General features: G+C 41.0%; 4 protein-coding genes, 1 long non-coding RNA gene and 1 pseudogene across 11 annotated transcripts; 5 read left to right on the top strand and 1 right to left on the bottom strand.

The window, feature by feature from the left end:
* The first annotated feature begins 10,693 nt into the window (after positions 1 to 10,693).
* STOX1 (storkhead box 1) lies at positions 10,694 to 64,580 on the top strand. Of its 3 annotated transcripts, none has more exons than XM_046650719.1 (5): positions 10,768 to 11,062; positions 11,258 to 11,357; positions 54,468 to 54,620; positions 56,346 to 58,704; positions 62,294 to 64,580. In XM_046650719.1, the coding sequence occupies exons 1-5, from the start codon at positions 10,883 to 10,885 to the stop codon at positions 62,439 to 62,441; spliced, it is 2,940 nt and encodes a 979-aa protein (XP_046506675.1). In that variant the 5' UTR covers positions 10,768 to 10,882; the 3' UTR covers positions 62,442 to 64,580. The 3 variants fall into 3 exon arrangements, with proteins under 3 accessions (XP_046506668.1, XP_046506675.1, XP_046506663.1); XM_046650707.1 differs by having other exon boundaries at positions 11,258 to 11,390; XM_046650712.1 differs by lacking the exon at positions 11,258 to 11,357 and having other exon boundaries at positions 10,694 to 11,062.
* Positions 64,581 to 68,963: 4,383 nt separating this feature from the next.
* On the top strand, positions 68,964 to 100,191 carry DDX50 (DExD-box helicase 50). 5 transcript variants are annotated; one of them, XM_046650342.1, is made up of 16 exons: positions 69,014 to 69,151; positions 70,580 to 70,885; positions 72,568 to 72,864; positions 75,188 to 75,263; positions 75,632 to 75,810; positions 77,993 to 78,110; positions 78,228 to 78,413; positions 78,924 to 79,069; positions 83,291 to 83,440; positions 91,013 to 91,174; positions 92,561 to 92,680; positions 93,444 to 93,517; positions 93,744 to 93,903; positions 96,079 to 96,213; positions 97,270 to 97,314; positions 99,691 to 100,191. In XM_046650342.1, the coding sequence occupies exons 3-16, from the start codon at positions 72,676 to 72,678 to the stop codon at positions 99,967 to 99,969; spliced, it is 2,019 nt and encodes a 672-aa protein (XP_046506298.1). In that variant the 5' UTR covers positions 69,014 to 69,151; positions 70,580 to 70,885; positions 72,568 to 72,675; the 3' UTR covers positions 99,970 to 100,191. The 5 variants fall into 5 exon arrangements, with proteins under 5 accessions (XP_046506285.1, XP_046506298.1, XP_046506292.1 ...); XM_046650336.1 differs by lacking the exon at positions 70,580 to 70,885 and adding an exon at positions 72,090 to 72,202 and having other exon boundaries at positions 69,019 to 69,151; XM_046650352.1 differs by lacking the exon at positions 70,580 to 70,885 and adding an exon at positions 72,148 to 72,202 and having other exon boundaries at positions 69,031 to 69,151.
* A 712-nt stretch (positions 100,192 to 100,903) lies between these two features.
* LOC124233201 (uncharacterized) lies at positions 100,904 to 106,864 on the bottom strand. Its single transcript, XR_006886999.1, has 2 exons — positions 106,446 to 106,864; positions 100,904 to 101,249 (listed from the first exon to the last, which is right to left on the bottom strand). It is a non-coding gene; the product is annotated as an uncharacterized LOC124233201 (long non-coding RNA).
* Positions 106,865 to 106,940: 76 nt separating this feature from the next.
* On the top strand, positions 106,941 to 127,984 carry DDX21 (DExD-box helicase 21). Its single transcript, XM_046650317.1, has 15 exons — positions 106,941 to 107,097; positions 109,077 to 109,526; positions 110,821 to 110,896; positions 111,615 to 111,793; positions 113,486 to 113,603; positions 114,830 to 115,015; positions 116,639 to 116,784; positions 117,492 to 117,641; positions 118,027 to 118,188; positions 119,414 to 119,533; positions 120,700 to 120,773; positions 122,795 to 122,954; positions 123,840 to 123,974; positions 126,005 to 126,049; positions 126,600 to 127,984. Exons 1-15 carry the CDS (start codon positions 107,011 to 107,013, stop codon positions 126,867 to 126,869), a joined length of 2,358 nt encoding a protein of 785 aa, XP_046506273.1. The 5' UTR covers positions 106,941 to 107,010; the 3' UTR covers positions 126,870 to 127,984.
* Positions 127,985 to 140,199: 12,215 nt separating this feature from the next.
* On the top strand, positions 140,200 to 142,643 carry LOC124235218 (unconventional myosin-XVIIIa-like; annotated as a pseudogene).
* A 1,939-nt stretch (positions 142,644 to 144,582) lies between these two features.
* On the top strand, positions 144,583 to 183,237 carry KIFBP (kinesin family binding protein). The gene is made up of 7 exons (XM_046655174.1): positions 144,583 to 145,052; positions 156,123 to 156,221; positions 169,905 to 169,984; positions 170,317 to 170,500; positions 173,124 to 173,208; positions 178,202 to 178,317; positions 181,784 to 183,237. The coding sequence occupies exons 1-7, from the start codon at positions 144,627 to 144,629 to the stop codon at positions 182,657 to 182,659; spliced, it is 1,866 nt and encodes a 621-aa protein (XP_046511130.1). The 5' UTR covers positions 144,583 to 144,626; the 3' UTR covers positions 182,660 to 183,237.
* The last annotated feature ends 21,422 nt before the right edge of the window (positions 183,238 to 204,659 follow it).

Genomic DNA, 204,659 nt, shown 5'->3' with positions numbered 1-204,659 from the left:
ATTAAAATATTCCAATATACACATTGAAAAATTTATTGACAATACATTTTTAGACAATCTAGTATAAAATAAGGTTGCTTATAAATGCATCTTTCCTGCCAGGCAAAAGAATACTTTCACTTGTAAGGAATGTGTTTTGAAAACTCACTGGCCCTTGCAGGTGGGTCTCTGATTTCTTAAAAAATTCAGAACTCTGAAGTGGAGGGCCTGCCTAGTCCCCTTGAACCGAATTCCAAGGAAACTGATTACTACACATGGCTCTAATAAAGTTTTGCCATAAACATCTGTGGGAAACCTGAGGGTAATCTTGTAGAGCGATATTAAATTTGCAGGGCCTGTTAGCTGTTTACCCCTGAAGTGTTAGGTCCCCTTCTGGTAAATGAGGTGAGTTCTTTGACACTTTTTTCCTAAGGAGGCTGGAGAGCTCTAGGGATTGGTAAAAGGGCTGCCTTTCACTTTTTAAGCTCTGGTTTGAATCTAATCTGGGTTAACCTTGTGACCCTGAATTGTTCGTGTGAAATGAGGTGGTGATCTCAGTCCTGACTTAAGGAAACGCCTTTCACTTAGAAATTGGCACTAATTGGTCTCTCTGTTGACAGGCTTAGCTGAGAGGCTCATGATTGAATGGGCAGTGAGAACAGAAACTGAATCACCCCAGTCAGCTCAGCGTGTTGGCTGGAGGACACGTAGGGCAGCTACCAGTTCTCCTCTCTTCCAGCAGCATCCAACATGTAAAGCAACTGGGTTGGACCAGGAGGCCTACCATTTGTGCACTAAGAATACTTTACAAATATCTGGTCCTGTTTAGTAAAGCAGTCTTGACACTTGACTCTAGACCCAGGGTCTACAAACTTTTTCTGTAAAGGACCAGAGAGGAAATATTTTAGGCTTTGCAGACCATACAGTTTCTGTTGCAACCATTCAACTCTGCTGACAAAAGCAGCCATAAAGAATACATACATTGGGGCCAGCCTGGTGGCTGAGTGGTTGGGTTTGCGCGCTCCACTTCGGCGGCCCAGGGTTTCACAGGTTCAGATCCTGGGCGCAGACATGGCACCGCTCATCAAGCCATGCTGAAGCGGCATCCCACATGCCACAACTAGAAGGACCCACAACTAAAAATACACAACTATGTACCAGGGGGCTTTGGGGAGTAAAAGGAAAAATAAAATCTTAAAAAAAAAAAAAAGAATGCATACATGAATGAGTGTACCGATATTCCAGGAAAACTTTATGGACACTGGAATTTGAATTTCATATAATTTTCACATGTCAAGAAGTAGTATTCTTCTTTTGATTTTTTTTCAACCATTTAAAATGTAAAGATTATTCTTAGCTTGCAGGCTATACAAAAACAGGCCATAGGCCAGATTTGGCTCCCCAACGTGTAGTTTGCCAACCTGTGTTCTAGACCAAGAGTTGGAATCTCCCTCACTTCCACTCCTGGCTCCACCACTCACTAGCTATGGGACCCTGGGCACTTCTGTGGGCCTCAGTTTCTTTATCAAGTGTGTTTGGACAGAATGGGGAGGAACAGGAACAGAAGAAACAAAGTTCCTTTTAGCTATAACAGATTTCCTGATTCTATTATAGGAGCATAAGTCAATTGAAGCAAAGTTATATATGTGGAATGGACATTGGTTTACTCAAAGGAAACAAATAAATCTTAATATTCTCAATGTTAGTCTTTGTCCTAATATGAGGAGCAATGTCAATTCTGATAGCAAGAGCAAAATTTGTAGCCTCCTGTCTCTATTTGAAGGTTCATACTACTTCTTTCTGTTTTTCCCGTGCTGTTCTTTTTTTTCCCTGATTTTTTTCTTTTCTTTTTTTTTTTTTTTGGTGGATAGAGTATGATGCCAGAGTTTATTGGAAAACAGACACTTTTCTTTTTTTTCCTGTGAGGAAGACTGGCCCTGAGCTAACATCTGTGCCAATCTTCCTCCATTTTATGTGGGATGCTGCCACAGCATGGCTTGACGAACAGTTCTAGGTCTGTGCCAAGGATCTGAACCTGCAAACCCGGATCGCTGAAGTGGAGCACACAAACTTAACCACTGTGCCACTGGGCCAGCCCCCACCATTCTTCTTCTTCAAAGATGCTATTTAAAAATATTAATGTTTTGAGTCTTATTGGCAAGCATACTTTATCAGCACCCTGCTACACAGGTGTACCTTATTGTAAGAGGTGATGACTGATGGTTAGTAATCATTTCACTGAAGAGCAGAAAAGAAAATCCCCAAACAACTTACCTAACACACTGATTTTTTTTAAAAAGGTGGACATATTTTAAGAGCATATGCTTTCTTCATGAGGCACATTTTGTATATCCCTTTCCTTTTATTCTTTATATCAAATGTCCAGTCAATGTGGAAATTTCTTACGAATTGTTTTACATTTGATTTGTTCAAATTAGGATCCAAATAAGGTCCACACTGTCTATTGCATTGGTTGACATATCTCTCAGTCTTTTTAAATTTATGTTCTCTCCTCTCCCCGCTTTGTTGTTCTTGTCATGAATTTGTTATGAAGGCTCTGATGTTTTGAAAAACATGATTGCAAGATATTTGAACGAATGGAAATGCTTCTTTTATCTTTGTGTCCTCCTCTTTATCCAAAGCAGTACCTGGAATTTAGCAGGCTCAGTAAGTATTTGTTCTTGTTGTATTATAGGTATTTCTATAAAGCCTCACGTTTCATTTGGATCCTCTGTGGAGTGTTGAATGAACTACAGCTGTATAGTCCTAAACCAGGGTTGGTTGGTACTGACTTGAACATCTAGGCCTCCCATAACACTTTTGTTCTTTACCATCTTGTTCAGGGAACAATTTTCTTGCTTTTGAGCAGTATTGTGGGGGCATTCTAGAGGATATTTAGATGAATAAGAGGTAATCCTGGATTCCTGCTGTTGAGAAGCTTAAACAACTGGTAATAGGTAGATTGTGAGAAGGGAGAAAGCAACAGTTTGTTTCCCAGGCCATGGTTATTCCCATGTGTGGGGAGCTGCCATGACATCTTTTCTCCCTTCCCCCCATACGAAAGCAGAGAGAATTGTAGCTTAAAGGCTCAAGGGGCCTCACTGGAAACAGAATTCCTTTGAGATTTGGGCACCTGGCGTGGGACCAACTCATTTTTGATGGGATTTGCATGTAAATAATGGGATATGAGGCCCAGCTTTACACTCTCTGCTGTGATAAAACTGAGGGGAAGTGGTTTCTCTTTTAAAATCCTGATACTGGGTTTGGCATCTTGCCTTAGGCCTTCATACTTTATTCTTTTTCTTTTTTTTTTTTTTGGTGTCAGGAAAGAGTTAATCTGATTTTCCATGTTTCAAATAATAAGAATTTTGCTGACTTGGCTCTGGCTCCAGGGCACCTAGTTGCATGCCTGTTTGAGAGGCTGGTTCTCCAGCTTTCTTTCCGGAAGTAATTTTTCCAGCTCTGAGACCTGCCCTCTAACCTAGTTCAATGGGGGCTGGAGTGATGGAGTCTCCTCATTTTGATTAGAAAGCTTATTGGCTTTGATGCCCCCAGTGCAGAAGAGCCAGCTGCCTTAACTTCCTTTAAATCAAAAATTATTGGGGCCTTTTTTTATTACAGAATTTTTGGAAAGTAGAGAAAAGCTCAAAGAAAGAAAGAAAAATTGCTTATAACCTCACCATCAGGAAATAATTTCTGTTAACATAATGATAATCATTCCAGTTCTCCCCTCCCCAAATGAAAATGGGATTATGGGGTATTTTAAATGCTTAATGGGTGACGAGTATTAGTTCCTTTAATGAAGTGGGGAGGGGCAGAGTGAGGGGAAGTTTTGTACGGCTCCTGACAAAGACTCTCCTTGACCAGACTTTAGTCAGGCTCCTCTGAGCCCTGTTTTTGGACTAGGCCTTAACCTTAGGCCCCATCCTGTCTTCTGCCTACCCAGCCTTAGCGAAAATCTTGCTGAGTCAGTTTAGTGCAAGCCCCCCCGCCCCGCACATTGATATCTGATCAAGTTCTTCATTCCCACATCTTTCTAAAAATAATTAATTTCTCTCCAAAGTCCCAGTACATTGTTGTATATCCTAGTTGCAAGTCATTCTAGTGCTTCTATGTGGGATGCTACCACAGTATGGCTTGATGAGTGGTGCATAGGTCCTCACCCAGGATCCAAACTGGCGAATCCTGAGCCTCCAAAGTAGAACATGCGAACCTAACCACTGGGCCACGGGGCCAGCCTCCAATCCATCTTTGATGTATAAATCCTTGACCTGACTTTAGCAAGAATCCTGTTAGGTCAGTTTAGTAAGAATCCCCTTACTCTTGATGTCTCCTAATAGAAATTTTCTAACCACCGACTCCCTTACTCTGCTCGTTGGCAAAAATCCCTAGCTTCTTTGCTTTCTTCGCTTTAGCTGGCTTTGCTGTCTAGCCTTTGCAATAGTTTTTGAATAAAGTCTTCCTTACCATTTTAACAAGTGTCAGAATAATTTTTTCTTTAACACTTCCCACATCAGAATCATGGGGTTTCTTTTAGCCTTTAGTGTTCCAAGCGAAAGGACCTTTTTTCTCCAGTATTTCTTTCTTTGTTGGTCTCTTGCCATTGGGAAAATAAAGAAGTGAATTGTTTAAAGAGAAATCAGACTCAGCTTTGGGAATATCTGGCTCTCAGGCTCTGATTTTGCATCCCTTCGTACCTCAGTGGACTCAGTAACTGTTTAAACTACGTTAGGGTTCCTGTCTTTGGGTGTGAAAGTGGCGGTGTAGAATCATGAAGCTGGAAGGGACCCTAAGAAATCCTTCAGGTCGGCTACGTATTTTTACTCCAATTTTACAGATAATGCCACTGTGGTCCAGAGTCTTGTCTAATTTCAGCAGCTAGAATAAAGGCGGAAATGGTTTTTTTAATTTAAAGACATGAATATTAAATCTCCTCCCCCGCCCCACCTCCTTTTCTCTGCCCTTTGAGTCAACACAGTTGCTTAGCAAAGCCTCACATTTCCCTTTGAGAAATAGAAACAAAAGTCTCCAGGGCTTTTTCCTTTTCTTTTTTCTCTGTTAAGGGAAGAAAGGTGCTATAGAAGCAGAGATGGTCATAATAAAGAAAACACAGATAGGAAATGCCTTCTAAATCAGCCTTAAGTATCAAGACTTGATTTTCTGAGTAAAGGGGAAGAACTTCAGCCTGATAAATTTTGGTGTGGAAAAAATTTTGAGGCAGTTAATCCAAACATCATCCTTAATATAACATGTGTGCTGTAAGCAGACTCCAGAGACCAGTGAAATCCAGATGCCCGAGTGTGTGAGGCCTGGGTCGGCCTGTCCTTGAGGCTTTGCCCCTCTGCCCTGCCATTGACTTGGATAACCAGGTCTTCCTGTGATCCACCCTCAAACCATAAATGCTTTTGTGTATGGTAACATCAGGCTAGTGAGGAAGCAGCAAAAGCAGAGTTATCCTAGATCAAGTACTAGTTAAACTGAATTTAATTCAGGTGGAATGAACCTATGGCCCAGGCATGGGGCTACATCCTGGGTCACAGAGTTGAATCAGGCAGGAGCTTGGCCCTTAAGGAATCTCACGTTGCCCAGTGAGAAACATAACTTAGTATTATAGCCCTTAACACACCTGTTACAAAAGGGTTAACAATGTGCTCTGAGAACAGATTAAATCTTCCTGCATGTGTCATAGGTTTTATGAGCTAGGCTTTGGAGAATACCACCTGGTGGAAAGAGGAAAGACCTTCTAGGCAGACTAAATAGTGCGAGCAAGACATGGGAGCATCTGTTTGGGAAGGTGTGTAATTTTGGGTAGCCAGAACACAAGGTCCTTGGTGAGGATTGGAGGAAGATGGTAAGAATGGAAATGGAGATGAAGCCAGAAAGACAGGCTGTGGTCGGAGTGTAAAGAGCACTGACTGCTCCACTTAGGACAGACACCTGGCAGATGTGAGCATCAAATGACCAAGTTTATCATCTATAGCAATTATCATGCAGCAGGCATGCATTTGTTCCCCTTCAGGTTCAGTTTTCTAAACCAAATAAAATCTAACTCTAAGCTCCATTTGCCAGAGTTGGCCAAAAATGGAATCTTGGCTATGTTTTGGGAAATCTCCTTGGAGTTGTCAAAACAACTTGGGGGTTTACATGGTACCCAGAAAATGGGGAAAGGGGGCCTGGTGTTTTTCTTGGGGTCTTTATTATAGCTACCTTAGCACCTGCTGCCACACAGTCCTGATGTCAATGGCTGCTCCTCCACCTCCGCTGACTACCAAGCTCTGAAGCTCTAAGTTGGCTCAGAGAGGCCTCTGCAATGGTCCTAACTGTGTTGCCTCAGAGACCCTCTCACTGTTGCTCTCAAGGCTGATGCCTTGGAGTCTAGTCTCCAAAAGCATGAGCAAAAATCCCTCCACATGGGTTACTCGAGAAAAGTACCTCCCAGTAGTGCCACTCCCTCAACTCAATCAAAGGCACTAGCTTCCTTTCCTTTCTCTCTAGGACAAGCCATCTTAATCTCCCTCAATGGTCCTGAAGCCCAAAAGCTCTTTACAAATCCTGTGACCTGTCCCATGAAGGACCACTGTACTTTTGAAGTCAACAGCAAATTGGATGAGCTAAATAAATCTTCATAAAAATGTGATAATGGGAGAGGCAATGTATGTGCCCTTAACAGTGACTTTGGAGGCATGGTCTTTCCTAAAGTGGGATTATCTGGGCAGGAATTTCAGGCCTGACAAGGTGGGCAAGGGAGGGATCATCTGTAAATAGGAGACAAGGAAAGTGAAGTAAGTCATTAGCCATTCTTTACTCTGGAAGGAATAAATTGAATGGTTGTTATCCTATTTCTCAAAATGATCAGAGCTAATCTCTTATTGTCCTGATAGATGTTTTTAAGAGTATTTTTGGAAAAAGTATTTGCACATGGTAGTCACAGTGAAAAAAGAAGCCTCCCTTTCACCCCTGTGCCTCTCTCTAGTAACCACTGTTATCCCCAGCTTCTGACATACCTTCCAGAGATTTCCCAGCCACACATGAATATACATGCCCTTTTTTTTGCTTTTTTAATACAAGTAGTGGGGATAGCATACTAGACCTATTATTCTATTTGCCTTTTTTTTTTTTGGTGAGGAAGATTAGCCTTGAACTAACATCTGTTGCCAATCTTCCCCCCTTTTATTTCCCCTTCTTTTCCCCAAGGCCCCCCAGTACATAGTTGTATATTCTAGTTGTGAGTGCCTCTGGTTGTGCTATGTGGGATGCCACCTCAGCATGGCCTGGTGAGTAATGCCATGTCCGTACCTGGGATCTACACCGGCGAAACCCTGGGCTGCCAAAGTGGAGTGCAAGAACCCAACCACTTGGCCATGGGACCGGCTCCCAGTCTTCCTCTTTTTTGCTTGAAGAAGATTGTCACTGAGCTAACATCTGTGCCAGTCATCCTCTATTTTGTATGTGGGACACTGCTACAGCATGGCTTGATGAGCAGTGTGTAGGTCTGAACACAGGAGCTGAACCCTGAACTCCAGGCTGTTGAAGTGGAGTGTGAGACCCTAACCACTACACCATTGGGCAGCCCCTACTTTTCTTTTTTACTTAAAAATATATCTTGGTTATTGTCTTGTATCAGTACATAAAGTTCTGTCTCAATCTTTTTAACAACTGCATACCATGCTGTTTGAATTTGTATATAATGTTAGAATTACTTTGTTCTTTCTCAAGCACAGGGTCCACTGAAAATTTTAAAAAAACTCTCGAGATTTTTTTTTTGAGGAAGATTAGCCCTGAGCTAACATCTGCTGCCAATCCTCCTCTTTTTGCTGGGGAAGACCAGCCCTGAGCTAACATCCATGCCCGTCTTCCTCTACTTTCTATGTGGGACACCTGCCACAGCATGGCTTGACAAGTGGCGCATAGGACCACACCTGGGATCCAAACCAGCAGACCCTGGGCTGCCAAAGTGGAATGTGCGCACTTAACTGCTGCGCCACCAGGCTGACCCTCTTGAGACTTTCTAGTGTAGTGTTTAGTTTGAGCACTCTGTGCCTCTTTAAGGGGAGAATGATACCAAATCTGTCTTCTAAACTGTTTCTGTGTCTGGTCTGCAGAGACCACAAAGATGGAACACACTTGAGAAGTTCCTGTTTCACTAGTTTTGCCGTGTAGTACAGGACCATTCAGGTTCGAGGCCTACAATATTCCGCTGAACTTTTAAGACGTTCCATTTTGTAGGAGTCTGGGAATATTGGGGAGTAGTTGACCCTTTTGGAAAACAAACGGATAAGTATTTGGCTGTACTTGAAAATTTTCTCCTTACATTCTTTCCTCCTTTTGTTAATTGGACTAGTTTAAGTAAAATGATGAGGGGAATTTTGTACATCTGAACTAAAGTTTCCAAGTTTAAAAGAGTTCTAGCTCCTAATTTCAGGTCATGAAACCTCATAGCCAGGTCTACCTTGCAGCTACAGGCCCTGCTATTAAGGGCCTGATTGCCTCTGCATTTCCAGTTCAGATTCTTGGGAGAGAATCAAGCTCAGACAACTTTTCACACCAGGCCACAGCCCTAAGGAGTCTGGGCATGGTCTCCTGGGCTCCCCCTCTGGCCAGGTGTGAGGGCAAGGAGACGCCGAGATCTTGAGATCTCTGCTTCACTATCTATTAGCTTTGTCCTCATGGGCAAGCTGCCCAAACTCCCTAAGCTTTTGTTTTTCTTGTGTAAGATGAGACTCAACAATATTACCTGTTTCAAAGGATTAATTTTTGAGGGGCCAGTCCCGTGGTCGAGTGGTTAAGTTCGCGCTCTGCTTCGGCAGCCCAGGGTTTCGCCGGTTCAGATCCTGGGTGCAGACATGGCACCGCTGGCTCATCAGGCCACACTGAGGCGACATCCCACATGCCACAACTAGAAGGACCCACAACTAAAACGTACAACTATGTACTGGGGGGCTATGGGGAGAAAAAGGAAAAATAAAATCTTTAAAAAAAGGATTAATTTTGAGGATAAAATTAGATCACTCATGTAAACCTCTTAGTACAGTTCTAGGCACAGTCTGAGCTGAGAGTAAATGGGAATTATCATCATCCTTGTTATTCTGGAAAAGACTGTACTAGATGCTAGAGATAAGGAGATAAAAGTCATAGTTCTCTAGGATGGGAACGTGGGAAGTTTACCTTCATCCTGCAAGGAGAGGGCCATGATAGCGAGAACTCAGAGGAGGAAGCCCTGCCCTCCCATGGAGATTACACAGACATCACAGTTCAGTTCATTTGGGCTCTCTGCTGTATTTACCCATCCATCCATCTCAGAGTCAGAATTCAGGTGTAAGACGGTTGTCTCAGGTGTGCATGCTTATTTGAACTGAAAATTGTGTCAGACTTTTTTGTCATAGGGAACCCTGACTTAGTTGTCTGACTCCATTTCTTACCATCTGGGTGATTGGGAAACACTTCTGAATCCAACCTAGCTGCAGTTTTCTCATCTGTAAAAAACACCAAAAACCAAACAGAGATGATAATAGTAGTTAACACAAAGTTGTGAAATTAATGCCCCCAGCATATAATGTTCAATAAATGTTAGCTATCATTATTTAATAACATCATCTATCACTTATTGTGATAATGATTTACTAGAGGCAGGGTTCAGATTATCTCACATTATTATGGTTGTTATTGATGACTGATGAGCCGAGGGAGTGGGAATTTTGGAATGACCCCCAGGTTTTGCCCAGCACCGCTGCTCCCTCTTATAGTGCCGATTTCTGGTAGAAATAATGCCCTACCTCTCCTTTTCCCCGCTCTGTCCTCGAGGAGCTCTCAGTGCCACAATCAAGGTTCCAGATTCTTTGTCCCTCAGCAGCGGAATTGTCCCTCACTGCTCCGAGGCCCTGGCAACAGTCTGCTGGGACAAATCACAAGCTCCTCTCCCTTCACTCCTGGGGCAAGATGGTGCCTCAGTCTTTTCGGAACCTCGAAATCCAACCCAGGGCTGAAGCCCACGGATTTCATTTCTGGGCCTCGCCAAGCGGGGTGGCGCCTTCTTCTTTTACCGCTTAAGTGAATGGGATATCCCAGGGGCGGGACCAGATCCTAGAATCTCACAAAGTGACGGATGAAAAGGTCCTTAGAATTGAGTCCTAACTCATTTTACAGATCGGTAAACTAAGACTAAGAGGGGAAGTAGCTTGCGTAAGCAGATTAGGAGCAGACCGTGACTCAAACCTGGGTCTCCTGACTCCCGGCCCGAGCGAGGTCCACGACACCCCAGACTGTCCCCCGCGGCCTCTCTCACTGAGGGCGACCCCAAAGACAGGGCGACGGCAGCGATCCTGGTCCTCCGGGCGCTGGGGACCCCTGGTTGTGCCGCTTGCGCCGCGGTTGGAGGGGGCTGCGGGGCTCCCTGAGGACTTGGAAAAGCCCCAGTGCGGGCCCACCGGGAGAAGGGGAGCCCCGGGCTGCCGGGGGCCTGGGGAGTGAAGGGAGTCGCGGGGGCGGAACAGAGCCCTGGCTGGTGGGTGGAGAATGACCTGGCAGCTCAGCCCTTGGAAACCCCGTTGGGCGCCACACGGGGACAGCAGCGGCCGCCCCCGGGCTGCAGTCCCGCCCCAGCCCCGGCCCCGCCGAGCCCCGTCGGCCCCGCCCCCTGCAGCCCCGTTCCCCCGGCAGCCGGCGCGGCGCGCAGTGAGCTGATCGCTCCCGCCGGGCGTGCGGCGCCCCAGCCGCCGCCGCCGCCGCCGCCCCCGACGATGCGCTAGGCTGCGGGCCTCGGCCGCCCGCTGCAGCATGGCCCGGCCCGTGCAGCTGGCGCCAGGCTCGCTAGCGCTGGTGCTGTGCAGGCTGGAGGCGCAGGAGGCCGCGGGGGGCGCGGAGGAGCCGGGGGGGCGAGCGGTGTTCCGCGCCTTCCGCCGCGCCAATGCGCGCTGCTTCTGGAACTCGCGGCTGGCGCGCGCCGCCTCGCGGCTGGCCTTTCAGGGCTGGCTGCGGCGGGGGGTGCTGCTGGTGCACGCGCCCCCTGCCAGCCTACAGGTGCTGCGCGACGCTTGGGGCCGCCGTGCGTTGCGCCCGCCCCGCGGCTTCCGCATCAGGGCCGTCGGTGAGTGCGGGTCCCGGCGGGGAGGAGTGCCCGCGCGAGCTGCGGGGACCGAGCACTGGCCACAGGGGTCTCTGCTGTCCCGGGCTCAACTCAGGGGGCGGGAGCGGGTGAGGGGATGGGGGGCCAGGGGCGGATGAGAGGCCAGGCCGAGTGGCTGGAGGAGGACTGGCCTCCCAAGACATTCCCTTCCTCTAGGACACTGAAGCTTTGGCCCCCAAGATGTGCCTGTCCGCTGCTCTGGGCCGACTCCAGAATGTCTCCATTCTTCAACTCTTTCAGCCAGTGGAGCGCACAGGTTCTTGGCCGAAGGAACTTTCTACGTGGAAAAGTGATGCTCTGGGGAGAGAGGGTTTGGGCCTGGGGAGCCAGAGCTGCGGTCAGGAGACAGTGGCCTCTGCCTCAGCTCCATGGGGATGCTTAGCAAGGGGCTATGAGTCTGCTGATTCTCAACTGGCTGCTGTTTTGTTTTGGTATTTAACTGCAGACTTGGAGCGGCCAACAGTCTGTGATTTTCATGTCCTGCTGTACTGGGTAGTTGTGGTCTTGGATCAGGATCTAGTGGAAAGTTTGGGGTCTTTAACTCCTTGGGAAAAAGAAATGACAAAAGGCGCTCTGGACACTTCCATCCCCATTAGCCAAGTAGAATTCTGCCTTTCCAGTTTTTTTAGAGAGCCCGTTTGTTAGAAGACAGCAGCTTTTTGCCTGCAGATAGCTTCTCATTTGAGAAACTAAACGACTGCACCAGTGAGTGGTCTCTGACACCCGCCACTAAACTCTCTGGCCAGCGTACTAGCTCCCTGTAACAGCCTGGTTCTGTCTGTCTGTATTTACATGGAGTTGTGAGGCCGTTTGATGGTGTGCTGTTGACAAGTCACCAGTTGTTCCAGCCTTGAGTTTTGACTCCTATCAAGGAACCCCTCTCTGTCTCAGTCCATAAATCACCCTCCTCTTCCATCTGAGGAGGAGGAGCAGCAAGTAAAAAAACATTTAGTCCCCAGGGGGAAGGAAGGCCAGCAAGAGGCACTTAATGTTGTGTATATCTACTGAGAGATGATGTCTCCACAGCCAGGGAGCCCAGGCCAGGAAGTTAAACCTGGCTTCTCACCTCCATGCATTCCCATTCTGTCTGCATCCCCCCTCACCCCGCTGCCCTTTTTCTTCCCTCAAGAGCAAAAAGAGCTCATCGCAAAGCCACATACACGTGTGTCGTCTCCTTTTAGTTGCAAGAGTGAGGCAAGAAAATAGGTTTCTGGGTCTGAAAGCAGTGAGCGCGATGGCTAAGCCAGAGTTCTTACAGGGGAAGGGGTCTTTCCGACAGGCTGGATGAAAAACTCCTGTCAGTTCTGTGTCCTCGGGTTTTCTGGTTTGAATTAGCGGTTGCATTGTCTGATTCCCCCACTCCCTTTGAAAGGGGGAGCGTAGAGTATACTGCAGAAAGGGAGTGGGTGGAGTGGGGGTCTAGACCTGAGAGTGAAATAAGAGAGGGCTTGTGCTAAGCCAGAGGCAGCCATGATGCCCCCACGGGGTGGGGGGTTGGGGTGCAGTGAGCAGAATGCTGGTTCCTGGGTTGGCACTGTTGCTGCCAGCTGAGAGATGCGGTGGACAAAGTGAACATGTCACCAGGTGCTCCAATTCTCCACCCAGTAGGTAATGCTGCTTCATCACACAGCTCAGGATGCAATGGACACTGTATTCTGTGGAGTGTGTGCTTCAGTGGCCTTTACTCTGGGAGATCACCTTTGACTTGGATCTCTTGGCAGGAATGATTTTGAGGTTTTTTTAACAGAGTCCTGATAAGAATTTGGACATTCAGGTGGAATTTGTACAAAACCACCTCTTGGGACATTTTGAGGAGCAAAATGGGGAAAGATCTTATTTGATGCAGGTCATTCGATGCACGTGGGGAGGGGCATTTGTTTTGAATAGAGTTGCTAATTACTAGTCTAACTTGGGGTCCCTGAGTCAGATCAAAGGAGAGAAGGCGTCAGGGCGGCTCTTGGGCCATCTCAGAGCCCCAAGAAGGTAGTGAAGGCGGGCGGAACTGCCTTTCCCCAAAGGAATTGGAAGTTTCAGTCCACTTGCTTTCCTGAAGCTGGTAGCATTGGCTTCCAGAAGCTAAAATAGGCTTCCAGGAAGGCAAGGCAGGAGCAGCTGTGCGTATTGCAGGGTCTTGCTCCATTCTTGCTGTTACTTTGTGGGAAAGAGCAAAATGCTAGGAAAAGACAGAAGGGATCAATTTGGTTTCTTTGCTGTGGATTTTTTTTTTTTAAAGGCTCGTTTGCTCCTACATAAAAGCGATTGGACATAGGGGATGTTGCTGGTCAGCTCAGACAAAATACAGGGAGGGAGGGAGGACCACCAGCTTTATAAACCCACTGTGCCCACGTGAGTCTGGGCATCTGGGCCTCCTGAGGCTTCATAAGATAAGAGGAGGGCGCGCCCTGGCCAAGCAGGCAGGAGTGACTCGAGCCCCGGGTGCAGACCTGAATTTAAGGCCTGCAGAGTTGATGTTTTCTCTGTGTTTTGCGCCTTTTCTTTCCCTCTTCACTTTCTCTACCTTAGCTTCCCTCTTGTGAGAAAGAGAGTTCCCAGGCTGAGAGCATTTCGTTGAAAAGAGGGACACAGGATCTTTAGCATGATAACCAGGAGCTGACTCTTATTTTGCGCTCCAGTCCGCAAGTGTTTTCTTTTTTTGGCAAATGACATGAACACATGAAAGGGGTGAGCTCTGGAACCTGAAGGGAGCCGTCAGTCTGTTTCCCAGGCTGAGCAGCTGCAGGTGGTAGGGGTGAGGGGCACCTCTATTCGTTTGGGTGAGTGAGTTGTTGCTCTGGGACCACACCTACTGGGGAGGTGAAAGGTTAATGATAGCTTCCTGGGGTAAGGGAGGGAAGGCCACTTGGCCAAACAAGTTTGTTCCCTTCTGAAATTTATAGCTGAGCTGTCCCTACTCTTTTATCCCTAGCGTGGCCTTCTGTCTTTTCTCATTGAATAAAAAGGCCTGTGGCTCTTCTTTTTTGAGGAAGATTGGCCCTGAGCTAACATCGTGCCAATCTCCTCTGTTTTGTATGTGGGATGCCACCACAGCATGGCCTGACGAGAAATGTGTAAGTCCGTTCCTGGGATCCGAACCTGCAAACCCCAGGCTGCTGAAGCAGAGCACGTGAACTTAACCACCATGCCACTGGGCCGGCCTGCCTGTGGCTCTTTTTAAATACTTGCTTCATGAATTCATTCACATGCCAGATTCTTCTCTAGGTGTTTCTGTGTTTTAGTGCATCTTTCATTTAGAGTTGCATGTGCTCAAAGAGAAAATGGGAGTCAGCCTGTTTCCTCCATACTCAGTTGAAAAGGGGATGGCTGAGGGGGAGGCTGTGTTCTGGAAGTCGGCTGGTTCACACACAGTCCTCTCCATCCCACAATGGCGTGTATGGGCACCGCAGGTTCTGCCTCTGGTTTAGTTGGCTGGGCAAGAGTTCCCTGCTGTGTGCTTTGGTGGGTGTTGAAGATCAGGCAGTTCAGGCTGGTGAGGGGGAGGTGATGAGAGGATCTTCCCGTTTCTCCTCCTGTCCCCCCTTCCTGCTCCCTGCGACATCTCTGAGCACAGAGAGATATCAAGGCAAAACTGCAAGTGCTCCAGAAGAGTAGAGGTCAGTCACTAATTTATGCTAGGTGTGAATGACTGATTTCAAAGTCTGTTCTGAGATCTGGTTTGGAAGAAGAGGAACAGCTCAAGGGTACCTGGTGCCTGATGATACAAGAGTTGGGCCAACATCTGATATGTTCTGACTTATCCTGTGATTTAGGGGATGGTGTGGGAGTGTGTACAGGTGACAAGGAGAGGGAGTGGTCCAACTCCTATTCTGCCTTGTTTCTGAAGTCCTACCTTGAATTGGGCAGGAGGACATCTTGTAGGGTTTAGTAGCTAATGGAATTTTTAAGGTGAAATTTACATTGTGAATTTGTGAAATGCATAAATCATAAGTGTAGCATCTGATGCCTTTTTCAAATACATACATGAGTGTGACCCAAATTCCTAACGGGATTTAGATCATTACCGTTACCCCAGAAAGCTCCCTCTTGCCCCTTCCCAGTCGGCTGTGCCCCCACCCTAAAAAGTAACCACTATTCTGATTTTTTAAATTAATTTTACCTGTTCAGGAACCTCACGTAGGGGCCATTCCCGTGGCCAAGTGGTTAAGTTCACGCACTTCACTGTGGTGGCCCAGGGTTTCACTGGTTCGGATCCTGGGCATGGACCTAGTGTCGCTCATCAGGCCACGCTGAGGCGGCATCCCACATGCCACAACTAGGAGGACCCACAACTAAAAGAAAAATATACAACCATGTACCAGGGGGCTTTGGGGAGAAGAAGGAAAAATAAAAAATAAAATCTTTAAAAAAACCCTCACGTAAATGGACTCATATAGTTTGTACTCTTTTGTGCGAGGATTCTTTCACTCAGCTTGGTGTTCCTGAGATTCATTTCTATTGTGCTAGTAGTTTGTTCCTTTTTACTGCTGAGCAGAATTCCATTGTGTGAATATAACACAGTTTATCCGTTTTCCCTTAGATGGACACCTGGGATGTTTCCAGTTTATAGCTAGTATGAATAAACCTCCTGTGAATATTTGTGTACAAGTTTTTTTGTGCTTTTATTTCTCTTGGGTCCTTACCTAGGGGATGAATTGCTGACTCATTGAGTAGGTTGTGTTTAGTTTTATGGAACATTTTTCCAAAGTGGTTGTACCATTTTACATTCCTGCCAACAGAGTGAGATGGTTCTGGTTGCTCCACATCTTTGTCAGCATCTGATGTTGTCAGGCTTTCTAATTTTAGCTATTCGGATGGTATCTAGTGGTATCTTGTAGTTTTAATTTGCACTTGCCTGGTGACTAATGATATTGGTCATTATATTGGCACACTTTTTCATGTGCTTATCAACTTCCTTTGTGAAGTGTCCAAATATTTTGCTCTTTTTTTTATTGGATTGTTTGTCTTTTTATTATTATTTATTATTTTATTATTTAATTTTAGGAGTTCTTTATTATTCCAGAATACCAGTCCTTTGTCAGATATATGCTTTGTGAATATGGTCTAGCTTGTGGCTTGCCTATTTGGTTTTTCAGTGGTCTCTTTTGGAGAGAAGTTTTAAATTTTAAGTCTAATTTATCCACTTTTCTCCTTCAGAGATTGTACTTTTTGCATCCTCTATAAAGAAATTTTGCCTAACTCAAAGATTTTCTCCTGTGTTTTCTTCTAGAAGTTTTATAGTTTTACTTTTAGGTCTATGATCCAGTTTGAATTAATTAATTTTGGCAATTAGTATGAGGTGTAAATTGAGGTTTATTTTTTTTGCATATGGGTGTCCAATTGTTCAAGAATAATTTGTTGAAAAGAGTAGCCTTTCTCATTGAACTGCCTTTGCAACTCTGTTGAAAATCAATTGACTGTGTATTTGAGAGTCTGTTTCTTTTCTTTTCTTGCTGAGGAAGATTCACCCTGAGCTAACACCCACTATGAATCTTCCTCTTTTTGTATGTGAGCTGCCTCCACAGCATGGCCACAGAGAGACCAGTGGTGCAGGTCTGCACCTGGGAATAGAACCTGGGCCACTGAAGTGAGGTGTGCCGAACTTAACCACTAGGCCACCGGGTCCAGCCTGGAGAGTCTATTTCCATTGATTTTGAGTCTGTCCTTTTGTCAATACTGTACCATCTTATTGTACTTTATAGTAAGACTTGAAATCAGATATTGTGAGTCTTCCAACTTTGTTCCTCCTTAAAATTGTTTTGGCTGCTTTAGGTTTTCTGTTTCTCCACATAAATTTTGGAATCAGCTTGTCTATTTCTAAAAAGAATCCAGCTGGGATTGATTGGGATTGTGTGGAAACAACAGATCAGATGAGATGAGAATCAGTCAGATGAGAAACTAACGGTTTTGGTTTGCCAAATTCGATTTGCCTGAGACTGCCCTCGTTTTAGAAATGATAGTCTTGCATCTTGGGAACCTCCTCAGTGCCAGGCAAACTGGAACGATTGGTCACCCTAGTGTGGGGAGAAATGACATCTTAACGATCTATGAACATGGTATGTGTCTCTGTTTATTTCAGCATTCTTACTTTCTCATTGCAGTGGTTTGTACTTTTTAGTATACAGGTCTTGAACATCTTTTGGCAAATTTATGTTCCTAAGAACTTTATGTTTTTGGGTGCTATTATAAATGGAATTATTATTATTTTATTTTTTTGAGGAAGATTGGCCCTGAGCTAACATCTTCCACCAATCCTCCTCTTTTTGCTGAGGAAGACTGGCCCTGAGCTAACATCCTTTCCCATCCTCCTCTACTCTATATATAGGATGCCTGCCACAGCATGGCTTGACAATCAGTGTGTAGGTCTGCACCCGGGATCTGAACTGGCAAACCCTGGGCTGCCAAAGTAGACTGTGTGAACTTATCCACTATGCCACTGGGCCAGCCCCATAAATGGAATTATTTTAAAATAAATTTTTTATTTTGAATAATTTTAGATTTGCAGAAAAATTGCAAAGATAGTACAGAGTTCTGTACTATCATCACCCAGTTTCCTATAATGTTTTTAACCTTACCTTTTTTAAAAATTGAGATATAATTCATATAACTTAAAATTAACCATTTTAAAGTGTACAGTTCACTGGGTTTTAGTATATTCACAATGTTGTGCAACCACTACCATTATCTAGTTCCAGAATATCTTCATCACCCCATAAAGAAACCCTGTACCCACTAGCAGTCTATCCTTATTCCACACTCCCCAGCCCCTGCCAACCACTAACCTATCTTCTTTCTCTATGAATTTGCCTATTCTAGACATTTCAAATAAATGGAATCCCACAATATGTGGTCTTTTCTGTCTGGTATTTTTCACTTAGCATAATGTTTTAAAGGTTCATCCATGTTGTATCATGTATTAGTACGTCTTTTTTTGTTTTTTTTTTTGAGGAAGATTAGCCCTGAGCTAACATCTGCCACCAATCCTCCTCTTTTTGCTGAGGAAGACTGGCCCTGAGCTAACATCCATGCCCATCTTCCTCTGCTTTATATGTGGGATGCCTACCACAGCATGGCTTGCCAAGCAGTGCCATGTCTGCACCCAGGATCCGAACTGGTGAACCCCGGGCTGCCGAAGCAGAACATGTGCCCTTAACAGCTGCACCACCGGCCCCAGTACTTCATTTTTATGGTTGAATGATATTCCATTGTATGGATATACCACACTTGGCTTATCCATTTGTCAGTGGATGGTTATGTGGGTTGTTTCCACTTTTTGGCCACTATAAATAATGCTGCTATGAACATTTCTGTGCAAGTCTGGGTGGGGGCATATATTTTTATTCTTTCGTAGAGTCTGTTTGGAAATCTCATCAGAGAAACAAATTATTCAAAAAATAACCAATTTGTTCATTACCAGTGTCTTTTCTTTTTTTAATCTTTCAGCGTAGTTATACCAGATTCTTTAAAGTCCTTGTGATTCTAACATCTCAGCCATCTTGCGTCAGTCTCACGGGTTGCCTTTTGTTTTGAAGGGGTCGCATTTTCCTGTTTCTGTGTTGTTTAGTACTGTGGATTCTCTCTCTGTCGTCATGAGTGATGTGTTGTGGAGACTCTGGGGTGTGATGTTACTCTGTAGAGTGCTGATTTTTTTGTTTGTTTATTTTATCAGGCAGTTAATAAAAGCTCTGAACTCGCTCTCTCCTGCAGTAAACGGCAGCTAAAATTTCTTCAGTAGGCTCCTTGTGCCCTGTGCATGCATAGTTCACAGTTCAGCCATAGAATCAGGCTGGGTTTATATGCAGAATTTGGGGTTGTGCCTCTGCTTCAGCCCTTGCCAGCATCACTTCCCTGCTATTGTAGCTGTTCTAAACTGTGTCCTTAGATTCTTTAAGCCAATAAGACTGTGGGTTTCTACCAAAGTTTTAGCCTCCTGGCCTGGCTCCTGCTGGTGCCTGCCCTTAGGTGAAGAGCTGTAAAAAATGGGAAACTTACCCAGCGCCATTTCTTTCCGAGAGATCCTCCCCTTCACTTTCTACCTGGTTTTGGTTGCTTTTCAGTATCTTTAGGTAAAGGTTTTTATATTTTTTCCAAAGTTTATAGCTATTTACAAGAAGGTTGGTATAACAGGATCTCATTGACCTTTATTAGAAGCAAAACCCCTTTAATGAATGTTTTTAATTCCTATCTTTTCCTCTTTTAAAATGTCATTCTTTTGGTGAGAAATGACTAGCCCATAGAGAAATTAATGGTCATGACAAGATCACTTAGATAGTCACCAAAACCAAATGCCTGTGTTCCATCCCTTAATTCTCCCAGATGGATCTTGGGTATCTCCCCAGTCTTTTCTAGCTTGATCATCCCTTTTCTTCTGTTGAGTGGTAAGCTGGAATAATTCTGCCCATTTTGTAGACAGGAAATGGAACCAAGGCTGTCCTATGATGCCTCTGTGATGCAGTTGGTATTGCTTGGGTTTCTTGCCTTCCTCTCTATTCGCCGCCAGTCCTCCCAGGGTTCCTGGGAAGCCTCTGGTATTTTTCATCAGCCAGTGCGCCGGTACTCATACTCCCTGTGAGGCTATCAGATTCCCACCAGGCCTTTGGTCCACTCCAAGGGCTGGAAAATGGCAGAAACAGCTGCTCTGACCATGCCCCTGCTCTCACCTCCCTCCTTTCTACGCAGGATATTTCCAGCCATGTTTCTCTGGCTTTGTTCTGCCAGATGTTGCCCTTTACCTTATTCTGTGCAGGGGCGGCCGAAGGGTTCCTTCTGAAAGAGCCAAGGGGTTCACACCAGGGTGTCTTGTAGGCGTATTGTCATCAAGCTGGATGATCTGTATGTATCATCTGGGTGCTTAATAAGGGTCCCTGGCTCCATGTTTTGATTTGGCAGCTGGTGGATCAGAGAAGACACCTCTAGTTGCTGCCATATAACATTGATGTCCAGGGGGATGAACAGAGCCATTAACTTGAAAATCAGCTTGGATTTATCTGCCCTTTCCCTCATGCCCCAGGCCAGTAGGTCACCAAGTTCCAAGAGGCTTAACTCCTCAGTGTCTCTCAAACCCATCCCTTTCTTTCCATCTCCACTGCTAGGAATTTTTCCACCCAAGATCTCGCCATTTCCTACCTGATTATGGCTCCAGCTTCCTCCCTTTTTGTGGTGCCACCTCCTGTCTGGTCCTGTACGTTCTGGTTCATTCTCTACCCTACAGGTAGGCAGACTCACAGCATCTAAAATGCAGCTCTAATTCTGCTCTTCATCTGCTCAGATCCCTTCTGCTGCTCCCCTTGGCTTTTCAGGAAAAGTCTGGAGCCTTAGTGTGCACTGCAAGGCTCTCTAATCCACTTCCAGCCTGAGCTCTTCATCCTCCCTAGCTGCTGAAAGGTGCCTGCCTTCCTATGTCTGTCAGGGTTCAATCAGCAAAACAAACCAGTATAAGATATAAAGAGATTTATTGTAAGGAATTGGCTTTGTGTGATTATGGGGGCTGGCAAGACAAGTCTGAAATCTGTAGGTCTGGCCATCATGAAGGGCGGGCTGGAACTCTGAGGCACAAGCCAAGGCTGCTATGCAGAGGTGGGATTTCTTCTTTCGGGAAGCCTCAGTTCCAGTCTTACGGCCTTTCAATTGATTGAAACCTAGATTATGTAGGATAATCTCCCTTGCTTAAAGTCAACTGATTATAGACTTTAATTATGTCTATAAAATAGCTTCACAGCAATGCCTGGGTTGGTGTTTGAGTAACAGGGGCTGTAGCTTAGCCAGGCTGACCTAAAAGACTGACCATCACACTTCCCTTCGCCCAGGCCTGGGTGCTGTCCTCTGAACCAGCTGGGCTCTTGCACAGGCTGTCTTTGCATGCTGTTCCCTCTGCTGGGTGCCTGAGATGGGTGCTGTTTGGTTTCTCCCATGCTTGCCACTAGTAGAGTCTCCCACCACTGGGTGTACTTACATGTCTGTTGCTCTTCCAGGAATAGCAAATTATTGAGTCATCCTTGAGTTTTAGATGCTTCAGTCTTCCCTCTGCTGCTGGCTGAGAGGTGAATGTCCCAGAAAGTTTGGTGGTCCACTCCAGGCTATTTGTTTGTTGATTTTTAAACGTGGTGATGACTATGTTTCTCTCATTGCACCATGCGTTGAGCCTTTTAAATATCCTTGTGAATCTCACGTGCGTCACTACTAAAGAACACCAGTGCAAAATTATTTTTAATTTCAGACCGCAAAACTGAGAATTGAAGCGTCACTGAAAGCTGTAGTTTAAAGTTTTCAGAAACACTCTAGTTAGGGGAGAAAACTCAGGTTCAAATTCCTGCCTTGCCGCGTACTAGCTATGTGACCTTGAGATAGTTACTTAACCCTCAGCTCTGTTATCTTCATGGGTACAAATGAGGATACAATAGCTACTTTGCAGGTTGTTTTGAAGATAAGGTTCCTGAGAGCACTCGGCCTGTGCCTTGTCCAGAGTCAAAGTCAGGAAAACAAGAAACAGTTGGCAACCCCCAGCGTGGAAGGAGAAGAAAACGTGTCTCTGGGTTCTCTTTCTCCAGATAGCCTGTCTCCACTGGGGCCTGTGCTAATCATTGCTTGTCCGGCGCATGTTTCTGTTCAAGATCTCGGTCTGTCCTTTTGCCCTGTCCTTCCTGTTATCTCCCAGACTCCTTGGTGCTGGTCAGGTCTTCAGCCCTTTGTTATCCTGGGCCTTAGATCACATCCCAAAGGGTGCCTGGTGCTGTAGAAAGAGCCCTGAACTGGGATTCCGATGCCCGAGTTTGGCACTAACCCTGCTGCTAAGTTGTTGGGAGCCTTCAGGTGAGCCATCTCACTTCTCTGGACCTCTGGGTCTTCAGTGTGAACAGCTTACCGCTCACTTTCGTTCTCCTGACTGCTGAGGTTTCCCAACTCCTGGCTTGGCACTATTCTGAAGCTTGATCAGCCTTTCTTAAAACTTAACCTGTGTCAGGAGGCCCAGGGAAGAACAGGTGGAGGCTCAAATGGAAGTTGCTTAAGATATTCTCTGCCAACAGGGAAGCTGCACCTTCCCCTTAGTCCCGCCCAGACGTCTTGTTCTCTAATGCCCTCCTCCCATTGTGAGGCATCTGAAGTATCGCTGCTGTCAGAGCACCCACACCATGCTGGGTCCCCCTTGCTCGCAAAATCATTTGTTAGGTGTGCATTTAGCATTTATTGTGTACCTGGCCCTGTGCTGGCCGATACAGAGAAGCAAAAGACTCGTGCCCTGACCTCAAGGAGCTCATAGCATAGAGGTCAGATGGATGAATAAGTGAGTCACAGGGAGCATTAGAAGGAGAGCTGACCCAGAGTCCTGTGCGTGCACAAGTTTCCAAGGAAGGCTTCCTGGAGGAAGTGATGCCTAAACTAAGATAGGAAGAACAAATAGATGTTAGCTTGATGAGAAGCACATTCTAAGCAGAGGGAGAGGGCATGTGTTCCAGGGCATGGCCCGCATGGGGAACTACAGGCAGCTGAGCACAGCCAGAGCGTGGAGTGGGAGGTGGGCAGTGGCGTGAAGGGCCTGGAGAGGGACTGGCCTGTGACAAGCCTTGACTGCTATCCTGAGGGGTGTGGATTTGAGCCTGAGCCCACTGAAGAGTATTAAGCAGTAGTGTGCATATATGTGTATGTAATTACGTTTGTAATGCTGTTTAATATGATACATGGTAGATATTTCCCAGCCTAATGTGTGCATTCTCTTCCGTCGAGATTGTTGCCTGCAGTGGCGGCACCTTTGAGGGGTTACAGAACCCCTGTGGACCTACTGCAGTTTATGTTGTTCGTGCTTGCTAAGTGTGGTCTGTCATCTGAGCAAGGCTGTGGAAATAGCCCACGGGCCATGCAGGACACCCAGGATCTGATTCCTCTGTCACCAGTCAACTGAGTGACCAGCCTCTCCTCCGGTCCTCTTGGGGCCTCGGTTGCCTCATCTTTTGGCAAGCATTCTACCTGCCTCTGCTTCACAGAGTTGGCATCAGGCTCAAATGAGATGCTATCTGTGAAAACACTTTGAAAAGTAGGAAGTATAAGCACCAAGATGTCTTTTCCATTTATTATGTCTTCATCTTTCATCAATGTTTTATAGTGTTCAGCATACAAGGCTTTCCCTTCCTTAGTTAAATTTATTCCTAAAGATTTTTATACTTTTTGATGCTGTCATAAATGGCATTATTTTCTTAATTTCCTTTTTGTGTAGTTCCTTGTTAGTGTATAGAAATGCAACTGATTTTTGTGTGTTGATTTTGTCTCCTGCAACTTTACTGTGTTTGTTCATTAGTTCTAACAGTTTTTTGTGGAATCTTTAGAGTTTTCTACATATATGATCAGATCATCTGCAAATGGATAATTTTATTTCTTCCTTTCTGATTTGAATGCCTTTTATTTTTTTTTCTTACCTAATTTCTCTAGCTAGGACTTCCAGGGCTATGTCGAATAAAGTGGTAAGAATAGGCATCCTTGTCTTGTTCCTGATCTTATAGGCAAAGCTTTCAGTTTTTCCCCATTGACTATGACGTTGGCTGTGGGCTTTTCATACATGGACTTTATTATGTGAACTTAATTATGGTTAATTTAAGGGAACTTTATCCTGTGTTCATGGATTGGAAGACTTATTTTTTAAATGTCCATCCTGCTCAAAATGATCTACAGATTCAATGCAGTCCCTATCAAAGTCTCAATGGTATTTTTTACAGAAACAGAAAAAACAATTTTAAAATTCATATGGGATCACAAAGGACCCTGAATAGCTAAAACAGTCTTGAGCAAGAAAAACATAGCTGGAGGCATCACACTTCCTGATTTTAATATGTTACAAAGCTACAGTAATTCAAACAGTATGGTACTGGCATAAAGACAGACATATGCACCGATGGAACAGAATAGAAAGCCCAGAAATGAACCCACACGTATATAGTCAACTGATTTTTGACAAGCGTGCCAAGAATACATAATGGAGAAAGGATAGTCTCTTTAACAAATCATGTTGGGAAAACTGGATATCCACATGCAAAAGAATGAAGTTGGACCCTTTCCTTATAGCATACACAGAAATCAACTCAAAATGGATCGAAGACTTAAACATAAGACCTGAAACTATAAACCTCCTAAAAAAAACATAGAGGAAAAGCTTCATGATATAGGTCTTGGCAATGAATTCTCGAATATGACACCAAAAAACGCATGCAGCAAAAGTAAAAATGGACAAGTGGGACTGAAGTACAAACACTAAATATGAACAGTGGTTATGTTGTCTCTGGTGTTGATTATGGCAGGGTGTTTGTGTGCGGGGTGTGTGCACGCGCACTGGTGAATGTTGTTATATTTTTAAAGTATTACTTTTTTTAGTACTTGTTTTTTTAATTTGATTTTAATTTAATGGTTGCTTAGGTAACATACTCACATGGTATAAAAGGGTATACAGTAAAAAGTCTCTCTTTCCCCTGCTCCCAGCCACTCATTTCCCTTCTCTGGAAACAGCTGCAGTGACCAGTTCCCTAATCCTTCCAGAGAGAGTTGACACATCTGCAGGCAATATGTATGGATAGATCCTCCCCCATTTTTATGTAAATGTTAGCATATTTCATGTATCTTTTTTTCTTGGAAACAAAAGTTTTCTTAAAAGGCTGTTAAAAAAGGGAAAAGTATAAATGCAAGGAAGTTAACATTGATCTAAGTGTGTGCAGAAACACGAGCTCTGTAGCATATAAATAAATATTATATGAAAGAGAGTTTCCCGGCTAAGTGAGTTTGGAAACCACATCTAAACAGGTTTCGATAGTGCAGAGACTTCTGGGAGACCTTAATATGCTGATTGTCTACATCCAGGAGGCAGAAATCTAAGTTCTCTGAGCTTATTCTAGCATGGAAACCCCTTTCTAGAGGAGATGTTTGAGGCGTTCTTGGGGAACTCTGGGTTCCTGTGGAGCATCTTCCTGTGGAAAGAGCTGATCAGCTCATCGAGTGGGCACAGCGGCCTGCCCTACAGAGGACCACTGTCTCAGAGCAGTAGTGATGGTGGGATGGAGAGAGACTAAATAAAAACTGCCAAAGAGCCCCTCTCCCGGGGAGGTGGGAGTATTGGAGGATGGGGCATGGGGAGCGTCGGACAGAGTCTGGCTGTTTTTAGAGTATTAATCGTGTGGCCTGGGCAGGGTCTTCCCAGCACTCTGCTCCTGCTGTCTCCCATTAGAAATGGCAGTTGCCGTGCTTGCCCTGCTCCGGAGTTGTGGTGGGACTTGGGTGTGGAAATGTTCTCTTCAGAACGTGTCATCCCCCCTCACACACACACCATGGAGGTTTCAAGAAGGGGTAGAGTGACTTCCCCTGAGTTCACAGGTTTCCTAGATTAGAGGCCTTTCGAAGGCCCCCTGGAGGTTCAGCTAAACTATGCTAGTAGGAAAGTCAGACTTACGCTTTAACCACGCACAGAGCTCTTTGGTCAGCTCACGTTTTACAGATGAGGAAACAGAAACTGCTTGCGCAAGATCATTTACAGTATTAAGCTCATTACATGATAATTGACTTTAAAAAAAATTTATCTGTTGGGGAAAAAAATGTGTGAAATGATCCTCTTCTTGTTGATGCAAGGCACCTCTCTACGGCTCTGCCTCATTTCTTTCGCAGTTAATTAACGATCAGGAAGTCCCTTGTGAAATTCTTTTTAAATCAAAACAGCTCTTGTCCCTTCAGGTCTAAAACCATCAGTTGTAACTTTATTCATTTGATGGAAGGGTCACAACAGATTTTTCCATAGCTGATTAGTCTTACATAATTGCAATTACCCATGCTTTTAAAATGAAATATTTGGCTTCTTTTTTGGAGGTTTAGTGAGGTATAATTTATATATGGAAAAATTTATCCTTTTTAGGTACACAGGTCTGAGTGTTGACAAATGTAAACAGTGATGCACCACAACCACAATTGAGATATAGAATATTTCCATCACCCCAAAAAATTCCCTAGTGACCCTTTGTAATCAATCCCATCCTCCTACCCCTGACCCCTGGCAACCGCTGATTTGATTTCTGTCCCTATCCTTTTGCCTTTTCTGGAATGTCGTCATGAATCATACAGTATGTAGCCTTTTGTGTCTGGCCTCTTTCACTTTGCATAGTGCTTTTGAGATTCATCATTGTGTGTATCAGTCATCCATTCTTTTCTGATGCTGAGTATCCCATCACGTAGGTGTTCCACAGTATGTTCATCCATTCACCCAGTTGGTGGACATTTGGGTTGCTTACAGATTTTAGTGATTATGAACAAAGCTGCAATAAACATTCACTGACAGGTCTTGGTGTGGACATATGTTTTCATTTCTCTTGGGTAAATACTTAGGCATGGGGTTAGAGGGCCATTTTCCAAAGTGTCTGTACCATTTTGCATTCCCACCAGCAAGATATCAGTGTTTCAGTTCAGCATTTGATATTTTATTTTTATTTTTGGCTATTCTAATAAGTGGATAGTAGTAGTTCACTGTAGCTTTAATTTGTATTTCCCTAGTGCCTAATGAGTTGAACATCTTTTCATGTGCTTTTTTGCCACTTGTATCTTCTTTGATAAACTCTCTGTTAAAATCTTTTGCCCAGGGGCCGGGCCCCTGGCATAGTGGTTAAGTCCTGGCGTAGTGGTTAAGTTTGCACACTCCACTTTGGTGGCCTGAGGTTCGTGGGTTTGGGTCCTGGGCGTGGACCTACACACCACGCATCAAGCCATGCTGTGGCAGCGTCCCACATTCAAAATAGAGGAAGATTGGCACAGATGTTAGCTCAGGGCCAATCTTTCTCACACACACACACACACACACACACACAAATCTTTTGCCCATTTTTAAACATTGGTTTTTTCCTCTTGAATTGTAGGAGTTCTTCATATATTTTGGATGCAAGTCCTTTATCAGACGTGTTTTGCAAATGTTTTCTCCCAGTCTGTGACTTGTCTTTGTATTGTTGTTATTATTTTTACCAGCATCTTGTGAAGAACGGAAGTTTTTGGTTTTGGAAGTCCAACTTGTCAACTTTTTCTTTATTGTTTGTGTGTTTGCTGTGTCCTATCTAAGAAATCTTCATCTAACCAATGTCTCATAGATTTTTATCCTTATGTTTTCTTTTAGAAATTTTATACTTATAGGTTTATATTTAGATCTATGATGCATTTCATGTAAATTGTTGGTTTTTTTTCTTTTTCTCCCAAAAGCCCCAGCACATAGTTGTGTATCCTAGTTGTAGGTCATTCTAGTTCTTCTATGTGGGATGCCGCCACAGCATGGCTTGATGAGCAGTGTGTAGGTCTGTGCCCGGGATCCAAACTGGTGAACCCCAGGTTGCTGAAGCAGAGCATGCAAACTTAACAACCTGGCCACCGGGCTGGCCCGTAAATTTCTGTATATGGTGTAAGTGGGTTAAAGTTCATTTTTTCTGTGTATGTGTCCAATTTTTCAAGAACCTTTGTTAAAAAGACTGTCCTTTCTCTGTTGAGTAAGCTAGACCCTTTGTTGAATATCAATTGACCACGTATGTGTTGGTCTATTTCTGGACTCTCTTCTGTTCCTTTGATCTATATACGTGTCCTTTCACCAATACTACACTGTCTTGATTACTGTAGCTATGTAGTAGTTCTTGAAATCAGGTATTGTGAGACCTCCGACTCCGTTTCTTTTTGTTTGGGCTATTATACGTGCCTTGCCTTTCCATACCAGCTTTAGAATCAGCTAGTCAATTTCTACAAGAAAAAATCCTGCTAGGATTGTGTTAAATCTTAGATCAGTTTGAGGAGAACTCGCATCTTAACAGTATTAAGTCTCCTGATGTGTGGACACCGTATCTCTTTCTATTAAATCTTCTTTGTTTCCGACTGTGTGTTACAAATGTAAATTTTGACCTTTGACTTTGGAGCCTTTGAAAGCCTTCTGTGAAACCAAATGCCTTCCTAGGAGGAGTGAGCAATGCAGGTACACAAGGAAGCAGAGAAAATGGAAACCACTGAAGACCCATTTAAATTCTCCAGCGGCTCAGGGACACTGAGGATCAAAAAGGAGCAAATCCCTTGGGGAAAATTAGAAAATCCATATCCACTGAGGGGAAAAATATTTTGAAAGGCAACAAGAGATGACCCTGGTTTAAGTGTTAAGAGCATCAGCAGATACGTGTTTATCGTGGTGGGGAGCTTGTTTTGTCTGGTCGGGGTGGGTTTGGGGATTAGAGGATAGAAGTTTTCCCAAGTCTTCTCTTCTCCTGCCTGCACCCTGCCTGGAATTATCAAGGCCTTTCCGTTAGTGGTTGATCAAGAACCATGCTCAGCCAGCTCTGCCTGGGTGCCAGGGAGGGCACAGTGAGTGAGGGGTGCTGGGTCTCCTCGTCCCGCAAGTATGGCTGAGCGGCATTTCCTGTACTGGAAAACATATCTGTTGCTTTTCTTCTCATATCTCCTTCAGGGCAGAGGCAAGGAGCCTGACCCTAGTCCCTGCTAACTGGCCGTAACTGAAAGGTGCTAATCCAGCCAGACCTCCTCAGCCAGGTCAAGCCCCACCTGGCTTCACTGCTGCCTGCCACCTGAGACCGGGTGGCCTGCAAGGCCTCCTTTCACCCGTCCTTTGCTTGGGCTCTTCAGGGGCCTCTGATGCCACTGGTCAGGGCTGATGTTTAAGAAGTGGAAAGAGGGATTTCAGAACTTAGCACTCAGTAAATATCAGTGGTCAAGAGCGCCAGCTCTGGAGCTCGACTGCTGGCCTTCAAATCCTGTCAAGGCTGTTAACTGAGACAGTGGGAGTTTACTTAACTCTCCATGTCTCTGCTTGCCCTTCTGTAAAACGTAGATAATAGTACTACCCTGGGTTGTTGGAGGAGTAAATGAAATGATAAGGTACTTAGCAGAGTGCCCAGCAACAGTGAGCTCTCAATAAAAGTTAGCAATTTATTACTATTGTGGACCTTGCAGGATGCCAGGCATGCTACCTGCATCTGCCATCTCAGACTGTCCTGGAGGCCTCGTTCTGTCACTCTGGAGAGAGTACTTTGGCCATCTTGATTCCACATGCTGAAAAATCACTACAGTGTTAAAACAGACACAGAAACAACTTTCTTCTTCTTCATTGGGACTACACTAGTGTGACCCAGGCTTGGCTGTTTCAGATTCAACTAGGCATTATTGGCCTATGAGTCCGTGACACCTGGATTCTAGTCCTGACTCCTCCTGCCATGGGCCAGTCCCTGACCGTATCTGGACGTCAGCCTCAGTCTGTGGAGTGGGCTTGTTCCATACAGTGATGGACTTCTCTCATCCCATTGAATCACTGAATGATTCTCATAGGCTGGTAATTCCTGACCTCTTCCTATTGTTTAACTTATAAATCACTATTTCCTAAAAATATGGAATAATTCATATTATTTTTAGAGTGAAAGAATTATATTTTGAAAAATTGAAAATTGTGTGATTTCCACCCATTCCCCATCTAACAAAGGCACTTTCAGCCTCTGGGAGCTGAGGTAGGAGTCCTCAGCCAGAGGAAGCCCATATCTGGGTCAGACTGGAGACCCGGGCCCTGTTGGCATGCCCCCGCCTTGGCCTCTGGTGTGGGAGGCCTCTGCCATCTGTCTCGGCTGAGGGCCCTGTGCACAGAAGTGGAGAGCCAGCCAGGGTGGAACCCAGCAGGACAAGGTGTGCGTGTTTGTCCCTCAGATTCCTTTTGTGATTGTTCTTTCATCTCTGTTCCATATTTTGATTCCTATTGGAATACAGGTTGAAAAATTACCTGCAAGGTGCAGTGCTGTTTTGTTTTTTTCCCCCCACAAGGAGCAGTTTGGATGTTTGCTTTTGTCATTGTTTTTTGTTGTTGTGTCACAGCCTTTGCCAGAATCCGTTTCTCTTACATTTTCCGTCATCTGGCTCTCCACAACCCTGAGAAAGAATAATGGGATGGAGTGCCCTTTAAATGGTAACTGTGAGGCACATGAAATGGCCTGTCTCTGGAGAGCAAGAGCATTCAGTGATTGTGCTTTTCAGAAAGCCCAAGGCCATGTTTTTTGTTTTTAAACTGAGTTTAATTGTCTAGCCCTGCAGCTGCCCATAGTTATATTTGCTGGTTGAAAGCCCTGGTAATAAAAAGAACTTTTTTTTTTAATGTTCTGCTATAACTGAGTCGAAACACTGTAGAGGTTGGTGGTTACTTGATGTGCCTTTAGAAGGAAAGTTGGTGACAGTCTTCCCAGAAGGAAGCCTGGCTCTCAAACCCAGGGCACTTCACAAGGACAGCGCCTCTGTTTCGCTTCTTACCCTTTCATCACACGCAGTGGGTTGGGGCGTTCTCTCTCAGAGTGTGGCTGTATAGCGTTGGTGGTGGCACACAAATTGATTTAGATGTACATTAAAATTTTCTTTAATGAACTAAGGTATACTTTCTATTATAGCAAATGGTACTGATTTTCCACTTAAAGTAAGCACATAAAGTTTCATCAGTAATGATATTAGTACAGTTGATTTGAAGGTAAGCATTATGTATGTGGGTAAGTCCCAAATCTCAAAGGTGACCCAAATGATTGATGTTTAGGAAACAATGGACTAGGGTTTCTAAGACACTAACTTTTCAACTTCCCTAAACTAAAAGGAAATTCCTGGTGGGTTTTATGTTACAAAAGTTTCCTTGGAGTTGAATACCATGTTACACACTCATTTTAAAGTTGACACTTTGTCCGTAGCTGAGAGTCCATGACATCTTATTTATACTTAGACTTTTGTCTGGTTTTGCCAGGCCTCTTGGAGGAGGGGCCTGTGGGGAGGGCTGCGGTTACAGGACATTACTGAATTGGACACCCAGCTTTGATTACGCGGGGTGGAGGCGTGGAGAATGAGGGGAAAGCAGAAAGGGTGAGAGGAGTTTCCTCCTCCTGACACCTACTCATTCTCCATGCATATGCCAACTGCGTGTCCTACAGTTCACTTCTGACACTAACGACTTGGAGTTAGTGTCAGACTCCAGGTTTAAGGGTTCGCTCCCACAAGACTGTCCCCACTTCAGGTGCCAGTTGAAAGTATTGGATTTTCAGGTTACTGACACTTTTGTCCAACTTGGCTGCAGGGTCAGGAGTTCCCACAGTCACCCTCCTCATGTTCAATAATTTACTAGACCGACTCACACAAGTCAGCAAAGTGCTTTACTTGCTGCTGTCAGTTTGTTATAAAGGACACAACTCAGGAACAGCCAGATGGAATTGATGCACAGTGCAAGGCATAGGGGAAAGGGCTTCAGAGCTTCCATGCCCTCTTCAGCACCTTGATATATTCACCAACCCGGAAGCTCTCCCAGCTCTGTTGTTGAGGAGTTTTTATGGAGTTTTCGGTACGTAGACATGATTTATTAATGGTGATCAATGCAATCTCCAGCCCCTTACCCATCCCTAGAGATTGGGGAGTGGGGTTCCAAGCTTCCAATCAGGGCTTGGTCTTTCTGGCAACCGGCTCCCATGGTGAGGCTATCTAGGGGCCTGCCAGTCACTCTTATCACTCAGGAAATTCCAAGGCTTTTAGGAACTCTATGCCAGGAACTGGGGACAAAGACCAAATATCTTTCCATGATATGATAAGGGGAAATAGATCTCCACACAAAGTCAACACAACTCCATCCTTGCAAAAAGACTGAGAGGAAGAGGGAGCCTCAATTTTCTAGAAAGTTTGAATGCTCCTTGAGTAAACTTAATCATATGGATCTTAACTCACTTTCTCATATAATTGTCCTCCAACTGTGGCAGTAAAAATTCACTGAATTTTAAAATCTTTTAATTAGAGCATTGTAGAGGTTTTTTTTGTTTTTTTGTTTTTTAGTAAGATTAGCCTTGAGCTAACGTCTGCTGCCAATCCTCCTCTTTTTGCTGAGGAAGACTGGTCGTTAGCCAGCATTTGTGCCCATCTTCCTCTATTTTATATGTGGGATGCCTGCCACAGCATGGCTTGACAAGCGGTGTGTAGGTCTGCGCCTGGGATCTGAACCAGTGAATCCAGGACTGCTAAAGTGGAACATGTGAACTTAACCTCTGTGCCACTGGGCCAGCCCCGCATTGTCGAGTTTTTAATATTCATCTTTATTAGATTGCACACATGAGGTATCCTGGATCACAGACAAAGTATTTATTCTTTTATCCCCTGAAACATGTTATCATGCTGCCTTCTGGCCTCTAATGTTTCTGGTGAGAAGTCAGCTGTTAATCTCTTTGGGGCTCCCTTGTATGTGGTGAGTTGTTTTTCTCTCATTGCTTTCATGATTTTCTTTTTGTCTGCGGCTTTCAGCGTTTCCATTTTGGTGTGTCTGTGTGTAGCATTATCCTGCTTGAAGTTCTTTGAGCTTCTTGAATGTATAGATTAATGTTTTTCCAGCAAATTCAGGAAGATTCTACTATTATTTCTTCAAATATTTTTTATGCTCCTTTCTCTTTCTCCTATCCTCCAGTATTTCTTGTTACACGTAGATTGGTGCATTTGAAGGAGTCTTATATTTCTGTGAGGCTCTGTTCGTTTTTCTTCATTCTGTTTTTGTTCTTTGGGTTGCTTCTGTAATCTCTATTGATCTATCTTCAGGGTAACTGAATGGTAGCCTCAGGTCTTCTCAGCTTGCTCTCCCAAGGTGGAACCCGTGCCCTGTGAGTGAGCTAGGGTGAGGGGGGTTGGGGTTCCAGTATTCTTCGCCTGCTGCTGCTGGAGTAGAGCCAGGACTACGTGGGTCAGGACTGAGTGGGGAAAGGGAACCCCTAATCTCTCGGCCACACTCACCAGGAATTTAAATTTAGCCTCTTCAGCTCAGAGTTGGAGGGGATGGAAAATGCTGGCAGCCTGCCCCTCCCAGTGAGATGTGGTGAACCCTGATTGGGAGCTGAAGGAGAGGGAACCCTGACTTCTTGGCCGTACTCGCCTGGAGTGGAGTTTTCATCAAATTGAGCTGGAATCGTGGGAAGGGGAGGGAGGCGGAGGTTGGTGGCTCAATTGCCACAGACTCTCATTGTTCCTACCAAGATTTACTAGATTTTCTTGAATAAATGTTCCCCATTTGGTGTATGCCCTGGGAAGAATTTCCAGAGACTTTGAATGTTTTTTTTTTAATAGTTTCCACCAGCTTTGTTTTGCTAGGAAGTGGTTCACAGAGTTTCTCACACTTACATCTTGAAGTGGAACCGTATTAGTTATTACTTACATAAAAACTACATCAGTCCTGGGGCGACGCCATGAGAAGCAGTTGGAAAAACCTCCCAGACAAGTGGCTGGACTATTCCAGAGGCATGGGACTGAGAAAAATCGATTTTCTCTGCTTGTACACAGGAGAAAGGCAATTGCCTCCCCTTCCTCTCCCAAAAGGAGAAGAACCTCTGCTACTTGGAGACAGGATGGAAGGCATTCTGGGTTCTCTGACCTTTTGCAATGTAGACACATCTCTCTGGGGCTCAGATAACCTCTGTTTTTTTTTTTTTTTTTTTTTTTTGAGGAAGTTTAGCCCTGCGCTAGCTACTGCCAATCCTCCTCTTTTTGCTGAGGAAGACTGGCCCTGAGCTAACATCCATGCCCATCTTCCTCTACTTTGTATGTGGGATGCTTGCCACAGCATGGCTTTTGCCAAGTGGTGCCATGAGTGCACCCAGGATCTGAACCGGCGAACCCCAGGCTGCTGAGAAGCGGAACGTGTGAACTTAACCACTGTGCCACTGGGCCTGCCCCAACCTCTGAATTTTGACCTAGAGATGTATCCAAGGTCTTGGGCCTCATTTTCCCTAAAATATAAACACATACCCCCAGAGCTGGGTGAATTTGTCTGGAATTTTCTATCTGTACAGTTGCAAATTAGTTTTCCAAGACTTGCTCTTAGCCTAGGATCCCAAGTTTTCAGTAAATTTATTCAGAAAACCCCAATTGTACAGAAACACAAAACTCTTTTCTCTCTATCCCATGATTCTACCTCTTGTGTTTCTCCATAGTTGGCTACTGGTAAGGTTTTCCATAATATGCCACTTTGTGGGTCATTTTGTTTTAACCTGACCAGTAGGAGCTAGGACCAAGTCCATTGGGCTCATCTTAAACAGCACTCACCCAGCTATTGCCAGCAGGACTCCAAGGGCGGGATGAGCTCAGTCCTGTTGTGTTGATCTTGGCCTCAGCCTCCAGGGCGCCTTCTGGTTTTACTCAGTTGAACAAATCTCATTTACCATAAAGGTCTACCTTAGAATGCCTGGTGGCTTCCTCAGGTTTCTGTATTAACCTTGCCCACCTGGCCTGAGGCATATATGCAGGTACAGCTGGTTATATTAATACTTTGCTCGAACTTTGCCATGGCCTGTAAGAAAGAAATCTGTGGCAAATTCTGTCATCCGTGTAACTGGCCCCAGTGAGCTGGAGCTGATGTGAATACCTGTGAGGCAGGGCCGGGCCATGAGTCACATCAGCTCAAGTGAGGGACAAATGTCACACCGTGGTGCTCAGGACACCAGTTCGTGTGTTCCAGAGGTGTGCGTGGACAATGCAGGAGCTGGGGCTATCTCCTGCTGTGTGTGGTCAGCTGTCAGGCAGCAGGAGCGTGCTTCGCAGTCCGTTTGAATTTGGAGTGCCCACAGCAACAAGGAAGGCAGTTAGGAAAAAGGGCACAGGGCGGCAGGTCCGGGGTGCAGCGCGTGTTCCCCTTCTGGGAGGAGGGCTCCAGGAGCAGATTCTGAAAAACATAGATCGTTAGCCCTCTGTCTTCTGCCCTCCATCTCCCGAGTCTGAAGTTTTCCCTTCCCTGGAGCCTTGCTTTTTGCTTCCATTGTTACAGGGTCAGTAACTTCACAGGTTTTTTCCATCAACCACTCCTCTCACCCAGACCTTTCTTCCAGAAGGGTTGGGTGCAAGAGAGACAAAAATCCTCTTTACAGCACATTTTCACACAATTCGAACAGACTTAATTATTGAATCTAAATTTCCTAAGACCCTTTTCAGGCAAGCTGATCTGGGATTTTGGTTAGGGGGAGAGAGAGAAAGATATGCCTTGTCCAGGAGAATGGTCAGGGCAGAATTCTGAATTTAAGTTTTTTCTGAAATAACCCTATACTGCCCCTGCCCTGATTGCCCTGACCATGACCCGGTGAAAAGCCTCCAAAGAGGGTCAGCCCTCCCTGGTGACAGCTGCGTTGCACAGTCAAGCTGCCTCACTGAGGTGTGTGTAGCAGGCGAAGGGTGAGTCAGATGTCCTCTGCCACAAGCAGAAAAGGCACGGATTGCCTGACTGCAGAAGTCAGAAAGGCTGAACACGGAAGCCAATAGCAGTGACATCTCCCCGAGAGACGGCCCGAAGTCCCATCTGACTTAGTCTGCTGAGTGAATGGAGGGGCCACACTGGTGATTTGACCTCCTCAGCCTTTCGGCTTTCCTAGGAGTCCCTCCATGAGAGAGTCAGGCTCCAGCAGCACGGCCTCCTCAGAACAGCCCTCTCTGCAGGCATCAGCGTGCGGTCCAGACAGGCCCACCGGCATTCATGACCCATTTCCACATCTCACGGTGCCACAAAGCGGTGTCTTTCAACAGTCTCAGAGTCAGAATTCTGCTCAGGGAGCAGGGCAACCATGCCAGTGTTCAGCTTAGCAGAGCTGAAGACCATGACAGGCACCAGTGAGCCAGGCCAGGCAATTAAGGGAGACCTTGTGAAGCTAGGATTTCCTCTGACTCCCCCAAAAAAGGCAGCAGCTTTTCCTGGCGTGGGACAGCAGAAGGGGATAGCTGCCCCTTTCTCATACCAAGCTGAGACACTGCCTAGCTAGCAGGGCCTTTCTTGCAAGGATTTTTTAAGAGCTCCTTTCACCTGTCAGTCATAGAGTCCAGCATTGACCTGTTCCACAAATGGGTGCCTCTGATTTCCACAAGAGCTCATTAGCAAGCTTAAAGACTGCTTTTCAAAAAGGCACATGTCTAGTAACCACGTCAAAACCTCCTAAAGTGTTCCTTAATCTGGAAACCGCCTCCCTGCCTTTTCATGCTGTCTTGGCGTCCTACCTGTCCTAAGGCAAACGTCACAGCAAAAATCCAGCACGGGGACTTGTTCTGTCTCCCACATCTAGAGTCCAGTAACATTTCAGGCCTCTAATTTGATGGTAAGAAGCCAACAGTTTTCTCCTTTATTGCCAGAACCTCAGGGTTAGGAGTCATCTGTGCCAGCCATAGTGGCAGAAAGCAAGGGAGTCCCGCTAACAGTTGTCTTTGCAGCTTTCCCTGATCGGGAGGAGATGAGACGGTCCCTCTTGAGCACTTATGACAAGCGTGTAACATCCAGATCAATTTCTGCCATACATTCAGATGCAGAAGCACGGAAAACAATACAAAGCTGTTTTTAAACTCCTCTTCTCAGTGCAACAAACTGCTAGCAGTTGAAGTCAGCATTTACAGGGATAAAAATCACAGCTGCGGGGAGAAGCTGTTTCCTCCCTGGTGGGGAATGCAGAAATGAGGCAAAATGCGGGCTGGTGGGAGGCATTTTAGAACAACTCTCTCCTTCCCCCTCCTGTTTGGCCTATGTGAGAAAGCCCCAGGACTCGCTCACGGAGGTGTCGCTGCACACTCCTCAGCGTCTCCATCAACCCTGTGCTCTGTGTTCTCTCTCCACATGGGTACATGGGTGCTACTATCCAACAGAGCCATCCACATTCAAATCTCCCATACACCCCCCTCTTTCTGCCTGTGTAAAGGGACTAGTGTAGTGCCTTCCGAAACAGGAAGATCAGCGGGCGTAGAAAGGGAGCTGAGGATCAGAGGGGAGAACAGAGGTGCCCCCAGGATGGTAATGCAGACACCTTCCCTGCACTGTTGAGCACTTTAGCTCTGCACTCCTCGTAGACTTGCTCTGGCTGTGGGGCTAATTAGGGCTAATTAACTCTCCTCTCACCTGTAGGAGAGAGAACCAGAAGCGTCCCTTGTCCCACCTAAAGCCCACCTTTAAGAATTTCTGGGCCCACCCAGGGGAGAGAGCAAAAGCCAGAACTGCCATTTGGGCTGCATTTTCCAAGCCTGTCTCCTAATACCTGGCTAACAGACTTCCCAGTCCTTTCAACAGGTCTGCTGCTGGTTCCCATGGATGCTCTTGAAATCCTGCCCACCAGCCTCAGGGCTCTCATCTGTCTTTCCCAGTAAACCGTGTGACAAACAGGATCCCGTTATCCTTGCTGCTGTAACTGTTGGACTTTTAATATTTATCTCTATTAATTTTATTCTGAATGCACATGAGATGTACTAGATCAGAGAGATTAGTTTTTACTTACACAATAATAAAAATATGTAAATAATTATAACTGCATCAGCACCCCTTGTCCTGGTCCTTACCCCTGGGGTGATGTGATGGAAGCCAGATGGAAAAATCTTCAGCATGGACAGTCAGACCCTCCATAGGTGAGGGATGGAGAAAAATGAATTTTCTTTGCTTATATACAGGAGAAAGGGGCAACTGCTTCCTTCCCCTTTCACCGAAGGAGGGGGAAAAACCTTTGTTGCTTAGAGACAGGATGAAAAGAATCCTGGGTTCTCCCTCTAACATTTTGGAATATAAATACATCTCTGCAGGAGCCAGAGCAGCCCTAGTATCTCCAGCTCTGACCTAGAGCTGTCTTCAAAGACTTGGGCCTAATTTTCCCTTGAAATGCAAACACACCTTCAGAGTTAGGTCAGTCTCTTTAGAGTTCTCTCACTATATGGTTGTAAATTAACTTGGCTAAGGATCCCAAGTTTTCAGCAACATTCATCCAGAAAGCCCCAACTCTTCAAAGCTTCTGCTCTCTTGCTAATGATTTACTCTTTTGGGCCACGTTGAGAGCAGGACGGATGCATGACTCCCAGGACCCAGTGGTCTGTGCCGCTCTAGGCAATTCCACAGGAACTGGCTTTGCTCTCTAAGCTGAGTTTAGGCACCATGCGCTGGGCTGCCAGGCTAAAGGGGGAGGTGGCAGTGGAAAGCTGAGGAGGTGGCTTGGACAAGTGGGTTGGTGAAGTGAGTAGGAGTTGAGACAACCTTTGGCATGTTGGCGGTGGGAGTGGTTTCTGTGTGATCCTTGGGAGAGGGTGTAATTCAGGAGTAAATGGAGAATGTCAGTCTGAGACTCCTAAAAAGAAGAGGGGACTAGAGTAGCAATAAGCTAGGAAGCAAGTGTGTTTAAAATATATGTTGGGGGGCCAGCCTGGTGACCTGGTGGTTAGGTTTGTGCACTCTGCTTCGGCGGCTGAGGGTTCGCAGGTTTGGATCCTGGGTGTGGACCTACACACTGCTCATCAAGCCATGCTGAGGCAGCATTCCACGTACAAAACAGAGGAAGATTGACAATGTTTAGCTTAGGGACAATCTTCCTCAAGCAAAAAGAGGAAGCTTAGGGCCGGCTCTGTGGCCGAGTGGTTAAGTTCGCGCCCTCTGCTGCGGCGGCCCAGGGTTTGGATCCTGGGCGTGGACATGGCACCGCTCATCAGGCCACGTTTAGGCGGCTTCCCACATCCCACAACTAGAAGGATGTGCGACTAAGATATACAACTATGTACAGGGGAGGATTTGGGGAGATAAAGCAGAAAAAAAAAAAAAAGAGGAAGCTTAGCAACAGATGTTAGTTCAGGGCCAATCTTCCTCACTGAAAAAAAAAAAAGATACATTCGAGCCCCTTTCTTGGGCTGAAACCCAAGAGAATGAGGAGGAGACAATGTGCATTTGTTTTGAGTGGAGTTTGGGAGCCAGGTCTGTGTGGAGGGCAAGGGGAGAGGTCAGACGACCTCTGCAGATGGACCCTGGTAGTTTCTACCTGGACACACTCGCAATATGATGTGCATAAACCTGCATTCCTTCTACCAGAATGTAATCTGAGAAAACGTTCTGGCTGCCTCGGGTCAAAGGTGCAGTAATGGACGGCTTCGAGTGCAGCAGGTGGTTGGCTCCTGGAAGCAGTGATCAGACGACCCTCACATGTAAAGATCAGAGCCACTGATATTGAGCAAGACCTACAGCCTCTTTTCAGATTTCTCAGGGTGGTGAACTTTACATTTCATTTCTAAGGCAATGACCGTGTGAAAATATGCACAAGTCCTTCTGAGGCGCAGTCGCATCTGCCCAGATGTAATATGAAGCCTTCTGTGCTGAAGAAAAGGGAATTCACAATCTTAAAATTGCAGAGTTTGTCTTTAAAGTTTCTGTCAGCCTAGAAGTGCTTCTCAGTAAATCTACATTTATGTGAATTGTATCCCTGGAGTGGCTTTTATCTTTTAAAAGTTAATATTTCAGGAAGCCAGAAGAGTCTGTAATCAACTTGAAAGCAGCCGGAGCACGGCAGACAGTCTGGGAGGAGAGAAAGAGACCATTGATGCAGAAACTCAGTGATGCTTTCCAGACTGGGGAAGATTGGTTCAGAGGTGGGAGCGAGGGCGGCTGACTGGGCAGAGCAGCCCTTCTGAGAGGGCACGGGGAGCACCTGTGGGCGTGCACCAGCCTCCCTGGGTTCCGGGGCACGTCCTGTTCGTTATTTTGGGTCACCCAACCCCCCCCCCCTTCAGTAGGAGAGGAGTTGGCAAGGCTGCAGTTTTTGTGATGCTTTTTGGTAAAGTGTATGTGTGTGTCTGTATAGTCTAGAGTAAAAGGCAGCATGATGTGTGTTTATCTCATGATGCAAAGTAGAGTCCTCTCCCAGTTTCCGTCCTCACTGGAGCAGGCGGCCTCTGCTGGGCTAATCCACCACCATGCAGACCCAGCTGGAGAGACCTGGGGCCCAGGTGGATCCAGGCTCTTTCAGGACCGAAGGCAACTTTCTTCAACAAAAGGCAGGGATTATCCACCCCTGAAATAGGAGTGGGGTTATTCATTATTTGCCTCTTTAAATCCTGAGTTAATCTTACGTTGATGTTAACGGTGATACTGACTTATTGGCTCCATTTCACAGGCCTTCCTTTCAGGACAGATTGAAAGGCATCCCATTCTCAGGGCTGTAACTGTAGATCCCCATTTTGAGAGCGGGCTGTACAGCTGTGACTGTTCTTATCTTCCCCTATGTGATTTCTACATGCAATAAGAAATCCTCCTCATTCATGGGAGAGTGCCTATTGTAATTTTTTTAGTACAGATTTCCCCAAGCAGTTAAACATTAGCAATACTAGCTAAAGCTTCTGCATCTTGTTCTTTTCCCAGCGTATCCCAGGCTGGAGATGACATGGGTAAAGCAGCAGGAACCCTGACACCTTTTCTGTAAATACCATCAGTGTGGCATTCTAGCTTCACAGCAGTTAAGGGGCTGAAATAAAAGCATCCAGCTGGTGTAAGATCCGGAAGATTTAATCAGGCCCTCAGCAAGACAAACATTTTACTCCCAGCAGAAAATATGAAGAGGAAATAAATGTCAAGTGCCCTTGACTAAGTATTTTGGTTAGAGATGTGTTTTGTGGCAGATTATAGAAAACCTTCCAAAAATGGCATGAAGAAATGAAGGGTAGATTTGTCTCATGACAAGAAGTTTGGAGGTTGGCAGCCTGGGGCCAGGCACAGTGGCTCAGCAAGGCTGTTGGACACCTGGGTTCGTTTGTTCTTTCTGCTTTGCCTTCCTTGGTGGTCTTTTGACATCATGCTTGTCACCTCATGGTCACAAGATGGCTGCATCCTCTTCATAAGATGAAGGAAGGCCTTTTTCCTTGTGAGGTCTCTTCTCCTGGCACTGGCAGCTGACTCCCTTTATTTTCTTGACCACAATGATGTCACATGTCCACTAGTTTTCAGTGAGTCTGGGAAATTGAGTATTATGCTTTCTTGCCTCCACACTAGAGGAAAGCAAGGAAAAAGGTGATTGGGAATGTGTGTTAAATGTGCCAACCTACAGTAGTTGTCACAAGGAGTCATGATAAAATATTACTGAATAGAATAGACCGCTGAGGTATGCCTCTCAGCAATGATGCAGGGCTAGCAGTAGGTTTTACCAACATAAATTGTTTTCTCCCAGATGGAGAGAAGATCATGGGCAGGACTAGTGTCGGGATTTGGGAAAAGAAAAGTCAGGATTGGCTGCGGAATCTGTCCATGTGCAGAATCAGTGCCCTACAAGTACTAATACTGACATGAACAAGGGATGGTCAAGTTTAATATCCCTAATTTGGGAAGAAAAGTTAGAGTGCTGATATCAATAGAAGAACTGAGGTGTGTCAAATCCTATTCCAGGTACTTCTGGATGTTTTCCCGCAATAACCTTTGAGCTCGACACTGTTATTTGTCTTGAATGGTTGAGGTCACTAATGAATACTCAAAGAGGCCACACAGTCCAGTCAGTGGACATGGAGGATTTGAGCCTGACCAACTCCAGGGCTCCTTTTATCATCCCACGTTGCCTTAGATACTCCAAGGCCCCACAGGGACAAGCCTGGCTTTTCTTCCTCATGATAGTCCTGCCCAGGCATCCACAAACTTCTGCAATTGGCATTCAGGAGAGGGGCCCAGGAATGCTAAGTCCCAGGCCTACCAATTACAGCTCTCACTTTGAGTTATGATTGCCTCCAACCACCACTCTTCCACTAGAATAGGAGCCCCTCGAGGGCAAGGACTGTGTCCTGTTCACCGTTGTATCCCCAGTAAGTGGCATATAGTAGGTACTCAATAAATATTTGCTGGATAAGGAATGCTTGAAGGACTGTGCTATTATAATATCAATGTACCGTGAGTGCCCAAGGCTAAACTGTGGTAGCCACTCGTTAAGTGTTTCTTAAGTGTTCTGTGTAGGAAGGAGAATATATCTTCAGCTGATGGGATCAGAGAACAGTTCATGGCATTTGAGCCAGTCTTCGTGACAGGACTTCATGACAGGAAACACTGAGGTGTGGGAATAAGTGCTTTCGGTGGAGGAAACGGACAAGGTCACAGCAATGAGAAAGTAGACTATTCAAGGAGAGGCCAGGTGTTTTTTTTTAAAGATTGGCACCTGAGCTAACAACTGTTGCCAATCTTTTTTTTTTTCTGCTTTTTCTCCCCAAATCCTCCAAGTACATAGCTGTATATTTTAGGTGTGGGTCCTTCTAGTTGTGGCATGTGGGACGCCGCCTCAACGTGGCCTAATGAGCAGTGCCGTGTCCGCGCCCAGGATCCGAACCGGTGAAACCGTGAGCTGCCGAAGCGGAGCGCGCAAACTTAACCACTCGGCCACGGGGCCGTCCCAAGAAGAGGCCGGTTTGAATGGAGAGATGTCACAGCTGAAGGGTAATAATGGGTATTGGCAAAAAGAGATTGTTGCCAAATACGATTGAGGAACGTTGGCTTCAGTAAACTAGGTCGTCTGTCGCAGCTCTCAGAGCCTTTCACAAGGCCGCTGTGGCTCCAAGCAGCATTTCTCAAACCTTTGGCCTTGGGACCCTTTTCTTGCAGAGCATTTCGTGGAACGAATTTTCCACAGAACATGTTTTAGGAAATGCTGATCTAGCCCAGCCCTACACTTACAGACAAGGAAACTGAGACCCAGAGAAAAGCGGTGGCTTCCTCACTCGGAGCCACATAGCAGGATCTGGGTTAGTCCCAGGTTTGCCTGGAGGGCAGAGAAAGACTGTTCTCCTGCACAGCCACGGAGACGCAGGGCCGACCGGTTTACCACCTGTGCCTCTCCTCCGCTGTTCCTGCCCCTTTCATTCCTGCTGTGGTAGTCAGAATGCCCCCGAAGATGTCCACCTCCGGATCCCTGGAACCTAGGAATGTGTTCCCTTCCACGGCAGAAGGGACTGTGCAGATGTCATTAGGTTATAGGTTTGAGCCAGATTATCCTGGATTATCTGGGTAGGCCCATCTCATCACGTGAACTCTTCAAAACAGAGAGCTTTCTCTGGCTGGAAGCAGACACACAGCAACAGGAGAGCAAGTCAGAGAGAATTGAAGTGTGAAGAAGACTTGGTGCTGTGTTTGAGGATGGAGGGGGCAGCGTGACAGGAAATGCAGGTGGCTTTAAGTTGCTGAGGACAGGCTCCCATCTGACAACCATCAAGAGAATGGGGACCTCAGTCCTCAGTCCTACGAACACAAGGAACTGAATTCTGCCAAAAACCTGAATGAGCATGGAAGCAGATTTCTCCGCAGAGCCTCCGGTCACAGCCAGACTGCGAGACCCGGCAGAGTAACCCACCGGACTTCTGACCTGTAGACTGTGGGATAAGAAATCTGTGTTATTTTAAGCCATTAAGCTTATGGTAATTTATTTTGACAGCCTTAGCAAACTAACACACCTGGATAAAGTCGTTAACGTATCCAAAGTGGAAGTTTTGGGGCTGGAGGGCTTTGGGGCTGAGTGTGAATGAATTTTAGTGTTTTTAAAAAATCAGCTGATTTGAGTCATTCGCATCCTTCCCTCCCAGCCAGGTGTCCCTGCCTCTCTACCCGAAGTGAGGGTGGTGGTCGTGGGGGAAGGATGCCAGAGGCTGGAGGGGCTCCCTGAAGCAGAGCCATCTCTGTGTCTTTTCCACATATCCACGTGTCTGACAACCAAATCGTGGGGTCCCGTCATAAATGGCCCAAGGCCTCTCCCCCTCAACTGATAGTCGACATTAGTGGACGTATTGCTTGAAAAGAAAAGGCTGCTGATTTACTAATCCTGACAGGTTGAAGTGTGGTTATTAAAGAAGGTAGCTAAGGGTTCCTGCTGTTTAACAGCCCAGCCTTCTGAGGGAAGCCTTTAGCTTTTCAACAGAGGGCATTCCCAGAAGGGAAGCCGTCTGTCCAGGAGTCCAAAATAAACACACTGTGCTTGAGAAGGGATTTCAGCCTCCGTGGCAGATAACCGACGACCCTTAGATCTACAGCCGGTTTCTGAGTCTTGGTACTCTTTTGTTTCTAAATGCGGAGGAAAGTGTTTGCATTCTTTTATTTTATTAAAATAAAAGGGAGGCATGGAGAGGGGCTTGGTTTTGCTGGCCTGAAACCTTTCTTCTTTTTGTTCCCATTTTGTTTGCTTTTCTGAACCTATTTAAAATTATAGCACAATAGATCTAATTATTTAAAGCCATGGAAATTTTTGCACAGCCTCTTATCTCTGATAAGATGCACTTTGTTACAAGATGCTTTCATCTTTTAAAAAGTTCCAGATTAATTTTAATGTTAAAGAAACTTGGAAATTCTGTATTGGGTGAAAGTGTGGTTTAAAATCAGGGAAGCTTCTTGGGTTACTTAGAACAAAACATCCTTTTTGATTAAACATGAGTGTATCTGCAGGCTGTTTCATTCAGGCTCTATTGTCATCTCTAATGCACGCAGATGATACCTTTCCCACAGTGATTCAATACAGGTGCCCAGAAAGACGGTCTCGGATTTCATGTGTCCGGGTAATTAGCTGAGTTTGAGCGGCTCAGTTAAACCGTTTGAAGGTCAATAATGCATGAATTTCTGGCAGACTGCCCAGCACAGAGTCCGTAAACACACTTGTATAGGGACTAAACATTTTTATAGTGGAGAAAATTTTGTTTTGAATGTGAAATAAGTAATGTAAGGATTAGTTTTGCCTAGAATTTTATTGCAAATTCACATTTTAGTATGACACAACAAAGTTCTCATGTGGATGCTTTCCAGATTTCCAAAGAAATCTTTCCTCTGTTTTGCATATTTGGTAGCACAGTCTCTTATGGTCCTTAAAATCAAATGCGACGCCCTGAATTCAAATGTCAGAATTTAGATTCCATGAGGGGGTCCTCTTGGAATTTGTTTAGATGCCTTAAAAATATAAATGAAAATACTGCATGATAGTGATTTTGTTTCTGCCTTTCTCACCTGGACACCTGAGGTCACGTGCTTTCTTGCATCTGGCTGTTTCCTCTAAAATGGTTGTGATACCAAACCTCACCTTAAACTAATTGATAATCACCTTCAAGACGTGGAGTGAATACATCATTTGAACTCAGGGGTTGCTGCCCTTGCCTCAGATCTTCACTAGGTTCCGGGACTGATCACTGTCACACCTCTGTTGGCCTGTGCTCCCCACACCCACCAGCCCTGGGGAAGATAACCTTGCTGGACAGGCCACTGTGCTGACACCAGCGCTCCCATTTATGACAGTGCAAAGTTTAGGCTTGCTTTAATTTTCCTAAAGCTTCCAGCTGATGCTCTGTAACTGGCAGATTTAGGAGTTCAGTGGCCCTGGTCGAAGATTTCTCCGCAGTCTCAGGGAGGGTTTGCTTGGTCTACCCCAGCTACCTTCTCTAGGCCTGGTGAAAGGCAATCTTGCTGTATCCATATTTGTCATGAAGGTCCCTTTTACTATTTTGCAATGGGGCATGAGTATTCACGACTCATGAATTGGCCAGGAAATGTCTCTTTCAGCCGCTTTTCTTCGCTGATAGAAAACAGCCAGGATAGGGTATTATTCTAGAGGCCTTCCACTTGAGGCATATGGAGGAGGCCTTTGTGCCCTGACATAAGGAAACCACACCTTTTCCTCAGAATTTTGATGAGGTCTTTGATTGCACCGGGTTATTGTTGAGCTATTGTCACCAACTCCAGGAGCAAAGCCACACTTTTCCAGGGTTCTGCTCCTATTGGCCAGGGGCCTTCTAGGCCACTGTCATTAGGCACCAGGGGGCCGGCATTGATTGCCTGGGTTATGTGAATTTATGTCCCTCACACAGGAGGCTGATTGTAGTCACATTTTAGGATCCCAAGCTATAAGGGGCCTGCCCTGGACTTTACTGAATGTCATCAGCTTTTTTTTTTCCTTCTGCTTTTTCTCCCTAAATCCCCCCAGTCCATAGTTGTATATTTTAGTTGTGGGTCCTTCTAGTTGTGGCGTGTGGGACACCGCCTCAGCATGGCTTGATGAGTAGTGCTATGTCCATGTCCAGGATCTGAACTGGCGAAACCCTGGGTTGCCAAAGCAGAGCACGCGAACTTAACCACTTGGCTGGGGAGCCGGCCCCTGTCATCAGCTTTTTTTTTTTTTTTTTTTTTTGAGGAAGATTAGCCCTGAGCTAACTACTGCCAGTCCTCCTCTTTTTGCTGAGAAAGACTGGCCCTGAGCTAACATCCATGCCCATCCTCCTCTACTTTATATGTGGGACGCCTACCACAGTATGGTTTTTTGCCAAGTGGTACCATGTCCGCATGTGGGATCTGAACCGGTGAACCCTGTGCTGCCGAGAAGCAGAACATGCGAACATAACCGCTGTGCCACCAGGCTGGCCCTCATCAGCTTCTGATAGTTAAGAGCTTTACGTTTTCATTTGCTGATTGGGTGTCTACATGCTACATACATTTGCCTTCCACTATTTTTTCCTCCCAAAAAGGTGGACTTTCAAAGAAAAATTGTTTTAAAACTCATCGCAATTTGCCTCATCATAGCTTGGAAATTAAAAAAAAATTATATACCAAAATATTTTTAACTTTGGAAACACAGCAAGGTATCAATAAATTAACAAAAATGTCCTTTGCGAAAAGGTGGCGTTAAATGTAGCAGCCCCAAATCTATATGGTTCTCCTTTGTTGGTATTTTTTGTGAAACCGGTCTTTCAGCCTAAACACTTTTCTCATTTCCCCAGCACCAAGAGTACAAGACTCTAAACAGAGAGCACATTGTTGTGAGCTGTTTACTCTGCCCCACAGCCTCTCCTAGCCTTCTCATCTCCGCTCCAGCTCAAGGGTCAGACAGAGGTCCACAGCAGGCTTGGACTTAAGGGTGCTCTTCCGTTACTCCATAGTGGTTGAGGATAAAGCCAAAAAGCTAGCCTTCTTTTATTGGGAAGTCTGGTTACATCTGTAAGTGGGATCTTTAACAGAGAAAGTTAATTTTTGTATTTTAACTATTCCAAAAACCCAAGAAATGCAGAAGTAACTGAAACAATCTGTGGCTGTAGCTTAAAAATGATTCCCCCCTCTGTCACAAATGTTCCCGTCAGGGTTTACTCTGCTTTTCTGCACAAAAATCTCCTGATGATTTACGCACCTGAAGACGTGTCTTAGCAACGGCTGTGAAGGAGACACATTGAGAACCTTTCTCTAGGCTTTGTCTAGAGGAAGCTCCAAAGCAGAGGTTAAATGCAATTTAACATGTTCTCTAAAATGCAGCTGACATATAGTTGTATTACTTTTAAGGAGAAAAAAGGGCAATTTGTCTTTCTAGCTGATAGATTTGTTTACTCTTTTAAAATCACATCTCACACCATGGTAGGAATTAATGAATAAAATTTCTAAGAATGTCTTTGGATCTGGAAGCAGTGTTAGGATTCTTTTTAAAAAGTTATTTGGAATTTTAAAAAAATGTGGGAAAAAAGTTGTTTCTCATACATTTCTGCTTGTTAACTAAAAGTAGTGCTTTCTGAAAATGTTTTTAACTTTTATTTTGAAATAATTATAGATATTGTTAACCTAAAAATAAAGAGCTAAATGAGAGGCAGAGAAGCATTTATTTTGGGATGAAAGAATTGCAGTTTAGGGAGCACAGATTCAGGTAGAAACCCAAATAGTGTCCTGATTACAGGAGAGGGGCTCAGGGTTTTTATGGGGGAAAGAGAGGAAGATGAAGTTGTATTAAAGAAAAGTCCACTGGTGCTAGATGAGTTAAGGCTAGATTTGTCCTTTGTTGATTGGCTAGTGATTCAGTCATCAGCTAAAGTCCAATTTCATCAGTCCTCACAAACAGGAGATTCTTGTCCTTATTGACTTCTTGGAATGTTGGTGGTTTGGTCCAGTTTGGAAGAAAACAAGATGTGCAAGACAATTCCTCTGAAATGGCTGCTCCAGCTCTGTTTTAATATGGCTCCACTCATGTCATCTTTCACATTTTTCCCTTTTGATCAATATCTTTCCAAAAGCATTGCTGATCAAATACTGGGAAGCATTGCTGATCAACTGTTGGAAAACATTGCTCGTCAGCCATCAAAGCATCATTGGTCCCTCATCTCCAGGAAGGTTCATTCCTGGTAGTCATGTCCCACCCAGGAGGGAACGTGGTTTCCTTAGGAGCTTTTAGACCATGGTTGAGCAACAAGAGCGCAGAGCAGAATAAAGCTCTCCTTTCAAGTCTTTTTAAGGATAAACATCTTCTGTCGTTCTGTGAAGTTTCATAAGCCTTACTAATCATTTCAAAGTCCTGAGTGTCCATTATTCGAGTGGTGTTTTTATAACATTGAGCTATACAGAGGAGACAAAGTTTTACAATGAGAATTACTATAATAACAAATGAAATGCTAAGTCCGAATTGAAGAATGGACCTGAATCAAGCAGCTAAAGAGATGAGGGCAGCCAGCTAAAAAGATCAAAGAAAGACTGGTTGTCAGTGGGCTCTTCATTTAACCATTTGGCTTGTGCCTGAATTCTGTTCTTACTCTAGCTTGCCAAAGGTGTTTACCCAAGCAAAACAAGAAGTATTTACAACAGTTACAAATGTTCTCTCTTAAGTCTCTGGAGGTTTGATTAGTTAGGTGAGAAGTTCTAGACACATAGCACAAGGAATTGGGGAGGAATGGTAGACAGATTGGTAATTAAATGCACTAAAGGATTCTCTAGATTCATGTACAGAATGAGGCTACTGATGACAAATTCAATAGTCAGAAAGATTTTCCCCTTTTTTAATAGATTGGGAGATGCCAATAAGAGTATTATCTTTCTAAGAAAGAGAGGGAGAAAATAAGGTGAGAAGCAACAGTGATTACAAAGTATAGACCTGGTCCAGCCATCTTGGGAAAGCTGTCTGCCTCTAATGTCGGCTGCTTTTCTTCCTCGTCAATTAGATTTGGAGGTCTCCAGCATTTATACAGGAGCAGATCTCAGGTGGAGCCTTCATTAGCTGTGAGATGTGTCTCCAAGGTTCAATGCCTTCTAGTTCTGCAGGAGTGCCAGTGGTCAGGAGCACTTGGTAAAGTCCTTTCCTATGGGGCTCTAGGGCTGTCTTCCTCTGATGATGCTTCCAGAATACCCAGTCACTAGGCTCTAGACTGTGCCCAACAGGATCCTTCAAATTGGGATCCAGGAAAGCTTCTTTAACCTGTTGATGATAGGCTTGAGCATAAGACATTAGAGAGCTGGTTATACTAGCATAAGACAACAAGGAATCAGTAGAAGTTTGCATACCAATAGACATTGATCTGCAGGTGACTTATGAGTGAATTTATGTTTTCCAAAAGGGGGTACCGTGAACAGTCAATGGGAGTCCAGTCTACAGGTAGATAATGAAATCTCAAAGGCAGTTAGTGGAACTGGTGTCTAATATCTACAGAGGTGCAAACATAATTCTTCTCTCTACAGTTACCCTCATTTTTTTTAACCAAAGATAATCACAGTAAAACTAATTTGTTTGTATTAAAACTTGGCCTGATTATTTATATAAATGAAAATAAGAATATTCACTCAGTTTCTGAATTCTGCAGGGATCAGGTAGGGAGAAAAAGTAAATGTTCCTTCTTTGTTCACAAAGGTATATCTTACCAAATTGTTGATAGCCTAAGAGAAAATATTACTTTAAGTTTGGAAAAACAAAACATTAGCATCCTCCTCAGTTCATGTAGTCCAACGTAATTAATATTTATTCTTGATCTTTTGTTAGCAGTTTTATGAAGCCATCAGTCTCTCTGTTAGAGTTCTGTAATTTCTTACCTAGTTCAGTTTTATGATCTGAAAGTTTATCAGAAACCTGTGTTCTGGAGTAAGTGTCACAGTCCTTTCCATGAATCTCCCTGAAGATGAAACATTTTTGCAAAGGGATCATTAAACCGTAACTATCCATAAATGACAAAAGACTTAACATTATAATGCAATTGACAAACTTGGTTATTTTTATGACATACACATTTTGTTTTTAAGATTTTATTTTTTTCCGCCTTTTTCTCCCCAAAGCCCCCCAGTACACAGTTGTATACTCTTAGTTGTGGGTCCTTCTAGCTGTGGCATGTGGGATGCCGCCTCAGCATGGCCTGATGAGCGGTGCCACGTCTGCGCCCAGGATCCGAACCGGCGAGACCCTGGGCCTTCGCGGCAGAGCGTGTGAACTTAACCACTCGGCCATGGGGCCGGCCCCTATGACATACACATTTTAAGATAGTAACTAGACTTACAAGTGATAATATTATACCAGGACATAGGAGAATTTTTAAAATTTCGTATAATTTCTAGAACATTGATATTAATAATATTCACCCACACAATATAACCCAGGAAGGTTTATCATCACTTATTTGACAAAGCTTCCCATGTAATTTAACATATCAGATAAGCCTAATTTGTTTAATATCCTTCTTTTTTTTGAAAAGTTTTTTGGTGAGGAACATTGGCCCTGAGCTAAACACGCCCAGGATCCAAACTGGTGAACCCCAGGCCACCGGAGTGGAGCACATGAACTTAACCGTTTGGCTGTGGGGCTGGCTCCTAATATCTTTCTTTTTATAAGGAGAGAGAACAAATCTTTTGAGATGTTTCAGGGATCCTCTGAAAAATCCCAAAGTTAGCAAGAAGTCAAAAAGACTTTATTTAGAATCTGATTTTGGGAAGTTCATAAAAAATATCAAAATGTTTTAAAACACTTGGTCAAATAGGATCATAGTTCACTGTGAAACAATGTCTAGTTATCCTTTTAACCATGGTGAGAATTAAAGACTTTCAGGCAAATTCAGGAAGTTACATGGTTGTAAGAAAAAACTTAGCTCTTGTAATTAAAGATCTGATCAAAACAATACAGGAAATTATTTTGATAAAACATAATATCCCTCCATTTAGGTAGGCCACTCAAAGGTAAAGAAAAAACTTTCATAATCTCTTTATCAAGAGCAGACTAAAAGCCCAAGAAAACCTTACAATTTTAATAGAAAACCAAATTCTAATTTTGCTCCAGCTTACTTTTGATGTTAAAACTAGTTTACTTAATTAAATTTGTTCCAGTCTTAGCCACAAAACTCTTTTCTCAGGGTTCCTCTTCCACAAACCTCCCATAACTTTCTTTTTTACATTCAGAATTTGTCCTTTCTTCTTTTCCACAACTTTTTACTTTAGAACAAATTTACTTTTTTAACAAAAATATTTCCATTTCTTTTGCCCCTCCTTTTTTTGTTTTACTGAAAACACATTTTCTCATAGCATAACTTTTTTTAACATAGTACAAGACATATTTACTAATAGATCTAAACATCTTTTAGTTTTTCTGTAATAAGAAGCCAATAGGGGCCAGCCCCATGGCCAAGTGGTTAAGTTCATGCACTCCACTTCAGCGACCTAGGGTTTCCCCAGTTCAGATCCTGGGTGCAGACATGGCACTGCTCATTAGGCCATGCTGAGGCGGCATCCCACATGGCACAACCAGAGGCACGCACAACTAGAGTATACAACTATGTACTGGGGGGCTTTGGGGAGAAGAAAAAGAAAAAGAAAAAAAAAGGAGATTGGCAATACAAGTTAGCTCAGGTGCCAGTCTTTAAAAAAAAAAGCCAATAATGCTTAATATTTTATCTCATCTGGAAATGATCTAGGAATTTAGTGAATTTCCCATCATTTAATTTAACTTAGCAAAACTCTAAATTTCAAGTTGCCAAAACGTTTTGAAGTTATTTTTAAGTATACATACCACAAACCATAATTATTGCAATTAAAAATTTTTATTGCATTAACATCTATATAATTCATTTGTTCTTGACAATCATACTTAGATTATTTATGAAATTCTCATGAGACATTAAAGCAGTTAGCCATCGTCTTATTTTTTTCTTGCTGGCAAATTCTGTAACAGATAACATGAGCTTGTTTGACTAATAACCCAGGTAGAATAAAAGTTGCATGTTTTCATTATATCCAATATTGATAACTCTGAAGATGTGACTATTTTAATAAAACTGACAAACTTAAATTAGCTTTAATATTGAATATTTTCCTGGATCACGTGATCCTGAAATTCATTTGCATTAGTTTCTTTTTTTTTTTTTTGTCTTGAGGAAGATTGTTGCTGAGCTAACATCTGTGGCAGTCTTCCTCTATTTGTGTATGTGGGATACCACCATGGCCTGGCTTGATGAGCGCTGCATAGGTCTGCACCTGGGACCCGAACTCGTGAACCCCGGGCCGCAGAAGCAGAGCATGTGAACTTAACCATTATGCCACTGGGCCAGCCCCTGGATTAATTTCTGTTATATATATTTTTTTTAAAAATTTTTTTTAAAGATTTTATTTTTTTCCTTTTTCTCCCCAAAGCCCCCCAGTACATAGTTGTATATTCTTCGTTGTGGGTCCTTCTCGTTGTGGCATGTGGGATGCTGCCTCAGCGTGGTTTGATGAGCAGTGCCATGTCCGTGCCCAGGATTCGAACCAACGAAACACTGGGCCGCCTGCAGCAGAGTGCAGGAACTTAACCACTCGGCCACGGGGCTGGGCCCCTCAGTTATATTTTTGAGAGTATACTCAATTTATATAGTGCTTATTTGTTTTTAAGCCAATTAAGTAGAGCTCTCTACAAATTAAATTTGATAATACCATCCAGAGGTAGAAAAATATCACACATTTATAACATATGTATATATAGACACACGTACATAGAGACACCATAGCTATTGTTTTAAAATTGCTGTAAATCAGGTACAGTAATCCAAAGCTCACTAGTTATAAAAGTATAGTTGGATCCAAATTTTGTTTCTGGCAGATGGAATAAATTAAGATTACCTGTTTAGGTGGCTAAAACTTTTTTTTTTCCAACTAATATTTGTGGAGGAGACTTTAAAGATGCTCAATTTTGGGCAAGGGCGCATCTATAGCCGTTTGCCTCTCTGTCCCCCTTCAGTCTTGTGAATTGGGGTTGGTCTAAGTAAGAGTTTCTAGAGAGGCTACAGGCCTTTTGAGATAAATGTAGGAGGTGTTGGAATTGGTGAGAGGGAATGGGTAGAATCTGAATTGCTCTAGAGCTGCATTTCCAGTTTTGCAAATATTTGTAAGATAAGGACAGTTGCTCTCAATTCCTCAGAAATTGGGTTGTAGCTTAAATGACATCATAGGTTGATCTGCCTGTCCAACTACATCATCGCCAATTTGCTTCTCTCCCTCTTGAGTATACAGTTTATTTTGGCCTAGGCAAGAAGGCCTATAAAAAATTCCTATCAGGTTCTGAATATCAGATTTTAATTTGGCCAATTTTTGACCATAGAGCTACAAAAAAATAAATCCTTCTAAATATCTTACCAGTTTTCAGCTGGGGTCAAACAGTAAATATTTCTGGCAATATTAAACAACTCTAAAATTTTTAATTTTAGTTTCCCCTTGGCTGTTTAAGCATTTTATCAGAAAAAAATCTCAAGAGTTTCATTAACTCTGGAAGGGGCCCATATGGAGACTTCCTCTGAAGGTAGATATGGGGGTGTCTGTAAAGTTGTTAACTTGATGGACTTTCCCCCCAGGAAGATTAGCCCTGAGCTAACATCTGCCAATCCTCCTCTTTTTGCTGAGGAAGACTGGCCCTGAGCTAACATCCATGCCCGTCTTCCTCTACTTTATATGTGGGATGCCTACCACAGCATAGCTTTTACCAAGCGATGCCGTGTCTGCACCTGGGATCCAAACCTGTGCACCCCGGGTCCCCGAGAAGTGGAACATGCAAACTTAACCACTGCACCACTGGGCTGCCCACTGGACTTTTAATTACAGTTATGTAGTCTTTTCTTTCAGGTACCTCTTATATTTTTAATTTTTCATGATGAAAATACTGGATTAGGAGTCAAAAGACTTATTTCTGTTACTTCATTTGCATTTAGACCTTGGGACAATTACTTGAGCTTTCTATGGCTTTTTTTTTTAAAGATGGCACCTGAGCTAATAACTGTTGCCAATCTTTTTTTTCCTGCTTTTTCTTCCCAAATCTCCCCAGTAGATAGTTGTATATTTTAGTTGTGGATCCTTCTAGTTGTGGTGTGTGAGATGCCACCTCAGCATGGCCTGACGAGTGGTGCTGTGTCCGCGCCCAGGATTTGAACTGGTGAAATCCTGTGCTGCCAAAGCGCAGCGCGCGAACTTAACCACTCGGTCACGGGGCCAGCCCCTCTATGGCTTTATATATTTTAAATAAAGAAATAATTCCATCCTTGCCTGTCTCTTATAGCTAATGTGAAAAAAATGCTTTGAAAGATGTTAATTGCCATACAAGCATTGTCTGACCTGAACTCTGAGAGCACTTTGTGCCTTTCATATGGAGACTTACTATCTCTTGCTTGTAAAGTAGTGACAAATACTACAAACTTCTTAAAAGTAGGGACCACAAGGTAAACCTTTTTCTTCCATAGTTTCTATCACTGTGCATGTCATGTTAACAGATTCTGAATAAAGACTGAGGAGAGAATAGCAATTCCACCTGCTATTCAGTCTTTATAACTATCCTCGATTCACTAATTCCAAATATTTTATACTACATCAAATTTATCACCTTTCCTGTTTTTTTTTTAATCTCCACTTTAGGTGATGTCTTTCCAGTGCAAATGAATCCAGTCGCTCAGTCTCAGTTTGTACCTCTGGCTGAAGTTCTTTGCTGTGTTATATCTGATATGAACGCCGCTCAGATTGTAGTAACGCAAGAATCACTGGTGGAGCATTTGATGAAACATTACCCAGGTAGAGTATTTGCTCTATTCATTGCATGTGTTTGGTTTCTGTTTACAAATTATCTTAAACATATAATCAACTGGGTGATATCCAATTTTTTTTCTATTATAGAACTATATCTTAGAGCCATGCCAGGCAAAGGCCTACATCAACAAACTTGATAAGGGTATTTCTTTTACTTTCCAAATGACCTTTTTTTTTTTTTTTTTAAAGATTTTTATTATTTCCTTTTTTTTTCTCCCCAAAGCCCCCCGGTACATAGTTGTGTATTCTTCGTTGTGGGTCCTTCTAGTTGTGGTATGTGGGACGCTGCCTCACCGTGGTCTGATGAGCAGTGCCATGTCCGCGCCCAGGATTCGAACCAACGAAACACTGGGCCGCCTGCAGCGGAGCACGCGAACTTAAGCGCTCGGCCACGGGGCCAGCCCCAAATGACCTTTTTAAAAATAATACTTATGGCAATAAATAAATCAGACTCTGTAGAAGGGGGTGCAAAGCCAAAAAGGAAATGTTCGTCTTCTCCCCCCGCCTCCTATTCTTCATTGCCACTTCCCCGAGATGACACCTTCTGTTTTTTATAGCTTCTTATGTATACTTTCATAAATTGTATTTGAGTATATGTATCCTTTTTTATAACATAAGTTTGATCATTCTATACATTCTCTCCACCTTTCCCTTTTTAACTTAAAAACATATTGGAGGGGCCGGCCTGGTGGCGCAGTGGTTAAGTGCGCACATTCCACTTCGGCATGCACATTCCACTTTGGTGGCCTGAGGTTCACCTGTTCAGATCCCAAGTGTGGACATGGCACTACTTGGCAATCCATGCTGTGGCAGGTGTCCCACATATAAAGTAGAGGAAGATGGGCACAAATGTTTGCTCAGGGCCAGTCTTCCTCAGCAAAAAAAAAAAAGAGAGAGAGAGAGAGGATTGGCAGCAGATAAGCTCAGGGCTAATCTTCCTCAAAAAAAACCCACAACATATTGGAGATCTTTCCACATTAGCATATGTTGATCTCATTCTGCATGAATGTAGAACAGTATTTTTTATTTTTCCCATCATAACACAAATATATTTATTGTAGAAAAATCCAGGAAATATACAAAAGTAACCACTTACAGTACCACCACCCAAAGGAAACCTATGTTAACATATTGATGTATTTTTTTCCAGTGTTATATAAAACATTTTTAACATTATTTTCACAATACCAATATAATTTTGAATCCTGCTATTTGGAAAAGCGAATTTCTTTTAAAATTGTTTGTTACTGTCTCAGTTTGAAAAACCACTGTAATCCACACGTTGGGTAGTTTGCCCTCACCCAAGCAGATTGGTTTCATTTTCTCTATAGATTCCTATTAAGACTTAAGCTGTGAGACTGTGGTTTTCAAAAACTCCCATGGTTTGCTGTCAAGAATGCTTTCCTTAGTCAAAATTTAAATTTATAATGGGGTTGTATAACTTTGTGTTTGTATTTGAGTGAACTCAGATTTTTTTCCTGTACTGAAACATTAACCTAGCCATGTGTTTTGTGTGGACAAATTATATTCCTATTATTCAATTAAATTATGATTATTAATGCTTCTTTGGCATTGTAATTATAAATATTGTGTTACAGTTAGCTCTGTGTTCATCAAACAAATGTGTGGTCATTTCTGAGTTACTGATTTCACTCATTAACATGTTTCTTATTCAAAATCTGTCAGTTTTAAAATTTTTATTTGTTTTAGGCATTGCAGTTCCATCTCAAGATATTCTCCATACCACTCTGGGGATTCTGATTAAAGAAAGGAAGATTTATCACACTGGAGAAGGATACTTCATAGTTACTCCTCATACTTACTTCATCACAAATACAACCCCCCAGGAAAATAAGAGAGTCCTGTCAGATAAAAGTCACCCGACGCCAACTTGTATTACATATCTGGTGAGCATGGAGAGCTGTGCAGAGTTAGCCAAAGAAAATGTTGCTTCCGTGTCCCATTGTCAGTCTTGCCGGTGTTTCCCTGAAGTGTGCACTCTAGAAGTACAGGAACCACCAGCTGCTGCAGAAGTGACTAGAAAAGGCCAGAAAGGTCTTGGGGAATCCAAATCTTTGGTACAGAGTCGAGTGGTTTCACTGTCTGAGGAGAATCACGTCTGTCAGAGAACCAAACCTTTACCATACACAAAAGACAGAGAAAAAGGCAAGAAGTTTGGCTTTAGCCTCTTCTGGCGCAGTATATCCAGAAAGGAGAAGTCCAGAACAGAGCACAGCAGTTTCTCTGCCCAGTTCCCACCAGAAGAATGGCCTGTCCGAGATGAAGATAATTTGGACAATATCCCTCGAGACATCGAACATGAGATAATCAAACGAATTAATCCTGTTCTGACTGTTGACAACTTAATCAGACATACCGTCCTAATGCAAAAATATGAAGAAAAGAAAAAATATAATAGTCAGGGCACTTCCACTGATATACTGACAGTCAAACATAAATATCCTTCAAAAGAGGGAGTTAAGAAGAGGCAGGGCCGGTCTGCAAAGCCTCAAAGGCGGGGCCATTCTCATAGGGATAGACACAAAGGCAGGAGTCAGGGAAGTGAGCCTCAGCCAGGAAGCGTTAGGCTGGAGAAAGGCCCCACGCTCCTCCCTACACAGTCCACCCCCAGAATTAAGAGCCCAAATGAAGCAGGAGTTCAGAAACCACTTGGTGAGAATCCTTCAGTGCTAGGTTCCCATTTGATTTACAAAAAGCGAATCAGTAATCCTTTCCAGGGTTTGTCTCACCGAGGGAGCTCAGTTACCAAAGGGCACACCATTCGGAAGACCAGTGATCTGAAACCCAGTCAGGTTGGACTGAAGGGGAAGCCTTTCCAAAGGTCAGGGTCTTTAGATTCCTCGAGAATCTTGGAAAGTGAAGCCAAACAGCTGTGTGCTGAACAATGTAGTGATAAACTGAGGGCAGAATCCATTTATGTGAATAATTCTACTGTCAAATCTATCAGTGATGACTTTCAGGATCGCCTCTTAAATTACTCTCAGTGTGGTGTTTTGCAAAATGATAGTAAATGCTGTTCCTTTAGGGAAAGCATGTTGAGATATGATGTGTATGGTGGAGAAAATGAGGTAAACCCTAAAGTTTTAAGAAAAAATTATTCTCACTTTAACACATTAGAGGAGATAAAAGAAACAGAACATGTCCTGCCGTCACAAGGTTCCTCCTCTTTAGACCAAGCATCCTCTGCTTGTAGATTAATTGATAAAACAATGCATCAGTTCCAAAATCTTGGTCTTTTGGATTACCGAGTTGGTGTGAACCATTTGAGACAACCTGAGAGACAAGACACAGACTCAGAAGAAACACTAATGAGAAAGGCATTTGTCCTGAAAGCAGAGACTGTGAGCCTAGAAAATGAATGGCCCTCTGATGATGACCAGGCCTTGTATCAGAATGAAGTGGAAGATGATGATGGTGCCTGCAGTTCATTATATCTAGATGAGGATGACTTTTCTGAAAATGATGACTTATGTCAAATACTGCCTGGCCACATTCAGTATTCCTTTCCAGGGAGAAGCAAGTGGAATCATTTAGGAAAACAAAAGGTGACTGACCGATCTCTGACTGAGTACAACAGCAAAATACATAGGTTTGAGCCTCAGGTACTTAAGGGAAATGAATGTTACAAACCCACTGGATTGCTCACTGACCCAGGTGAGAGCCAAAAAGCTGATCTCTCTGCTGAAAGCTGTGGCCTCAATTCAGGGACCCGGTCCAGTTTTAACTATGGTGAGGAACCTAGTGTTGCTAAATGTGGACAGGCCTCAGCATCTGCTAATGGAAGTATATTTGATTACTATAGCACAAGGAAGGCCAGTTCTGAAGCTGAAACCCTGCAAGATTCTGTTGGTGACAAAGGAAAGAAACCAACTAGTTGGAGTCAGAGTGCTCAGAATCAGGAAGTGAGCAAACAGTTCACACAGAAGTTAGAACTTTTCAACACTTCACGTATGCCAGTGTTGGCTCAGGATACCCAGCATGAACATAGTCACTTGGAAGGAACAGAAAATCATAGCATGGCAGGAGATAGTGGAATAGATTCTCCACGGTAAGTGCATACAAAACTGTTTGATTAGCCACTACCCCACAGGAATTATTGAAATTAAGGGTATAGTGAGTTACCTAGAGGGAGGCCCCTGAATAAACTTTTTATGAGACAATTCTGCCAGCCTTTACTGAATAAATTGTATAAAGTTACAGTGAAATCTCTTATATAATAGGGTAGAGTTTATTTTTAATGTGAACCAAAGTTTGCACCACTTACTACTAAGCCTTAATAGGAAAGAACTGCTGTAAACCAAGCACTTCCTGAACTGAGCGTTGGAGGAGTTCCCGTAGATTCCTGATTCTGCACAGGTTGAGAAGAGATATGGCTACTTTCCACTAATATTTTCCATACCAATTTGTTTAAATAACATTGTTCAGATTATAAAAGTAATATGATCATAATGGAACATTTGAGAAGTACTAAAAAGTATTTTTAAAAACACCTATAATTACCCTACCATCTAGATATTTTTTAAAAATCCTTTTTTTGGTATATTTACAACACTTCAGTCTGAACATATTGATCTATATATTTTGTCTATTGGGCTTAGGCTGTAGTTACAATTAACAGTATATCATGAACATTCCTCTCATGTTATTAAATAGTTTTCTAAACGGTCATCTTGAAGTTTGGCATATATCTTTATTAGTTTTTTTATTATATAAAATTATTGTGTACTTCCTTTTGAAAAAGTAAAGTAATACCTAAAAGTAAAAAGTAAAACTGGAAGTCTTTATTCCCTAACCTTTTCTTTTTTTTTTTAAGATTTTTCCTTTTTCGCCCCAAAGCCCCCCAGTGCGTAGTTGTGTATTTTCTCTTTTTTTTTTTTAGTTGTGGGTCCTCCTAGTTATGGCATGTGGGATGCTGCCTCAGCATGGCCTGATGAGCAGTGCCATGTCCGCACCCAGGATTCGAACTGGCAAAACCCTGGGCCACTGAAGTGGAGTGCGTGAACTTAACCACTCAGCCATGGGGCCGGTTCCTCCCTAACCTTTTCCATTCCCATTCCATAGAGGTGACCTAAACATTGTTAACAGTTATGGTTTGGTATATAACCTTTCAGAATTTTTCTGTGCATTTATAAATATAATAGTCATTTTTTTTGTGTGTAAGGAAGATTGGCCCTGAGCTAATATCTGTGCCAATCTTCCTCCGTTTTGCATGTGGGACACCACTATAGCATGGCCTGACGAGTGGTGTATGGGTCCATGTCCAGGATCCGAACCTGCGAACCCTGGGCTGCTGAAGCAGAGTGTGTGAACTTAATCACTATGCTACCGGGCGGCCCTGAATGTAATTATTTTTTAACAACTCATGCAGAGCTGTGGCTTTCCTTTTTCGCCTAACTTATGGATATCCTGCAATCAATACATATAGATCCTTCTTTTTCTGTTGTTGTTGGGGAACATTTGCCCTGAGCTAACATCTGTTGCCCATCTTCCTTGTTTTTTTGTTTTTAAAGATTGACACCTGAGCTGACATCTGTTGCTAATCTTTTTTTCCTTTTATTCTCCCCAAAGCCCCCCAGCACGTAGTTGTATCTTCTAGTTGTAGGTCCCCTGGTTGTGCTATGTGGGACGTCTCATGAGTAGTGCCATGTCCTTGCCCAGGATCTGAACCAGTAAAAGCCCATGATGCAGAAGCGGAGCATACAAATTGAACCACTCGGTCATGGGCTGGCCCCTCAATCTTCCTCTTTTTGCTTGAGGAAGATTTGCCCTGTAGCTCATTCTTTTTAATGGCTGCCTAGTATTCTAGTCTGTATATAATAACGTATATAACCAGTATTTTCCTTCCTTTGACATTTAGATTTCCCAATTTTTTGCTATAATAAATCAATCTCCAGTGATTTTTTTTTTCCATATAAATGTTTTCAGACATTTCTGCTTGTTTATAACTTAAGCTAAATTTCTGGAAGTCTGCATTTTTAAAACATATCTTTACTTCTTTATTGGGGAACAGATCTTTTCTGCTTAAAACAATAGTTTAATTCATATTAAGTCTTTGAAGTATCAAAACATGTTGTCTCCAAAGTAAACAATGGTGGTGTAACCCAACAAGCCATGGATTCCCTTTCTTTCTGTCTGGCAAGATCAAAAACAAAAACATGGGCTGGCCCTGTGGCCCAGTGGTTGAGTTCTCGTGCTCCACTTCAGCAGGGTTCCGCTGGTTCAGATCCCGGGCACGGACATGGCACCGCTTGTTAGGCCGTGCTGAGGTGGCATCCCGCATGCCACAACTACAAGGACCCACAACTAAAATATACAACTATGTACTGGGGGGGACTTGGGGAGAAAAAAAGCGGGAAAAAAAAAGATTGACAACAGTTGTTAGCTCAGGTGCCAATCTTTAAAAAAAAAAAAAAACCCAAATCAGATGAGGGAAATTACTCCTTGACATGCAATTGAGAATTTAAATTTGCAAAATCTTGAGAAATTTAATTTCTCAACAATTGCTTATAATTTGGTTTTCTTGAAAGACTTATAACTATAATCCTTAAAGACAAGTAGAGGAAAAGGGAGGGAAGATAGCAGTTGAATATCAGTTATGTGCCATAATTGTTGTAAAGATTAGGGGGACAGAGATGAACAAGATGTTGTTGCTACCTCTAGGAGGCTTACAATTGAATGTAGTTGAGGAGACCAATAAACAATAAACAGACAGATTAAACTCAAGAACAAAGCATAGACGCTTCATAACTGCGAAAGAGATGTGGAGTTGAGTGATGGGCTGTGTGTGGGAAGACTTATTGGAGGACACATTTTTGAGACATAGCTTAATGTAATGGACAAGTGATGGAGAGGAGGTAAGGTGAGAAAAGAGGAATGTCAAAAGCAAAATGCTGGGGCCGGCCCGTGGTGCAGCCGTTAAGTGTGCATGTTCCGCTTTGGCGGCCCCAGGTTCACCAGTTTGGATCCTGGGTGTGGATGTGGCACTGCTTGTTGGGCCATGCTGTGGTAGGCGTCCCACGTGTAAAGTGGAGGAAGATGGGCATGGATGTTAGCTCAGGGCCAGTCTGCCTCAGCAGAGAGAGGCAGATTTGCAGTGGATGTTGGCTCAGGGCTAATGTTCCTCAAAAAAAAAAAGAAAAGAAAAAGAAAAGTGCCCAAACAGTTTCATGACCTGGCTGAAGCAAGGCAGATGTTAAATAAGGGCCTAACATAGCTTACAGCTCCTACGAAAGGAACATAGTGAACAATATGAAAAATATAGTTGTCTTTTCCCTTCCGTATGACTTCTCGAAAAAGGAATAAATTACACAAGATACTGGTCTCTTCAGTTGTATAGAAGAGTTTTTCAGAGAACTTATTGTTTCTGACTAGATTGTACTTGATAGTGCATCTGAGAACAGATGTTCAGAAAATATGAACTTCTTGGAAAGCAGCTGTCAAATAATTGAGGTGCTATTGAGAAGCTTTTAAAATGTAAAGAGCACTTTAGATTTTTAAAGGTTAAGATATTTGATCAGTCCACCTTAGTGTTAGTAAATGTTATATTGCTTCAAAGTAACAAATGAAGGTATAATGCCTTGATTAGAAATCCAGGCCCCTTCTGAAGAAAATAATTTTATTATTTTTAATATCTTTAGGACACAGAGTCTGGCATCTAATAATTCACTCATTTTGGATGAACTAAAAAGAAGACAGAATTTTCTGCAGAACTTTGAAGGCACAAAGAGCAGTCAAACACTCACATCCAATCCCTTACTACAACTAACTCCAGTCATAAATGTTTAATTCTTATTTTCCTTTTAGAAGCTTTTGTTTTGTAAAAATGTACAGCTTTAATTAGGATGTTTTAGTCAATTGAGTATATAAGAATTCTCTAAAGCGAAGCATATATGCTATTAATCTCATTTCATATTTTGTTCTAGTTACTGGCTTTTTTCCTTTTTTGAGATTTTAAAGCTTTTTTTTTTTAACCTTATCTTACTAGGAATTTATTGGGAGTATGTAGATTGTATGCAATTAAAAAAATGGAATCCTTGGTCCTTCTCCAATTAAATGTAACTAACTCGAATTTTCAGACATTCATTAGTTTCTCAAATTCGTAGGATGTTAATTTACTACCCATTAGTGAATTTCTCTACCCACACTAATGCTGAGTTCTTATGTTAGGTGGATCTCACACAAAAATCCAGAAAATAGTTTTTTAGGGTTACATAGATACTTTGTTTGCAACTAAAGTCTTTTATCATTATCAGAAAGAATTTATGTAGATGTGTTAGGTACTTTGCAACAAGAATTCCTTCCATCCAATCATGGCTGCCAAGGATCTTCTCTGCGACCAGCTTGAACATGAACAAATGGCTCCACATTGTGACTGACTAACAATGTCCAAAATACCTGTGGCAGTAGGCATCTGGCTCTACTGTTTCTCTGGTTCCTCCTCACATTTGAGGCTCTCTCTATAGCATGGCAGTGAGAAGTCAGGATGTTCTCAGATGGTGGAGATCGAAGGGAAGCAGAATGGCTTGTGAGTGAAAGGGAGGTTCTGAATTAGAGATTTAGAGAAAAGATGGAAGATGGCCGATAGACAGTTCATCTACGTTTGATCCGTTTCCACTCATGATAAGGTCTACATAGCTTTGCCAGAGTTTTTTCTAGCAGGGCTTTTCAGACCAAATAGTGGAATAGGCAGTTGTCTTGGTTTGGGGAACGTGGAAAAGTCAAAACTGGTTTTGGCAAGTTGGGTTGATGCTAATGCTGACTATGGTTGAAGGGATGTTTCTTCTAAGAGGTTTCTAAGGATTCTCAAGGCCTTAAATCTCAAGGATGATTGAATAATTGGAGAGTGCCTCTTTCCAACTCTCACCAAACTGATAACAGTGAAGGCCAGAATGAAGCTCAGCACAGTGGAGAGCTGCCTCCAGGCCCTAAGGGTGTGCATAGGTGGGGAGGTCACATTCACTGCTCTGTTTTGCAGTGGTTGTACCACTCTCTCTTGTTAGTTTTCAGTAGCCCTGATAACCTACCATGGCATTCCAAGAAGATTAGTTGTGATCATAAGGACATTCAAAATCCTAGGTAAAGTACCAAGAAGGGTAATCTTCAGAGAAAAGTCTTGTAGGGGAGGCATTGTTTTAGGGGGTCTTACAGCTAGGAATCAGCATCAGTGAATGGAAGTTAGGACAAAGATATGAAGAACTTCGCATTAGACAAAACCATCTGTAGATGAAATAGACATGTTTGTAAAGAAATGAATTTCCCATTATTTAGGGCATTCAAGCAGAGGCTTGCTGATCCCTTGACGGGTATGTTGCAGAGGTTATTTCCAGTAATTAACAGAGGGGCTGAACTAGTTGATTTTGAAGATTCCTTCCGACTGTAAGGTTTTGTGCTTATAAGATTCAGTGAGAGTTATATGTTAAATATATCTCAATAAAAAAAAATTCAGTGAGGATCCTGTGAAATACTGAACTCATGCAAGATTCCTGAGTATTGCTTCCAGTTCTCCATTTCTGCACCTATCCTTGCCAATCCTTGGAAAAAGAAGCACCAGCAACTCTGTTCTATCTTTGATTTTGGACCTGGACAAGTTTCTTAGTAGAGTGAGGAATCCAAAGGTTTTTGTGGTTCTAGCCACATCTAGGGACCAAATGAAATCCATCTAATTTTGCCACTGGATGCATTATGACACTCTCTAAATGTATTAAGCCTATTATGAAACCAATAAACTTCCCTTCTACAAAACACAGCATATGACCACAGATATTAAAGATGGGTATATGTGTTATTAAATTGTTGTTTGGAGATTATTCTCTAAGTGATTTGCATTTTTTCCCAAAATTAATTTTTGTGTGTGGAAACTTTAGTTCTTGATTTCTCCATTGTAGTCTGTTCTTTAATGAGAAAACTGTTCTGTGGAGGCAGCATGATGACCTGAGCTTAGGAGTCAGACAGGTTTGAATCCCAATTCCAAGTCTTGGTAGCTGTGTAATGGAGAAAGTTACTAAACTACTCTGATTCAGTTTTCTTATCTGTAAAAGGGAGATAGCAATGACATCTACCTTACAGGATTGTTGTAAGATTTGAGGATAATCTATCAAAAGTGCCCAATGCAAAAGGCACTAATATTGCTATAAATGTATGTGTGTATATTTTTATATATTTGTATATTCACAAAACTTGCCTGATAGGTAATACAATATAGGCCTACTATACAGGTCCCCTCTTTTTGCCAGGTTGTCTGGAATTCCTTCATTTAGAGATTCAGTCCTTTATGTTAAGATTATGGACAGTATTGGCAATCAAGATCCAAATATGCCTAGGGGAGGTATTATGCCTTTGGCTAACAAATTTGCAGTTACTACCTTATGCTATAAATAGGAATAAAATATGTAAAGCATGGGCTTATTGTAGCCATTCATGCTATGTGAGATCTGATTCATCCTCTTTCATATGTGATCTTAGACTCCTCAGAATGCTCAGAGAATAGCTGGGTTCTGCAAACTATTTTCCCTATTTCAAAAATCCTCATAGAAATTGTTCATTTCCTTTGCCTAACTCTCTGCTAACTAAAATGTCAAGTTTCTTTTGCAGTGGCTGAAATTACACCAGCTCAATAATGAAAAACTATCACATGCTGTATGACATTGTTAAGCTGCATCTGTGTCTTATTCACAGAATGACCATGAATCAATTATTACTAAATGCAATTTAGCACAAAAAAGGTTTCAAAATGTCAGATCCATGAGAAACAAACAATGGAAAAACCCATGGTAGTGAAAAGATTGGGAGCAATTGTGTTTTGAGAATCCATCCTACAAGCTTCCTGAGAAGGCTTGTGGGGATGGGGAAGACAGCCTAGTGCCTAAAGGGAGTGGGGAAGAGAGACGTAAGAGTCACGAAACAAGAATAGGTGTATCAAAAACAAACTCATGATTATCCTGTGGGCCTCTACAGATTTTTCTCCCATTTAGGCCTTTAGAAGCATGTTCCCTTTTTAGCAGTAGCAGATACCATTTCTTGGGTAATGGTGCCCTCTTCTGGGATAACTGATATGAACTACTCCCTTCCATCACTTGATTCAAAACATCTACAAAGCAATTGACTAAAGAAACAGACCTCCCTCCAAAGGTTAGACATTTAAAAAGCTTTTCCAAATAATTTGAATTAGGAGCTAGATACATACATAAGTATACATGTGCTAAATGTGTTCAAAGCTGTCTCTTAGCTCTAACGCTGTCAAAACCTGGAGCTAAAGGTAGAAATGTAAGCACCTTTGTACATTATCTCTGTAGTACTGTTATATCAGTTGATCCTCCCAATTTCCCTGCACTTTCAGCAGGGAAGGCATTTTTGTTCCCACTTTAATAACAAAAACCAGGTTTTAGAATTGGGTTGACCAAGGTCATGTGTCTAGCAATGGCAGAAACATCCCTCCTGTTCCCTCTTTCATTTTCTCCTTACTTCTTAGTATTCTCAACACTCATTCTCTGCCTCTAATGTCTCTTGAGCAATTTATAGCAGCCCCTTAAACTATTGCCATGTCATAACAGTTTAAAATAATGGTTCATTGGGCCAGTCTGGTGGTGCAGGGGTTAAGTGCACACGTTCCACATAGGCGGCCCAGGGTTCGGCGGTTCGGATCCTGGGTGTGGACATGGCACCGCTTGGCAAGCCATGCTGTGGTAGGGTAGGTGTCCCACATATAAAGGGGAGGAAGATGGGCAGGGATGTTAGCTCAGGGCCAGCCTTCCTCAGCAAAAAGAGGAGGATTGGCGGCAGATGTTAGCTCAGGGCTAATCTTCCTCAAAAAATAAAATAGGGCTGGCCTGGTGGTGCAGCGGTTAAGTGCGCACGTTCCGCTTCAGCGGCCCGGGGTTCGCTGGTTCAGATCCTGGGTGTGGACATGGCACCGCTTGGCAAGCCATGCTGTGGTAGGCGTCCCACATATAAAGTAGAGGAAGCTGGGCATGGCTGTTAGCTCAGGGCCAGTCGTCCTCACTGGAAAGAGGAGGATTGGCAGCAGTTAGCTCAGGGCTAATCTTCCTCTAAAATAAAATAAAATAATGGTTCAATTCCTCTTGTAATATGAGATTGACATAAAGAGGCAAAATGATGGGTCTTTTTGCCTACTTTCTAACTATGGAGTAAAAATTAAAATCTAGCACTGTAGAATTGAGAATGACGAGAGAGAGGCAAGTTTATAGTCATCTTGTTTTTATGTCTTAAGGTCATAAAGTTTAATGAACTGAAGCCAAAGGCAAGGGAAATCTTTATAGAACCTTGGAACAGAGCCTCATCTAGGCACCCAAACTCTTAAATTTTGAGAAAGAAATTGTATCAGTGCCTCTGGTAAGATGTGTGGGAAATCAAGATGTTCTAATAAGATGATATTTTGAGTTACTTGTACATTTTAATTATTCATGCTACCCCTTCATGTTTCCCCCAATAAATTTCATCAATAAATCTCTTGAGATTTATAGAGGGAAAAATATGAAAAAAATTCTCCATTCCCTCATCCCCATTCCCAAGTTTTCTAGTTCATACCCATTGAGAACACACATGTAGTAGTACCCACATTTTTTTCAGCTAAGCTCCAGCTTGATCAAGTTACTTATGATTAGCTTTAATTTACACACAGTTGCTCTTTCCACCTGACATAGCAGCCAGAGATTTGAGTCAATGAATTTGGGGCTTAGAAAAGCAAGGTTTGTAGAATGTCTCTGTCACAAGAGGTCATTCTGTAAAACACTATATATTCATTAGCCTCTTGCAACGGGAGAATCGAACAGTCTAATCCTTTCCTTTTTCAGACCTGCTGTATGACCTCCAATATAAAAATGCCAAAAATAGAAGCTTGAGGAGCTAAAACTTTACTTAATCTATGTTTGATCTTCAACCACAACATATTAATATCTTTTCCTATTATTATCCCAATTTTGTGTGTGTGATATTCCTAGCCACATCCACTCCCGTGTTCTATGCACATCATACTGTTGTAGTGCTACGAAGACTTTACAATGGCAGACTTGGGGTGGGTGTGAGGGCGTGGGGCAAAAAGATTTAGAAAAGCACTGATCTAGAGACGCATAGCTATTCTTATAATCGAGAGAGAGAGATGCATTTTCCCACCTTCGCTAGCTGAACACTCCTTTTGTTCACAGTATTGGATCCATATGGTAGCGTTTAGATAAACATATAGCCCTTGACTTCAGGCCAAGCCATCCTTATGCAGAAGGCCTGCTGCAATCACATATTGGACATTTGTGGTTTCAGCCATTCAGGACCAATCCTCAAACTCCACGCCATGTAGCAAGTAGTAATTTTGCCAAGACAGAAGTTTGATGCTCTGGTTACAAGGCTGGTGTGCTAGACATTGTCAAGTGGTGGTGAAGTGCCCCTGCACCTACATCTCAGTTTGGTTTCTTGCTGTCCACTCAAGAATAGCTGGGTTGAAGAGATCTTGACGAGATAAAGAACGGCTTCTGAAAAGAAAGCCAACCAGCTGGCAGCAGTCATGTAAGAGAGTATATGCTAAGAAATTAACCCTTTGTATTATCAAAAGCTTTCCACTTTTGTATAAGGTGGTAATGTAGGGGCAGTTAATCACCATCAGTAAAGTAAAATCCTTTTCTAGGGGTTTAGTTTCCTCTAATGTCCAATGGGGAGTGTGGGAAGGACCCAAAATGAACCAAGGACCAAATTCATGATTAAAACGTAAGACTTGAGGGTTTGTCCACTCCCGGCCTTTACCTCAAGCCCACCTGGCCCACTCCAGACCCCACGAACCCCCTTCCCACAACTCAAGCCTCCGGCCTCGCACGAAGCCGTTAGACGTTAACGCTTCACCTCGCAGTGGGCGGGGCCGAGGCCTGCAGCTTCCGGCGGCGGAAGGCGAGGGGGCACGTGGCGCTCCCAGCCGGCATGGCCCGGCACGGGCCTGTCCAGGCGCCCGCCCGCCGCGCGCAGGCCCCAGTGCGCCGCCGTTGAGGGGCTCTTCGAACGGAGCAGCGACTGCTGACGGCCCCGAGCGCCTCCGCGGTGCGGAGGAGAAATGTTTGGGGTGGGGGAGGGGGACAAAAAAGAGAAAAAAAGCCCGAATCATTTTATGCTAATCAACTCGCGCGTCCTTTATGGTGATTGGCCAGGGTTTTACTCTAGGAGCCAATCACTTCAGAACAAGGGTGGACCCGTCGAGGCTGCTCACACTCATTGGCTGGGAGATTGCGTCGCAAGGGAAGAATTTAAACTGAGAGGATCCAGGATTATTTTCCCCCGCCGTGCGGTGCGTGTCCCGGAAGTGACGCACGGCCCTGGCCGGGCGGCCGCCCTGCCCCCGCTTCCTTTCACGCTGTCGCTGCCTGTAGGTGGTTGTGGCCACCGAGCCTAGAGGGAGGCGGCGGCGGCGAATGATGCCTGGGAAACTCCTCTGGGGGGACATTATGGAGCTGGAGGCACCCTTGGAGGAGACCGAGAGCCAGAGGAAGGAGAGGCAAAAGGTGCGCTGAGGATGGGCCGCGCCTCCTTTTGGGGCTGCGCCGGCTTGGGCGGGGAGGGGAGCTGTCCCTGGAGGCCTGTCACAAGCGGGCCGGAGCATCCGAGGGCCTCCCCGCGCGCCGCCCTCGTCCCTCTGAGGTCGCTCCTGGACCATTCCCACCTTCACACCCTGAACCTGGAGAAGGGCGGCCCTGGGCTCTGGCCCGGCCTTCCGTGGCCCCTCAGCCCTTCCCGTCGGCGCCTACGAGGTGGGCAGACTCAAGCTCCCATCGCGGAATCTTTCTTTCCTCTTCTTCCTTAAGCTGTGAGGCCTGTCATTTGATTCTCGCTGGCTATCTTAGAAGATGATTAAGAAAAATGATTCTCTTGAATATGTATTACTTCTCCGTCACCCCGTCCTGTGTGCAAGAATCTTGGGGAAAGCGATCTCGGCTTTTCAAACCTCGATAATTAGTCTTTAGAGCTTAAGGAAAAGTGTCACAGCCAACGGTGCCAGGATTTGGTTGTGATGGAGATCATGTGGGTTGTATTATTAATAGCCTTTACTGTTAGTATTTTCATTCAGTCCACAAGTAGTATTTATTGAGCTTTAGCTGTGCCAGATTCTTTGCTGGGTACCAAGGAGCCTGTAGAAGAGTTGTAGAAACTTCCCACCCCACCCCTCAAAAGAAAGAGAGACTTAGAGAAAACAGAGCTTTGGAGGGTAAGGAAGCAGTATTTGAAAGCTGGCATTTGATAAAAGCATGAAAATATTCTGTATAGCCCCAGAGAGCGGAATCTGCTCTTACACCATATCACCAAGATAAACTTGCCATTCCAGCAAGCTATTAAATTTTTTATCGTAGTAAAATATACATAACATAAAATTTACCACTTTAGCCATTTTAAGGTGTACAGTTTTGTAGCATTATCTACATTAACATTGTTCTTCAGCCATCACCACCATTCATCTCCAGAACTTTTTCATCCTCCCAAACAGAAACTCTGTGCCCATTAAACACCAACTCCTCATTGCCCCCTCTCCTCAGCCCTGGCAACCACCATTCTACTCTCTGTCTCTATGAATTTGACTATTCTAGATAACTCATGTAAGTGGAATCACCAAACAGTTATTTTAGTTTTGTCTCCTCCTGAAATACTTGCCTCTCCTTTTGCATCCAAATTCTATCCATCTGTCAAGGTTTTTATGTCTGTCCTAACCTCTCCAGTGTACACATACAGTAATCTTACTCCCCTTTGAAGTCTTGTTTCAGTGCTGTGTTTATCATTCGATTGGCATTTATTATGTGCTTCCTTATAAAGTTAGCTCATTTTTCCTATGTATGTCTTACCCAAGTATTTCCCAAAGATTTTTGAGGAGTAATGACCATATCTTTGTCTATCCTTACATTTCACTATATTCTTATAAATTGGTGGCTTTCACGTTGTAGATTCTTCACAAGTGCTTGATTTTCCTTTATCTGTGAAAGATAACTAAAGATTTGGAAACAGATTGGAGTACCAGCTAATAGAGCATTCAGATAGTGATGTGGCACTAAGATGAAGATGACTTTGGTTCTGGATATGTTGAGATATGGAGCTGGGCCCTAGGTACTCAGAACTGGAGTACAGGTGAGGAAGGATGCCTGGAAGTGTATTCTGAAGCCATGAAAATTGTATAAAGTGTGCATAGAGAACAGAGACTTAAGGAATGTCCACAGCAGGAGGAGGGAGAAGAACCACTGAAGAAGATAGAGGTAAGAGGATAAGGAGGGAATATAGAGTGTTGTGGAAGCCAAGGAAGGGGAGAGTGTCAAGCATCGTGGATCTGATGTGGAACAAATTTTATCACCTTGGGATATTGCTGGGCTTGGACCTAGAGGTCTCACTTTACCTTGCTTCATCTCCCTGAAGTGCAGGGCCCAGGAGCAGTTCAAGCCCCAAGGCTGGCTCTATAAATAACCTTGTTTTTCTGTAGAACCTATTGGTTTGGGGAGATGTAGGCTAGTTCAGTTAACTAAAGATCAAGTGTTGTAGCATATACCTATAATTTACGTTAATGAAAGCTCTAATGCTTTACAAATGTCACAAATGCTTTATTTACAAAGCATTTTCACAACTCCTATTTTACGGATAAGAAAATTATATATGAAAGTACTCTGTAAAAATTGTGTAAATTATAGTAAAAATTTTGGTGGTGTAGTTTTTATCATCACTAGTCACTAATATCTAATTTATTTTGAACATTTAACTAAGTGATTTTGAAGTGCTAAATTTCCCAATCATTTCTTGCTGTCTCCAGATATTAAAACACTGGTCATCAGTTTGGTGTTTTAAAATTAAAGTTGCAGAATAGTCTTTTTTTTTTTTAAGTTCTATTAACTAAATTTTAAAAACCTTAAAAACTTTTCCAGGATTACTAATATACTTATCCTTCCATGGGAATATAACAGTTGGAGTTTTATATGAATTATATGGTTTTGTTTGGTTTGGTTTTTCTTTAACCTGTTAATTATCAAAGTTCAGAGAGGAAGCTGATGTGAAGAGATCTTGGGCTTTCAAGTCAGACAGGGCTTGATTTCTAGCATTTCTACTTGCAAGAAATCCCATGTGTGGGTCTTTGGCAAGTTACTTACCTCTAAGAACTTCTATTTCTTCCTTTGTAAAATGGCAAAGGTAATACAGGTTCGCTATCCCTTATCCAAAATCCTTGGGGCTAGATCTGTTTTGGCATTCAGAATTCTGGGGCTCTTTATAGAAAGGTAACACCCCAGTAGGGTTTGGGGCCCCCAGCTTATAATCAAACACCTTAATATTAAATATGAATATTTGTACTAAGTGAAATAAATAAAAATTATAAATAGACTCACATTAGTTCAAGTCAAATTTTGCCACCAAATGAGTTCAGGTCAGGTAAGGTTTTGTCTCCAAATAAATTACAAAAAAACTTTCGGTTTTCAGAGCTTTATGGATATCGGAATTTCGGATAAGGGATTGTGGACCTGTGCTTCCCTTATAGGGTTGTTATGAAGATTTAAACAAGATAAGCCGAAAACACATAACACAATGCTGGGGTAGGTACTCAATAAATATTAATTTTTTTCTCTTGGAGATATTGGAAGTTTTTGGTTGTTTTTTAATTTATAAATCTCAGTTCCTCATTCTTTTTCTGAAAAGGAGCTATTTTAATTTCCCTTAAATCTTATGATGGGATTAAAACTAGAGGCCAAGTTTTGAGAATGTGAGAGTTGGGATGAGAAAGCAAGCAATAGATGAGGCTCAGGCTTGGCGTTAGCAACCAGTCTGGATTTTACCAGGTAACTTTTCAAGATAATGGTAGACTGAGCTTTGCTGGTTGAGGAGTCGTGCTCTAACTTCTCTAGAGTCTTAAAAGGAGACCTTGTGACCTTTTTGTCCTTGCTTCCTTGTTTTTCCACAGAGTGATAGAAGGAAATCAAGGCACCATTATGACTCAGATGAGAAATCAGAAACGAGAGAAAATGGTGTTGCAGATGACCTGGATGCTCCAAAGCCCAAAAAAGTTAAAATGAAAGAGAAGCTAAATGGAGACACTGAGGAAGGATGTAATAGACTTTCAGATGAGTTTTCTAAAACTCAGAAGTCGAGAAGAAAAGATTTGTCAAATGGAGATATTGATGAATATGAAAAAAAATCAAAGCGAGTGCCATCCTTAGATAGTTCTACTCAGAAATCAAGTGATAATAAACTAGAAGAGGTATGGATTCTTTTTGTTTTGCATTTGACATTATCCTTAAAATGCTGGTTAATTTGATTTTTTAGACTAGTTAGAATTGATTCTATATTTCCTGCTTAGTGTCCAGTACTGTCAGTTGGACCAGGGAGTCTGTAAGCTGAAGCCCGAGTCTTTTTTCCTTTGTCCCTTGTTTCTTTCATTGTATTGCCTTTTTCTTGGGGCGGAGGTGGGGAATGGTCAAATTTAAACCTTTCCTGTACTTTTGGTTTCCTAAACAATTTTTCCAAATTGCTTATTGATGGTCACCTACTTGCATTTCTTATGGTTATTTCATTCCCTACCAGTACTCATGAATTGACTTCTGACTTCCCTGAAACAAGGTACAAAAAGCCTTTTGACTTTGTGTATTGTGCCTCCTGCTTTTTCTGCTTCTTTAACAATAGCAACTTTAAATAATCTTTAGATCTTGTTGTAATTCAATCTTAAAGCTGTTTGCATTTTTAAAACAGAAATTGAACATATGAAAATGATCGGAAGAAATCTCTTGTGTTGGGTGTTAATTTTTTGGGAAGTGTAGAAAACATACTTAGTATAGGATCTGCATTCCTGGACCCATTGCTTTTGCCAGTATCTGTTAGAGTAGATATTTACTTGCACAGAATTTGGTCACTTTGTTCTTGCGCTTTCTTCCAGCAGAGCTCATAGGTTTATCTAGGTATTATAAATTGTCAGTAAATTACTCAGGCTTTCAGAAAGAAACAGCTTTGATATTCTTAATAATTCTTGGTAATTAATAATTCTTCATATTTTTAAAATCTGATAGTTGCTGATAATTTAAATACATTTGAGCTTAATTTAATGTGTAATCTTTGGGGAAAGATGTTGAATCCTTGCCTTACAATGTGGTGTTTTTTAATTTGTGAATTTGCTATTTGTTGGGAAGTACATATGTTAGAGAGTTGATCTAAAGGCCCTATAAATCTGTATTGCTAGTAGCTGAATGTGTGGGTTGCTTCTTACTCTGTTGGGATTTTGCCTGGTACAGTGCTCTGTACTGTAATAGGCTTAACTATTTATTATTTTACTTAGATCATGTGAGGGGTCAGGAATTCCACTTTTGGGAATTTATCCTCCTAAGGACATAATCATGAGGTGTGCAGAGATGAATAAGTACTCTTATCACAGTGACATTGTTGATAACAGCAAAAAATTTATGCATCCTAAATGTCTGATAGTAGGCAATTAGTTTAATAAAATATGCTATATCCATGCAGTAGAATGCATCTATCTTAAAGGGCATAGAAGAACGTTAGAAAGGTATTTAGTGTGTCTTATTAAACGAAAAAAGCATTATTACAAAACAGTGTATATAGTATGACCTTATTTTTATTTAAAAAAATTTGTGTGTGCATAGAGTGAGGATTGGAGGAATATGTGTTTCAAATGTGGCTTTAGTTGACTGGATTATAGATAACTTTTTAATTTTTTTCTGTTAATATGTGGTTTCTAAAATTTCTATAATGAAAATTTATTACTTTTGTAATAAAATTTTTTTCTTTTAACCTTAAAAAGATAACAGCATTGAGGTTTGTTTAAATGGCATACAGTCTGAATTTGATACATGTCTTTTATCTGGTTCCTGGTTTGAAAATTGCTATTTGTGTGTTGTTTTTAACTTCTTTCTTTAAACACACCACTAATAAAGTTTACAAGTAGATACACTGTCTTTGTTCTGTATATACATTGACTAGTACGCGACGTTTTCAGTAGATATTAGGTGATGGTGTCATGCTAACCTGTATATATGTTAAAGAAATTTTCAAGCTTACAGGATCTTTTCTTTGTATTAGTGACCTAAAAAATGCTTTTTAGAGCCATAGAACAACTTTTTAACTTTTAATTTTGGAAATAATTTACTTTCCTCATTGTGTAATTTCTTTTAGGGCTGGTTTATAGGCTTGTGTTAATCTTCGTAATTAATATTGTGTATGTCTGTGAATATGATTTAGATTATTAAATAGCTCCTTTGTAATAATGAAATGGAAATATATTTTGATTTATGTAGTAGCTGTATTTCTAAAGTGAGTTATGTGTGAATTAATCATTTTTAAATATATCATGGGAAAATGTAGTAAGCTTACTATTTAAAGGGATACTTCTGAAATTAAAAGAATTTCCCAGTAATTTCTCTTGTAAGTTAATATATACAATTTTGCAAGTTGACTGACTAAAGTTGATGTGTTAGCTCATTTAGTAAAAGCAAAAACAGTAAATGAGTAAAAGATTCTAAATAGCTAGTCGAATATGAACTATATTAGTTAGAACTTTGATTTCATTTTGACAGACCCTAACACGAGAACAGAAAGAAGGAGCCTTCTCCAATTTCCCTATTTCTGAAGAGACTATAAAGCTTCTGAAAGGTACTATGAATTTTAATGGATATGCAATTGAAAATCTACAGCTAGATTTTATAAAAACTCTTGTGCCTTTTCTGACCAAAAGTAGAATATAGAAAACATAGAGAAGTAGCTTTTCTTTAATTGCAGTTATTTCTACATCATCCTTTTTGGTATTCTGATCTATTTTAACTTTAAAGAATTATGTGTATTTGAAAAAAGTTCAGATCAATTTTTTTTTAACAATTCACCTTTGGGGTAGGAATAACTGTAACTGTTACTAGGTGGTGCACCTTTAGGCAGATGTTGAGGAACCAGGATTGTCATTTTCAAATAAATATCTTTTTTCCTATTGCAAGTCCTAAATATTTCAATAAAATCTCATTTTACAGGTCGAGGGGTAACATATCTCTTTCCTATTCAAGTTAAGACCTTTGGTCCTGTATATGAAGGAAAAGATTTAATTGCTCAAGCACGGACAGGAACAGGAAAGACATTCTCTTTTGCCATTCCCTTGATTGAAAGACTCCAAAGAAATCAAGAGACAATTAAAAAAAGCCGCTCACCAAAGGTAACCATTATAGGGAGTAAAAGATTTAAACATTACTTTAATGGAAAGAGAAAGAAAGAGTATACTGGTCTTAAGTTCAAGTACTCCCAAGATAGAAAAGTTGGCCCTGTGGCATAAAGTAAAAATTTGGGTCCCAGGGGCTGGCCCAGTGGCATCGTGGATGGATTAACGTGCTCCACTTTGGAAGCCTGGGGTTCGTGGATTTGGATCCTGGGTGCGGACCTACACACCGTTCATCGAGCCACGCTATGGTGCTGTCCCATGTACCAAGTAGAGGAAGACAGGCAAGGATGTTAGCTTAGGGACCATCTTCCTCAAGCAAAAAGAGGAAGATTGGCAGCAGGTGTTAGCTCAGATCCAGTCTTCCGCACACACACAAAAATTGGGTCTTAAAGCAAAAATTTGTTGATTTTTAACATAAATCTCAAGTAGGGGCTGGCCTGATGGCACAGTGGTCAAGTTCGTGCATTCCTCTTTGGTGGCCCAGGGCTCACAGGTTAAGTACCCTGGTGTGGACCTGGCATGGCTCATCAAGCCATGCTGTGGCCACATCCCATGTAAAATAGAGGAAGACTAGCACAGATGTTAGCTCAGCAACAATCTCCTCACAAAAAAGAAAAAAGAGAAAAGAAATGTCAAGTAAAGCTAAAGTGAAGTAGTTATTGCTTATGAATGTAATGTGTATGGATCCTAGATGTCTTTGATGACTGTGTATTATGAAGCCAGCAAATCTAATTTAGGAATATTTATAATTAGTATATTTAGTGACCTTTTCCTTCTCTTTTTTCAACTCTGACCTTTGCTTTTAAACAGTCAATTTGCTAGATAGGTATTCATTTATTTGTTCATTTAGTAAATAATATGATTTATTTCACTGGTTGATTTTTTAAGAATATAGAAATGATATTGCTAGTCTCTATGTTATTGTGGTACTGGAGATCTGTCTTAATTTATCAGTAGTAAAGAACAGAGAGGACCTAATGAAATTTCAGCCTAAAATTTGACCTTTTTGAAACTTGTGTTCACTTTAAGGTTCATAAAAGTGAAGAAGAAAAAGTAAGCATCAAAATTTGAACAGATATGTGACTAAAAGTAATTTGTTCTTTGAGACTCCTAACTGATATTACAGTATAAAAGTAAATTTACATACAGTCATGTGTTACTTAATGAGGGGGACACTGGGGACACATTCTGAGAAATGTGTTGTTTGGCAATTTTGTGGTTGTACAAACATCATAGGGTGTACTTACACAAACCTAGATGGTATAGCCTACTACACACCTATGCTGAATGCTACTAATCTTATGGGACCACTGTCGTGTGTGCTGTATGTGGTCATATATGTTGGTTGTCATTGACCAAAATGTTATGCAGTGCTTGACTGCATATGAATATATTTAAATCATAATGGTCTTGGATTAGGTTAGACAACAGGACAGATATTTTTTATAGAGTTCTCTTTCTTAGGTAAATTAGGAAAGACCTCAAGTAATAGAAATAGGACACAGTCCCAACTCTGCCTTAAAAAAACTTTTAAGTTAGAAGGACATTGCTGGAGATTGCAGCTCCACCACTTCTAGCTGTTTGATCTTGAGCGAGACTTTTAACTTCTCTAAGATTCATGGTCCTCATCTATAAAACTGGAATAATAATGCCACCTCATAGGGTTTTTGTAAGCGTCAATTTAGATAATTCACATAAAGCACTAGTGCCTGGCACATGGTGAGCATTGATTCATTCATTTAACAAATATTTTTTGAGCATCTGTTCTGTGCCAGGCACTGTTTGAAGTGCAAGGAATATAGCTCAGTCTGACATAAATCCCTGCCTTCACGGAGCTCACATTTTAGGGGATGAGACAGAAAATAAACAAATAAGTAAAATCTAATTATTTTATATGGTCTAAATACTAAGGAGGAACAGTTAAGCAGGGGTGGGAGGGTATGAAAAGAGGGTTAGGAACCTCATTGAGAAAGTGAGTTTTGGAAAGAGACCTGAAGAAAGTAAGGGAAGATATAATAAATACAAGCCATTGTTCTTGTTATTTGTGCTGTCTGTCTTTAAATACTATGACATTAATGTTGAGATTCCTAGCTTTAAATACACCTTAAAAAAAGGTCTTCTCAGTTTGAATAGACATCTGTAGAAAAGTGTCTTTTTTTTTTTTAAACCTCTTGCTCAGGTACTTGTTTTGGCTCCTACAAGGGAACTGGCAAACCAAGTAGCCAAAGACTTCAAAGATATAACTAGGAAACTCAGTGTGGCCTGTTTTTATGGTGGAACATCATATCAAAGCCAAAGTGAGTAAATATGTGTGATAGTAATGCAAAGATTTATTTGCTACTTAAATCTAAAGAAATAATGCAAAAATATATATTTGATTTTTACATGTTACTGATATTTCTCTCTTCTCACAGTTAATCATATTCGAAATGGTATTGACATCTTGGTTGGGACTCCTGGTCGTATCAAAGATCATCTGCAAAGCGGCCGATTAGATCTTTCTAAACTGCGCCATGTTGTGCTGGATGAAGTGGATCAAATGTTAGATTTAGGCTTTGCTGAACAAGTTGAAGATATTATCCATGAATCCTACAAAACTGGTATATCCTAATTCAAAATAAGCACGTTAGCAATTCTCTTATCTAAAAGCTTATGAGTTTTTTATTTCATAATTTTTATTACATTATCCCCAGTTATTGCATGTATTATTATATTACATTGTCCCCAGTGGTCTAACAAAATTAAAGTTATTTGATATCTGTTCTCTTCCTGAACAAGAAGTACAGTAGTATACTTTCTTAGCTTTCTATGCTTTCTTCCATGTATTATTTTTTTATAGTTAGTAGTTAGATTTACTAACATATTTTACGATTTCTTTGCTCATTGTTCCTTCTTAAATTCTCACCTTCCTTCTGGATTCAGTTTTCTTGATATTTTCCCCTAGTTTTGAAAGTTGAAAATTTTAGTAATTGCAATGAAGTTTGTATGTTCAAAATTCACTCCAAGTTTTAAATTTTTCATTATTTCTTTGAAGCTTGGGGGGGATTTTTGAGAGCTGACTACATCCTGGGATATGAAGAAAGCATTTGAATTCTTTTTGTTTGTTTAAGATTCTGAAGACAATCCTCAGACTTTACTTTTTTCTGCAACTTGCCCACAGTGGGTATACAAAGTTGCAAAAAAATACATGAAATCCAGATATGAACAGGTTGACCTTGTTGGAAAAATGACTCAAAAGGCTGCAACTACTGTGGAAGTAAGTAGCTTTCCAGCATGATAGATTTTAGCTTTTAGTTGGTATTTTGAATTTTGTTGAAGCTAAACTTATGTTTTAGGTACCAGTTCAGACCACATCTCTCTTTTTTACCCTTTATCAGTAAGATACCTTTGTATTTCTGTAGTCTGAGACTAAGGAGCAGAATAGAATACAGGGGGGAAAGTATGTGAACAGGCAAGTCCTCACAGGAGACACAGAATCAGTCTGATTTCAGAGACGGACTTAGAGTATGGAGAATGTGACAAAGGAGGCAATTCACACCAATTCGAAAAGAATAGTGCTGGAATAATTGTTAAAGCTTAGGCCAAAAAGGATCCTCATCTCATACCCTATACCAAAAATATTCCCAAAAGATTTTTAAAAATTAAGTCATAAAATAATTCAAAGCAGATATAGAAGAACAGTTATTTGATTTCAGGAAAGGGAAGGCTTTTCTAAACAGAAATTCAGAAGAGGATGCCATAAAGGAAAAGGTTGATAATTTGACTCCATTCAAATTTAAATCAATAGTATGTTTTTTAAAAAAAGAGGTAAAGGTGAATGTTTGTATTAGTTACAAAGTCAGGTGTGTACCGTATATGTACTTTTCCATTTAATACAGTTAATAGATGTACATACATGTGCATCTAGATAAAAATAAGTTAAATGAACAATAGTATAATTTATAAATACAATGTAATGGTTAAAAAGAATGAATTTGAGTGATAAAAAACAAATTACAAAATCTGTACAGAATTATATTATTTTTCTTAAAAGTACACAAAATGGTAAATGAATTCTTAAGGTATTTATGTAAATGTACAAAGATAGGTTGGAAGGATAAACATCAAACTAATATAATAATTAGTCTGGGAAAAGTCTGGGAAAGAGGACTTGTATAGTACATGATGGTCAAAGGAAGCTTTGTATCTTTTGTAATGGCTGAAGGTTTTACAATAAGAACATAAAACGCATCAGTGGAAAAAATTTATGAAAGACATTTTCAAACATGTACAAGAATTGAATAGTATAAGGGGTCTGATGTACCTATCACCAGGCTTTAACAATGATCTTTTCTATACCCCCATACATATCCCTGCATTCAAAGCAATCCAGTCATCATTTCATCTTCATGTAATTGTATATATTTTTTAAAGGATATGGGCTCTTTAAAAACAAACAAAAAACCTCAAAGTTACTATCACAGTAGAAAAAAACTTTAGTAGTAGTAAAGAACAAAGTAGTTCTTTAATATCATTAAATATCTATTGTCCACATTACCCAGTTGTCTTTTTTTTTTTAATAGTTTGTTTGAATCTGGATCCAAATAAGATCCTTACATTGCCACTGATTATTTATGTGTCGTAAATCTTTTATAATCTATAGGTTCCTCTGTTCCTTTTTTTCATCTCAGTTTTTTCTGGAAAAGAACCATCCTTTGTCTTAGAAGTTTCCCACTGTCTCAGTTTTGCTGATTTGCAACCCTGTGGTGTTACTTAACAGGTTCCTCTGCCTTCATTTTCCTGTGAGTTAATGGTTAGATTGTGAGGCTTGATCAGATTCAAGTTTGTTTTTCTCCTTTCAGAGTAGGAGAAGCAGCAAGACTTTGTTGTAGGTAGTACAGATGATTCTTAGTTTTCTTCTTTGTGCTTTTCTCTGTTTTCCAGTTGTTCTATAATTAATATGTGTTACATTTTTAAAGTAATTTTATTGAGATATATATTAAAATGCACAGATATAAAATGTACATTATAACCACCAGCTAGATTCTACCATTAATATTTTACTATATTTGTTTTATCACATATCTACCCATCCCTATATCCATCTTTTTTGTTTATTGAGTTCATAATAGTTTACATCACTGTGAAATTTCAGTTGTACATTATTTCGTGTCTATCACATAAATGCTCCCCTTATGTCTGTCTTATGTTTTGATTCATTTCAAATTGCAGAAATCAGTATACTTTACCGAAGTATTTTAGCATGCACATCTTTAACTAGAGCTCAATATTTACACATTTTTTATTGAGGTAAAATTCATATAACAAATTTGCCATTTTAAAGTGTACAATTCAGTGTCATTTAGTATGTTCACCATGTTGTGCAACCATTGCTTCTGTCTGCTTCCGAAACACCTCATCACCCCAAAGGGAAACCCTGTAACCGTTAAGTTACTCCGCATTCCCTCCTTCCCCCAGCCCCTGGCGACCACCAATCTGCTTTCTGTCTCTATGAATTTACCTGTTCTGGATATTTCATATAAATTGTGTTCATACAACATGTGACTTCTCTGTCAGGCGTCTTTCATTTAGCATAATGTTTTTGAGGTTCATCCATATAATATTAACGGTTTTCAAGGTAAGATTTACATACAGTGAAATGCAAAATCTTAATTGTACATTTACTTAGTTTTAACAGATTCGTAAATGTGTGTAACCCAAATCCCTATGAAAATATAGAATATTACCATCATCCCAAAAAGTTCTCTCATACCCCTGCCCAGTCAGTCTTCATCCAGAGGCACCCATTGTTCTGATTTTTTCCACCATAGATTAGTTTTGCCTGTTCTAGAACTTCATGTAAATGAAATCATACTGTGTGTACTTTTTTTCTATAAGGCTTCATTCATCCAGCATATGTTTTGAGATTCATCCATATTGTTGCATGTATCAGTACTTGGTATCTTTTAATTACTGAATAGTTTTCTATTGTGTACACATATTACACTTTATTTATCCTTTCACCTATTGATGGCCATTTGTATATTATTTTTTTAATGATTTTATTGAGGTCATATTGGCTTATAGCATTGTGTAAATTTCAGGTGTACGTTACTATATTTCAATTTCTGTGTAAACTGTATTGTGTTCACCATCAATAGTCTAGTTTTTATCTATCACCGTAGATATGTACTCCTTTACCCCTTTCATCCTCCCCTCACTCCCTTCCCCTCTGGTAACTGCCAATCTGTTCTCCTTATCTATGTGTTTATCTTCCACATATGAGTGAAATCATATGGTAGTTGTCTTTCTCTGTCCGACTTATTTCACTTAGCGTAATACCCTCAGGGTCCATCCATGTTGCTGCAAATGGGATGGCTTTGTCTTTTTTATGGCTGAGTAGTATTCCATTGTACATATATACCACATCATCTTTATCTATTCATCTGTTGATGGGCACTTGGGTTGCTTTGACATTTTAGCTGTTGTGAAGAATGCTGCAATGAACGTAGGGATACCTGTATCTTTTTGAATTATTGATTTCATGTTCTTTGGATAAATACCCAGTAGAACTATTAATAGCTGGATCATATGGTATTTCTATTTGTAGTTTTTTGAGAAATCTCCACACTGCTTTCCATAGTGGCTGCACCAGTTTGCATTCCCACCAGCAATATGTGAGAGTTCCCTTTTCTCCACATCCTCTCCAACGCTTGTTATTTCGTGTCTTGTTAATTATAGCCATTCTGATGGGTGTGATATCTCATTGTAGTTTTGATTTGCATTTCCCTAATAATTAGTGATGTTGAACATCTTTTCATGTGCCTGTTGGCCATCTGTATATCTTCTTTGGAAAAACGTCTGTTCATTTCCTCTGCCTATTTTTTGATTGAGTTGTTCATTTTTTTGTTGTTGAGTTGTATGAGTTCTTTATATATTTTGGAAATTAGCCCCTTGTTGGAAATGTGATTTGCAAATAATCTCTCCCAGTTGATGGATTGTCTTTTCATTTTGATGATCGTTTTCTTTGCTTTGCAGAAGCCTTTTAGCCTGATGTAGTCCCATTTATTTTTTCTTGTTTCCCTTACTTGAGTAGACATGGTATTTCAAAAGATACTAAGACCAATGTCAGAGTGTTTTCTTTGAGGAGTTTTATGGTTTCAAGTCTCACATTCAAATCTAATCCATTTTGAGTTAATTTTTGTGTATGGTGGAAGATAATGGTCTACTTTCATTCTTTTGCACGTGGCTTCAATAAATCCACCATTTATTGAAGAGACTTTCCTTTCTCCATTGTATGTTCTTGGCTCCTTTCTTGAAGATTAGCTGTCTGTAGATGTGTGGTCATTTGTATATTGTTTTTAAATGAGGTTGGAGAGAATCGTTGTCTTATTGTTTCCCAGGAAGGCCAATTCTGGAACAGGTAGAAAAAAATGTACAAGAGAAATCTTTTTCAGTAACTTTAATGAAACATACTTGACATTTTCTTTCCTCAAAGCATTTGGCCATCCAATGCCATTGGTCCCAGAGGCCAGCAGTTATTGGAGATGTCCTTCAAGTCTACAGTGGGTCTGAAGGGAGGGCTATTATTTTCTGTGAGACCAAAAAGAATGTAACTGAAATGGCTATGAACCCGCACATAAAACAGGTAAGTCTCTTTCATGATTTCTCTAATTGAGATTATAGGGGTGAATCACTGAACAAAATAATCATTGTCCTCTGTGAACCAGGTTCGATAGTCATTTTTAGATTTAGTCTAGCTCAGAAAGAAGTTATAGCCAGCCTCTCATAATCTGTTAAATCAGGATGGAATTATATCTGTTTTCATCAGAAATTTTTTCAAGACTTTGCAAATGTGATCTTCAAAGTATAACAGTTGAAACAAAATGAGTTTCTATGGGAAAGAGTGGGTAATATTTTAGAGTTATAGAGAATTTCAGAGTTTAGAGAATGTTTAGAGTTGTGTTATAAGATATTTTAGAGTTGTGTTATAAAATGAATCCAAATATTTATTGAATGAATGGATCAGAATACTAAATCCATGTCTCTTTTTTCTTTTAACTTTTTATAGTAAAGATTTCAAACATATACAAAAGTTGACATCTAGTAGACCCCTATGTATTCATTCTCCAATGCAATAATTAATCTGTTTCATCAGAATGCCCACACACTTCCTGCTCCTGAATTATTTTGAAGCACACCCTAGATAACATTAATATGTTCATAAATATTTGGCTTATCCTTGGATAAGGATTAAAAATAATCCTTAAGAGGGCCTGCCCAGTGGCTTAGCAATTGGGTTCGCGCACTCCACTTCAGAGGCCTAGGATTCGCCGGTTCAGGTCCTGGACACGGACCTGGCCCACTGCTGGTTGGGCCATGCTGTGGTTGGCGTCCCACATATAAAGTAGAGGAGGATGGGCACGGATCTTAGCTCAGGGCCAAGCTTCCTCAGCAAAAAGAGGAGGATTGGCAGCAGATGTTAGCTCAGGGCTGATTGTCCTTAAAAAAAACCAAAAAAATCCTTAAGGTTTAGAACAATCCTTGGAAAAGGATTATTTTCAAAAATGCACAATGCTGTTATCACATCTGAAAAATTAACAGTAATTAATACTTCAAATATCATTAGTGTTTAGATTCTCAATTGTGTCATAAATGCTTTGTTTTTTCTTTTATAATTTATTTTCTTGAATCTGGATCCAGATAAGATTCTTATGTTCTGTGATTTCATTAAATCTCTTTAATATGTGGATTCCTCCTTCATCTATTTTCTTCTTGTAGCTTTTTTTATTGTTGTTTAAGAAACCATGTTTCCTGGCCAGCCCAGTGGCATAGTGGTTAAGCTCGCTTGCTCTGCTTCAGTGGCCAGGGTTCGCAGGTTTGGATCCCGGGTATGGACGTACACACCGCTCATCAAGCCATGCTGTGGTGGCATCCCACATACAACATAGAGGAAGATTGGCACAGATGTTAGCTCAGCGACAGTCTTCCTCAAGCAAAAAGAGAAAGGTTGGCAACAGATATTAGCTCAGGGCCAATCTTTCTCACCAAAAAAAAGGAAAAGAAAACCATGTTTCTATAATCTAGAGTATTACTTTCCTGTGATATCATTTAAAATGTTCCTTTGTCTTCTGTATTTCCTGAAAATTCATGTTTGTTTATTTAGGGCAAAATTTTCATGACTGATATACTTCCATTAGGAGGTATATAATGTCTAGTTCCTTCCCTTTTTGTGATGTTAGTCCATTGATAATACTATCAGTCCTTATGTAAGTGTCTCTCCAAATAACACCATCTCTCCTTATTGTCTGTCCAGTCATTTTTGTTGTCTGTGACTTGTTATCTAGTAGATTCCTAAGGAAGGGCTCATGGAAACATATTGCCTGTTGGTAATAGCTTGTTTGTAACTCTATACCTGAAATTCATTTTGGCTGGATATAAAATTCTTGGTTAACATTTTCTTTCCTTTAGTATCTTAAATGTTTTTCCATTGTTTTTGGAATAAAGCATACTATGAAACATCTGATAACCAGTCTGGTATTTTTTTTCCTTATAAGTGATTTGGTCTTTTGCCTGAACGCAGAGGACTTTTTTTCTTTTTTTAAAAAAATCTGGAGTTTTATTAGAATATATTTGGGTGTTATTCTAGGTCACTTTTTCTGGGTACACAGTATGCACTTTCAATTTGTGGTTTCATATATATTCTTTTTAATTTCAGTAAAATTTTCTTGAATTATAGCTTTTTGATATTTGGTTTGTCTCATTACTTTAGTTTTTGTCTTTAGGGACTCTTGTTATACATATGTTGACTTTTTTCTTCTCTCCTTTGTCACGTTATCTCAAATCCATTTCATCTTTTTCTTTGTTTCAATTTTCAGAATTTCCCATTTTCAAGGCATCATCCTTTGTGCTTACCCAATCTTGTATTCTTTCAAGTCTAGTCTTCATTTATAAAAGTCTTTATCTTTTATTTCTACTTCTTTCTTGAGTCATTTCACCTCAGTTTGTAGTTTTTCTCATTCTGATTTTTCTTGTTCTTTCATATATCATTTTAAAGTTTTAGCTCATTCAGGATTACAATACTGTACTTTTCATCTGTTTTGTGGGTGTGCCTTTCAAGAGCTCTTTTATTATTTGTGGAGATATTATTCTGCTTCTTATTCTTTTGCCCCCTAATTACTTTCTGTGGGATTTAACCATGATCTTTTCTGTTGCATATTTTTAATAATGATGAAATACATCTTTCTGAACTTTAGATGGAGGGGCATAGGTTGGAATAATTTTCTTGCTTCACTAATATTTTTGTTAGTGTTTAAGAATACGGTCTGTAAATTAAATCTCAATAAAGCTGTTAAAAAAAAAGGTCTCACTTTCTGAGCTCTGGCTGTCTTTTCCCTCACTTTTATTTGGATCTGCTCTTTCCTTCTGTCGTTCCTGGCATCCTCAGTTTGGGTTCTAGGTCCAACAGTTTGTCATCACTGTGGGGCTTTGTCCTGGCAAGGGAGCATTGGCTTGTGAGTTTTCAAAGTTCATAGAGGTCTCAGGCCGCTCCATGCTCTTTTAGACCTTACTTCTGGCTCCTCACAGTCACCCTTAAATATGCAAAAACTCTTCTGGTTTCAGTTGTTATTGTCAAATCGGCCCATTATGCTTTCCAGGGACTATCTGTTCTTAGGACTAGCAAATCCCCCCCCCCCCCCACCATACATACAGGTCTTGTCCCTACCTGCTCATGTTTTGGAAGTCATGAAAATGCCTTGTCACTTAGTTTTGTCACAAATATTTGTGGATTTTTAGTTTTATTACCCTAGTTGATGTGTTTGTTTTTATGTGAGAACTGGAAATTAGAAAACTGTGCTGTCACCATCTTCCACAGTGTCATTTTAACTGTGTAGCTTTAGCTTTGTATCCAGTATAAGCAAATGGAGGCTAAATAGAGAAAGGGTTTTGGAGGGCGATTGATGTGCCTTTCCTGTTACTGCTTTAGAACAGTCAGCAGCTGTCTTGTGGAAGCTATGGTTTTATGTCATAGGGAGGAATTGGCTTGCTGCAAAGGCTTGGTGAGAGTTCTCTTAGTGGACGAAATCAGTTTCTATGGTTGGGAGTAATGTAGTTTCTCCTCTGCTGGGTGACTGCTACTTAGGTAAAAAGTAGTAGTAGCATCTCATTATGGGTGGTACGGGATTTTATGGACTAACCAAGGAAGTTTAATGGTTAGTTTATTTTTATTTTTAAATTTTGATTTAATTGAACTTTTTCCTTAAGGTCAGGTTATATGAGAAAAATGCCTTCTTAATTCTAAACAGTTAAACACACAAACTTTTGGAAAATGATTTATTCATAAGTTGGAGACCTAGAAACCATCACTGGTATCAGGAATGTATTATGTGCTCCTTAGGACTAATTATCAAGTAAAAAATCTGTGCTGTATCTTTTTTTTTTTGGTGAAGAATATTGGCCCTGAACTAACATCTGTTGCCAATCTTCCTCTTTTTGTGTGAGGAAGATTGTGGCTAAGCTAACACCAGTACCCATCTTCCTCTGTTTTGTTTGTGGGATGCCACCACAGCATGGCTTGATGAGTGGTATGTAGGTCTGTGCCTGGAATTTGAACCTGCAAACCCTGGGCCACCAAAGCAGAGCACACAAACTTAACCACTACGCCACCAGCCGGCCCCGTGCATCAAATTTTTGAAAGATGAATTTGAAAAATTCACTGTGAAAAACTCTCCAATTTATTTAAAGTATTTTTGCTTATAATTAAAATATATATATATGTATATATAAAATAACATTTCCTTTCTTGAAATGTTTCTCTTAACTTGGGTTCCACGATATGACAGGTTTTCTTCCTTGTCCTCTGGCTGACCTTTCCCCGTTTTGTTGAGGTCTTTTGGTATTCTTACTTATTGGCATTTCTCACAGTTCTAATCTCTGTACTTATTTCTTCTCACTCAACATATTCCTCCTGAACATAGTGATTAGTAGCACAGGCTTTGGAGTCAGATCAGGGTTTAGATCCCAGTTGTGTTAAGCCGTGTAACCTTGAGCAACTTACTTAATATTTCATTGCCCATGTTTCCATTTTAAAAAGTGGTATCAGGGGCCAGCCCTGTGGTGCAGCGGTTAAGTGCACATGTTCCACTTCGGTGGCCTGGAGTTCGCTGGTTCGCATTCTGGGCGCGGACATGGCACTGCATGTCAAGCCACGCTGAGGCAGCGTCCCATGTGCCACAACTAGAAGGACCCACAACTAAAAATATACTACCATATACCTTGGGAGCTTTGAGGAGGAAAAGGAAAAAATAAAATCTTTAAAAAAAAATAATGAAAAAATAAAAAGATTTAAGTGAAATCATTTATTTAAAGCATTTAGTACAATGCTTTTCTTATAGCAAGCAGTCAATAAGTGTAGAAATATAGTTTAGCTATGTATATAGATATGTGTATCTAATCACTCCTATGACTCCAGTCATTGTGTATATGCTGATGGTGTCCAAATCTTTTTCCAGGTTAGCTCAGTCTCCAGATTCTAGACCTGTTTTTACCCTACTGGCCACAGACATCCCAATCCATTATGTACCCAAAATTGAGTTCATTCTCTTCTGCATTCCTGTATCCACTCTGTCTCCAACATTCCCTATTGTTGAATGATACATTTACCAATAGCCTAAGCCAGAATTCTACATATCGTCCTTGACTTTTCTTCCTTATCATTGCCATCCAGTTAACTATAAAGTATTTTTGGATTCTGTCTACCCTGGTTTAAAATGGTCCATTTCTTTCCTACTGCCATTGCAGAAGCTCAAAATCTGGGAATCATGTATGATATGTTTCTTTACTCTCATACCTCATTTTTACTCCCAAGTCCTCCCAATTTCATCTCATAATACTTTTTGAATTCGTTATGGCCTAGCCCTTACTTCCCTTTCCTGCCTCATCTGATTACCACACTTTCTTCTCATTTCTGTACTCTCTCCACACATGCCATGTTTCCTCTCACCACAAGGCTCGTAAACTTGTAGTCTGCCTTACCTAGCAACTCCTACTCATCCTTCAAATATCAGTTGAGAGCACCACTTTTCAGGGAATTCTTCCTTGCCCCAAACTGGATCAGATTGTCCTCTATAAATGTCCTTTGCCTCTTAGACCCGTGCATCATCCATTACACTTGTTGGCTGAATTTATTTGTGTGCCTAATTATTGGATAAATCTTCATCTCCCTGGCCAGAGTATAAAGACCATGAGGACAGAGGCAGTCTTATTTTTGTTTGCCATTTTATCCCTAGTACCTGACATGTTGTAGATTACTAAATTTTGTTGAATGAATAGATACTTATTGCTACTGCCTTGGCGAGGCCACTGATAGCTCTTCTGAATTTTATAACAGTCTGCTACTTGGGTCTCCCTAGCTTTTGCCTTGCCCTTTTCTAATATATTCTATACATTGTAGCCAGAGTGTTCCTTCTACAATGCAAATATGTTCATGGTAATCTTCTGCTCACAATCATTCCATTGTTCCATATTGTCCTCAGCATAAAATTCATATTCCTTTCGAGCTTCATCTTTCACCACTTGCCCTTTTCACTCTGTGCTTTAGCAATACTTAAATATTTGTAGTTCTCTAGACACACTATTTATGTGGGCTATTTCTTCTGCCCAGAGCTCCCTAGCCTCCTGCTCCTCCTTTTACCTGACTACTAGTTCCTTATTTTCTGTCGGGTTTCGGCTTCAATGCTGCCTTCACCTCAAACAAGACTGAGTTGGGTTTCCCTCTTAGGTATCCCTATAGCACCCTGCACCTTGTTATCTCACATGTCATACTGTATTGAAAATGCCTGTCAACTTGTCTGTCCCAAGGCCATTTTTTGTTTGTTTTGTGTGTGTGCATGAGGAAAATTGGCCCTGAGCTAACATCTGTTGCCAGTCTTCCTCTTTTTGCTTGAGGAAGATTATCGCTGAGCTAACATCTGCGCCAGTCTTCCTCTATTTTGTATATAGGACGCTGCCACAACATGATTTGATGAGAAGTGTGTAGGTCCGTGCCCGAGATCCAAACCTGTGAACCCTGGGCTGCCAAAGTGGAGCACAGGAACTTAACCACTCAGCCACTGGGCTTGCTCTCCCCTCCCCGGCGCTGTTTCTTTATGATTATTTCAGAACCTGGCAGAGTGCCTGGTGCATAGCAAGTGCTCAGTGAAGTCACTCGTGAATGCATTAGGCTTAAATACTATGGTTTAGATACATTTGGGGTTAAATCATTGTTATGAACTTTTAAATTTTAATAGTGGCTAGGAATACTATGAAATTTAAGTATAATACTAGAAAAATTATTTGCAGCACAAATGGAAGATCAGCCCAGTCTAAATAGGTTTAGCTTCACTAAAAATTACAGAAATGGAAATTAAAACAACATTGGGAAATTGTTTTTGCCTATTAGATTCACAAGGATTGTAGTGATATATAATATACAGGGTAGGTGGGGTAAGATGAAATAAACACTCATAGAATGTTGAAGAGTAAACGGGCTCAACCTCTTTTTATACTTCAGTTTTGCATAGCTATTAAAACGTTAATGGTTCATAATTTTTGAGCCAGAAATTCAACTTCTAGATATGTATCCTACTGAAATATACATATACTGAGGAGTTCAGAGATCTATGTACGAGGTTGTCCATTGTAGCATTGTTTTTAGAGGTGGAAATTTGGATACGAGCCAAATGTTCATCAGTAGGATATTGCTAAAATAAATGGTACTGCATACGTGTGAAGAAATCATATACAGTTTTAAAATATTAAGTAGAGTTATATCTAAAGATGTGGGAAAATGGCTAAGATATAATAAATTTATAGAGCAGGTTACAAAACAGTACCTTGTAGTAGGATGCCATTTTTATAAGTAAATATGTAAAATTATAGTATATGCTAGTATATGTGAGTAGTGTCTGTATGTATATTTAAAAAACAATATCTGGAGGAATATTCACCAGACTGTTAGCAGTGAATTAATAGGAGGCTGATATCAAGGGAAGCTTTTACATTTTGTTTAATATTTTCTGTAATGTTTGATTTTTTTAAACAATAAGCATGCATTATTATAATTATCAGAAAATAAGAAGATTAAAAAACAACCAAAAAAAGATCACAGACTATATGGTGTTAGGGTGCTATCAATTGCAATTATGAGCTGGACACTTACCTTTCTCTTTTTTTCAAATAGAATGCCCAGTGTTTACATGGGGACATTGCACAGTCACAAAGAGAAATTACACTGAAAGGCTTCAGAGAAGGTAGTTTTAAAGTTTTGGTAGCTACCAATGTGGCTGCCCGTGGTTTGGACATTCCTGAGGTTGACCTGGTGATTCAAAGTTCTCCTCCACAGGTAGGAAATGAAGTTTTTTTCCCAGTTTTATTGAAAAATAATTGACATACATCACTCCATAAGTTTAAGGTGTACAGGTAAGATTTGATTTACATATATTGTGAAATGATTACCACAATAGGTTCACCTAACATCTATCTTCTCATATAGACACACTACAAAAAAATGAAGAACAAATTTTCTCCTTGTGATGAGAACTCTTAGGATTTACTCTCTTAACAACTGTCCTATATATCGTACAGCAGTGTTAGCTATAATTATCACGTTGTACATTATATCCCTAGTACTTATTTTATAACTGGAAGTTTGTAGCTTTTGACCACTTTCCTCCAATTCCCCCTCCCGCTACCCTCCGCCTCTAGTAACCATAAGTCTTATCTCTGTTTCTATGAGTTTAGTTTGGTTTTTTTTTTAGATTCCACATGTGAGGTCAAACAGTATTTATCTCTCTCTGTCTGACTTATTTACCTTAGCATAATGTCTTCGGGGTCTATCCATGCTATCACAAATGGTAGGATTTTCTTGTTTTTTATGGCTGAATAATGTCATCATACACTCACACACACACACACACACAACTTCTTTATCCTTTCATCCATTGATGGACATGTAGGGTGTTTGCATGTCTTGGCTATTGTAAATAATGCTGCTATGAAGGTGGGGTGCAGATATGTTTTCGAGTTAGTGTTTTTGTCTCCTTTGGATATATTCCCCCAACTGGTATTGTTGGATCACAGGTAGTTCAAGTTTTAAAGTTTTGAGGATCTTCCATACTGTTTTCCATAGTGGCTGTACCAATTTACAATTCCACCAACAGTGCACAAGGGTTCCCTTTTCTCCACATCCACGCCAGCATTTCTAATCTCTTGTCTTTTCGATGATGGCCATTCTAAAGGTATAAAGGGGTATCTCATTGTGGTTTAATTTGCAAGGACATGAGATATGATTTAGGGAAAATAAGAACAGCTATATAGACTGCCATTTTATTTACAAGATATTGCTCGGGATATGAAAAATATGTTATCTGTTCTTCCTCTTAGCCGTCTATTGTTAGTACGGTGTTAAATTGATCAGAAGGTGATGCCTTTGCAAATGATTAACTACATTATTTGGATTTGAAGCATGGAACCATGCAAGGGAATTATAAAAAGTTGCCATATAAAGAGCCCTGGGATGAGGTGGATAAAAAGGTTTTAAATCATATCCCCGTTATCCAAAAATTCAAGCAAGAAAGTTCTTTGGGATGTTGAAAAGAGTAATAGGATTGAAATGAAAATATTGTTATTGGTAGTAGTAGTTTTGTTATTATTAGCATTATTATTTGGATGCTGGAATGACTGTGTAATTTGCCAGAATTTTAAAAAGTATTACCTTTTTTATATTTAGGATGTTGAGTCCTATATTCATCGCTCTGGACGCACAGGTAGAGCTGGCCGGACAGGAATTTGCATATGTTTTTATCAACCAAGAGAAAGAGGTCAACTAAGATATGTGGAACAAAAAGCAGTAAGTAGAGTTAAATTATTTCAGGCTTATTATCTAAATGGTGCCTTAGAAAAGAGCTCTTTTTCTATTTGTTCTCACAAATAGATCTTTATAACTTTTCTCAGTTTAAGCTGCATTTGGATGTGAAGCATGCGAAGAGCTAAATTTGTGTTAGCTGCAAGACTTTGTTTTAATACAGCTTTTATTGTGAAGACAGAAGAGCTGACTTTCTCATTTTCCCTTGAATTTCTCCCTTGATACTAAGATCAGAAGTGCATTGTGATTTCAGTACCTCTTAGTCTAGCATTGTAAATGGGTGACTATGACAGTGTCTTGGTGTAATAATTCAGATTATATTGAGTAATGGTACAATAGCCAGTTTCTCTAAGAAATTATACATTTTTTGTGGTCTGGATTTTTTGTGGTATTTCACATTTTTTCCTATTTTTGTGATGTGTGTTTTTATACACTGTTTCATATACTTTGCAAAATGGGAGTAATAAGAGAAAAAGTCAATAGATGTAACCAGCATTCTTTTACTTTTTTTTGACTCAGCTTTATTTTGCAAGTGAAATTCCGTGATTGTAATTAAGGGGCGATTCAAAAAATTTTTTTCTCTTTCTAGAATTTGTAATTGATGATTTATCAGAAAAAGCAGATCTTTTGATCTGCTAGGGCTTGGAAATCTTTAAGTCCAAGAAATGGAAATTCGACAAACATTATTAATTTAGAAATTAATTGTAAAGACTTCCATTTTTCTTTAATATAATTCTTTCATTTTCAGGGAATTACTTTTAAACGTGTAGGTGTTCCTTCTACAATGGATTTAGTTAAATCTAAAAGCATGGATGCCATCAGGTATGCTTTCTGACCTTGCTGAATAATTTTTTCTTTTGTATTAGGCTATTCATCTTTAAGCTCTCCTAGTTCAAATAATCAGAAAATTTAATCACCAGTTTTTACCTGCAGACATTTAGTTATATTAAAATATGAAAATGTTGCTCTTTCTTTTCCCATTCATTCTTTTATCTTTAATTTTTTCCTTTTGTCTTGACCAAGAAAATTTACTATTTTTAAACCATAGGTCTCTGGCTTCTGTTTCTTACGCTGCTGTTGACTTTTTCCGACCGTCAGCTCAGAGACTGATAGAGGAGAAAGGGGCAGTGGATGCATTGGCTGCAGCATTAGCCCACATCTCTGGTGCATCAAGTTTTGAACCACGATCTTTGATCACTTCTGATAAGGTAGAAATCTGTGAGAAAATTGTATGTTGAGAAACAGTAAAACTGAACCATAGATATCTGTCTATCCGGAAAGAAATATAGGAAACTTTCAGTTTGCACAGTACTGTTTTAACTGAAACTTGCATACCAGAACCTATTCTTCATTTTGTAAGTTGCCATGGAACCATGCAAATCAAAAAATAGACTCTGCAGTAAACACAGTACTGTGCATAGTATGTAATCCATGTAAGGATTGCCTGTATATGTAGAGGGAGGGTGTGAGGGGGTGTGTGTGTGTCTCTGTGTCTCTGAGTCTGTGTGTCCTGCTAGGTTGGTATGAGATGTCAAAACAAACCACACCAGAGCTATATATTCCCATTGTAAAAGTATATTTTACTCTTTATAATTAGTAAGTAATCTGCAGGGTGATACTTTAGCACTGAGAAAATACCCTATATCTAGTAACCCACCAAATACGTCTTAAGAAAATATTTAAACTATAATTCTTAAGAAAATGTTAGGGTAGAATCTTAGAGCTAAGTAAGTACCTAAGAGGTCATTTAGTCCTTGCTTTTATCTAATAAAAGAATCCCTCTTTGGCAGATAGGTCATCTACCTCTGATTAAATATCTTAGAAAAAGAATGTTAGTGGCTTGAAATTTCTTTTATGGTTTAAACCCAAATCCAAAGTCTTTACTGTGAATGTCCTACAGGGTCTTTCTCTTGCTATGTCTCTTTCTTTTGTGAGGAAGATTGGCCCTGAGCTAACATCTGTTGCCAGTCTTCCTCTTTTTGCTCAAGGAAGATTGGCCCTGAGCTAATTAATATCCATGCCAATCTTCTACTATTTTATATGTGGGATGCCACCACAGCATGACTTGATGAGCAGTATAGGTCCGCACCCGAGAGCCAAACCCCTGAATCCTGGGCTGCCAAAGCAGAGCACATGAACTTAACCACTATGCCACTGGGCTGACCTCATCCCTTGCTACCTCCCTGACCTCATCTCTTATCATGCTCCCCTTGCTTGTTTTAGCTACGCTGACCTATTTGCTGTTACTCAAACATAAACCTCCCCTGCACAAGGCCTTTGCACTTACTTGCACTGTTTCGAGTGTTCTTCCCTTTTAATAACCGCATGGCTTCTGTCTTTACTTCATTTAATTCTCTGCTTGAATATCACCATATCAGAGAGGTCTTTCCTGATTGCTCTAAAATAGCTTACATCTCCCTTTACTCTCTATTCCCTTCCTCTGCTTTATTTTTCTTCATGATGCTTATTATATATGACATTCTATGTGTTTCCTTGTTTTTTTTTTTTTAAAGACTGGCACCCGAGCTAACATCTGTTGCCAGTCTTCTTTTTCTTTTCTTCTTCTCCCCAAAGTCCCCCAGTGCATAGTTGTATATTCTAGTTGTAGGTCCTTCTGGTTCTGCTATGTGGGACGCTGCTTCAGCGTGGCTTGGTGAGCGGTGCTAGGTTTGGACCCAGGATCCGAACCAGCAAGGCCCTGGGCCGCTGAAGCAAAGTGCCCGAACTTAACCACTCAGCCACAGGGCCAGCCCCCTTCCTCATTTGTTTGCTCTCTACTCCTCCCTACTTAACATGGCTCCCTCCCCTACCCCTAGAATGTAACCTCCACGAGAGAAAGGACTATTTACTGCTGAATCTCTAGCACCTAGTACAATCTCTGGCACATACATTGGGATACTCAATAAATATTTGTGAGATGAATACCTCCCTGTATCTTCTTCGTGTTGATCCTTTTGCTGTCCAGTGAAGTTTTACAGAACAAGTAATTTTCACTTGTGTAAAATTCCTTCAGAAGTTTAAAGAGGTTTTTGTCCTCTTGTTTTTCCACTCAAAGCTAACTTTTATTCCTTCAGCATTTCCCTAATTCTAAACTACCTTATCTTTTTTCTGATGCTCTAGTTTTTAAAATTTTCTCATAAAGCATTATGGTTTGAATTAAATGTAGGCTTTAGAGCAATGCATAGAAAAATGGTACTTTCAATGATCTATAAACAGTAGTCTTCCATTAATATAGTTTCAGAGAAGTTATTTTTTAAGCAGTTATGTTACGCACTTGGCTCACAAGAAGTGCACAGTTAAGTCATGAAGGGCTGTAGAGTTAGAACTTCATTCCTACTGCTGCTACTTTTTTGCCAAACAAAATGTGACTTTTATTCCTTAAGGGGTTTGTGACCATGACTCTGGAAAGCCCAGAAGAAATACAGGACGTCAACAGTGCTTGGAAGGAACTTAACAGAAAGCTGAGTAGTAATGCTGTGTCCCAAATTACCAGAATGTGCCTCCTAAAAGGAAATATGGTAGGCTTTTCTAGATAAGTAAACAGCTTTTTACTCAACTACCGTAAATGTTTATAAAGACTAGCATATTTTATTATTTCTTTGCTCTTTTGAAGACTAAAGGGATGAATAATACTGTTTTCTCTGTGTGTTAGTTTGTTTCCAGTTGTAAATGTGGGGAGTTATATAAATAACCATCCTCTAGAAAGCTGTAAGTCATTCTGCTTAGTTTGACTACCTAATACCCAAGTTATCTAAGTTTCTGCCCTTGTACACATATTAAGTGTAGTTGTATGTGTTTATTTTCTAAGACTAAACAGCTTATGATTGCAACAGCTAAACAGCTCTATTTTTTAGAGAATACACAATATTGGTTATTAAGTGTCCTGCTATTGGTTGTTAATGAGGATAATTTGTGAAGTATTTTAATACATTTATGAAATAGCAAAGTTAAAACTGTATTAACTTTTTTTGTTGGAAATAATTCTCTCAAAGTTTAATATTGCTTATCTTCAAAAAATATTTGTAGCAAGTATGAGACAAATAGACACATTCAGAAAAAATGTGGAGGGGAGGGAAAATATAAGAAGATCCTTAGGGCAAACTAGTTGCTGTACTTGATTATTAAATTAACTTTCAACTTATTGGCAACCAAGACTAAAGAGGAAACATCTTGGGTTATATCATTCTCATTATCTGATAAACACTGCAGCTCTTTAGGAGAGAAACTTTCTGGCACTAAATTTTTAAAGGAACATATGAGATGATCATTTTACAAGGGACATGGAACAACACAGCGTCTACAAAACGTTTTTAGAAGACACTTTAGATTCTTAGTAGTAGTAGATTCTTATTAGGTACTGTGTTTAATTACTTTTCAGGTTTAAAAAATACAATAAGCAGCCACTGTGTGTCATGCATTGTTATATATTAGCTGTCTGAATTCTATAAGCAATCATGGGACACACCAAGTTTTTTTTTTTGTAGCTAATATAAGATTGCCAGCAAGTATTCATGTATTAGTAAAAAAATCAACTCATATGCATCTAAATAAAAGTGTTTTCATTTTGCTTTTAGGGTGTTTGCTTTGATGTTCCCACAACGGAGTCAGAAAGGTTACAGGTATTTTTAAAATTTTATCTGTTAATAGTTGAGTATCTTTCTCTAAAAGATAGGGATTTTAAAAAACATAGTCACAATATCATTATGATGCTTAAATCAATTAAAAATTCCTTAATATAAAATATTCAGTCTGTATCATAATTTAAAACATTTTTTTATCATAAGTAATTTTAAACATATAAAGAAATAAAATTGCTTACTGAATCCTCCTGTTCCCATCATCCAGGTTCAGCAGTTATCAACTCATGGCTAATTCTGTTTCATGTCTACCTCCATCCACTTCCCCACTCTCCTGTGTTCTTTTGAAACAAATTCTAGGCATTCTGTCATTTCAACCATAAATATATCCATATACCTAAATATTAAGATCACTTTAAAAAAACATAATTGGGGTCAACCCCATGGCCCTAGTAGTTCAGTTCAGTGTGGTCCACTTCAGGAGCCCAGGTTTGGTTCCCAGGCGCAGAACTATACCACTTGTTGGTGGCCATGGTGTGGCAGTGACCCACACACAAAACAGGAAGATTGGCACAGATGTCAGCTCAGGGAAAATCTTCCTCAGCAAAAAAAAACAAGAAAAGAAAAAAAAAACCATAATTATAATACCATAAACAAGCCCCTCAGAATAATAATTCCTTATTATCATCCAATTTTGTGTTTAAATTTTCCCTCGTCTAAATATTTTTAAATATAAGGCCCATAAGGTTCACACATTGTTTTTTTGTTTTTGTTTTTTTTTTTGGCGTCCCTGGGTGGGCGCGAACACACATTGTAATTTGATGTTTCTTAAGTCTCTTTTAACTTACAGGTTCTCTCTCTTTTTAAAAATTTTCCTGGGGCCGGCCTCGTGGCCAGGTGGTTAAGTTCACACGCTCCAGCGGCCCAGGGTTTTGCTGGTTTGGATCCTGGGCGCGGACATGGCACCACTCATCAGGCCACGTTGAGGCGGCGTCCCACATGCCACAACTAGAAGGACCTGCAACTAAGCTAATACAACTATGTAGCAGGCGGGATTTGGGGAGATAAAGCAGGAAAAAAAAAACAGATTGGCAACAGTTGTTAGCTCAGGTGCCAATCTTTAAAAAAAAAAATTTTTTTCTTGTATTTTATCTGTTGAAGAAATTGTCTGTTGCATCCCTGTGCATATTTATGTACATATTATGAAACAAGAATAGGATTATTCTATTTTTTATCTTTTCTTTTTGAGGAAGATTAGCCCTGAGCTAACATCTGCCGCCAATCCTCCTCTTTTTGCTGAGGAAGACTGGCTCTGAGCTAACATCCTTGCCCACCTTCCTCTACTTTATATGTGGGACGCCTACCACAGCATGGCTTGATAAGTGGTATGTAGGTCTGCACCTGGGATCCAAACTGACAAACCCCAGGCTGCCGAAGAGGAGCGTGTGAACTTAACCACTACGCTACCAGGCCAGCCCCTGTTTGTTATCTTTTTAAAAATTCAGAATATATTGTGAACACATTTCTTTGTCAACTATACAGTTACTTTTAATAACTCTTTGGCATTTGGTCATATGGGTGGCCAACTTTTCTTAATTGATGTCCTATTTTCTGACATTTAAATTATTTCCAATAATTTATAAACAGGTCAGCCCTGAACATTGGTATAGCTAACTCTTTATGCACTGCCATGTTTATCTCTTTAAGAGGAATTTTTTAAGATGACTGCTTGGCCAACAGGTTTGTGCATTTTTTAAGGCTTTGGTCATATATTGCCACAGTGGTGTGTGAGGGTCTTTGTTTCTGCTCACTTTTACCAACAGGGTATTTTAATGTCAGTTTTCCTCGGTAACTCGTGATCACTATGAAGCACACTTACTGTAGCAGGATATGATGTAGTGATGCTCTTACGAGCTGCTGATTTGTGTATCTTGAGTTAACTCTGATACCAAATTGTTTCCTGTAGCTACATTTTAGTCCCCAGCTGGTGTTGACAGGTTGTTAATCTCCATTGTTTGTTCTCACTTCTTGCTTCTGTCTATATACCTACCATACTTGCTTCTTTCTAATATTCCTACTGAAAGCAACCACTACTTATTAATGGTCTAGTTGTATTCTTCTGAGAAACCATGTTCTCTTTTAGAATGTATAATTTATACATTTCTCCGTGAATTTAGAGTTTCAAAATGGGCCTGAGAGTTTCTCCTGAGACTACAACTTAGGAACTTTAATGAATGAGCTTTGAATATGTTTTTGTTTTTGTTTTTTTCTGGTTTTCAGTTTTGTTCCAGATATTTTGAAGTTAATGGATAGATGGCCTTTAGCTAATAATGGATATGAAAAAAGTCTCTTATACTCATGTGCTTGCTTATGGTTTCTATTTTGCATTTCTATTAATCCTATAAATTTCCCCAACAGGCAGAGTGGCATGATTCAGACTGGATACTCTCAGTGCCAGCCAAGTTACCTGAAATTGAAGAGTATTATGATGGAAACATATCTTCTAATTCCAGACAGAGAAGTGGCTGGTCAAGTGGCCGAGTGGGGAGATCGGGCCGGTCAGGTGGTCGATCTGGTGGCCGGTCAGGTAGACAGAGTCGACAGGGGAGTCGGTCGGGAAGTCGACAAGATGGTAGAAGACGAAGTGGGAATAGAAATCGATCAAGAAGTGGGGGCCACAAACGGAGTTTTGACTGAGAATTTGATAGTTAATCTACCAGTGTGAGCTTGCCTATTTCTGCCTAATCATGTACATTATCCACCAAAAATTAGGTCATCATAGTTGAGGTATGTGTCTGCTGTTGGCAAAGAAGTTGGTCGTATTTTTTTAAAAAGTATTTCACAAGAATGGTTGTAAACAAATCTACTTATCCAGTTATACCTTTGAATAAAAAAACCTCCTTTTATTGTCTCTTTTCACTATGTCTTAAGAATTTTCTCAATGTAACCTTTTAAAATTTCTTTAAAACATGGCAGTCAACTTAATCTTACATAAGGTTACTTTCATTTTATAAAATTTGGTGTATTTGTATTCAGATCATTCCTTCCACAGGATATGTGGTAGAAAATAAGAAATCCCTTCCACATTAAAGGGCTGTATAAACTGGTGACATAATTGGTTAGGTGTAGTACTTCAAATTCTAGATAGTTAATTAAAAGGGTGTGCAAGCAGTGCACACTCACTAATTTATTCAACAGATATTGGTTGAATGTCTACTATGTGCCCATCACTATACTAACAACTAGGGATATAGTGGTGAACAAGGCAGCTGCTATCCTCAAGGAACTTAGTCTAAAGACAAGCAATTATGAATGAGACTAATACCTAAAGGCTAAAATGAAGGTAGGTATGGAATGCTAAGGACTTAGTTGGGGTGTGCCTAACCAGTCCTAGGAGTCAGGAGGGCTTTTAGAAGAAGTGATACCCAAAAGAAGTAAAGCAAAGGTATCAGTTGATCTAGCCAAGTATATGTGTATGGTGGGAGGAGGAGTTTAGAAGGGAGAGGGTTTGCAGGCAGAGAGAACGGTATGTGCAGAAACCCAGAGGCAAAGAATAGCAGGTAAGTATGAGGACCTACAATTAGTTCCATATGGTTTGCATGTGATAGGCAGAGGACAGGGGAAAAAAAGGTAAGGATTTAGTATTTAATGGAGACCAGATTTTAAAGGCCTTGTGTGCATTGTTAAAGAGTTTAAATGTTCTCTTGAACACAGTGCGGGAATCATTAAAGGGTTTAAATTAAGGAGTAACATGATGACATTCGTGTTTTAGAAAGGGCTTGGATTATACTGAGGAGACGGGATTGCAGAAAGGCTAGATTGGAGGCTAGGAGACTTCTTAAGATGCTGTCAGGGGCCGTCCTGGTGGCGCAGTGGTTAAGTTCGCACATTCTGCTTCTCCGTGGCCTGGGCTTCGCTGGTTCTGATCCTGGGTGTGGACATGGCACTGCTTGGCACGCCATGCTGTGGTAGGCGTCCTACATAGAAAGTAGAGGAAGATGGGCACGGATGTTAGCTCAGGGCCAGTCTTCTTCAGCAAAAAAGAAGAGGACTGGCATTAGTTAGCTCAGGGCTAATCTTCCTCAAAAAAAAAGAAAAAAAAAGATGCTGTCAGAGTAATCCAAGGTGGAAGTGATGGTGGTCTGCACTAATGATAGGTAACACGTTTTGAGTGATGAGAAGTGAGGCACTTGAGAGGTTGTTGCTTGTTCATGTCACACAGCTGGATAATATGTAGTGGAGTGAGGATTTGAACCAAGATAAGTCTAGCTTCTGAACCAGCACTCTTAACCACTGTGCCAAGTAGTGGCAGTGGACATTGAGAAACATGGATAGATTTCAGAGGCTTTTAGGAAATAGAATTGTTACGATTTAGTACTTTGAATTGGAAGTTAAGAGAGAGGCAGAAGAATGAAACCTAGAGTTTTGTCACTAAGGTAAGGTACAAGGACGAAGAGCAAGAAAAGTTATGTGGGAATGGAGTGGGAATATAATTAGTTCAGGATTAGATATATTTTAATATTGAGTAGCCCATGAGATATGTAAGAGGAGATAAACAGCAGGCAGTTGGATTTATAGGTTTGAAGCAGGAGAGAGATCTGTTCTAAAGATCTGGGAATAATAAAAATGGTACTTGTAGGTAAGGTAGTAGATGAGATTATCTAGGGAAAGTATAGTAAGAAAAGAGGACGGAGAAGGGAACCCAGAGGCACACCAGTGTACTAACTGCATAGCAGAGGAAAGGGGGTCTCATATGAGAAGGGATGATGAGAAGAGGGCAGAAAGCCGAGAATTATGAGGCTTTCAAAGGAACCAGAAGACAAGCCTGAAATGGCCATTGAATTTGTCAAAAAGGGGACATTTGATGTGGGGAGCAGCCATATTAATAGAGTATTAAGAGTAGAAGCCATTTAGCAGTGGGTTCAGCAGGAAATGGGAGTTAAAGAAGTAGGGACAATAGTCATGAACATGTCTTCCAGAAATTTGGCTGTGGATAGGCAAGAATAAGCTGAAGCAGGATGTGAAAGAAAGGACATGAGGTTGCAGTGAGAATTTTGTGTGTGTGGCCTGGGGGACAAGGGAGATGAGGGAAATTTGAGCATGTTGAAATACTAATTGGGAAGGAGCCAGAAAGGAGGAAGGGGGAAAAAGAATATATGATTGAGCAAAATCCCTCTGAAGACCCAGAGGGATGAGATCAAGCACACAGTGGAGAGTTTTAGCCCTAGATGGTAGGAGCACATCTCTAACATTTTGTCAGGAGCAAAGTGATTATTACTGTTAAGGTAAAAAGTTGAGGGAGTGCCTTCTATTTTTTTCTGTGGTATTCTTGCATTGTCATTTACTGAGAGTAAAGAAGGAAGCAGTAGGTTAGGAGACTTGAGGAAAGTGGAGAAATGCTGAGGTATCAGCTATGGAACAAGATGGAGAACTCACCAGGTAAACCGTGGGTCACAGGCAGCTTTGGGGGCCCACTTGAGCTTAGAGACTGATTTTGTAGTGGCAGCAGTTAGAGTGATTGAGTGATTTCCTACAGCAACACTCAGCATTCTGTTGTAGGAATGGAGATGGGAGACAGTTGATTGAGGATTAGGGTTTTGCTCCGTGAGATGAAAGGATGACAAGGTGAAGAGGTTAAGAACTCCACAAAAGTGATTGGAGTGATGGTCCAGGGAGTCTAGAATGCCTAGGGATTGAAGTGGAAATGGGGTTGATAACAGGGAGAATGCAGAAGGGGCAAGGGACTGAAGATCAGTGGGGGCTATCTGAATTGGAGATTACAAAAGTGGAGAGGTTGGGGAGAAGACAGGTGCAGAGTATGGTGGTAGGGCTGTTGGGGTCAAAGGTTATTTCAGTTGAGGTGGTCAAAGAGCCAAGAAACCAGGTGTTATATGGGTGATTTTCATGGGCAAGGAAGTCTCCTAGAATGAAGACAAACCAAGACTGAAGAGAGAAAGGAAGACTAAGCCAGGTGCCAAAATATCAAAGAATGGTGGAGCCTGGGAAATTACCTGAATTGGGAGGGAGATAGGGTGATATTACCACATACCTGCAAAGGGACAAGGGTATTTACATGAAAGTAAACGAATAATAGTTTGGAAATGGCTTTGAGGAAAAGAGGACATTGATACCAGGGTACATGGAATGTGAAGGAATGAGCAATATATGGATGAGATAGCTACGGGGAGAGTATTTTTCAAGAAAAGTCAGATTTCATTTAAGCCAAGGAGGGAGGAAGGACTCAGTGCTGGATTGAGAAAGAGGGAAATTTTGATTATGGGGAATGGGGTTCCAGATAGCTATGACTGGGGGAAAAATCTCAGTTGGCTCTGTGTCTGAGTAATTGTGAGCTCTAGATTTATATCCAGGATGAAATAGGGGCTCCGTTCCTACTAGGGTGCATGAGTACTAGTACTTCAGTCATAATATGTTGTCTAGCTACAATGTCCCAGGCACTATGTTTGGGGTCCAAAGGTGAATATGGAGTGCCCAGTCTCGGCCCTCAGCTCAGAATCTAGTGAAACAGATGGACACAAACTTAGGCCCATGGCAATGATTAAATGCAATGATTTGAAATTTCTACACAAGGGCACCCAGCCTAGCCCAGGAATGGGGGTGGGGGTTCAGAGAAAGTTTTCTGGATATGATTGAACATGAATTAAGTCAGGTAAAAGAAACAGGAAAATGGGAATGGGCATCCAGGCAAAGGCACAGAATAGCTCATAAAACAAGATCTAAATACGGCAAATGATAAGTAGCTCTTGTTGCTGGGATCTTCATGAGGAAAGCAGTGGTGCAAACATGGCAAGAGTCCTATCTTGGAAGGTTTGTAGGCCTTCTGTTGGACAACCATTGAAGAGTTTCAGGGAAGAGAGTGAAACACATAAGCAGGTAGGTAAATTCCAGCAGGTCAGAGATGGATTGAAGGGGTCCACTTGCTCGAGGCTGGCTTCTCTGTTGGCAAGGAAAGTGGGGCAAGTCCTAACAAGGTGAAATAATAACTTCCCATATCTTCCGGAAGGAGGACCCAGGGCAAATTCCTCACCAAATTCTCAGCTTTGGGCTGCATTCAGCCACCTATCTTTCCTCCTCCCTCCGAGCCCCAGCACCTCCACGACTCCAACTGTTGGCTCTTCAGAGCCTGTTTGTACTCTCTGCCCTAGTGTGGTCACTTACCACCTATTTGAACTTGAATCAGTTACCCTGATCTTCAGTTTTTGAATTTATAAACAATATCTTTTATTCCATTCAGCATTAGAAATTTGAATAATGAATTCACATTTTGGTGTGAATGTCCAAGAGCCTCCTCTCTAGTTGTTTTTCTTTTGTATATTTTGGAGGCAGTGCTTAATAAGGTTTTTTTTGGTGAGGAAGATTGTCCCTGAGCTAACATCTGTTGCCAATCTTCCTCTTTTTGCTTGAGGAAGATTGTTACTGTGCTAACATCTGTGCCAATCTTCCTCTATTTTGTATGTGGGGTACCACCACAGTGTGGCCTGAATGAGCAGTGTGTAGGTCCACGCCTGGGATCCAAACTGGCGAACCCAGGTCGTCGAAGTGGAGCATGCAAACCTAACCACTATGCCACTGGGCTGGCCCTGCTTACTAAGTTTTTTTAAACCACATTCCTTTTTTTAAATATTAGTAGTATATGTCCACTGTGAAAAATTTGAAAAAATAGAGAAGCAAATAAAAACCACTCATAATCACATCACTCAGAGATAATTACTGCTAACATTTTGTTGTGTAGACTTTTGAATTCATTGTGTGTATACATACTTTTTGAAATAGAAATTCTGCCAATTTTATGAAAACATATTACATCATCTACATCAGAGAAAACTGGTCTGGCAGAATCAATATTCAAGCACAACTTCACATTTCCTATCAAATGTTATAATTGTTACTGAATTTTATACTGATGACTAAGTTTCATACAGTAATTTGGCCACCTTTGAACCGAAAACGGCCTTTTGCATGCTTCCTCTTGGAATATTGGCCTCGTGCCTATGTGCAGTTATGTTAAAAAGGAACTTATATAATTTATAAGCCTTGACAACAATTTTCCATTTAGTAATGTTCTGGGCTTACTCTCTTGTTGAACATCTGTTGGCAATAAAAATGTCCCTGTACTGTTTACAGCAGTATCATGTTCAACAATATCATGTAGTTTTGTGGTTTATTAACCAGACTTCAGGTTCCTAATACCAGGATGATTTAATTGCTTTCCTACCTGGGCACATACCTAAAATTTATTTCAAGGGGTCCCTTCTTTTCCCCACCCCCCACATTGCCATTTTAACAATCAATCAACTTTTAGTGACAGGCTACTACGTGCCAGGCACTGTCTGAAGTCTTAAGGATAGAATGATAGATAAATCAAGGCTCCAGGAGCAAGGATGTCACAGAGTTAAAGTGTTGTTGTACATTTACATGAATTCTGTTAAACTGAGACTGTGAAACATCAAATAATAGTTTATGTGAAACATGAAATTTTTCCTTTAAATGGTCAGATTAAAAAATGTGCAGTAAAAACTAATCTTATGAAACAGAGAAAGCAAGCTTCTGGCATTTTCCTTTGTCATAAAATGACTACATTTTGAATTGTCTTTCTAAACACCTGTGAGTTTTAAAAGCTCTCGTTTATTGTGCTCTAGGTGACCAGGCACTGCTAAGCCCTTTTCATTCATTATCTTAATTTTATCAACTGATGAAGCTTTTGTTATCCCCATTTCATGCATGAGAAACTCAGGTTCAGATTAAGGTAACGCGACCAAAATCACAAAGCAAATGGTGCAGGTTTTCAAAGCCAGGCCTGATTTCAACCTATTTTTAAAAACGATTCTATGATAAACTGGCTCCCAATTCTTTAGATCACTAGTTCTTCAGAGGAAATTTAGCAACATTGTCATAGACCATTCAATGGACCACTTTCCTTCAACTGCTTGAATTAGTGTATTGTCCAAGTTATGCAAGACTAAGGGCCCCTCTATTTTCTAATAGAGGTCTATTTGGTCTGGGGCCCCCTTCTCCTGGTCTCAAGGAAGGTTTAGGTGCCTCTCTGTGCTTTTAGAACAACTGACACTCCTCTATCTCCCACCAATCTATAAAGCTTCTTGAAGACTAAGGCTTGTGTATGATCTGTTACCGAATCCTAGCCCTGTTTCTCATACCTGACACGGTGAATGCTCAGGGGATGCTGAGTGCACGCGTGAAATGAATGACCAGGCTCAACTGAATTCTAGTTCTCATCCAGGCTTGTCAGTCTGGGCGTCTCCTTTCAGTATCGATGTTTCCACAAGACGATCAAAAATACACACCTCGCGCGTGTGTGCGTCAAAGGATTTTGCAAACTCGAGCAATCTAATATAAAGCACTGAAGAGGGGCCACTCAAAAGCAACTACAAGTCTTCACTTTCAGGCCGGGGCTAGCGAGAATCTGGTCAGTGTTTGAACGAGAATACAAAGCCACCCTGTGTGGTTCCTTCCAGTTCTACCTTTCGGTAAGTGCCTCCTAGGCCCAGCGTCTTAAGCGGTCTATTCGCTAAGCGCAGCGAGCGTGAGCAGCCGGCGCTCCGGGCCTACACGTGGACCTCAGCCTCCTCCGAGGTTTCTGCTTCCGCAGGAAATGCTTTGCGACAGGAAGTGACGAAAGCTGGGTGGGCTGAAGGGGTAGGACTGTCTCTTCCTCTCCACGCGGTGGACGAGACAGTCGGCCGACACACCTTGTGCTGAGTGATGCCGGGGAAACTCCTTAGTGACGCGGATTTGGAGTCAGACGCAGCCATGGAGCAAGTGGAGATACCGCGAAAGCAAAGTGAGAAGGTGCGCTGAGAGGAGCGGGGCCGCGGGGCACGGGAGAGGAGGGGTGCCGGCGCTGGAGCGCGCGGCGCGGACCCGGCTCGTCCGGAGACCCGCGTAGGTCTCGGCCAGGGTCGCCCGGAGTGGTCTCTCCGGGCGCGGTGGGCGCGCTGCCCGCCCCACGGAGCCCGCGCCGCCGCGCCCGGGCATCTCTGGCGGAGACGCCGGGGCGGATCGGAACTGGGCAGAGGCCGGCTGTCCCACGTGGTCCCGGAGTCGGGGCGCCGGGTACCCGGGACGCAGTGTTGGACGTTCACGGATAGGCCCTACGTTGTTGGCTCAGGCTCAGACCTAACTCTGGGCGTGAGCGTGCGCGGAGGGGATGGTAAGTCCAGTCAAGATGCTTTAGACGAGACTGGCAAGACCTTAAACCCATCTGCACACGTGGGCGGCGTCTGCGGTGACATGCTTTTACCCTAGTAAGGAAGTAGAGTTTGTTTTCCGGTAAGCAGCCCTTAGAAGAGGAAATAATTCAGTTCCCCTTAAAGTTTATTTACCAGATTTCCCCTGGAAATATGAAGACGTGTTGTGGTGCTAACCGTACGCCACATTTTTGATAGAGGCCAATAGTGTGCGTAGTCTTAAGTGTCCTTGCTACCTGACTACCTCCTTCCTGCCGCTTCCTTAGACAGTGATTTAACTTGTGACTGAGTCTCTGTTCTGAGTGAGATAAGGTCCGTGGAAACAAAGATTGTCCCTGAACTTATGTTGTACATGAATTAGAATTTTTTTCCCTTGCTGTTTCTGGGTCTTTTTGATGGGGAGCTTTTACAACAACATTTTGGTGTTGTGGGAACACCAAAGAGATCGCAGATTTGTCCCCTCAGTTGGGGAGGAATTGGTCCTGGTTTACCTGCACCGCATCAGTGAGCCTGTTCACTTGTGCGATGCTCCAATTAGGAGAGACATGACCAAACTCCATCACATTCCAAAGAGTCCACCAGAATGGGAAATCCACTCTTGTTTGATGGAACCACGGGATGAAAGAACCGAAGTCTTGCAGGGGAGACCAGATTTTTTTCAGATGCCTGGAGGACCATCATGTGGGAGAGATTACCTTTCATACATGATTTGAGAGCAGAGAGCAGGCCTGAAGTTTCAGGGAGGTGGAGTTCAGCTAATGTAGTAGTAGTAGTAGTCTCCATACTTCTGGGATTGGCTTGGGGCTCCGCCAGAGCTTTGAACAGAGACTGTAACACTTGTCTAATTGTTTTCAGTAATATTAAGTACTTAAGTTTTCAGTAATATGAAAAGTTGGGGAAGGTCAGACATTTTGGGTAGTCTGGTTTGGTTTTGAGGTTTTACCCATTCCATTTCCTTGTAACTTGTGCTTTTCCCTCCCTTCTTTAAATTAGGTACATCTTTTTTACACGGGGGTTGATAGATTGTGGGTTTTTATAGCTTTTTGGTTCGTAAGATGTCTCTAAATCCATTTGCACTTGTGAGATAGGCGAGACAGATATTATGAATCCTTGTTTTACTTGTTCAGGAATTCCGCAGAAAAAAGAAATCTGCTGAACATCCTCCATCTGTGACACATATGGCATGTCACTCTATCAGAATTACATTAAACTGTACTTGCTCACTTTATAGGAGTACTTACTTTAGAGCCTGTCGGAGCATCCCACCAGCAACCCCAAATCCATTATGAAAATTTGATTTCACCACTTGTTCAACCAACATGAATAGTTACCAAGAGGTATTCTCTTCCAAGCTAATGAAATTATTGATATACACTTATCTCCATATAGCCAAAAAATGGTATTAAGAAACATACCGTTTCATTTTTGCCTTATTGCAGGGTGAAAGTACGAATGTTGAAAAATGGCCCCAAATTGTGTTCTACATATAACTGTGATCTTGAAATAATCCAGAATTGATGTGCCATACAAATGTATAGATGCCTTTGTTCACTGTTTGTATTTTCTTGATTAACTTTTTAGAAAGGTAGAAAAGAGAAGCCAAAATCTACTAAGACTCAAGAGGCAGCAGAAGAAAAGGAAGAAACTATTTCCCCCAAAGCTAAAAAAGTTAAAAAGAAAGCAGGGCCTTCTGAGGTTGACATGAATTCTCCTAAATCCAAAAAGGCAAAAAAGAAAGACGAGCCATCTGAGGACGACATTCTCTCTCCTAAAACCAAAAGTGTGAAAAAAACAAAGGAGCCCTTTGAAAAGCAAGTTGTTTCTCCTAAAACCAAAAAAGTAATAAAAGATAAGGATCCTTCTCAAGAAGAAACAGGTGCTCCTAAGCCCAAGAAAATGAAGAAAGAAAAGGAAATGAATGGAGAAATTGGAGAGAAAAGCCCCAAACTGAAGAATGGACTCCCTCATTCGGGACCTGACTCTGACTCCAGTGAAGCTGCCAGTGAAGAAAGTAACAGTGAGTTAGAGCAGGTGAAGTTGCATTTTTATATGTGGAGTGTATCTTTCATTGTTGTTTGAGAAAAATGAATGGCTAATCGCTGCACATATCATTTGGTAATGGGAGGCAATTGGATGTCCACATTTCACGGGGGTCCCTTGAGCTGCAAGGTGAAACTTCATCTTAAAAATTGCATAGTGTCAGAATGCCTCCTTTGCAAATAAGCAGATCTTTCCAAGTTTAGGGAAACTCCTCCCCACACTTGGTCTGCTCATTTGCAAGTCAGAAATCAACAGGAGGGATATAGTAATGCAAATAGCCCCCCTCCCCTGGAGGGGGTTTCACCAAGGCGCATTGTTAAGTGGCATCGGTGAAAAGGTGTTGGCTTGATTGCGTGAGTCTTCTTCTTCAAGCCCCTTAACTAACTTGAGTTGAATTGGATGAGTAAATGTCCACTTGGAAACTAATTCTCTTACCTTTCAGAAAATCAGTCATCAAAGAAAAATCCTGATTCTAATAAAAATAATTTTCTGTTTGCCATAGGCCATGATCAACATTTAAAAAATTTTTACTGATTATAAAAAATACGTGATCTAGAGAATTTAGAAAATATAGGAATTTACCAAAAAGAGAAAAGCTCCCTAGAATTTCAGCATTCCTTAATTCAGTAAATACTAAACATTTTTCAGGTACAGAGGTAACCTGTTGCTGAATTTGATATTTCCTTACAGTACTTTTAATGTATACATGTCTACAACTATTATTTTTTGTCAGATTTGGGTTCTACTATATGCAATCTTGTATCTAACCTTTTCTATTTTTATATAAACATTTTCCCCACTTTTAAATATTAAATACTTTTAACGGTTACATAATCCATCATATAAATGTCAAGAAATTCAATTAATTATCCTTCTATCAAATAATGCCATGGTGACCAGTTTGTCGTAAATGTTTGTTCTTTATTTTCTGTGGAATTATGAGAGATGTTGCTGTGGAAAGGCTAATGACCCATTAAACAGTATCTTGCTGGTTTGGAATGGCTGTGGAATAGTTCTTAGTTGAGACTGAATCTGCCTTCACTAGCCACACATAGTATATGTGCAGTATATATTTGCTACAGATTTTTCTTTTGTTAGAGTTTTATAGATTATTAATGATATATTTCCTTTTCAGATCTCAATTTACCTACCAAAGTTTTTTTGTCTTTTTGGTTGATTTAGAAGAGATATAATAGGTTCTTTTGTTTCTTTCTCAGAAGGCTTCTCTGTATTAACCACTAGGGATAAAGTTATTAATTTCTCTCTGTGGCCCTTTACTTGATAGGAAATACCTGTGGAACAGAAAGAAGGAGCTTTCTCTAATTTTCCCATATCTGAAGAGACTATTAAACTTCTCAAAGGTAATATTCTTGGAAATATTGTATAATGTTAGAACATATTATTGGAAGTGCTGCACTCTTTGAGAGGAACTAGGACATATTCTTATTGGAGGCCAATATATGCGACCTTACACTGAAGTGTGTCTGTATATTCGGTATAGAACTATCCCACTGATGGCCTTTGCTGCTTCTTAAGCGGGTGGTTAAAATTTATTCAATACTATATACATTCAGAAGTAACAACTGATAGTGCTGGTGCAATTAAACAGCGGATGCCTTGTTTGTATTTTCTTTTTTATCTTCTACTTCTTGAGGCATCTCTAGGTTAATGATACTGCCTTGACTCAGAACTCGTCTGAGCAGTGTTCCTGTGAATGAGCTAGGTAGTCACAGATGCTGAACTAAGTGTTTTCTGAATCAGGTGCAGCACAATCTGGACTGCAAAGCACCTGATTTTCAGGCTTATACTGACCTGGGGGCGGGGTTTCATGACAAGTAACCTAATCTCTTAAAATAATAAATATTTACTATAATTCAGTGCTTTAAAGTTTGTTGATATTTTTTAATCCAGCAGATTCTTCATTACCAGAATATATTTGAACCTGACTTTGTAGATGTTGACAAGAGGGTAGAATTCCTTAATTCTGCAGGACCAGGAACATGGATATGCTGCAGTCCTCCAGGAGGGCTGGGATTTTGAGAACTGCAGTGTCAGATAACACGGTTAATTTGTTCACAGCCCGTGGGGTGACTTTCCTGTTTCCTATACAAGCGAAGACATTTCACCATGTCTATAGTGGGAAGGACTTAATTGCACAGGCACGGACAGGAACTGGGAAGACATTCTCCTTTGCCATCCCTTTGATTGAGAAACTTCAGAGAGAACTACAGGACCGGAAGAGAGGCCGTGCCCCTCAGGTAACTGTAACAGAGACCCCAGGGCTCCAAATCCGCCCAGGAAAGAACATTTCTTAGGCAATGATGACATGCTCTCTTGTTTTTTATTGAGTTCTCCTTAAAGCCTTTTTTTGGTATTTGCTGTAGATTTGAAGGTAAACCAGAATAATTCCTTTAAGACTGTTGGCCACAAACCCTGTATATTTAAATATTGTAATCTGGCCCATGGTTGTGATCACCTATATTATTAATGTTCATCATCTTCCTTTCAAACTGTTAGATGTCCCTGGGGCTCACAGGTTTGATAAGTGTCTAACCATTTTTGCCTAAAATGGAGAAAGCACTTTTAGTAGAGATGCATGAATAGAAGGAGGGGCCCTCAGAGAGGTGCAGAGGCCAAGCCCCCTTACACGATGGTGCTCGTTGAGCTCATTTCTGGAGAACCTGGCATTTGACGAACCTTAACCCCACTGAAATGCCTATGTTGTCACCTTGGCTGTGGGTGCTTGCCCCTTAATTTTTGGCCCCACCTCACTAGTTTACTGGCCTTCCTGTGTCCGTGCTCCCTCCTCATTAATTTAAGTCTTTTTTTTTTTTTTTTTGAGGAAGATTAGCCCTGAGCTAACTGCTGTCAATCCTCTTTTTGCTGAGGAAGACGGGCCCTGAGCTAACATCCGTGCCCATCTTCCTCTACTTTATATGTGGGACGCCTACCACAGCATGGCTTGCCAAGCGGTGTCATGTCCGCACCCAGGATCCGAACCGGTGAACCCCGGGCTCCCAAGAAGCAGAACACGTGAATTTAACTGCTGTGTCACTGGGCCGGCCCCTCATTTAACATTTAAATCATGTAAACAAATAGAGCAGTAAACAAATGAATTATTCTAGCACCTAGACTAGTGCCTGGCACATAGTGGATGTTCAGTAAATATCTGTTGGATGAATGTATTAGGTGGTTCTTAAATCATGTTTGTTTCATGCTGTTACTTTACTTGAAGATCTGTAGTGGTTTCGTGCTGTATGTCCTGTTGGATCAAACTCAGACTACTCAAGAGTTCAAAGCCCCTCCCTATGTTGGTCCTGCCTTACTTGTCTGACTGCCATTCGACTTCAACTTCTCTGTAGCGTAGGGGTTCAGACTACAGCTTTTGGAGCTTGACTGCCTGAATTTAAATCCAGGCTCTGCCTCTTAGCCTTTTGGTTTTAGAAATCTGTTGTGTATTATTGTAGGCATTACAATACAATTGTAGGTATTGCAGGTGAATAACCTGTGAGAATTAAGTGAGAATAGTGCATGTTAAGCATTTTAGTAGAGCCTGAGACATTGTAAAAGCTCAAATGTTAGCTGCTGTTATCATCACAGTAGACTCCTTGCACAAGGTGTTCCTTTCCTGGAATGCTGTTCTTTAAGTACTAGCAGCTCCATGCAACCTTCCCCAAGTCCTCCAGCCTGTTCCATGCAACCCTCCTGAAACACCATACATTTGGGCATCTACGTCTCCTCTGATAGGTAAGATCACAAGCTTTTCTTCTGAGTAGATAGGAACCATATTATATTTATGATCCTTCCACACCACAGTACATTGCAAAGCATGTAATAGATGTTCTGAAAATAATTGTTAGGATGAGTTGAACCTTTGGTAAGTTCCAAATTTGTTAAGAAACAAATACTGCACATAACTTTGAATTTAATTGTTAGTTTTTCCTTTTCAGGTACTGGTTCTCGCACCCACAAGGGAGTTAGCAAATCAAGTAAGCAGAGACTTCAGTGACATCACAAAGAAGCTGGCAGTGGCTTGTTTTTATGGTGGAACTCCCTATGGAGGTCAAAGTAAGTAAGTCCAAAAGTTAGGGAAGGAAATGCCATCCATTGTTGGATGCTCTGATTGGCTTTCTTCTGACCTTGACATCTGGCTTTACCAACTAGACTACAGTCTAGTCATTTACGGTCATTTTCTCCTGTCATTATTGTTAAAGATGGTCAGAACATGGTCCTGCATGATGATGTGTCAAATCCTGTATACAGTTCTTAGGATTTTTGTATTATCTATGTTTGTCTAAAGGCTTCAGAAGTATCTTACTGAACCCAGGAAGACAGTCCAGTTGGGCCCTTGGAACTAAAAGTCAGAATTCAGGGTTACTCTTTTTAAGTCAAGGGCCTTGGGTCTCTGCCTCTTTTTGCGTTAGGCAGGCTTTCTTTTCTCTGGGTCCAAGGCCAAGTTTTGCAGCCCCTACTGTAGTATTCCATTTCTTCCCAGTTCAGACCTTGAAGCTTTATTATATAGAGCAGATATGTAATTCAGGAAGGGACTTAAGGCATTAAAAAAGTCTTAGCATTGGCACACAAGGCTTGTAATTATTTCTTTCCAGCTTTGCTGAAACGAAGGTAGGCTTTGGCATCAGAAAGGCCTGGGTTTGAATCTAGACTCTGCTCATAGAATAGGTGTGTGATTTTCAATTCAAGTTGCTTGATTTTTCTGCTCGTGTATAAAATAACATGAGGAGAAGACTCACCCTGCAAAGGTGTTGTCATTGGGTTGAATTGGATAGTGTATGTAAATGGCCTCGTGTGATCCCTAGGCTGCAGTAGCCCCGCAGTGAAAAGCTGCGTCATTACCGTCTCGTCTCGGCTATATTGAACTCCATCTTCCTGAATGTGTCTACACCTTTGTGGAATACTTACCTTTCGCTCCTGTCATTCTGTCTCTATCTGCTTACCTCATAGAAAGTTCCTGTTTCTGTAAGATTCTTATTTTTACTTTGTCTATGAAACCTTGACACTTTCCACCAGCCAGGGGAGTCATTTCTTTCCTGGTGCTACCATCCCCCACTGGTGTATTTTTCTGTTATGTCACGTGATACACTGGACTGTCCTTTCTTCCGAGTTTCCCACACTGGATTAAAGAGTTCTTTGAGTGTTTTTATCTTCAATACTTAGCATATTACCTTGTACTTGTAGTTAATAAATATCTTAGAATAAAAATATCTTTAAGTGGTACCCAAAACTAATAAAAGGACTTAAAAACCCAGCATGTCTTTCCTTGGTGCTCTTTACAGTTGAACGCATGCGGAATGGGATTGATATCCTGGTGGGGACGCCAGGTCGTATCAAAGACCACCTGCAGAATGGCAAGCTAGATCTCACCAAACTTAAGCATGTTGTCCTGGATGAAGTTGACCAGATGTTGGACATGGGGTTTGCTGATCAAGTGGAAGAGATTTTAAGTGTGGCATACAAGAAAGGTAAACTCCAAATTCAAGGAACTTGTCATCGAAGAGTTAAATGAAGCCTAAGGAATTTGGGGGGTGACTTACTTTATTCAGGAAAACTTAAATTAAAAAAAATTCATGATTTACACATAAACTACAATGGAGAAGATTGGGGAAAGTAAAAGAACAAAAATTCCATATTCTACCAGCTTGGTATACTTTGCTTTGGTGTATTTCTTCCTGGCTTTGTGCTGTTGTGTGTATGTGTGTATGTTAATTTTAATCTACTGTACCTATAACAGTTTGGCATAATATTCCATGAAGTGGTTGTGCCATGATTTAATCCATCTACAGATTTTAATTTTTAGGTAATATAAATAATTCTGCTCACATATTTTTATGCAGGCAGCTTCCTTCACACCTCAGTATTTGGAATTAGTTCTGTTCTGAAGAGGTGAAATGACAGTAGTACCCCCCTTATCCATGGCTTTGCTTTCCACGATTTCAGTTACCTGCGGTCAACCGAGGTCTGAAAATATGAAATAGAAAATTCCAGAAATAACCAATTCATAAGTTTTAAATCTTATGAATGCAATGTTTTAAATGCGATGTTCTGAGGAGCATGATGGAATCTTGTGCTGTCCCACTGCGTCCCGCCTGGAAAGTGAATCGTCCCTTTGTCCAGCGTATTCATGCTGTATATGCAACCCTCCTGTTACTTAGTGGCAGCCTCAGTTATCAGATTGACTGTCATGGTATCGCAGAGCTTGTGTTCAAGTAACCCTTACTTTACTTAATAATGGCCCTAAAGCGCCAGAGTAGTGATGCTGGCAGTTTATTACAGTATACTGTTATAATTGTTCTATTTTATTATTAATTATTGTTATTCTCTTACTGTGCCTAATTTATAAGTTCAACTTTATCATAGGAATGCATAGGGGAAAACATAGTATATAGAGGGTTCAGTACTGCCCGTGGTGTCAGGCACCCACTGGGGTTCCCAGAACATACCCCCCAGATAAAGGGGGAACTCCTGTCCTGAGATGAGAGGTATAAATAGTTTATACTCCTCAAAATACTTTGTCAGATTGCTCTCCAAAAGGGTTCTGTCAGTTAACACTGCCATTTGAAATATATGAAAATGAAATGGTATTCTAAGAGCAACTGAAAAAAAAATTGAGATTGAGGAGCTTTTTGATACCTGACTTCAAGAATGAGTAGACTGAACTTCTCAACTCAAAATATTGAAGAAATGCTAGAGGGAGTATAGATGAGTACAGAATCTGTTCTGGTGTTTATTATAGGTTATTTGCTTAAGTGCTATAAACTGGTTGGTTACTGGGCTTGACGAATTGGTGTTTTCCAGTTGATAGGTCTCATTATAATGGACAGATTGCCCTTCATAAAGGCCACCGGGCAGAAAGCAACATAAGTTTAAAGTACTTTGGACATTTCAAGGATCCTTTACATAAATTATTTAGGCAATATTTCTTTGTCCATTGGGAACCTTTGTGTCTTTCGTTTTTGTGTCCTCAATGTTTGGCTTCGCCTCAATTGGTTGCGGTAGAATGTTATGGACCCTGGAACAAATGGGTGAGGTGTGGATACTATGTAGGCTTGTTTGGGTTATTCATACTGACTTTCTTTCCCCCAAAGATTCAGAAGACAATCCCCAAACATTGCTTTTTTCTGCAACTTGCCCTCATTGGGTATATAATGTTGCTAAGAAATACATGAAATCTACATATGAACAGGTGGACCTGATTGGTAAAAAGACTCAGAAAACGGCAATGACTGTGGAGGTAAATGATTCATTCGGTTGCTGGAGTTAGTAATAAATTGTGTATCATTTTTTCCTGTCTGATGGTATTAAGGCTGGCAAATACAAACTTTTTCCAAATAAATACTAAGTTTATGTGTAAAGCTAAGTAAAGATATATTTCTATTGAGTTGTATATGGTATTTGTGTTTTCTAAATTTCATCATCTGGTAGGCTGATTTCAGAATCTTTTGGAACCTAACTAACTGTCTGAATTATGTAAACTGAAAGAAATTACACCTAGAATTTAAACATCAGAGGGCAGCAGAGAAATCTAGTGTTTGTGTTGAAGCCATTTTTATCTTAGGTTGTTTACCTAGATGAACTCATTTCACCCAAGGAATAGGTCTGTACAGTAACTGACTGCTGATTGCATTTTTAAGTGGAAAGGACAAAACATCCAGAGACTCCTCTTGTCAGGTTACTTGGTTTCCTGTAGGAATCTGAGGAATGGCATTTCTTTCTATATTTACCTGGTGAAATCAGAAACTAAAGAAGGCAGATGCTCCCTGGAGGAAGGGGAAAGGCTCTCTGCTTTGATGGTTTACTTCTTCCTCTGGCGGTGGTGGCAACAGTCTGCTCCAGTCGGGCTCAGACAATGCTTCTGGTACCCTTAGTGCTGAGCAGGGGATTTCGATTTCCAGCTGGGCTTCACTAAATAGATCTTTTTTTTCCTCTCTCTCTTTCAAGCATCTGGCTATCAAGTGCCACTGGACTCAAAGGGCAGCAGTTATTGGGGACGTGATCCGAGTGTACAGTGGTTATCAAAGACGCACTATCATCTTCTGTGAAACCAAGAAAGAAGCCCAGGAGTTGTCACAGAGTGTGTCCACAAAGCTGGTTGGTCCTTCCCCTCCCTTTCTTTTAGGGAGAAAGCATCTTTCAGTTAATAGTCAGAGTGTACGTGTTAGGCTCACCTAATCTGTCAGTCTCACAGATGAACAAAGGGTGGCTCAAACCCAAGGTTACACCAACAAAGTAGGTTTGATTGGTCTCATCCGCTGTTCTTTACCTTCTCAGTATAGTGGGTGCAGTTGATGTCATGACCAGGATTGGAAATAATTTGGAGGCTTGTCCATGTAAGGCACGTGTTTTCTCCCCTTTGCGTTATTTTCAGCAGAAGCCTCACCACAATATGAATGCCTTTGACAGGCCTAACTGGTGCTCCCAAAAGTACCTGTCTTCTTGGGTCTGGTTTTCTTAGGCCAGTTTATTTCTTTGACAGGATGCCCAGTCACTGCACGGAGACATTCCACAGAAGCAAAGAGAAATCACCTTGAAAGGTTTTAGAAATGGTGATTTTGGAGTTTTGGTTGCAACCAATGTTGCTGCACGTGGGTTAGACATCCCTGAGGTTGATCTGGTTGTACAAAGTTCTCCACCAAAGGTAAGTCTTTTTACTTAAATTTTATTTTGTTGTTTCTTTTGGGTACTGAAACAAATTGGAAGTTGTGTCATTTACCTTCATGTGATGAGTGAGAGCTCTGTCTGGAGTGCTAGGATGCTAAGGGTGATTTTAAAATGAACCTGTCGTGAGGCCCTCCTCAGACCTGACGGTCGAGTAGAAATGCAGTCAGTGGCCGGAGGTTGGGAAGATATTTTCTGGTGAGAGAGGAGTCCTGGAAGCCTTCTTGGAGGAAGTGCAATTTTGAACTGTACTTTGAAGATGGGTAGGACTTAGATGGGGTGAGATGGGATAGATAAACTCATGAGCTCGAGGACAGAGAACGGAGAAAAGGCCTGAGGTTAACAGCCTCCGTGGTTAAAACTCCTTGGGTTTGTGGGGGGTGGGAACCTCTCAGGGAGGGTCCTGGAGCACAGTTTATGGGGTGTGGATAGTGCTTCATGTAAACAAAAGTTGGTTTGAAGGAGCCTATTCCCATCACTTCAAGGGTGAAGATCCTACAACCTCCCCCCAAACTGGCAAATCCCTCAGGATTAAAGGTTGTTTACAATGATGGAGAAAAATACCTAATTAGTATGAAGCCACCAATTCCTATAAAGGAAATCCCATAGTGTGTGGCATAGATGCGGTGTAAATGACCCGGTAGGCCTGTGCTCTCCAGTCTGATAGCCACAGCCCCGTGGAGCTGTAGAACACTTGAAAGGCAGCTAGTCGGGGTTGGCCTGTGTACTCTAACTATAAAACACACATTGGAATTTTTTTTGGTTTTGAACTTTTTATTATGCACACTGGATTTTGTAGACTTATGATAAAAGAATGTAAAATATCTCATTGATAACTTGTTTTATATGGATAGCATATTGAAATGGTAAAATTTTTGGATATATTGAGTTAATTAAAGCTAATGTAACTTTTTCTTTTTAAACCTTCTTGTGTGGTTACTAGAAAATTGAAGATTGAAATTACGTATATGGATCTATTGACAGCACTATTTAGATGATGCTTTTTGGAGATTTGCCTGCAGAATAGGGACCACTGTTCTAGAGGTTTTTAAATTCTTTAATTTTAGTAGTTCTTTAAATTGAACGGCTAGGGAACCTCCTCCCTCATACGCCCTGGGTATATCACCATCACCCTTGCGTCTGCGTAGACTGCCCAGGTCTCTCTCTCCCTTTGCTGTGAAGTGTCACATGTTTTACTTCCATAGGATGTGGAGTCCTACATTCATCGTTCTGGGCGCACAGGTAGAGCCGGAAGGACGGGAATTTGCATCTGCTTTTATCAGCACAAAGAAGAGCATCACTTAGCACAAGTGGAGCAAAAAGCGGTGAGACAATTTCCTGAGTCTTTATGCAGCCAGTGTTGGTTTCTTTATTCAATTTTTATTAACTTCAAATTATTTATTTCTAGCGTGTGGCCCTAACTGAAAGCTTGTTGTTAGACACGTGTTTTAGATGTTGTCCTGTGATAGAAGGCCCATTTTGAAATAACTTTGCATTTAAAAGCAGTGGTTTTTTTATATTTATAATTACATGGGGCATTCTTACGTTTGAAAGGCAGTTTTCAGACAATGATGACATGACCACACCAGAAACATTTAAGCATAGATTAGGGAGTTACAGGACTTGCCTAAAAACTGAAAGGACATGCATATGTCAAAAGGATGAATTTAAAAATGGGAGAGAAGGGACTAGTTTTCCTTACAGAAAAACTCTGTAAGGAGATTCTTATGTAGGTGCTTCTCCTCCTCCAGGAGGTGGAGCTTAACCTCCCCCCTTCCCCTTTAGTGGACCGCACTTAGTCACTTGCTTGCAAAGAATAGAGTAGGGTCGGGGTAGGGGGCGGTGAGGACTTCACAGTGCGGAAAGTAGGCAACCACCACCTAGCCAGGTGATCATGGTTAACATCAGCCATGAGCACCGGCTCCTGATACAATGTGACGAGACAGGCATTCCCTTCTGGTCTTCTTCCCCAAAACCCATAAGCCCAGTCTAAGCATGTGAAAAACATCAGACAGCCTCAAATTGAGGGACATTCTACAAAATACCTGACCAGCACTCCTTAAACTGTCATGGTCATGAAAAAGAAGGAAAGACAAACTGCCACAGATCAGAAGAGACTAAGAAGATGTGGTAACTAAATGCAATGTGGTGTGCTGGATTGATACTGGAACAAAAAAAGGATGTTAGTACAAAAACTTGTGAAATTCGAATGAACTCTGGAGTTAATAGTAATAAAGCAATGTTGGTTTCTCAGTTGTGACAAGTGCACTATAGTAATAACAATAGGGAATTCGGTGCACGGTATACAGGAACTCCCTGTGCTGTCTTTGCAACTTTTCTGTAATCTAAAGCCATTCCAAAATAAAAGGTTTATCTTTTAAATATGTAAAAAATACATTTGGTAAATATGAAAAAATCAGAGGACTACTAATCTTGATGGAAACAGTTGATGGCTACATTGCACGTTAAAGTATGGTTCATTTTCTTGTAGGGAATTAAATTTAAACGAATAGGTGTTCCTTCTGCAACCGAGATAATAAAAGCTTCCAGCAAAGACGCCATCAGGTATGCTCTCCACCCTCGCTGTGGGCTGCTTCAGTGCTTGTCCTGTTTCCTGCATGCCTTTGTGCAGGAATGAGATTCGGCCTTTTAAAATTTATTTTGTGGGGCCAGCCCCGTGGCCGAGTGAGTGGTTCAGTTCGCACGCTTCGCTGCGGCGGCCCAGGGTTTCACCAGTTCGGATCCTGGGTGCGGACATTGCACCACTCGTCAGGCCACACTGAGGTGGCATCCCACATGCCACAACTAGAAGGACCCACAACTAAAATATACAACTGTGTACTAGGGTGATTTGGGGAGGAAAAAAAAAGCAGGGGAAAAAAAAGATTGGCAACAGTTGTTAGCTCAGGTGCCAATCTTTAAAAAAAATTGTTTTATTCATTATTTTTAACAGTTTATAACCTGCTTGTTATAAAAACATTCAGACTGTACTGAAGTGAAATTTTACCAAGAACAAAGCCTCATTTTTACTTATCCCTGCCCAGTCAATCCTGTTCACCAGAGGAAACCACTGTGACTAGTTGGTTTGTCTTGGGCATTTTAAGGAACTGTATCTTAGATAGGGTGTAGGTGCTTCCCATCTGGAGATTGAGTAGATGGGATCACAGATGATATCCCAAATCTTCATTAATCCAGTCTGCCACCCGGTAGGAATGAGAGTTGATTATTTCTTGAAGTTATAGTAAATATCTAGATGGTGAGGATCATACTGGTGTTGGGGGCAAGAAAATTATTTATTGTGTGGGATTGTCCTACAAATTGAATGATATTTAGCCGTTTAGCATCCCTGACTGTGCAGTATATTCCTGGGGGTGTGTGGGGTTGGCATTATGAGAATCAGAAAGGTCCTGGCTGTTTTCCACATGTCTCCTAGTGGTGAGCTACATCCCCTGCTTAAGAACCTGAGTCTGACCATCATCTTTAAAGTGCTTTCCACAATGACTATTGTAAATACGTGAAGTGCTTATTTAAAAAACAGGTGGGGGTGGGGGTTCATGATCAAAAGATGCTGAATATTAGCTTGGGAAAGTTCTGCAAATGAAAATAATCTAAGTGTCCTGCAGGCAGGGTTTCCTGTGACACTAGTTAAGGAAATTTGGTGTTAGGTGGCCAGGAAGGAGAAAAGACAGATGCTGGTGGTGTATGAGAGACGGCCTCTAGAGGGGGCAGCCTTGCCCAAAGAAGCTGCCTCACATAGCCTTGTTCATCTTTGTCCTGGGTGATCTTTTCAGCTTTGGGATGTGACATTTATTATCACCAGGATAATAGTGACTCCCTAACAAATGTGTAGTCTCATAAAGGTCTTTATCATTTTCAACCTGATTTGGGGGTGTTTTTCTTTTATTTCAGAATGGAAATAGCAGTAGTATTTGATACCCATACTTATTATTAAAAATATTCAACATTTATTAACGTCACTTTTTTTTTTTTAAGAGTTTTTTTTATTTTTCCTTTTTCTCCCAAAGTCCCCCGCTACATAATTGTGTATTTTTAGTTATGGGTCCTTCTAGTTGTGGCATGTGGGACGCCGCCTCAGCATGGCCTGACAAGCAGTGCCATGTCTGCGCCCAGGATCCAAACCGGCAAAACCCTGGGCCGCCTAAGCAGAGTGCGTGAACTTAACCACTCGGCCATGGGGCCGGCCCCTAACATCACTTTTAATGCCAGTATGGTGTGTCATTCTATCTGTTTCGTGGTTTATTTAATCAGTCCATATTGATGGCACGTTTAAAAATTGTTTATACTTTTTCTATAACACTGTGGTGAACATCTTAATATTTGTCTTATTATCTCCTTAGGATAAAACATTTTTTTTGGTTTGATGGTAAGTTAGGATTAGATACACTCAGAGGAATGGATTTATTACTATAGAAATGTGATTGTGTCCATTGCATCTAAATGATCTTTTACACATGGAAGACTTGGTTTGGAAGTGATTTATTTATCTTGAGAAGCTGTTGTCTTGAAAATGAAATCTGTCCACTTCTACTATCCTTTCTCCTAACGAATATACTCTCAAACTGTAGGCTTTTGGATTCTGTGCCTCCCACTGCTATTAGTCACTTCAAGCAGTCGGCTGAGAAGCTGATAGAGGAGAAGGGAGCCGTGGAAGCCCTGGCGGCAGCACTGGCCCATATTTCTGGTGCCACCTCAGTAGACCAGCGCTCCTTGATCAACTCGGATGCGGTAAGGGTCCCTGTTGAATTTCGGACACTAATTTGCAGTTTGAGCTGGATTCAAAAGTGTTCGGTTTAAACTTGCCAGTTGTTTTAACTGCATGAAGGTAGATATATATAAACAAATCTAGAGAGACAGAGTAGATTAGTGGTTGCCACTGTCTTGGTGGAGGCGGGGAATGGCAGTGACTGCTGATGGGCACAGGGATTCTTTTTAGGGTGATGAAATGTTCTGGAATTTTAGATAGTTGTAATGGATGCGAACTTTGTGAATATACTAAAAACTCTGAATTGTACACTTTAAAATGGTGAATTTTGTGGCATGTGAATTATATCTTGATTATTTTAAAATCCTAAAATATATATTTTAGGGTCCTATATATATAGTCATGTGCCACATAATACTCTATGATGTTCAGACAATGATGAAATTGCTTAATGATTCATTTCTTAAAACATATCCCCGTTGTTAAGCGATGCATGACTATTTATATGCATATACACACAAATGTGTGTAGTACACTTAGCCAGCGTACCTAGACACTTGAGCAGGTGTATGCTTTTCTTTTTTTTTTTTAATATTTAATATAATTGTAGGTACTCATGTAGTTCTAAGAGATACTATAGAGAGATCCCTCATATACTTTGACCAGTTTCCCCCAGTGGTAACATTTTGCAAAACTATACTGTCAACAACCAGGATATTGACATTGGTACAATCCACCAGTCTTACTCAGAGTTCCCCAGTTGACTTGTCCTAATTTGTGTGTTGGGCTGGGAGTGGTGTATGATTTTAGGAAGAGCTTTCCCCAAAATATTTTAGAAACATGACATCAGGTTTTTATCAGTTAGGTTTGTTTTTGAGACTTTAATTTTGTGCCCCTTTCTTCGCTAGGGCTTTGTGACCATGATCTTGCGGTGCTCAATTGAAATGCATAACATTAGTTATGCTTGGAAGGAACTTAAAGAGCAGCTGGGAGAGGATATTGATTCCAAAGTGAAGGGAATGGTCTTTCTCAAAGGGAAGCAGGTAAGGAAGGCTGGGGCCTCTGTTGTGAGCTTGCATTGGTTCAGTAGCTTTATGTGGGCAACAAAACACTGCACAGGGGCGTCTCCCTGGTCTGTGGGGATGCTGCATCTTTGCACTGTATAGTCTTCACTGGACATTGTCATCCATGCCCCTCAGTTGCCACATAGTCACTGACAACCACTCTCCTGAATCTCTAACCTGAAGCATCTGCACCCAGCACTGGACTGGAACACCCAGCTGCTTCGCTGACACCCCCACTCACATGGGGTTTATTAAGCCACTTAAAACAAACTTACTCGAAACTGAATTCAAATTTAAAGTCTTGCCTTCCAAACCTGGCGTTCTTTCTTCTGAGTTCTGTTCTCATTTAATGGCATAGATTAGCCTAGCAGTTCTCAAACCTTTTGGTCTCATGACCCCTTTACATTCGTAGCAAATGTTGAGGACAGCAAAAAGCTTTTGTTTATGTGGTTTATATCTATTAATGTTTACTGTATTAGAAATTAAAAGGAGCGCCAGAAAATAAGAATGTCATGTTCCATTAGCTGTCAGAGCAATGGTATCATCCCCTGTAATGCAGTGTCTGTGAGACTCCACTGCACCCTTAGGAGAGAATGAGAGTGAAAGGACAGATAACATTTTAGTATTATTATGAAAATCATTTTGACTTTGTGGAACCCCTAAAAGGCATGGACTATACTTGGAGAACCACTGCCTAGAGGACCAAATCAGGTTTATCTTCAACTCATTGTGTGGCCCACCATGTTGTTTACCTCCTTAAGCAACTCCACATAATCTATGGGATAAAGTCTTTCCAATGGGGGATAAGATCCTTCATGAGCTGACTCCTGTCCCCCTTACCAACTTCATCTCTGTCTCCTAACTGCCACACCTTCCTCTCCAGCAACGCCAAGTACCCCTTGCTTTCTTATCCCAAGTGCACACTCAACTCGCTGTTTATATAGTGTTTCTTCCCTCTACGGTATCCGTTATGACTTGGCTTAGCCTTGAGTCTCCCTGTGGAGCTTTCCCTGGCCGTATGGCAGAGTTGGGGGCATCTTTATCTGTACATCAGAGTTCTTAGGCCATACCTTTATTCAGGTAAATTTTACCTTGTTGTGCTTGCTTATGGCTTAGAGCTTCAGGAACACTATAACCTACTCAAGGGCAAAAACTGCTTTCTAGTTATCTCTATACCCCAATGAGTGCCTGATTTGAGTACTTAGTAAACATGTGAATGAAGATTCCCACAAATGGCAGAATCCATCAGTATCTGATGCTGCCTGTGGTTATAATTGGGTAACTTATTGGGTGGAAAGGGTGTTCCTCATAAAATGTTGCAGTTAAAGACAGCCCGGGGAGAGGCGTGCCTCTGTCACTTGCAGGGGTGGTTAGACTTTGTTTGTGGAGGCCAAGAAGCAGGAGGACTTCCTTAATTGGAGATGGTGCACTGCTTATCCTCAAAGATAGTGTCCAGTAAAGTATTTAATTTTTTAAAAAACTTTTCATAGGAGGCTGAATTAAGAAAAACTGGAAAATTAACAATGGAAAATCATTTATTTTTCTGCTTTTACTTAGGTCATCCTGAATAGTTGACATTCTCTTTGATGGAAGGCAGTGTATTTTACTGGTTTTAGACCATAGGTTTTGGGGCCATGCAGACCAGATAGTTTTACATCCTGCCCTACTTCCCAGCTGTGGGGCCTTCGACAAGTCAGTCAGCCTCTCCAAGGCCCTGTTTCCTCGGCTGTGAGATGCAGCTAATACCTGCTTGAGGGTTAGCACAGTGGTGGCCGAGAATGACCTCTAGTCAGTTCTAAGACGTTTTGAGTCCTTTTGTAAAATATCCTTGGCTTTTTGGTATTGTACTTTTGGGAGGTATAATGTGTTGGCCTCGGCCTAAAGTTCATCTAAAATTGATACCTCTGGGGTTTTTTTTCATAGTGCCTGGTCTTTTGGAGTATCTCTTAGTGTGCATTTTGTAATTCTAGTCCAAGGCGGGTTTAACTTGGGTTTGTTTTGCTTTCCAGGGTGTTTGCTTTGATGTCCCTACTGCGGCCGCAGCAGACGTGCAGGTATTCTTTCTCTTGGGTTTTGAAGTTAACATATCCAAATCGTAAAATGTTCATTATTGAAAATACAGAATATAGAGGGAAACAACAGCTCCCGTCCCTTTACTAAAAGACAAGAATTAAATTTTAGTATTTTTTATTCTGATATTTTCCTTGTTCAGCCTGCCTGTTTTCCCTTTCTACAGTTGTGAGCAATATCCAGCATTTTTCCCCAGTATGTTACACAGGGTTTACGTAGACACTTTTCATTGCTCTATCTTTGTTCAGTACTGCTGTGAGAAGTGTGTTTGGGCATGCTATATTTCTATGTTTACTACCTGGCGGCTGTGGATACCCCGTAATTGAATTGAATCAATGATGCAGTGATGAGGGTACTACCGAAACTTATTTCCACACACTTCAGTGACTGGCTTTTGGGTCATGAAGGTTAGTATTATTTTTGACAAGTGAGCTTTTAGGTGATTAGGTTATCAATCTGGCTTTTGTCTCATGCCTTTTTAAGCCAAATTCAGTCGAAATCAAAGCAGATAAAAACAAAACCATCTCTCATCAGGAAAAATGGCATGATTCACGGCGCTGGCAGCTCTCTGTGGCCACGGAGCAGCCAGAGCTGGAAGGACCACGGGAAGGCAGTCGAGGCTTCAGGGGACAGCGAGACGGCAGTCGAGGCTTCAGGGGACGGCGGGAAGGCAACAGAGGCTCCAGGGGACAGCGGGAAGGCAACAGAGGCTCCAGGGGACAGCGATCAGGAGGTGGCAACAAAAGTAACAGATTCCAAAACAAAGGCCAGAAGCGGAGTTTCAGTAAAGCATTTGGTCAGTAATTTGAAGTAGAGAACTTATCTGGCAAAAACAGAACTATGTTTGGCAACGTTATTTTTCATACAAAGTGAAAAGCACATTGTGTTTCCTTGCTGACCACTTGCCCAGTCCCCTTGTCTTCCAGAGAGACAAGTTTCATCTAAATTATTTCATCTGATTATTACCATTTGTTACCTTATTGCTACTTCTGTATCAGGTTTTCCTTTTGAAAAGGTGTATGGATTCATTACATTTTTATTCTAATGTGTTGTCTGTACATTACGAGATAAAGTCAAGCGTGTGTTTGTCTAGACTTTTCAAGTTGACCTGACTGTGTACGTAAATGTCTGTTAATAGTGTCTTTCCCTAAATGCCTGTGGGGAGTGCCATAGTGTCTGGAGAGCACTTTGAGCACTCAAGGCTTTCTTCTGTGTTTGGCATTCCTCAGCCACCTGCCTAGCAGTTACCCGTGTGGTCCTATAGCATGTCTTCTGAGAATTAATACTGAACCAAGTTTTGAAGCAAGATTTCAGATTTAGCTGGGATGTAACACAGTTTATACCAGCATATGCTGCAGGTTTGGAGGATAGTGATACATTTGATAGGAGACATTGTAATGGTTAGCAATCATTATGTGCATTTTGATACATTTTTAGCTTCTCAATATTAAGATGATTCATCCTTCAGTGAATTCTTTACAGATTTTATATATCTATCAATATATATGTAAAGAAGTATTTTAATAGAAATCAAGTGTCTTCAAAGAATTCCAAATGTAGAAGATGGCCCCATAACTTTCTTCCTAAGTAAGGAGGCTGATAAATGGTGCTTGATGATAATGTACTCCACTTACTATTGGAAGATTAACATTATTTACCAAGAAGGAATTAAACGAGTAGGGGCAGATTTGCATTGCTGAAGAGTCAAAAAACCATTGAAAATTTTTTTCACATGCAAGAAGGAAACATAGCTGTTGAGAGCAAAGAGAAGAACAAGTGAAGATACATGATAAAGTGCTTTTATTTTTTTTCTTTTTTGGTGAGGAAGATTGGCCCTGAGCTAACCTCTGTGCCAATCTTCCTCTATTTTCAATCTTCCTCTATTTTTTCATATGTGGGATGCTGCCACAGCATGGCTTGATGAGTGGTGTGTAGGTGTTAGTCCATGCCTAAGATCTGAACCCACGAACTGCAGGCCACTGAAGGGGAGTGTGCAAACTTAACCACTACACCACCACGCTGGCCCCAATAAAGCATTTTTTTAAATTGTGAAAACTTAATGGGTCATTAATGTTTCTAGAGGTTAACAGCTAATGGGCAAACTGGGATTTTTAGGTAGAATGATCTAATTTAGTTTTTCAAAGGCCTAGTTCCTATAGCCACAGTATGGGATCTGTTTCTTTCTATTAGATTACTACTCCATTGAAAGGATTTTTCTTTCTTGAGACTTCCTTTTAAGACAAACTCTATATGGCTATTTTAAATTGTTGCTCCGAGGGAACTGAAGAACTTAGTATAGCCCCTGGCCAGATAACTGTCAGTTCTTGAATATTACTTCTGGGAAACTTTCTGCATGGTGCAGGAGCTTAAGTGCGGCGTTGTCCTTTCACCTTAATTCCTAGAAATTCTGTACGGAGAATCCCAGGGAATAAACTGTGATGGGAGAAGTTAAAATACATGGCCGGTCTTGTTTTCATTATTTTAAACAACTGCAACCTTTCTAGGCCCTGGTTTCTCTCACTTAATCTGCTCTTTATCTGTCTCTTACTCGGCCGCCTTGCAATGAGGGGCTCAGAGAGTCAACTAAACTCTGATTCTTGAGCGACATCTTTTTTCTGTGTGGACTTCAGTCTGTCCTTGAATCCTAACTGGATGTCTCTCTGTTCTCAGCAGTTCTCTTGGCTTTTATTCCTTGATCCACTTGTTGATTTTCTCGCTTTTCCTCCTCCTCATGGTTTCCTGTCAAGCCGCAGGGACTGAGGGGAAGGCATTTGATGACAGACAACTCACGTGTCCTGTGGATTACAGTTTACTAGATTCTGGGTTTTTTTCAAATACTGAGCAGCAGTTTATTAATAACCAAAACATTTCACAGTTTGGATAGGAATGGGTACCTTATCAAGCAGATGAAAAGGACATGGTACCTGTCCTTTAGGAAGAAAGAGCCAAAACCTTGATGTGGATTAGCATAAAGAAAAATAATCAGGCATGAGTAAAAGGGAAAACTAATGGGAATTTCACTTTATGTAACTTAATTTTAAGGAAAACATGGCTGTTTCAATAAGTGAAGCTAAAATTTCTCCTAAATCCCGGAATTCAAACCGTATTTATAAATGTATAATGCAGCTACTGTTTGGTTTAAATAGGCTCGTTGGGCTAGCCTTGGAAATGTTATCATTTTTACTATTTTCTATGGAGAAAATATTTTCCACTTTCTGTGTCAAACAACTCAATGAACTTTTAAGATAGAACCCATTTTTATGTTGGAACTATCTGTACAGCAGTTTCTTTACAGTTGTACATAAAATGTTTTTACTGTAAAATTGAGTTCATGTATAAAATACTGCTTTGCACCATAATAAAGATATTAGTACTTACCTATTTACATTTTTGTTATTTTTTTCCTAATATTGAAAATAGCTTGAAATTTTTATTGTAAAAAATAATAAATGATGGCTGTAAAAATCCAAACATAGGAGAAAAAACAAGCAAGTAATAATGTCGCAATATCTATCATTTTTGTGAGCATCTCTTCCAGGAATGCATTTACAAAATTGGAATCATTCATTCAGGTTTTTTTCTTTGTTTGTTTGTTTGTTTGAGGAAGATTAGCCCTGAGCTAACTACTGCCAATCCACTGCCAATCCTCCTCTTTTTGCTGAGGTAGCCCGGCCCTGAGCTAACATCCATGCCTGTCTTCCTCTACTTTATATGTGGGATGCCTACCACAGCATGGCTTGCCAAGTGGTGCCATGTCTGCACCCGGGATCCAAACCAGCGAACCCCAGGCCACCGAGAAGCGGAACATGGGAACCTAACCGCTGTGCCACCAGGCCAGCCCCGATTCAGTTTTGTGCATTGCTTTTTCCCCCTCAACATGTTGTGCATGCTTTTCTGTAAATACAAATCTATAACTTTTTTTTTAAAGATTAGCACCTGAGCTAACTATTGCCAATCTTTTTTTTTTTTCTGCTTTTTCTCCCCAAATCTTCCCACTACATAGTTGTATATTATTTAATTGTGGGTCCTTCTAGTTGTGGCATGTGGGATGCTGTGTCAATGTGGCCTGATGAGCAGTGCCATGTCCGCGCCCAGGATCCGAACCAGCGAAACCCTGGACCGCCAAAGTGGAGCGTGCTAATTTAATCACTCGGCCACAGGGCCAGCCCCAAATCTACAACATTTTGATGACTGTGGTATCTCAGTAGGGATATGCCACCATATATTTAACCAGGACTCCACGTGGCTGTGTTGGTTATTTGTGATTTTTCACTATTATAAACAACCCTAAGATGAATGTCCTTGTATAAATTTTTGCTTGCTTGTCTGATTGTCACTTTAGGATAAATTTTCTAAAGGTAGAATTGCAGGGTCCACATAAACACGTTAAATTTTGGTGCAAGTTGCTCTCCTAAACAGGACCGGTTTACATTCCCACCCTACGGCACAGGCGAGCCTGTTTCCCACATCACCATAAAACTGGATTTGGCTTCCTTTTCTCAGTTTGTTAGGCACAAAATAATACTGTATCATTTTTATTTGCATCTTTTAATTGAGTGAGGATTAACATCTCAAATGTGTTGGGCATTTGCATTTTTTAAAAGTTACACTAAACATTTGTCTTTCTATTGGGGTCTGACTCTTGTTGATGAGAGCTCTAAGTTTATTAGTAATAAACATCCTGTAGCAAATACTTTTTCCAAATTTTCATTTGTCTTTTAACTGTGTGGGGTGTTTTAAGAAAGTTTTATTTTTTTATGAGGTGGTAAGTATCAGTCTTTTATCATTTCTGGCTGTCTTATGTTTAGGAGAATATTCTCTACCTCCAAGGTTATAAAAATATTCACCCATATTTTCTTCTAGAACTCTTGATTATGTTTCAATCTTCAGTTCATCTGGGATTTAGTGTGAGGATCAAGAAGTGATCTACCTTTATGCTCCCCACCTCCCTCCCACGTGACTGCTACTAATTCCACACCATTCAGTGAATAATCCATCTTTTCCTCAAATTTTTAAATTTTTATTTTAAAATAATTGTAGACTTAGAAAAGTGTTGCAAAAATAGTAGAGAGTTCCTGCATACTCTCCACTCAGTTTCCACCAGTGTAGCAGTATGTCCTGGAGATCGCTCCACATCAGTTGTAGAGATCTTAACTCATTTTTGTTTGTTTTACAACTGCATCATACTCCATTGTGTGGGTAGTTTATTCAACTGTTTTCTTATTTCCTATGTCTGGGCACATAGGTTGTTTCCAATATTTTGCACCTACAAGCTGCTGCAGTGAGGAACCTTGTGTGTATGTATTTTCATACTGTTGGAGGTGTATCTTCAGGGTAGATTCCTGGAAGTGGGATGGCTAGGTCAAAAGATAAATGCATATGTAGTTTTTTGTTATGTATTGGCAAATACCCCTCTGCAATGGGAATCTTTCCCTGCAATTTATTTTTTGAAGAATCCAGGCCATTTGTTCTGTAGACTATGCCACATTCTGAATTTTACTGCTGCATCTTCATCTGTCATTTAACAAGCTCTTTCCCCCACCCCAGACTTAATGTAAATTGGTAATTAGATCTAGAAGGGTACACAATGTCCAGTTGTCCCTCTGTCTTAATAGCAGCAAGAGATTTTCATTTTCTAAATCCATAATTTCATTAGGGTTCTTGGAAAATGGTGATATTCTATCATTTCTTTTTCATTCATGAGCTGGAATACCTCTAAAGAAGGAAACTTGCCCTAATCAACACTTGGGTTACCCTGAATGCTGTTCCTACACAAAGGACAGAATAAGTGCTTGATTCTTCCCCTTTATTTGTGTACCAGATTTCAGAATTATGACTGGTTCCTTGCTTCCTTCAAAGGTGGCCAGTGAGTTTTTCATTGTTACCACTGATTCATTATAAATTTGTGGATTTTAACGTTTGATATACTTTAATCTATTGCATTTATTTTATTGATGCTCAAATTTTCCCATCTTCGGCCAGCAAAAGCCTGTTTTTAAGTTGACACCTTCTCAGTCCTTCTGACCTGACCCTCATCTTTGATAGTTTCGTTGATTTCTGGTGTGACAAGATATCCGGACTCATCCTGCCCCAGAACCAGAATCATTTTCTCCAAGGAACTCTGTTTCCTTATAATAGGTAATGCTATTTAGAGCCTACAATCTGGGAACCAAGGCTTATTTTTTATTTTTTTTTATTTTTTTTTTTTAAGATTTTATTTTTTCCTTTTTCTCCCCAAAGCCCCCCGGTACATAGTTGTGCATTCTTCGTTGTGGGTTCCTCTAGTTGTGGCATGTGGGACGCTGCCTCAGCGTGGTCTGATGAGCAGTGCCATGTCTGCGCCCAGGATTCGAACCGACGAAACACTGGGCCGCCTGCAGCGGAGCGCGCGAACTTAACCACTCGGCCACGGGGCCAGCCCCCAAGGCTTATTTTATGTCCTACATTGTTAGTATTATTTTTGTCTGGCTCATTAAATAGTTTAAATTTGTGCTAGATTTTCATTGTTGTTGCTACTATGAAAGTGATCGTTTACTCTATTGCATCATTCCTTTAATAAAAAGTTGTTGATTTTGCATATTTGTGACTGACCTACTTACTGAACTTTTTAACTTTTTCCTGTGTTCAGCTGTTTTACCTTGCTTTTTCAGGAAAACAGTCACACCATCTGTAAATAATGATAATTTTCCCATCTCCTTCCCAATCATTATACCTCTTAATTTGTTTGTTTGTTTTTTTGTCCAATTGCTTTTTCTGGCACTTTCAGATCAATATTATATACTAAAGATGACATAGTCACCCTAGTCTTATTAATGAATTTTCCATTAAGTTGGCTTCCTGACATAAAAGACAAAAAATTAGTGCTCTTATTAGTGAGCTTTTTTTACTGGAATGAACAGAACTGATAGACATTAACTGTGCTCTGACCAAACAGGTTAATTCCCTTTCCCCACAACACGCCTTATGCTTTTCTGTGTCCTCTAATTGTTATCTTCCATGAGGTAGATCTCAGGTCACTGCATCTGGTCATCTGTACTCTATTCTGTTCATTGGACAGCCTCCACAGGGACTGCTTTATAACATCTCACAGGGATATAAGAATGCACAACCCTCAAAATACTGATATAAAAAGAAGGCCAAGAGAGGAGATATGCTCCCCAAATGGCAGCTAGAACTCTTCCATCTCAAGTTTCCTAGTCCCATGCCTTTGTATTTCTTAGGTGTGTCCAAGGATTTTTCAAAATCCCTATTTGAGTTTTCATCTGGGTATTCTGCCAGTGAGATCTTTAGAGGTCAGCACCATGTGTCATGGTTTATTAATTTAGCTCCTACTACAAGACAGTCTAGCATAATGCTCAAAATTGTGGGCTTTGGAGGAGTGATGTCAGCATGATGGCAGAGTGAGCTCTCTCCCCTAAGATACAATGGAAAGGACATTCATATACCAACAGAGGACATTGACATGATCACAAAAGACATCTGAGAGACCCACGCAGCCATATGTCTGAAGGAGGAGGTGCTGAACCCCCAGAGGAAGTAGAAAGAGGTAAAGAGGTCTCCTCTCCTTCCTGAGTGGCAGTCACCCTGGGACTGTACGCAGCTCTGAGAGGAAAGGGAGGAGGGGGTGGCCCTCCGTGGGAACATCTTTGCTCTCCAAGTTCCCTCACAGCCCACGGGAAAGCCCCATACAGAGGTGACTAAGTTATTGCAGGGTGCAGCTTCATCAAGCTAGCACCCCAGGAGAGCAGATATCGAGGGCAGAGTGAGAACACCCTGGGGATTGCACAGGTGAAAGAAATCCCCCTCCCCAACCTGGTGTCAGGTCAGCTGGTTGGTCAGAGCAACTGCACAGAGAGAAAGGCAGTGACTGTGAGTAAGTGAGCCATGGATCGTGGTGGGCTCAGAATATACAGCTCTTGACTCCCACTCAGTGGCAGCAAGTGGAAGCTGTGACCAAATACTATCACTATGCAAAGGCACAAATCCATGGACTCAAACAGCATGAAAAAATATATTAAATCTCCAGACCAGAAGGAAAATGACAAGCACCCAGAAATCAATCCTGAAGGCACAGAAATGTATAATCTAAATGACAAAGAATTCAAAATAGCTGTAATTTTAAAAACTCAACCATGTGCAAGAAAACACAGACAGTTCAATGAAATCAGGAACTTCACAAAAGAGCTTGAAACTATAAAGAAGAACCTATCAGAAATTTTGGAGATGAAAAACACTTCAGATGAGCTAGAGAAAAATCCAGACTCCTTGAATAATAGAGCTGACATGGAGAAGAGAATCAGCAGCCTAGAGCACACAAATATAGAAATGCTTCAGATGGAGGAGAGAGAACTAATACTAATAAGAAATGAAGAAATTCTCCAAGAAATACCTGACTCGATTAGGAAATGCAACATAAAGATTATTGGTATTCCAGAGAAGAGAAGGAGAAGTGAGCAGAAAGCTTGTTGAAAGAAATGATAGCTGAGAACTTCACAAACCTGGAGAAAGAGCCGGAAATACAAGTGAAAGAAGCCAATAGATCTCCTAACGATGTCAATGTAAAAAGACCTTCTCCAAGGCATATAGTAGTAAAGCTGGCAAAAGTCAATGACAAAGAAAAAATATTAAAGGCAGCAAGGCAGAAGAAAATAACTTACCGAGAAACCCCTATCAGGCTTTCAGTGGATTTCTCAGCAGAAACCTTACAGGCTAGGAGAGAGTGGAATGATATATTCAAAATTCTGAAAGACAAGAACATTAAGCCAAGAATACTCTGTCCAGCGAAGATATCCTTCAGATATGATGGAGAAATAAAAACTTTCCCAGGTAAACAAAAACTTTTTGTTTGGTTCCCTTAGGAGTTTATTGCCACAAGACCCCTCCTACAAGAAATGCTCAAAAAGGCCCTCATACCTAACAAAAATGAAAGGGGTTACAAAGCCTTGAGCAAGGAGATAAATAGGCAAAGTCAGAAAATTATAGCTCTCCATCAGAACAGGTTAGCAAACACTTAATTATAACAATAAGGATAAAGAGAAGGAAAACACCAAAAATAAATATGGTCTCATCATTTTAGCCACAAACTCGCAAAACAAGGTGGAATAAACTGTGACAACAATAATTTAGAAGGGGAAGAGGAAAGGGACTGAACTGGTTTAGTCTAAGGAAATTAGAGGCCATCAGAAAATGGACTATCTTATCTAGGAGATTTTTTTAATACAAACTGCAGGGCAACCACTAAACAAATAATCAGAACAGAGACACAAATGATAAATAAAGAGAAAACTAAGAATACCATCATAGAAAACTACCTAACTGAATTGGTAGTCCAAAATACATGGGATGAGAAACAAAGGAAATGCAGAAGAACTGGAAAACAAGCAATAAAATGGCAGCATTAAGCCCTCATATATCAATAATCACTCTAAATGTAAATGGATTGAATTCTCCCATCAAAAGGCACAGAGTGGCAGAATGGATTAAAAAACAAGACCCAACAATATGCTGCCTACAGGAAACACAACTCAGCTCTAAAGATAAACACAGGCTCAGAGTGAAGGGATGGAAGACAATACTCCAAGCTAATGGCAAACAAAAGAAAGCAGGTGGTGCCATACTTATATCAGACAAAGTAGACTTCAAGACAAAACAGGTAAAGAAATACAAAGAGGGGCAGTATATAATGATAAAAGGGATACTCCACCAAGAAGACATAACACATAAATATATATGCACCCAACACAGGAGCACAAATTACATAAAGGATCTATTAACAAACCTAAAAGGAGATATTAACAACAACACAATAATAGTAGGGGACTTTACCACTCCACTCACATCAATGGATAGAGCATCCAGACAGACAGTCCACAAGGAAGTAGTGGATTTAAAATAAAAACTAGACCAGATTCCCTTTATGGATACATATAGAACACTCCATGCAAAAATAGCAGAATACACATTCTTCTCAAGTGCACATAGAGCATTCTCAAGGATAGACCATATGTTGGGAAAGAAGGCAAGCCTCAACAAATTTAAGAAGATTGAAATCATATCAAGCATCTTTTCTGACGATAATGCTATGAAACTAGAAATGAACTACAAGAAAAAAGCTGGGAAAGGGACAAAGATGTGAGGACTAAACAACGTGCTATTGAACAACTAATGGATCATTGAAGAAATTAAAGGAGAAGTCAAAAAATATCTGGAGACAAATGAAAATGGAAATACACCATACCAATTCATATGTAATGCAGCAAAAGCAGTCATAAGAGGGAAATTCATAGCATACAGGCACACCTTGACAAACAAGAAAATCTCAAATAAGCAATCTTAAACTACATCTAACAGAATTAGAAAAAGAAGAACAAACAAAGCCAATGCTCAGCAGAAGGAGAGAAATAATAAAAATTAAAGCAGAAATAAATGAAATTGAAACCAAAAAGACAGTAGAAAGGATCAATGAAACAAAGAGCTGGTTCTTTGGGAAGTTAAACAAAACTGACAAACCCTTAGTCAGACTCACTAAGAAAAAAAGAGAGGGCTCAAATAAATAAAATTAGAAATGAAAGAGGAGAAATTACAATGGATACCACAGAAATACAAAAAATTATTAGAGAATACTATGAAAAACTATATGCCAACAAATTGGGCAATCTACAAGAATACAAGGATAAATTCTTAGATGCATAAAACCTCCCAAAACTGAACCAAGAAGAAATACAGAATGTGAATAAACCAATCACAAGTAAAGAGATTGAAACAGTAATCAAAAACCTCCCAAAAAAATAAAACTCCAGGACCAGATGGCTTCTCTGGAGAATTCTACCAAACACTCAAAGATTTAATACTTATCCTTCTTAAACTATTCTAAAAAGTTGATGAGGACAGAACACTTCTGAACACATTCTGTGAGGCCAATATCACCCTGATACCAAAGCCAGACAAGGACAACACAAAGAAGGAAAATTATAGGCCAATTTCACTGATGAACATAGATGCAAAAATTCGCAACAAAATATTGGCAAACTGAATACAGCAATACTTTAAAAAGATGATACATCTTGATCAAGTGGGATTTATACCAGGGACACAGGGATGATTCAACATCCACAAATCAGTCAACGTGATACACCACATTAACAAAATGAGGAATAAAAACCACGTAATCATCTCAACAGATGCACAGAGAGCATTTCACAAGGTCCAACATCCATTTACAATAAAAACTCTCAATAAAATGGGTATAGAAGGAAAGTACCTCAACATAACAAAGGCCATACATGATAAACCAACAGCTAACATCATACTCAATGGGGAAAAACTGATAGCCATCCCTCTGACAACAGGAACAAGACAAGTGTGCCCACTATCACCACTCTTACTCAACATAGTACTCAAGGTTTTGGCCAGAGCAATTAGGCAAGAAAAAGAAATAAAAGGAGTCCAAATAGGCAATGAAGAAGTGAAACTCTCGCTGTTTGCAGATGACATGATTTTACATATAGAAAACCCTAAAGAATCCATGAGAAAACTATAGAAATAATCAACAACTACAGCAAAGTTGCAGGGTACAAAATCAACTTACAAAAATTAGTTGCATTTCTATACTCTAATAATGAACTTACAGAAAGAGAACTCAAGAATACAATCCCATTTACAATTGCAACAAAAAGAAAATATCTAGGAATAAATTTAACCAAGGAGCTGAAAGACCTATACAATGAAAACTATAAGACATTATTGAAAGAAATCAACAATGACATAAAGAAATGGAAAGATATTCCATACACCTGGATTGGAAGAATAAATACAGTTAAAATGTCCATTCTACCTAAAGCAATCTACAGATTTAATGCAATCCCAGGCAGAATCCCAATGACATTCTTCATGGAAGTAGAACAAAGAATCCTAAAATTCATATCAGGCAACAAAAGACCCCAAATAGTTAAAGCAATCCTAAGAAAAAAGAATAAAGCTGGAGGCATCACAATCCCTGACTTCAAAATATACTACAAAGCCATAGTGATCAAAACAGCATGGTACTGGTATTAAAATAGACACACAAATCAATGGAACAGAATTGAAAGCCCAGAAATAAAACCAAACATATATGGACAGCTAATCTTCAACAAAGGAGCTAAAAACATACAATGGAGAAAGGAGAGTCTTCAATAAATGGTGTTGGGAAAACTGGAAAGCCACATGCAAAAGAATGAAAGTAGACATTCTTTCACCATACACAAAAATTAACTCAAAATGGATCAAAGACTTGAAAGTAAGACCTGAAACCATAAAATTCCTGGCAGAAAATATAGGCAGTACACTCTTTGACATCGGTCTTAGAATGATCTTCTTCAATATCATGTCTACTTGTGCAAGGGAAACAAAAGAAAAAATAAACAAGTGGAACTTCATCAGATTAAAGAGCTTCTGTAAGGCAAAGGAAACCAGGATCAAAATGAAAAGACAACCCATCAACTGGGAGAAAGTATTTGCAAATCATATCTGACAAGAGGTTAATCTCCAAAATATATAAAGAACTCACACAACTGAACAACAAAAAAACAAACAACCCGATCAAAAAACGGGCAGAGGATATGAACACACATTTTTCCAAAGAAGATATACAGATGCCCATAGGCACATGAAAAAGTGTTCAACATCACTAATCATTAGGGAAATGAAAATCAAAGCTACACCAAGATATCGCCTTATACCCGTTAGAATGGCTATAATAACCACGACAAAAAATAACAAATGTTGGAGAGGATGTTGAGAAGAGGGAAGCCTGATGCACTGCTGGTGGGAATGCAAACTGCTGCAGTCACTATAGAAAACAATATGGAGATTTCTCAAAAAATTAAAAATAGAAATACCATACGGGGGCCAGCCCAGTGGCCTAGTGGTTAAGTTCAGTGCACTCTGCTTTGGGGGCCCAGGTTCAATTCCCAGGTGCTGACCTACACCACTCATCAGCAGCCATGCTATGGTGGTGACCCACATACAAAGCAGAGGAAGATTGGCACAGGTGTTAGCTCAGCAACAATCTTCCTCAAGCAAAAAGAGGAAGATTGGCAATGGATGTTACCTCAGGGCGAATCTTCCTCAGCAAAAAATAAGAAAAGGGGCCAATCCCATGGCCAAATGGTTGAGTTCGTGTGCTCTGCTTCAGCAGCCAGGGTTTCGCTGGTTCAGATGCTGGGCACGGACTTAGTACTGCTCATCAAGCCTCGCTGAGGCAGCATCCCACATAGTAGACCCAGGAGGACCTACACCTAGAATATACAACTATGTACTGGGAGACTTTGGCGAGAAGAAGAAAAAAAGAAGAAGATTGGCAACAGATGTTAGCTCAGGTGCCAATCTTTAAAAAAAAAAAAAAAGAAAGAAATACAATATGACCCAGCTATCCCACTGCTGGGTATTTATCCAAAGAACTTGAAATCAACAATTCAAAGAGAATTATGCACCCCTATGTTCATTGCAGCACTATTCACAATAGCCAAGATGTTGAAGCAACCCAAGTGCCCATCGAATGATGATTGGATAAAGAAGATGTGGCATATATACATATATATATACACAATGGAATACTACTCAACCATAAAAAAGACAAAATTGTCCCATTCACAACAACATGGAGAGACCTCGAGGGTATTATGTTAAGCAAAATAAGCCAGACAGAGAAAGATAAACATCATATGATTTCACTCATACATGGAAGATAAATACACGGACAAAGAGAACAGTTTAGTGGTTACCAGTGGAAGGAGGTTGGTGATGGGCACAAGAAGTGAAGGGGTGCATTTCTATGGCGACTGACAAATAATAATGTACAAGTGAAATTTCACCATGTTGTCAATTATTATGACCTCAATAAAAGAAATGTGTGGGCTCTGGAGCAAAACTGCCCACTTATTTTATGTGACCTTCGGTAAACTATTAATCTCTGGATCTCAATTCCTAAACTGTAGAATGGGCATAATAATTCTATCTCACAGAATTGTTCTGTAGATCAGATGATTTTAGTGTAGAGAATGTTATCTGGCTCCTAGTAAGTAATTAGCTCCCATTATTAACCATGTGCCAATCACTTCGCTATTCATGAACAGATATATACTGAGCACCAAGTATGATTATTATGGTAATTTTCTTACCAGTCTCCCTGCTTCTTCCCTTCGCCCCCCTTCAGTCTGTTTTCTGAATAATCCTGTAAGTCAGATCTTGTCACTCCTTTCTTCAAAACCATCCAACAGCTCCCATCTCACTCAGAATATCCAAAGTCCCTATAGTGGCCTTACAAACCCTGCATAATCAGGCCCACATTACTTTTCTGACTTCATCTCCTACTTCTCTGTCCATTATCTCTACTCCAGCCAAGAGGTCTCCTTGTTCCTTGAAGATGAGGCACACTCCTGTGTCAAAGCCTTTGAATTTGCTGTTCCTGTGTCTGGGATATGAGCCTAATGTCTTCATGGCTCAGTCCCTAACCTTCAGATCTTTATTCAAAGGATGTCTTCTCAGAAGGGCTTTTCCTGACCAGTCTGTTTAAAAATTGCACCCTTGCCTCACCTGCTAACACTCCTTATCTCCTCCTTTTTTGTTGTTTCCATAACACTCATCATCTGACGTTACTCTATAGTTTACTTTTTAATATCTTTAATGTCTTTCCCTATACTAGGGCAGAGATTTTTGTCCATTTTTAACTGTTGAATTCATGAGCCTACAACAGTGTCTGGCAAATTAACACTTTAAATATTTATTGAATGAGTGAATGAGTCATCCAAAGTGTTGTGGAAAATGTACTGGTAGGAAGCCAGACTGGCAGCAAGAATACCTGTTAAAAGTAATTCAGACAATGGTGGTCCAAACTATTGGATATGAAAAGTAGACAGATGTAAGAACTATTTAGGAGGTGGACTGGAACGGTACTTGGTTTTCTATTTAAGGATGAGAGAAGAAAGGAGGGTGCAGGAAATCACCTCGGTGTATAGAGGTGCCATTCACTGAGATGCAGAACTTAAGAGCAAACGTGGTGTGGGAGGGAGGCATGTGAAAAGGAAGGTAATGAGTTCTGATTTGAACATACTGATATACAGGAGTGAGTGGAACACTCAGGTGTGGTTGTTCCAGTTGGGAGATGGATAATACTGCCTGGAGCTCCGGAGAGCCCTCTGGCCGGTAGACCAAGTTTTGGAACTGAGCAGCACATGTCATGGAAGCCCTGGAAATCCATAAGGTCCTCCTGGGAGTTCAGGAAGGGATCCTGAGGAACACTAACATTTTAAAGATGGATATTTAATTTCATTTATACTCCTTAGAATAGTTCTGTAGATAGAAGTAACATCATTTGTGTTTATTATGAGAAACCTGAAGCTTAGAAAAGTTAACTTGTCAATTAGAAGCAAAGCTGAGATTCAAACTTTCTGTCTATGAGCTTCCAAAATCAGTGCTCCTTTGTGTATCTCAAAGGGCTTTACAGAGCTAGGGCTGGACCACCTGAAGAACAATGCACCCAGCAAGAGGGAGACGGCCCAGCTGAAGAACCAGCCGGAGCGGTCAGAGCTCACCTGTGCAGCAGCCATCCAAGCACAGAAAGCAATGGAGGGGGAGATCGAAGACCTACACCTGCAGATCGATGACATCACCAGAGCCAAGATGGCACTGGAGGAGCAGCTGAGCCACCTTCAGCAGGAGAAGAACGAGATCCAGAAGTAGCTGGAGGAGGGACAGGAGGACACGAATGAGCTGATGAAGAAGCACAAGGTGGCTGTGGCTCAGGCCTCCTGGGACCTGGCTCAGATGAATGATCCCCAAGCCCAGCGAGAAGAAGCCAATAAGGAGAAGCAAGAGCTGCAGGAGAAGTTACAAGCCCTCCAGAGCCAAGTGGAGTTCCTGGAGCAGTCCATGGTGAACAAGTTCCGGTGAGTAGGCAGGAAGCTAAGATCCAGGAGCTGGAGATGTGCCTGGAGTTCGAAAGGGCCCTGGCTAGCTGGCTTAAGGAGAACGTGGAGAAGCTGACAGAGGAGTGGGATCAGCGCACAGCAGCTGAGAACTGGGAGAAGCAGCAGAACAAGAGGTTTCAGTGGCAGCTCTGGGACACCAAGGAGGAGATGGGCGAGCTTGCCAGGAAGGAGGCCGAGGCAAGCAGCAAGAAGTATGAACTGGAAATGGATCTGGAGAGTCTGGAGGCTGCTCACCAGAGCCTGCAGGCCGATCTATAACTGGCATTCAAGCACACTGGGGACCTGCAGGCTGCCGTTGAGGTCCAGATGGAGAGCAATGAGAATGAGGACCTCATCAACAGCGAGGGGGACTCAGATGTGGACTCGGAGAGGGGGGACCGTGTCAACGGGGTCAAGTTGTGGTTGTCGAAAAACAAGGTGCCTTCCAAGGAAGCTTCCAGTGATGGCAGCTTGAAGATTTCCAGTGCCATCAGCTACTGGCAGTTCCTTGCCCCTGACCGGTCAGATGATCATGCACGACCCTCTCGACAGCACCTCCAGGCCCTCATACTCCCACAACTATCTCAGTGACAGCAACACAGAGACCAAGCCAATGGAGACCAATGCATAGCCCAGGGGAGTGGTCCACACCCGTCCCACCTGGCCTGCTGCTGCCATGGTGCCTCTCCCAGGAAATGGCGGGGCTCCCCCACCTGACTGCTGATCTGTATGGGAAACACCCAACCCTCTTGGGTCAGGTGGCTTTCCAGGCTGTGGGTGTCTGACATCTCCACATGGAAGAGGTGGAGGGAAGACAAGTTTCTGAAAACAGAACTTTTTGCTCCTTCTGCCTCCAAAATGCCATACTCTTGGCTTCTACCTTGGGCCACCGTGGGCAGTGGCAGTTGGCTTGGCACTGCATGGAGCCAGCAAGCTGACCCTCATCTCAGCCCCCTGCTCAGGGACGGTGGACAGATTGCCTACCAGGACATTCTAGGTTGCTGAGTCCATGGGGAGGAGTTAGGGGTAGGAACAACAATTCCTTCCCCCTTGCTTGGGGTGAGGGCTTTCTCTTCTCAGGGCCTGCAGTCTTTTTACTTTTTAATTTAAATACCCAACCTCTCCATCACAGCTGCATCCCTGAGAGTGGGAGGGGACTGCAGTGGCAGCTGCGCCCCTGGTGAATGACTAGGAGAATCTCATCTCCATCTTCACTCTTCAGAGAGCAGTTATTTCTCTGTGAAGCTGGATAGATTTGTGAGCAGAGCTGGGTCCAGGTTCTTAAAAGTCAGCATGGGGAGAGGCACTCAGGTGCTTCTGGGTTTGAGTTGAACAAACCTACACAGACGGGGTACATATGTACCATCTGGAACTTCCAGCCCCCACCCCTCCTCGTCTCATCAGTGTGTTAAGAGCAGTGACTTGCTTATAAGTAAACCGATTCATTCCAGCTATGCCAATTCAGGGCTTATTCAAGCACTGCCTCCCTCCCGCTCTGTCCAAGTTGCCTGGACCATAAGCTCAATTTGAGAGGGAAGACCTTGGGTTGAGGGCTTGTGATCAGAAAAACTGAAGATGGAAGATTTGGTCAGTGCTACTGTGTATTAGACATGAGTCCTCACTCTGTGTTTTGAGCCTGGGTTATTTTTCTTCTTCCAGTCGTCCTGACCCCACATACTTATCCAAGCTATGACAACATGCGGCCTGACCATCCCAGCTCCCACCCTAAAAGTCATCCCGCCAACCCCATCAGACTTGGGGGCCCAAGGGCGGTGCCTGGTGCTGCTGCCATCTGCTGTCCCCACTTCACTCCTACAGTTGGTTTGTCCTTATTGGGCTATGCTCTCTTTTCTGTTTACATGATATATGAAAATAAATGTCCTTTTCCATGTGGAAAAAAAAAGTTAAAACCTTCTCTGTCCCTCCTCCCAGATTTGAGTTGATAATTTACGAAGGCATGTAATGGAAAAAGCCCTGCATGAGGTGGCTTGTCACAGCTCTGGGACTTAACTCGTGTTACTTTGGGAAGTTGTGTACACATTTCTCCAACCTGTATTTCAGAGTTGAAGTGAAAATATTTATCGATCATTGAGTGCTTTTTACATTCATAGCTTTTACTCAAGAGGCTATATATTAATTAATAAATTATTTATCCTTGGTAAATCCTTGTTACATTTTTATCCAGTGATGGGCTGGGTTATACGCTAATATCAAATGGTTTCTTCTTCTGAGCATATATCAATTAACGAGAGTAGTTAGCTAGCAATGTTTGTAAGCAATACTTCCATGTGTTCTGTTCAAGTCACCTGATATCTTTATATAGATACAACATCACGGGGTCAAGAAAGAGAGGGAGGACCTGACTACTTCAGAGGGCGGGGCAGCCCCTGTGCCCACCCTCATTGACAGCTTTGCTTCCATGACAACGGTTGCTATGGTGACCACTACGCCTTCCCATTGGTCAGCGCAGAGCATATTGCGGTTCCCTTGGCGGACTCCATTGGTTACCGTTCTGCGGCGGCGTGTCGGGGCCGTAAGTGAAGTGTCGCAAAGCAGAAAGAAGGCGGGAGCCCCGATTGCAAACATTGAGGAACCCTAGGCTGTACAGGCCGCTATGGCGGACGCTCCCTGGGCAGAGATTCGTGAGAAATTCCAGGCCGCGCTGGCCTTGTCGCGGGTTGAATTGCATAAAAACCCCGAGAAGGAACCGTACAAGTCCAAATACGGCGCGCGAGCGCTGCTGGAAGAGGTCAAGGCGCTGCTGGGGCCCGCGCCTGAGGACGAGGATGAGCGGCCTCAGGCCGAAGACGGCTTGGGCGCGGGGGACCACGCCCTCGGGCTGCCGGCTGAGGTGGTGGAGGCCGAGGGGCCCATCGCCCAGGGGGCAGTGAGGCTGGCGGTTATCGAGTTCCATCTAGGAGTGAACCACATCGACACCGAGGAGCTGTCGGCGGGGGAGGAGCATCTGGTGAAATGCCTACGGCTGCTGCGCAAGTACCGCCTGTCGCACGACTGCGTCTCCCTCTACATCCAGGCGCAGGTGAGAGTGGGGCCCCCGCTGCTGTCGGCCAGAGCCGAGGGGATGGAGAGGGGCCCCAGTTCTCGCCAAGGCCAGGGGCACATGTTGTAAGGCACAGTTTGTCCCCGCGTTGTTGAGGCTTTGGGATAAGCGGCCTCCAAACTCCCTCTCCACCCTCATTGCCCACTCCAGCCCATCACCTGCTGCTTCGCTTAGTCGTGGTCATCGCGTTGGTTGCCCGAGATAACCTATATCGTAAATGCCCTTTCCGCCTCTTCTCCACCAGCCCAGATCCTGTTCATTCAATTAGGAAAAAATCCAAAGTAATTTAAGTCTTGAAGTCCCAAGGAAATTACAAAGAATGCCTGGAGTACATTCTTAGTTTAAAGCAAGGTATCTAAAATCTTCCGTTTCTATTCTTGCCGTATTCACTTTGTTTGCTCCCCAGGGAATTCCTGCCTAGCCCTCAAAACCTATCTCAAGAGTGACCTCATATTTTTAGTAACTTTCCTTGGGTCATTTTGTTTCAAACTTATTCCTCCCTCCTACCTTTGAATTCTTATGATACTTAGTTTCCCAGTTATATGGTACTTGGTTCATTAATAAATCTAACATTCTCGTCGGGAACATAACACTTCAAAATACAAATATGTACGAACTCCTTGTATGTGCCAGCTTCTTTGCTTAAGCCCACAAACCCTTAAACAGTAGTTGCAGATCCTAATGTATGTGATCCAGGGAACATTTACCAAAATTGATCATATGCTAAGTAGGGCTCAAAGGAAAACCTCAAAATTAAGAAGGAAATTGTATAGGTCATATTCTATTGTCATGACCCAATAAATAAAAGTTATATAATAACAGGAACTTTATCTCTTTTTGCTCGCTATTTATAACCTTAGTACCTGGCACATAGTAGGCCATTCTTAATATTTGTTGAGTGGATGGATGATGTAATGAAATTCATAAGATGTTGAATTCAAACAAAACCTCAATTTTCTTTAACCGTATGGCTGCCTAAGATCTTAATAAACATTTAAACAATTACTCCAATATTTCACAAATAGAATTCGAAACCTTCCTTAATGTAATATAGAATCTCCATTCTATTTTAATACCTCAAATCAGGATGCATCTTCAAGCTAATAGATTTTGTGTCATAATTTACTTGGCAGTGTTTTGTTGATGCATAAAATAATTGTGTATCTTAACAAATTGTGACATCTTACATTCAGTGAAATGTAGTATTTCAAACAGCCTTTTCTGAAGGGTGAAGTATTAGAAGTATCTTTGCTAAAATCAGGAACAAAACCTCAATTAGAAGTTCTGGCCATTGCAATAATATAGAAAGCAAATAAGAGTTACTAATTTTGGAAAAATAAAGTAATTTATAAAAATAAATATCATTTGCACATGTGATCCTTGTATACCTAAAATACCTAAAGTCATCAACTAAAAAACTGTTGGAATTATCAGTTAAGTAAAGCAGAGAATATAAGGTAGATATATAGTATCAGTAGTATTCTTGTATACAAGCAATAACTTGTTAAAAATGTTTTTAGAAAGTGCATTCACAAAAGCAGTATTAGGGGTTATAGAACTGGTAATTTTCTAAGGCGATATACCATGTTCCTGGGTGGCAAGATTAAGCATAATAGTATTATTCCGATATTCATTTATAGGTATGATGCAGTTCCTGCTGAAATCACAATAGGCTTTTTTCTTGGAACTTGACAAAATGAATATGTTTATCTGAAAGAATAAAGAAAAGTGAATATAAAAATATGAAAAGAGGTCTTCCCCATTTTACAGAGGAGGAAACTGCGGCACAGAAATGCTGACTAATTTGCAGACAGTCACATTGCTGCTGACTGGCAGAGGAAAAGGCCAGAACACAAGCTTGTGTTTGGAAAGGTGTCCTGACCTCAGAAGGAGGCAGAGGTTTCCCGAGCTCTGACACTGCCTGAGCTCACCTGTTTCGTTTTGGATCCATGTGTGCTCAGCAAGGGCTCTGCCGAGTGCTGGGGATGAAGACGTGAAGGATTTTAGGGAGTCACTCTTGTGAGAGAGAAAATTAATGTAATTATCAACTGCACATTGTGGTGAGTGCTTTGAAGGAAAAGTGCCCCAGGGCTGTTTGGCAGTTGTGTTATTTCAGGTAGGGGCTTAAATCCTATTTAAACCAGTTTTTACAAGAATTATTCTAGGCTTTTGCAGCTCTCTAGTGCGTTACATCGTTAAAGGGAAACTGGATTTAGGTAAAGCAAATATATATAGTTCTTAGATTTTACTTTCCACCCTCCAGTTCTCTAGGAATGGACTGTATTTCCATGATTTCCATTGAATATATTTGATCTTTGGTATGTTGGTACAAAGCATCATAATAGTCTAGAGAAATCATGAGATGTGAAAGCATGAGACTAGAGGTTAAGTCCTCTTGCTTCAGATAAAACTTGACCTTCACTTCTCTGAATTTTAATTTTTTCTCGTGTGAGGACAAAAATAACTGAAGGCAGTTAGGTGCTACTCTAATGTTCTTGGTTATTAATTACAGAACAATTTATTAGGCCTGCACATTTAGAAGTATTTTTAAACCAATTATGTGAAATGGTGTCTTGCAGAATAGGAAATTGTTTTTCATATGTAAATATTTGAACCGAAAGGAAGGCTATATTTGCAATGAACATTCTTTTCGGAAAGCGGGTGGTCTGAGTCTCCTATCATAACAGATTACAAATTAAATCATAAATGTGCTGGAAGACTCATCTTGGGATACACAGATCTGGTTCAATGTATTTGAGAATTTGGCTCGATTAACCAGTCTTATTGCTGGTACAACTATTTGAGGTGACCATGGTCCTTTACAAAGAGGCCCCTTACTGGAGGTGGTAAAATCGAAGAGGGCTAATCTGTGCTGTTAGGTGCATAAGGGACAGAGGAAAAAGAGAGAGGAGCGAAAGTGAAAAGGATGTGTGCGTTGAAGAGTAGACATTGTTTGCCTGTCTCTGCCTTAGGCTTAAGTTGAAAACCACCTAAGATATTAACTATTAGCTATGGCAGGATTTGATCTTAGTTGTGAAACACTGCTAAAGGTCTCCCATTGTCTTAGAATTATTTCCCAATTCTGACAATCTCAAAGTTAGTGTAAGTTGTTAAAATACTATACCTTTTTTGGAAGTGGGAGGAGATGGTTATTTCCTGTACTTCTGGAAGGATTCGGAGGTGTGTGCTCACAGAAAATAATTTAGACTTGAAAATTGCTTATGAGAAATGACAGTCACTTCAAGTGACACCTACTTTTATGAAGTCTGTGAATTCAATTCTTTATGATTCTTTTTTGTTTTAAACATTAGCTTCAACTTATTTCTTTTTCTTTTTGGTGAGGAAGATTGGCCCTGAGGTAACATCTGTTGCCAGTCTTCCTCTTTTTGCTTGAGGAAAATTGTCCTGAGCTAACGTCTGTGGCAGTCTTCCTCTATTTTGTATATGGGATGCTGGCAGAGCATGGCCTGTTGAGCAGTGTGTAGGTCCACGCCTGGGATCCTAACCCAAGAACCCTAGGCTGCTGAAGTGGAACACACGAACTTAACCACCACACCTCTGGGCTGGCCTTCTTTATAATTCCTGAAAGGAAGACAACCAGTCCTCAGGTCTTACACGTTCATTTTAGAGGCAATCTTAAATAGAAATGTACCACATTGAGAATTACCCTTTCCTTGGAGATTCACTCTGAATGTGTAAGCTTCTGCAGTGACTTTAATCTTAGTCCAAATTTTGAGAAGCATTCTCTAGCTAGCAAAACTAATGCAAGTGGTTTTTACAGATTATTTTCAGGTAAATGTAAAGACAATAAGATAATTCCTTTAAGCAAGTAGAGTTGACAACATATTAATTTATTTGTATAATAAGCATTTATTGAGACCTTTAAGCACAGCACTGAGAGTCTATGGAGGATTCAAAGACCAAAGAGGTGAAATCACTGATTCTAAGGAGTGTCTAATTTAGCAGGCAAGCAGAAGACGAGAACATGAATGTTTCTTGTTGAAGGTAGTATTAAATAACTGTCATGGTTGCTTCTAAGCATGTGCTTTGGTGGTTCAAAGGAGAGAGAGAAAAAGAGTGCACCAAGAAAGGCTCTGTGGAGGCTGGTCCCTAAAGACTTGGTATGATTTGCTATACAGCATGGCACTCGAGGGAGGCATTCCAGAGAGAAAACAGCCCAAGCAAAGGTTGAAAAGTGTGTGGCAGTTATTTACCAGTTTTCATCAACAGCACTCTTCGCATTCCTCTGTTATTAGCACTTAGCCCATGGTGTTGTAATAATATGGTTAAATGTGTGCTTCCACCACTATTCATTAATTCAGCATATATTTGTCGGTTGTCTTCATATACTATGTACTGTCCTGGGTGCAAAGATATAGCAGTAAACAAAGCAGAGATAAAAATCTCTGCCCTCGTGTAGCTTACATTCTAGTGGCAGGCAAGACACACAACATAAACACAGTAAGTAAATTATATAATGTTAAATTATATAATATGTTAGAGTACAGAGGATGACATAAACTAAATCAGGGAGATGGAAAATGCTAGGGGGTGAAATTTTAAATAGGTTAATCAGAGCAGGCCTCACTGCAAAGAAGGCATCTGAGCAAAGCCTTAAAGGAAATAAAGGAGCAAGCTGTAGGGCTATCTAGGGGAAGGAGAACAAGTACAAAGGCCGGGAAGCAGGAGTGTGCCGTGTGGAGAATCATCTTTAGAGAGACAGGAGGCTGTTGTGATAACATATGGGAGACATGAAGGTGGCTTGGATCGGAGTGGCAGTAAAGGAAGTGATCTTCACTTTAGGTCTTGGAGGTATAGTGACTGTGGTTCTAAATGGCTATGAGGTAGTAAAGGAGTAGCCCGTCCATCTAAGTGAAATTTTTGTGGACAGACCATGTCTTCCTTTGTTCATGATGATGACAAAAATGGGAGGCTTACTCGATTCCAGATATGGCTGAGGATGGATTGATCACAGAAGATTAGCTGTAAACAGCTTTTGCTATTTTGGATCTGGCAAAATCTTTGAGTCTAAAATCTTAGAAGAAACCAAAGTTTTCATTGATGCTATTGAAATATGCAAAGGTAGACCTTTCCTTTTGACTTTAAACAATTAATAACAAATGCTGTTTCAAACATAACTGATCTGATCATTTTTGGAAAACAATTTGCTTATGAAGACACTGATTTTCAGCACGATCGAGTTATTTGGTGAAAATGTGGAGCTGGCTGCCAGTGCCTCAGCCTTTCCATGGATTGGCATCTTACCTCTTGGAAAACATCAACAGCTGCTTAGAAATGCAGCTGTGGCCTACGATTTTTCTCCCCAGGCTTATTGAAAAAGTTCCTGGTGACAAAAAGCCTCAGTTGCCTCAGCATTTTGTTGGTGCTTATTTAGATGAGATGGATCAAGGTAAAAATGACCCATCGTCTGCTTTCTCCAAAGAAAAGCTAATTTTCTCTGTGGATGAACTCATCATTGCTGGAACCAAAACTATAACCAATGTGCTATGGTGGGCAGTTCTTTTCATGGCCCTTTATCCTAACATTCAAGGACGGGTTCAGAAGGAGGTTGATTTAATTATGGGACCCAGTGGGAAGCCATCTTGGGATGACACATGCAAAATGCCTTATATTGAGGCAGTTTTGTGTGAAGTTTTAAGATTCTGTAATATAGCGCCATTAGGGATTTTCCATGGAGCCTCTGTAGATGTAGTTGTATGTGGTTATTCCATTCCTAAAGGCAAAGCAGTTATTACAAATCTTTATTCTGTACACTTCAATGAAGAGTACTGGAGAGACCCAGAAGTATTCTATCCTGAGCAATTTCTGGACAGCAGTGGACTTTTTGCCGAGAAGGAAGCTTTGCTTCCTTTTTGCTTAGGAAGAAGAGATGGTCCTGGAGAACAGCTGGCTCAGTGGAAATGTTCCTGTTTTTACAGCATTGCTTCAGCTGTTTCACTTGCATTCTCCAAATGAACTGGTTCCAAATCTGAAGCCCAGGTTAGGCATGACATGCCAACCGCAGCCTTACCTCATCTGTGCAGAAAGACACTGAAAGTGCATGGATGTTTTGTGGAACAAGACTATGTGTTCACCTCACCTCTGAACCTTGTTTAATTAGTCTGTGTGTTTAGACAAAAGTCACAGCGTCATAAAGCCAATGAACACAGATCTGTCTTTAAAAACAGTACTACTACTAATAATAAGCAATAATAAGCATTAGCTATGAAAAAAAAAGAAAAGTAATGCACTAAAACTAGCCTGCCAGGTACTAAAACAGTTAAGCAATAGTAATTTAATTAGATTCGGTTTGTGCTAGACTGTTTCCAAATTCTATTCAGTTGATCTGTTTATTCCATTACCACACTAGAGCATTTTATTACATTTAATATTTGCTATACATGATGAGAGATTTGACCTCACTAATGATAAGCAAACTAAAAGAATGAAATAGAAAAATTGTAACATTGGCAGAAATTATTAAAGATATTTATTATACTCGTTGTTGAAGAGATTGAGGAAATGGATACTATCCATTAGCATTATTGCTAGTGGAAATAGAAATTCATAGAACTTTTCTGGAGATGAGTAGTTGTCAAAACTCTCGAGTCAATGAGCTGGCCCAGTGGCATAATGGTTAAGTTTGGTACACTCTGCTTTGGCAGCCCAGATTCTCGGTTCAAAACCTGGGCGTGGACCTACACCTCTTGTCAGCCTTGCTGCTCACTGGCAGCGATCCACGTACAAAATAGAGGAAGACTGGTACAGATGTTAGCTTAGGGCTAATCTTCCTCAAGCGAAAAAAAAGATTGGCAACAGATGTTAGCTCAGGGTGAATCTTAGCAAAAAAAGAACGGAAAAACAAAAAAACTCTTGAGTCAAGACTTTGACTTATAAGTTCCACATCAATATTCTAAAACAATATTGGGACAGGTATGCAAAGGTATGTTAACATGGATGTTCATCACAGCATTGTTAATTTAAAAAAAAGAATAAGTATCAGTCAGTAGATCGATGGTTAAATATGTTCTGGTACATCCATAGAGAAGAACAGTATGCAGCTATTAAAAATAATCATTTATATTTGTTAACCAAAATTATCAATATTAAGAGGGAGAGGGAAGACCATATGGCATGTTTGGAATTATGTAGAATGATTTCATTTGCGTGAAAGACTACCTATACATGTGTGTGTGTGTCTATGTGTAGGAAAAAGTTTGAAAGTGTCAGTTCATGGGGGATTATAGTGTTCCGACTGCTTTGACTCAATCTGGTGTCTCCTTCCTGGGACACTATAGATATACAGGATGTGGACCCACGTTAGATTATCAAAAGAGACTGTCCGCTTCTGTCTTCACCAGGTTCTGGGGGCCATAGGGAGATTTTCCTCTGGTTTTCTTCTAATTTTTGCTATCGGCAGTATACACTTGCATTATCATTTTGAGTGATATTTAACTAATTCACTGTAGTAAAATTCCCTGAAAAATTAGATTATTCTCCCCACTGCCAGGATATATATGTATAAGGAGTACCTTTTGTGTGTGTTGATAGCTTTATTGAGGTACCATTGACATACAATAAACCCACATATCTTAAGTATACAATTTGATGAATTTTGACATAGGTATATACCCATGAAACAATCGCTGCAGTCAAAGTAATGAACATAACCATCACCACTGAAAGTTTCATTGTGCTCCTTTGTGATCCTTCCCTCCCTCCTTTATTCTCTCTCCCTTCTCCTTGTCCTCCTCCTCTATGTTTTCTAAATTTTCATTATGGAATCATACAGTGTACATACTCTTCTTTTGTTCTGACTTCTTTCACTCAGCATCGTTGTTTCATCGCTGTGTCTGAGATGATCATGTTTGTTTCTTTTTTAGTCTGTTAATATGGTGAATTACATTGATTGATTTTTCAATGTTAAACCAAAGTTTCCTTCGTGTGATAAACTCCACTTAGAGTTTTTCCTAAGTAAAACTTGGGTAAAGTATTACACTTTCTATATATTGTTGGAGTCAATTTGCTAAAATTTTGTTAACATTTTTTGTGTGCACATGAAGGGTATCAATCTGTAGTTTTCTTGTTAGGCCTTTGGTTTAGTATGAGATGGGAAGTGACCTTTCCTCTTCACTTTTCTGGAAGAATTTGTGTAGATTTGGTATTGTTTCTTCCTTACATGTTTGTGGAATTCACCAGTAGTACTTTTTTAGCTGTTTTTATTTTATATTTGACTTCCCCAGGGTCCTGCAAAGGACCTCATAAGTAGTATAGAGGAGAGAACTAACCAATCTCAGTACATTGTCACTATGACCTGCGGTCCTAGACACTGAGGACTGAGCAAGTCGCTTAAACATATGCATATAGAATAGGTATATTATGTGAAGCCAGGAGACCAGCAGTCTCTGTTCCAGGAGAATGATCAAGTTACCTTGGAACTGAGGGTTTCTAAACATTTTTTGTCATGTGCCCCTTTTGCAGTCTAGTGAAGCCTGTGTTTCATAAAACAATAATGATTTTAAATGTATAAAATAGAATGTAAAGAATTACAAAAGAAACCAACAATATAGAAGTTATTGAAATATTTTTTCATGTGTGTTTGTTTTAATTAAGATTATGATAGTTTACAACCTTGTGAAACTTCAGTTGTACATTATTGTTAGTCATGTTGTAGGTGCACCACTTCACCCTTTGTGCCCTGCCCCCACTCCCCCTTTCCCCTGGTGACCACCGATCAGTTCTCTTTGTCTATATGTTAACTTCCACCTGTGAGTGGAGTCATACAGAGTTCATCTTTCTCTGTCTGACTTATTTCACTTAACATAATACCCTCAAGGTCCATCCATGTTGTTGTGAATGGGACGATTTTGTCCTTTTTTATGGCTGAGTAGTATTCCATTGTATATATATACCATATCTTCTTTATCCAGTCATCAGTTGCTGGGCACTTAGGTTGGTTCCACATCTTGGCTATTGTAAATAATGCTTCGATGAACATAGGGGTGCATGGGACTTTTGGAATTGCTGATTTCAGGTTCTTAGGGTAGATACCCAGTAGTGGGATGGCTGGGTCATAAGGTATTTCTATTTTTAACTTTTTGAGAAATCTTCATACTGTTTTCCATAGTGGCTGCACCAGTTTGCATTCCCACCAACAGTATGAGGGTTCCTTTTTCTCCACAACGTCTCCAACATTTGTCACTCTTGGTTTTGGATATTTTTGTCATTCTAACAGGTGTAAGGTGATATCTTAGTGTAGTTTTGATTTGCATTTCCCTGATGATCAGTGATGATGAGCATCTTTTCATGTGTCTGTTGGCCATCCTTATATAGAAGTTATTGAAATATTTTTTAAAACAAATGTGTGATATAGTAATATATGTGCTTCTTTATTAACATATTAAATAATAATACCTAATGATGTATCTAATAACTTCCGTAATTTTAAAGTAGCAAGTGAATATAAATGATATTTTGAGAGATCTGAAAATTGTAATATGAAGATTTTTTCACTTCTATGGGTCACAAAATCCCAGGTACTGTAATACTGTTGCATTTTGTTTCCTGAATTCCTAATTGGAAGAAGTGCTAAATTTTAGTAGGACATAGTAAAAATAAGTTTGTGATATTTTCCCCATCCACATTCAAAGACTCTGAATTCTCTTCGTGGATATCTTGTGGGTTCATGAGCCCCAATTTAAGAACGTGCATTGAAAACTGTTTCCTTATTCTGTTCCCTTTCCTAGGGAAGTAAGCAAAAGATGGTAGAAACCCAGCCTTAGAAGTACTCTTGTGCCTGAAGGACTATCCCAAGGGATGGGAGGCAGTCTAACCCCATTGTCTAAAGGGCAGCTAGGCGTCCATTCTTGAGTTCTGACCACCTAAATGGGCCTCCTTGCCCTGTACAGAGCTGACAAGAGTCATGTGGAAGGACACAAAGTGGCTTAGTTTTAAAAATGTTATTTAGGATATAACCTCAAATCTAATCAACTTCTCCTTAGCACCTTCATGGCAGTAGAAAGAAGTTGGTGCTGTGGAAATCTAAAGGAAGTGATCAATTCAAGAAAAGATACTACAAATGAAGGATTTTTGATTGACTAGATATCATTATAAAGCTATATAATTTTAAGAACTCTGGAAAATATAAACAAATGTTTTATTGTTCAAAATAGTAAACAAGAATCTGACTTAACTGATAAGGAAGAGCATATAGCATCTTCAGATTTATCGTACCACATAATTTGAATTATCGGAATTTGTGAGCTCATCTCCCTTTCTTCAGGCTTGAACCAAACAGTAACTGTTGAGAATGCTTCATTTTTTAAGAGGTCTCTGGGGGAGATTGTAGACATTTTGAAAGCATTGTATTTTCTGACTCATCTTTGTCTCTATGTATATTAGTTATCTATTGCTATGTAACATTTTACCCGCAAATTCAGTGGCTTGAAACAACAGACTTTTATTATATCAGGAATCAAGGCATGGCTTAGCTGGTTGCATCTGACTCTCATTAGATTGTTGGCCTGCTGGGGCTACACTTGAAGGCTTCACTCGGGGAGGATCTGATTCCAAGCTCACTCACATGGTTGTTGGCAGGATTCAGTTCCTTACAGGCTGTTCTGAGAGCCTCAGTTCCTTGCCACGTGAGTCTGTCTGTAGGGTGTCTCACAACATGGCAATTGGCTTCCCTCAGAGCAAATAAGCAAGAGGGAGCATCCAAAATGGAACCCCAGTGTTCTGTAACCTAACCTTGGAAGAAACTTTCTGTCCCATTTGCCATATTCTGTTTGTTAGAAGCAAGTCACTAAATCCAGCCCATACTTAAGGGGCAGAGGGTGTACAAGGGCACGAAAACCAGGGGGCAAGGGTCATTGCGGATCCATCTTAGCGGCTGCCTACCGCTACATGAGGACAATATTGCTATGAGTAATTCATTGTTAATCAGACTCCAGTACCATTAGATAGATAAATATTGACTGAAATATGCAAGTTACTTTAATTGGGAGATTTATGTTGTCGTTATTTATTTCTCTTTGCTTTGTTTTCCAGAATAACCTGGGTATCTTGTGGTCTGAAAGAGAAGAAATTGAAACTGCACAAGCTTACCTAGAATCATCAGAAGCACTATATAAGCAGTATATGAAGGAGGTATGTTGCATGTCAGATAAATTTTAAGGTTTGGTTGAAGCTGGTGAATTCATGTTAAGAATTCTTCATTTGTAATGTTAGTATACGACTCTTCGGTATACTCAGGCCTCTCTGTAGAGCTGTCTAGGTGGTCACCTAGAGTAGCTGAAATTATTTTATGTTGAAGACTTTAGGGTTCTTAAAAATAATCCTTGGATAGGGTCTAATGGCAACCTTATTCCAAATATAATTGTATAGAAAATATTATTATAATGTTATTCTAAAATACTGATATTTGCCTATTTTCATTTATAATCTAAATTCTGTTTTGATTTCCACTGAGAATAGTAGGGCATAAAGGAAAACAAACAAGTACTTAAGCAAAATATCTGAACTCTTTGAGCCAGTGGTTCTCAGATTTCGGCATGCATGAGAATCAGCCGGAGGGCTTGCTTATTAAAGCAGAGTGCTTGCTCCCCGACTCTGATTCAGTAAGCCTGGGTTGGGGCCTGAGAATTGGCATTCTTAACAAGGTGCCAGGTGCTGCTGATGCTCGTGGTCTGGGTGCTGCACTTTGGGAACCACTGCTTCAGGGCAGTGCTTTTTTCAATGATTTTTTTTTTTTTTACACCTGTGAAACTTCTGAAACGCAGTAACTTAAAACTGATTGAGCTGCTCTGGTTAAGCAGGTTAGAAGGACCCTGAGCCCAATCCACTACAGATACCTTCCTCCCTCCCCACTGGGGTAGACAAGAGAGGTACGTAGAACTTCCGGGGCCCTAGGGAACCCAGAATGAAAACTTTTACTTTAGTGGGTCACAGCCCTACAAAGGTGAAAAACCACCGTTGCCATCCATTTCCTTAATAAATTTTACCTACTAAAAGTTGGCAGTCTGGAGGAGGCCCTACATATTTGGGGGCAAGGAGGTATATAGGAAAACTCTGTACCTTCTGCTCAGTTTTGTTGTGAACCTAAAACTTCTCAAAAACAATAGTCTATTAAAAAAAAAGATTGGCAGTCTTCTAAAATTGAAATGGATTTCAGTTAATTTTGTTTTGAGGCTATGTGTAGCACTCCTTTAAATAACCATATGTTTTGTGATTTCTCAAATGCAGAGTTAGGAATCAATGTCTTTATGACGTTCACCAGTGATTTATATGTTGCTAAATTCAGTGGTAAATTCTTAGTTCTCATCTTATTTGACCTATCAGTAGCATTTGGCATAGTTGATTAGTCTCTCTTCCTTGAAACACTTCTTTTACTTAGCTTCCACTTGTCTGTTTTTCGTTTTTCTCAGTCTTTGATGCTTCCTCCTTATTTCCTCAACCTCTGAACACTGGAGTACCCAGTGTTCAGTCTTTGGACGTCTGTGTTGAATAAGAGTGATGATAGTGGGCATCCTTGTCTTGTTCCTGTTCTCAGAGGGGTGGCATTCAGTTTTTCCCCATTGAATATGATGTTGGCTATGGGATTGACATATATGGCCTTTATTATGTTGAGATAATTTCCTTCTATCCTCGTTTTAAGAGTTTTTATCATAAATGGCTGTTGGATCTTGTCAAATGCTCTCTGTGCATCTATTGAGATGATCATGTGGTTTTTATTCCTCATTTTGTTAATGTGGTGTATCTCATTGATTGATTTGTAGTACATTTTGAAGTCAGGGATTGTGATGCCTCCAGCTTTGTTCTTTTTTCTCAGTATTGCTTTAGTAGTTCAGGGTTTTTGGTTGCCCCATATGAATTTTAGGATTCTTTGCTCTATTTCTGTGAAGAATGTCATTGGGATTCTGATTGGGATTGCACTGAATCTGTAGATTGCTTTGGGTAGTATGGACATTTTAACTATGTTTATTCTTCCAGTCCATGTGCGTGGAATCTCTCTCCATCTCCTTATGTCATTATCTGTTTCTTTCCATAATGTCTTATAGTTTTCATTGTATAAATACTTCACCTCCTTGGTTGAGTTTATTCTTAGGTACTTTATTCTTGTAGTTGCGATTGTAAATGGAATTGTATTCTTGAGTTCTCTTTCTGTAAGTTTATTAGAGTACAGAAATGCAGCTGATTTTTGTAAGTTGATTCTGTACCCTGCAACGTTACTGTAGTTGTTAATTATTTCTGATAGTTTTCTGACGCATTCTTTAGGGTCAGATAATGCACTTACAGGTCTTCATAAGGTCTTGGAGTCTACTCTGAGTGAGATGGGAAGGTGATTAGAGGATTCTGAGGAGAGGAGTGTTGTGATTTGATTTGCCTTTGAGCAGAGTTGAGAACAGACTGAAGAGGGCATGAGAGTAGGAAGACCAGTTAGGAGACTGCAGCAATAATCTTGGCAAGAGACGATGGCGGTTTGGATCAGGTAATAGCAATGGTCTGATTCTAGATATAATTTAAAGGCGAACCCAACAGGATCTGCTGATAGATTAGATAGAGTGTGAGAAGGAATCTTCAAGGTTTTAGGCCTCAGCAACTAGAAGAAAGAAGCTGGTGTTTACAGGAGGGAGGTGTGGAAGGGAAGGGTATCAGAAGCTCAATGTTGGACAGTAATTTTAAAGATACCTACTCCATAAACACTGTGAATGTCAGATGAGCAGTTGGACAGACAGGTCTGGAATTAGAGAGGGACAGACTGGGGAGATAATTTTTGAGTCATCAGCATAGAGATGGTATTCAGAACAAGGGAATGAATGAGGATGGAAAGAAGAGACTACATTTTCTTTCTTATTCTATATTTGAGCAATTTTATGGGAAAAAAGAATCACTTAATACAACAAATACAACAAATATTTAACTATTATTACCTTGGAAGCCAGGATGGTAGAGTAGAAAGAACAAGAGTTTGGGGTCAGACAAACCATGTTTAAATCCTGATTCTGTCGCGTAGTGTATGTTAACCTCACCGAATCTCAAATTCCTTACCTATAAATGGCAGTAACAGTACCCCCTTCATAGAATTTTTGTGAGTATAAAATGTATCCTACTTAAGCAGTCAATAAATACTAGTTTTTATTAGTTACATCTTCTAAAACTAAAATGTTAGTTTTTATTAGTTATATCATCTAGTTCCTCTGTCCATAGATGTGCGGTTTTATTTCTGGGCTTTCAGTTCTGTTCCGTTGATCTGTGTGTCTGTTTTTGTATCAGTACCATGCTGTTTTGATCCCTATGGCTTTGATTTGTGGATGTTGAACCATCCCTCTGTCCCTGATAGAAATCCCACTTAATCATGATGTATGATCTTTTTGATGTATTGCTGTATTCGGGTTGCCAACATTTTGTTGAGGATTTTTGCATCTATCTTCATCAGCAATATTGGCCTGTAGTTTTCCTTTTTTGTGTTGTCCTTGTCAGGCTTTGATATCAGAGTGATGTTGGCCTTGTAGAATGTGTTAGGAAGTGTTCCATCTTCCATAATATTTTGGAATAGCTTGAGAAGGATAGGTACTAAATCTCTGAAAGTTTGGTACAATTCCCCATGGAAGCTGTCTGGTTCTGGGCTTTTATTCTTTGGGATGCTTTTGATTACTGTTTCAATCTCTTTCCTTGTGATTGGTCTATTCAGATTCTCTATTTCTTCTTGGTTCAGCTTTGGGAGGTTGTAAGAGTCTAAGAATTTATCCATTTCCTCTAGATTGTCCATTTTGTTGGCATATAGCTTTTCATAGTATTCTCTTATAATCCATTGTATTTCTCTGGTATCCCATTGTTATTTCTCCTTTCATTTCTAATTTTACTTATCTGAGCTTTCTCTCTTTTTTCTTTGTAAGTCTGGCTAGAGGTTTGTCAATTTTGTTTATCTTCTCAAAGAACCAGCTCTTTGTTTCATTGATGCTTTCTATTGCCTTTTTTGTTTCAATAGCATTTATTTCTGCTCTGATTTTTATTATTTCTCTCCTTCTGCTGACTTTGGGCTTTGTTTGTTCTTCATTTTCTCCTTCAATTAGGTGTAGTTTGAGATTGCTTATTTGGGCTTTTTCTTGTTTGTTAGGATGAGCCTGTATTGTGATGAATTTCCCTCTTAATATGGCTTTTGCTTCATCCTATATGAGTTGGTGTGGTATGTTTTCATTTTCATTTGTCTTCAGATATTTTTTGATTTTTCCTTTAATTTCTTCAATGGTCCATTGGTGGTTCAATAGCATGTTGTTTAGTCTCCACATCTTTGTCCTTTTTTCAGCTTTTTTCTTGTAATTAATTTCTAGCTTCTTAGCGTTGTGATCAGAAAAGATGCTTGTTATTATTTCAATCTTCTTAAATTTATTGAGGCTTGCCCTGTTTCCCAACATATGGTCTATTCTTGAGAATATTTCATGCGCTCTTGAGAAGAATGTGTATTCTGCTGTTTTTGGATGGAGTGTTCTATATGTATCTATTGAGTCCAACTGGTTTAGCTTTTCATTTAATTCCACTGTTTCCTTGTTGATTTTCTGTCTGGATGATCTATCCATTGATGTGAATGGAGTGTTGAGGTCCCGTACTATTATTGTGTTATTATTCATGTCTTCTTTTAGGTTTGTCAATAGTTGCTTTATGTACTTTGGTGCTCCTGTGTTGGGTGCATAGATATTTATAAGTGTTATGTCTTCTTGGTGGAGTGTCCCTTTGATCGTTATATACTGCCCCCTTTGTCTCCCTTTACCTGTCTTATCTTGAAGTCTACTTTGTCTGACATAAGTATTGTGACATCTGCTTTCTTTTGTTTGCCATTAGCTTGGAGTATCATCTTCCATCCCTTCACTCTGAGCCTGTGTTTGTCATTGGAGCTGAGATGTGTTTCCTGGAGGCAGCATATTGTTGGGTCTTGTTCTTTAATTCACCTCTCCACTCTGTATCTTTTTATTGGAGAATTCAATACATTTACGTTTAGGGTGATTATCAATATATGAGAGCTTAATGCTGCCATTTTATCACTCATTTTCCAGTTCTCCTGCACTTCCCAAGTCTCTTGTCCTGTGTATTTTGGTCTGCCAATCGAGTTATGTAGTTTTATGTTGTGTTTCTTTGTTTTCTCCTTATTTATTATTTGTGTGTCTGTTCTGCTTTTTTGTTTAGTTCTTATCCTGAGGTTTGTATTCAAAATCTCATGGATGATATAGTCCCTTTTCTGATGGCCTCTACTTTCCTTAGACTAAACCGATTCAGTCCCTTTCTTCCTCCCCTCCTAAGTTGTTTTTCTCACATCTTATTGCATCTTCTGTTATGAGTTTCTGGTTAAAATGACAAGATTATCTTTGTTTTTGGTATTTTCCTTCCTTTTGTCTTTAATACTATGCTTGAGTATTTGCTAACCTGTTCTGATTCTGTCTGCCTATTTACCACCTTACTCTGTGCTTTGTAACCCCTTTATCCCCCCCCTTTTTTTTTTCAGGTATGAGGGCCTTCTTGAGGATTTCTGTAGGAGGGGCCTTGTGGGTACAAACTCCCTTAGCTTATGTTTGTTTAGGAAAAGTTTTATTTCTCCATCACATCTGAAGGATATTTTTGCTGGATAGAGTATTCTTGGCTGAAAGTTTTTGTGCCTCAAAGATTTGAATATGTCATTCCAGGCTCTCCTAGCCTGTAAGGTTTCTGCAGAGAAATCTGCTGAAAGCCTGATGGGACTCCTTTGTGGGTTATTTATTCTGCCTTGCTGCCCTTAATATTCTTTTTTTGTCATTCAGTTTTGCCAGTTTCACTACTATATGCCTTGCAGTAGGTCTTTTTACAGTGACATATTTAGGAGATCTGGCAGTCTCTTCCACGTGGATTTCCTTTCCTAGGTTTGGGAAGTACTCTGCTATTATTTCTTTGAACAAGCTTTCTACTCCATTCTCCTTCTTGAATACCTATAATTCTTATGTTGCATTTTCTAATTAAGTAGGCTATTTCTTGGAGACCTTCTTCAGTTCTTTTTCATCTTAGTTCTCTCTCCTCCTCTGTCTGGAGCATTTCAACATGTCTGTCTTCGATGATGCTGTTACATTCCTCTGTGGTGTCCACTTGAGTGTTCAGGGAATCCATCTTTTGTTTTATTTCTTCCATTGTGTCTTTCATCTCTAATATTTCTTTTTTTTTTTTTTTTAAGATTTTATTTTTCCTTTTTCTCCCCAAAGCCCCCTGGTACATAGTTGTGCATTTTTAGTTGTGGGTCCTTCTAGTTGTGGCATGTGGGATGCCGCCTCAGCATGGCCTGATGAGTGGTGCCACATCTGTGCCCAAGATTCGAACTAGTGAAAGCCCGGGCCGCCGAAGCAGAGTGCACGAACTTAACCACTTGGCCATGGGGCTGGCCCCCTGATCTCTAATATTTCTGATTGATTCTTCTTTATACTTTCAGTCTCTTTTGTGAAGTAGCTCCTGAACTCATTGAATTATTTCTCTACATTCTCTTTTACCTCGTTTTTTGATGATAGCTGTTTTGAATTCTTTGTCACTTAGATTACATATTTCTGCATCTTCAGGACTGATTTCTGGGTACATGGCATTTTCCCTCTGGTCTGGAGATCTAATATAATGTTTGATATTGCTAGAGGGAGTGTCTCTGCTTTCTCACATCCTGTTGTTATTTGGTTGCAGTTACCATCTATCGCCACTGGGTGGGGGTCAAGAGCCGTGTATTCTGAGCTGTCTTCAGCCGAAATCCCAGGGGCTGGAGCTGGGCTGAACAGGTGGGAGGAGGGGCGCTTTCTCCTGCGTCCTCTCAGGGTTTTCTCCCTCTGCTCTCTCTGTCTGCTGTCCTGAGGTGTTGGCTTGATAAAGTCACCCTCTGTGAAAGCTTTTGCCCCAGTAGAGGGCTTCCCTCTAGGCTGCAAGGGCCCTTGGGAGTCCTTGATGTTCCCACGAATGAATGTCCTCTCCCCCGTTCCTTTCCTCTTGGAGGCTGCCCGCAGTCCCTGATTGCAGTCTTTAGAGGAAGGAGTGAAGTTCTCTCTTACCCTGTTCTACCTCCTTCAAGGGGGGGCTCCAGCCTCTCCGCCCTCCATTATCTGGCTGCATGGGTCTCTCCAGCATTTTTGTGTTGTATTTTGATGTCCTCTGTTGGAGTATAAACGTTCTTTTCGTTGTATATTGGAGGGGAAAGATTACAGGAAAACTCACTCCACTATGATGCTGATGTCACTCAAGTAGTTCTCTTCCTTTGGAAGACTTAAGATGGGATTATAAGTGATTTACACCTATATTCATTGAATCCTCATAACAACCTTATGAGGTATAGGTACTGTTATTATCCTTATTATATAGATGAGGAAACAGAAGCACAAGAGATTGGGTGACTTGCCCAGGGCAATAAACAGTGGAATCACTGGTTTTAGTGTCCCTGTATTGAAAGAAGATAATCTATATACTCTTCTTGTTCCCTTGAGAAAATATTAGAATAAATATTAAAAACTTTGATTTTCATTAGTGGTCAGTTTAGAAGAAGGATGTATACATTTTTCCTATTCGTCATGCTTATGTAAGTTTTTAAAAGAGCTTTTTTTTTTTAACTAGACAAAATTAAGACTTACAATACTTAAAATTACACATCTCTAAAAGCAAGTTGGTGGATTTCTTTTAAGCATGCTTAAATTCACCTGCAACAGCAGTTGAAATTTTGTCAATTGTGAGCTTGTAGGCAATCTTTTTTTATTTGTTTGACTCTTAGATTTTGTGGTTAAGAAAATTACTTCCTGGGTAACATGAAAATGAACTGGTAAAAAAAAGTAGTATATTGGGCTTTTAAAATGTGATTTCTCCAAGGACTGGGGCTGGGTGGAGCTCCAGAGGCCAGCCCTGCAGCCCGGAGGGGAAGCTCCAGAGTTCTGCCCGGGCAGCAGACAAAACTCTCTGTCTGCTATTAGCAGAGGGGCTACGCCCAGCATCCACAATACCGGGAGGGTCCCGGAGAGGAGAATATCAGGCAGGGCAGCAGCTGACCGACCAGCTACCACTGAAATCGGGATCTCTGGCTATCCTCCAGACAGGGCAAAGGGCTCCCCGAGTTCCTGGGGAACAGGACTGGGGCTGGGTGGAGTTCCAGCGACCCAGCTCCGTAGCCTAGGGGGAAATCCTACAGGCTCACAGCAGCCTCAGCGAAAGCCTCTGCACAGCACTAGTAGAGAGCACCCAACCGGCAGCCACAAGGCTGGAAGACCCTGGGACAAAAGTAGCATAGCTAGGTGAGCTAACCACAGACTGTAGAAGATGCCAATAGCTCTGCTGTGCCCCATAGTGGACAAGTGAGATTTTGTGGGTGCCGACAGTGACGGAGCGGCAAATATAAGTGATCCTACCCCTGGCCACTGGAAAAGCCCATAACACCGTTGCAGACCCCAAGGAGGGAGCACGTCTAGGTGGGCTGCAACCGTAGGCACCAGCAGCCTGAAGCCCCCCCGTGACGGCCCCCACGACAGAAGAGGGAATCCAAAGGACCACTGTGACTACAAGGAGGGGCCCAGGCCTGGTTAGCAACTGCGGATAGAGTTCCTGGTTGGTGCAGTATAAACAGCTGCTCCCCCACCACAGCAGCAGAAACAAGTGAAAGGAGCAATGAAACTCTCTCTCTATGCGGAGGCACAAATCAACAACATCAAGCAATGTGAAAAAATACATTAAATCTCCAGAACAGAAGGAAAATAACAAATACACAGAAAACAGTCCCAAAGAAAATGAGATATATAACCTAAAGTATGATGACTTCAAAACAGCCATCATTAAAATACTCAATGAATTAAGAGAGAATTCAGATAGACAACTCAACGAGTTCAGGAGCTATGTCACAAAAGAGTTTGATACAATAAAGAAGAACCAAACAGAAATACTGGAAATGAAGAACACAATAGAGGAGATTAAGAAAAATCTAGATGCACTGAACAGTAGGGCCGATAATATGGAGGAAAGAATTAGCAATTTGGAAGATGGCAATATAGAAATGCTGCAGGCAGAGGAGGAGAGAGAAGTAAGACTAAAAAGAAATGAAGAAACTCTCCGAGAATTATCAGACACAATTAGGAGATGCAACGTAAGGATTATAGGTATACCAGAGGGAGAAGAGAAGGAGAAAGGGGCAGAAAGCCTATTCAAAGAAATAGTGGCTGAGAACTTCCCAAATCTGGTGAGAGAGATGGATCTTCAGGTGACAGAAGCCAATAGATCTCCAAACTTTATCAATGCAAGAAGACCAACCCCACGGCATATAGTAGTGAAGCTAGCAAAAGTCAACGACAAGGAGAAAATACTAAGGACAGCCAGGCAAAAGAAACTAACCTACAAAGGAACCCCCATCAGGCTATCAGCAGATTTCTCAGCAGAAACTTTACAGGCTAGAAGAGAGTGGAATGATATATTCAAAAATCTGAAGGACCAAAACCTACAGCCGAGGATTCTCTACCCAGCGAAAATATCCTTCAAATACAATGGAGAAATAAAAACTTTCCCAGATAAACAAAAGTTAAGGGAGTTCATTGCCACAAAACCTCCTCTTCAGGAAATCCTCAGGAAAACCCTCATTCCTGAAAAATCAAAAAAAGGAAAGGGGCTACAAAACCAAGAGCAGAGGAGATAAGTAGAAGGACAACAACAAAGAGTAGCAGCTCTTCATCAGAACAGATTAAACCATGGGATGAGAAACAAAGGAAATTGAAGAAAACCGGAAAACAAGACATAAAATGGTAGTGGTAGGCCCCCACATCTCAATAATCACTCTAAATGTAAATGGATTGAACTCCCCAATCAAAAGACACAGAGTGGCAGGATGGATCAAAGAACAAGACCCAACAATATGCTGCCTCCAGGAAACACACCTCAGCCCCAAAGACAAACACAGACTCAGAGTGAAGGGATGGAGAACAATACTCCAAGCTAATAATGAACAAAAGAAAGCAGGTGTCGCTATACTAATATCAGACAAGGTAGACTTCAAAGCAAAACAGATAAAGAAAGACAAAGAGGGACAGTATATAATGATAAAAGGGACTCTCCACCAAGAAGACATAACACTTATAAATATATACGCACCCAACACAGGAGCACCAAAATTTGTAAAGCAACTCTTAATAGAACTAAAAGAAGACATCAACAACAATACAATAATAGTAGGGGACCTCAACACACCATTAACACCAATGGACAGAACATCCAGACAGAAAATCAACAAGGAAATAATAGAATTAAATGAAAAATTAGACCAGATGGACTTAATAAATATATATAGAACACTTCATCCAAAAACAGCAGGTTACACATTTTTCTCAAGTGCACATGGAACATTCTCAAGGATTGACCATATTTTGGGAAACAGGGCAAACATCAATAAATACAAGAGAGTTGAAATAATATCAAGCATCTTTTCTGATCATAATGCTATGAAACTAGAAATCAACTACAAGAAAAAAGCAGAGAAGGGTGCAAAAATGTGGAGACTAAACAACACGCTTCTGAACAAACAATGGATCATTGAAGAAATTAAAGAAGAAATCAAATATTATCTGGAGACAAATGAAAATGAGAACACGACATACCAAATCATTTGGGATGCAGCAAAAGCAGTCCTAAGAGGGAAATTCATCGCAATACAGGCTCACCTTACTAAACAAGAAAAAGTTCACATAAGCAACCTCAAACGACACCTAACAGAACTAGAAAAAGAAGAACAAACAAAGCCCAGAGTCAGTAGAAGGAGGGAAATAATAAAAATAGGAGCAGAAATAAATGATATTGAAACAAAAAAGACAATAGAAAGGATCAATGAAACAAAGAGTTGGTTCTTCGAAAAAATTAACAAAATCGACAAACCTTTAGCCAGACTCACCAAGAAAAGAAGAGAGAAATCGCAAATAAATAAAATTAGGAATGAGAGAGGAGAAATCACAACAGATACCAATGAAATACAAGGGATCGTAAGAGAATACTATGAAAAACTATATGCCAACAAATTGAACAACCTGGAAGAAATGGACAAATTCCTAGGCTCCTACAATCTCCCCAAACTGAATCAGGAAGAAATGGAGAATCTGAATAGGCCAATCACAAGTAAGGAAATAGAAACGGTAATCAAAAACCTCCCCAAAAATAAGAGTCCAGGACCAGACGGCTCTTCTGGAGAATTCTACCAAACATTCAAAGAAGACTTAATACCTATTCTTCTCAAACTGTTCCAGAAAATTGAGAAAGATGGAGTACTCCCTAACACATTCTATGAAGCCAACATCACTCTGATCCCCAGACCTGACAAGGACAACACAAAGAAGGAGAACTACAGGCCGATATCACTGATGAACATAGATGCAAAAATCCTCAACAAAATTTTGGCAAACCGAATACAGCAATACATCAAAAAGATTATACACCATGATCAAGTGGGATTTATACCAGGGACACAGGGATGGTTCAACATCCGCAAGTCAATCAATGTGATACACTACATCAACAAAATGAAAAACAAAAACCACATGATCATCTCAATAGATGCTGAGAAAGCATTTGACACGATCCAACACCCATTTATGATAAAAACCCTCAATAAAATGGGTATAGAAGGAAAGTACCTCAACATAATAAAGGCCATATATGACAGACCCACAGCCAACATCATACTCAATGGACAAAAATTGAAAGCCATCCCTCTGAGGACAGGAACAAGACAAGGGTGCCCACTTTCACCACTCCTATTCAACATAGTACTGGAGGTGTTGGCCAGAGCAATTCGGCAGGAAAAAGAAATAAAAGGAATCCAAATAGGTAACGAAGAAGTAAAACTCTCGCTGTTTGCAGACGACATGATCTTATATATAGAAAACCCCAAAGAATCCATAGAAAAACTATTAGAAATAATCAACAACTACAGCAAAGTAGCAGGGTATAAAATCAACATACATAAATCAGTAGCATTTCTATACACTAACAATGAACTAACAGAAAAAGAACTCAAGAACTCAATCCCATTCACAATCAGAACGAAAAGAATAAAATACCTTGGGATAAACTTAACCAAGGAAGTGAAGGATCTATACAATGAAAACTACAAGACTTTCTTGAAAGAAATTGATGACGACATAAAGAGATGGAAAGACATTCCATGCACATGGATTGGAAGAATAAACATAGTTAAAATGTCCATACTACCTAAAGCAATCTACAGATTCAATGCTATCCCAATCAGAATCCCAAGAACATTCTTCACAGAAATTGAACAAAGAATCTTAAAATTCATATGGGGCAACAAAAGACCGCGAATTGCTAAAGCAATCCTGAGCAAGAAAAACAAAGCCGGCGGAATCACAATCCCCGATTTCAAAACATACGACAAAGCTACAGTAATCAAAACAGCATGGTACTGGTACAAAGACAGGTCCACAGATCAATGGAACAGAGTTGAAAGCCCGGAGATAAAACCACACATCTATGGACAGCTAATCTTCGACAAAGGAGCAGAGGGCCTACAGTGGAGAAAAGAAAGTCTCTTTAACAAATGGTGCTGGGAAAACTGGACAGCCACATGTAAAAGATTTAAAATTGACCATTCTTTTTCACCACACACCAAAATAAATCAAAATGGATCAAAGACCTAAAGATTAGGCCTGAAACAATAAGTCTTCTGGAAGAGAATATAGGCAGTACACTCTTTGACATCAGTTTCAAAAGAATCTTTTCAGACACTATAACTCCCCAGTTGAGGGAAACAATAGAAAGAATAAACAAATGGGACTTCATCAGACTAAAGAGCTTCTTCAAGGCAAGGGAAAACAGGATTGAAAGAAGAAAACAGCCCACTAATTGCGAAAAAATATTTACAAGCCACTTATCCGACAAAGGGTTAATCTCCATAATATACAAAGAACTCACACGGCTCAACAACAAAAAAACAAACAACCCAATCAAAAAATGGGCAGAGGACATGAACAGACATTTCTCAAAAGAAGATATGAATATGGCCAATAGACACCTGAAAAGATGTTCATCATCGCTAATCATCAGGGAAATGCAAATCAAAACTACACTAAGATATCACCTTACACCCGTTAGATTGGCAAAAACATCCAAAACCAAGAGTGACAAATGTTGGAGAGGTTGTGGAGGAAAAGGAACCCTCATACACTGTTGGTGGGAATGCAAACTGGTACAGCCACTATGGAAAACAGTATGGAGATTTCTCGAAAAGTTAAAAATTGAAATACCCTATGACCCAGCCATCCCATTACTAGGTATCTATCCTAAGAACCTGAAATCAGAAATCCCAAGAGTCCCTTGCACCCCTATGTTCATCGCAGCATTATTTACAATAGCCAAGACGTGGAACCAACCTACATGCCCAGAAACTGATGATTGGATAAAGAAGATATGGTATATATACACAACGGAATACTACTCAGCCATAAAAAAAGACAAAATTGGCCCATTCACAGCAACGTGGATGGACCTCGAGAGTATTATGTTAAGCGAAATAAGCCAGTCAGAGAAAGATGAACTCTATATGACTCCACTCATAGGTGGAAGTTAGTATATTGACAAGGAGATCTGATCGGTGGTTACCAGGGAAAAGGGGGGGTGGGGGGAGGGCACAAAGGGGGAAGTGGTGTACCCACAACATGACTAACAAAAATGTACAACTGAAATCTCACAAGGTTGTAATCTATCATAACGTTAATAAAAAAAAAAAAAAAAAATGTGATTTCTCCAGTTCCTCCAGAGGAGGGCGCTTGGTGTTCACAGCAAAATTTTAGTGTTGTTTTTCTTTAATTTTAGATTGGGAGTCCTCCTCTTGATCCTACTGAGCATTTTCTTCCTGAAGAAGAGAAACTTACTGAACAAGAGAGATCAAAAAGGTGAGTAGGTCTAGAAACCAGCCTTCACAGGTATTTCCACATAGTGTAGATAAGATGATTGTTCAAAAAAGCACAAATGTTTTCTCTTTCAAATGCTCATAAAGGTTGTAGAATGTGGATTCTGACATGGATTAAAACCTCCAGTTGCTACATGCTAGCTATGTGTTCAAATCTGATACCTGTTCAAATCTGAGGCTCAGTTTCCTTATCTGTCAAATAGATAGAATGACCGTACCCAACTGAAAGGGTTGGTGAGAGGATCAAGATAAATATATATGACAGTCCTTATAAATTATAAACCATTATGCAAATATTAATTTTTTTCTTCATAGATTTGAGAAGGTTTACACTCATAATCTCTATTACCTGGCTCAAGTCTACCAGCATATGGAAATGTTTGAGAAGGCTGCTCATTATTGCCACAGTACCCTAAAACGCCAGCTTGAACACAATGCCTACCATCCCATGGAGTGGGCTATTAATGCTGCTACCTTGTCACAATTTTACATCAATAAGGTAAGCTTCTTGAAGTAGTTGTCTAACAAAGTTACTGATAGGGTGCATAAAAATAGAAGCAATAGTACCTTGACAAGGTCGCCTTTTAAAAACAGGTAGCTTGTATTTTATGATGTAAATTGGACAGAAAAATGCAGCCCAATTTGCTAGTGGAGTAAAATTTTGTAGCTTTTTGTTGCATTAATCCTTTTGAATCTTAAAATACTGAGTTTTATCCTTGTCTTGTTGCTAGCCCCTAAAATTATGTGTTACCTAAGACCAATTCTTTTTTGATATAGGCAAGTTATCTCAATTCATTTTAGTGAGATGTTACCTTACATTGCAGATTTTATCTTGTAGATATAACTTTATCTTTAAACAGTGGTAATCTGGTAGCTATGAGAATTTTTCTGAGGAAGCTGACTGTTAAATGTGGGCTTTGATAAAAGCATGTGACGCATTTCACTTGTTCTTTAGAAGTAACTCTGCAATAATTTTTCTATATCGGAAATATCTCTGCTCAGTTCCCGGTCTTTATGATGTCCTTCTCCTGGAGTATTACACAGGGACAGATCTGAGCTTCTTAGTTGTTTTCAGAGTCATGTTGGTGGACTCTTAATTGACCTATTTATTCCTTTAGTCCTTAAGAGTTTTTAATGCTAAAACACTTTTAAGCCATGTTTCCTAGCCAGATTTGCTGTTAATCCTGAGTAAGATAGCTCAGCAATAGAAATTACTTTCATTTGTGTTTCTGATTCACAAACCTCTCTGAAATTTTGGTAATTCTTTGCTTATCAGAGTTCCTTCTCAGATCTCTCTGGTTGCCTGCTGTCGTATCCTTACTGGGCCTTTATCCTTTCTCAGCTTTTTCTTAGTGCTGGTTCTGTAAATGTGCCCTATGTTTAAAGTATTGTCCCACAGAATTTCATTCAGAAAAGCTATTAGCAGGAGAGAAAGGGCTGTGGTGACTGCAGCATCGCTTCTAGGACTTTGGTCTAAGATCAAGCGTGTAAGTAACGCTACTGCGTATGTCAGAGCATTCAGTTAAATCTAACTCTCATGAATCCATGTCATTGTGGTCATCATCAAAAAGTGTTATGTGGTTGCCTCTGCTTGTGGCACCTTTTTTATAGCTTCTGGAGGCCCCTTGTTTTGTTTAGCAACTTTAAAATTATATATTCTCTGTGATTTTAATTAACACTTAAAACTCCATGGATATCAATAGTACTAAGAAAATTAGATGCTAATTTACTGCGTAATTAAAAATTTAAAGTTGTTAAGCATTGCTTATGGGAGCATGCAGTAATTTTCATGAGTACCTCCCCCACCCTGCGCTTTTATTTTTTTACCAAAATGTTTTATAAGTTTTTGTTACAGCTAGCTAAGTTATATTGCAGAAAGATTTGAACCATGTTTTTAAAAAATGCAATTTTCATTTATATCACTGTCATCTTCATGTGGTTCCAGTCATGAGTTTTTGCACTTGGTGAGTCCCTACCTTGCAGGGGCTAAAGTCCCACATTTACCAGCCACCTACAGGGCACAGGGCACTCACTGTGTTAGCAGTGGTTGCTCACAGGGAGCCAATCTGGACAAAGCTGAAGTGATGGTGATGTGTAAGGGGTTATTGAGGGACAATTAGGGCTTCTTTATGTAAGCTAACTTTCTTTTGGTTTTCAAGGTTTAACACCAACGTTTTGATCCATAGGTGTTGCTGGGCTAATACTACATATGGTCCCCAGCTATTTTGAGGATGGCTTCTGAATTTGCCGTAATGGAGAGATATATTTAATGCTGAGATTTTAAAGTCATAGCCAACCATTAAAATCTTAGCAAAGTCAAGTATTAGTAACATGAAGTAGAGATTGTCTTTAATGAGGGTGGCTTCTGACTAAAAGCTGGACTTTAACTTTGTGCTTCTGCTGGGTGGTCCTGTGACTTAACGTGACAAATGCAAAGTGTTTATATGAACAAGGAGATCTTCTCCGAGTGTTTGAGAATTTACCATGCCCAGATTTGAATGATGAAGGCTTCAAGTGTGTTGGTAAAGCAGTTCCATAAAGTTTGTCTGTGGAAATCTGTTGACTTCAAAACTGGGTAGGAAACCTCACTATATGTAAATTCCACAGATTTTAGGACACAGGAATCTCTTCCTATCAAAATTTATCCTTTTTGCCTTTGGATGGTAGATGAAAAAGGGACCTCTAAACCTAGAGAAATAAATTAAACCTTAAAGCCTCTGACAGAATGTAAATGGTTTAAGAATTTATCGTTCATGGAACTTTAGCTGTTTAGACTGAAGCTGAGAGACCGAGGCGCTTTGAGTGAGGGTGGCAGCCCTTGTACACTCAGTGATTACTGGAGGAAAGCTAACTTGCAGTCAGCACTTGTCTTTCTGCCAGTTTGGATTAACATTAAGAGTTTGGGGGCATTGTCATTTTAATCCTTGAGGTAGTTTTTTAACCAGATAATACTACAATGTGTCTTAAATACCTTCTTAGTGTTCAGCAACCACACAGGGTCTCCTTAGTAGTGATTTTACCTGACTTTATAGCTTTTCCCTTATTAAAAGACTTTATGCAAATACCAGTTGCAAATAAGGCTATGTAATAACTGCATTTACTCTTGTCTTTTTCCTCACCAGCTGTGCTTTATGGAGGCGAGGCACTGTTTATCAGCTGCTAATGTCATTTTTGGTCAAACTGGAAAGATCTCAACCACAGAAGACAGTAAGTTTATGTGTGTATGCTTTGCTATACAGCTTTTATAAAACTTTATTTTTTAATAATTTTAAACTTTAGAAAGTTCAAAACCAGAACAAAAAACTACCATATGCCCTTCTAAATTCATTAATTTTTAATATTTGCAATCACGTTTTTTTTTCTGAACCAGGAGAGAAGATTGCGGATATTAGGCTTCTTTACCTCTTTAGACTTCAGTGTGTGTGTTTCCTAGGAATAAGAATATTTTCTTACATGGTCATAGAACAGGAAATATAACATTGATATAATTCTTTTATCTATAATGCATATTTCTGTTTCATTAGTTGTCCCCATAATGTCCTTCATAGCAATTGTTTTCTAGTACCAGAGTATCCAGTTCAAGATTGCATATTGTGTTTAGCTGTCACAGTTCCTCAGCCTTTCTTTCTCTTTCGTCACATGGACATTTTTGAAAAATACAGGCCAATTATTTCATAGAATTTCCATCAATTGGTGTTTGATGTTTCCTTATGCTAAGATTCAGATTATACATTTTGGTTAGAATACTACCTAAGTGATGTGTCCAAAAATCTAGCTTTTTTTCTAATAGTGTTTTATTTAGTCTTAAAAATCACAGTTAACCTGTGTATTTGAGCAAATCAAAACTACAAGAGAATATCACCTCACACCTGTCAGGATGGCTATTATCAAAAAGACAGGAAATAACAAGTGTTGGAGAAGTGTGGAGAAAAGGGAACCCTTATGCACTTTGGGTAGGAATGCAGACTGGTGCAGCCACTGTGAAAACAGTATGGAGTTTCCTCAGAAAACTAAAAATAGATCTACCATATGATCCAGCTATCCCACTTCTAAGTGTTTATCCAAAGAAAATTAAAACACTAACTTGAAAAGATATCTGCATCCCCATGTTCATTGAAGCATTATTTACAGTAGCCAAGACATGGAAACAACCTAAGTGTCCATCAACGGATGAATGGATAAAGAAAATGTGGTACATATACAGTGGAATATTATTCAGTCATACAGAGAAGGAAATCTTTAGAGGAAGATACAAACTTCCAGTTATAAAATAATTAAGTTATGAGGATGTAATGTACAGCATGGTGAATATAGTTAATAATACTGTATTGCATATTTGAAAGTTGCTAAGAGAGTAGATCTTAAAAGCCCTCATCACAAGAAAAAAAATTTTGTAACTATGTATCGTGATGAATTTTAACTAGAATTATTGTGATTATTTTGCAATATATACAAATATTGAATCATATTGTACATCTGAAACTAATGTTATGTGTCAGTTATACCTCCATTTAAAAAAAAAAAGATTGATACTTTCCATTGTTACAAAATCAGTAACATGCCTACACAGGCAGGGCACCTGAGCACATTTTACTAAGGTATCGTGCAGTAACATTTGCTTCCAAACCTTATGGAAGTCAAGTACCCAGATCCACAAGCCATTTCTGCAAAGGAAAGCTCAAGGACTTCATATCTAAGTGCAGGTTCCTAAGTACAGTCAATCCTCATTATTGTGGATTCCGTATCTGTGAATTTGCCTACTTATTACAATTGAGTTGTAACCCCAAAATTAGTCCTCAGGGCGCTTCTATGGTCATTCACACTGTAAATAAGTATCCTTTTTGCAGGCTATTTAGTGCCACGTTTTTCACTTTTTTGTGCATTTTGTCAGTGATTTCATTGTTTAAACTGGCCCCCAAGTGTAGTGCTGAAGTGCGAGCTAGTGTTCGTAAGCATGTGAAGGCGGAAGCATGTTCCTGCCTGACGGAGAAAACACAGCGTTCGATAGGCTTCGTCGAGGCACGGTGAAGTTATAGCGCTCCGGCAGCGAGTTCACTGTTAGTGAGTAAATGGTGTATTTTAAATAAAGTGTCTTTAAACAAACACATAAAATAAGATTACATATTATCAGTTGACGAAAATATTGTGACCAACAGCTCATAGGAACCTACTCCTGAATTTCCCCTAGGAGTTTCAGCATTTGCTATTTCAGTGTTCACAACAATTTTATAAAACATAACTATCATGAATAATGAGAATCAGCTGTATGTTGTTTCCTTGTGAGAGAATCTAGGTAGGAAGTTTTACCGTTGGGGATAAAACCCACTTGTTCTACTGAAAGGAATGTTCATCTGAAGGAGATAATCCAAACCACTAGTGACTTACATCAGGGCTGTTTCCGTGCTGCCTGAGAGCTGAGCAGCTTGATTTTCTCCCTGCAGAACTGGGCAGCACGACTCTTGGACTGGTATTGGTGCTGTTGGTGGCACACCCAAAAAGGAAGACCACAGAGGAAAGCATGCAGATTGATAGCAATACTGCATTAAATCTAACACAGTGACCAAAAACATTACTTCATGTTATGAAGGATTTTTGAAAAATACTAGTGAAAACCAAAATAATTTAAACCATGAAAATTTTTAGAATAAATTTTTCCTTGCAAAAAGGAATTCCTTCCACAGATGTAACAATAATATTTTGGTAAAACTGGACATGGGATTTGAATTACAAAATGAAATAATTGGCTGTTGATTAAACCACCTGTGTCATTCCAAACATTATTTTGAGGGATTCCTTCCACTCAGGACTACTTTTAATTCATGAGAAATCCATTTCAATTTGGATTCCACTAAATTGGAATTTTTGACAAATTGGTAACAGAGACCACAGCATAGGCAAGGTGATGAAAGTAAATGTTTATAAACAATTAGAGGAAACTGCTTTCAACCACCTCATAAGGATCCATGTATAGACATGAATTATAGAATTCATATCTTAATTAAACTAGGTATTCTAAGAATGTGAGCAATTCTTTTGTTAATCCAGTTTGATTAATAATGGTGTTGGGGCTGGCCCTGTGGTGTAGTGGTTAAGTTTGGTGTGCTCCACTTCAATGGCCTGAGCTTGCAGGGGGTTCATGGGTTTGGATCCCAGGCGCCAACCTACACCATTCATCAGCCATGCTGTGGCGGTGACCCACATACAACGTAGAGAAAGATTGGCACAGATGTTAGCTCTGGGCGAATCTTCCTCAGCTAAAAAAAAAGAAGAAAAGAAAAAAGTGTTGAATAGCCACATGTACCAGATCCTGTCCTAAGTTCTTTGTGGGCACCATCTCATTAAATTCTCATAGCAACACTTCAGACAGTCATTGTTACTACCTACACTTTACACATGGGGAAACTGAAGCACAGAGAGGTTCAACAGCTTGCCCAATGTCACACAGATAGTGAGGGGCAGAGCTCTCATTCAAACCCAAGCAGGATTGTTCCAAGCCTGTAACTTGTAACTCCACTGCCTGAGCAGAACTACACTGACCCGACCTCTGCTGGCTTGAGATGAAAAGCTGCCTCTGGAGCTGGGTGGGAGACTTGGCAACCTTGGGAGGGCTTAGAAATAAGGACAGATAAAAATCAAACCCACAACATTAAGTTTGGGAATAAGTCTGTGAATCTTATGATAATGGGCATTGGTTTCTAATAAGATGTTTGAAATGCCTAAGGTATGCATTCTTAATAGGGGCAAAAATTGTTTCTTGGAAAGTGAAAAAAAATCTTAGTTATTACAATGGTATGTTAAAAAAAAAGGGAAATCTTGCCATTTGTGACAACATGGACAGACCTTGAATGCAATATGCTAAGTGAAATAAGTCAGATAAAGAAAGACAAACACCGTATGATCTCACTTATACGTGGAATCTAGAAAACAAAACAAAACAAATTCATAGATAGTACAGAGAACAGATTGGTGGTTGCCAGAGGTGTTGGGGTGGGCAAAATGTGTGAAGGGGGTCAGAGGGTACAGACTTCCAGTTGTAAAATAAATAAGTCATGGGAATGTAATGTACAGCATGGTGACTATAGTTAACACTACTGTATTGCATATTTGGAATTTGCTAAGAGTGGATCTTAGAACTTCTCATTACAAGAAAGAACATTTTTATAACTATGGTGACAAATCTTAACTAAACTTATTATGGTGATCATTTTGCAATATATAAAATATTGAATCACTATGTTGTACCCTGAAACTAATATAATGTTATGTGTCAAGTATATTTCAATTAAAAAAAAAAAGTGTGCTTGAGTCATTAAACAGGTTTTGTAATGTCACAACCTTCTTTATCATTGTGACTCAGAAGAATATAGAGGCTATGAAGAGTTAGAGGAATGTACCTTATCAAATTAAATAGTTGGGTTTCTCCTTTTATTTATTACATTGAATTACTTGTAGATTGGTTAAAGTCTAAAAGGCACTTGTCCAAAAAGCATAAAAACTAAGCCACCAGTGGGATGTCATTTTGTGTACACTCTTCAAAACAGAAAGCTAAAGAAATCACAATGTTTAATGTTTTCTAAATTCTTTCATTGAATAGCCTCATATATTGTTGGTTAGAGTATTTATTGAAAATAATGCGGCAGTATGTATGAAGAACATTTTAAGTGGTGTAAACTCTGACCCAGTAAATTCTACTTCTAGGAATCTGTCCTGAGGAAATCATCCAAAACCCACATAGATTTATACACAGAGATCTTCCTGTTTAGTGTTGTTTGTAATAAAGGGATTGGAAACAGCAAATACCCAGTATTAGAAGAATTGTTAGATAAAGTATGAAACATCTATTTAATTGTATGTAATGCTACACTTAAAAATGATGTTAAAGAGTTGATAATGATATGGGTAAAGTGTTAGTGGTTTAATATGTGAAGAAAGCTATATTCAAAATTGAATATACATTGTGACCTTAGTTTTTACCTACAAACAATACATAAGAAAAAAACTAGAAAGAAATATGCAAAAATAATAGCAGTGAGTGTCTCTGGGTGGTAGGAATTTGGGTATGGGTTTTTCCCCCCACTGCTTCAGTGAGGATCTGTTACTTGTACAATCAGGAAAAAGTGATGTTAAAAAAGAAAGCAGTACACAATGAAAATTCTAGCTGTGACCATTAACTTGGACAAATCTCACTGTGTAATTTTAGCTACTGAAGCTGAAGGAGAAGTACCGGAACTTTATCATCAAAGAAAAGGGGAAATAGCAAGATGCTGGATCAAATACTGTTTGACTCTCATGCAGAATGCCCAACTTTCCATGCAGGTAACGCAGCCAAAAGTTGCCTTTTCTTTCTTAAATGAGCAGGATGTAAGTAGAAGCTTAAAAATGGAGATTATGCTCATTGGGTTCTCTGCATGTTTATTATGCAAGGCATGTAGAATGCACTCCCCTTCTCTACCTTTTAAAATCTTACTCACTATTCAGGGCCTATCTCAAATAGCACCTCTTCCTTGAAGACTTTCCTTTGGATAGAACATAAGGTCCTTGAGAGGTGAGGTCTACAATATATTCATATTATATTATTATCTCCAGGCACAATAGGTTCTCAATAAGTAATTGTTAAATGTGTAATTCTTCATCCCCAACAGATGTCATCTCCCTCCTTTAAACTGCATAGAACTTTTCTTACTCTTTCCTAAGTCACTTAAATTCAACTTTGTGTTATCCCTCTTCATATTCTTGTCTTATTCTTTTACCTATTTTAGACTATAAGCAACTTGAGGGCAGGAAACAATTCTTACTAATCTTTATATACTTTATACAGTATATAAATATATTTTTTTATAAAAATATATGGAAACAGCCCTGCCAGTTTGTGGCTGTGTGTTCATGGCAATTTACTTAATCTCTCTGTGCCTTAATTTCCTCACAAGGCGGAGGTAATAATAGTACTTACTTAATAATGTTGTTATGAGAGTTACGTTAATATATATAAAGGACTCAGAAATGTGCCCGAGACATGCCAAGTCCTCAGTAAATGTTAACTATCCTCATCATTATAATTATTATTACTAATTCATACTGAATCCTAGTTCCTAATCACTAAAGAGGAAGAACTTTAGAAATTCTAACGGAGAAGTTAGAGCCAGGAAGCGCTGTCAGCTGTCTTCTGCTCAGAAAGCAACCTAGAAAGCGTGTAGATAAACCAGCAGCCAGGAAGCAAGTAAGGAAACAAGATTCAGACTTAGAGCCTGCGTCGGAAGTAATTGTGTCGAGCAAAATACCCTATGGGTTACCTCTCACCCTTCATTTAGTTGATGAAATAGAACTTTTCACCTGATTAAACTGAAATAGTTGCCATGCTATTCAATTACTCAGATTTTCCTTAATCTGACTTTTTTTTATTACTTTAACTTCATTCTTTGATCATCTGTTTATCTAAAAAGCCTTCTTCAATTCCAGCTTAAAATCATACTCAAATTTATTTAATTAAGGATTTAGGCCAGCTGTGTGAGTCATTGTCCTATGATGAACAAAATAGACCTGGTTTTGACTTCATGTAGAAGTGCACTTTGGTGAGTTCCACAGAGGAGAGACATCTGATGGGAGAAGATGCAATAGGAGGACGTAACACTTGTAGGAAGCACTGGGAAAGAGTAGGAATTACCCGGATTGGAGAAAAGAAGGAGCACATTCCAACGAGCTGCAGCAGCGTGTTTAAAAGTTCAGTGGCCTAGGGAGCATGGTGTTAGGAGGGGCACAAGGCCTGTGAAGCTGGAGCAGGGTGAGAGCGCGTGTGGTATAAGGTAGAGTAGAAAGGGGCTAGAACAAACAGGGCCTTCGAGGAATGGAAGCCTTGAAGGGTTTTTGGAACAATCCCTTAGGTCGCAGAATGGAGAAGGAATTGAGGGAAAGCAGGAGTGGATGAGGGAGATTAGTTAGAAGACCACTGCAACAGGCCAGGTGAGATGGTGGCGGAAGAGATGGAGGAAAAAAGAATGGATTCACGAGGTATTTAGGAAGCAAAATGTAAAGGACTTGGTCATAGAATGGAAGTGTGGAGTACAGGGGAGAGGAGAGGGACATCTCAAGGATGGTTCCTAGGATGCTGGCTGTCCAGATGGATGGAGTGTCCTTCGCTAGAATAACACTTGAATAGGAGCCTGTTTGCTGAAGAAGAGGAGGAGTTCCCTTGGGGAATGTTGAAGATGAAGTGCCTTTGAGTCTTTGGAGAGGAGTTCTCACGTAGGGAGCTGTGGCTTTGGGTCTAGGGGCTTGAGAAGAGGTCTGGGCTGTAGCTGTAGATTTGTGAGTCATCCTCCCATGGCTGGCAATGGCAGCCACAGGTGTGGATAGAGCCACCTGTCTAGAGCAGCGCTGTCCAATAGAAATGGAATACCAGCCACATATGTAATTTTAAATTTTCTAGTGGCCATATTAGAAAAGGAGAAACGCAAGTGAAATCAAAATTATACATTTTAATCCAGAATATCAGCAAATATTGCCTTTTCTAAATGTCCTGAATATTAAAAAATTAAGAGGGCGAGCCTGGTGGCTCAGTGGTTAAGTCCCCACACTCTGCTTCGGTGGCCCAGGGTTCACTGGTTCAAATCCCAGGCGTGGACCTATGCACTGCTTATCAAGCCATGCCGTGGCAGTCATCCCATGTATAAAGTAGAGGAAGATGAGCACAGATGTTAGCTCAGGGCCGATCTTCCTCAGCAAAAAGAGGAGGATTGGCAGTGGATGTTAGCTCAGGGCTAATCTTCCTCAAAAAAAAATAAAAGAGAGAGATTTTAGATTATTTTTGTATCAAGTCTTAGAAGTTGGGTATATGTATTACACAGATAGTCCACATCTCAGTTTGGACTTGCCACATTTCAAGTGCTCAGTAGCCATCCACAGGTGGCTACTGGCTACCGCTTTGAACAATGCAGGGTCTAAAGAGAGAAGAAGAGGCCTTGGGGCTGAGCATTGAAGAATGTGATGTTTCATTTTATCCAGGAAGAGGAGGATGACCTCACTCTATTTTTTAACCATCTTAGGTCCTTTTTTTTTTTGTCCCGAGGAGGTAAAGAAGATAACTTTAACTATGAAGGTAGATTTAACTATCTTCACTATGGTGTCTTTAAGAGACCCAGAGCATTTCTCTGTAATATATTTTGTCTATATATATATATATATATATATATTTTTTTTTTTTTAAAGATTAGCTCCTGGGCTAACAACTGTTGCCAATCTTTTTTTTTTTTTCCTCTGCTTTATCTCCCCAAACCCCCCCTGTACACAGTTGTATATCTTAGTTGCAGGTCCTTCTAGTTGTGGGTGTAATATATTTTACTAAGTCACTTATCCTGGCACAAATATCATATCATTAATCTTACTGGCATCTCTGTGAAATACTTGTAGAATGTAGATTACAGTCTGTCTCTAATGTTAGAATACTAATAATGTATTACATGTATGTAATGTTTCACAGTCCTTAAAGTTCTTTCCTATGCGTTTATCTGCAGGAGTAACTGTAAAGGAGTTTTAGTTCCCCAAAAAGGAAAGTAATATATAAGCAGTTTATCTATTTTACTTAAGTATTTTTTCCTGATTTCTTGCAATTTTAATATAATTGGAGTATAATTAGAAGAAAGAAGTTTTAAAAGATGTTTAAGATTATACCTCCCTAACGAGGCTGGGAAGTTAGGGTTTCTTTTCTTTACTCTTAAGTTTGCTGTGATATCATTTGACAGCAGGAGATCAGTGTCCGAATTAACCATGATTTATATTTTTCTTTCAGGACAACATAGGAGAGCTTGATCTTGATAAACAAAATGAACTTAGAGCTTTACGGAAAAAAGAACTAGATGAGGAAGAAAGCGTTAGGAAAAAAGCTGTGCAGTTTGGAACCGGTGAACTGTGTGATGCCATCTCTGCAGTGGAAGAGAAAGTGACCTATTTGAGACCTTTAGACTTTGAAGAAGCCAGAGAACTTTTCTTATTGGGTCAGCACTATGTCTTTGAGGCAAAAGAGTTCTTTCAGATTGATGGTTATGTCACTGACCATATTGAAGTTGTCCAGGACCACAGTGCTCTGTTTAAGGTGCTTGCGTTCTTTGAAACTGACATGGAGAGGCGGTGCAAGATGCATAAACGTAGAATAGCCATGCTAGAGCCCCTGATTGTGGACCTGAATCCACAGTATTATCTGTTGGTCAACAGACAGATTCAGTTTGAAATTGCACACGCTTACTATGACATGATGGATTTGAAGGTTGCCATTGCTGACAAGCTGAGGGACCCTGATTCACACATAGTGAAAAAAATAAATAATCTTAATAAGTCGGCATTGAAGTACTACCAGCTCTTCTTAGACTCCCTGAGAGACCCAAATAAAGTGTTTCCCGAGCACATAGCGGAAGATGTTCTTCGCCCTGCCATGTTGGCTAAGTTTCGAGTTGCTCGTCTTTATGGCAAAATCATCACTGCAGATCCCAAGAAAGAGCTAGAAAATTTGGCAACATCATTGGAACATTACAAATTTATTGTGGATTACTGTGAAAAGCACCCTGAGGCCGCCCGGGAAATAGAAGTTGAGCTAGAACTTAGTAAAGAGATGGTGAGTCTCCTTCCAACAAAAATGGAGAGATTCAGAACCAAGATGGCCCTGACTTAATAGGCCCTGTTTTTATGAAAGAAAATGTGCAGTGTGGAAGAGTTTTTCCTCTTAGTCAAACAGGCCCAGCTCCATTGTGATATTTACCTTTACAGCCAGACAGGTGCAGTTTGAGCTTAAGATACAGTCTGACCAATAGAGTCTTTGCTAGGACCTTAAGCAACATAAAGATAATTAATAATTTATGCCTAATTATGTAAGTTGCCTTGTTAACGTGGTGTGTGATTGGTGTTTTAGATCACTTGTTTCCTATTTAAATGTAAACCTCTCCTGCCTCGGTTTCTAAAGGGAGGTTCTTTCTTGGCTGGTACTTGATGGTTTCGTTAAGAGGAAAGATGCTGGGTAATATACCTGGTGGAGGAGACTTTATTAAAATTGAAAAGGAAACTTCCTGTAGTTGTTATTCTCAAGACACTTACTTTCCTAAATGCCCAAAGAAATCTTTCCTTTTTGAAAATATTAAAAAATTAAGTTATGTTGTTGTAAAGCAGTTTGTCTCATTTATAGAGGAAAAAGGCCCTGTTGGAAAAATAGTAAATTGACTTGTTTCACTAATAAAAGCTTCCTTTTACTCTTTTGTTTTCTTGTAAGAATTGCTTTTATTTTTGATACTTCAAAGGTATTTCCTTATTTGAAGCCAGAGAAGAATATTTCTTTGGTAACACTGCACAGATAGAAAACATTAAAATCTCATTCATTGAATAAATATTTACTGAGACGGTAGTCTGTGTGTCTGAAAAATCTTATTGGCTGCAGTTTTTCACTGGAGGATCCTGGTATACTTATAAATCTTTAGACGCTACTGAAAAAGGATATGTACATTGTTAATATACTTAGTGATTTTAAGAAATGCAGAATTGGGGGCCGGCCCGGTGCGTAGTGGTTAAGTTCATGTGCTCTACTCTGGCAGCCCAGGGTTCACAGGTTTGGATCCCAGATGGGGACCTGGCACCACTCATCAAGCCATGCTGTGGTGGCATCCCACATAAAATAGAGGAAGATTGGCACAGATGTTAGCTCAGTGACAATCTTAAGCAAAAAAGAAAAAGATTGGCCATAGATGTTAACTGAGGGCCAATCTTCCTCACAAAAATAATAAAATAAAAAGAAATGCAGAATTGAAATGGAGTCCCTATCCAGGATAAAAATCAAGATCAGTTGTAAAAAAGAGAATAACTCGGTATGTTGGCTTGCCCATTGCTTCAGAAAGCTTAGGAATAGGTCAGCTCTAAGATTTTGTAACATGTATGTATGTGTGATGAACACCTTTTCCTTTGAGATCAATTTGCCAGGAAAAAAAAAATCTTTGTATATAACAGCAATGTGTAATTCACTCAATATTTAACTAAAATTTATTTAATGTCTACTGTGGGTCAGGCGCTTTTCTAAGCATAGAGGATTCAGTGATGAACAAGATAAAGGCAAGTTTTCATGGAGTGAGTAAACAAATAGCAAGATGATTTAAGGTGCTGCATGCTGTTGTGAAAGGAACCAGATTGATACAGTAAACATCTCATGGGAAGGGGTGCTACTTTAGCTAGAGTGATCTGGAAAGGCCTCTGAAAAGGTAGGAAGTGACATTGAGCTGAGAACTAAATGGGGGAAAAAAGGCAGCAAAGATTCTTTGGTGGAGTATTCCGGAGAATGCTAGCCCCTCAGGCTGGAGCGAGTTTAGGAAGGAGTTTGGCTTTTTAGAAGATATGTGTGGCTGGAGCAGATGAGGGTGGGGAGTTGGGTGGAATTGGGCAGGGGTAGGGAGCCAGATGGAGAGGACTTTGTGGATGAGGGTAAGGAGTTTGGATTTTATTCTAGGTACTGTGGGAAACCTCTGGACTTTTTAAGAGGGGAGTGGCATGATCTGACCAGCATTTTTAGGAAACCACACTGGCTCCTAGGAGAACAGATCGTAGGGGCATGGGGAGGCGCCAGAGGGGAAGCAGGGAGACAGGCTAGGTTCTATTAAGATTAATCCAAGTGATTTGGACTAGGGTGATAGAGGAGGGATGGAGAGAAGTGGATAAATTCAGTATGTGCTTCGGAAGTGGAATCACAGGACATGTTAAAGGATTAAATGTAAGGCATGAGGGGAAAAGAAGAATCAAGAACTAGATTAGGAGCTGGCCTGGTGGCACAGCGGTTAGGTTTGTGTGCTCTGCTTCAGGGGCCCAGGGATCGCCGGTTCGGATCCTGGGTGCAGACATACACACCGCTTATCAAGCCATGCTGAGGCAGGCGTCCCACATGTAAAATGGAGGAATGGGCACAGATGTTAGCTCAGGGCCAGTTTTCCTCACACACACACACACACAAAACCCCAAATTAAGTGGAAGTATGCAAGAGGAGCGCTTTTTTATGAGGGTGATGTGGGTTAGAATTAAGAGTTCTATTTAGGTCATATTGAATTTAGGATGTTAAGATGCTTGAGATGAAATGATGGCTAATATCCCTTGGTCAGACTTTAAAAGGAAAGTGAAGAGGATTGAGAAGTGGCAAAGAGGGGAGGGAGGTTTCTTGGAGGTGGTGATAGGGCTCTGCTTCTCAGCTGCTCTCATTTCTTCCGCTCTTTTTGAGAACTGATTCTAGAGCAAGTCACCCCGTTATAAGCCTTTCTTGACATAGCCATTTTGCTGCCAACCTAATTCAACTTCACTTACGTAGTCATTCATTTGTTTAAAGATACTTAACTCTTTCTGTGTGCTAGTCACTGCTGAGCTCTGAGAATGTGACCTGTAAGACAGTCTCCTAAATCTTGATAGCTTTTCTTCTTCCCAACTGTGTTATTCAACTTGAGTTCAAAAGATAAAATTCAAGTATAAAAGACACTGGTCTTAAAACCAGTCTTTATCCTAATAGCCATCAACACACTCTGCTATTTGTCGTTTGCTGTCTGCAGTGACTTTTAATATTTTAAGACTTTGTCTTTAGTTATCAGCAGAAAACCTCACTGGCTGCTTTGCAATCCTGTACTCTAGTTACACGGCCATTCCGCAAACTGCTTTCCCTGAGCATGGCTTCCCAAAGGCAGCTGCCCTCCGAGACGGCATTGCTTCTCTAGCTTAGTAGTTCTCAAACTTTTTGGTCTTAAGGCTCCTTTCCACGTGAAATTATTCAGGATGCCAAAAAAACTTTTGTTTATGTAGGTTATATCTTTCTATATTTACCTTATTTGAAATTCCGATTATGAAAATTTTAGCAATTTAACTTAAAATGACAATAATAAACCCATTGGATTTAAAAGTAATGTTTCATGAAAAATAATTATTTTCCAAAAAAAAGGCATGTGGCATATTTTACTTTTTTTATCTGAAAAAACGCTGGTTTTATTTTTTTATTTTTATTTTTTTATTAAGATTATGATAGATTACAACCTTGTGAGATTTCAATTGTACGTTATTGTTAGTAATGTTGTGGGTACACCACTTCACCCTTTGTGCCCTCCCCCCACCCCCCCCTTTTCCCTGGTAACCACCGATCGGTTCTCCATGTCTGTATGTTAACTTCCACCTATAAGTGGGGTCATATAGAGTTTGTCTTTCTCTGTCTGGCTTATTTCGCTTAACATAATATCCTCAAGGTCCATCCATGTTGATGCGAATGGAACAATTTGGTCCTTTTTTATGGCTGAGTAGTATTCCATTGTGTGTATATACCATATCTTCTTTATCCAGTCGATATTTTACATTTTTGCAAATATCTTTAATGTCTGGCTTAATAGGAAACAGGTTAATTCGTACAACTCGTGTGATAGAACATGTCATGTAGCCTTTGGAAAACTCTACATTTGTGAGAGAGTGAGTAAAGCAATGTTTTCTTATTATGAAAATAGTTTCATGGGATCTCCTGCCCCACTCCGAGGCACCCTGGACCCGACTTGGAGAACTGCTGCCCTAGCCTGTTCTGTATTGGGCGTGGTGCAGGGTGGATGATGTTGAGGGTTGGTTTAGGAAACTAATGTGGCTATGCTGCCTGGTCTAGATCTCACATCCAAAGAAAAATTGAATTCTTCTATTATTTAGTACATACTGGTTTTGGTTGAGTCTGGAGTCACGGCAATGTCATGTCTTTGTTATTTTTTCACAGAATATATTGGATTTCTTGGCAATGCTGGATTCTTTAATGCTGTGTTATCTGCTTGGCCTCTGCCAAAGCTGTTTTGTCCCTATTACTGTAGAGTCCTCAGGGTACTAGAGGCTCTTCCTTACCCTGATAGTTGGTTCATTATTCTGGGCTAGTTTTGCAGAATCTTATATGAAATACTGTGCCCAGAACCTGAGAAGCGTTGGTAGCGTGATAGAGTTTGGGCTAGAGTCAATGACCCATCAGAGTCATAGATTTATTTGAAATAGCCTTTTGTTCCTCTTTTCCTCACCCCTAAAACCAATTATCGGGCAAGGACTATATACTATGCTAGTGAAAAAATGTGCTTTTTGGGGCCAGCCCCATGGCCCAGTGGTTAAGTTCACACGCTCTGCTTCGGCAGCCCAGGGTTTCACTGGTTCGAATCCTGGGCGCGGATATGGCACCACTCATCAAGCCACACTGAGGCAGCGTACCGCATGCCACAACTGGAGGGACTCACAACTAAAAATGCACAACTATGTACCGGGGGGCTTTGGGGAGAAAAAGGAAAAATAAAATCTTTAAAAAAAAAAAAGGTGTTTTTTGACAACATTCCTTTACAATTGTCTTTTCAATCTTGCTAGATTTAGAGACTTATTCAACAAATATATATTGAAGGCCTGCTATCAGAAGACTGCAGATTGCCTGTCAGTTCCGAGCAGGTATCTCAGCAGTTGAAATCGGTGTGTGAATTTTAGAGTCTTCCAGACAGTGCAGGCTATCTTTTGCGGAAACCCAAGTTACTAAGAACAGGTTTGTTTCAATGCCATCCTCATTACTTTCCTCTTATTCTCAGGGGAACACACTGGGCAAAGGAGAGACTTTTCCTCTTCCCTTGCAGTTCCTCTGGGAACCTCGTAGCAGTGGCTTGTAACTCTGTGGAGTTTTCTGGGTTATCTGCTGTTGTTCATCTCTGCTCCTCAGATCACAGTGTGAGCCAATGCTGTCAGTTTTTCCCTGAATCCTGTAAGAGGAAGGGCTTGATAGATATGTATTTTCCTTTTTCGTTTTTGTTTTGACTAGAAAATAGACACGTCCATATTTCAAATGTTATTTGTTCCAGCCAATTGAATTTCTTACCCTTGTCCTCGGGAGTTGGCAAACTTTCTTTAAAGGGCCAAACGGTAACTGTTTGTGACTTTTTGGGCCATACGGTCTATGGTAACTATTCACTCCTGCTGTGAAAGGAGCTCTAGACAGTCCATAAATGAATGAATGTGGCTGTGTTCTAGTAAACTTTACTTTCGAAAACAGGTGGCAGGCCGGACTTGGCCTATGGGCATAGTTTGCCAACTCTTGCTTTTACTGGTTTACTTGGAGTTTCTTTACACCTTACATGTAACATATTATAAAAGCTAATGTTATTAGGCACTGTCTAATCTATTCCAGGCCCTCTGCTAAGCAGTTTATATGCATTATTTCATTCAATTGTCTTACAAACTTTATTATCCTCCTTTTACAGAATGTGAAGCTGAGGCTTAGAGAGAGCTTCAGTGACTTGCCCAAGGTTACGCAGCTAGTAAATGGCAGAGCTATCTGAACCAGGTCAGTACGAGTAACATTTACAAAGTTAACAAGCTGCTGGTTCTATCAATTTTAGTTTGAATGGACTATAAGAAGGGAGAACTGCGCTTCAAGTGAAATTGCTGACAAGCCATTAAGCCGGGCAGAAGCTATAATAAGAGAAGATTTAACCTAAAATCACACATGGTCCAAACTATACTTATAGCTATTATAGTTATATAGTTATAGACTTTTAAAAAATTATCCCTTTTGTAGCTAAGTAGCTGTCGCAGTATTTCCAAACTATTCATAGCTACTTGTATTGCATGTCTGTTTTTGATTATCACAATCAGTTACTAATCATGAAGATATGAAGAGAGAAAACTAAAATATGTTAGACCGACAACGTTTTTTAAATGGCCCAGTGTGTAGAGATGCATTCATATTGTGAGTGGCAGCACACAAATGGGCCTTTTAGTCATTTTGCACTCCAGAGAGAAGTAGTCTTTTTTGGGGGGAAAAAAAATCAATCGGGGCCCATAATATCCCTGTAAATTGTTTTTATCACTACTTTTATTATTATTGGACTTTGAAAAAACCTAGAATGGGAAAAAAATTCAAGAAAGCAACCAGGAACTATTTGTCAAGGAGAAATCCCAGAGAAAGTACAGCTCTCATAAAATCTCACCCATATAACCCACATAATCTGACCAGACCCCTTAAGCCAGTAACTTCTTTCTCAGGAAGCTCACGACAGAAAGGCCATATACATGCTCTGTATGAAAATAGGGTTCAAAAATATAGTTAGGAGAAAACCAAACAGCCTGCTGGATGATGATGAGTTTCTGGATCTGACATGACCTGCCACATACCAGCTCTATCAGTAAGAGCCCCCCCACCCTGCTTCCTCCTGAACTATCTCGCTCGATGATTAACCACTCTGCCTTTCCTGTTATCGTCCTGAGTCAGGTTGTTATCAAGACATTCATCACCCTTCAAAGTCATCTGTAATCTCATTTGGATAATTTTTATGCTTTTAATTTTCACCCAAAAGCTATTTCTTGGACACTAAGAAAATGGTACAATCATGTAAGAAATTGTAAAAATGAAAACAGATCTGCTGTACTGATTATGCAAAAGTACAGGACAGCTTTATGTCAAGAACTTACTGCCCTTTTAGACTCAAGAGTTTTTAACTCTGCTTCTGAATGTTTAATCCTCTGTTTTTTCATGCCTGGAGCCCATAAAAATCTAATTATATTCCACTTAAAAATAAGGAGAAATGATTCCCAAGATCCTCTGGAAGAGTAGTGTGAGTTTCACTCACTGAGGATGTGCCAGAGTGTTCCGAGTTCCACAGTCTTATCACATGAATTCAATAGAGAATGTGTACCCAACAGAGAGGGTATGTTTGGAATGACCTGACTTGATACATGATGTTGACACAGTTTACTGACAATCATTCTATAGATAGGAGAGAGAAAGTGAGTTTTACTGAGCGAAGCAGAGGACAACCCAGGAAGGCAGTCTCCACAAAGGAAGAAAGCGTTCCAGAGAAGCATGGTTTTCAGTACAGTTTTATATCTTTTTGGAACAAAGAACATACATCAAACATTGCCCAGGATACATATTTATCAAAGTTTCAAAGAGGTATTAATTTGCAAATTAGTGGGCCAACATGATTCTGAGGTCTGGGAAAGGAAACTTACTACCTTCAAGAGTACTGATAGGGGCGTTACCCATCCTGGTGTCTTAGGAGGGAAAGTATGCATTCTTACCTTAAAAGAGTACATTCTTTTACTTGGAGGTCATATTTCATGCATTCTGTAATGGATAAAGCAGATGCACAATGTATCTTTGGTAGGCCATAAGTCAGGCTTCTTTAGTTCAAGCCACACTAGTTTTAAACCAGAATAGCCACTCCATATACCTCAATAAGTGACAATTTCTTGTCAATGATTACACATTATAAATGAAAGTCACTTTGAGATTCCTTGGGGTGCTTAGAGAACTAGGCAAACAGCCGATAATAAGGTGTGAGAGGCTTAGGTGAGCGCTGTTCAGCAGAGATGGGACTAAGCTGCCAGAAACAGAGAAAACAAATAGATTTCAAATATGAGCTCCAAATTCAGTACTGACTGCCAATTAAGCTGCTTTTCACATGGGCAACTCCATGTTATTTCAGGATCAGCAGCAGGAATTCGTTTACGTAGTTATTTAATAATAGATAATGACTATTGAATAACTGGGATAATTAGACAATATATTTTTAATAATAGTTTGTATTAGCACAAACTGTAGGCATTGTTTCCTAGAGTCGAGTCCCAGGACCACCTGCATCAGAATGATTTAGCGGAACTTATTAAAATGCAGATTCCCAGACTCTAGCCTAGAATGAATCAGGAAATCTGGGAGTGGGGTCCAGGGATCTGCTTTTTAGTGGAACCACATGTGATTCTTACGTACATTAAGTGCAAGAACCCCTGCTTGTAGAATTAAGAGAAGGAAGCCAGAGCTAGAGTGTACTGGAGCAGCTTGTACAGGGAGAAGCATCCTGAACCAGAAAGTTATTCTATGCCTTTGGTTCCCAGGGAGAACCCAGCCTGGGGACAGAGGGACAAAATGAACATTCCCAGCAGCTTTTTTTTTTTTTTTTTGATTTGATTTTTTCCTTTTTCTCCCCAAAACCCCCGGTACATAGCTGTATATTCTTCGTTGTGGGTTCTTCTACTTGTGGCATGTGGGACGCTGCCTCAGCGTGGTTTGATGAGCAGTGCCATGTCCGCGCCCAGGATTCGAACCAACGAAACACTGGGCCGCCTGCAGCGGAGCGCGCGAACTTAACCACTCGGCCATGGGGCCAGCCCCCCAGCAGCTTTAAGTAGCCAAGGAGCTGCAACTCTCTCCTCTTAGCTCCCTAAGCACCTCCTGCTGTACTAGGAGGAGAATTCTGCTGGGTGCCTGGCAGCAGGGGGCTGAGACCAGCAACCACAGCACTTGGTCTCTCAGGGCCCAAGAGGAAGCCTCCTAGATGAAAGCTAAGGACTCCCTAATGACCCCTGAAGAATATTCTAGAATGCCTCAAAGGAGGCGAGGAAAAGGAAGGAGAGGTTGTTTGACAAAGACTACAGACTAGACATGCAGCATTTCTTGGAAGATTTGAATGGAAATACCCAAATGGTTGTCCCAGTGTTGTATTAACTACCCTGCATGTAAAGCCAGGAGCATCTCTCAGGAACCTGACTAGTTTGAGTGAGCAAATCCTCAGATTCCTCCACTCTCATACCCCAAGAAAGGCTATGTCCTGGTGACATCTGGTTAAATGAAAGCTGAGTGCCTGCTTATGGGGACGCAATCCTTTCTCCTTTCTCCTATAGTAGACAGAGCATCTCTTCCCTAGGGAAATCCCTGAATTGTAGAATGGGGACATATTTTTGTAACTCGGACCTTCCATTAATACTGTCTTCCTTTGAAGGGGATGATAGTCACATACCAGGTGGATGAGAGCTTGGAACTTTGTGAATGAGAAAAATGCAGCCCTCCCCTCATATTTCTGTAGCTGGACAGTCCAAGACTCCAACATATATGCATATAGTCCAATATACCAATATATGCGCATACGGCATATGGTAGACTTAGCCACTGCCCGGAAGTCCAGGGGCCTCCATGCTGCTAAGCCCAATGGAAACTTTTCAGTCCTCATCATTCCTGACCTCTTGATGGTATGGCATTGGACAGACTGACATCCCCTCTCTTTTTTTTTTTTTTTAAAGATTGGCACCTGAGCTAACAACTGTTGCCAATCTTTTTTTTTTTTTTGCTTTTTCTCCCCAAATCCCCCCAATACATAGTTGTATATTTTAGTTGTGGGTCCTTCTAGTTGTGGCATGTGGGACGCTACTTCAACATGGCCTGATGAACCATGCCATGTCCGTGTCCACGATCCGAACCGGTGAAACCTTAGGCCGCGGAAGCAGAGCACGTGAACTTAACCACTTGGCCATGGGGGTGGCCCCTGACACTCTTGAAACACTTTTTTCCTCTTCCTTCCACAATACTGCACTTTCCCATACTTCTACCTTGCCAGCCATTTCTTGTGTTCCTTTTAAGGACTTTTTACATCCCTTCAATATGATGATCCATAGGGTTCTCACCTAGGTCCTTTGTCTCTCCAGGCTCTCTGGCCAATGCCTTCTATTCTTAGATGCTGGTCACCATCAAGATGGACTTCTTCATCTTTCTAGTTCACTTATCCCCAGATTAGTAGAATCTGTTGAATGTTACTTACACTCTCACACACACTTGCATTCATTTTCTTTTTCAAAAAAGTTATTTTAAATAATACTTTTTAAATCAATTTAAGAAATACCCTTAATTTAAAAAATAGTTTCAAGGAGTTTAAAATGAAAAGTACTACCCTCCCCTACACTGCCACCCACTCCTGGGGGGAGCCCGTTTAACTGTCTTTTGGTGGTTCCCTGGATATGCGGTAATAACATGTTTGTATCACTATTTCTTGATTTATCAATTTAAAATGTTATCTACTGACTTCTCACAACGATAGTGAAGGATTTAGCTCACAGCATCCTACTTCCCCTCCTCACCTCTTTCAGTATATCTGCCAATATAAACACTGTTTTTTGATTAAGCTATATATGTATTATATATAATAACATGTAATGAATATATATGTAAACAATGTATAATAAACACACAGGTGTAAATACATGTGTTTACAAATGTAAATAATGTGTAATAAATATGCATGTTTAAATGTATATGTATATACATGTGTGTGTTGTTCCATTTCTTGACCACCCACTAAGGTAAGGATCTTAGTGCCCATACTCTTCCCTTTTTTTTTTCTTTTTTCTGCTTTATCTCCCCAAATCTCCCCAGTACATAGTTGTATATCTTAGTTGCAGGTCCTGCTAGTTGTGGCACGTGGGAAGCCGCCTCAGTGTGGCCTGACAAGCGGTGCTATGTCCGGGCCCAGGATCCAAACCGGCAAACCCTTGGCCGCCGCAATGGAGCGCGGGAACTGAACCACTCGGCCACGGGGTGGCCCCCACCCTTCCCTTTTAACTGATCTGTCTTCATCAAGCTCACAAAGCCTCTATATTTTCTTTTATACATTGGCAGTGTTAATAAGTGCACATTATGTATACATTTTACTCTGCCATAATCGTTCTTCTACCTTTGTAGGAGGATGCTAAAAGTTAATAATGAATAAACTGTGTTTATATTCAATGATTATGTAAATATCACCCACTGCAGAATTAAGTAAAATATACTATGATTATGTTGCTTTCTCATACAGATTTATGTTCTTCTTTGAGTTTCCAACTGCCTTTTTTTTGCCCCCTCAGTATTTGCCTTTGTGTTCTGGCTGTCAGACTCACCCTCATAATCATTTATTCATCCTTTTCTCCCCCAAAGACGTCCCTCAGGAGCCTTCCTCCTCCCTCCCGTCTGCACTGACTCTTCTCTAGATCTGATGCCCGGCTATCATCCTGGGACTTCTCTTCACTGCTCTCCTAGGGGGTAGCCACTCTTTCCCGGATCCCATATCTTTCTTTTCTTGGTTTATTAGATTTTTAATTTAAAAAGTAATATATGTTTGTGATAACTAGTCAAGTACAGGAATGCATAAAAATCTTCCCTCATTCTCCTCCAACCTTGCGCCCCTGAGGGAACCTAAATTAACAGTGTGGAGGGTGCCCTTCTACCCCTCTCTGCTCAAATATACATATTCAAATGTATGAACACACAGATATGGCTTCCTTCTATTTTGTTCTTTTAGAAAAATGGAATCATACAACTTACTCTGCAACTTGCTGCCCCCTCCACTTAATAATTTTCATAAACCTTTCTCTAGCTCAATACAGATTGATATAACTGTTGTCACAGCTGCTTCTGATTCCATAGCACAGATAGACCTTATTTGTTCACCCATTTCCTATGATGAACAGTCAGGTTATTTCAGTTTTTATGTCACTAAAGACCAATAAACATGCTTATGAATGAATCCTTACATATTGATACTTTTATTTTTATAGGATATATTCCTAAAACTGGAATTGCTGGATCAAAGGATGTGCATATGTTATTTTAACTTTCTGTCAGAGTATAACACACTGAAAAGTGCATGCATCATGAAGGTACCGTTTAATGAATTCTCACAAACAGAACACACAAGTGTGACCAGTACCTAGATCAAGAAACAGAACATTGCTGGCACCTGAGGAGCCCGCCTCGCAATCCCTTTGGGTCAATACTCTCCTCCCAAGGGTACCCTCTCTCCTGACCTCTAACGGCATGCAAATTTTTTGTTTTAAGATATTGCCACGTTATTCTCCCCATGAATTGTAGCAATTCACATTCTCACAAGTAATGCACAAATGTATGCTTCCCTGCTTCCTCACTAGCATCAGAAGTCACTTTTTACCACCTTTTGCTTACCTGATGGTGGAGAATGGTATCTCGTTATTTTAATTTGCATTTTTCTGACCACCTAGCAGGTTTGAGCATGATGGCACAAACTCCTTAACCTACAGATGAGAAAACCAGGGCTCAGAGAAGAGCACTGATCTTGCCTCTCTGTAACATAATCTTCATTTCAGTGGTTAGCACCGCGGCGTGGGGCTCAGCAAAGAATCCTAGATCACTTCCCAACTTGCCAAGTTCCCTAAGCGTCCCTCGTTCAAGCTCTGAAGGAGAGTGGGAAAGAAGGACATGCCTCATTTTCCTCTGCCGGGCCTGGGAGACAAAACTTGTTCCGCCCGTACAACCCTCCAGTGATTTTCTAGCCTTGTCTCAGAGACCGGTTTGGGGGCATTAAGGGTAGGGGCCTTGCTGATGCAGGCAAGCATGGCTGGCTGTGGAGGTAAGTAAGTTATCCGGCCCGCTTGAGGCGATAATCAAGCAGTCACATGTGTGACGAATCTCTCCCGATGGCTGGAGGCTGCAGGGAAAGGTGGGAAGATCTGTGGACTGAACATCAGGAGGCTTTGGGGGCGTCGCTGCCCTCTCAGAGCCTGTTTTCTCCCCTCTAAGAAGAAGGGGTTGGAGGCGCTGAGTGTATCAGACACATAGCCTGGGAAGGAGGCGGGCCCTCGGGGATCGGCAATCCAGGACCAGACAGGACAGACAGTTGTCCTCACACATCTCAGACAACAAGAGCATTAGAAGGAGTAGGCCACGCCCAAATGAGCGTGTGTGTGTGTGTGTGTGTGTGTGTGTGTGTGTGTGTGTGTGTGTGGCTGAGGATGCAGGTCACCTACGGGAGGTGGGACTAGAGCTGAGCCCAAAGGAAGGGACCGTGGGGTTACAATAGGCAGAAGAGTGTGGCATAATTTGTCAGGGAAGAGATGGAAAGGAAAGTTGGGGGTGTTTTAACACCAAAGGCCCGGAGAGGAAAATGAGAAGAGGAAGCCCGGCTGAAGAAGCCCCTGAAAGAGGCAGCTATGGAGACCTGAGGCTGGAGAGAGAGGCTGAGGCCAGACGGGGTGGCCCACGAAGGACCTGAATTCTAGGTGAGGAGTGTGGGCTTGCCCTGCAGGCAGGTGGAGCCACTGACTACTAAAGCTCAGGGCAGGGGCAGGCGGCAAGATACAGGGTGCTTTAGTTTTCTAAACTAAACTAACAAATTATCGCAAACTTGGTGGCTGGTGTAACGAACTACCAAAAACTTGGTGGCTTAAAACTACACAAATTTACTGTCTTACAGTTCCATAGGTTAGAAGTCTGACATGGGCCTCTGGGCTAAAACTAAGGCGTCGGCAGGGCTGCATTCCTTTCTGGAAACTCGAGAGGAGAATCTGTTTCCTTACCTTTTCCAGCTTCTAGAAGCTTCCTGCATTCCTTGGCCGTGGCCCCTTGCTCCATCTTCAGAGTTAGCAAAAGCAAGTTGAGTCCTTCTGGAATCACGTTACTCTGACCTCTTCTTCTGCCTCCTGCTTCGTTTTTAAGGACTCCTGTGACTACTTGGGTCCCACCTGGATAATCCAGGTTATTCTGTATTTTTGGTTTTTTTTGAGGAAGGTTAGCCCTGAGCTAACTACTGCCAATCCTCCTCTTTTTGCTGAGGAAGACTGGCCCTGAGCTAACATCCATGCCCATCTTTCTCTACTTTATATGTGGGATGCCTACCACAGTATGGCTTGCCAAGCGGTGCCATGTCCGCACCCGGGATCCGAACTGGCGAACCCAGGGCCACCGAAGCAGAACGTGTGCACTTAACCACTACGCCACTGGGCCGGCCCCTATTCTGTATTTTAAGATCATCTGACCAGCAGCATTAATTGCGTCTTACAACCTTAATTTCCCTTTGCCATGTAAGGTAACATAGTCACAGCTGCCAGGGATTCAGATGATGGACATCTTTGGGGGGCGGGGCATTATTCTGCCTACCATACTGCGTTAGTTGGGAAACTTTGCAAGCAATAAATAAATAAATATTAAACAGAAGAAATACATTGGCTTAAATAACAGGCCTCAGTATCTTCCTCTCTTGGATCTGCTTTCCTCTCTGTTGGCTTTCAGGCAGTCTCCTTCTATAAGGGGCCTCTGGCAGCACCAGGCTTACATCCTACCAGCCTGGCAATGTGAAAGAGGAGTCCCCTCTCCCAGTAGTTTCAGCATAACCCAGGAAGATGGGTATTGACTCTGATTGACCCAGCTTCTGTCCAGGGCTATCCTTGGACCAAACACGGTGGCGTGGCAGACCACTCTCCTTGGCTAGGCATGAGTTTCACATGCTCTCCTGGGGCTGAGATGGGGGAAGGGCCACCAAACCACATGGACTGAGAGTTGAGGATGAGTGGTTCCTTAGAGGGAAACTGGCAGACTGCTACCCAAAAAAGAACAATGGTGGTAATCATTGCACAACACAGTGAATGCACCTAATGCCACAGAACTGAACACTTAAAAATGGTTAAAACGGTAAACTTCATGTGATATGTATTTGCTAAACAAAAAATATCAATCGTGGCCTTTTGCTAGACCTGTTAGAAAAGAGGATCATTGTCTTTTTCTTGGAGATTACTAGGCTGGTCCAAGCCTAGCTGGGAGCTGCTGGGGCTGTTGTGTCATCCATCATGTGGAGAGAAGACCCTGCCTGAGAGCAGAGATGACATGAGGAAAGCAGAACCCAAAGATGCAGACAGATTCCTAATGAAGCCCTCACCTACCCAATAGATTCCCTCTTAAGCTTAGATCAATTCACTTTGAGTCTCTGTCATTGGCAATGAAAAGAGTACAGACTTAAAAAAAAACAAAACGACTCCTGGCGCCATGCCAGAGGAGGAAGATATCAACTTTCAAAAAAATCACCAACCTATTTGAGCAACCAATGCGTTCTCGCTAAGCTTATCAGTTCACAGTGCCCAGTTAGAATGAAAAGGTGTAATATTGTTATGTACATGAAGCTCACGTGAAGCAAACTCCGTGTAAGGCAATTCAATTTAATAGGAAATATAAATTGGGAGTTATTTCCTTAAAACTGTGGTTCTCAAAGCGTGGTCCTTGGATCAGCAGCAGCAGCAGCATCAACTGGAAACGTTGAAAATGCAAATTCTCAGGCTCCACCCCAGACCTATTGAAAGAGAAACTCTAGGTGGCCTAGCAGCACAGGGTTTGACTAGCCCTCTGGGTGACTCTGATGCCAGCTCAAGTCTGAGAACCGCTGTCTTAAATGTTCTTTGTTTTGTAGTTTTCCTGAGTATTTTAAACATAAGTCACTTTGAACAAATAGATTCAACCACGGATTTTCAGGGGATACAAATTATTGCATAAGGTGATATGTGATATACATGGGAGCAGATGTGTCATATTAAATTATTTGCCTTAAAATGCTTAAATAAAAACAATGTAACTACAACTAAAAAAAAAAAGACAAGGAATGTTGGGTAGGAAACAGAAAGAGAAACCCACAAATAGCAGCTACAGGACAGGGTGGATCAAGGGCAGCCTGGAGGCAAGAAAGGATCGGAAAGTCCTTAGATTTCGATGTGAGATGTTGAGGAAATGGAAAGACAGGAAGAGAAGCTTTAAATCAGTGGTTCTCAAACTTTTTGGTCTTAAGACCAGTTTATACTTTTAAAATTACTGAATTTTGTGGCTGCAGGTTATATCCATTGATGTTTACCATATTAGAAATTAAAACTAAGAAAAAAATCTAAATAATAATAAACCCATTACATGTTAACATATTTTATGATTAATTAATAACTATATATTCCAAAACAAAAAAACTAGTGAGAAGAGTGGCATCGTTTTACATTTTTTCAAATTTCTTGGTGTCCGGCTTACGGGAAAGACAGCTTGCTGGATTCTCCTATCTGTCTCTGCATTCAGTCTATTGTGATAACACACATCACATAGCTTCTGAACTCCACTGTACCTTAGCATTACTGTGAAAATAGTTTTGACCTCACCGACCCCTGAGGTCTCAGGGATTCCCAAGGGTCCCTGGAAGCACTGAAAAAACCCTGCTGCTCACTGAAGTTGGGTCTGGATCTGAGTCCTGGTTATGCTGCTGAAGCTGGGTACCAGAGGGTTACTGTAAATATTCAATAAGAACATGATCACCCTTTGACCCTGTTCTCAACACAGACATGGATGAAAAGAAGCTAGCCTTGTTAATTTGCTATTTTCTTGTTTACCCTGAGGGGTGACTCAGGGGTCACAAGGAATTATGAGCTTGTTTTGCAGAAGAAAAAGAATGCCTTCCAGGAAGTTACATCACCAGATAATCAGCCCTCAGTTGCTGTTGACACCCAGAAGTGTGATTGCCCAAGGGCTTGTCTGGGGTGAAAGAAACACAGATTTCCCCTTTGTTTCTCTAAAACTCCTATTGCCAAGTCCCTTAGCTCCATAAAACCCCTGCTTTCTTCTTTTGTTGTGGTGGAATTGACTGAACCTCTCCTCCCACCTTCTCATTTTGGCGAATTTGAATAAACCTTTCTCCATCTCTAAGCACTGACGTCTCGGTGATTGGCTTACTGTGCATTGGCACACAAACTTGAGATTAAGAGGTTCTATATCACTAATTTCTAGGTGTATGATCTTGAGCAAATTAATAACCTTTCTGAGCTTACCTTTTCTCATCTGTAACTGAGCTCGCTTCATAGGTTTGTGGTGAGGGTTAAATTAGGTAGTATATGTGCCTGGAACATATTCAGCACTCAGTAGATGTGACCCCTTTCTATTGTTACTGAAGTTCTGGGCTGGGGAGACTGGGTAAGAAGCAGTGTCCTTGGCAGGAATAGGGATGTAAAGGGCAGGAGCCTGTGGGAGGGGTAAGAAAAGTTTGACTGGGTCGTGTTGAATTTGAGCTGATGATGGGCCACCCAGACGGACCAGCCGGGTTGGAGCTCTGGGGTCAGGTCCCAGCTGGAGGTTGGGATTTGTGAGTGGTAGATTCACAGGGGGAAATGGAAGATGTCAAGGCCGAGAATGCCAGCTCTGTGAGGGCAGGACAGTGTCACGGAGCCCCAGCTCTGAGAATAGTGCCAGCTCAAAATGCGTTGTTCCAGAGCAGAAGTGGAAATGGACCAGGGAAAGGGAAGGATGACTAGTCCTGGGGTACAGAGAGGAGGGAATGGCTCCAATGCCACCATCCTGACTAACAGGGATGCCAGGCTCCTCTGGAAACATCTGTTTTTAATCAGCAAGGGGCTCTTTTCTGAAGCTTTGGTTGAGACACCCTCCTTTTAAATTGGGACCACTTAGCTAGGCTCAAGATCTGCACAAACAAGGGTCAGAGAGGGGTCTTGGCTGTACTCTGGCCCTTTAGGTGTCGCTTCACACTCAGTCACTTATTTACGTAGGTTACCTTGCCCCTGAGTTGTCTTATTTCACGTTGTGGAAGGGAGAAAAGGTGTGTTTTCATGTGACTCTTGAAGTCGGGATTTATAGCAGAGGATCACTGACATTCTAGTCCTTCTTTACTGTCTCACAGAAGAGTAAAGAGGAGCTGCAGGCCAGACTCCAACTTTGCTTCTCCCTCTGCGTCCACTCCTGCAGCAGATGCGCAGGGGTTGCACAGGATGGGACCCTCCCTCTCCACCCTCCCCTTGGCCCAGTGCTCTCCTTTTCCAGGATATGCTTGCAGTCTCAGAGGCAGCAGCTACTTGTCCCCATAATTTTTCCATCAAGCCTGGAATGGACATTTTTAAAAATTTAATTTAATTAATTAATTTTTTTAAAGGAAGATTAGCCCTGAGCTAACATCTGCTTCCAATCCTCCTCTTTTTGCTGAGGAAGACTGGCCCTGAGGTACCATCCGTGCCCATCTTCCTCTACTTTATATGTGGGACGCCTACCACAGCATGGCTTGACAAGTGGTGCCATGTCCGCACCCAGGATCCGAACCAGCGAACCCCGGGCCGCCGAAGTAGAATGTGTGAACTTAACCACTGTGCCACCGGGCTGGCCCCTGGAATGGACATTTTTAAGGCCAGTATGATTTCAATAAAGTCCTTCTTTCTTAATTTTAAATTTTATCTCAGGCATCTTAGGGCAGTATCAGCGGCTGAAAACTACTGGGTAGTGGAGATCTGGGAAACTTCTAGACTTTGGACTTTAATTCTTAGGGAAATAATTCCCTTTTACATGTGCTTTTGCTATAAGCTGTGTATTTTTAGAATTAATTTTGTCATACAATATGAACTTTCTGCAGAGCGCCTCTTGGTGATCCTTTCTTGAATGGATGTATCTGATGGCCTGATCCTTCCTGTAGGATGCTGAAGGACACAGAGACAGGTCACTGAAGCTGGTCCTCCTTGGGATGGACTCTGGTTTTCCTTCAGCTAGCGCATTAGCATCACTGTCCTCAAAAATGACCCATGGTCAGGCCATCTAGAGATGGGGAATTGACACCTGTGGCTCCTGTGGTCCCAGAAGGAATGGGTCGTGAGGATGCGCCCCTGCTCCCTTGCTGCTCTCTGAGCCTGGCAGAACGCATGTACCTGGTTGGAAAGCTGGTTCAACTGGCACTGACGCTTGTGTGCAAGTCCAGAGGCATGGATCCCCTTCATACTTGCCTGCCAGGAGCCTCACTCAGACCTGACCCCACTCACCACATGCCAGACACGGTGCAAAGCACACGGTGCAAAGGAGTGTGTGCACCTTGTCTGACCCTCCCAACAACTTTATGAAGCAGATGTCATCCCTGAGGCCCAAGTCACAAAGCTGGTAAGTGCCAGAGATGGCTAATTTTTTATGTGTCAGCTTAGGCTATGGTGCCAGTTATTTGGTCAAACACGAGTCTGAATGTTGCTGGGAAGGTAGTTTTTAGATGGTGTCTTGGTTCATTCAGCTGCTCTAACAAAGTTCCATTGACTGGGTGGCTTACAAACAACAGGAATTTATTTCTCACAGTTGTGGAGGCAAGTCTGAGATCGGGGTGCCAGCATGGTCGCGTTGTGGTGAGAGCCCTCTTCTGGGCTGCAGACGGCCATCTCTGGCAGTGTCCCCACAGGGTGAGAAGACAGCGAGCTAGCTCTCTGGCCTCCTGTAAGGACACTAGTTGCATTCATGCGGACTCCACCCTTATGATCTACTTCCCTCCCAAAGGCCCCCTCCTTATCCCATCACAGTGGTTTCCAGTTTTAAACATGTGAAGTCTGGGGGACATGATCAGTCATCGGGGATGAGATTAACATTTAAATCAGCAAACTTTAGTAAAGCACATTACCTCCCATAATGTCGGTGGGCCTCATCCAATCATTTGAAGGCCTTAAAAGAAAAGACTGAGGTCCCCTGGGAGGAAGGAATCCTGTCTCCCAACTGTCCTTGAACTGAAGACTGCAGCATCAACTCCTGTGGGAATTTCCAGCCTGCCGGCCTTCCCTGTAAATTTTGGACTTTCCCCTAAATCACATTAGCCAATTCCTCAAAATAAAGGCCTCTCTCTCTTTCTTTCTCTGAATCTGTGTGTTGTGTGTCTCTGGAGAACCCTGACTAATACTGAACCTGAGACGGGATCTGAGACCAGCGTCGACTCCACAGCCCTGGAGTTTGATCACTACCTTGTTCTGCTTTCCAACTCATGCTGGTGCTGACTGGCTGGAAGAGTGGTCCAGGGCTGGCCTGAGCAAGCTCTGGGAAGTTGAAGGCCCGAGACTCCTCTGGCCTCGCCTGGTGAGGCCCCAGGCAGACCCCCAGGTCAGCACTGGCTTTCCCTGCTGGTGGCCATCACAGCCCGGCCACCTAAGTGTGGACTGCCCAGGCCCCTTGAATCTTCTACTTTATTCTGGAGGCAGACCTGTTTCTAATGTGTTATTTTTGTATATAAAGTAGCCAGCTTACTAATTTTTTCCTTTCCATTGTCGTTTGAAAAACTGTGCACGGCTTACGTGAGCAGTGTCTGTGTCTGTGTCTGTGTTGTGGGATCAGAGTACCTGTGTGTGGGTTTGGGGGTAGCTTCCTTCACCGGCACAGTGTCAACAATGATGGTGAAGCATCTGTGAACTCAGTTGTTCATTTATTAATTCAACACATTGTGCAGGGCCTACTTTGGGCCAGGCACTGCACTGGGCTCTGGAGCCCCAACAGGGAGCGAGACACAGTCCTTGCCCTCAGGGTGCATGCGCTCCAAACGTCATCCCTGGAGCCCAGCTTGGAGGGGCAGTGAGGAGCAGTAGAGCTGGGAACCAAAGGCTGTTTACTATCTTAGCTGTTGGTCATTGTAACTAAGATTCTATGAACCTAGTAATATCCTCCATTTGAGTCCAAGACATTGGCATTTCTTAGAGCCAGCCGGCGGAAGTGACCTGATTAACCATCTATTCCTGATGCCTCAAGGGCGAAGACCATGTTTTTCCCCTTCTCTTCCCTTATCCTCCTCCTTATTCTAAATAGGACTTAAGGTAAATTTCACCAGGTTGATGAGAAAAATAGAGGAAAAAAATGAAGATATGAACATAAAATGGAGCCAGCCAAGAGAATAATACAGAAGTGGACACCCTCACTTTGGTAGGTCACAGGATTGACTCTGAGCTTCTTAGAAACCAATGAGAAAAGGGAAACTAGATCGATTACACAGTTCAACACCGTGTCCATGAAATAAAACAAGCTAATGACTCAGGAAAAACCCACCCTGGGCAGGATTTTTTCCTTCTCAATATGCTTTCTCCTTGACTTTGTGATTCGTTTTGCTAAAGGGAAGCCCATTTATGGAAAAGTGTTTCTGAATGTGACAGAGGTCCTAAACCTAAGTAGAGGTCCATCTCTCACTGTCTCCAGCTGACCTAGTTCCTGGCCCCAAAACTAATCTTGCAATAGGCCTGTGTTTCTGAAACCAAAAGCATCTCATGCAGATAACAAACAAGATGTGTGCACACTGTGGTTAATCTGTTTTGTAGCAACCCTTGTTTCCTCTTTTGCAACTTCAGGTTCAATGGGACTTGACATAAACATGAGTCATGTAGGCCCAGTTCTTAGGCTGATATAATTTGTGTCTAGGCCCTAAGTTAATTCAAATTTTCTCTTCTACCCCTTGAAGCGTTTATCAGACCCGGCAATCAGTAAAGGTTTATTGAGTGCTTCTTTTGTGCAAGGCCCGGCACCGGGCCCTGCCTGGGGACCCAGGCTTCCAGCTTCCAGTAAAGGGGAGATGGGAAGTGAAGGATGGAGGAAGCAGGTAGGAGGAAGTGCAGGTATCCAAAGCTTTGGGAACACAGAAGAGGGAGCCTGAAAACTCAGGGAGCTGGAGAGGCCTGGAAACTTCTTGGAGGAGATGGGACTTGAAGGATGAGAAGGGATGGGGAGGAAAAGAGGGCACATGTGATGACAAGGACTCAGGCTGGGGTGGCTGAACAGAGTTCAGGCACCAGGAGGAGACTGGCCTGCGTGGAGTGGAGGTTCATGCAGGGGAGGAGGGGAAGAGAGTGCGGATGGCAGAATGTTCGGGGAAGCCAAGGCTGGAGCTGCTCCCTGCTCCCGCATCATCCGCCCGGCACGGGAAAGGGCAACCCCTGCTTGTTCCTCATGGCACCCCCTCAGGGGATCTTTAGGAGTAATCCAACATGGGACTTTCTGAAACAATTTGTTACTTGGGATTTTACGGACTTTTAAAATTTCATCATCTCTGAGTGTGGCTAGGGGTCAACATTAACATTTCTGTCAGTGGAAACTGCAGGATCCCAGCCACTGGCTTTGAGGGAAATGTGCAGAGTTGCTTGGGATCATGTCAAGACTCTGAAATTGGTTGCAGGAATATTCCTTTTCCATCCTTTGGGGAAAACAACTATGGTTATCTTTCTTTTGGCATCTTGAGAGAAACTCAAGGAAGTGTCTTGGCCCTAAACGTGCTGGTGTCTCAAACGTTTGGTTCTTCTTTGAGCCACTAGACCACATCCTCGAAAGAACCTTC

This window comes from Equus quagga, chromosome 2 (assembly GCF_021613505.1).
Source record: "Equus quagga isolate Etosha38 chromosome 2, UCLA_HA_Equagga_1.0, whole genome shotgun sequence".
Lineage (NCBI taxonomy): Eukaryota > Metazoa > Chordata > Mammalia > Perissodactyla > Equidae > Equus > Equus quagga.
This window is presented reverse-complemented; position numbering and strand designations above follow the sequence as displayed.

Coding starts and splice junctions, on each gene's coding strand:
- DDX21 (XM_046650317.1), top strand. CDS start 107,011: ATGCCGGGGAAACTCCTTAGTGACGCGGATTTGGAGTCAGACGCAGCC. Junction 117,642..118,026: donor AGAGTGTGTCCACAAAGCTG/GTTGGTCCTTCC, acceptor TTTCTTTGACAG/GATGCCCAGTCACTGCACGG. Junction 122,955..123,839: donor CCTTGATCAACTCGGATGCG/GTAAGGGTCCCT, acceptor TTTCTTCGCTAG/GGCTTTGTGACCATGATCTT.
- KIFBP (XM_046655174.1), top strand. CDS start 144,627: ATGGCGGACGCTCCCTGGGCAGAGATTCGTGAGAAATTCCAGGCCGCG. Junction 170,501..173,123: donor CACAATTTTACATCAATAAG/GTAAGCTTCTTG, acceptor TTTCCTCACCAG/CTGTGCTTTATGGAGGCGAG. Junction 173,209..178,201: donor GATCTCAACCACAGAAGACA/GTAAGTTTATGT, acceptor GTGTAATTTTAG/CTACTGAAGCTGAAGGAGAA.
- STOX1 (XM_046650707.1), top strand. CDS start 10,883: ATGCGCGCTGCTTCTGGAACTCGCGGCTGGCGCGCGCCGCCTCGCGGC. Junction 11,063..11,257: donor CTTCCGCATCAGGGCCGTCG/GTGAGTGCGGGT, acceptor CCCTTCCTCTAG/GACACTGAAGCTTTGGCCCC. Junction 54,621..56,345: donor TTTGATGAAACATTACCCAG/GTAGAGTATTTG, acceptor TATTTGTTTTAG/GCATTGCAGTTCCATCTCAA.
- DDX50 (XM_046650329.1), top strand. CDS start 69,062: ATGATGCCTGGGAAACTCCTCTGGGGGGACATTATGGAGCTGGAGGCA. Junction 72,865..75,187: donor GTGATAATAAACTAGAAGAG/GTATGGATTCTT, acceptor TCATTTTGACAG/ACCCTAACACGAGAACAGAA. Junction 96,214..97,269: donor GCCTCCTAAAAGGAAATATG/GTAGGCTTTTCT, acceptor TTTTGCTTTTAG/GGTGTTTGCTTTGATGTTCC.